We start from the raw sequence: 288358 nt of genomic DNA on the forward strand, positions 1-288358 counted from the left end.
ATGTACAGTTTTCTAGGGTATATACCTAGGAGTGGAATCATTGGGTTATACGAGGCTTTTATGAACAACTTTTTAAGAACCTAAAAAATTTCTAAAGTGGCTGCACCATTTCACATACCCATCAGAAATGTAGATTAGGTTCTAATTTCTCTAATCTCCTCACCAACACTTGCTATTGTCACTCTTTTTTTTTTTTTTTTTTTTTTTTTAATTACAGCCATTGAAGTGGGTGTGAAGAGCTTTCTCATTGTGGTTCTGATTTGCATTTCCCTAGTGACTAATGCTGTTGAACATGTTTTCATGCTTTTGTTGGCCATTAAAGTATTTTCTTTGGTAAACTTCTTCCATTCTTTTGCCCATTTTAAATTGGTTTATTAGTCTTATCACTAAGTTATGAGTTCTTTACATATTCTGAATACAAGTTCTTTATCAGGTATGTGATTTGCAAATCTTTTTTCCCTAAGATAGTCTTTTTTTTTTCTTTTTAAAGTGTTTAAGAGATACAAACTTCAAAGTGAAAGTTCCTTGTGATACACTAACAGGCCAATCATGATTCACTCTGTTTCAAAATATTATGTAAGTACTTTTAAAAAGCAACTTTTAACTTTTATTTTAGAATACTTGGAAAATGTAGATAAGCACAAAATAGGATGGTAAAATTCCAGAGATAATCTTCGGTAACATTTTTTTGCTTACAGCCTTTCGGTTCTTTCTGTGAACATACCTTTATTTAAAGAATAAAAATGGGACTATTTAAATATTGTAAACTCATCGTTCCAGCACTTGGCTGGTAAGCAAGTTTTACCTCGGAATGATATAAGTAGAAAATTTCTTTCTTTTTTTTTTTTTGTCTTTTGTCTTTTGTTGTTGTTGTTGTTGCTATTTCTTGGGCCGCTCCTGCGGCATATGGAGGTTCCCAGGCTAGGGGTTGAATCGGAGCTGTAGCTACCGGCCTACGCCAGAGCCACAGCAACGTGGGATCCGAGCCGCGTCTGCAACCTACACCACAGCTCACGGCAACGCCGGATCGTTAACCCACTGAGCAAGGGCAGGGACCGAACCCGCAACCTCATGGTTCCTAGTCGGATTCGTTAACCACTGCGCCACGACGGGAACTCCTGCAGAAAATTTCTTAAAAGAATAGCTGGTTATGCCTAGTGTGTGACAGAGGACCGGGGCAGCATCTTCTCTCTAGGCTAAGGAACGGCTAGGTATTGGAATTAGTGCCAAGGAAGAGTGTTTCCCAAGAGGGCACATGGAAGGGCCCCTCTCAGAGCACCATGTGGGAGACACTGCCCCAAACAGTCCCCATTCTGCAGGGGGCCCGGGTGTTTCTGTCCCTCAAAGCCTGACTGCCTCTTCCGGCGGCGCGGGTCGGAGGCCTCCCCTCTCGCCGCCCACCTTTGGTCCTGGACCTCCTGTACCCCCACTGCCAGGGGCAGCGCTCAGCACTGCTCGACCCAGCGCCGCGGACAGTCCTCCAACTCCACTCGTCCTCAGTCGCTTGTGGGCGGCCCCACCCGCGTCAGGGGCAGCCCTGGGCTCGGCCCTGCGGCCAATCCGAGGATCTCCTCCGCTCGGTGAGGACACTGTCCTTTCCTCCCACCTCATGATCTGCTCGACGTGAAACGGCCCGAGCGGTATTTCACTGGCTGCAGCGGTCTCTTTGTCCGTGCACAGGTTCAGGTGGAGACCCCCTGGCCCGGACGGCACCGTGAGCCCGTCGCAGACCCAGCCTCCCGCCTGGGTCCAGGCCGGCTGCGCCATTCGAGGGCCGCTGTCCTGGCCCCGAGGTTCCGCGCCTCCATACCGGGAGCGCAAAGAGGGGATAAGGCACCAAGACCCCAGAACCTCCACTGCCCCACAGGAAGCACCGCGGCCCCAAGGTGGGCTCGCCGCAGGGGCGGGGGCGGCGCATCCGGGTGAGCGCGCGGCGCCCCCGCCTCCCCCGCGCAGCCGCACGGGCCGCCGCCGCGAGCACGCCGCGCGCGGGGAGGACCGCGCCCAAGCGGCCAGCGCGGGCGGCCCTGCGGCCCTGGCCCGCCGGGCTGAGGGAACCCGGAGCGCGCGGCAGCGGCGGAGGCGGTGGCGGCGGGATGCAGGGCGGCCCGGAGTAGCGCGCCGAGCCCGCGAGGCCCGGCGCGGAGGCGGGGGCGGGCGCAGCGGAGGCGGGGCCCGCGCCGGGCCCGCCCGCCCGCCGGGGGAGCCGCCGGCAGTGGCCGAGGAGGCGGCGCGGCGGACGGCGGCCCGAGAGTAGCGCCCGCGCTGCGGCCCGCGGGACCGCGCCGCGACCGCCCGGGCCGGCCCCGAGGAGCGCCCGCCGCCGCCGCCGCCGCGCGCGGACCGAGGTAAGTGTCCGCCCGCGTCCGGGTCGTCCCGGAGTCACGGCCGCTTGCGCGGGGCCGGCGGAGGAGGAGGGGGAGGCCGGGCCGCGTCCGCGTCTCCCGTCCCTTTGTGGCCGGGGCGCGGGCGCGCCGGGCGCGGGGTCCGGGTCGGGGACTCGGGTGTTGCTGGACACGCGGCGTCTCTGGTTGGCAACTGCGGCGAGCAGCGAGTTTCCGTCCTAGTTTGACATTGACTTAGAACCGTTTTTCTTTAGAAGACGGAAGTTTGTTTTATTGACCAAAAATACAGCTAAATATGGCTCCTGGGTTCGGCCCGGCCGTGTGGTACTTGGAGCCGCGGTGCTAGGCTGACCCCCGCTCGGCCGGCGCGACGGGGGAGGGGAGGACACGCGGGCGGCCCGGGGCGGGGGCTTCCTGGCCCACTACCCGCGAAGAGCACTCGGCCCCGAATTAGCAAGTGTCCGTGGATGGGAAGTAGCGGGCTTTAGGTAATGTGGCAGCCCTTCCTGGAAGAATGAATGAATGAAATGTCATTTACTCATACATAATCAATACAATGCCCATTTAAAGATTTGCCAGGAATTGTGATGATTTGCAATGTCATTGCCTTTCTTACCTGGTCAGCCTTGCTAAGTGAAGGTCCCCCTTCCCCAGAACTTATGACCTTGGCCTCATTCACAGAGCCACTAAACTAAGCAACCCTTCAACCCAAGGCTCTTGGCATTTTCTGGCAAGTGTGGGGAATGGGCAGAATAGTTTTTGTGATTGTGAACTCTTTCTGGGGGTCGGAGAATGTTACCTTATGCTTAATACACTGATCTATAATAATTCTTGTCAAGAACCCTGAGAGGCCGAGGAGGGGTGTAGGGGGGTATCTTGTCCTCATTTTACAGATGAAGATGTTGAGGCCCTAAGAAGTTATAACTTTCCAAGTCACATGCTAAGCTGCAGAGCTGGGACTCAAACTTCAGTTTTATTGATCCAATACTCTTTACATCACATCTGTGTCCAGACCTGGATTGTCCATTATGGTAGCTGCTAGCCACATGTGGCTATTTAAATTAAAATTAAATTTTTGAAAATTCACTAGTCACATTACAAGTGTTTAGTAGCTCAGTGTGACCAGTGGTTGCTATTGAGCAACACTTATCTGGGCCATCTATCCATTTGTTTATTCAGTGAATACTTATTGAGTGTCATCTGTGTATGAGGCAGTTTTAAGTCGTGGGGATGCTGTGATGAATAAGAGAGGCAAAATATCCTTGGCTTTATGGAGCTTGCCTTTTACATGATAGTGTGAGGGACGTTTCCGTGGTGCCTTGCTGATTCAAAGTGTGGTTTGTGAACCAGCAGCAGCGTCCCTGTCATCTCAGAGTTTGGAAGAAATGCAGAATCTCAGGGCCCAAACCACGTCAACTGAATGAGTATCTGTTAAAGTGATTTAACAGGTGGCAGGTGATAGATTTCAGATCTCAGGTGATTGGTTTTCAGTTTAGGAGTTGAAGATTAAGACGCCAGCTTAGGAATTGCTGCTGTGGCACAATGGGATTGATGGTGTCTTGGGAGCACTGGGATGCAGGTTTGATCCCTGGCCCAGCACTGTGGGTTAAGGATCCATCGTTGCTGCAATTTCACCTTAGCTGCAAGCTGCGGCTTGGAAGTGATTCCTGGCTGGGGAACTCCATATATCGCAAGGCTGCCAAACACACACACACACACACACACACACACACACACACCAGCTTAGAAAGCCTTGGGAACACTCGTCGTTTACACAAATACTTGTTAGATGTCTGGCTTCTCCAGTGGAGTGTAAGCTTTATAAGAGCACATACTGTGTCTTCCTTTTCCAGCCATGTATCCCCAAAGACTTCACAGTGCCTGATGAGCAGTAGGCACTCAATAAATGCTTGTTGAGTATATTAATGAACCTGTTCAGAAGTCAAAACTAGTTAATCAAGCAGTTGCATGCAGTGTAATTTTCAGGGCATCAAGTAAGAGCATGGGACCAGAATCAAAATGATGGTAGACATATATGTAGCTTTTCAGTTCTAAACTTCAGCTACCCTGGCCTGAGTTTTATTTCCTGGCTCACTTGCATGCTCTATCTCTTTCACTTTTTTTTTTTTTTTTTTTGGTCTTTTTTTAGGGCTGAACCCTCAGCATATGGAGGTTCCCAGGCTAGGGGTCCAGTCGGAGCTGTAGCTGCCGGCCTGCGCCACAGCCACTTCAACATGGGATCCTTAACCCATTGAGCAAGGCCAGGGATTGAACCTGAGTCCTCATGGATGCTAGTCAGGTTCGTTAACTGCTGAGCCATGACGGGAACTCCATCTTTCACTTATTAATAATATAAAATAATGTTTATAAATTTAAATCTTAGTCATATGTTAGTGCCATATACATACATATATGTATGTGTGTTTACACTGTATTCTAGACTTTATTTGAATTTCACCAGTTTTTCCATTGATACTCTCTTTCTGTTTCAGGATCCAGTCTAGGGTACCGTATTGTACCGCATTGCATTTAGTCGTCATGTCTCCTTAAGTCTTTGATCTATGTCACTTTCTCAGTTTTCCTAATTTTGAGTACCTTTGTTGGCCTTGAGGAGTACTGTCTTGGCTGTCTTTAGTGGACAGCTTTCCATAGACCAGATAGAATCATCCGGTTCTGGGAAAAGGCTCTCCTATTCAGAAAAGTAAGGCCATGACAGGAATAGCTATCTCTGCTTGTATTTGTTTATGTAATATATATATATATATATATATATATATATATATATACACACATCTATTATGCTTCTGTAACAACTTCCAACTGTAGTACTTTGTTTTCAGTAACAGATTCTTGGGATACAGTTCTTAATTGGTTGAGATTCAGAAGAGTGTTACAAAATTACAAATGTGAACCACTGTTTTAGAATATACTGAGTTTTTATTCTTATGATGGGTTAAGAGCTGGGCTGAGGTGGAGGAGCAAGGAAAAAGGAGAGATTAGCTAGAAGAGGTAGTGGATCAAAGAGGGACCAAAGTGAATGGAGAGACACATAATGCAGGAAAGAAGGAAAGAAGTAACTGCATAGAAGAGAACTTGGAGTGAATACTTACTCTTAGTTTCAGTTAATATTTTATTGAGCCCTTACTGCGTGTGAGACCCAGTGCTTGCTGTTGAAGATAACGGGGGTGGGACAGCATTAGATGAACATCTGGATAGGTACATGATAAGTACAACATGTGATGGGTGCTATAATATAGAAAAGGTGAAAGATGCTGGTAAATATGTGGGGGGAGTTGCTGCTTTTGATTGGCTGGGTTGGTGAGGAAGTCTTCTCTTAGAAAGTCTCACTTGAACCCCACTCTCTGGCTTTTGGAGACCTTCCATTGTTACCCCCACACTGCTTATCCCACCTTTTTGTTATTTCACAACACAAAACACATGCCCCTTTCTCCATAGGCAATGTGCTTATTTTTAACTCCCCATCTTTTCACAGCTACTGGCCTATGCCAGAGCCACAACAACACGGGATCCAAGCCGTGTCTTAGACCTACACCACAGCTCACAGTAACATCAGATCCTTAACCCACTGAGCGAGACCAGGGATCGAACCCGAATCCTCATGGATCTTAGTTGGGTTCGTTAACGCTGAGCCACAGTGGGAACTCCTCTCTTCATTTATTTGGATCTTTGCTTTCTTTCATCAACACTGTCGTTTTATCATACAAGTCTATGCTTCAATAGATTTTGTTGGATTTTTGTTAGATTTACACATAAGTATTTGTATTTTGAGTAATTGAAAGTGCTTAAATTTTGGTGTCTGTGTTCATTGCTAGTATGGAGAAATTCTTATTTTCTTATGTTTACCTTGTATCCTATGGTTTTGCTGAACCCATTTATTAGTTCTAGAAGTTTTTCTGTAGATTCCTTGAGACTTTCTAAATAGACAACTCTGTCATGTCTACACAGGGACAATTTTATTTCTTCCTTTTCAATCTTCATGCCATTTCTTTCCTCTTTTTTTTGCACTAAAACTTCCAGTACCATATTTAATAAGAATAGTAAGAGAGGACATCTTTGCCTTGTTCTTGATCTTAGGGACAAAGCATTCAGTCTTTCACTCTGTTTTGGGTCAGCCTCAACCATTGCTAGTGTTGCTATTGGCTCAAAATGACCAGAAGCAGTCACCTCGTCCTGTGGTGAGCCCCCACATAGACATTTCCCCTTTTGGAGTCACCATCGTGTCTGGATTGGCCCTTGTGGTTCTAACTGTGATTGCAAGACATACCTCAGCAACAACCATGAGAGAACTTTGAAAAGGTTTATAATGTACAGGTCCTGGAGGAGGGTACATGCCTGAGGCCACACAGTGAGGTGGTGGGGCAGACAGTGCAGACCTTGGTTTCTCCTCTTATGGGGATTGAGGGTGAGGATGAGGTGCCTGGGGTTTCATGGGTTCACTATTGACGAATGGAAAACATCAGAGCAGGAATTAGGGCATAGGAAGGGAAAAGCAAGCTGTCAAGTGGTCAGTTATCTAATCTCTTAGAGTTCTCTTAAAGAAAAAAAAGGGGAACTTCATGGATGGGGCAGCCTGGCTAACTATCTAGTTGCGTAGCCTGTAATGTGTAGATTCAAGATTGAAGTGGAAGCCTGGGCAATTAAAATTTTAATGTCAGGCATTTACATTGTACAATCAAAAAAGCTAATTATCAGGCACTTATAGTACACACTATTAAGGATAGTGTTAATTGTAGGGTTTTTTTTGGTAGGTGTTCTTCATCAAGTTGAGAAAGTTCCCCTTTAATATTTGAGAGATTTTGTTATGAATGGGTGTTGAATTTTGTCAGGTACTTTCTGTGCATTGATTTTATGGTCATGTGATTTTTGTTCTTTAGTCTATTGATTTGATGGATTATTTTGACTTTTTTTTTTTTTTTTTTTTTTTTGGTTTTTAGGGCTGCACATGGGGCATGTGGAAGTTTCCAGGCTAGGTGTCAAATCAGAGCTTTAGCCGCTTGTCTATGCCACAGCAACAGCAATGCCAGATCCGAGCCGCATCTGCAACCTGCACCACAGCTCATGGCAATGCTGGATCCCCAACCCACTGAGTGAGGCCAGGGATGGAACCCAAGTCCTCATGGATGCTAGTCGGATTAGTTTCTGCTGAACCATGATGGGAACTCCCTGATTGATTTTTTAATTGAGCCAGCCTTGCCTTCCTGGAATAAACCCTACTTGGTCTTGGTGTATTATCCCTTTTATATTCTGAGTTCTGTTTACTAATGTTTTGGTAAGACTTTTTGTGTTTATGTTCATGGGGGTATTTGGCACTATAAATTTTCCTCTAAGCACTGTTTTAGGTGTGTCTCACAAATTTTATGTTGTGTTTTTATTTTCACTCAGTTCAATGTGTACTTTTATTTTTCTCGAGACTTCTTCGACCTGAAGATTATTGAGAAGTGTGTTGTTTAGTTTCCATGTGTTTGGAGAATTTCCTATTAACTTTCTGTTTTTGGTTTCTACTTTGATTCTCTTGTCGTTGGAGAACACACTCTCTGTTTCAGTTCTTTTAAATTTGCTTAGGCTTGTTTTATGACTCAAAATATGGTCCGTCCTGATGCATGTTCTGTGGACACTTAACTAAGATGTGTTTTCTGCTCTTGAGTGGAGTGTTTTATAAATGTTTCATAAATTTCAATCATATCTGTTGGTTGATGGTGTTGTTGAGTTCTATACTGTAGCTTATTTTCTGTTTAGATGTTCTATCAACTCTTGAGAGAGCGGTGTTGAAATCTCCAGCTGTATTTGTGGATTTGTCTGATCTTCTTTTAGGTTTTATCAGTTTTTAGCTCTACGTGTTTTGCAGCTCTCGTGCATACACATTTAGGGTTGCTGTGTTTTCTTGCAGAAGTGACCATTTCTGTCATTACATAATGTCTTTCTCTGTCTTTAGTAATTCTTTTTGCTCTGAATTCTACTTTACTGATATTAACATAGCCACTACTTTTCTTTTTCCTTCGATTGCTTTCCTTTAATTGTTTGGATGATAATATCCTTTTCCATTCTTTTACTTTCAACCTGGCTAAACTGTTAGGTTTGAACTAAGTGTCTTATAGACAGCATACAGTTGGGTCATTTTTTTTTTTTTATTGATTCTGTCAATTTCTATCTTTTTCCTGACACATTTAGACCATTTACATTGAATGTAATTACTGATTTGTTAGAGCTTAAGTCTCCCATTTTATTTTTTGTTTATTCTGTTTTTTTTTTCTCTGTATGTTCTCTCTCCCCTCAACTTCTTGTGAGTTACTTGAGTATTTTTTTAGAATTCCATTTTGATTTATCTATACTGTTTCTTTCTTTCTTTCTTTCTTTTTTTTTTTGTCTTTTTGCCTTTTCTAGGGCCACTCCCGCGGCATATGGAGGTTCCCAGGCTAGGGGTCTAATCAGAGCTGTAGCTGCCAGCCTACACCAGAGCCACAGCAACTCGTGATCCCAGCCTCATCTGCAACCTACACTACAGGTCACAGCAGTGCCAGATCCTTAACCCACTGAGCAAGGCCAGGGATCAAACCCGCAACCTCATGGTTCCTAGTCGGATTTGTTAACCACTGAGCCTTGACGGGAACTCCTATCTATGCTGTTTCTGAGTGTATTTCCTTGTACTGGTTTTTTAAAATTAAAAATATTTTTACTGGTTGACCTAGCTAATCATTGTCTACTGGTGTCATCATTTTACCTGTTCAGTGAACTATAGAAATCTTACTTCTCTATACATCTCTTTACCGTCCCTCATTTTAATACAATTGTATATACTTCTAAAGGCATTTAGAAGTACACTAGATGCTGTATTATGGTTTTTGCTCTCACAAACGTAAATGAGAAAACTCAAGGGGAGAAGGAAAGCCTATTTACATGTATTTTTACTTAGTATGTTTTCTCTTGATATCTCAAGATTTCTTCCCTTGTCATTTCTTTTTTTTTTTTTTTTTTTGTCTTTTTTGTTTTTGTTGTTGTTGTTGCTGTTGCTATTTCTTGGGCCGCTCCCGCGGCATATGGAGGTTCCCAGGCTAGGGGTTGAATCAGAGCTGTAGCCACCGGCCTACGCCAGAGCCACAGCAACTCGGGATCCGAGCCGCGTCTGCAACCTACACCACAGCTCACGGCAACGCCGGATCGTTAACCCACTGAGCAAGGGCAGGAACCGAACCCGCAACCTCATGGTTCCTAGTCAGATTCGTTAACCACTGCGCCACGATGGGAACTCCATCATTTCTTTTTTGATTTAAGAACTTCCTTTAGCCATTCTTTAGGGTTTGTCTGCTAGTGACACATTTTCTTAGTTTTTCTTCCTTTAAGAATGTCTTGATTTGCTCTTCATTCCTGAAGGATATTTTCTTTGGGTATAGGATTCTGTTGATCTTTTCTTTCAGCACTTGAAAAATGTTGTACCATGTACCTCTGACCTCCATGGTTTCTGTCGGGAGTTCCTTGTCTGAATAAATAGTTTTTCCTCTGTAGTTAAGGTGTCATTTTTCTCTCATTGGCCTCAGGATTTTTTTTTTTTAATTTTTAGTTTTAAGAAGTTTAATTGTGATACACATTGGTTTGGATTTCTTTGAATTTATTCTGTTAGCATTCACTCACCTTCTTGAATCTGTAGGTTTATGTCTCTTGCCAAATTTGGAACATTTTCACCATTATTTCTTTGAGTGCTTTTCAGTCCACTCTTGTCTTTTTTCAAGACTCTGATAACTTGAATGTCAGATCTTTTATGATCCCACAGGTTACTAAGACTATCATTTCTTCTTTAGTTTATTTCTTTTTGTTGTTCAGACAGTAATTTCTGTTTCTCTGTTTTCCAGTTTGTCACTTCCATTCTGCTATTGAATTCATCCACTTAGTTCTTTATTTCAGTATTTTTCAGCTCTTAAATTGTCTATTTTGTGCTTCTTTATATGTTTTGTTCCTTTGTTGAGGTCGGTTATTTATTTATTTTTATTTTTTCTTTTCTAGGACCACGCCTGTGGCATATGGAGGTTCCCAGGCTGGGGGTTGAATTGGAGCTACAGCTGCTGGCGTACACCACAGCCACAGCAATGCCAGATCTGAGCTGCTTATGGCAACGCTGGATCCTTATGAAGTAGCTTATGGCAACACTGGATCCTTAAGCCACTGAGTGAGGCTAGGGATCAAACCCACATCCTAGTCAGGTTCTTAACCCGCTCAGCCACAGTGGGAACTCCTGTTTTATTTCTTTTTAATTTAACTTTCAAACATGCTTGAAATTATTTGTTGAAGAATATCTGTCATAGCTGCGTTAGAATCATCCTCAGATAATTCTCTGTCATTTTACTGTTGGTGTCTACTGATGTCTTTTTCATTTAATTTGGGGCTGTCCTGTTTTTTGGTATGGTGAGTGATTTTTTTTTTAATTAAAACATGGACATTTTTATATCATGCTGTGCAATTCTGGATCGTATTTAAGCCTCTGTTTTAGCTGGCTTCTTCCGACACCACTCCAGCAGGGAGAGGGGGTAGCATGTGGTGGTGCCTTGTTATTGCTAGGAGGAATTAGAATTTTAGGCTCCCCACTTGGCCTCTCTTGACCCAAGTGGAGTGTTTTGTTACTGCCGGGTGGTTACTGCCAGGAAGTTCGGGATTCTCAGAGTGTGGAAGGTGCCTTGTTACCAGCTGACATGGATGAAAGCCTGGGCTCCCTACTTGGCCTTCTTAGCATCACTCTAGTGTGGAGGGAGTTGGGGTGCCTTGTTACAGCCTGGTGACTATATGGAAGTCTGAGCTACGTACCTGATCTTTGCTGGCCTAGGTGGGCCACAGTTTTTTTCTGTGGTGTTTGGAGTAGAGTGACTTTTTTTCATCAGCGTTTATTGTCCTGCTAGAATGTCCTTTTCCTGTTCCTTTAGCTAGAGAGAGCAGGCTTTTGTTGGGACTTTCTTTTTTTTTGTCTGCCTGTTGACATTTCCAGTTTGCCAGTTCCTTCAGTTCCAAGTCTGGGATATATGCGGCAGAAATAAGACTCAGGGTAGTCACCATTGTGTTGTTCCTCAGGGCCTGAGGCCTTGCCAGTCTGCCTTCTTTGCCCTATATTTAAAAGTCTTGTGTTTGTTTTATATGTGATATCCAGAATTTTTAGTTGAAGTTAGCAGAAAGAATAGGGAAAAGTACATCTACCCCATCTTCCTGGGAGCACATGTCCCAAAGGACCAGTTTTTAACATTTTTTCTTTGTTATAGCCTGATTCTTAACTCACATATGTAAAAAGTGAATTGTAAGAAGAATGAAATTAAAGGCCTGCAGTATATGCCTTCCAGTTTTTTATCATTAGATTCAGTAGATGTACAGTCCTGTCACATTGCTGTCAAAGTTTCTAAGTGCTAACTCTCAGTCTCTGTACTTGCTTCTCACGGGGTAGTTAAGGGCAGTTTGCTGTCTGGGGACCACACTTTGACTAGCACTGCCTAGGGTATTACTGTTAGATTTTTTTTGACATTAGAAGTTAGTGATTAGCCATTCAGTGTCACTTCTCCTCTGCTGTTTTCCTTGTGTTTTTGTAGGCAGGTCCTCAGTGTGTCCCTTTTAGTCCTTAAGGAGAAGGAATGTTTTAGGGCAGCCGTAGCAGTAATGACGTGAGTTCAGAATGCATCTCTGATTTTAGATGACTTATTTGTCTTTAATTTTTAGAGTTCTCACAAAATATTATATGAGTTATAGAATTAATTCTCTGAGTGTTTATAAGAATCCTTTACAATCATGGTAATTTATAACTTCTAATGTTATGTAGAGAATAGGATTGTTTTTAGTTCTGTAAACATGTCTAAGTATAGGAGTTCCCTTGTGGCACAGCGGGTTAAGGATCCAGCATTGTCATTGCAGTGGTTTGGGTCACTGCTGTGGCATGGGTTTGATCCCTGGCCTGGGAACTTCCACATGCTGTGGGTGTGGCCAAAGAAAAAGATGTGACTAAGTATAGGTTTCTGGTATGTAATCTTTTGGTGGACAACCTCAGCTATGGGACAAACACTAAAGGATACTAGATAAAGCCCTCTAGGGAGCCTTGAGGTGAATTAGAAGACGGTTCCTTCGGTTTAGATGCTGAGGTTTTTGCTAGATTTTTGTGTCTTTGGGAGTTACATTTTCCTTCTCACAAAAAAATTTTTTTATGAGTATTAGTTATAAAAAGGAGTAAAATTTGCATTGTTTTGGTAAAGTTACATGCTAAGTTATTGGATTGTTTTTGAAAATCGTACATTACATTTTATAATTCATTGTTTCTCTTAAGGTTAAAGAGTGAGTGAAATTTTCTGGGAATGTTGTAACTCATTTTTTCATCTCTAGGGATTAGTGAGTTATCAATAAACACTTTCCTAATATTTACAAGTCCCTGTGCGTGGCAGGAACTGTAGACGGTCAGAGCAGCATGGTCATAGTGCTGAGGCCTCACCGCCTCAGAAGTCCATATTCTGTTCACAGTCAGGCTGCAGAATTTGTTTTAATTATATTAAGTGGTTCCATGCAAAATGAACACTTCTTGATGAGATTGGACTGTTATGGGGGAGCGGCCATGAGTAACTTTTACCGCGAATTAAGGGCATAAGAGAACTAAAACAGCTTTGCCATTTGATATGGAGAATGGTGGTAAGATGGTTTTCTGATCTGAAACTTGGGAGAGGAATGAGAAAATAGAGGGAAGAGGAGGATGGTTCATTGTAGACTAGGAGTCTCTGAACAGGGCTGGAAATCCTATGATGAGCAACCTCTGGAGCATTATAGGGCGTGAGCTGTAAGGACATTCCTGGAGAGAAAGGGGCTTTGTGGTAGAAGCTTTTGACTGGAAGTGCCTTTGGTTTAGCGGAAGGGGTGCAATACTGGCAGCTTATCAGCTGATGTTTATCAGCAGGTGTTGTGGGCTTTTACCTTATAAGGAGACATTTGAGGAGTATTAGGGGAACAGCAGATTGGTTCAGATAGGTGGGATGTAGACTCTTGACACACAACGCAAATAAGACACAATGTGTGTAGCATTGAGCAGTGCCAGGCACTATTCTGAGTGACCTACTTATATTCATTTAATCTTTATAAAAGCCTTGGAGGTAAATACTCTTTATCATTGTCCCCATTGTACAGATGAAGGAACTGTAGCCCAGGGAAATTATGTGCTGAAGCTGGAATCTGCACCTGTCCCTGTGTCTGTGCATTTAACAAGTCAGTCTGGCTCCAGAATTCATGGTCCTAACCACTAAACTAGATTGCCTGTTAGGATAATATGGACAGGACCGATAGGAGCTTTGAGTACCAGCCAGAAGAATATGGACATTATTTGGAAGACATTAGGGAGCCACTGAAGGGTTTTGATGGGACTGTTGATGGACACCAGAATGAAATGTTGGTATACGTGTAGGTGGGTGATTTTTATTTTAAAAGATTGGAGGTAGGAAATGAGGCTAATGCGCTAGTCTGGTTGGCCATATATACAGGTCAATTATATCGGTGCATTTTTATTTAAAGATTTTTTTTTTTTTTCCTGAACCATTTCAGAGTCACTTGTGGAGATGACACTTTTATTTCTAAGTCCTTTGGGAGTGAGAATGTCTTCTGTAGACCTTTCTTTTTCTTTTCTTTTTTTTTTTTTTTTTTTTGTCTTTTTGCCATTTCTTGGGCTGCTCCCGTGGCATATGGAGGTTCCCAGGCTAGGGGTCTAATCGGAGCTGTAGCCACCGGCCTATGTCAGAGCCACAGCAATGCGGGCTCCAAGCTGCGTCTGCAACCCACACCATAGCTTATGGCAACGCCGGATCTTTAACCCACTGAGCAAGGCCAGGGATTGAACCCGCAACCTCATGGTTCCTAGTCAGATTTGTTAACCACTGCGCCGCGACAGGAACTCCTTAAAATTTAAAAAAATTATTTATTATCATCTTTGGCCTATGAAGCTCCAAAGCCAGGGATCAGATCCCAGCCGCAGTTGCGACTCAAGCCACAGCTGCAGCGATGCTGGATCCTTAACCCCCTTTGCCGGTTAGGGATCAAACCCATGTCCTAGGGCTTCCAAAATGCTTCCTATTCCTTTGTGCTACAGCCTGAGCTCTTATAGGTGCATTTTAAGAGATGAAATCAGATGTTCTTGTCAGTGGGTGAAGGAAAGAAGTAAGTCATTTGACTTTTAAGAGACTGTCACCATTAACAGAAATGGAAAAAAACAGCAGAGTTTATGTGGGGATAGTTAATGACTGTGTCTTGACATGACGTGTCCAGTTGCAGGTGCCACTGAGGGGACTCCAGGTAAGACTATCCTGCAGGTACCCTAATTGTGGAGCTTGTTCTTGAGGTCAGGTCTGAAGGTACAGATGAACATGATCGGTATGGAGATGATGCAGATAAGGAGCAGTAGAGAGGGGCTGCTTACATACAGGGCTGCAGAGAATGAAAGTCTTTTACATTGTCCATGAGCAAATATTTATTGAGTGTCAGCTGTGTAGGTACTGTGAATACAAAGTGAACAAAATAGACATGGTTCCTGTGCTTGTTGATCATACAGTCTAATGGGGCAGACAAAAGTAGAGACAATTAAGTGAATAATGGAAGTTTTCAGAACAAAGAATAATGGGGAAATGACATTTCAGCTGAGACCCAGAGGTCAAAAAAGATTTCAGTACAGAGGGTGGGGGCAAGAGGATTCCAGGTAAAAAGATGATATGTGCAGAGGCTCATTCTGTTTAAGGAGCCAAAAGATCAGTGGGGCTGAAGGGCCATTGGCACAGCGGAGAGTGAGTGAGATGAAGGGAGAGAAATCAGTGTAGGGTGAGTGATGCAAGCCCTTAATCCCAGTGCTTTGGGGAGGTTTTGAGCCAGGGAGAGCTCTGTTTGAGATTTTAGACAGATCACCTGCTGTGGTGTGGCAAATGGATCTGCAGGTAGGAGGATGGGCAGAAGAGAGGCATGGGGACCTTACAGGGAGCCTGCACTAAAATGGGGTGGAGGGGGGGGAGGCAGTGGGGAGTTCCTGTTGTGGCTCAGTGGGTTAAGAACCCTACATAGTGTCCGTGAAGATGCAGGTTCGATCCCTGGCCTTGCTCAGTGGGTTAAGGATCTGGCATTGCTGCCAGCTGTGGCATAGGTCGCAGATGTGGCTCAGATCTGGTGTTGCTGTGACTGTGGCGTAGGCTGGCAGCTGTAGCTCTGATTCGACCCCTAGCCTGGGAACTTCCATATGCCACAGGTGTGGCCCTAAAAAGCAAAATAAATAGATAAAATATGGGCAGTGGTTCTGCACGAGGCCAAGAACAGCTCTACTGTCTCTCAGCTGGCTGCTCCGGCTCTCTCTGGTCTTCCTCTTAGTGCCTCCTTTTTCCTCTTTCACATCATGTGTCGTATTGATGCTCAGTCCATCCATCTGTGTTCCTTTTAGACTGTGACTTCTTTAGGCAAAGACAGAGATCTTTGCATTCTGGCTTCTTCCCAGCTGAGCAGTGAGCAGTAAATGTTGACTAATCAGCGTGCTGACCTTCAGGCGTGCAAGGCTTCAGTCAAGTTTAGACTCTTTCTCCCTGTTGTTTTTCCCCTGAGAAAAGCTGCAGGACCTGGGTTGGTGGGTGTCAGTGGTACAGGAGAGAAGTATGCTGACTGTGGGCCTGTGTGGCATCCAGAGGTGCTCTCAGGTGCCTGCTCTTGGAACATGAGCAGAATTAGAGAACACAGGTGGGAGAGCCGAGGAGGAGGCCCTGTGAGGGTGACAGGCACTGATGGCCAGTGCTGTTGAGCAGGCAGGGCTGTGTAAAGCTTTCTGTGCAGTTTCAGCAGACATCCTGTTATAGGGGGATGGAGTGAGTGAGTGGTGAAAAGTGGTGACAGCAGGTGGAGACTGGCCCCTGAGGAAGTGGAGAGGAGGAAGGAGGGTGGAGCTGGGCTGGGGGCAGTTGAGGGCATTGTCCTTTAAGCTAGGAGGGAGCAGAACATGTGAGAGCAAGAAGTGGTGTGCAGGAGGGCCAGCATGGGTGTTGAGAGGGCAGAAGCCCCCCTGGAAGGGGCGGCATGCTCTCTGCTCACCGGCAGAGGATCTAGGTTCCTGGAGAAGCCAGAACTCCTGATTTTTAAGTGAAAAGTCCTGATTTTAAAGTTGGCAATTTACCCCCCCCCCCCCACCTCAGAGCATATGGTGTTCCCAGGCCAGGGATCAGGGATCAGATCTGAGCTGCACTTGCGACCTAAGCCACAGCTGCAGCAACGGCAGATCCTTAGCCCAATCTCAGGGAGGAGATTGATCCTGGTGTCCCAGCACTCCCAAGATGCTGCCTTTCCTATTGGGCCAGAGGGGGGAACTCCATGGCAATTCACTTTCTAAGAATCTTGTTTTTTGGGGAAGGGAGAGTTGAAACCCTCATTTCCAACAGTTCCCTCAGGAGGAAGGGCTGGTGGAGGTGGTGTGTAAGAGTCAGGAGAAAAGGGCTTCCAAGGCTGTGGGGAGGGCTGCAGGCATGGGAGCACATGGAGAGAGAGCACTGGCCTGGAGGTGGGGCTCCCAGAGGGGAGCAGAGGGCATGTCCTGGGAGAGTGAAGTGGAAGGGGCTGGCTCAGCTGCTTGGGTGGGGTTATGGTGGATCCCACCAGCCTGGTGTCAGAGCTTTCTTTGTAGTGTTAGCCTCCTGGAAGTTTAGGCAGAAAAAAGCAATGGGACTTGTATGGGGTTAGGACTGAAAGGCTGAAAGGTCCAGTAAAGGTGAGGGATTTTCTGTGTGTCAGGAGGGCGTAGTTACAAAGGCCATGTGGCTCTTAGGTTGGTTGCTGAGCACATGGAAGGTGAGATGGGGAAGAGGAAGTGGCATAGAAATCAGTGGAGAAGAGCAGCTTTGGCGGGCGAGGAATGTGTGCATCAGATGGTCTGGAGACCTTGGTTGGCTGTGGTTTGGGTCTGGCTTTGCTTTGGCTGAAGTATCAGTATAAGGTGTTGATAGGCAGGTTGGCATTGGGCACTGGGACAGAAGACAGGTCACCATGATCGCGGCCCTTGAAGACAAGTGTTAGAAGGCAGCCTCAGTGTTGCAGCAGATAGAGAATTGGGGGGCAGGGGTTGGAAGTGGGAAAGAAGGTGGTGAATCTAGTGCTGACACCAAACCATTGGGGCAGGTGAGGTGGTGTCTTGAAGATCAGTCTCAGAATATAACAATATGTTTTTTTGTGGGCATGGGGGTGGGAGGGCACTAAACAAAGCAGCAGATTTGGACTAATCCACAGTGCAGACTTAACTATTATAATATGCAGTTGCAGTATTATGGAAAATGTCTTATGTAGGATACTCTCATATATAATAAAAAATACCAGAATATGTCCGAAGATTGGGACTTTGCCATTAGGGCAGACAAGGTGAGGGTCTACCCGAGACTCACTTTACCCACACCCACAGAGATGCTCGATTGCCAGCCCTGATTTACTCTGCTCTCATTTATTTACTAGTACCTCCCAGACTTGTGAGAAGTGGCAGTGACCAACCTGGTCATGCCATCATGTGAGCACCTTGCAGCATCACATTCTGAGGAATCAGGAGCTGGACAGAGGTCTTCAGGGTTCCCTTTCCTTTTAAACTTTCAGCAGTAGAGGACTCTTGGTTTGTTTCGTGCAGACTGTAGTCTTATGGCAACCAAGCTGCCACCTGTCCACTTGCCACCCTCCAAACAAACTAAACCATTTTGTAAAGAGCGATTACTAGTTTAGGGATGTTTTCTTCTCTCCATCTGATGTCCACATGTTTCTGCATAAAAATATTGTGAGAGTAAGTAAACAAGGAAATTTTCTAAAATTATCATTAGGTTTTGGGATTTTTTTTTAATAGAAGAAATTAACGTTTACATGATAAAATATCCTGACAGTACCAAAAGTTATACAGTGAAAAGTAATTCTTCCACCCCAGTATTTTTTTTTTTTTAATTTACAAATGGAAGTCATAGGTATTTCTGGGGCAGATGAAAGTTGTGTTAATTTTCTTTTTTTGTAAATTGGGATATCATGAAGGGACATAATAATTAAGCTGGGGGAAGAAACCACCAGTTGGATGTGATTTTCTGGTAGGCATTTTTTAAAAGTTTGGGATATATTTTGAGAAATGGAAGAAGGTAGGAATGTGTATTCTGTGTTTTTATTTTTAAGGGCCGCACCTGCGGCATATGGAGTTCCCAGGCTAGGGGTCGAATCAGAGCTGCAGCTGCAGGCCTAGCCACAGCCATAGCAATGCCAGATCTGAGCCATGTCTGTGATCTGCAACACAGCTCATGGCAACACGGGATCCTTCACCCACTGAGCAAGGCCAAGGCTCGAACCTGCATCATCATGGATGCCAGTCAGATTCATTTCCACTGATCCACGATGGGAACTCCAGGAATGCGTATTTTGGAGAGAGGGTGCTGTGGAGACCAGGTGAAGCAGGAGAGCTTTAGGGGAGAACTTAGGACACTGGGTGTTAGATACAGAAGTTAGGGTAGATTATGTCAGAGAAGAAAGAAGCATGAAGTCGTTTAGCATGGGTTTATCTGAGCCGTGAAGTGGAAAAACTTTTCTCTAGAGACTCAAAATGGGAGTTAAAAACAGTAACTAGATTCAGACTGGGCAGGAAGGTGAAAATAGGAAGACAAGTCAAAGTTGATTGGGGTCTAGTGACATAGACTAGCGTAGTAAAAATAGAATTCCAGGAAAAAAATTATTGAGGACTTTAACCCTGAACCAAGCCAGCCGAATAATTTATACTGTTCTCTCACCTCTGAATAATCTCTGCCCTTACATACTACTGAGTTATAATGGAGTTTCATTATGAACACGAACCTTTTATATGCTACACTGTGCTAAACTAGGGAAAAAAGGATTTCCACCAGAGAGAGAAAGAGGGGGAAGGTCTCCCCCTTTGTATTTTTGTATAGGTAGCAGCAGTGAACTTAAGGCATATGGTTATGAAGTCTCAGCAAGATTATACAAAGCAGGGAGGGGTAATTCTCCAAAAGGAAATTAGTATGGATGCTAGGCAGCTAAAAAGAAATGTCTCCTTTTCACTCTCAAAAAAGTTTCATGATTTTTAAAGAGAACCCTAATATACTGTTGGTGAGAATGTAAACTGGTGCAGCCACTCTGGAAAACAGTATGGGGATTCCTCAAAGATTTAAGAGTGGAACTAACATAACATCCAGCAGTACCCACTTCCAGGTATTTATCCAAAGAATACCAAACCACTAATCTGAAAAGATATATGCACCCCTGTATTCATCACAGCATTATTTACAATTGCCAAGATACGAAAATAACTGAAGTGCCCATCAATAGATGAATGAATAAAGATGTGGTATATATACACAATGTTAAAGGTGAAATCTTGCCATTTGCAATAATGTGGATGGACCTTAAGGATATTGTGCTAAGTGAAATAAATCAGAGGAAGACTAAATACCATATGATTTCACTCATATGTGGAATCTAAAAAACAAACAAACAGGAACCCAAAATAAATTAAACCAAACCAAACGTGTTGATACAGAGAACAGAGTAGTGGCTTCCAGAGGGGAAGAGGCAGAGGGAAGGAGAAATGAATAAAGGGTATCAACAGTTTGGTGACAAGTGGAATCTAAATTTTTGGTAGTGACCACCCTTGTAGGGTATATAGAAGTAGAAACATAATGTACATATGTAATTAATATAATGTTACCAACTAATGCTACCTCAATTAAAAGAATTTCATAGTTCTTCACATTGTGGTACTTTACTTGTGTAAGACAAATGGTAGCTAGAAATTATTAAGTGCTTTGCTCAGTACAGTTTATACTGTGTCTGATTTCATCCCTTTACATGCTGCATCTTTAATCATCACAGCAATCTTGTGAGTAATCACTTGTGTAAACTTACCCAGTAATAGGTGTGAGAACCAGGCGCAGATTCAGGTGGTGTGTGCTGCACTGCCTCTGTGCTGTTTAAAAAATTATCATGAATTAGTTAATGCTTTTAAATAAAATTGGATTTTATTAATTTTAATGGATGTGCATATTTTTAAATGGTAGTACCATGTATCCCTCTCTTTCTCTCTCTCTCTCTCTCTCTCGTGCGTGCGTACACGCACACGCACACACACACATACATTATGTAATTTATTCAGAAATGTTAGTGAGGCAGTTCCTCACTTTCCCAAGGCTTCTTGGCCGTAACTGAGGAATCACTGGCTCTCCTTGTATTGATGTGCGGTTCTCTCCTGATCGTGGCATTTCTTCTCCCCACTGTGTGACAGTCAGTAGTGGTCCTGAGTAATCTAAGGCAGTCACTGTAGCGTGCCCCCCCCCCCCCCGGGATAGATTCAGAAATAGGCATGTTACCATTCTAGGCTGAGGAAAGTTTGCAGAAGCTTCTGGGGAAGACTTTTTTCTTTGTCCAAGACATGGGTAAGAGGCAATCTTGTCAAATCCAACAAGGAAACCTGCCCTAGAGGGTGGCTGAGGGAATTGCAAAGGGATGGAGCTAGGTTAAGCCAACCCTAAATTCCACCCTACCCCTGAAATAACACTTCTGTGAGCCAGTGAATTTTCCTCACGTTTAAGCAGTTTGAGGTGTGATTTCTGTTCACTTGGCTAGTGATATCTCAGCAGATGTCATAATGCAGAATTGCAATTGGAACAGATTCCTTCTGCTGGATGTTCAAAGTAAAATTATCAAGATTCTGTTAAATAGGCTAGTACCCTAGCCTAGCAAGGTAGAAATTGCATGAATTAGAGTCAGAGGACCTGGGTTGTAATTTCTACTTTGCCACTAGCTACATATATCACATACCTAAATTTCCCTGTCAGCAATAACAGGGAGGTTGCCCTGAATAAGCTGTAATGTACTTTTCATCTCATATCCTCTTAATATTGGAACCCATGAAAAATGTCTTGTTAAACTTAATTAGGAATTAAGGAGATGTTTTTTGAAAAACAGAGAGCCATCTCAGGTTTTTATTATAATGTAGTAGCCCCAGGGTACTCTGTTTCTTCAACTTCTCTGTAAGTAGCCCTGATAAAATTATTTGAACAGAGGTTTAAAAATTGCATTCCCTGCCCCTATCGCCATGGGCTTAAAACCAGCACTTTAAATAAACGGTTATGATTCTTCAGATTGTTCATCATCTGTTTCTTTAACATTTTACTGTGGAAACTTTCAAATATATATAGCAGTGGAATAGTATAGTAAATCCCTGTATATTCATCTTATTCATCTTCTCACCTCAGTAATTATCAATATTTTGAATTTTTTTTAATTTGTGCCTTTTTTGCTTTTTAGGGCCACACCCAAGGCATATGGAGGTTCCCAGGCCAGGGGTTGAATTGGAACTACAGCTGCCGGCCTACACCACAACAACGCCAGATCTGAGCTGCGCCTGTGATCTGTACCACAGCTCACGGTAATGCCTGATCCTTAACCCACTGATCAAGGCCAAGGATTGAACCCACAACCTCATGGTTCCTAATTGTATTCACTTCCACTGCTCCACAGCAGGAACTCCAATATTTTGACAGTTTTGAAACCCATAGCTCTTAAGTGCTTATAGTTGGCTCTTCTAGCAGAGACTTTTTTCTCCAGCTAAACTTTGGAGCTAAATTAGGTCTCCTTAACTTTAAGGTTTCAGTTGTCTGCATATATTTATTTAATGCTGTAGTTTTTAGATCAAAAAAGTTATAATGGAGTTCCCATGCGAGCCTGGCTAGTATCCTGGGGATGCTGGTTCAATCCCTGGCTTCCTTCAGTGAGTTAAAGGATCTGGCTGTGTGGTGTGGCGATGGTCACAGGTGTGGCTCAGATCCTGTGTTGCTGTGGCTTTGGTGTAGGCCGGCAGCTGCAGCTCCAATTCAACCCCTAGCCTGGGAACTTCCATATGCTGTAGGTGTGGGTATTAAAAAAAAAAAAAAAAAAAAAAAAAGATCATAACATTGTGAAAAGAAGTCTTTATATTAGCCATTGTGCCCAAACAATTATGAATATTTAAGCATTTATATTTGTATGTGTCACTTTAGATGAGTTAGGCTATATTAACATACAACCTCCAAATTTCAGTGGCTTGTCTACTGGTTGGCTATGGACTCCACTCTGGGACCCAGGCTGAGAGAGCAGTTAACGTTTTGAACGTTGCCAGCACTGCCACAGAGGGAAAGAGAGCTGGGCAAATTGTGCACTGTCTCTTAAAGCTTTTTGGTGTCATTTTTACTCACATATCAAGGGCTAAAGCAAGTCATATGGCTATCCCCTGATTTAAGGAGGATAAAATTGCAAACCTACCGTGTGTCTACCAGGAGAATCAGAAATATTTGGTGGATAGCACTAATGATTATCACAGCATCATGACAAATATAAAATCTCTTCTGGGTTTTAACTTTATATGTAACAGCTAGGACTTCAAAACTTGTTTACCCTCCTGAAAGAAGTATAGGTTATGATAGTAAAATTAACCTTATTGTTTTCTTAGCTCTTATTTATTTTGTCTTTTATTTTACTTAAAAATTTATTTTTTATTTTTTACTTTTTTTAGTCTTTTAGGGCCTCATGCACAGCATGTGGAAGTTCCCAGGCTAGGGGTCCAGTTGGAGCTATAGCCACCAGCCTACACCAGAGACACAGCAACGCGGGCTCTGAGTTGTGTCTGCGACCTACACCACAGCTCACAGCAGTGCTGGATCCTTAACCCACTGAGCGAGGCCCGGGATGGGACCCCAGCTTTCATGGGTACTAGTAAGCCAAGAGGGGAACTCTTCAACTTTTTTTTAATTCGGTGAATTACATTTATAGTTGTACAACCATCATCACAATGTGTTTCCAACTTTTAAAGCAGTGTGTGTGTGTGTGTGCGTGCGTGCACACACGCGCGTAAAAAGTAGCATCTTGGATTTGAATTCTGACTTGGGTAAAATCCCAGGTCAGTCTCTTGGAATGTTTCAAGTGGGGTTCAAAATTCTAAATGAGATTTCTTTGTTTCTTTTGCTTTTGGAGGCTGGGATTTAAACAGATTCTGACTATTCTAGATGAGTTATGTCAGTCATAGTACTGGCCACATTTATATCAACTTCTGGAGGAAACTATGACCCCCACAGTCCCTGCTCAAAGGTGCTCTCAGTTGGTCATAATTTTATATCCCTCAGAAATACGCACCAGACCAGGGCAAGGCATTCAGGCCAGTAGCAGCTACTGTACTATGACCTGGCTTGAAAAGATAAGTGAGGCCGGAGAATTTAACTTCTAAGACTGAGACAGAGGCTCTGAGCCTAGTACGAAGCCTTGAGAAAGTAGAAAAGTCATGACTATTCATAGGCAGTATGAGGAAGTGATGGTGGGAGGAAAGGGGCAGAACAAACAGTTGATTGTTTGGGCATGAGAAGAGAAGGAAGCTAGCTCCTGGGGTGCTGTGTCATGTGCTCCTGCTAATTCCAGCTGCCAGGTGCCTTTGCGTTTCTGCTTCCCTCTTTGAGGCCCAGCTCTGTGGTCACTTCTGCCCTGCTTGGCTTGGGGTTCCTGGGTTTATTGCATGTTCTGTGGGATAGGATTAGTTATGAGTACTGGTTCCAGAGACCCAGGGCATGGGTAGCTGAAGCAGGAAAAATCTACTTCTCTCTCATGTCTAAATCAGGGGGTTCACAGCTCATGGCTGATGTGGCAGCACCATGGTTCTCTGGGATCTTGGTGGTTCTAGCTCTCTCTTCTACTCTCCAGGGTCTTCATCCTTGTCACAGGATGGAGGAAGAGTAGAAGAGGAGGCACACGCCAGTCCTTTTTAGATACCTCTAAAAGTGTACACAGGCTTTTTTCATATCAACTAGACCTTCACTGCAAGGGAGACTGGGAAATGTATCCTTATTCTAGCTCTCCATGTGCCTTGAAGAAATTGGGGGCTCTGTAACTTCAGAAGGAGGCAGGAACATTGGACACCTCACAGTCTGCTTTGTGTATCTTGAAAGTAAACTCTGTTTCTTGAGGCTGTCTCTGTGCCTTGGTATGAAAGGCATCTGAGTCACCTCTCAGAATGTCCTTCTTTCATTGCATGCCTACTTGTACCTGAGTTTCTGCTCCACCTGTGTTTCAGCTAAACTAAACAAAGGTTCAGCCATACTAAACAAATGAGCAAAGATATACTTGTCCATTTTAAAATGTCCTTTTGTTAGTGTCCATTGTACACTTCAAGTACAGTCCTGGGTATTGAGAAGACACAAAAATGAAATATGTGATCTAAGTAAATAGTGACACTGTTGTGTGATCGATGCATAGTGAAGATCCTCCTTGAAGATGTAAAGTATACCTCCTAGGATGGCAGAAAAAGGTTGTGGCTGCATCCTCCTCCTCTTTTCTTCAGGACACAGGAGATGAAGGCCCACACCGTGGCCCTAACTAAGCACTAGCCATGGTAGGAGCACTGTCAGTCCGAAGTCAGATATTCTTTCCTGTAAGAACTTACCAGTTCTTCCTTATCAGTGGACAGAGTAAAAGCTATCCAAAAGCAAATCCCTAAATTGCCACAGTAAAGAGCAATATATATATATACACAGCATGTAATACGCATATGAATATATATGCACAGTGCTTTATGTCATATAACATTTTTCTCATTATAAACCCTAGTTATCCAGAAATCCAGTTACCTAATTTTCTCAAAAGTAAGATTTCTTTTGGACATTTTTTCATGATAATCTTTGCTTGTTGACTAACTTGCCAGTGGTATTTTGCTACTTTAAATCTCATCCTCATTTACTTTTTAAAATTTATTTTTGCCATACTCATGGCATGTGAAAGTTCCTATGCCAGGGGTCAAATCCGCATCACAGTGGTGACCTGAGCCACAGAATGACAATGCCAGGTCCTTAACCCACTGAGCCACCAGGGAACTCCTTGTTTTCGTTTACTTTTTCTCTGCATCGGTCTGTAGAAAATTGATCTTTGATTGGCATTAGTGGGCTTTAGGGAATATCCGTATGGTAATCTTAGGTTGAAATGGAATTTTTATGAAAGATAATTCAGGTCAGTTAAGGTGCTGTCAGCTTGTGAGAATGTAGGGGATAACATGAAATTAATAAAGCATTGCTCCTATGACCTATCTTGGGATGTGGAAATTGCTGTTTTTCATACTTCTTTGAATGGTGTTTTAGATTATTTTACCTGGAGCTCATTGCTACCAGTGAGGTTCTTCTCTTTTTGCTCTGTTAGATTATGTGTTATGAGCTGAAAACACTGCTGTACATCACAGTTGATTTAGATTAATTATAGCTCAGAATTTTGTTTCAGTTCTTGACTCCATAGATACTATTGAAACCGTCTTTTTTTTTTTTTTTTTTTTCCTATAAGAGAATTATTTTTTTAAATGGAAGGTGGGAAAGACAGATATGGTCAGAAGCATTTGGGAGAGAGTAGTAACTAGGAGATAAAGTGAATTAATTTTTTTTTTTGCCATTTCTTGGGCCGCTCCCGCGGCTTATGGAGGTTCCCAGGCTAGGGGTTCAGTCGGAGCTGTAGCCACTGGCGGACGCCAGAGCCATAGCAACGTGGGATCCGAGCCGCGTCTGCAGCCTACACCACAGCTCACGGCAACGCCGGATCCTTAACCCACTGAGCAAGGCCAAGGATCGAACCCGCAACCTCACGGTTCCTAGTCGGATTCGTTAACCACTGCACCACGACGGGAACTCCGAATTAATTTTTCTTATATCGATTATAATCAACTGCTTTCTCTTTGCTTAGTGTTAATACCTTTAGATTCTGTCTTTGAAGGCATACATTGTAATAATAACATCTCAAATATTTTTATATTTAAAAATGACATGAATCCCTAGCATTTGAATTATCTTCAGTGTACATGCGATTCTTTTTTTTTTTTTTTTTTTTTTAAACTTCCACACCCACAGCCTATGGAAGTTCCTGAGCCAGGGATTGAATTTGAGTCACAGCTGTGACAATGCCATCCTTTAACCCACTATGCTGGGATCAAACCCTTGCCTCCACAGAAACCCAAGCCACTGCAGTCAGATTCTTAACCCACTGTGCTCCAGCAGAAACTCCAACATACGATTCTTTTTGTTAGAGGTAGAAAATTGTTCTGAAAGGCATTATTCTGAATCCGGTGGAACATAGATCACTTCAGTTTTTTGGTTTTTGTTTTTAAATCTTCATTGTGCCTGGAAACATGGAGGAGTACTTTCATGGAATCACGGAGTGTTAGCATTTCAAGGAATAGGATAGGGGGGTCCTATGTGACCGCATAGGTCACAGATCCATGAAACCTGCCCTGCAAGGAAATCGTAGAGGTCATTGAGTACAAACCCCTCCTTTCATAGAGTGGAATTTATATGCAACTAGATACTGATAAATTATTATTGTATAACAAGGCTAAAATCTCAATCTTAAACAATGAGTGCTTCTGAAGGTTTTGTTTATTATTTTTGCTGCCTTTAAATCTGTAGGTATATTTAGTCACTGTAATTTAAAACTACTATCAGTTATTTCCAGTAGTCATAAAAATAATGGCATGGGGTGGTTGAAGTAAATAAACCCAAAGAATTTTATCCTACATTGTTTCCTAGTTCTTTAGCCAGCCAAGCTTCTTTCTTCTTTGTCAGTTTCTATCCTGCTGCAAAATTTATTAGCTTAGATTTAAATTTCTTTATTCTTCTGTAAATTCTCTGAGGGTTCTAATGGACCTTGAAAGAACTCACAGAAAGGGGAATGAGGACAAGCAAACGGCCTTTATACGCCGTAGATCATGAGCCCTTTACAACTTTGGGTGGTGCCCCTGTCAAGTGTGGTGGATATTCTCTTGCTGTAGGACACGTGGAAAAATAGACAGTGTGTGTTTGTTACTGAAAATTTGCTGTACACACCATGTCACTATAGTTTTTTATGTTTAATTTTATTAGCTAGTAATCTAATAATTTTTGTTTTTGTACAATCACTTTAATTATGACTGCTGATAGAATAAATGGAGCCTCTGGCTCTTTGCATGATTCATGGTCAGGTCATTTTAAAACTTAGATGTGGATCTTCTGCTAGCTACTTTTTGGGGGCATTTTTGTATCTTCTGTCATTAGCTTACCCAGTTTTGTATGGTGTTTTAATAAAACACACAGACAATATAATACAAATTAGATCTGCTCTTCTGACATTGTAGAATACATTGGATAGTCCACTGAAGGGAACTACTGAAAAAGTTTATGAGCAAACTGTTCATGGCACAGGAAAATGAAGAACATCATGGGGTTAAGGGAGTTTGTAATGCAAGCCACTGCCATGAGGCCGAGTTGCCTCTCATCTCACATAACAGAATTAGCTCAGTTGTTGAGAAACAATAAGCACTAACACCCTTCTAAATGGAATAGTTTGGGGGTCATCTTTAACTCCTTTGATTGCTATTGCGCAATTGCTGGCTAGAATGCTGAATCCACTTAACTCTCAGCTTTTGCTGACTTCTACTAGTCTGCTGTCTACCAAGGAGGCTTTGCTTCTCTTAAATGCTGACCTTAGCTTCTCTTAAATGCTGCTTCTCTTAAATGCTTATCCACCACACCGTGATGTGGATACCGGCTACCTATTGCACCATCAGTGTAGGAAGAGAATAGGGGATAAGCCAGTTTGAGAATGTTTCCCTTTACAAAATGGGTATGAAATTTATAAAGTGCGTTAGAGATGAAATTCAGTTCAGTAACCTGATGAGTCTTTATGGAGTATGTGTGATGTATAAGGCCCAGTGTTAGACTCAGTGGGTGATAGAAGGATAAGGTGTAATTCCTACTATAGTTAAAGACAAGTGTTAAAAATAGAATAAAAATTGTGATTTAGTGATTCAGTTATTTGTCTGATAATTATTAAACACCTACTGCTATGAATCAGACACTGCACTGTGAATTCAAAAATGCCTTCCAGGGCCCACAGTCTAGGGGTCTTGGCATACAGAAATACACCTGGGTGATGACGTCAGTGGAGCTGTGTAGAAGGGGAGGTCAGAGAGGGTGAGGAGTGGTTTTTTGGGTCCCAGCAGTCTGTTAGCTGATACAGTCCTGGATCCTGGGAATACAAAACCTCTGCCTGGGAGTTCCCGTTGTGGCACAAGTTAACGAATCCGACTAGGAACCATGAGGTTGCGGGTTCGATCCCTGGCCTTGCTCAGTGGGTTAAGGATCCGGCGTTGCCATTAGCTGTGGTGTGAGTCGAAGATGCGGCTCGGATCTGGCGTTGCTGTGGCTCTGGCGTTGCTGTGGCTCTGGCGTAGGCCCGTGGCTACAGCTCCGATTAGACCACTAGCCTGGGAACCTTCATATGCTGTGGGAGCAGCTCAAGAAAAGGCAGAAAGACAAAACAAACAAACAAAAAAAACCTCTGCCTTCACAGAGTAAAGGCCTGAGCGATGTATGAATTTGGCAGTTGGACAAGCAGAGGCCATTTCAGACGGAGGAAACCACACCTATGGAGACAAAGAAGCAAGAGAGAGCATGGCACACTGGAGACCTGGAGTGGTTAGAGGGACAGGGCACCTGATGAAGGTGCAGAGGGGAAGCTGATGTGTGGCTGGATTGCACTGGGCAGAGTCCCCGAGGCTCTGTGTGGGAGACTTTCCCCCAGGCTCTTCCTGTGGCTTCCAGACTCCTCAGTGACACTGCCTCAGGGAAGCCTTTCCTGGTCACTGGGAGAAAAAGAACCACCCATTCCTTTGATAACACAGCTTCTGTCCTTTTTTATTTATTTGCAGAGTGCTCCTTACTAGCTGACTACTTTTTGTTTATTTTTGTTTACTCTCTGTGTACTCACACTTGGCTTTGGTTCCATGAGAGCTGGAGCCTGGTCTGTCCTGTTTATTGCTGTATCCCTAGCACCTAGAACCTTGCATAAAGCTGGGCTTTGATAAAGGTTTGTAGAATGAATGTTAGTATGTAATTTTTTTTTTTACTGTGAATCTTGTGTTTTATTCTATAGTCCATTGGTTCTCAATACTGTTGTTCCCTAAACCCTTTTATACCTAAAAATTATTGAAGATCTCAAAGAGTCTTTGTTTGGGGGGTTAGGTCTATTAATGTTTATTGTATTATAGATAAAAACCCAGGAGTTCCCATGTGGCTCAGCTGGTTAAGAACCTGGCTAGTATCCATGAGGATTAGGGTCCAGTTCCTGGCCTCACTCGTTGTGTTAAGGATCTGGCATTGCCACAAGCTGCAGCACACATCACAGATGTGGCTTGGATCCAGTGTTGCTGTGGCTCTGATGTAGGCCGGCAGCTGCAGCTCCAGTTTGATCCCTAGCCTGGGAACCTCCATATGCTGCAGACGTGGCCCTAAAAAGAAAGGAAAAAGATAAAACCTAGACATTTTTCAGGCATTAACTTATTTAAAATAATAATAAACCCACATTTCATGTTAATATGTAATATTTTTTTTTTAAAAAGTAACTGCTTTCTGAAGCAAAAAATTAGAAGTGTGGCAGTATTTTATATTTGTTCAAACCTCCTTTTCTAGCTTCTCATAGGTGGATTCTCAAATCATCTTTTGTATATAGTCTTTTATGACACATCATGTAGCCTCTGGAACTCAGCTATATACTCGTGATAAAATGAGAATAAAAAGGCAAAGAATGACTTGATATTAGTACACAGATAGTTTTGACCTTGCAGACTTATTGAAAGGATCTCGAGGACTTGGCTACTGTTTTAAGACCTGATGTAGGTGGATGGTTTTCTAACTTTTTAGTAGCAGGGGTATGTTTTCACATATATTCTATCAAGCTCCAATGTATAAAGATAGAGCTGTTTAACTTAAAGTGCACCTGGGTTGGGGATTAGGTCCCTGGAGCCTAGAATTCCCTTTCTTTCCCATTCCTTGGCTAAGCTGCTAAATTGACCAAAGAATTGATACTTCCAGGATGGGAATATTGTGTGAGAGAGAGAGAGGCAGATGAGCATATTGTGTTTGTTCTGTACCACTCTGTTCCATAGTTAAATTTCACTATTTTATTTTGTGGCTTTTAATATATCATAGCTTAATATATTTTAGCATGAACTGCTAGTATATTTTTAAAGGCTATTTTCCCATAAATGCATGATTATTAGCTTGATTTCATGAAAAAAATATTAATTGCAGCTGGAGACCTAATTTTATTTCTGAGGTTTATTTTTCCAGTTTTGTATAAGCAAGCACTTTTACTGAAATTTTCATCGACTTTATAGAAATACTTATGTTATCAAACATTACCTAACTCAGGTTTTTTTTAAAAAAGACAGGTTTCTTTCTTTACAGTGAGAGTACATGAAATAGAATTCAATGAGTTCTCTTTTGACTCAGAGGGTTAAGGATCCGGCATTGTCACTGCAGTGGCTTGGGTCACTGCTGTGACGTGGGTTTGATCCATGACCTGGGAACTTCTGCATCTTGTGAATGTGGCCAAAAAAATTTTTTTTCAATCAAGGCCCAATATGTATCAGACAAAAGTGAGGTGGTAGAAGAAGCCTAATCCTCCTTGCCAAATACAGGAGGGATTCCTGTGGTTGGGAGTGAGGAGAGTGGCAGCTGGCAAGAGTAAGACTAGCACTTGGACAGTTGCTGTAAGCAACATCACCACTAGATAGGTTTAGTATGTTGCCGTGTTTAAAATGCAGGTATTTGTCTGCCTTGGGAAATATTCTCAAGTGGGTCTATTTTGTTACTGTGTGGAACCATTTAAAATTTTTTTTTATCTTGAAAAACAATCACAAATTTCTGTAGAGCTTCAATTTTTACAAGTAAATCCTGTCTCTACATTTTGTAGGTCCTGTCCTTTTGGAGTTTTATCTGGCAGACAAAGTAACCATGCTGAAACATTAATCCAGCATCACTGTTACCTGTGTCATAAAAAAAAAAAGGAGAGATCATCCGTTGTATATAATTATAAAACAGTGTTTATGTAGAATATAAGCTCTAGCTTTATTGTCTACTTTTTAAGAGATGGAAGGAAAAATTGAGGGATACAGAGGAGAGCAATGAAAATAATTACAGGAGGAGTTCCGGTTGTAGCTCAGTGGGTTGAGGACCCAATGTTGTCTCTGTGAGGATGTGGGTTTGATATCTCGCCTCGCTCAGTGGGTTAAAAAATTGGCATTGCCATAAGCTGCTGCGTAGGTTGCATATGTGGCTTGGATCCGGTATTGCTGTGGCTGTGGTGTATGCCTGCAGCTGCAGCTCTTGATTTGATGCCTGGCCCAGGAATGTCTACGTGCCTCAGGTGAGGCCATAAAAATAATAAAAAAGAAAATAATTACAGAACTGAAAAGTACAGTCTTGGTTTCAGAGTTAAATGTTTTAAGGTGAGATTTAATAACTAAACTTCATACATGATTTTTCTTATGAAAAGAGAAAAATCTACTTTAAAGAGTTTAAATAGGGCACATCTCCATAAAATATAGAATGGGATATAATTGGACAAATTGCCTTCTAAATTAGGTTTAACATTCAAAAAAAAAACCTGCCTAATAGTGATACCAATTACTTTCTCTTTTATTTTTATTTTGAATGAATTTTTTCTTTTTTTTTTTTTTGTCTTTTTGCTATTTCTTGGGCCGCTCCCGTGTCATATGGAGGTTCCCAGGCTAGGGGTTGAATCAGAGCTGTAGCCACCGGCCTACACCAGAGCCACAGCAACGCGGGATCTGAGCCGCGTCTGCAACCTACGCCACAGCTCACGGCAACGCCGGATCCTTAACCCACTGAGCAAGGGCAGGGACTGAACCCACAACCTCATGGTTCCTAGTCGGATTCGTTAACCACTGCGCCACAATGGGAACTCCTGATTTTGAATGAATATTATTGAAATATAATTGCCTTAGAAAGTTGTGTTAGTTTCAGGTGCACAGCAAAGTAAGTTAGTAATACATACACATATGTCTGTTCCTTTTCATAGTCTTTTTGCATATAGGTTATTATACAGTATTGAGTAGATTATCCTGTGCTATACAGTAGGTCCTTGTTACCTACCTGTCTGTTTCATCTGGAGTAGTGTGTATATGTCAGTCCCAGCCCCCTAATTTATCCCTTTTGTCCCACATTTCCCCTTTGGTAACCATAAATTTGGTTTTAAATCTTTGTTTGTATTTTGTAAGTTCTTTTGTATCATTTTTTTGGTTAGATTTCACACATTAGTGATCTCATATGATACTTGTTTTTGACTTCACTTAGTATGATGATTTCTATGTGCATCCCCGTTGCTGCAACTGGAGTTACCGCATTCATTTTATGGCTGAGTAGCATTCCGTTGTGTATATGTACCATATCTTCTTTATCCATTCCTCTGTCAGTGGACATTTAGATTGCCTCCATGTCTTGGCTATTGTGAATAATGTTGCAGTGAACATTGGGGTGCTTGTATCTTTTCGAATTATGGTTTTCTCTGATAGTAATGTTTAATAATATTAATTATTAAAGATAATTAATTTCTAATCTTTAGAAATATAAAGGATGATTCTCATTTAACCATTCTTTCAGTAAATATCCAAGTGCCTTTTTTGATCCCATCGTAAGTTTACTTTTAAATTTCGTTTATTTTAATTTTAAATAGGTACCATCATAACTCTTTGAGCAGCATCTCCAATTATTACTATTAAAGTGTGCCACTGTTTCTTTGAAGTGGATGGAGTCATGTAGTATTAACATTTGTAGGCTGCTCATCATCCTAGTTCACAGCAAGAGAAGAGGAAAATATTTTTTATTTTTTATTTTTTTAAGGGCTGCCCCTGTGGCGTATGGAGGTTCCCAGGCTAAGGGTCAAATTGGAGCTGTAGCCGCTGGCCTACACCACAGTCACAGCAACACCAGATCTGAGCCACATCTGCGACCTACACCACAGCTCACATTAAGTGGATCCTTAACCCACTGAGCAAGGGGAGGCCAGGGATCAAACCTGCGTCCTCATGGATGCTAGTCAAATTTGTTTTTGCTGAGCCACGTTGGGAACTCCAGATTCTTTAAATTGTATTTTTAATAAAAACTAATTGGTGGTATGTAGGGTAAATACTGTTTTAGTCACAGCTGTGTTGCTGAAGATTGCAGTCCCCACCCTTACTCTTGATTCTTCTACACGACTGCTGTTTCTTCTTCCATTGCTCTTATTGCCTTCTGTGATGTAATTGTTTGCTTGTGTTTATTGTTTGCTGACTGCACCTCTCCCACATAGGGTCTTTGAATGCACTAGTCTTTGTTTAGTTTAGTGATGTATGCCAAGTGCTTTGAACAGTGTTTGGTACACATTTGTTAATCAAATGAATCATTTTTCCTTTAGCTTTCACAAGTAGAGGTACATTTCTTCTGGAGAAAAGTACTCAGCAGACACTTCAAAACATTTAGAGGCTTCAGTTTCTGGCAGTGTGGCAAATTAGAGAGTTTTTTTTTATAGCTTCCCCTTATGAAACATTACAAACACTGGATCAAATATTCAGACTATCTTTCAGATGCATAGGTGAGCTGACAGGCAAGTAAGGAAACTCCTCAGATGTCAAAAACAAGAAATCTTGAAGCCAGGAAGGCAAGCTAATGGTGACACTGGCTGCTAAGCTGGGGGTGCTGGTATTTGTAGATCCCTGGAGGCCTAGAGCTTTGAATTTTGCAGAGTGACTAGGGGTCAAGCAAGGCAAGAAGTAAGATCCAGATACTCTTGAGTAAAGCTGAAACTCCTTGAAAAGTATCGGTAGATAAACTAGGAACAAAATTAAAAACTTGGAGTTTCCGTCGTGGCTTAGCAGTGATGAACCCTACTAGTATCCATGAGGTTGAGGGTTCAATCCCTGGCCTCCCTCAGTGGGTTAAGGATCTGGTGTTCCTGTGAGCTGTGGTGTAGGTTGCAAATGTGACTTGGATCCTGAGTTGCTGTGACCATGGCGTAGGCCAGTAGCTCAGCTCTGATTTGACCCCTAGCCTGGTAACCTCCCTGTGCCTCAGGTGCGGCCCTAAAAAGCAATAAATAATAAAAATAAAAAATAATAAAATTAAAAGCTTGTGCCATGGTGCAGGGGTCGGGGGGAGAGTAGAGATGGGGTAAGGAGGGTTGCCTGTCTCAGCTTTTCTGTCTGTGGAAAGGGAAACTGTCTTCCCTGAGAAACGATAACTACACAGCTACTTCTCACTGGGTTTGGGGTTGGCACTCTTACTACCTGAATGGTGGAAACAAACAAACAAACAAACAAAAAACCCAAGCCAAGAAAATTAATGAAAGGTGGCCTCAGGTTGTTAGGACTGAGAAGCAAACCACATCTTCTCTGGAAGGGTATAGGAACACTGACTCCAGAGAACTAATGTAGTAAAGTTTCTGTAGGAACATAATCTCTCAATTTTAAAAAATCAAAACCACTTCAGATAAGCCACAGTGAGTTAATCAGCAGAACTGCAGGTATTCTAGTTGTCAGATATGGAATATAAAATAAATGCTTAATATATTCAGAGTATAAAAATATAGCTAAGGAGCAAGAGACTATCAAAAATAATTAGACAAGCTGAATTCAACAATGAATAAAGGAAGTGCTACATATTGAACAGAGTTTATTCCAGGAAGGCAGCTTGGTTCGGCATTAGAAAATCTGTTAATGTAATTATCCACATGAACAGTTTAAAGCTATTCCCACCCCCCCATATTCTAAAAGATACAGAAAAAGAATAAAATTCAACACTCTTTTGGGATACAAACTCATTCCAAACTAAGAATCAGAAAAATTCCACAACTAACAGAAAACCTACAGCAAACATCATGCTTGTTACAGAAACACTAAAAGCATCCTTAAAAATTGGCAACAAGCAGAAATTGACACAACATTGTAAATCAATTGTACGTTAATTAAAAAAAAACACTAAAAAAATCAGCAACAATGTAAGGACATCCCTTGTTGCCTTATTACTTCAGAATTGCACTGGGGCTGCTGGTCAGTTAATAAGGCAGAAGTGTTACAAGGCTATAAGGAATGAATACAGTGGTCATTTTAGAGTCCATATGAATAATCTCATAGAAAATTCAGCAGTCCACAAATAAACTCTTTGAATTTATAATAGCAAGTTGCTGAATATATAAGATCAATAAAGTAAAATCAGTTTGTAACTCTAACTAGCAGCTCACAATAAAAAGTAATAAAAATATTTCACAATAATAAAAAATCATCCTAGGAATAAATATAAAAGAGGTGGCAAGATGTTTATATATAGGAAATTTTAAAAATGTTTTGCAAGACATTAAAGAAGACCTGTGGGGTAAATATGGGGATATACCATGTTCGTAGGGAGAAAGATTATCTCTTGTAAATATATCAATTTACTGTTATTGATATATAAATTCATTGTTATTTCCATAAACCCCCTGCAGGGTATGGTTTTGTTTGTTTTTGTGACACTTGACAAGTTACTTTTAAAATTTATTTGGAAAAGGAAATTTCTAAAAATAGCCAGGATATTTCTGTAGAGTGCTTGTCCTACCCAATTTTAAGACTTAAAGCTTTAATAATTGAGTTAGTGTAATATTGGACAAATAGATGATTTAAGAATATCGAGGCCAAAAATCTGAACTGTGCATACATGGAAATCCGATGTGTGACAGAGCTGGTGTTATACATCAAATAAGGAAATAGAATCTTCTGTAAATGGTGTTGGGATTTATTGCTAGCGCATCCGGAGGGGGTAGGGAATAGTTTCTTACTTCATACCATATTAAAAAAAAAAAAATTCCAGATTGATTAAAAACTTGTGAAAGGCAAAACTTAAGCCTTCAAAATAAAATACTAGAGGTTATTTTATGATTTCAGGCTTTCTTAACTAGTTGCCAAAAGCATAGATGTTGAAGAAAAAGATTAATAAATTTGTCTTTATTAAAATGAAGCTCTTTTGTTTCTTGTTTAAAATGGAGAGAGAGTGTAATGACAAGTCAAGTGCACAGATAGGAGAAGGTATTTCTTAACATACAATTGATAAGATTTTTTTAAATCACGGTAATATATGCACATATTTGTCGGTATACATACATATGTCGTGAAAAAGGTAAACGGGTTGTTGACTTAAAAAACATGCACACCTTAAAAGTTGAGAGTTAAGTTTTATTTGGGGCAAAATAAGGACTATAGTTGAGGAGGCAGCATTTCAGAGAGCTCCGAAATATTGCTCCAAAGAGGTAGGGGCGTTTGTTGGTATATATGTGACTATAATGAAGGGGGAGGTACATGCCACCATGCACACATTTTGTGGGAGATTTCTGCTGGACTCGTGAAGGCTACTGCTAGTCATGAGGAGCAGACATCACCAGGAGGGATTTTAGTGCTTTTCTAGATACAAGGAAATGCAAGAATCGGGCTCATACAATCTTCTGAAAATATCTAACTATCTCAAGACCTGTTGTGCCAGTTTTCCCAGAACACAGAGTGCCTCACTCCCTCTCAGGGGGGTGTTGGGGGTCGGCAGCTGCAGTGGCTCATGATTCATTCTGTGTAGGAGCAGATGGCAAGTGCCCATCTCCAGTTCACAGGGCAATAGAGAGGAAAAGCTAATTCATAGAAGAAAAAAAATGAATATCCAATAAATATTTGTCAACAAGGGAATGCAAGTTAAAACTACATTGACAAAATTGTGGAAGTTGAATGAGTAGTGTCAATACTCCTGCAGTGCTCTGTGCTAAAGGTCAGCAAACTTTGTATCAAGGGCTGGATAATAAATTTTAGTCTTTGCCGGTGATGCAGTCTCTGTTGGAGTTAGCTTTACTGTTTTAGTGCAAAAGTAGCTATAAACCGCAAGTAAACAAATGGAATGGGTGTGGCTGTGTTTCCATAAATTTTTATTTATAAAAATAGTAGTATGCTAACCCCTGGTCTTTGGCACCAAGGTTAATAAACTATTAATACATCAACTTGGTTGAATCTTACAAACTGGGTTAAAAAGGCAATGCAGGAGTTCTTTTGTGGCTCAGTGGGCTAAGGATCTGGTGTTGTCACTGCAGTGGCTCGGGTTGCTGCTGTGGCACGGGTTTAATCCCTGGCCCAGGAACTTCTGCATGTCATGGATGCCACCAATAACATAAAATAAAAAATAAAAAGTATTACAGTATGTCTGTAGTCATACTATGTAATGACTATAGTCATTATAGAATGATTCCATGAATATGTTTTCCAGGGGTGGACTATAAATAACAGATACAGATTTATGGCCTTGATAAAGTCTGCCCCCGCCAAATTACCTAACTGTTTAAAAATGTCAGTTTTCTTATCTGTAAGACAGTGGACATAATAGTACCTAGCTCATTGGCTTATTGGGAGGATTATGTTATATAGTGCCCCTAAAAATGCTTAGCACAAAATTAAAAGCTTAGTAATTGTTCCTGTGCTTTCATTCCTATTAAAAGAAAGGAAAACCTCTTTTGCTTTGGGAACTCTAGGTTTATTTTATCCAGCCTTCCACTGCATGTGGTTAATGTGGCTGATAGTAAGGCTTGAAATATCCTCACCCTGAAGTCTTGAGTAAGGTTTAATTTCTTTTAATCAGCACAGTTTGAGAGACCCTCTGGTGTTTTAGTGTCATGTTCTTTTTGTTTGTTTGTTTTTTGTTTTTTTGCTATTTCTTTGGGCCGTACCCGCAGCATATGGAGGTTCCCAGGCTAGGGGTCGAATCGGAGCTGTAGCCACCGGCCTACGCCAGAGCCACAGCAACGCAGGATCCAAGCCGCATCTGCAACCTATACCACAGCTCACGGCAATGCCGGATCCTTAACCCACTGAGCAAGGGCAGGGACCGAACCTGCAACCTCATGGTTCCTAGTCGGATTCGTTAACCACTGCGCCACGACGGGAACTCCTTAGTGTCATGTTTAAATCACCAAACTCAAGGTAGCGTGCTCAGTACTTGACAAAAACAGCTTCCAGTGTCTCTAAACCTACCTCTGTAGCATTTAGCTTTGTGGAAAACTCATTTCTCAGAACTCTGTCCTCTTTTGCCTTTGTGTGCCACTCTCCAAAGTCTTCTCTGACCTCTTGGATCTTTCAGTTCTCTAAATGCTCCCCAGCACTAAAACTTATGACCTGTCATCTTCCTCAGCTGAAAAATGAAGATAAAATCCACTTGAAAAGAATGGTAGGATAAATTCTTATCATGCAGGACCATCTATAGAGGAGCCTCATAGCCACAGAAGCTGGGGTGGGGTCTGGTATGAAAAACGAATGAATCTTCATGAGTGGTTCCTCTCCCATTTGAGCAGCAGTGATGTATGAATGTAATGTATATGGCATATTGCAGGAGTTCAGTCAGTCTTCCCCTCAATCTTCTGTCTGTGGCTTCTGTTCTCTATAACCCTTTTGCTGGACCACCCAGAATCCTTATCACAGATGTTCACATTGACTCTCCCCTCCCCAAGGATAGTGACATGGTCTAACCCATCTTGGTTCTCCTGTGGTCTGGTGAAATGCTTGGCATATTGTACATGGGTGCTTATTATATTGAATTAAGTGAATGAATGTGTCCATGCCTTGATTTTGTTCACAAAACATCAGTGTTTATAATATTTGGCCCACCAAAGTAGAATGTTAAATCTATTTGTAATTCTAACTTAGCTTTCAGTGTTCTGAAACAAACTTAAAAGTTATTTCTTCATGTTTCAAAAACTTCTAGCAGATATAAAGAAGTAGAGGAACTAGTAAAATGGAACCCTCTTAAAATCCTCCCACCACCAGATCTTCCAGATTTCAGCAGAGGTTCAGATTTGCCACATGTGCTTCACCTTTCAGTCCCTCCCACCACCCTCCTCCCAAGCCCAGGTGTTTTTTTTTTTAATGTAAAAATTTTTTTTTCTTTTTGGGGTCACACCTGTGGCATATGGAAGTTCCCAGGCTAGGAGCTGAATCGGAGCAGCAGCTGCCGGCCTAGGCCACAGCTCAGGGCAATGCTGGATTTTTAACCCACTGAGCAAGGCCAGGGATCGAACCCACAGCATCCTCATGGATACTAGTTAGGTTCTTAACCCACTGAGCCACAATGGAAGCTCCACAGCACAAGTATTTCTTTTTTGTCTTTTTTTTTTTTTTTAGGGCTGCACTGGTGGCATATGGAGGTTCCCAGGCTCGGGGTCAGATCGGAGCTGTAGCCGCCAGCCTACACCAGAGCCACAGCAACTCGGGATCCTAGCTGTGTCTGCAACCTACACCACAGCTCAGGGCAATGCTGGATCTTCAGCCCACTGAGCGAGGCCAGGGATCAAACCTGCATCCTCATGGAGGCTAGCTGGTCAGATTTGTTTCTGCTGAGCCATGATGGGAACTCCCAAAGCCCAAGTATTTTAAAGCAATGTGAGATACCATTCTATTATACTCTTTTCAAATCCTGCCATAATGTTCTTTTAAAAAAGAAGAACTCCCGCCTTTTTCTTTTTTAAAATAATACTGTCCCTCATCACTAGGGTTCTCTATAATAAAACAAGAAATTTGCAGAGTTCCTGTTGTGGCTCAGCAGTTACGAACCTGACCAGGATCCAAGAGGACACGGGTTTGATCCCTGACCTTTCTCAGTGGGTTAAGGATCTGGTGTCGCCATGAGCTGTGGCATAGCTCGCAGATGTAGCTTGTATCTGGCATTGCTGTGGCTGTGGCATAGAGTGGCAGCTTGCAGCTCCGATTCAACCCCTAGCCTGGGAACTTCCATATGCTGCACATGTGGCCCCAAAAAAGCAAAAATTAGATAAAAATAGAGCAAGAAATTTGCAGTTTTAGGTAAAGGTTTCATCGCCCTTAAGACTGTTTTGCTGTTCTTAAGCACTTAACATGTATAGGCAGTATTACACTTAACAGCACAACAAAACACAAACCTGAAAGTTAAATTTAACTCTTCTCTACAGTACTGTTAGAGCATTTCATTAAGGCTGTAAAGTTATTTTACATTCATTAAAAAAATATGCTCTTTGATAATGTTTAAATGCATCTTAAATATTTTAGAGTTAGTTTTAGAGTTAGTTTTCTTGAATTTATGGTTGTAAGGAGGAAGCTAAATCTAGGCTCTAACATAGTATGTGTGTTTGGAAAAATCTGCTCGTGGATGAACTTAATTCTTTACATTCTCTAAAGCTGAAATGAAGAAATGTCATCTGCAAAAAATAGATCTTTTAGTTATGGTATTTTTGACAGTGATAAAGAAAAACATGTGCAACAGTTTAGTGTGTATAATAAGGAAAGGAGTGATAACCCAAGTGTACAGAGTTTAAGCAGAATACAATTTTGAGACCTAAGTGGAATTTTAAAAAATCTTGCAGAAGTAATGTTTTGAGTTATTGATGCGAATTAAATAGCAGATTTATTTCAGGGACTTTTTCAACAATTTTCCTGTTACCTTTCTACTATATTATTAAATAAGTAACATCTTTTTTTTTTTTTGCCTTTTCTAGAGCTGCTCCCGTGGCATATGGAGGTTCCCAGGCTAGGGGTCTAATCAGAGCTGTAGCCACCAGCCTAAGCCAGAACCTAAGCAAGGCGGGATCCGAGCTGCATCTGCAACTTACACCACAGCTCACAGCAACGCCGGATCCTTAACCCACTGAGCAAGGGCAGGGATCGAACCCGCAACTTCATGGTTCCTAGTCGGATTCGTTAACCACTGCACCACGATGGGAACTCCAATAAGTAACATCTTAATTGCAGTGGTTTGTGGGGTGTTCTGAAGGCAGAAAGCAAATCCTATGTCTGTCTCCAAAAAGCTGAAAAAATTTTAAGAAGAGGTACTTGGGATGTTATCTCTTAGTATGGATCTTAACTAGTATCAATATAGAAGCCCTTAACTAGTGTCAGTGCAGAAGCCCTGTGAAACTAGAAGACTAAATTGAGGGAGTGAGGCAGAGAATAACTATTCACAGAAACAATAGGCAAGGGGCCAGAAATTCGAGTTAAAATCAGCAGGAGAGAATGCAGAAACAATATAAGCTAAGAAAAGAAGTTAAGTGGCATTAGGAAGAAACCAAATTCGGGAAGACCCCCCCACAGAACCAAAAACAGATGTATAAGATAGCTGACTGCTTAAGGGAAGAAAATGAAGTATGTTTTGTAGTGTGTGGTACCTGAGATAAATAAATATATGCAGTAGACTTCATGACTAACTAGAGTACTGTCTTTCTATAACATGCTATTAAATGAACAAAGGGTTTTCTGTTTGTTTTGTTTATTTTAACATATCTCAGACCTTTATCCTTGACCAAAATCTGAAATCTGCCCCTATCCCAAATTTCTATTTTCATTTGGTTGGTTGAGCAAACTTTAAAACTTTTCCTATTCCAAAAGGTCACTTAATATCCAAGCAACATCAGACAGTGTTTCAAGTGAAGTAGTTCTCAAAAGAACCTTCATGTTTGCAATCATAAGAGAACTAAATTTCATTTGTGGGTACTATTATCCTTAGATATTTTTTCTTCTTTCTCTCTTCCCAGATAATTCAGTGGAGGAGGAGGAAAAGTATGGCCCTGAGCTCTGGGGAATGCATGGATAAGGAAAAATAGGGAAAAGGGAATGACAACAGAGATTTCCATTTAGTCTGCAAATTGTTTTTGGTTTTTCTCATCCCAAGCCCGGAGCCAAGAGACTGTGGGATCTTACCCTCTTGTTTGTTATCCGAACTGACAGTAGGAGGGCTGTGGCAATAGCAGAGCACTGTCTGCATTCTCAGAGTGTAGTTGGCCAGTTTCTAGCGAATTCTTCATCTGCTCTGGTTGGCAGCCACATAGTGTATACATGTTGTCTGTGCATTTTAGGGTGATCTGTGGGCCAGCAGCGTCCTGCCTATCTGTAGGTAACATTTGAGAGTCTCTGTTTAAAATCTGTGAAGTAAAAGATATTTTATAAACGAAAGATCTTAAATGTATAGAAAATACAATAGTGGAAGACAAGGAATGAACAGTCATGAACCCACCTTTCCTCTGTGTCTTGACATTTTTCCCTGTTTGATTCTATGTCAGTTAGTATCAAGTTTGGCTGTGTCTAAAAGATCCCTGTATCCCTTCTTCCTCTCTAAAAAGTTACTTTCAAGAGGTTTTGTTTTGTTGCTTTTTTTCCTTCCCAGCACGTGGCAGCTTTGTGGTCATCAGTGACCATACTCCTTATCTTTCCGATTTTCAGTCCTTAGCTTGTGGCTGGCTTTCTCAAGGCCATCTTGTGGTTGCAAAGAAGGTCCTTGTAGCTCCAACCTTTGTGTTCACATTCCAGGCAATGAAGTCAGTTCCCTTTCAATACCTTTCCCATACCCCGCCCAGTGATGTCTGATTTTATCTTTCTGGCTACCTTAATTAGTGCAGCAGGCCAGGATATGTACACTGCCACTCACTAATATAGCAGTTTGATTTGTAGGAAAGAAGAAAGGTATTCGGTGAGCAACTAGCAGTTTGCCACAATTTAGATCTTTTATATAAAAAAAACCTTCCATTTTAGTTAAATCCCTTCCCTCCCTCCTCAGAATTACCCATATATGAATTTGGTATATTATTTTCATGCATATTATGTTACCTTTACAATGTATGTTTATGTCCATGAACAGTCTTATTTTAATATGCTTTAAAGCAGTGTATATAGGAACATACTGTACATATCCTGTAGACAGGTTTTTTCCTTCATTCCACATTGTTTACCCAGATTGATGCATATAGTTTTAGTTTAATTTTACCTGCTATGTGGAATTGTTATACAGTTCATATATATATTTTCTTCTTCTTCTCTCTCTTTTTTTTTTTTTTTTTTTTTTTTGGGTCTTTTATCTTTTCAGGGCTGCGCTTACAGTATATGGAGGTTCCCAGGCTAGGAGTCCAGTCGGAGCTACAGCTGCCAGCCTACGCCAGAGCTACAGCAACACCAGATCCGAGCTGTGTCCTACACCACAGCCCACTGTAACGCTGGATCCTTAACCCACTGAGCAAGGCCAGGAATCAAACCCACAACCTCATGGTTCCTAGTCAGATTCGTTTCCGCGTGCCACAACGGGAACTCCCATTTTCTTCTTGATGCACATTTAGTGGTTAATTTGCCCCCTCATTATAAACAATGCTGTAGTCTTTGTGTCTCCTCGAATTCACATGCAAGAGTTTCTCTGGGATATGTAGCAAGAGTCTTTCTGGGATATGTACCTAGAAGTGGAATTATTGAGTGATAGGGCAGTGCTTTCTTCAGCTTTACTACATATTGTCAGGTTGCTTTGCAGAGTGGCTGTGCCACATTACACTTGGAACAGCGTGGTATGAGTGGCCCATTTCTTTATTCCTTACTAATAACACTTTGTGCTTTTGCTAATCTATTGAGGTCAAATTCATTTCCCTGAATACTACTGAGATTGAGTATATCTTCATATGTTCACTGGCTGTTTATGTTTTCTTGGTTGTAATTTGCTCGTTCTTGCTTTTCAGCCTCTTTTTCACTGTTTGCATTGTTTCGATTTGGAGAAGTTTTTAATACATACTGAAACTAATCTTTTGCTGATTATTTCTGTAATGGATATTTCCCCCCTAATCTTTTGGCTTATCATTTCAATGTCTATGATATCTTTGTTTTAAAATTTTTAATTTTCATGTAGTAATTATTAATTTTTTCTTTAATGGTCTGTGCTTTTTGAGTATTGTTTAAGAAATTCTTCTGTAACCAAGGACATAAAGATATTTACCTATATTTTCTTTTAAAGTTTTAGATACTTGTATCCTTAAATCTTTAATCCACCTGGAACTGGATATTTGGATGGTGAGAGGTAGGAATTTTATTTTTTCATATGGATGAACATTCATTAAATAGCCCATGCCTTTTGTTCTGATTTGTAGTGCCACCTCTGTCATGTTTACATGTGACCAAGGGGTCTGATCGTGGGCTCTCTTCTGTTTTGTTGGTCTTTAATGTCTCTGCCCATGATTCACACTGATTTAAGTACTATAGCTTGATGGCTAGACCACGGAGTTCCCTTACCTTGTTGTTCAAAATCTTACTGGCTTTCATGGCTTTGTTGTGTATGATTTTAGCATCTGCTTTTAAAGTTCTATAAAAAATTATACTGAGATTTTAATCAAAGCTGTATTAAGTATATAGATTAATATTGAGAGAATTATTTACTATGATAAATCTTTTATATGCCAGCATGCTATCTTCATTTTTGAAAAGGTCTTTCTGAGCAATTTTCTAGTTTTTTTTGGCAAAAGAATTCAGTGAGTTTTGTATGATGGTCTTGAATCCAGCAACATTGCTGGAAGTTCATTAGTTCTGGTTGTCTTCATTTTCTACCGTTTCTTTTGGTTTTGTTCTGTTTTCTTCTTTCCAATTCTTAAATCTCTTGTTTCTTTTTCTTACTTTACTGTTCTAGATAGGAACTCCAGTACATTGTTGGGAAGAAAAAATGACAGATGGCATTTTTGCTCTTTTCCTAACTTCAAAGGGAATGCTTCCAACTCTTAAAGATTAAACATTTTGTTTACTCTGCATTTAGGGCAGATATCCTTTATCAGGTAGGCAGAGTTCATTCTTATTTCTAATTTTCTAGAATTTCTTTTGTTTTTGGCTTAAATGTCATGAATAGATGTTGGGTTGTATTATTTCACAAAATAAAAGTCCCTCATGACTAGATAGTTAACGCTTACTCTCACCTCTATCCTTTGTTCTAATTTTGTCATACGTTACGTCTTCGTATTAATAACTTGTACAATACAGTTATAAATTTTGTTTTTTTTTTAAGAGTTAAGTTTTATAATTTATTTAACTCCTTAGGTAAATATGACTTGTATTTCTTTCTTTTCTTTTTTTTTTTTTTTTTTTTTTGTCTTTTTGCTATTTCTTTGGGCAGCTCCCGCGGCATATGGAGGTTCCCAGGCTAGGGATTGAATCGGAGCCACAGCCCCCGGCCTACGCCAGAGCCACAGCAACGCGGGATCCGAGCTGCATCTGCAACCTACACCACAGCTCACGGCAATGCCAGATCGTTAACCCACTGAGCAAGGGCAGGGACCGAACCCTCAACCTCATGGTTCCTAGTTGGATTCGTTAACCACTGCGCCACGACGGGAACTCCTAAATTTTGTTTTAATCAACCATCTCTTTTAAGAAATCAAGAGGAGGATTCCTGTTGTGGCTCAGTGGGTTAGGAACCTGACTAGTATCCATGAGAACTTGAGTTTGATACCTGGCCTCTCTTGGTGGGTTAAGGATCTGCCATTGCTATGAGCTGTGGTGTAGGTCGCAGACTCGGCTTGGATCTGGTGTTTCTGTGACTGTGGTGTAGGCCGGCAGTGGTGGCTCCAACTCGGCCCTTAACCTGGGAACTTCCATATGCTGCAGGTGTGGCCCTAAAAAAAGCCTAAATATATCTCTCTCTCTCAAGAGGGATAGAGTTCCCACTTGATTGCAGTGGGTGGTGCAATGGGATTGGTGGCATCTCTGGAGTGCTGGGATGCAGGTTCAGTCCCCAGCCCCACACAGTGTTTTAAAGATCTCATGTTGTTGCAGTGTAGCATAGATCACAACTCTCTTTCATATCTGACTCCTGGCACAGGAATTCCATATGCCCTGGGGTGGCCAAAAAAGAAAAAAAAAAATGAAGAGGGAAAAGTAGTAAATTTTTTTACTCAGATATTTACCATTGCTAATATACTTCATTTCTCCTTACAGATCTGAGTTTCCATCTGGTATCATTTTTCTTTGGCCTAAGGAACTCCTGTTAGCATTTCTTATGGTGCAGGTGTAAGAGAGATGTGTTGTTTTGGCTTTTTCTTTATTTGAGAATGTCTTTGTTTCATGTAATGAGAAGTCATCTGTTTTTTTCTCTGTATGTAATGTCTTTGCCTCTGGCTGCTTTCAAAATTTTCTCTAAATATTTAGTTTGTAGCAATTTGAATATAATGTGCTCGAATTGTGATTTTCCTTGTATTTATCCTGCTTAGGGTTCACTAAACTTAGACTTGCAATTTCATGTTTCCCCCGAACAGTCGATATGTTATTTTTATGTATACTTTTCTGTATAATTTTCTCTGTGCCCGCCTTTTGGGACTCTGATTTCACTTACATTAAACTTCATAGTATTGTACCTCTCTTCAGTGAGCTTACTGAGGCTCTCCATTCTTTAAAATATTTTTCTTTCACTCAGATCTTCAGAATTGGATAATTGCTTTTGATCTGCCTTTAAAGTGACTGATGCTATATTCTGTTATCTCTAATCTGCTGTTAAAAACTGCCAGGTGAATTTTTTACGTCATACTGTATCTTTGTGTTCCACATGGTATACTATATGATTCCTTTTTTATAGTTTTCATTTCTCTGATGAGAATTCCCTCTCTTTATTATTATTATTAAGTTCTTAGACACATTTGTAGTAGCTGCTTAATAGTCCTTGTCAACAAATTCCAAGTAATCTTGTGTTCAGTGTATATTGACTACTTTTTTTCTTGTCTGTGGGTCACATTTTTTTCGTGTTTAGTAATTTTTTATTATATGCTGGGTATTGCAGATATGTTTTTAGTGACCCACAATTCTGTTTTGTCCTACAGATTACTGATTTTTTTGTTGTTCTGTTAGGCAGTCAGCTGATTAGACTTAAACTCCAGCCTCTGTTTCCCTTGCCTTGGACAACAGCTGATATCTTTGCTTCATTTTTCCAGCCATCTGGCTGTTACTTTTCTTTTGGGTCTCTGGGATCTCTTCCATGTTGTGTGGTCAGGGGCTTGACTAAGGATTGTGGTGGATATGTCCTTCCTTTCTAGGATTTCTAGCTCACTTTCTTGTTGTTGCTCTGCTAGCTCCAAGCTTTATCCACAAGCCAATATGATTGTGACTTCTTTCCAGATGACAAATGATGTGGAGCATCTTTTTATATGTTTATTTGTATGTCTTTGGTGAGATTGCTTTTACTGTTTTGAATCCTTATGTTTTTGTTGTATGTCTCACAAATAGCGTATAGCTTTTATTTTAAAAACTCCAATTGGAGTTCTATTGCGGCACACCAGGTTAAGGACCTGACATTGTCACTGCTGTGGCTCAGGTTGCTGCTGTATCATAGGTTTGATCCCTGGCCCAGGAGCTCCCACATACTGTGAGTGTGGCTGAAAAACAACCCCCCCCAATCTGATAACTTTTAATGACTACATTTAGTCTTTTAGTCTTACTTTTATTTATTTATGTATGGGGATTTATTTCTACCATTTTGTTTTGTGCTTTCTATATTTGTGATTTTTTATGATTTTAAATTTCTTTCTTATTTTATTTTGAATTGATTGATTTTCTTATTTCTCCTTTTTCCAGTTTGGTTTTTAATTATACATAATGTTTTTACTTAATTGTTTCCTTTTAATTAAAAAAAATATTTGATCTTAAAAAGTCTAAAATTAGTCAAAAATCCCTGCCCTGTACCAAAACACAGCAACTTAAAATGCTTTAATTTCAGTTACCTTTATTCCTTCCTACATGATATTTTTTTCTGGTATTTTCATTCATTTAACCAAATAATTATCAAACTCTTATGCCATGTGCCAAGTACTATTCCAGGTGCTATAATAATAGCACTAAACAAAATAAAGTCTCTCTGCCCTCATGAAGTTTATAGGATAATTAATAAACTAATTAGTATATATTATGTTGTAAATTTTAGTGTTTGGTGCTAGAATGAAAAATAAGGCCTTAGGAAAAAATAAAAAATGACTTGGTGAAGATGCTATTTTGTATATGAGTTTCTGCTATCATCAGACTTTTAGGGCTCATGTATGAAAAACATGATTCCCACTCTGGAGGAGCTTGTATTCTAACCAGAGCATCCCAGGAAGAAATTAGAGGTATAGGAGTCACGGGCACATGTTCAGTAAAGCTTTACAACTAGTGGATTTCCAAAGAAGGCCATGTAGAGTGTCAGGCAGCCTGCAGACAGGTCCAAGGCAGAGTGGGATGAGCCAGAGAAGAAAACTGCAAAGTGTGGACAATAAAGTGGGAGAACAAGGAATGACCCTGGAGCCAAGAAAAGAAGAGATTATGTTTTATTTATAGCCTCCTTTTCCACACATAATTTAAGAGGCGGAGACATCAAGTAGAATATGAGAAAGAGGCTTGTCTTGATAGTTAGGACATTGGAGTGATTTGACCAAAAAATGGTTTCATCAAGGTGAAGACAGACTACACTAGGTTGAGAGGTTAAGAAATTAAGGGCCGCGAATGAAGACTACTTGCAAGAAGGTGGTAAAGGAGAGAAGAGAGAGTGATGATTTGAGGGGAAGAGGGTGGCATTATGGAACTCAGGGTCGAGGCTGGTGTTTGGGCAAAAATACAGAACAAAACCTTGGAGACTGGGAGGACTCCATGGCTGGAAAATAGAATCGGCCCCTGGCCTGGAGGAGATTCCTGCTGGATCCTTTATTTGCAGGAAACTGTGTCGCAGGATCTCTGGGGTTTTCCATTACTGGTGAGGGCAGTGTATTTCTTTGTATCCGAGTTCATGGTTGGGAGGTGAGAGCAGAAATCACGGTGTGTTCTGTTGTGATGTTTCGCTATTTGTATTCAAAAGACAAAAGTAAAAACATGGGACAGCTTCCCCTGATCATTGCTCTTCAGACTCCTTAGTGAGATAGTCATTATTTCTTTTGTTCTGAACACACTCTTTCAACTGTATCTCCCAGTTTTCCTGTGTGCTGTCCCCTAGACATCCCCTGATTTTTTCTGCCTCTATTTTAGCTCACATTGTTTTGTTCACCTGAAACACCCCTTTGCCTTTTCCTAACTCAGACCAATTCCCCAGTCATTCTCCCCCCACCAGCTCCTCTCCTTTGTGCACTGTAGCGCCTTGTAATTTGGCACCTGTTGCAAAGGTAGAAAAGAGCATTTTGTAAATTGTAAAGTGCTGCGCAAACTTATTATCTGTCTTCCTAAACTGCAAGCTCACTTAGGGCAGAAAATGAGCTTTTTCCCTAATTGCATACATAAAACTACTTAACGTTGTGTCTTGTACGTACTCTATATTTATTAAAGTTTGAATGAATTAGGGATAGGTGATTTGGTGGCTGGCCTACCGTCCAGTGGAATAGGGTGTCTGAGGTAAGGGGGGAAGGACAGAGTTTTTTTGTAATAAACTGATTTTAGGCAATTTATTTTTCAACAGGAGATGTGGGACATGTGGATTTGGGATATGAATTCATTTGAAAAGCCACTTTGGGGTAAGTTGATAGCTGGGAGTAATTGGCTTTAGGGTTGTACTTCTGTTTATATTGGGGTTTGCTCTTATAGTGCTGTAGGTTTCAGACTTATGTTGATTGGACTTTATGCCTCATATGCACACCAGAAAATGGCTTGAACTAAAATCCCAGTTTAGTAATTTGAGAAGTAAAATCATCAAGCATAGCCGCAGTATTCATTAGTTTGTACATTCACTTCTCATTCAGGAGGTCAATTTGAAGGCTAAATGAAGACCAGGTTTGGAAATAAAGATACTTATTACATAGGATTTAACTGCTTGAGCTCAACCAATAATCCTGTCATGTGGACTGGAAAGCACTTACAGCACCAGTGTTGGAGATGGAGGGTCAAAGTTTGTCTTTGAGCTTCTCTTCGCAGTACTCCAAATGGCTGTTTGAATTCTCATTGCGTCAGTACAAACATAAAAGCTTCCCAGTGTTTTGTTTCATCTAAGAAAGAGCCACTAGAAATACTATTTAATATTTACTGTTTACTGAGTATATGAGTGTGTTTTGCATTATTTCATTTCATTCAGTGCAATGGGACCATAACATGGGTTTAGTCTTTATTTCTTGTTCAGGGGAATAAAGAGGCCCAGGTTTATGCAAATAAAGTCCAATTGCTAGGATCACATAACAAATGTTTTAGAATTGAAAGTGAATTTCAGCATTTTGACATAATAGACACTCAGTTTTGTTTTAAAATGCTGATTGTTCAGTTCCTCTTGTGGTTCAGCGGAAACGAATCTGACTAGTATCCATGAGGATGCAGGTTCGACCCCTGGCCTTGCTCAGTGGATTAAGGAGCTGGCGCTGCCTTAGCTGTGGCGTAGGTAGCAGCCATGGCTCGGATCTGGCGTTGCTGTGGCTATGGTGTAGGCCAGTGGCTACAGCTCCGATTCGACCCCTAGCCTGGGAACCTCCATATGCCACAGGTGTGGCCCTAAAAAAGAAAAAAAAAAAAAAAAGCTGATTGTGTTGAGTATTCCCAAGACCACTCCAAAGTTCATTGATGGGAGGGTTCCTAGGGCTCAGCATTTGGTCATAATAATGTCTAAGGTTTATTACAGCAAAAAGAGACAAAGCAGCATTAGCACAGGGAAAAAGTATGTAGGGTGAAGTCTGGAAGAAATTAACTTGCAAGAGTTTCTCCTCTCACTGGAGTCACACAGGATTAGCTTAATTCCTCTAGCAGTGAATTTTGACAACACATGTGAAGTGCAGTCAACCGGGGAAACTCATTAGACTCCATGCCAATGTTTTTGTTGGACCTAGTAATAGAGGCACCCTCTGCCTGAAATGTACCAAAATTTCAGGCTCTGAGAAGGAAAACAAACATTTTGCATAAACCGTATTGTTTGTCCTAACAGTTGAGGTGTAGTGAGGCCCTGTTTTCATTTAAGGTAAGTTTTATATCAGCAGAGGGAACTGTTTATCATTCAAGTTCCCAGATGCCAGCCAAGGGCTGACCTTGCAACCAGGCCTTTCTAAGGACAGTCAGCTCAGGCTTACGTCTTAGCTTTTGTCCTGTACACTGATTTGTTCATTTAAGGACTTCGTTAGGATCATTTAGCTTGTTAAAATTAAAGAAGTTAGGTATTAATGGCAACTAAAGTCTTTAATGATATTTGTTTTGAGGGTCCTGTGACTGACCACTAGTTTGAGTTACTGGAAAGACTCACACAACTCAATATAATGTTGTATTTGCAGCTAGGTTTTATTGCAGCAAAGGATGCAGTGTAAGAACAGCAGGAAAAAGGTATATACAGGTGCATGCCAGAGAGAGATCAGGAATGTGAGGATCACATGGGTGCTATTGTCCCTCTAACTGAATGGTAGAGCATGTACAAGATGAGTGTCACAGTCCAGAGTTGTTATAGGAAGGTGGTCACATAGGCATATTCCTGCCATGTGGTCAGCTCTGGTGTCCAAAACTTAGGGCCTCAACCAGATACCAGGTGTAACTCATAAATCTTGATGATAACTTTAAACAATGCTAACAGCCTGGTACATCCTGACCTACCACCTCTAACATCCTTAACCAGTGACTGTGAATATTCCAAGAGTTTAGTTCTCAGAGTTTGGCCAGGGGTCATTGCCATGGCTCTAGGCATCCCCCAGGATTTAGTGAGGACTGAGTAAAACAGACTTGGCTGTGTTAACTCTTTGTTCACAGGATCTATCCTACATGAAATAATGTTGCATTTGCTGAATGCTGTGTTTAATGCTGATAGATTCTTTAGAATATGATATTCTGTACTTAGAAAAAATAATTTGTAGTAGAAATAGTTGACAAATTTCACTGATCTGAGGACAAGTTTGTAGATTCTTTTAGGGATTTATATAATGGTCATATTTGGATTTCCCATTTTTGTCCACAACTATCTGTATTATATACAGGTATATGTTATATTAAAGAACAATATAGAAATATGAACTTAAATTAGTTAAATCAAGATATTACAAAATTAACCTTCTCTCTATGCCTTGTGAGAGACGTTTAAACACAGGGGGATCTCTTTTTTGCATAATTTGCAGATTCACAGACATAACAGTTTTGCAGAAAGAAAATAACCTATAGTTTACAACTTGCGTGGTTCCAGGATTTAAAACCAATCTTTGCTACTTTACTACTTCATTTATTGCTAATTGAAACCTGCTTTGTGTTATACAAAAGAGAAAGACAAAGTAGATGAGGCAGGATCCATGCTTGAACATGAGAAGCACTGAATTAACAGACTTACACAGGTTTCCTATTGCAGGACTTCTGAGAACCTTTAGTGCAATAATATATAGTATGACTCTCCCAGAATGAATAGAGTATGTAATATTTCCCTAACTTATTTGACCATGGAATTTTTTTAGTGGGTACTTTCAGTATGGGTCCTGAAAATAGTTTTCTTTAGAACAAAATAAGAAGTCCTTAAAGGGTTTTGCTGAAGGAGAGACGGAAACAATACAACTATAGAAAAAATCTAAAGGAAGCCTTGTTGCAGAAAAGTTTAGATTTTATGCTGCCTGATAAAACCTGTTTAGAAACTTCCCTATCTGGATGACTTTTTCCTGCCAGGTTTCCTGAGTTGATGTTTCTTTTTTGTAATGTGAATGGCCTGTCTCTTAGACTGGTATTTAATAGTGTGATAAGCACTTCCGTGGTATGGATTGTTGCCTTCATGCTTGTAGCATCTCCAGTGCCTGACATAGTATCAAAACATGGTTGACCAAGACTCAGTAAATATCCAGACAGCATGGAATAAGTTGTGACTCTAAAATAGTGAAGTCTTTTTTATTTTTTAAAGGAATAACAATATAGTAGACAAAGTTTAGGCGCTATACATTTATTTTAATAATGCTGTCATTTTGAAAAACATTTTTGTAACTTTTTAAAAAAAATTATTAGAGTATATTCGACTTACAATATTGTGTTAGCTTCAGGTGTGCAGCCAAGTGAATCAGTTATACACATACACATATCCATTCTTTTTCAGATTCTTTTCCTATATAGGCCATCACAGAGCATTGAGTAGATTTCCCTGTCCTTGGTACTTAGCGATTTTGTATAGTAGTGTATATATGCCACTCCCAACCTCTCAATTTATCCCTGCCCCAACATTTCCACTTCAGTAACCTTATAAGTTTGGTTTCCAAATCTTTGAGTCTGTTTATATCTTGTGAATAAGTTTTTTTGTGTCATTTTGTATTAGACTCCTCACATTAGTACTCGCATATAATATTTGTCTTTCTCTATCTGACTTAACTTCACTTAGTATGATTAATCTCAAGGTCCATCCATGTTGCTGCAACTGGCATTCTTTTGTTCTTTTTTACGGCCAAGTCACATTCGATTGTATACATGTACCACGTCTTACCCAATCTGCTTTTGATGATGGACATTTAGGTTGCTTCCATGTCTTGGCTAGTATAAATAGTGCTTCATTGAACATTGTGGTGCATGTATCTTTTGGAATTATGGTTTTCTTACCCAGGAAAGATGCCCAGGAGTGGGATTGGTAGATCATATGGCAGTTCTATTTTAGTCTTTTAAGGGACCCCCATACTCTTCTCCATAGTGGTTGTACTAATTTATATTCCCACCAACAGTGTTTCCCTTTTCTCCACACCCTTTCCAGCATTTTTTATTATAGGCTTTTTGATGATGGCCATTCTGACCAGTGTGAGGTGATTTTACCGCATTATAGTTTTGCTTTGCATTTCTGTAATAATTAGTGATGTTGAGCATTTTTTAATGTGCTTTTTGGCCATCTGTCTGTCTTCTTTGGAAAAATGTCTATTTAGATTCCCTGCCCATTTTTTTGATTGGGTTGTTTATTTTTTATATAAAGCTGTATGAGATGTTTGTATATTTTGGAGATGAATCCCTGTTGGTCACTTTATTTGCAAAGATTTTCTCCTGTGGGTTTGTGGGTTGTCTTTTTTTTTTTTTTTTTATGGTTTCCTTTGCTGTGCAAAAGCTTTTAAGTTTAATCAGGTCCCAATTGTTTATTTTTGTTTTTATTTTCATTACTCTGGGAGGTGGATCCAAAAAAGATATTGCTGCAATTTAAGTCAAAAAATGTCTTGCCTGTGATTTCCTCTAAGAGGTTTATAGTATCTTCTCTTTTTTTTTTTTGGCCACCTTGGCGGCATATGGAACTCCTGGGCCAGGGCTCATATCTGAGCTGCAGCTGTGGCAATGCCAAATCCTTAACCCCTTGTGCCAGGCCAGGAATTGAACCCGTGTCCCAGTGCTCCCAGGATGCTGCTGATCCCATTGTGCCACAGCGGGAGCTTCAATAGAATGTTCTAATGTCATTCTTTTACATGTAGCTGTCCAGTTTTCCCAGCACCACTTATTGAAGAGATTGTCTTTTCTCCATTGCATATTCTTGCTTCCTTTGTTGTAGCTTAACTAACAATAAGTGTATGGGTTTATTTTGGGGCTTTTTATCTTGTGGAACTTTTCTTCTAGACTTCTCTTGAATTTAATTCTTCTCCTCATCACTAACTTCCTTTTTTTATGACCTCCGTGATTTTTTTTGTCTTTTTAGGTCCCCACCTGCAGCATATGGAGGTTCCCAGGCTAGGGGTTAAATCGGAGGTACAGCTGCTGGCCTACACGACAGCCATAGCAATGCTGAATCCAAGCCGCATCTGCAAACTACACCAGAGCTCGCCGCAATGCCGGCTTAACCCACTGAGCGCGGCCAGGGATCAAACCTGCCTTCTCAAGGATGCTAGTCAGATTTGTTTCCACTTCACCACGATGGGCACTCCCCTCTGTGATTTTTAAATTAATTTTCTCAGAACAGTGGAATTATTCCGCCATAGATATGTAAATACTTTTAACTGGTAGATTTATTTTGCGGTAGGTGGAATATCATTTTAAGTAATTGTATGGTTGTTATAGCTAAGGAAGGCCAGTACCCTCCCCAAGAAGTAGCGAAAGGTAAGAATACTTGCTTTACTCTATATCAAGAATTGTTATAAAGCTGTAATAATTAGGACAGCCATGTGGTGTGGGAGTAGACAGACCAGTGGAACAGAATATAGAACCTTGGAAGCCTGGTTTATGATAAAGTTGACATTGCACACCTTTAGAAAATTTTTAGGCATTAAAATATTATTTTTAATGATCTCTAGAAAGAGGAATTTCAAGGTTTGAAAATGTGAGCTGTAAAAGACATCTCTTGTTTAAGAAGATATACTGGCAGTGCATGTAATTGACGTGAGTTTAGAATCCAGACTGTATAAAGATCTTTAAAATACTAATAGGAAAAAGACAAAACAACCCCACCCAATAAAATAATGAACTGAACTTAAATAGTTATATTAGAGAAGAGGAAATGGAATGACCATGAGATGGGGAAATGCAAATTAAAACTATATAATAAGATAACAATTATACCACTATCATGTTCTCAAAAAATAAAACAGTTTGACATCAGTTAAGTGTTGCCAGGGATATAAAACATTCAGAGCTCTCATTTTCCTTTCTATTTTGTTTCAACCACCTGGAAAACCAAATTTTCCATATTTAGTCATATTGAAAATATGTATACTCTGTGACCTAATATCTGTAGGTCAGGGTTGGCGTGATAATTCATGTGTTAAAAAAGGTTTTTAACATTTTAAGATGATTTTTAAAAATAAAAATACTTCATAATGTGTAATATGAAAATTACATGAGTTTCAAATTTCATTGTCCTTAAAGTTCTATTGAGATAGTGTCACAATTACTTGTTTATGTATCATTTATGGTTGTTTTTGTATTACAACACCACATTTGAGTGGTTGCAATAGAGATCTTAGGTCCCACAGAGCCTAAAATGTTTACTGTCCGGACCTTTTCAGAAAAAGTTTGCTGACACCTGCCCTAAATAAATATGCTTGCATATTTGTGCCAGGGAACATGTTCAGGAATGTTAATAGCAATACTGCTTGTAATAATACAAACCTAGAAATGATCACATGTCTGTTAGGCATGGAATGGATAAACTGGTAAGCCTCATAATGTAAAATTGTATAAGCCAGTGGAATACTATACAGTAGTGAAAATGAACTGACTGCAGCTACTTCCAGCATACTATTGGGTCTCAGGAACATAGTATCAGAAGAAAAACAAGTGTAGAGTTTTTCCATTTATAAGCAATTCAGAAACAGACAAATGTAAACAAGTGTTGTTGTTTTTTAAAGGATATCAATGAAGTAAAACTCAGGAAAAGGATAAATTCAGAATAGAGGTTGTCTTTGAGGAGTTGGTGAAGAGATGGTATTGGAGAGGGAACTTTAAACGTCATGTTCTTGTTTTTAAATTGAGTGGTGGATAGGTGTGTGTTTTGGTGTGATCCTTTATTTCTATGATTCATTCTGCATCTACTTTTGATATTTGATATGTTTTTGTGATTTGGGGCATTAAAAAAAGTATGTTTTCAAATAGTGCAGTCATAACATATAATTGTTTATGACTAGTAGAGGGTGACCTCTCCAGTGGACTAGAACCTGCTTAAGTCTCCTCTGCCATCTACCATGTCCCAGGCATGTGTCAGGAACCCAATTCTCAAACACTCATAAGCAGAAAAGGGAATTAATAGAAGGATTCTCTTTAATTCCAAATACCTTAGGGTTTTTTGGTGGTGTGTGTATGTGTGCATGCGTGTTTTGTTGTCTTTTTAGGGCCACACCTGTGGCATATGGAAGTTTCCAGGCTAGGGGTTGAATTGGAGCTGCAGTTACCAGCCTGTGTCACAGCTGCAGCAATGTGAGTTCCAAGATATATCTGTGATTACACCACAGCCCACAGCAATGCCAGATCCTTAACCCACTGAGCGAGGCCAGGAATTGAACCTGCCTCCTCATGGACTCTAGTCAGATTCATTTCTGCTGAGACATGACGGGAACTCCCCTCTGTGATTTTTTAATTTGTTTATTTTCTCAGAACAGTGGAAACAGTATGAGGAATAAGAAAAAAATAATTATTTAGCCCAGGAAAATAGATCAACCTTTGGAAAACTTGGCATATGACATGTAGGGTAGAAACAGAAGTTTACTGATAAAATTGATCACTATGCTTTGACATTAATTCTGATTTTGTAAGTTCTAAAATAAATTAAGTAGTTAATGCATTTCACACGGAAGGTTTTAATCTATTGTGGTTGAGACAAAAGAACTGAGCTTTTAATGACTGATATGTGTCATTTGAGGAAATATACAAGTTTTTCTCCTAAAATTGAAAGTACTTCTTTGAAGGATATTCACCTCTCCTGTATTTATTTTTAAAGTTATTGAGGCTGAATTTATGTACAGTAAAATTTACCCTTTTAGGTGTAATCATACCAGGGTGGACAGATGGATGTAATCTTATGACCATCACCACAAGCAAGAAATGGAATGTTTTCATAACTGCAAGTTCCTTCATGCTCCTCTAACGGCAATGCCCTGTTTCTCCACAGCCCCTGGCAACCACTGATCTGATTTCTGTCTCATACAAAGGGAATCATACAGTATATGGTATACAGCCTTTTGTGACTGACCACTTTGACTCAGCCAGAGCTTTTAAGATGCATCAGTATTATTGCATATAAGAGTTCTTTTTTATTGCCGTATTTCTGGGTAGTAATATTTCACCATTTAGCATACCATACTTTGTTTATACATTCACCAGATGATGGATGTTTGGATTGTTTCTAGATTTTGATGGTTATGATTAAATTGATATAATGATATAAATATTTGTGTACAAGCCTTTGGGTAGAGAAGTATGTTCTCCTTTCTCTTAAGTAAATAGCTAGGCATGGATTTGGCGATTCTTGTGGGAAGAAACTGCCAAACTGTTTTCCAGAGAGAATGTAGCATAGTGCATTCTACTGGCAAGGTATTAGAGGTCCAGTGGCAGCAATTCCACTTGGTAGTTTTCTTTTTTCCTTTAGCTGTTTGTATTGGTGCATAGTGGTATTTCATTGTGATCTTAATTTGCAGTTCCTGGAGTTCCTGTTGTGGCTCAGTGGAAATGAACCTGACCAGTATCCATGAAGATGCAGGTTCCATCCCTGGCCTTGCTCAGTGGGTTAAGGTTCTGGTGTTGCTGAGAGCTGTGATGTGGTCGCAGATGTGGCTTGGATTCTGCATTGCTGTGGCTGTGATATAGTTCAGATTCAACCCCTAGCCTAGGAACTTCCAAAGGCTGCCGGTGCAGCCCTGGGGGAAAAAAAATGTAATTAATTTTCAGTTCCTAATAGCCAGCAATGTTGAACATTTTTCTATGTGCTCATTTGCCATTGGTATCACCGTTTTGGTGAAGCAACAGTTCAAACCTTTTGTCCATTTTGTTATTAGGATTTTTTAAAAATTGTATTTAGAGTACTCTTTATATATTCTGGGTACAAGTAACTTGTAAGATATGTAATTTGTAAATATTCTCCCCCCCCCAATCTATGACTTCAGTTTTTTTTAACTGAAAGAGCAGATTTTAATTATGAAGTCTGACATATCAGTGTTTTTTAATAATTTGTGGATTTTATTGTTACTATTTGAGGAATCTCTAATGTAAAGCCTCAAAGATTTCTGCCTCTCCTTTATCCTCCTGCTTTCTCCATACCACTCTTTTTCCAAATAAAGTCACACCCACTTCATTTCTTTCTCAATTTTAGAATCTAATTGTGCTTCCTTGGAAAAATTAAATAGGAATGGGTACAAAGCTATAAAGATTTACATTCAAGTGTTCTGGGCTATAAGCAGTGAAAAAAACACAATCGGAAAAAAAAAAAAAGGAGTTCCTGTCGTGGCTCAGTGGTTAACGATTCAGACTAGGAACTAGGAGGTTGCGGGTTCGATCCCTGTTATCGCTCAGTGGGTTAAGGATCCGGTGTTGCCATGAACTGTGGTGTGGGTCGCAGATGCAGCTTGGATCCCGTGTTGCTGTGGCTCTGGCTTAGGCTGGTGGCTACAGCTCCAATTAAACCCCTAGCCTGGGAACCTCCATATGCTACCAGTGTGGCCCTAGAAAAGACAAAAAACAAAACAAAACCCAAAACCACAATCAGCAGATTTTAGAGAACACAAAGCTGCATTTGGATCCTAGATATTACACTAGCAGTTAGACTGCTTGCTTTGCCAATGACCAAAAGAAGTAGCCTTTCGTGTAAAGTGGCTTGAAATATAAATTCGTATATATGAATATGAATATATTTATTTTTTATCTCCTTCTCTGGAGAGAACTATTGTTTCCTGACACTGTGCATTAGCATGCATTTGGTCTTCCCCTTAACCCCAGTTACCATAGTTATCAGTAGTTGCTCAATGTATGTGACATAATATCAGATAATGAGCAAGGATGATTTTTCTTTTTTTTTTTTTTAGGGCCACACCTATGGCCTATGGAAATTCCCAGGCTAGGGCTTGAGTCAGAGCTGCAGCTGCTAGCCTATGCCACAGCCACAGCAACATGGGATCTGAGCTGCAATGCCGGATCCTTAACCCACTGAATAAGACCAAGTATCAAACCTGAATCCTCCTGGATACTAGTCGGGTTTGTAATGCGCTGAGCTACAACAGGAACTCCCACTAGTCAGGCACAATGGGAACTGAGCCACAATGGGAACTCCTGAGCAAGTATTATTTTGAGGCAAGAATATATATGATGTTTTCATCTCTGTTCTTACTGTGAAGTTGGGGAGTCTTGGTTTCCTGAAAGGAAGACTGTAGGCAAAAGATCAAAGTCCTCAGAGAGATGAACAGAAATAATGTTTTATGTTTATAAGTATCTCTTAGTATCTTGGGGTCCTTTTCAGATTCCTGTTTAGCCACCTCATGAAGTCGGCAAGAACCTTTTCATAGATAAAACTCTTTGGCCTGTCCTAGACTATTTAGGTAAACACATTTCACTGCCCGCCATGGAACATGCTTTATAAAGCTGCCCTTGTAAGAAGCTGCTACACTGCCAGTCAGCCAGCCTTTCAGAGCATCTGTTTGTTGGCTTTCAGTGTGGGGCACCTGTGCCAAGTGTGTGTTTCCTCCATCCACTCCTCTGAATGTGCTCCACCCGTCTCTCCCAATGTGCAGTGACATAGGCCTTTTACCCTGAGAGTCAGCGGCTCAGTGGGATGACTCCCTGCCTCTCAAGGTCCCTTGGTCAACTCCAGAGCTCCCTAAGATGAGCCCCTTATATGCTAGAAATGTTTCCGATCAAGCTATCCCAAATGACTGCAAATATGGTGACAGTTCCTCCAGTCATTTTCTCATGCTATTTTAACAGATTAGGGCAGGAGAGTGGATAGACACTAAACATCAGAAAGTCTATAAAATTACTGTCAGAGCCAAGACTAGATCTCAAATCTTTTTTCTTTTTAACTTTTCAGGGCCGCACCTGCGACATACGTAGGTTCCCAGGGTCAAATCGGAGCTGCAGCTGCCAGCCACAGCCACGCCAGATCCGAGCCACATCTGCAACCTACACCATAGCTCACAGCAGTGCCGGATCCTTAATTCACTGAGCTAGGCCAGGGATCGAACCCACAACTTTATGGTTCCTAGTTGGATTATTTTCTGCTGGGCCACAACAGGAACTCCTCAAATCTTTTGATACCCTTTTCTGTTATACTTTCCATGAGTCTGTTTCTAAATGACTGGTGACTAGCATTTTTAGAATAGGATTCAGTGGGACAGAGTGACCAGAATCACCCCAAATAAACTGCTCTGATATAGCTACTCGGAGAACCTATACAAATCCTTGGACCCTAGGAACTGCATCTGAGTGGTTGAAATGGACTGGAATTATTGGTTTCGTAAACTCCCATGGCAGTTAATGGCTTAGCTTTTGCTTTACTGTTTAATACAGCAATTGAATAGAAGGTAATTAACCCTCATGTGTTTGATGGATATAAGATAGTAGCCCACTGTTTTAATTTGCATTTTCCTAATTGCAGTGAATAGAGAACTTTGCACTTGTTTATTCGCTATTCAGGTTTCTTTCCTGCAAAGTACGGGTTAACATCCTTTCCCCATTTTTCTGTTGGATTGTGTATATTGATTTGTAGGAGTCATTGGCATGTTCTTGATACTATTAATTTTTATGAATTTTATAAGTATTTTTCAAATCTATTCTCTTTTCCAAATCAGATTTTTAAAACTTGTTCTTTGTAGTAAAATTTCCTATGCATATGAAATTAATCTTGTTCATTTTTTGGTTCTGAATTTTTAAGTTAATCTTTTCTCTTTTTCTTTCTGTAGGTTATGAACGTGATTTCTGATGAAACTGGATTGGAATAATTTTCATGATCTTTGTATATTTATATATATATATTTTAAAATTTTGCATTTTACTTAAAGTGCCATGAGAAAATTTGCATATTGCAAGGTGGTCCTAGCCACCTCCTTGATTTGGGTACTTTTGGATATGTTCCTGCTGCTGTACTTCAGTGAATGCAACAAATGTGATGAAAAAAAAGAAAGAGGACTTCCTGCTGGGGATGGTGAGTGACATTTTATAATCATGGACCTGTTTTGATATGTATGTCACTTGTTTTTACTAACTAATTTGGAAACAATAAAATTTTGACATTTTTAGATTAATGGTGCTCCCTGGCTTCCTATATGTGATGATTATATTTCAAACAGTTAAAAGTATTCAAGTATTATGTATGGAATTGCTAAATTCAATATGTGTTCAGTGTTCAATGTAGTTAATTTTCTAGAAATTATATTACCAAATAATGTAGGGAATCTTAGCTAGAGCTGCCAAAATTGTACAGAAGATTAGTCTGATGTTATAATGCCGAGTGGAGTGTTAAAATCGCATTATCAGGTATCACAGAGATTTCTCCAGCCTTCCCACCTCAGTCCTAAGGGAAGGAGTCATTTTAGGTAGATGTGGTCTGGAGAGGTTGTTAATGCTGTGAATAGCTCCAGTTAGCACTTTGAGGGAGAGCTTTAGAAAAGATCAGGCTATAAAATAGGAGCTGTGGTGAGAACACTGTAGTACTTGGTATGGAAAAGGAAGGAAACGCAAATACAGAGAACCTGAGTGGGAGTGCTGACACTTTTGGCAGAAGACACCTGAAAAATTGTTTTAGACTCTGTGTTTAAACTAAAAAACAAATGCTGCCCCTTAAAACAACAACAACAACAACGAAGTGAAAGTAACTGCCTTGTGAGTCAGGAATTCAGCTGTTCTGGCCTTTGAACTCTCTGGAATTAGTTATAGAATATCTGGCTAAACTATAATTCTGTGTTTAGGAATTACAGGTAAATGTTACTGTTTTATTTGAATAGCTACATTTAAATATTTTGCACTTTTATAATGAAGGTACCTAGTCCCTCAAAATTTATAATCTAAAAAAATTTATTTGTATTGGTAAGTATGTGTTCTTTCTGTAATTTTTATAAATGGGATTGTGTAACCAGTTGTTTTATTTCATGCAAAATTTGCCTAAAATTAGGCTCGATTACTAACACTGGACTTTAGTAACTTTTTAATACTCACCCTTCTCATAGTTTTTATTTGATATATTTTTATTCACGGTCAGCCTATTAATTTGTTAACTTTTCTGGTTTCCATTATGCCCATGCTGCTTAGTAAGTTTGTTGGGCGATAAGACACTGCCTCCTTAACTGTTGTTAGAGCTACAACTCTATCTACATTTAAAGCAAAGGGCGGGCATTGCCATTCACCAGTAAGAAACTAGGATATTCTTTTCCCCAAATAGAGCAGATTAGCTTTCCCCTCACTCCACCTTAATTCATTGCCATTTCTAATGGGAGTTTATGGTGTTCTATCTTAAATGCAAAGAGATGAAAGTAAGAAAGACTAGGACCTATGTAGTAGGTGAAGACACTTTTAAACTCTGATATGTGCCGGGTAGTGTGCTGCATGCTAGTGACACACAGTTCAACAATACAAAAAAGTTCCTCCGTTTGAGGAACTCCCAATCCAGTAGAAGAGAAAGAATAACGGTAAAATAGCAATATGATAGCCTGCTGGAGACGTGCATAAGAGCAGGAGGAAGGAACACTATGGAGCATCTGAGAAGGTGCAGCAAGGATGTAAGGCCCAGGCAGAGTTGTGTCAGGGTGAGTGGGTGTTTGTTAGGCTTGACGGGTGAGGGGAATACCTTCCATGTAAAGGAGAGAGGCATGTGCAAGATAAGCACGTTAGAGAACAGAGTTGGTAGATAGGAGCACGTGAGGAAAGCGCATGGGACAAAGCTTCAGAGGTTAGTGGAGGCGCCACAACAGAAGGCCTTTTATGACATGCTAAAAGGTATTGGACCTCATCTTGTAGCTGAGGCATGCCATTGAAGGATCTGTAACCTGATGGGATCCAGGATTTCAGAAGGAAGTTTGTGGTCACCTGGCTGATGTACTAGAAGAAAGTGAGACAGCAGAGACTAGTTGTGAGGCTGCTGGGGAAATTTGGAGTTCTTTGGGGCTATGGTAAAATGACACTGGAGGGAAAAGGAAGTGAAGTATGTGAGAAATATGAAATTAGTGGAATTTACGTGGTATGCAGAGTCATTGAATGTGGGTCATACGGGAAAGTGAGTCTAAGATGACTCTCAGGTCTCCTTCTTTGGATGAATTGATACGAGGTGGGGCCCCCAGAGGTAGAGCAGCTTTAATGAGAAGGCGGAAGGATGAGTTGCATTTGGAGTTTTGTTTTGTTTTGTTGGTTTTTGCAACATCCATAGCATAAGGAAGTTCCTGGGCCAGGGATCGAATCCAAGCTACAGCTGCGACCTACACCACAGTTGCAGCAACACTGGAACCTTAACTCACTGTGCCACACAGCAGGGGCTCTGCCTTTGGAATATTTAACGTTGCAGTGCTGGGAGGGCTGTCCTATGGCAGAGCATGGCTGAGGTGGCACGTGGGGAGTTGTGTGATTATGATCTGCCCAGGGGCATGTGGATGGTTGGAAGAGACAGGCCAGAGTGGGAGAGGGTCATGGAGAATCAGCAAAGAATAGCAGGCTTCTAGAACATCAGTAGGAGAAGCCCAGAGGGAGTGAGGGCATGGAAATCCTTGACTGAGGTTTGTTCAGAGAGCTTACCTGAGATGAACAGGTGTTTCTGTTATGTTTCCTAATAGGGGGTTTCTTGTGACCCTAGCAAGTGCCAGTTCAGTGCCAGTGGGTTTTTATACTGTTGTGTATCTTCTTACTCTTTTAGGAAGCTTCAGTACACAGAAAGATAGTACAGTAGTTTAAAAAAAGAAATGGAGCCAAAGTGGGTTTTCTATGGATTTTTTTTTTTTTTGCTTTTTAGGGCCTCACCTGCAGCAAATGGAAGTTACCAAACTAGGGGTCAAATCAGAGCTGCAGCTGCTGGCCACAGCCACACAGGATCCAAGCTGTGTCTGCAACCTACACTGTAGCTCACAGCAATGCCAGATCCTTAATCCACTGACCAGGGCCAGGGATCGAACCCACATCCTTATGGATACTAGTTGGGATACTAGTTTGTAACCGGCTGAGCCACAACGGGAACTCTTGGATATATGTATTTTTTTTAATGTATGTTAAGGGAGAGGTTTAAAATATAAAGGAAAGAAATAATACTTGAAAGAGCAAATTATCAGTAGATGAGACAGTGTGGTATCAAAACTATAAGAAAAGGATTATCCTTGAAGAGAATTCTAAGGGTAATATAATACAGCTTTGAAAACCACTAGTGGGAAAATAGCTTTTACTGAAAGTAAAAAAATACAAAGTAAAGGAGAAATGGTCTGGAAGTAACAGTGTGGAGCAATGAGAGCATCATCACTTCCTGAGAAAAGGAGTATGAACGTTGTTGAGGGTTGAGAGGTTAGTGGCTCTGGGGGAGAGCCAGATTCAAGTCTAGGAGATGGGGCCTCTATGCTGAGGAGACAAGAGGATGGAGAAGCTTTGTAATTCCTTGGAGGCATCCAAGTGTTGAATGGGACAGACTGAGAAGGAGGTCAGCAGAGGAAGGATAAGGAGAAGGGCTGAGCAGTAAGCCAACAGGTGAGTTAATAGCTAATGGGAGAGACTTTGAGATGCCAGCGGTTCCAGTGGGGCCTTAGAGCATCCATTTACAAACTGTGTTCCATGTAGACTTAAGGGATTGAAGTGAGAGAGTGGGGAAATGATTTAGGGAAGGGAGATAGTGGATGCCAAGCAAGAATAGTTGAAAAATCTTCCCTGATGTGAAGTTTCAGTGCAGTGGGAACTGAGAGATCCCAAGTAGTGTCTGAGTCCTGAAGTAGTTAAGGCTGGTGAGGAATTGTGGTACCCCAAAAGAGATCTTTCACTGAAGTTGTTGGAAGTGGATTGGTAGGTGATGGCATGGAGGATGTAAACCTTGTTGGTGGAATGAGCAAGTATACTCAGTGACCTTGAAGAACGGAGGTCTCTTAATGGAACACATAAGGTCTCCAGGATCCTCATTTTCTATGGCATTTGAAAAACCAAATCCAAACAAAAAAGCAAAAAAAATCACTGAGCAGATGTGATGTTCAAGAGCAGTTGTTTCCGTACTGTAAGGACCTCATTTCTGAACTTCTCTGAATTGCTTTACAAGGCCAATTTGGTGAAATTTACCAAATTCTATTCTTTATACTCTTGTGTGCAAGAGGGTGCCTTTTTTTGCTTTTTTTTTTTTTTTTTTGCTTTTTTTTTTTTTTTTTTTGCTTTTTAGGGCTCTACTCGCAGCATATGGAGGTTCCCAGGCTAGGGGTCAAATCAGAACTGCAGCTACCAGCCTACACCACAGCCACAACACCTTGGGAACTGAGCCACATCTTCGACCTACACTATAGCTTATGGCAGTGCCGGATTCCTAACCCACTGAGTGAGCCAGGGATCAAACCCGAAGCCTCATGGTTTCTACTCAGATTGGTTTCCACTACGGGAACTCATCAAGGGTGTCTTATTTATTTATTTATTTGTCTTTTTGCCATTTCTTGGGCCGTCCTGCGGCATATGGAGGTTCCCAGGCTAGGGGTCAAATCGGAGCTGTAGCTGCTGGCCTACGCCAGAGCCACAGCAATGCGGGATCCGAGCCACGTCTGCGACTACACCACAGCTCACAGCAACGCCGGATCCTTAACCCACTGAGCAAGGGCAGGGATTGAACCCACAACCTCATGGTTCCTCGTTGTATTCGTTAATCTCTGCACCACAACAGGAACTCCGGGTGTCTTACTTTTAAGCAGAATGGATCTTCAGTCCTATGATAATGCCAAGGGCCTCTTAAAGGATTATCATTGATATATTTTGTTTTCTAGGATTCTTACATTAACTTGTTACTTCCCTCCTTCAGTGGACTAGTCTTTGGTGATTACAAAGGGTTGGTTTTGCTTTGTTTTGTTTTATTTTATTTTCCTGAACAGTTCTCATCATAGTTTTCGTACTCTCTTTTATGCCCCGGACTGTCTGAGAAAAGCAAAATTCTTCTGTTGCTAGAGAGTTATGTTAGGCTTCCCTTGAAAAAACAAGTTTATTGTGGGTTATGTCGTCGGGATATTTTTGCATCTCTTCTGCTTTTTGGAACTCATTCATTCAGTTTATGGATTTGGTTGTTACATAGAATATTCAGTATTTTTACAGATGCACTTTCAAGTAGGAAGTAATCCTTTATGCCGGCACTGTACTTGATACTCATCATTAAAATGTTGATTCAAGTTTTCATGTGCTCATGCTAGAATTATTTCAATTGTCAAACATTAGGAAAACTTTGAGAACATGGTTTATAGAAGAAACTTATGACTAAAAACTTAAAAATACTATTAGTAAAGTCTTTCACAGATTCTTTATTATAGACTTTTAGTGTATTTAGAGTCTTAAACACATTGCAAATGAATTGAATATAAAATTAGAATGAAGGTAGAAACTGACAGATGTTGAGGTAGCAGTTATCAATGAATTTTGTTATGTAACAATTCGATGTTAAAAGTTTAATTTGCTTTGATTGTAGAATACTCATTATTCCATATACTACTAAGAAAGCAAAAAAAATTTGAATTTTCATTGTAAACCACACCCCAATTTCAAAGATGTTAAAATACGGGAAAAAATACTTTGGAATAAGTGAAACAGAGTGCATAATAATCACAGTAAAGATGATAATCATATAATAAGAAAGTAGTTTAGAAAAGATGATTTTAGCCTTTTATTAGTGTTTTTCCCCAAATGGGTATCGTATAGCTCTATACCTCTTTGTTCTTCCATGAGAAGAATACAGGTTAGAAATTTTAAGATTTATTAGAGCACATTCACATGTTTGTCATGAGGTTTGTCTTACGTTAATCTTATTTGGGGGCACTCAAGTGAACCTAGGTTTTTTTTGATAATGAAAGTTTCTAAAGCATGAAACTTGTCTATATTGTCATGTAAATTAGGTTTAACTGACATACATAATATGTTTGTTCGGACTCAATACTTTGATATAACACTTTCAACTAGCTACTCCCTTGTCAAAGTTGATTTGATTCGTAGAAATGATTTGCATATAAAAATTTATGCCAAGGAAAGTTTTCTTTTCATTTTAGGAAATGATAATATCCACATCCATTTCAGTTGCTATCAAACAGGTTTCACTGAACTCATTTTTAATTTACATGAAAGACTGTTAAGTAGAATACAAGGAAAGTTAATGCTACTATTTTTTTTTAGTTGCTTTTTAATACTGCAAGTGCATTAGTAAAAATATTCACTAACTACTTGAATTTTATCCTGGTGTCTTTGCCGAAGAAAATTAGGTTATTGGTCCATTTAATTCTTCAGGATATTATGATTTCTAAATTAGAGTATTGTGATGGATTCTATAAGCTATGCAGTAGTCTTATAACTTTTGATTAATGGTCATTTTAAAGGTGGCTCTGAATCTCAGGTGTATCAGAAGGTCGAAGTATATATAATAGTGGGCATTATACTAAATGTTAAGATGATTAATAAGTACCAGGTGATCAAATTTATAAAATGTTGCAGCCAGGAGGATTCTATATGTGTACAGTTTTGCCCAATTCTTTAAGACCTCAAGGCCACATGAATGGGGCAAGTTTTTAACTTTATGGTCTTAAAGTCTCTTAGGCTATAAGCAATCAAGTTTATACTTACTGGTTCTTATAGTAAGAACTTCTTGAGTGCTCATTCATGCTCCTCCAACCCCCATGGAAAATTTCAAACATAAACAAAAGTAGAGAAAATAGAAAATTGATCTTCCATATATGCATCATCTGGCTGCAGCTGTTGTCCGCTCAGAGCTAGTCTGTGGCACAGATACATGGATACCGCTTTCTCTTTATCTTCCTAACCCCACTTTTTTGGTTTTTGAAAAAGAAGAAATTGGGTTGTTTCTCTTCAGTTTCCCACAGTCAGGATTTACATCTCTTTAATTTTTTTTTTTTTTTTTTAATCGTGTCCTCTGTCCCCTATATTTCCTGTAAATTGGTGGGTAGCTTCAGAGGCTCGATCAGATCTGGGATCTACTCCCCAACCCCGCCCCCAGCAAAGATATGTTATAGATGGTGTTCTGTGTAACTTAACTTTCATTTTAACTTTTCTTCAAAGCATCATCTTATACTTAAATAGGGTTCAGATAACTGAAGGATGTTTATAATCAGGACCATTAGATGTCTCCCACCTACTCTTTATGTTGCCCATGTGACTCACAGAACTTTGCTGCTTTATGTTGACCCCTGACTTTCCCTGCCCCAAATCTGTTCCTTGCTGTTTATTTTCAGAGACAGGTAAGTAAGTAGAATTGACTCTGAAAGTTTTATAATTTGTGGTTTTTAAGGTTTTTAAGACTTGTATGGGGCCTTATACTTCTGTACTTAACAGTTTTTATTACACTTATCATTGAGAATTTTTGTCACTGAGAATTTAAAGAAATTCTCATATTTAAAGAGCTTACTTGCTTGATAAACATTTGGCAAGATTTGTTTTTTAAAATTGTATCACAGGAGTTTCTCATAATTTTAAAAGTTATTTCCTTATTTTTGTTTTATTTTTTCATTTTAGGGCTGCACCCACGGCATATGGAAGTTCCTAGGCTAGGGGTCAAATTGGAGCTGCAGCTGCAGGCCTACACTACAACTACAGCCATAGCAATGCTGGATCTGAGCCGCATCTGCGACCTATGCTCCAGCTTGTGGCAATGCTAGATCCTTAAGTCATTTGAGTGAGGCCAGGGATTGAACCTGCATTCTCATGGTTATTATGTTATATTAGATCCCACTAAGCCACAGTGGGATCTCCTTTTACCTCACTCTTACTCTCACTGCATTCGCTACCCATCTTTGTTTAACACACCTTCCCCCTGCCCTAAGTTTAATATATTCTAGAACCTGTTTTTCTTGAAACACTTTTTAACGTCTCAAAAGCACATAACAAGAAACAAACTTTGGGAATTGCTGATCAGAAATATCACTGTTTTTAATGTATACAGCCAGCCCTCCATATCCGTAAGTTATTTGGAGAGTCAGCTGGCTGTACCACACCATTTTATATAAGGGGCTTGCACATCTGTGGGTTGTGGTATCCACAGGGTGGGCAGGGGCTGTCTTGGAACCTGTCCTCCGTGGATGCTGAGGGACAACTGTATATTAAGAGGTAACATTACTTCTAATTAGAATTATCTTTCTTGATGCATCGTGCTTATAATAATGTCTACCCTTGTCTACTGTTTCATTTTGACTTGTTTTGAATAACAGTTTTGCTCACATATTAATTTAGCATATAGTTATAAAATGCCTAACACAACACCAAAGGTACATGGATGAACACAAACCTTTGACTAAGAAAAGAGATCAGATCTAGTTAGGAGAGGTGTCATAGATGAGTTTAGAATCATTATAGTAAGAAAGAACTATTGATTAGAGACATAGAGTCCTGGATGAAATGATGTGATAGTTAAGAGCAGTAAGTGATCACTATAAAGAGAGATTTAGAAAAGCTGCAGGGGAGAAGCTGGGCCTTGAAGGACAAGTATGGGTTATTGCAGAGGTAGAGGTGGGAAGGAGATGCCAAGGAAAGGGACCAGAGTGAGCAAAAGCACCAGCGCAAGAACCTGTGAGGCACAAGGAGCACTGCCCTTGCTCAGTGGGTGCTGTTTGACTGAAAGATGAGAATTGGGAGGTGGAGGTGGGGTGGAAGGTGGCGAGCCCAGCAGGTTGTAGGTTGAGAGTGTTAGACTAAATTCTCTACTAGAGAAGTTGGACTCCAGGAGACCATGGGAATAACACAACAAAGGCTTATTAATGCCTTAGGGAGGCTAATGTGGTAATGATATTTTAGAGATGGAAGTCCCAAGGCCATGCAGTGATTCGAGTGCATGGCACAAGGTGAGGAGGTCTCGAGTCAGGATGTGGTGTGAAAGTGAAGGACAGGGCAGCCCTAGGTGGTGTTACAGACTGGGAGAGTTTGGGCTCAGAAATGGCTCTGGTTGTTGAAGGCATAGTTTAAACTCAAGTGTTATTAAACAGGAATTTGAATCAATTGCTATAAAATTAACATTAGTAAAGCTTCCTCCTTGTTCTTAGTTCTAGAGCCAGTACAGAAGCCTCATGAAGGTCCTGGAGAAATGGGGAAACCAGTCGTCATTCCTAAAGAGGACCAAGATAAGATGAAAGAGATGTTTAAAATCAATCAGTTCAATTTAATGGCAAGTGAGATGATTGCACTCAACAGATCTTTACCAGATGTTCGATTAGAAGGGTAAGTACCGGAGTTCCCGTCGTGGCGCAGTGGTTAACGAATCCGACTAGGAACCATGAGGTTGCGGGTTCGGTCCCTGCCCTTGCTCAGTGGGTTAACGATCCGGCGTTGCCGTGAGCTGTGGTGTAGGTTGCAGACTCAGCTCGGATCCTGCGTTGCTGTGGCTCTGGCGTAGGCCGGTGGCTACAGCTCCGATTCAACCCCTAGCCTGGGAACCTCCATATGCCACGGGAGCGGCCCAAGAAATAGCAACAACAACAACAACAACAACAAAAGACAAAGGCCAAAAAAAAAAAAAAAAAAAAAAGAAGGGTAAGTACCTAGTGTGGTCCTGCTACAATTTAATTTGAATGAAAAGTATGTTCTGAATTCCCAATAAATTGCACTTTGGTGCTGACTGTTCTAAAGTGATGTTACATCACTAAGTTACTACTTACCCTACTTAAGAAATAATTAAATACTGATGAAACAGTACCTCAAATTCTAGTGATCATTGGAACTATGCATTTTAGGTTTTGGAACATAATTATTTATCTTGATAGATTAGTAGGGATTTTAAACCTCATTATTACTGGAACACTTGCATAATTAATGTTTTAAAAAAGTGGTTTTAAGTTGTGTGTAGTTTAAAACAGTGAGGTATACAGTCATAAGCATATAGATTACTGAATTTTTAATGTATGTACGTGTCTAACCACCATCCAGATCAAGTTATAGAACATTTCCATCACCCCTGAAAGTTCTGTGATGTTCCTTTCCAGTCAGTACTCCCACCCTCAGGGGAAGCCATTGTTTTGATCTCTAAACATTGAATAGCTTTGTCTTTCTTTGAACTTTTTATAAATCGTTCCATACTGTATTTTTCTTTTGTGTCTTTGAGATTGATATTGTTGCATATATCAGAGATTTATTCTTTTCCATTGCAGTGTGACTTGTTGTATGAATATATCATAGTTTATTTACACATTGATATTTGGGTTGTTTCCCCTTTTTGACTATTAAAATAAACCTATTGTGACATTCCTGTACATGGTTTTAGGGGAATTTAGCTCTCATTTCTATTTATTATATGTTGAGAAAAGGAGTAGGGTATACACTTAAATAGCGTTAGCACGTGCTGCCAGACATTTTTCAAGATGGTCGTACCAACGTATACTCCTGTCAGCAGGAGAAGAGGCCCAGTTGCTCCATATGGAAAAGGTAATATGAGGTATATGAACTAGAGGACAACAAGCCCAGTAAAAAGCAAGGGAACTGATGGGGTGTGTGGGATTGAATTAGTAATATGTATATAGAAAATCATCACCAAAAAAAAAAACTAATGCAGGTTTGATCCCTCACCTCACTCAGTGGGTTAAGGATCTGGCGTTGCCATGAGCTATAAAATTAACATTAGTAAAGTTTCCTATGAGCTATGGTGTAGGTTGCAGACATGTCTCAGATCCTGCATTGCTGTGGCTGTGGTGTAGGCCTGCAGCTGCAGCTCCAATTTGTCCCCTAGCCTGGGAACCTCCATATGCCACGGGTGTGGCCCTCAAAAGAGAAAAAAAAGGGGGGGGGGAAGCTCCAAACAATCCAGGGAAAACTTAAAAAATTTGTTTGGAGAAGGGAAAAGTAATCATAGTTCATTATAGGGAATGGCTGTGAATAAGTTACACTAAGATAACCTTTGAATATTGTGCAGGTAAAAATGAAACTAGGAGTGGGAGAGCACATTGGTTAAGTGGAGGTCTGTCAAGAGAAGCTTCATTGTAATCTTAGATTTTCATAAATTGTGTACTTTTCCTGAGTAATTTAAGAATTACTGAAGAAAGCTGGACTCCTTGGGGGAAGTCTACAGTTGAAATTCAGTCATGTCTGCATTAAAAAGAACCTTAACTACTACTGTTTATGGTAGAGGTTTTTTTGTTTTTTTTGTTTTTTTTTTTTTACTTTTAATAATTCCCCTGAATGTATCATTGCTCAGCATATTTTATTGTGTTTATTTTGTTTCTAGTCTTTTACATAGTTCTTGAAGATGCTTTTATTAATGAGTAGCCTTTGAGTAACTAGTTTTTGCACAGTGAACAACTTCATGTTATGAAGATCAGTGTTTAAATGGTATGATACATATGCTTGTGCACCAGATTTGGGGCTTGATGAGAAAACTTCAGAACTGAAAAAAATTTTACTTGCTCCGTTTCTGTGCCTTTTTTTTTTTCTTTTTTGGCCACACTTGCGGCATATGGAAGTGTTTGGGCCAGGGATCAAACCTAAGCTACAACAGTGACCAAGCCACTGCAGTGACAATGCCAGATCCTTAACCCACTGCACCACAAGGGAACTCTTCCATCTCTATGCTTTTAGCCTTTTTTTTTTTTTTTTTAGTTTTGAAAAAATTTTTATAATGGAAAACTTCAAGTATGTACAAAAATAGAGATAATGGAATGAACGCCAACATATTCGTCACCTTGCTCCAACAATTCCTAAATGTTCAGTTTTGTAGCCTCATTTATATCCTCTAAGATGTCCGGCAACAGTCTCCATCTCCTATTTACACTCTTCTGTATGATCCTTCCTGTGTTGTACTAGGGCTGGTCTGTATGACTATCAGAACACAGTACAAGTGATGTGGTGTTGCTTTTAGGAGTAGGCTATAAAGTACACTGTGGTTTCCAATTTGGTCTTTTATTCTCACTTGAATCATTGACTCTGGGGTAAACCAGCTGACATGACAGGAGTGGCCGTATAGAGAAACCCATGCAATTTGTAGAGTGTGAGTGTGATTAGAAGCAGATTCGCTAAAACATGGCACAAATGAACTTATCTACAAAACAGAAACAGACTCACAGACGTAGAGAACAGATTTACAGTTGCCAAGGCGGAGGGAAGGTAGTGGAGGGATGGACTGGGAGTTTGGCATTAGCAGATGCAAACGATTATATATAGAATGGATAAACAACAAGGTCCTACTGTATAATACAGGGGACCATATTCGATATCCTGTGGTAAACCGTAATGGAAAAGAATATATATATGTGTGTGTAAGTATAGCTGAATCACTTTGCTGTACAGCAGAAATTAACAGAATATTGTAAATCAGCTCTACTTCAATAAATTAAAAAAATAAGCAGATTTCCCCAACCCCAAAGACATACCATTTGTAAATATTACAATATCTGTCCCTGAAAGATAGGACTCAGAGAACAAAAAAAGAAAGAAAAACCGCAATACCAACCCCCCACCAAGTATTAACAGTGATTCCTTGATAACATGAAATATACAGTTAGTATGTAAATTTTCCTATTTATGTCATATATTTTCCTTTTTTGATAGTGTTTGTATTAGGAAGCAAATAAGGTGCATACATTGCAACTAGCAGAGATCTCTCTCAAGTCTCTATTTAAAATAATTTTTTTAAATTATTTATTTATTTTGGCTGCACCTACAGCATGTGGAAGTTCCCAGGTCAGGGGTCAAACCTGCACCCACAGCAGTAACAACACCAGATCCTAACCCGCTGCACCGCAAGAGAACTCCTCTCTCAAGTCTCTTTTGGTTACCTCTTCTTTTTTCCTGTATACTTTATTATTTAAAGACCAGATAGAGTGTCTTATATGTTTCTAGAACCTGCATTTTGCTGTTTGTATCACTGTGATGCCCCTGATTGTGTTCCTGTTCCCTCTCTTTCCTTTCGATTGGTTGGTTAAAGGCATTTTGTACCAACATCCTTGAAGTAAGTTGTGTGCTTGTGGTAAAGTGTGAGGTCTTGCCAGTTGTGTGTATAATCATTGGACAGGCCTATTGTATGTCCTGTCAGTCTGTTTCTTCTCATTGAAACTCCTAGTAGCCAGCCTTTGGACTGCCTGCATCAGTTCTCTTAATCCTCCCCTCCGCCACCTCCCCCCCAACCAAATTATCTTTTTTTGTCTTTGTGTTCTACCTCCATGGAGAAATCCTACACCGTCTTTCAGCTCTTCTCTTGGATTTTCTAGTTGTGAAATTTTTTTATTATTAAGTCTTGCCTTTGCTTTCTGACTTCTTAAAAATATAGACACCAAACCTTGCAGTTTACTTTTTTATTCTCAAATATTCGTGAGATGTTTGGCCTACAATAGCATTTTCATCTTTCTAGCTTTAAAAGTAAGTTTACCTTTGGTTTAAAAAATTATCAGTCACCAGTCCCATGAGGCAGGCTGCTGTTAAGTGCCTCAGAGACATTGCAGTATCCCAGGGTAATTGAATCAGATTTGAATCTAGGTCCTCTGACCTTTAATTTCCTTCTTTCCCTACCCAGTTGCTGAATGTTATTTTTCTCATGTTCTTAACTTGATTTTAATGCTAGATTAAAATCTGAAAATAGATTGAAATCGTGTGTTTAGTAGAATTCTATTTATTTTATTTATTTTTACTAGAATTCTCTTTTCTCAGATAAGCTTTTTAGATGATTTTGATGAAGTTGTGGAATTTGCGTATAATTTTTAAGACTAATGGTTTTATATTTTTTCAGTTGTTTTCAGTAACTTTGTTATAATTCTGTAACTAGTAATTAGTAGTTCTAAGGCTAATACACATTTTGTTTCAGTTAAATAAAATTTTGTAAACAGAATATTCTAACGTAAATATTACTCTTTGTACTTGTATTTATCCTCTTATAGTTTGGTGTGTATCTGCTAAATGAAATGTAAATCTTTTTGTTACATAAATTGAGTGAATTCCCTGATTTTTTGTTTCATCATAGCCTTAAAGACACACTTGATAATTTATCACTTAAAAATATGCTTTAGGAGTTCCCATCGTGGCTCAGTGGAAACGAATCCAACCAGGAACCTTGAGGTTTCAGGTTCGATCCCTGGCCTCACTCAGTGGTTTAAGGATTTGGCATTGCCTTGAGCTGTGCTCTAGGTCGCAGATGCTGCTCGGATCTGGCGTTCAGCGGCTATGGTGTAGGCTGGCAGCTATGGCTCTGATTCGACCCTTTACCTGAGAACTTCCCTATGCTGTGGGCGCAGCCCTGAAAAGACAGAAAGACAAATAAATAAATAAATATGCTTTAAAATATTTATCTTGAAGTATTTTTCTTTTGTGTTTTCCATCTTTCACTAGTGAGCTCTCAGAAGTTTTATTTTTTGGAACAGGAGATAACCTTTATACCAACTACCAACTTTATTGGCTCTTAATAAGTTGCCATATTCTCCTCATATTTTGTTTTCAGCAATAAGACTTTTCAGCTACTTTTGAAACCATTTGTATTTCATTCCTCTCATTATATTTCATTCCTCTCTAATAACAGGTCTGATTTTTATATTTATCATTACTGTACATATTTCTATTTATTTAATACATAGTTATAGTTTCATGTTTTAACAGCAGATATTAGTACAGCATAGGTATATATTCTTCTGCAACTTTTATTTATTTATTTATTTTTAAATCTTTTTGCCATTTCTAGGGCTGCTCCCGCGGCATATGGAGGTTCCCAGACTAGGGGTTGAATCGGAGCTGTAGCCGCCGCCCTGCGCCAGAGCCACAGCAACGCAGGATCTGAGACATGTCTGCAACCTACACCACAGCTCACGGCAACGCTGGATCCTCAACCCACTGAGCAAGGCCAGGGACCGAACCTGAAACCTCATGGTTCCTAGTCGGATTCGTTAACCACTGCGCCACAACAGGAACTCCTTTTATTTTTTTTAATTTTTATTTTTTTGCCTTTTCTGGGGCCGCTCCCACGGCATATGGAGGTTCCCAGGCTAGGGGTCGAATCAGAGCTGTAGCCACCGGCCTACGCCACAGCCCACAACAATGCGGGATCCAAGCTGCGTCTGCAACCTACACCACAGCTCATGGCAACACCACATCCTTAACCCACTGAGCAAGGCCAGGGATCGAACCCGCAACCTCATGGTTCCTAGTCGAATTCATTAACCACTGAGCCACGATGAGAACTCCACTTCTGCAACTTTTAAAAATGGTTTTTATTCAGGCATTGATTTTGAGATTTAGTCACGTCATTACATGTAGTTCTAGGTCATTCCTTTTAACTGCTTTGTAGAAGTCCACTGTATGACTATATACTACACAATAGAAATCAATCTATTGTTCTTTTATTTTATGTATATATTTTATAGTTACAGAGTGTCTGTAAACATCCTTTTTAAACAAACATGTATTCTCTTGCACAGATAGAACAGTTTTCTGTGAAACAGTGCTTTCCAAATTGCAGGTCATGACTCTTTAGTCATTAATGAATCATGAGATCAATTTAGAAGATCTTAGCCCTCAAGTTTTTAAAATAGTATTTCATATACAATATGAGTATCTGCTAGCACTTTAGTGAAATAGGAGCTATCAGAGTTACATCTTATGTAATAAAAATATTTTTTTCATTAACCATTGTTTTAAAATGTATGTGCTAGATTAACATAAAATGTATTTGTTATCATGGACTATGGTCAGTTTCACAGAGATGCGAAATAACTGTGCTGAGAGACATGGACTTTTTAATTTCATTTGATTTTTTTTTCTTTCTTTTTTTCTTTTTTAGAGCTGTACTTAGAGCATGTGGAAGTTCCCAGGCTAGGGGTCAAATTGGAGCTGCATCTGCCAGCCCACACCACAGCCACAGCAACACCAGATACTACTGAGCGAGGCCAAGGATGGAACTCACATCCTCACGGATACTAGTCGGGTTCTTAACTCTCTGAGGCACAACAGGCACTCCTAATTTCATTTAATTTTTTAAACTATTGCTCCCACTGTAGTTTGACCAATTTACACTTTCCAGCTGCAGTGGATGAGAGACTACATTTCTTGGCATATTTGTGCAGAATATAATAGCGGCCTGAGTGAGAGAGAACAGTGGCATGGACTGGGCTGGCTCAAGGGAAGAAGTTTTCAAATTCTGATTGTATTTTCAAGATGGAAGCTATCAGAATGCTGACAGGTTAGATGTGGAGTGAAAGAAAAAAGGAGTTAAGAATTCAGGCCTGAACAGCTATTTGAATTATAGTGATACTCGCCAAGATGGAAAGAAGAGGAAAGTAGAAATATGTGAATAGAAATCAAGAATTCTTAGCACATACTTATAAAATCCTGACATTCACAGGAGAGGTTGAAGCTGGTGTCATTAAGGGGCAAGGGCATTTAAGGACATGTGACTGGTTAAGGTGGCCATGGGAATGGAAGAGGTGAAAAAGAGGTTAGGGGACTGATGGTCCAGGCTGTGAAGACATAGAAGAGGAGGAAGATCCAGCAAGAGGTTGAGAAAAGGTGAGGTGATGTTTCAAGAAGGAGGTGGTCAACTGTGTTAAATTCTCCTGAGAGTTTGAAGCAAGTTGAGGTCTCTAAATTGACCAGTAGATTTTAGCATGTGAAGATGTTGGATCTTGGACAAAGTTGTTTCTATGGAGTGGTAGGAATGAAACTTTGATTTAAAAAAAAGTATGGGAAGACTTTCACTTTCTATAATGGTGGTCTTGGTGAGCTGGACCAACCTAGAGAGTTAGATTAAAAAAAACATAAAAATTATGGTAGTGAAAACATCCAGAAGTTAGGAGGCAGAGCTTAGAAGGCAGTGAAGAATTACAGAGCCCAAACATGGGAGAAGATGGAAACCCAGAGAAATGAGCCTAGAATTTAGAGGCTACTTTCTATCCAGAGACATCTGCTAAATCCAGAAGGTATATACTGAGAAACTAAATAGTGCTTTTAGCAGCCTTTTGGTGCTGGTGCCTAAAAAACATCCTGTCATGTGTGGAGGTGGTGATGGTGGTGGAGTCTTGTAGCCCCTTCCTGTGTGCTTTAGTGTTGGGCTCCTAGAAGTAATGATGATAGTGAAGTAGATCAGAAAAAAACAGAAGAGGGAAATAGATAAAGGTTACCTTTAAAGAGGCCATAGTTAAATCCAACAGCTGACTTCTCAAGAGACGGGAACAAAGGAAGTCAAAAGATAATGCCGTGGAGTTCTGTCGTGGCACAGTGGAAACGAATCGGACTCGCATCCATGAGGATGCGAGTTCGATCCCTGGCCTCGCTCTGTGGGTTAAGGATCCGGCATTGCTGTGAGCTGTGCTGTAGGTTGCAGACGTGGCTCGGATCCTGTGTTGCTGTGGCTGTGTCATAGGCCGGCAGCTACAGCTCTGATTAGACCCCTAGCCTGGGAACCTCCATATGCCGCTGGTGCAGCCCTAAAAGGCAGGGGGAAAAAAAAGATATTGGCATGATGTCTTTTAAGAGAACTACAGTCATAAACTCTATACCCAGCAAAGTATCTTTCCAAAAAAAAAAAAAAAAAAAAAAATTAAGATAACAGAAACTGAAACTGAGAGAATTCATTATCCACACTAAAAAATAATAATGGGTTTTCTCTAGACAGAAAAAATGATCTCATAGGTAATCAGATAATAGAAATGAAGGGAGAGCAGCAAAAATGGTAAATATGTAGATAAATTAATGTTGACCATGTAAAACAACAATAATATCTTATGGGATATAAAATATCTATGTTAAAATATAAAACAAAGCATTTTCTTTGGGGATTGAGTTAATAAACATTTGTAAGGTTTTTTTGGTGTTAAGAAATAGGTTAAAATACCAATTAGTATTAGACTTTAGTAAATCACAGGTGTAGTTGCATTGCATTTAAGGTAACCACCAGATGAAAATGAATATTAAAAGAGCAGGGTAAGTGAAATTTTTTTTTTTTAGTCCAAAATAAAAGGAGAGAAAAAGACAAATATTTCAAATTTCCCATTGTGGCTCAGTGGTAATGAATCCAATTAGTATCCATGAGGACATGTGTTCGATCCCTGGCCCCGCTCAGTGTGTTAAGGATCCAGCGTTACCATGAGCTGCCGTATAGGTCACAGACACAGCTCGGATCTGGCGTTGGCTGTGGTTGTGGTATAGGCCAGCAGTGGCAGCTCCAGTTTGACCCCTAGCCTGGGAACTTCCATATGCCTAGGGTGTGGCCCTAAAAAAAAAAAAAAGACAAATATTTTTATTTGTGTAAGGTAGTAGATTTAAATGGAAATATATCAATAACTATATTAAATGGCTTAAAGATATAGCTTAAAAGACAAAGATTGCTAGACTGGGAAAAAATGACAACACTATACTGTTGTAAGAGGCAGACATCAGAAAAAAAAAATAAGGATGTAATAACATTAAGAGTAAAAGAAAAAATAGGAATTCCTGCTGTGGTGCAGTGGGTTAAGAATCCAATATTGTCTCTGTGGTGGCTTAGCTCGCTGGTGTGGCTCAGATTCCATCCCTGGCCTGGGAACTTCTATAAGCAGCCAAAAAAAAAAAGGTAAAAGAATAGAATGTATCTGACCTATACTACTACTAGGTAAAGTAGACTTCAAGGCAAATACTTGAAAATCATACTTTAAATTAACCACGCAAATGGGAAAAAAGAAGATAAATTATGTGATCATTTCAGTAGATACAGAAAAAGGATTTCATAAAATTCATCACCGGTCATGATAAAAACTCCTAGCAGACTAGTAGCAGAAAGAAACTTCTTTAATCTGATAAGAGGTATCTGCAGAAAAACAAAACAAAGCTGCTTCACAGTGAATGTCCTTATTTAAAAATGATTTTGAAAGATTTCTCTTAGAGATATGGAACATGACACAGATGATGCTACTTCATTATTCCTACTTCTGTTCAGTGTTATGCTGGAGGTCTTAGCTGGACTAAGGAGACAAGAAAAAGAAATAATATGGATTGGAAAGGAAGAATTAAAACCTGTTATTTGCATTGACATGGTTGTGTATGATGAAAATCCAATCCAAAAGAATTACAATAAATGATTAGAATCAGTGTTTAGCAAGGTTGATGATTTTAAGGTAAATATTTATAAGAAAAATCAGTTGTATTTCTGTGTCAGTTTACTACCACCTAAAATGCAGTCAGAAAATATCAAATATAGGATACTATCTTCTGTGAAAATTCTAAAATACTATTGAGAGAAATTGAGACTAAACAAATGGAGAAATATCCCATTTTCATGAGTTGATGGCTTAATATAAAAATGTTGGTTCTCTCCAAATTGATTTATAGATTTAGCACATTCCCAGTCAGCCACGTGTGTGTGTGGATGTGTATGTAGTTTGAGAAATTTATTCTCAAATGTAACTGGAAATGCAAAGCCCTAGAGAGCCAGACATTCTTGTAGAAGATTAAGGTAGAAGGATTTGCAGTAATAGTTACCAAGATTTCTTAGAAAACTATATTAATTTAGTGTGGTATTGTTGCAAGGATTGACAAACACATCAGGGGAACAGAATAGGAGTTTATAATCAGTCCCATCCTTTTTGGACCCTTTGTTTGGGACCAAGGTGGAACTGCGTTAACAGGAGGAGAAGGATGATCTAAAGGAAATAGTAAAAAATGCTGGATCAACCTGATATAATAATTAAGATACAAAATTGAAGGAAACCTTTATCTCACACCATGTAGAAAAATCAGTTTCATGTGTATTACAGATATACATATGAAGGCAAAGCAATAAAGCATAGATGATAACATAGAAGAATATTTTTATGACCTTGGGATAGGGAAAAGTTTCTTAAGCAGAACACAGTGCTCAAAAATGAAGGAAAAGTTTAATAAATTGGGCTATATTAAAGACTTTCTGTCCATTAAAAAAGTGAAACAAAAAAATGTATTGAAAAGGCAAGTCACAGAAGAGATATTTTTGATACTCAGAACCAACAAAGTGCTCAGATCCAGATTGTATTAAGAACTCCTATATATCCATAAGAAAAAGATGGACAGTCCAGTTGAAAAACAGGTGAGAGATTTGAACTTCACAGAACAGATTATCCAAATGACCAATACACATGCGGCAGGATGCTCAGCCTCATTTGTAATCAGAATAGCAGAACCACAGTGAAATACCACTTAATATTCTCAAACACTGTTGGGGTTTAAATTCGTACACCCACATTTGAAAAACCTGTGAGTATTGGGGAGTTCCCGTTGTGGTGCAGCAGAAACAAATTCAACTAGGATCCATGAGGATGCGGAATCGATCCCTGGCCTCACTCAGTGGGTTAAGGATCCCTAATTGCCATGAGCTGTGGTGTAGATCAAAGATGCGGCTCAGATATGGCCTTGCTGTGGCTCTGACTTAGGCTGGCAACAACAGCTCCAATTAGACCCCTAGCCTGGGACCCTTCATGTGCCACGGGTGTGGCCATAAAAGGACTAAAGACCAAAAAAAAAAAAAAAACTTTGAGTGTTTACTGACACAAATATTAACACACTTCATGGCCTAGCAGATCTACTTCTAGGCATACCTAAAAGAAATACATGCACATATGCATTAGGAGACCAAAAAAAAAAAAAAAAATGATTACAGCAGTACCACCTATATTGACTCCAAAGTAAAATGCCTTAAGTGTCTATCAACAGTAGAATGTGGTATATTCATCTTTATAACAGTAAAAATGTACGAAAGCTGCATGCCTCCGGGAAGGTCAAATACAGGCAAATCAAAACTGACATTGCAAATGAACCTGTTTACAGAAAAGAAACAAACTCATGAACATGGAGAACAGACTTGTGGTTGCCAAAGGGGAAAGGAAGGGAGTGGGATGGATTGGGAGTTTGGGGTTAGTAGATGTAAACTATTGCATTTGGAATCTATAAGCAATGAGATCCTGCTGTATAGCACGGGGAACTATATCTAGTCACTTGTGATGGAACATGATGGAGGATAATGTGAGAAAAAGAATGTGTGTATGTATATATATATATATATATGTGTGTATATATATATGTATAACTGGGTCACTTTGCTGTACCGTAGAAATTTATAGAATATTATAAATAACTAATAAACATTTTTTAAAAACTGACATTAATATTAGGGTAGTGACTGGTCACCTTTGGCAGAGGGAAGAAAAGAGCAAGAGGGACTTGGGAGGGGCTGGCAGTGAACTGTTTCTTCACTTGAGTCATGATTGCTTGAGTGTCTGCTGTGTGGTAACTCATTTGCTCTAAATCTGTCTTTTGCGTACTCTGTTATGCTTGGTATAAAATCAACTTGAAAAAAGTGGGAGAAACAAAGTGGGAGGGGAAGCAGTGGAGACAGCAAGTATAGCAGTGCTTTTGAGTTGTAGTCGTTGGAAGAAGAGAAATGGGGCAGATAGCTGGAGAGATCATGAAATCTGGGAAACATTTTCTTTTTCTTTTGTAAAAAATGGCACATAGTACAACATGCCAGATCACAATTAGAATTTGGGTAATTCACAGGAGTTCCTTTTGTGGCTTAGCGGAAACAAATCCGACTGGTATCCAAGAGGAGGTAGGTTTAATCCCTGGCCTCGCTCAGTGCGTTAAGGATCTGCCATTGCTATGAGCTGTGGTGTAGGTTGCAGATGACAGCTTGGATCTGGTGTTACTGTGGTATTGGTGGGCAGCCGTAGCTCCAGTTCCACCCCAAGCCTGGGAACCTCCGTATGCCTCGGGTGTGGCCCTAAAAGACAAAAAGACAAAAAAAAAATTTTTTTTGGGTAGTTCACAATGAACTGGAACTGGAACTGGAAGGCTTAGGCTTTTTGTTGTTTGTTCGTAGCATTATCTTTAGTACTTTATGATTTTAAAACATTTTCACTCGATCTATAATTATCTACTCTCAATTCTAATAGTATTTGTTTCTTTTCTCGTTTTCTCTTAGACTTTTTTTTTTTTTTTTGTCTTTTCTAGGGCTGCACCCACGGCATATGGAGTTTCCCAGGCTAGGGGTCTGATTGGAGCTGTAGCTGCTGGCCTTCCCACAGATGTGGGAACTGAGCCGCATCTGCGACCTACACCACAGCTCACAGCAATGCCAGATCCTTAACCCATTGAGCGAGGCCAGGGATTGAGCCCGCAACCTCATAATTCCTAGTCGGGTTCGTTAACCACTGAGCCACGACAGGAACTTCACCCTTAGACATTCTTGCCAGTGGTTTGCAGTTTTTAAGTTTTAAAAGAGAAGTAGCTTCTCCTTTTGTTTATCTAAGTTTTAGACATTTGTTTTCTATAATTATCTTTTTTTTCTATTTTGTGTTTAATCTGTTATCTCATTTAGTTAAATGCTTAACCTAATTAAAAATATTTTTGTTTTCTAAAAAATTTATTAAAGACTGAATATATATCTATGAATCATTTCACTGCCTCCTGCTAGTTTTATATGTAGTACTTTCATCCTTATTCACTTATATGTAGTTTATAATTTCCATTTGATTTCTGTTTAACCCAAGATGACTTAGTACATTTAAAAACTTCTATGTACGTTTTTTGCCTTTTGATTTTATCATTTTTTTATTGACTCCTAGATAATCTGTATATAAAGATGACCTTTTTTGAAATGTATGGAAACCTCCTTTGTGATCTAAAATGTATGCAGTTTTTTTAAAAAGCTTTTCCTTTGTAGTTGAAAATAACATTGTCCTAATGCCTCTTCCTTCCTTCCTTCCTTCCTTCCTTCCTTCCTTCCTTCCTTTCTCTTAATGGCTGAACTTATGACATATGGAAGTTCCTAGGCCAGGAATTGAACCCAAGCCACAACTGCAGCAATGCCAGATCATTTAACCCACCTGGCTGAGGGTCAAACCTGCACCTCTGCAGTGACCCAAGCTGCTGCAGTCAGTTTCTTAACTCACTGTGCCATAGCAGGAACTCCTGGTGTTTTGTTTTGTTCTGTTTTATGGATTTGACGATTTCTCTAATTCATTCTGTTGGTTTATTTTTCAAGGCTTCATCACTGGATGTATTTAAGACAATTTATTGTATGTGTGTATTTTTTATTAAATTTTTTCCATTTGGTTTTGATATTGTCACATCACTTTGAGTCTAACGTTTTTTATTTTCCTGGTGTGTCTTTTTTTTTTTTTTTTTTCTTCTATTTCTTTACTTTCAGCCATCTGTATGGTTTTGGTTTAGGTGTATCTCTACTAAATGGCTGGATTTTGTGTTTTTAATTCACTGTAATAATCTTTTTTTTTAATAGTTCTTTGAATCTGACATCCTTGAGGACGCAGGTTTAATCCCTGGCCTCGATCAGTGTGTTAAGGATCTGCCACTGCTGTGAGCTGTGGTGTAGGTCGAAGACACGCGGCTTGGATCTGGTATTGCTGTGGCTGCGGTGTTGGCGGGCAGCTGTAGCTCCAGTTCTACCTGCAGTATATGGAAGTTCCCAGGCTTGGGGTCTAAATGGAGCAGTAGCTGCTGGCCACTCTCTTACTCCTTCCTAGTGGATGGAACCACAACTACTGGACAGAGTGCATGGAGCAGCTAACTGAAGGGACACGGAAATGTAAATGGTAGCAGGTCAACTGGCAAGGGAGACTGCAATTTGAAGTTCCATCCAACCAGTGGTGAGCTTTCCCCCCTCTGGTATTAGCCAGCTTGCACTCAGAGAGTTTGAAACCTAGAAGCGTGCACTAGAAGCACAAAGAAAGAGCCCCACGAGAAGCTTGCTCTTTGTGGTCTGAGGAACTAGTAAGGAGTGACGTAAAGGTCAGAGAGTAGAGATAATTCCACATCCCTACCCCTGATCTTATTTTTCTTTCTCCCTCCTCCCCTACCCTAGCAAGTTTGAGTTTGAGAAGCACTAGATTGGAGCTGTGAGTCTCTGGGAGGTGGGATTTCTGCAAAGATCAGAATTACCTAGGTAACTTTAGTTTTTATTTTGACCAAAGGATAAGTACATAATTTAAAAAATAAATTGGCCAAAGTTTGTTAAAAAAAAAAAAGGCTATTCCATCACCTCTGCTATTTCTCCCTTCCTATACAGAAAACCACATTCTTTTACCTGTTTCATTGGCATTTGCCTCCCTAATTCAAAGTACTATATCTGCATTTTTACTTGATTTTTTCCTAGTTCTAGATATTATATATTGACTCTTTACTGTAGAATATGAGGATTTATTTTCTCCTCTTTCTCCCTACATATATACCTGCTACTACTCTCTCAGTCTCCCAATGTAATTGTATTATAAACTTGGTTACATCATTATTAAATGTGTATTAGAACTACTAAAATGCTATTCAGGAGTTACTCCATCTTTCCTGGAATGAGAAGATACACCCATTTAAAGTGTATAATTCAATGATTATAAGTAAATTTGCAGGTTTCACCACTTTTCGAAAGTTTCCATCACCCTAAAAAGTCCCTGGTGTGCCTCTGTAGTCACTCTCCATTCCCACTCTCAGCTATCACTAATGTTCTCTATCGACATAGATTTGCCTCGTCTGAACATCTTGTGTAAATGGAACATTATATGAAGTCTTTTGTGTCTGGGTTCCTTGACTGAGGATAATGTTCCTGGGATTCTTCCATGTATCCTTTGTTCTCTTTTATTGCACAGTGTTACTCAGCTATGTGATACAACATTTATTTCTCCTGTCCCCAGTTGATGAACATTTGAATTGTTCCCCCTTTCTGGCTATTATGAATAATGTTTCTAAGAACATTTGTATATAAGTGTTTGTGTGGATATATGTTTTGGGGGAGTTTTTTTTGGGTAGGTTTTTGCTTTTCTCAGCTAGATTCCTGATTGCTGGGTCCTATGGTAACTATGTTTAACTATGTAAGAAATTACCAAACTATCTTCCAGAGCAGCTGCAGCATCTACATTCCCACCACCAATGTATGACAGTCTAGTTTCTCCATATCCTCACCAACACTTCTTTTTGACTTTCTTACTATGGCCACTCTACCAGGTATGAAGTGGTGTCTTATTGTGATTTTAATTTGCATTTCTGTAATCGCTAATGATATTGGGGATCTTTTCATGTATTTATTGGCCATTCTTATGTCTTTGAGGAAATGTTTCTTCACATATCTTGCCCATTTTATTTTTATTTTTTATTATTACTTTCGGCCATGCCTACAGCATGCAGAAGTTTCTGGGCCAGGGATCGAACCTGAGCCACAGCAGTGACAACACTGAGTCCTTAACCGCTAGGCCACCCGGGAACTCCATATCTTGCCCATTTTAAATCAGATTACTTATCTTCCTTTTACTGAGAAGAGTTCTTTGTATGTGCTGAATACACATCATTTATCAGACATGCTTTCCAGATATTTTCTCAGTTTGCAGCTTGTCTTTTATGTTTCCTTAATGGTGCACAGAATATGCTTAATGGCACAGAATATGCTTAGTGGCACCAAAAAAATTTTATTTTTAATGAAGTTATATGTATCAGTTATTTCTTTTATGGATTGTGCTTCTAATGCCATATTAACCTTCATGACGCAAAACTGGAATCTTTCCCTCTAAGATCAGAAGCAAGGAAAGAATGTCTGTTCTCCACTTCTATTCAAAACTGTGCCAGTCCAAAACTTGGAAGTGCACTGTGGCTATAGAAGGATAGCCCCAGCAGAAGACCTGTCTGGTCTGAGAGACAGGAAAGGGTCTCTTAAGGGCCAGAAGGTAGAGTAAAACTCCTGTTTCTCCCCTAACCCATCTCTTTTTTTCAACTCTTTTACCTTACCCACAATCTCAGCCCCTAGGCAATATTGCCAGGGCAGCACAGAAAGCCCCTCAACCTCTGAGGAAGGGGAATTGCATCTTGGACTGGAAGAACTCTGGTCTCCATGTCATGGGCAGAATTCCCATAGTTTTTTTTTCCCCCCCCCCCCTCCTGTGTCCCACAGCTTGGCCTGGAACACAGATATAGTCATAGGAAGTTTGCAGCAGAGGGAGAAAACTAAAGCCTCAGCTTTCTAGCTATGTTGGAAGACAGTGTAAAAGATGTCAGTTTCCCCAATAGACATTTGATGAAATTCCATTCAGAATCACAGCAAGGGATTTAAAGTTTTATTTGGAAAGGTGAAGGAAATAGAACAACTAAAATAATTTTGAAGAAAATGAATAAAGTTGGAGGAAAATAATGGTACCCAACTTAAAGACTTTCTGCAAAGCTGCAGTAATCAAGACAGTGTGGTGTTGGCAAAAAGACATGTACAGATTAGTGGAACAGAATAGAAAGCTCTGAAACAGGCTCACTTAAATATGACTATTTGATTTTTAAAATTTTATTAAATTATAGTTGATTTACAATGTTGTGTGAACTTCTGTACAACACAGTGATTCATTTATGCATATGTATGTATATATTTTTCATATAATTTCCACCACAGTATATTAAAAAATATTGAACATAATTCCCTGTGCTATACTGTAGGGCCATGTTATTTATTTTATATATAGTAGTTTGTACCTACTAATCCCAAATTCTAGTTTATTCCTCTCCCACCCCTTTCCCCTTTGGTAACCATAAATTTGTTTCCTATGTCCTTGAATCTGTTTCTGTTTTGGAAATAAGTTCATTGGCTTCATATTTTAGATTCCACATATACATATATTGTATGGTATTTGTCTTCCTCTGTGTGACTTACTTCACTTAGTATGATAATCTCTACGTACATCCATGTTGTTTCAAATGGCATTACTTCATTTTTTTTATGGCTGAGTAATATTCCAGATACACACACACACCCCTCACATCTTTATCCATTCATCTATCGACGGACATTTAGGTTGCTTCCATGTCTAGGCTATTGTAAATAGTGCTGCTATGAACATTGGGATTCATGTATCTTTTTGAATTAGGGTTTTGTCCAGATATATGCCCAGGAGTAGGATTTGGCTATTTGATTTCTGACAAAGGTAAAAAGCCATAAATAGAAGATTATCTTATTTTTTTTAATAATTTTTTTTATTTTCCCACTGTACAGAAAGGGGGTCAGGTTATCCTTACATGTATACATTACAATTACATTTTTTCCCCCACCCTTTCTTCTGTTGCAACATGAGTATCTAGACAAAGTTCTCAATGCTATTCAGCAGGATCTCCTTGTAAATCTATTCTAAGTTGTGTCTGATAAGCCCAAGCTCCCGATCCCTCCCACTCCCTCCCCCTCCCATCAGGCAGCCACAAGTCTCTTCTCCAAGTCCATGATTTTCTTTTCTGAGGAGATGTTCATTTGTGCTGGATATTAGATTCCATTTATAAGTGATATCATATGGCATTTGTCTTTGTCTTTCTGGCTCATTTCACTCAGTATGAGATTCTCTAGTTCCATCCATGTTGCTGCAAATGGCATTATGTCATCATTCCTTTTTATGGCTGAGTAGTATTCCATTGTGTACATATACCACAGAAGATTATCTTTTTAACAAGTGATATTGGAACAGTTAGAAACTCATGACTTTCGACCTAAATCTCATGTGTTTTATGAAAATCAACTCAAATTGGATCATGGATCTAAATCTAAAACCTAAAAGTTTATAACTTTTGGGGATGATATTCAGGACCTGGCATTAGTCAGAGAGTATTTAGACATGATACCAAAAGCATGATTTCGTCAAAGAAAAATTGATAAATTGGATTTCATCAAATTTAAAATTTTTCATTCTGCTAAAAAATGCTGTTAATAGAATGACAAGCAGTAGACTGGAGGGAAACATTAATAAACCAGATATCCAAGAAAAGGCTTAAAACAGTATAGATGATACATGAATACACTATTGAATGAAAGAACTTAGACACAAAAGAATGCTCTCTATTGGTAGTTCCCAAAGTGTAGTCCTGAGACCTCTGGGGTCTTTGAGGCCCTTGCAAGGAGTCTGCAAGGTCAAAACAGTTTTCATAATATTACTAAGACATTATTTGCCCTTTCTGCTCAACTGGCATACAGTGGAGTTTGAGAAGCTATATGAGTCAAGGTTCAGGTGGGAGACAGAAATCACACAATAATTTGAGCAGAGAAAGTTTAATGTAAATGATTATTAATTACAAAGGGATTAACTATAAGGCAGTAAAGATAATAAGAGAAGGAGAATTACTAAGGAAGGAAAAACTTTGGAAGGGTACTCCCTCATAAGACGGGGATTCAGACCTCACTGGAAAAGTTTCACTAGATGGAAGAGGACTTTGCTAGTCACCTCTGGCCAGACCCGGTACACAGAATGAGGACTAATAGACAGGCTTAACAAGCATAAAATGCACTTTGGAGTACATTTGGGAAGGAAATCAGAGCCAGCACTGGCCAACAGGAACCACTCCTCCTGGCTTCAGGCAGCCAGCTCTGGGAAGCCAACCGCTAAGAAGCCTGGGAGACTTACTGAGAATCTGCCTGAGATGCTAGTGAAACTCATGCCTCTGGGTGTCCTGTACACATCCCACTGGCAGCCACACTATAGGAAGGAGAAGAAAACAATGGAGGCACACCAGAACCAGGAGGGGCAGTTTCTTCCTCCTGCAGTGTTCCTTCAACACCCTCTACTGACAGAGCCCATAGGCATCTTGCCAACTGCAAAGGCGAAATGCTCATAGGAGGCAGTTGCATTATAAGGGAGCAGGCAGTGAAGGATATATTTGGAGCTAACGGGCAATAAATTCTTAATGGACATACCATATGAAAGTGATAAATATCTCTCTGATAGGTAATTTAATATGTTTGTGGCTTCTTTTTTTTTTTTTTCTTTGTCTTTTGAGGGCCGCACTTGCGGCATATGGAGGTTCCCAGGATAGGGGTCTAATCGGAGCTGATGCCTCCAGTCTATGCCAGAGCCACAGCAATGCCAGATCTGAGCCACATCTGCGACCTACACCACACCTCACAGCAACGCCAGATCCTTAACCCACTGAGCAAGGCCAGGGATCGAACCCACAACCTCATGGTCCTAGTCGGGTTTGTTTCTGCTACACCACGACGGGAACTCCCCCCCCCCCAAATACATTATTTTTTTTTCCTACTGTACAGCATGGTGACCCAGTTACACATACATGTATACATTCTATTTTCTCATATTAACATGGTCCATCATAAATGACTAGATATAGTTCCCAGTGCTACACAGCAGAATCTCACTGCTAATCCGTTCCAAAGGCAGTAGTCTGCATCTCTTAACCCCAAACTCCCAACCCATCCCACTTCTTCCACCTCCCCTTGGCAACCAAAAGTCTATTCTCCAAGTCCATGATTTTCTTTTCTGTGGAAAGGTTCATTTGTGCCATGTATTAGATTCCAGATATAAGTGATATCATATGGTATTTGTCTTTCTCTTGTATTTTAGAATGTTCTGTTTTAATTTATAACATAAATATTAATAGTCAACAACCCATAAAAAAAAGCAGTTTGGGATCCTCAATTTTTAAATGTGTAAAGGAGCTTTTTAAAATTTTTTTATTATAGTTGATTTACAGTGTCCTGTCAGTTTCTTCTGTATAGGAATGTGATCTAGTCATACATGTTTATATATACATTCTTTTTTCTGATATTATCTTCTATCATATTCTGTCACAAGTGATTGGATATAGTTCCCTGTGCTATACAGCAGGACCTCATTGCTTATCCATTCTAAATGTAATAGTTTGCATCTACTAATCCCAAACTCCCAGTCCATCTCATTCCCTCCCCCTCATAGTCTGTCCTCTATGTCTGTGAGTCTGTTTCTGTTCTGTAGATAGGTTCATCTGTGCCATATTTTATAAAAGTTCTAAGTCAAAAAGTTGGATAACCACTGCACTATATTAATTCCTTTTAAATTAAGTTCTAAAAAAGAGGCAGAATTCATATGTAATGCTAGGGGTCCAGAGGAGTGGACCATCCCAAGTTATCTTGGGAAGAGCACCAAGGAAGCTCTGGGGTGTTGGTAATGGTCTTTTTCTTCCTCTGGGTGCCAGCTACTTGATGCATTCACTTTGTGGAGACTCATTCCCCTGCATACTTAACAGTTGTCAACTTGTTTATATGTATATTATATTTCAGTAAAAGTCGACTCTTCTTTTTCCTTGTTTCCTAACCCACACCCTATTATTAAATCTGTATATAGTTGGGGTTTTTGTTGTTGTTTAAATAGCACAACTTTATATGGACTAATAGTTATCCCTGGGGATGAAAAACTCAGTCGGGACAGGATAGAGGAAAACTGCTTCATAATATTGTCTGTGCTCATCCTCAGCTCTGTGGCCCCAAACCCCAAAGGGATTCCAACCCCCAGCCCCACTGGAAAGGTGGTCCCTCCTTGAGAAAAGCTTAGCTAGAATGCCGAAAGGGTCTCTAGTTCTTCTCATGTGCTTCAAGGCTTTCTTAGGCAGAGGGGAGTATGTATGTATTTACCTGTTTGAAATCAGTCATGATGATTTTTTTCCATATTTTTTCTGCATTTTCTGTTTTGCCTTGAGAGAATATTTATGAAGTTGTATGTTTGCTAAATGATTCAGTTTAATTGTTTGATTGATTTAGGGAATTATTTTCCTTTTTGTTATCTATTCTTCTGGATTCTAATAGCCACTTTGCTTTCTGATTCTTTCGCTGTGCTGTGAATGATTTCCATTTTAGTCTTCTTCATTTATAGTGCTCTTGTAGCCTTACTTCCTTTCCATACAGCTTCTGATTTAATTCTTTAACATATCATCCCAGTAATAAATCTGGCTAATCACTTCTTTTCTTCAGAGTCTGCCATCTCAGATATTTCTGGCATCTTCGTGGTCAGCAGTACTGTTTGTACATAGCACATTTGCCTAATCATCTTCTATGTCTCAGTTTTCTTCTTTTTGTTAAGCTAGCAGCTTTTGTAGTCACCAGACTTTTTTTGTTTCTCAGTTCTCTCCTATAATAATAAGTAGGATTGATCAATGAAAAAAGATTATGTATGACTTAATACAATTCAGTTAAATAATATTAGAAACTCCTTTTCTAAACCCTCTTTACCCACACACAGGCCATTCTTGACTACAGAGTCCTGTTCCAGTGGCCTGTGTATCAGGCCTACAGCATGCACCTTCTCGTAAAAACATGAGTGTCTTGGCTTGCTTACCTAGGAGGTACCCAAAGCATAGAACTAACAAGATATTTATAATCTAGCTTTCATTTGTAACAGAGTTTTGATAAATAGTGTCAAAAATAATAGTCTTTGATATAATACTATTAAGTCAATACTCTCTGAAAATAGTATTAAGTAATACTTAATACTACTTAATACTATTTTCAGAGAGTATTTGGAATGTTAAGAACCTTCCTGTATTATTGCTTCCCATAGCCTAGACAGCTAGTCTTTTGGACCTCACCTCTTTAGCCCAGACTTGGAAGGAGGGAACTGGAGAGAAGGCGGCAGGCTGTGTGGTGGCCTTCCAGTGGCTCTTGGAATGAACATGGAGTGAGTAGGGCGTGGACTGTGATGTGGACAGGAGGCTCAGGTCTTAAGCATTGGTGGATAAACAGTGAGGATGCTGATAAGAGGAGAAGGGGACCACATAATGAAAGGGGGTCTAGGGGATGGTAAAGAAGATGGGAGGGGCAGAAATGGGGTTTAGTGAAGAAGGACAATGGAAGCTATTTCTTTCTCTTTTTCTCCTGGAGGAGACTGGGGGTCAGTCTCATGGCGCCCTTATAGTGAACTTTTCTTCTGTTTCTTCTTCCAACCCCTTTATTTTACCTTGTCATCCTTTTTCCCTTCTATTTTGCTTTTCTTACACCCCCAATGAGCAAGCATAAAGTGACATGCTCAGTAAGTAGGGTCATTGTGGCAGCTTCAAAAGAGGGCTTTTGTTATGTTTTTCTCAGTTCTTCCCCCTTTCCTTTCTCCACTTCCATTGACAGGTAGTAACAGATGAGATTGGAGAGGCCACAAGGTTTGAGGAGCTTAAGGGAGAGCAAGAAAAAAGGTGGAAAGAGAGGCTGGAGCAACTGTTGTATTTTGAGGACCCTTAAGAAAGGCTTAACACATGCTCTCTTTAGGAGGCCTCACGTGCCTTGCTGTCTGTCTGGTTACTGCTGTTACTGCTCTCTGGTAGTCTGTTTCCAGTGGTTTCACTCAGCTAACAAGACTGAAAGAAGAGACTGTGTAGAATTAGTATGTTGATTTTGTGTACAGATATTTTGGGTATTTTTGGTCTTTGTCATGATTGCATTTCTAGAGATAGTCTATTCTAAACAAGACGCAGGTTAAAATTTTAGTATGGAGGAGGCAGCATCAAGACATGGAGTTCCAGGAGTTCCCGTCGTGGCTCAGTGGTTAACGAATACAACTAGGAACTATGAGGTTGTAGGTTCGATCCCTGGCCTTGCTCAGTGGGTTAAGGATCCGGCATTGCTGTGAACGGTGGTGTAGGTTGCAGACACGGCTCAGATCCCGCGTTGCTATTGCTGTGGCTGTGGCGTAGGGTGGCAACTACAGCTCTGATTCAACCCTTAGCCTGGAAACCTCCATGTACTGAGGGTGCAGCCCTAGAAAACACAAAAAGGCAAAAAAAAAAAAAAAGACTGGAGTTCCAGCCAGGCCCTGCCACTCTCTCTCTGTGTCTGTCCTTAGCTTCTCATCTGAGATGTGGCTCCAAGTACCTCACAGTATTATTAGGAAGCTTAAGTGCCTGGTGCGTAATAGATACTCAGTAAATAGTTGTTCACTTCCTTTGTGGAAAGTAATCCTTTTCTCAGATTATTAAACTATTAGACTCTAGTGATTCTGATTTTTTTGTTTAATTGGATTCTTAAGAGATACTCAGTTTGGAATGGATGATATAACCTTAATACACTCTCCATTAAAATGAATCAACAGAAAACATACATCAGGAAGAGGTGGCTGACTTTAAGAATACAGTTAACATCCTTAAAATAATTTTATTTTTTATTTTTTTTATTTTTTTATTTTCCCACTGTACAGCAAGGGGGTCAGGTTATCCTTACATGTATACATTACAATTACATTTTTTCCCCCACCCTTTCTTCTGTTGCAACATGAGTATCTAGACAAAGTTCTCAATGCTATTCAGCAGGATCTCCTTGTAAATCTATTCTAAGTTGTGTCTGATAAGCCCAAGCTCCCGATTCCTCCCACTCCCTCCCCCTCCCATCAGGCAGCCACAAGTCTCTTCTCCAAGTCCATGATTTTCTTTTCTGAGGAGATGTTCATTTGTGCTGGATATTAGATTCCATTTATAAGTGATATCATATGGCATTTGTCTTTGTCTTTCTGGCTCATTTCACTCAGTATGAGATTCTCTAGTTCCATCCATGTTGCTGCAAATGGCATTATGTCATCATTCTTTTTTATGGCTGAATAGTATTCCATTGTGTATATATACCACATCTTCCGAATCCAATCATCTGTTGATGGACATTTGGGTTGCTTCCATGTCCTGGCTATTGTGAATAGTGCTGCAATGAGCATGCAGGTGCACGTGTCTCTTTTAAGTAGAGTTTTGTCCGGATAGATGCCCAAGAGTGGGATTGCAGGGTCATATGGAAGTTCTGTGTATAGATTTCTAAGGTATCTCCAAACTGTTCTCCATAGTGGCTGTACCAGTTTACATTCCCACCAGCAGTGCAGGAGGGTTCCCTTTTCTCCACAGCCCCTCCAGCACTTGTTATTTGTGGATTTATTAATGATGGCCATTCTGACTGGTGTGAGGTGATATCTCATGGTAGTTTTGATTTGCATTTCTCTTACAATCAGCGATGTTGAGCATTTTTTCATGTGTTTGTTGACCATCTGTATATCTTCTTTGGAGAAATGTCTATTCAGGTCTTTTGCCCATTTTTCCATTGATTGATTGGCTTTTTTGCTGTTGGGTTGTATAAGTTGTTTATATATTCTAGAGATTAAGCCCTTGTCAGTTGCATCATTTGAAACTGTTTTCTCCCATTCTGTAAGTTGTCTTTTTGTTTTCTTTTTGGTTTCCTTTGCTGTGCAAAAGCTTTTCAGTTTGATGAGGTCCCATGGGTTTATTTTTGCTCTAATTTCTATTGCTTTGGGAGACTGACCTGAGAAAATATTCATGATGTTGATGTCCGAGAGTGTTTTGCCTATGTTTTCTTCTAGGAGTTTGATGGTGTCCTGTCGTATATTTAAGTCTTTCAGCCATTTGGAGTTTATGTTTGTGCATGGTGTGAGGGTGTGTTCTAGTTTCATTGCTTTGCATGCAGCTGTCCAGGTTTCCCAGCAATGCTTGCTGAATAGACTTTCTTTTTCCCATTTTATGTTCTTGCCTCCCTTGTCAAAGATTAATTGACCATGGGTGTCAGGGTTTATTTCCGGATTCTCTATTCTGTTCCATTGATCTGTCTGTCTGTTTTGGTACCAGTACCACACTGTTTTGATGACTGTGGCTTTGTAGTATTTCTTGAAGTCTGGGAGAGTTATGCCTCCTGCTTGGTTTTTGTTTCTCAGGATTGCTTTGGCGATTCTGGGTCTTTTGTTGTTCCATATAAATGTTTGGATTGTTTGTTCTAGTTCTGTGAAAAAATGTCATGGGTAATTTGATAGGGATTGCATTGAATCTGTAGATTGCTTTGGGTAGTATGGCCATTTTTACAATATTGATTTTCCCAGTCTAGGAACATGGAATATCTTTCCATGTCTTTACATCTTCTTTGATTTCTTTGATTAAAGTTTTATACTTCTCGGCATATAGGTCCTTTACCTCCTTGGTCAGGTGTATTCCGAGGTATTTGATTTTGTGAGGTGCAATTTTAAAAGGTATCATATTTTTGTATTCCTTTTCTAATATTTCATTGCTGGTATACAGAAATGCAGTGACTTCTGAATGTTAATCTTATATCCTGCTACTTTGCTGAATTTATTAATCAGTTCAAGTAGTTTTGGGGTTGAGTCCTTAGGGTTTTCTATGTATAGTATCATGTCATCTGCATACAGTGACAGTTTGATCTCTTCTCTTCCTATATGGATGCCTTTTATTTCTTTTGTTTGTCTAATTGCTGTGGCTAGGACTTCCAAAACGATGTTGAAGAGCAGTGGTGAGAGTGGGCATCCCTGTCTTGTTCCAGATTTGAGTGAGAAGGCTTTTCAGTTTTTCCCCATTGAGTATTATATTTGTTCTGGGTTTATCATAAATGGCTTTGATTATATTCAGGAATGTTCCCTCTATACCTACTTTGGCGAGGGTCTTGATCATGAATGGATGTTGGACTTTGTCAAATGCTTTTTCTGCGTCTATTGAGATGATCATATGATTTTTGACTTTTTTTTTTTTTTTGTTAATGTGTATGATGCTGATTGATTTGCGTATATTGAACCATCCTTGTGAACCTGGGATGAACCCAACCTGGTCATGGTGTATAATTTTTTTGGTATATTGTTGGATTCGGTTGGCTAAGATTTTGTTGAGAATTTTTGCGTCTATATTCATCAATGACATTGGGCGATAGTTTTCTTTTTTGGTGATATCTCTGTCTGGTTTTGGAATGAGGGTGATGGTGGCCTCATAGAATGTCTTTGGGAGTATTCCTTCTTCTTCAACCTTTTGAAAGAGTTTAAGGAGGATGGGCACCAATTCCTCTTTATATGTTTGATAGAATTCACCTGTGAAGCCATCTGGTCCTGGACTTTTATTTGTAGGGAGTGATTTTATGACCTCTTCAATTTCATTTCTAGTGATCGGTCTGTTCAGTTGGTCTGTTTCTACTTGATTCAGTTTTGGCAGGCTGTAAGATTCTAGAAAATTGTCCATTTCTTCCAGATTGTCAAACTTGTTGCCATATAGTTGTTCATAGTATTCTCTTATGGTTTTTTTTGTATTTCTGCTGTATCCGTTGTGATTTCTCCTTTTTCATTTATAATTTTGGTTATTTGGGTTCTTTCTCTCCTCTTTTTAGTGAGTCTGGCCAGGGGTTTGTCAATTTTGTTCACCTTTTCAAAGAACCAGCTCTTGGTTTTATTAATTTTCTCTATTGTTTTTTGAGTCTCTATTTTATTGATTTCTTCTTTGATCTTTAGAATTTCCTTCCTTCTGCTGACTTTAGGACTTTTTTGTTCTTCTTTTTCTAATTCATTTAGGTGGAGGGTTAAGTTGTCAATTTGGGATCTTTCTTCTTTTTTGAGAAAGGCCTGTATTGCTATAAATTTCCCTCTGAGCACTGCTTTCGCAGCATCCCATAGATTTTGAGAGGTTGTGTCTTCATTATCATTTGTTTCAAGGTAGTTTTTAATTTCCTTCTTGATTTCTTCATTGACCCATTGGTTTTTTAGTAGCATGTTGTTGAGTCTCCATGGAGTAGGTTTTTTCTCTTTCCTTTTCCCATGGTTGATTTCTAATTTCATGGCATTGTGGTCAGAGAAGATACTTGAGATAATTTCTATGCTCCTAAATTTATTGAGATTCGCTTTGTGTCCCAATATGTGGTCGATTCTTGAGAATGTTCCATGAGCATTTGAGAAGAATGTGTATTCTGATTTTTTTGGATGTAGTGTCCTGAAGATATCAATTAAGTCTAACTTTTCTATTGTTTCCTTTAGGATCTCTGTTGCTTTATTGGTTTTCTGTCTAGAGGATCTGTCCATTGATGTGAGGGGGGTGTTAAGGTCTCCTACTATGATTGTATTCTCATCAATATCTCCCTTTATTAAGAAGAGAAACGTACAAACAAACAAACAAAAAGGGTTATTTACTTCCTAACATCCCTTGCCCACATTTTATGGTTTTGATGACTCTTTTTTATTTTTTTCTTTTTAATTTTATTTTGTTTGAAGCATAACCCTAACCCTAACCCTAACCCTAACCCTAACCCTAACCCTAACCCTAACCCTAACCCTAACCCTTTATGTCTGTTAATATTTGTTGTATGTATCTGGGTGCTCCTATATTTGGGGCATATATGTTGACGATAGTAACATCCTCTCCTTGGATGGATCCCGTAATCATTAAATAGTGTCCTTCTTTGTCTTTCTTTATGTCTTTTGTTTTAAAGTCTATTTTGTCTGATATGAGCGTTGCGACTCCTGCTTTTCTGTCATGTCTATTGGCGTGAAATATTTTTCCCCACCCTTTCACTTTCAATCTATATATATCTTTTGTCCTGAGGTGAGTTTCTTGTAGGCAGCACATTGAAGGTTTTTGCCTTTTTATCCACTCAGCCACTCTGTGTCTTTTGATTGGGGCATTCAGTCCATTGACATTTAAGGTGATAATTGATAGATGATTATTTATTGCCATTTGAACCTCGTGTTCCAGTTGATTCTGTGGTTCTCTGTTCTTCCTTTCTTTTTTTTTTTTTTTTTTTTGGTTGGATGGTCTCCTGTTGTTATCTGCTTGAGTGTATTTTTTTTTTCATTTTTTGCAAATGCAATATTTGGTTTTGGCTTGTGGTTGCCCTGTTTTTTAAGTATGCTAACCCCTTCCCATAATTGTGTGTTTTAGCCTGATGGTCCTGTAAGTTCAAACACTTCATTACTATATTAAAATTAAGAAGAGAAACGTACAAACAAACAAACAAAAAGGGTTATTTACTTCCTAACATCCCTTGCCCACATTTTATGGTTTTGATGACTCTTTTTTATTTTTTTCTTTTTAATTTTATTTTGTTTGAAGCATGTTTATGATTAAATCTGTATGCTGGCTTATTTGTGACTGCTCTCTGATTGCGGTTTCCTCAGTCCTAGTTCTTCCTCTTCTTTTTTTTTTTTTTTTCTTTTCTTTTTTCTTCCCTTTCCTTTCTTTCTTTTTGGTTTAGAGAAGCCCTTTCAATATTTCCTTTAACCTGGGTTTTGTGTTGCTGTATTCTTTAAGTTTTTGTTTGTTGGGAAAAATTTTTATTTCCCCTTCTATTTTAAATGATATTCTTGCTGGATAGAGTATTCTAGGTTGCATATTTTTTCCTTTTAGCACTTTAAATATCTCTTGCCATTCCCTCCTGGCCTGTAGTGTTTCTGTAGAGAAATCAGCTGATAATCTTATGGGGGTTCCCTTGTAGGTAACATTCTGTTTTTCTCTTGCTGCCTTTAGGATCCTCTCTTTATCACTAACTTTTGCCATTTTTATTATGATGTGTCTTGGTGTGGGTCTGTTTGGGTTCAGTTTGTTTGGGGCCCTCTGTGCTTCTTGTATCTTGAACCCAGTATCCTTTAGATTTGGGAAATTTCCAGCAATAATTTCTTCAAATATATTTTCCATCCCCTTATCTTTTTCTACTCCTTCTGGAATTCCTATTATGCGTAGATTGGCCCGCTTTATATTATCCCATAGGTCTCTTATATTGCTTTCCAGTTTTTTGATTCGGTTTTCTGTCTGTTGACCGGATTGAGTGATTTCCATTATTCTATCTTCCATATCACTGATTCGTTCTTCTGCATTATTCATTCTGGTTTTTACTGCCCTTAGTTCAGTTTGCATCTCTGCAAATGAATGTTCTAGTTTTTCTTGGCTCCTCCTTATATTTTCTAGTTCCTTTCTGAGGGTATCTGCATTACTGTTCATATCTTCTCTTAATTCCCTCAGTATTTTCACTATTTCTCTTTTGAACTCCAGGTCTGTCTGACTGCAGAGATCTGTTTCATTGTTGACTGTTTTAGGTGAGTTCTCCTGTTGGTTTGACTGGGGGTGGTTTCTCAGCTTCTTCATCTTGCTTGTTGTTTTCTTTCTCCTGAGGGAGTTGTACTCTCCGTGATTGGGCAGTGTTTGCCTTGTCACTGCCATGGAATATTTCCTGAGGGCTGGCGTTGTTGGTCAATCTTTTTTGAGGCAGTGTGGCTTTTCTGGAGTGTTGATGGGGCTAACAGCATTTCTTTGAAACAAAGGAGGGCTTCCTGAGGGCAGACAGGACTGGGAGGTCCACACCACAATGGTAACAGATTTCACTTGGTCATGCAGAGCTTGCTCTGGTGTTTTTAGGCTGTGGGGTTCTTGCAGGGGGTTGGCAGTGTTGGGCAGCTGTTCCTCAGGAGTGCAGCACCCCCTGGGGGCTGGAGCAGCTGTCTGGGTCACTGAGAACCTATGAGGCTCTTCCCTAGGGCAGCCCTACACTGAAGGACGGCGTGAGAATGTAGGCGGATCTTTTCACAGTCTGGCCGAGCTTGTTGCAGCTTTTCTGGGCTGCAGGGGCTCTTCCAGGGGGCTGGTGGTGCTGAGCAGCTATTCCGTGGGAGTGGGGCACCCCCTGGGGGCTTGGGCGGGTAGCAGGGCCTCTGGAAACCCAAGAGGCTCCTCCCCAGGGCAGCCCGACTCAGAAAGACCGTCTGAGATCTTTTCCCGGCTCGGCCAGGCTTGTTGCAGCTTTTCTGGGCTGCAGGGGGTCCTTCCTGGAGCTGGCAGTCCTATGCAGCTGGTCCACTAGGGCACCCCCTGGGGGCTTGGGCGGGTAGCAGGGCCGTTGGAGACCCAAGAGGCTCCTCCCCGAGGCAGCCTGACTCAGAAAAACCGTCTGAGATCTTTTCCCGACTCGGCCAGGCTTGTTGCAGCTTTTCTGGGCTGCAGGGGGTCCTGCCTGGAGCTGGCAGTACTATGCAGCTGGTCCACTAGGGCACCCCCTGGGGGCTTGGGTGGGTAGCAGGGCCGCTGGAAATCCAAGAGGCTCCTCCCCGGGGCAGCCCGACTCAGAAAAACCGTCCGAGAATTAGGCCGATCTATTCACGGCCTGGCTAGGCTTGTTCTAGCTTTTCTGGGCTGCAGGTGTTTTCTCGAGGGCTGGTGGTGTTTGGTGCTGCTCTGCGGAAGTGTAGCCCCTCCAAAGGGCAAGCAGGCCTGTGCAGGGACAGCCCCTGCGGTGGTAGGCTTCAGGCAATTGTTGAGGCCAGCCCTCCTGGATGGCAGGCAGCCCCAGGTTCGGCGAGAGTGTAGTGGGTGGTGGGGGTGAGGGGAGGGGATGCACTGGGAAGCACAGCTTTCAGCTAGCTAGCGGGCCTGTAAGCTTGCTGTGGCGTGGGGGGTATTATGTGGGGACCCAACCCTTCTTCTCTCCCCTCCCCAGCAGGGGCGCAGACCAGGCTCTTCTCCCAGGTTCCCTCTGAGGCGGCTTTCCACTTCCCCGCCCCTAGAGTATTGTTCCCTTCCTCTGCCACAGCTTTGTTTTCTAGTCTCCCAGGCAGTCTCTGCCCCGTCAAATGGTTTCTAGACCTCCCAAGCAGTTTCCACTCCACTCCGCTCCCCCAGCCCGGGGACTAACCTCTGGAGCCGAGGTCTCGGTGCCCAGCCCCCATCCAGGCGTCCCCCGGCCCCTTCTCGGGGACTAACCTCTGGAGCGGAGGTCTCAGTGCCCGGCCCCCACCCAGGCATCCCCCGGCCCTTTTTCGGGGACTAACCTTTGGAGGCGAGGTCTCGGTGCCTAGCCCCTACCCAGGCGTCCCCCGGCCCGTTCTCGGGGACTAACCTCTGGAGCCGAGGACTCGGTGCCCAGCCCCCACCCAGGCGTCTCAATTTTTGGTGACTGTGCCCGTAGTTCAGATGGTCCCTTCGGTTCTTGATTGGCTTTTCCGTACTCCACTTTACTGCTACACTCTTCTCTGCATCTGGAGATTCCTCCGGTTTGTTTGATCTTTCCCCCGTGTAGGTGACTTTCCAGGGTGCGGGATCCCTTTCTCCTCCAAAGTTCCCTTTCGGGAGCGCCCGTCCCGCTCAGATTCACCTTCTCTCACTCTCCTCTTTTCTCCCGTTCTGCCCAGTAATGTCACGAACTTCTTGCCATTATTGGAGTTTAGGTTCCTCTGCCAGCAATTGGTTGCTGTTCTGTGCGAGTCATTTATTCTGTAGATGTGCTTTTTTTTGTTGTGTTTGTGGGAGAGGGCGAGCGTGTCCCCCTACTCCTCCGCCATCTTGTCCTCTCACCCCTTAAAATAATTTTAATCTAAACATGTAACTTTAAATAGGTGCTGTTTTATTAAACATGCCACATTAACCAAAAACTTCAATAAAGGACTAGTTACCAAGAGTCACACCACCTTTGATTCTGATTACTTGATTATGCTATCTTAACAGCTTTATAAAGGCATTTGCTTTGTCTCTAGGTGTAAAACAAAGGTGTATCCAGATAATCTTCCTACAACAAGTGTGGTGATTGTTTTCCACAATGAGGCTTGGAGTACGCTTCTGCGAACTGTCCATAGTGTCATTAATCGCTCACCAAGACACATGCTAGAAGAAATTGTTCTAGTAGATGATGCCAGTGAAAGAGGTAAATTTTACATTTTAATACCAATAATATGCTACACCTTTTGTCATTAGTGGTTAAAAAGTAGTTGCTATCATTTTTAACCTAGTAATGTTATGCAGACTTCTGATTTATCCTAAAAGTTATTTATGACATTTGGACTCATTCCCATATGCAAAATAATTACACCCTTGTGAAACCTAAAATATTACTTTCATTAGCATTTAGTTTGTGTCTATCTTAATCTCATTTTAAAAAGAAATAATTCTATGAAAATTTATGCAGATGGAAGTTTCCTTGTGGCGCAGTGGGTTAAGGATCTGGTGTTGTCACTGCAGCAGCTCAGGTCTCTGCTGTGGCGTGAGTTCAAACTCTGGCCCAGGAACTTTTGCATGTCGTGGGTGCAGCCAAAAAATTTTTAATGTGGAACAGTGGGAAAAAAAAAACCCACATAATTTTGTCAGGATTTTCTTTGTGGGCAGCTGCAGCCCTGAGTCAGTGGAGAAAGATTGGATCCTACTTAGGGCTATAAATAGAGAAATTTAGTTCCATGTACAATGGGGAGCATCTCTGACAGCAAAATAAGAGCATGAGGTGAGTGAGCTTTAGTTCTCCAAATTCTTCTTAGATTTTCCCATTTTCTCTATGTTTAAGTTCAGGAACGATCTACACTGAGGAGCATAAAAGGATGAAGAAGGAATTTATGAAAAAATACTGTGTAATATGACTGATCTCAGTGAGCGGTCTATAGTAACTCTTGCCCAGGTGTTCTGCAAAGAGTCTAAGAATTTTTCAGGGCTTTTTTCCCCACACAGTAGCTATTTAGGATCATTGGTGTCATGTGTTTTCCCCTGAATTCCTGTACTCACGTGAGAAAAATTTGGAGGGAGCTACAGAAAATGGCTCTTCCTTCCTTAAGCAGCCTTAAATTTCATGACCTATTTCATCCTTTTTTTATCATCTTAAACTTTTTCGCCAACTTCTCATTGCCCCTAAGATAGTTTAGTTGAATATTATACCTTCTTCTTCCTGTGCCCACACTAAATATGTACACTTAACCATGATTAAATTTAATAACTTCCCCCTTTTTTTTTTTGCTTTTTAGAGCCACATCCGCGGCATATGGAGGTTCTCAGACTAGGGCTCAAATCGGAGCTGCAGCTGCCAGCCTACACCACAGCCATAGCAATGCAGGATCTGAGCCACGTCTGCAACCTACGCCACAGCTCACAGCAATGCCAGATCCTTAACCCACTGAGTGAGGCCAGGAATCGAACCCTCAACCTCATGGTTCCTAGTCAGATTCGTTTCCACTGCACCGCAAAGGGAGCTCCAGTCACTTCATATCTTAATTATTTGGGAGCGATTTGCACATTAATAATAATTTAATTCTTACTTTGCCAGGTTATAGCAGGATAAAGGAAGAGTAAGTTACAGCTCTACTGTCTCAGGTGCCTTGTCGCTTACCTCCTTAATCTAATCAAGGAGATGGTTTATAATTAAACAAAACATTTAATAATGGTATAATATATAATGTAATTAATGTCAAAATGAATATGAGAACTGCTACAAATAAGAATACCACCTAAAATAATTACTATTGACAATAGAAGTATAAACCTCATGTGGATAACTATTTGCTAGGAGTTAATTACTGCCTCTTTAAAATTAACCAAAGTTAATGTAAGCAGTGGTATATACAAATACAAATATCTGTCCTGAAAGAGACATATATTTGATTTACATATATGTTGATATTTGTTAAATTAAATATGCCCCAAGGGGAGATCTTTTTCCTCAAATGAAATGATTTATTTTTTCATTCCCCCTTTGTTTTCTCCATTATTTTTTTGAACGCCTAAGAAGGCTGTGTGAAATAGTAAGTTTTTGTAGGATGTAGCCTAATCAGAAACATGGGTCCACAACCTGAGGTGTTAAAGGAAGTCCCATATCCTAGTTGTCATTTTCCTTCCTCTTGTAGGCCCTTCTGAATCACCCCAACCTAGGTAAACCTGTAGGAGGAAACGTGTGGGAAGATTCTGCATCACTGCTCTGCTTGGGGCTCTTTGTCATTAAGCAGGTCCCTGAGTGTCTCCCCACAGCCCCAATCAGGGACCTGATTCTACTTTTTATCTTCCTGCCTAGAAAGCCTCAGGCATGCAGATTACCATTTCTGATGCATGCAGGTTGCCATTTCTGATATTGGAGAACCACTGGACATTGTGTTTTTGTGGTTATAACTGCAGTCTTGCTATCTAGATTGAGAATTTTTTTTCTTTTTACAATTGCTCCTATGGCATATGGAAGTTCCCAGGCTAGGGGTCAAATCAGAGCTGCAGCTACGTGCCTACACCATAGCTTACAGCAACACTGGATCCTTAACCCACTGAGCAAGGCCAGGAATCAAACTCACATCCTCACAGAGATAATGTTGGGGTCTTTAACCTGCTGAGCCACAACAGGAACTCCCAGATTGAGAATTATCTAATATAACTTTCAGAGTCTGCTCTTTCCTATGCATGAGGCACATTCAAGGCACCATCATTTCTCACCTGGACTGGTGAAACAGACCAACTAGTCTCCCTACACACACTCTCCCCTCCACCCCCCAATCTGTTCATGCTATGTGCACAGCGAGCTTTTAAACATGGAGATCTGATCATGTCACTTCTCTGATCAAAATCTTTCCTCTAGGGGAGTTTCCGTCGTGGCGCAGTGGTTAACGAATCCGACTAGGAAGCATGAAGTTGCGGGTTCGGTCCCTGCCCTTGCTCAGTGGGTTAACGATCCGGCATTGCTGTGAGCTGTGGTGTAGGTCCGCAGACGCGGCTCAGATCCTACATTGCTGTGGCTCTGGCGTAGGCCAGGGGCTACAGCTCCAATTCGACCCCTAGCCTGGGAACCTCCATATGCCGTGGGAGCGACCCAAAGAAATAGCAAAAAAAAAAAAAAAAAAAAAAAAAAAAATCTTTCCTCTAAACAACAAGGATCTACTGTATAGCAAAGGGAACTGTATTTAGTATCATGTGATAACCTATCGTGGAAAATAATCTGAAAAAGAACATATAACTGAATCATTTTACTGTATACCTGAAACATTGCAAATCAACTATACCTCAGTTAAAAAAAAAAAAAACCTTTCCTCTAAAGCCTACATGACCTGGCCTTTGCCTCCATCTCCAGTCACTTCTTGAGTCATTCCCTGCCCACCCCTCCCCACAGTTGAGCTCAGATGTTTCCTCAGAATCAGTTATATTTAGCGAGGCCTTCCTTGACCTCCCAAGACCAGGTCACATTTCTCTGAACACATCTCAGAGCGCTGCGTACTTTCCTGCAGCTCTCACCAGAGAGTCACCTATTTACTTGTCTGTGTAATGACTGTCTGCCCCATGCTGGCCCCTAGGCAGACCCTACAGATGCCATCAGGACTCTTTGCTCACCATTATCTTCTCAGTGCCACAGCGTCTATTATATAGTAAACAGTCCAGGATATATTCAATGAACGAATGAAAGAATCATCTACCAGTCAGTTAATCCTTGTTTTTATTCCTTATCTGTGTAAACTTCCTAACTAGGTTGTATAGCCTGTGTAGTCTGCTCATGGCCTCAGGGTACTCGATTTCACAGTTAACCTGCTGAGCTCCATTTATTAAATATGAAGTAGGTGCTATAATTATCTCTGTTTTATTGATTGAGCAAAATGAGGCTTAGCATTAACCTACGGCTTGACCTCTTAAGTGCTGTGTACTTCATTCTGTTATAACTTTATTGCTACAGGGTCTGTAATAAAGGTGGAGTCTGGATGAATCTCTAGTTCATGTCAGAAGTTACCGTCATCTCAGAAGTTTATCTTAAGACCTAAAATTGATGTAATGTTCTTAATTTATTAGAAAATCATAGAATAGAGATGACTGTTGTTTTTCTCATTTTACACAAAGTAAACAGAGGTTCTTATTTAAGTACAGATTCAGAGTCAGGTTTATTATACTGTAAACTCCTTGCTCTTTTTACTGCTCTTTAGAGTTCTGGCTAACATTTCTCAGATGTTGCTGAGAGCAGTGAAATTTTCCATGACATTCAGTCTCTGACAGTCTCACACTCCCTGATGGAGGGATGCATTTATAGACTAATAGCTGTAAAGATAGTCCAATAAGTAAGATTCCCCCGTAGTTTTCGGTGACATAGTACCTTTTCACCATCATCACTTAACCCCCCATGGCCTCCTTTTTGTAAAGTGATGTTTGAGTAAATAGTTCCTAATCCCCACCCAGCCCCAAGTCCATAATTGTCTATCAACTATTAGGAAGACACCTATATATATACATACATATATATATATACATACATACATATATATATACATACATATATATAGATATATATATATATAGATATATATATATATATATATTTTTTTTTTTTGCTTTTTAGGGTTGCACCTGTGGCATATGGAGGTTCCCAAGTTAGGGGTCTAATCAGAGCAACAGCTGCCGGTCTCCACCACAGCCACAGCAATGAAGGATCCAAGCCGTGTCTGCAACCTACACCACAGCATGCCAGATGCTTTACCCACTGAGCAAGGCCAGGGATTGAACCAGAAACTTCATGGTTCCTAGTCGGATTCGTTTCCCCTGCTTCATGACAGGAACTCTGGAAGACACCTATTTCTTAGCCTTTTTGCATGAAGGCCACAAAGATGGCAAAGATGGCCAAGAAAATTTATGGAATAGCAACTTTTTTGAGCCCCCAAACCAGAGGATCATGCATTTTTCATTTTAGTTATAGCAAGACAGAATATTGTAACTTTCAAAGGTATGGGATTCAGGAATTAGTTTGCTTTTGATTCTTAAGAAGCACTTTAAACTGTCTAATATTTATGGGAAAACTTATTGGGAGACACATTGTGACACAGCCAAACTTGACTGGTCTAAGGTACTAGAATATATCTCATACCTCATCACAGGCGATTCTATGAAGTCTGAACATAAAGCAATTTAAATTTATGCCAGGTCAGATGATTCCACGTTCCTGAATTGCTCTCTTGGTAGTTCCCTTCTAGGATTTCTTGCTATGGATGAAAAGATGGACTTTGAAGTCAGGCAGACCTGGGTTTGAATCTTGGATTTACCCCTTAATAAGCTGTGTCATCTTGATCAGTTCATTTAATACTCTGAGCCTTAGTGTTTCATGTCTAAAATATGTGTAATAGCATAGGGTTGTTGTGAGGATTAAATGAAATAATGTAAAGAACCTGGTATTGTGCTAAACAGACGCAAAATGGCAAAATGTTGCTTTTCTCTGGAGTTGGCACTAGCCTCACCCTTTCACTCAGAATCAAGTTACATCCTTCTGATTCTAAGACTTGGTTCATTAAAATCATGATGATCAGGTAGGAGTTCTTCTCCACATGTTTTTCAGATAATCTTTTTAGCCCAGATGTTGTAGGAAGTACAGTAGCAGACATGGAAATGATTGGTGTTTGGTAGAGTGGGGTATAGAGGCCTTTTTCTCTCTCGCAGTCTTCATAGCAGTGGTTATTCCAGTATTGAATCAGTCTGGTCTTACCGGTTCCAATGGACAAGACCCATCTCACTTCCATTTGTCTTTCCCTGTCCACTATATAGGAGGCCCTTTGGATTCCAACATTTACTATTTAAAGAGCCCCTTAATACTCCTGCCCTGATCTCCATGACTAGGGTCCTGTGGGACAGAGCTGGTCACAGGAGCTCCAGGAGCTCCATGTCAAGAAGTTTTTCCTTCCCTAAAGAGATTGTGCTGAGGACCAGTTGGAAAGACATTTGTGTGAGGACTACCATGAATAGCTTCTCTGGCATAAATACCACAAACTTACCTGATCTGAAAAATTCCTTCTCTTTGCTTTGAATGTTTTCTGCTTTTTAGAATCCATTTTGCACTTTGGAAGCAGGCAATCCTTGGCTTAGGGGCATAACCTCTTTCTGAACTCTCCAGGATAGCTGCTGCTTTCATAACCCACTCACTCTCCTTTTTCTCTTTCCCTCTTCAATTGCCCTTCCCCCTTGAAACCTATTTTACTTAGACTAACCTGTCTGTCAAGGGTCTGTTTGGTCTTGCAGCTACAATCCATCACTCTTCTATCGTGACCTCACTTCCTGCTTCCTGAGAAAAGAACTATATAGGCAAAGACTGTGATCGTATGTAAGACAGTTTGTTTCTGCCTTAAAAGAAATCCCACAATTTTCTGAACTCTTAACAGCATTTGCATATTCTGTTACTTCTCTCTATTGAGGTCTAGATGTAATTCTCTTGAACTACTTTCTTACTGGTCCTCTTCCTTAAGCATGATTAGCAAAAAGGAAAACAGCTGACAGAGAGCTGCTTAGAAAAGTGTGGTAATGTGCCTGTTTTTGAGCTAGAGCCCCAAGGCTTTTCCCTAATTCCTTATGTTACAAAGGAGAGGAAATAAAAAGGCTTCCTGAGTGAAATGGGTTTGTGAGTTAGGGGGCCCTCCCTGAGAATGCTCAATAAATATGCATTAAATGTATATTGCAAATCAAAATTGCTTTCCATCTGGATAATGCCAGGTCGTGGTGTTTTAATATATTTTTTAAGTTGTTTTGTTTTATTAATCTTTCAGACTTTTTGAAAAGACCTCTAGAGAGTTATGTGAAAAAGTTAAAAGTACCGGTTCATGTAATTCGAATGGAGCAACGTTCTGGATTGATCAGAGCTAGATTAAAAGGAGCTGCTGTGTCTAAAGGTCAAGTGATCACCTTTTTAGACGCTCACTGTGAGTGTACAGTGGGGTGGCTGGAGCCTCTCTTAGCCAGGATCAAACATGACAGGTAATTGTCTGGAGTCTGTAAATTGTTTTCAGTGCATTTGTCAAAAACTGTGGTAAGTTATAAAAATCTGTGTTTTAAAACAAATACAAAAAAATATTTCCCTCTGGTTTCCTTTAAAATATCTATGAAGAGCATTCTAAATGAAATATGAAGACCATGTCCTAAGTCTATCTTGTTAATGAGGATGGATTAGGAAACTTGTTGTTAGAATGTATTCTATATACTCTGTTCACCAAACAGGAGCAGAACAGATAGGCAGTGGTCTCAAGGAAGGTAGGATAAAGAGGATAAAGCCCTTTGCTTCTCCCTGATCTCTGAGGCTAACACAGAGGCAGGCAAATCATCTCTTCTCTGTCTGCATCCTTACTGCAATTCCATCTCTCAGCCTGTAGCATGAAGTAGAAGGGAGTGGAAAGATACACATTGCCTCCAAAAATGCTTGATTGTATGTGGAAATGCACTGTAATCTTGAAAAATACAGGTAGAGCAGTGCAAGCCCATGGTGGTAGTCCTTCGTGATGCACAATTTTCAAAGCGTTACCTACTGCCAGGCTCTGGCTTGGTTCCTAGTTATTGGAAGAGAACCTAACTTCAGTCTGCTAGACCTATGTTAGTTGAATTTCATCTTGTCATTGCAGTTTGAACTAGAGGCTGTCTGTGTCAATTTACCATTAAGATTTAGATTTCAGTAAGGTAAACTTTGACTGGTCAAGTAATTGCATCTGTTCTGTTTGCAAACAAATGCCGGACCTACATCTCTCCCCTTTCAAATATGAATTAATAGGAAAAACCAGCATTGGGGAATGAGAAGATACAGTAGCTTTAGGAAGGAGAACATTGCCTGAAGAAGGAACAGGATATCTCTCTAAATTGTTTTCTCTGTATAACAGATGACTGATTTAGGAAATGTTTGCTTGGGTAAAGATAACATGTAACCTTTATGGAGCAGGAGCCTGGACCTGTGGAGAGAGAGCAGTGTGTGGTGGTGACAGAAATATGAAAGGGAAATTGGCTGAAATAACAACCACAACAACTTCCAGTTGGTTGTATGATAGATTAGGTATCCTGAATAACTTTTCCAACTGAAAAAGCTAAATACTGGATAAATACAAAACACATTTTTAAATGCATCACTGAGTTGGCACCAAAGTAAGAAATTTCGCATACCTCAAAACAAAGTGCAAACAAGTAAGCAGTCCAGACACAAAAGCGAGCTTTCCCATGTAGGGTTTCTGCTGAACTTAGGGACACTGAGGTTCTGCCGTGAAAGACATACAGATGGGAGGATAGGAGACAAGGCCTGGGCCCTGCCTGTAGTGGGAAGATGAATAGCCAATACCTGTATAAATCTAGGCTCCTGATGTCTGTACCTCTGTGTTAGAAGGAGAAATAAATCCCACCACACCAAAGAAAACTTTCCTGTTTCAACCTTGGTATGGGGTGACAGAGGGGAGATAGATCTCCCCTAAGAATTTATAAAGCAGAATATAGAAAAGGAGGGACCTGGGAGGAGTTTGCTGGTGGTCTAGTGGTTAGGATTCGGTGCTTTCAATGCAGCAGCCTGGGTTCAGTCCCTGTTCTGGGAACTGCAATCTCACATCAAGTCGCTGCATGCCATGGCCAAAAAAAGAAAAGAAAAAAAGGGGGGAACCAGCTCAACTCTTCTTATGAGACTAGAATAACCTTGATATAAAACCAGAAAAGAAGTACGTGGAAAATTATTCAAACCCACCCATGAATGCTAATATGAAAATCTCATACCACCAGCAAAACTGAGTCCAACTAGGAGTAGACCCATATCTAAAATATATCTATATATATATATAAAACATCATTACTAATTGGTTTAGTTTACTATTACAAAACCAATTCACATGATATACTCCATTAGTATATTTTTGAAACTGTGATTAAAACTCAGTCATTAAAACTCTGGTCACTTTAATAGATACAGAAAAAAGGTCATTAATTATTAAAATGGACATCAATTTATGATTTAGAATATTTAATAAACTATTGTAGAATGGAAATTTACTAATCTAAAAAAGGATAGCTTAAAAAACCCCACACACATTTGCTAGCTAACATTATATTGATAGAGAAATGTTGAAAGTGATTTTTGAAAGATATGGTACAAAATAAGGATGCCCTTAATTATTACTGTTACTCAGTATTATTAGAAGCCTTAGATTTTGTAAAAATACAAGAAATAAATAAATGATATAGGGATTGGAAAGGAAAAAAACAAGTGCTGTCAATTGCAAGTGATATGTTTTTTATGAAGAAAAGTAATCTATACACAAAATAGTAGAAATAATAACAATTTAGCAGTGTTGCCAAACATAAAATCACCATAGAAAAGCCAGTTGCCTTCTCCATACCAGTGAGGAATAATTAGAAAAATATAATGTAAAAAGAAATGATTCCATTTATAATAGCCATGGAGATCTAGGCTGTAATTGGGAATATGTTTAACAGATGATGCATGAAATAGAAAAGTGTTGAAATTCACTGGAAAATAATCTGAGCAGAGAGAAGGATAATGTTCATGGATGGAAAAGTCAATATAAAAATGTCATATCTGCCCACATTGATCTATAAATTCTATGCATTTCTAATTGAAATCTCAACAGAATTTTCTTGGAGGAACTGACAGATTCCAACATTTATGTGGAAATAGCTAAAATACCCCTGAAGAGGAGTCAGGTGTAACAGGGTTTGTCCTAATAAATATCAAGGCTTTTTTTTTTCCTTTTTTTGCTTTTCAGGGCTGCAGCATATGGAAGTTCCCAGGCTAGGGGTCAAATCAGAGCTATAGCTGCTGGCCTACACCAAAGCCACAGCAATGCAGGATCCAAGCTACATCTGCGACCTACACCATAGCTCACGGCACCAGTGGATCCTCAACCTACACTACAGCTCACTGCAACGCTGGATCCCTGACCCACTGAGCGAGGCCAAGGATCGAACCCGCTCCCTCATGGATACTAGTCTGATTCGTTTCTGCTGCGCCACAATGGGAATAAAAAAGGCTTATTTTAAAGCTGTTGTAATTATGGCAGTGACATATTGATGCAGGAATTCACAAGTAAACTAGTGATACAGAGCTACCCCTTGTTCATATGGAAACTTGATTTATGACAGAGCAGGCACTTATGATTACAGTAGAAGGAGAATAAACAGGACTATTAGATAAATTGTGCTAGAACAATGGTCATCCATAAGAATAAGTGAAGTTAGATTCTTATTGCATGTCATACCCAAAGTCAGTTTTGTGAGGATTAAAGACAAATATGAAAAGCAAAAATATAATTCTTTCAAATGATGATATAGGAGAATATCTTTATGATTTGGGAGTAAGGAAGGATAAATAAAACACTAATTGGGTAGGGAGGATGTCACATACTCTAAATGTGGCTCCCAGGGCTCTGAGCAGGGCACCGTTCCATAGAAGGAGCTGTGGCCATGTGTGCATTTTTTCAAGTTTATAAAAATCGCAATACCTGGAAGAAATTTTCAGTGAGTATGATCAGACAATATTTTTTTCTCTTTATAGCCACATCTATGGTATATGGAATTTACTGGGCTAGGGATCGAATCAGAGCTGTAGCTGCAGGCTTACTTCACAGCCACAGCAACACCGGATCTAAGCTGCATCTGTGACCTGTGCCGCAGCTTGTGGCAATGCCAGTTCCTTAACCCACTGAGCAAGGCCAGGGATCCAACCCACATCCTCACAGACATTTTGTTGGGTTCTTAACCCACTGAGCCACAATGGGAACTCCTGATCAGACAAATACACACTTCAGAAAGATACCCTTTCTAATAATTAGAAAAAAAATTGTTTAAATCCTGAGATACTATTTAAGTTGCAAGAAAATAGCATCCAAAATTGATAAGGAAATTGTACATCTACATATAACACTTTTGTGAAGCAGTAATGAATAGTGCCACAAAAAGTTCCATTAATTTGCTAACCTCACTTTTGGAAGTTTACTCTTAAAGTGAAATATTATATATATGAACATAGTCACCGAGGGTCCTAATAGCAAAAATCCATAAGGAACACAAATAGCCAAGAGTCATCTATTGAGAAAATTGTTAGCTTAAAATTATTAAATATGTAGTCATTAAAAGTGTTATTTTTGAAAACTTTAGAAATATTTGAAGTATTTTTATGTGGAACAGATATGTAAAAGTATGAATGAAAAAGATTATCAGCAATCTATAAATATGTTAAATAATTATGATGCTAGCTTGGTAGAATATAGCAGGGAGTTTTTTCACATTGTTTTTAATATTATAGAATATATTTTTATTTTAAAAGCACTTAGAATTGTTATATAGTTGTTATGATAGGCCACAAAAAGGAAAGCTTTAAAAGATTTTTTTAATGTGCTTTATGATTTTAGGAAGACAGTGGTCTGTCCTATCATTGATGTGATCAGTGATGATACTTTTGAGTACATGGCAGGTTCTGACATGACCTATGGCGGGTTCAACTGGAAGCTCAATTTTCGCTGGTATCCTGTTCCCCAAAGAGAAATGGACAGAAGGAAAGGTGATCGTACTCTTCCCGTCAGGTAATTGCTTTGTCAAACATTTTGCCTAAAGTGTTATTGGTAGGGGGTTGGGAAGCTTGGGGAATCAGGAGGACTATAAGTGTATTTTGAGACTCATGAAGCATTTGTGCTCTGTATATGTAGTTAAGAGCCATCTTTCATATATATATATATATATATATATATCTCATTATTTAAAAGATTTTTTTTTCCTCTGATGAATTAATAGGACTAGAAGTTTTCATTTCTATAAATCTAGTACCCATGAGAAATGATGGTGACATGCATATGCTCTTTCATTCCTGTGCGAATGGCATTTTGCAAATCTTAATTTATGCTTTAATTTAGTTGTTAAGGATAATAATATTTAACTTAAACCATTCCTTAATTTTAAGTGCCAATATGTGAAAATAATATCTTTGCACTAAAATGTAAGGTTTTAAATTCAAATGTGTACCATCTAATAAAATTAGAAAAAACTTGTTTCGATTATAAAAATAACTAGAATTGACAAAAGGAAAAAAAAAGGATTTTCATTAATGCATTTCTGCTTCTTCTTTTGCTCTATATTTGGTCTTATGTAGATTTTTTTTTTTTCAGAAAGGGTAAAAACCTTCATGCTATTCAGGACCTTAGATAAAGACCTTGAGCTTTCTGAGCCATCCTAGGATTTATGCTGGTTGCATCAGCCTGCTCCTTCTGTAGTAATTGACAGTTCCTGCAGCACTAGGCTTTTTAGCATTCTCTTCTCTTGGGCTTCCCATATCTTTCTTCCTTTGAATTAAGTCCAATTCTGACAAAGTCTAACTTATTCTGTTCTCTTCTCCCTAGCCAGCCCAAGTCCTTTCCTAGTAAGGGACTTTTCTACTCTTTTTGACAGTCCAAATCACCATCTAAACCAAGGGTTCCTAAACATTTCAGAGTTGATGGACTCTGAAGAGTCTGATGAAAAGCTATGAGTCTTTTCAAAAGCAGGGAGCAGGAATGCATATGTGCAAACAGAGGGTTTTACATACAATTCTAGGAAAGTTAGAGAGATCCCCAAACCTGGGTCAAAAAAAACCCTGCACTAAATGATAATGCTGGGTGTCCGCTTGTTTCTTTTGACTCCTAAGATACTAGACTGTCATCCTTTGTTCTCGTCTAAAATCAAAATAAGTCCTAACTTGTGTGTAAACAGCTATTTCTACTGGAAAAGCAAGTGCTGCCACCCTCACCAGTGCATGGAATGGATATGTTTTAGGGTTACATAGGTGGCCAGTCCATCCTCAGGTTATTTCCATAGTGTCTGTCTTCTGTCACTGGAATATAATTGCTTTCTCCTAGTTGGAATCCACTTCTCCCCCATACTCATTCTTCAGGGAAACCAGTATTTGGTATCATTTATTTAAATCTTCCTTCATTATCATTTCTCTGCTTAATTTCTCCCTATTCCCACCTGCTCTGCACATCTGAGCTGCATTTTGAGGAAGAACATTTACCACACTTGATCAGGATGATGATTCCCTTAGGAGTACCTTGATTTTATTCTGTTTTTCATCTCCTACCTTAAAGGTTCAGGGAAAGGGCTGTAATATTTTTATCCTGTTTAGCGTTACATATTTGCAATATTTGCCCCCCTTTAGGACCTGATGTGTTAGAATTGCTCACATGAGCCTATTTGGTTAATGTGGTCAGCTGCATTTGTAGTTACTAGGAGCTGGGGAGTTGTTGTACAGTCAGATGGAGAGGATTATGAGAAATAGGTTCAATTTAGGAGTTGGAGTAGAAGCTCAGTCAGAAGCTAAGACGGCAAAAGGTCTTGGGATTGGGCAGAGAAGGATGACCAGGCAGGAGCTGTGACGGCATGACTGGGGTGCAGGTTATGTCTGGAAACCAAGTAACAGCAAAAAAACCAAAGAAAACCCTGGGGCCTATGGAAGTTTTTGAAGAATGTTGAGAATAAGCGTTTATTCTGTAGGTATAAACAATTATAAAACTTTTAAACACAACTGATAGTAAATTTGAAATTGTTACAATTAACGGTGTAGTATTATGATTGAATTTCAGAACACCTACAATGGCAGGAGGCCTTTTTTCAATAGACAGAGATTACTTTCAGGAAATTGGAACATATGATGCTGGAATGGATATTTGGGGAGGAGAAAACCTAGAAATTTCCTTTAGGGTAAGTTCCCTTTAAAAAAAAGTAACCCGTATAACCTCAAATATGGACATGCTTTAAATATTCATGTTACCTCTAAATAAAAACTAAAAAGTGAATTTAATATGAGTTTAATCAGACTTCATAGTCTTCAGTTCATAAAAAGTTTGGCAATATTATTAAAGGTTCATTATAAACTATTTTAAGCAAATAATTCAGTTATCTTAATAGTTCACTTGAAATAGTTATACAAGATTCCCCAGCTGTTTTTAATTTGTTACTTTCAAGGCAGTAATTCAGACTAAAAAAAAAATAGACAAAAAGTAACATGTAGTTTGTAAATGCTACTTTGTTATTTAACTACCAAAAACATAATTTCACTTTCTTTAATATGCTTTGTCCTTCTGGTTTGAAAATTCCTCTCTCATATAAAAACCTGGTCATTTTATCAACTTTATATTTTTCAAGAAAAAGAAAAATGCAAAAGAATTCTGAAATTACTCTAAATTAATTTACCCAGTCACCCTTAAGTCCTGTACATTTCATATTCACAAAAATCAGCATGTTTTAAATAACATTGTGTTTTTCTGAAAATAATGAACTTTAGACACATAGCTTATAATGGAAACCACATGAACTACACTGAAGTGTAAACCAGCTAACTGGCTTTGTTCCTAGTGGATTGCTTTGCTCTTTATGCAGTTTGAACTCTAGATAATTTTGGAGGTCCTGGCCAGCTGTATCACTTTATGATCCTGGGAGAATGTTAATGTAGGTATACTGAATATTTGACAAAAATCACAACTTTTTAAAGTGTGTTATAAATAGATTTTTTTCTTTTTCTTTTTTTTCTTTTTTTTTTTTTTTTTTTTGGCTGCACCTTCAGCCAGTGGAAGTTCCTGGGCCAGGGGTTGAATCCAAGCTGCAGCTGTGACCTATACCCAACTGCAGCATCACCAAGATCCTTAACCCATTGCACCAGGCCAGGGATCAAACTCGCACCTCAGCAGCAGCTTGAATCACTGCAGAGACAGCGCCGGACCCTAACTTGATGAGCCACGGCAGGAACTTAAGTAGTTAGATTTTGAACTTATGGGAAAATGTATATTTTAGAAGGGGCAGAAAGATAATTTCATTAAGTTAAAGATGTGAAACCACACTTGATGCTCTTTTACTCCTTTTTGGTTTTTATCCTCACAAAGACAATAGAGTGTGTTGTCATTGTCCCACCGAATAACTCATGAGTAATCAAGTTTAGATTCCTAGGTTCTGTTTCATGTATAAGTTGTGACACAAGTTTGAAGGAGGAATAGGTGGCACTTTGACTGAATAGTCCATGCTCAGAGTTTTTTTGACCAGGAACCATATTAATAAATACATTATACACACAACCCATAATATAAACATTTCATGAAACAGTGTGTCCTTGTCAGTAAGTGCTGATTGCACTTGAGCAAATTTGAATTTTATGACCCTAGTAAAGGTGATGCCTTACAGTTAGAAAAATACTGCTTTAGTAGACCTCATGTCTTTTCTGTATTTAGCCTTTAAACTCTCTGAGTTTAACCTTCAGCTTCTGGTTTGATCAAAACCAAAACTTGAGGAAGCATTGGCTTTGGGCCAACATGCAGGAACTCCACTGTACACCCTTGGTTCGGTGAAATTACAGCCATGAAACTCAGTAGATAGGAGCGGTTATTTTTTAAACTATCGGTGTTTAAAACTGGTCCTCTTCGCTGTTGTTTTCAGATTTGGCAGTGTGGAGGGACATTAGAGATTGTTACTTGCTCACATGTTGGACATGTGTTTCGGAAAGCTACACCCTACACGTTTCCAGGAGGCACAGGGCAGATTATCAATAAAAATAACAGACGACTTGCTGAAGTGTGGATGGATGAATTCAAGAATTTCTTCTATATAATTTCTCCAGGTTAGCATTTATTTGCGTTAGAAATACAAGAAGGGCTTTCTTATCCCTGATCCCAGTGCATTCTGAGAAGAGGTAAGAAATGGTGGAAGAGAAGCTTTGAGCAGAGGCAAGACACCTACCTCATAGATTGTTGTAAGGAATAAGTGAAATCACATACAGTGCAGCAAATGCCTTAACAAATGTTAAAGTTTTCTGATCCCATGTAACTTACATTTGTGTGTGATATTATTAGCAAATATAACATTCTCACATAAATTTAATTTTTCTTTGAAAATACGTATTAATGTATTTCCTTGTTTTATGCCTTGGGAGGAGGGTTTATGGTCTGTCATTTGTGCAGTCATGTATTACCACTTTCCCGTTCTATTGGTTTGTTAGATGTAGTATATAAATAGCATGTGTTAGTTAATGGAACATACATAATTCAGTCTCTTATTTCTTTTAACAGGTGTTACAAAGGTAGACTATGGAGATATATCATCAAGACTTGGTCTGAGACACAAACTTCAATGCAGACCTTTCTCTTGGTACCTAGAGAATATTTATCCCGATTCTCAGATTCCACGTCATTATTTCTCCTTGGGAGAGGTAAAAAATATATATATTTATTCTGTATGGCTATTATGTTCTCACTGATTCATCAAAAAGAGTAGAGGTTGAACTTCTAGTAAGAGAGTGCCTTCATAGTACAATTACATAAACTCAAGTGTGGAAGAATTTTTGTTCATTGACACAATTCTGCCTTACAACTTGAAATCTTATTTTTTATCATGTTGTGTTGTATTAAAATAAGAATGCTCTATTCCTCATCTTTCACAGTTGGACTATAGTTACAATATATTAGTGTCTTCGATAGACTTATTTCAACAAACTTGCCCACTTCATTAAAACCACAGATCCATAAAGCTAGTGTCCTAGCATTAATTAGCCTGAATCATTAATTTCAAAGTAAAGATAAATTATAAAGAACTGGCAAGGAAACTTGAAAGACATTATAAAGTTGGGTTTTTTAGCCCCCATTTATTTTGCTTTGGGAATCCTAAATCTCTGTTTGGGCATGAAGGTTGGAAAAAATGTTGGTTAGCATGTTTGATGTTGCCTCTGATGATGCCTTTAGTCATTGCTCTCAGAATTCAGCACATCTTCTTGAAACCTGATATAATTTGCTTATGAATACTTACAATTAGTTAACACAATTGGTTGTGCCTTGGAGTTTTCTCCTTTTTATCTTTGTGGGTGCCCATAGTGTTGGGTCTGGTGTGAGAGAGGCTTACCTTTTATCTCCTGGTGTAACTACCAGGATGGTCACAAGGAAGCATTTCTTGTGCCCTATTACACTGTGTTCCTAGAGTATTGATAGCCATTCCTTCTCCTTCCCAACTGAAGCTGTGCTGCATGTATGGGAAATCTAGGTCCTTCTCTTTAGCTCAGGGGTCCGATCAACTCAGGAGTGCCATCATAAAGTACCACACACTGAGTCACTTAACCAACAGATGTGTGTTGTCTCGCAGTTCCACAGACTAGTCTCCAGACTAGAGATCAAAGTGTGGGCAGTTCTGATTCCTTCTGAGTTCTGTGAAGAAGAATCTGTTCTCTGCCTTCTTTGAGTTCCAGCGGTTTGCTGACCATCTCTGCTGTTCGTTGGCATGTAGAAGCATCACCCTCACCTCTGCCTTCATTTTTACATGGCATTCTTCAGTGTGCATGTCTGTCTCCAAATTTGCACCCTCCTTTTTTTTTTTTTTTTTTTTTTTTTTTAAATAAGGACAGCAGTCATATTGGATTAAGGCCTACCTTCAAGACATCATTTTAACTTGATTTTCTCTGTAAAGACCCTGCCTCCAAATAAGGTCACATTTGAGGTCCTGGGGGATAGGACTCCGGCATGTGAATTGAGGGAGTTGGGGGAGGGCACAGTTCAACCCACAGCAGAGAATGAGCTAGGTGGGCTGGTTTGCAGCTTTAGAAAACCTAGGTTCACTTCTGGCTCATATATGCTTCTTGGGCCTGGTCCTCCAGGGCTTTTGAGTAATGGCATTGAAGGGGTCTCTGTCTCTCCTGCCTGGAAAGTTTTGCTTTTCTGAGGTTTTGAGGTTAGTACTTTAGCCCTCCTCCTTATTCAGTGGGGAGACCAGTTATTTTTCAAAGGTCTTCTGTCCAGCAGAAATTCATCCCCTAAGCACCAGGAGATGTGAAAGTTTTCACTCTGCCTTTTCAGGCACAGCTCCCTGCCCACTGAAAGCTCAGCAAATGTCCCACGAGAAGAATGGCCTTGCATTCAGGGCTCCTCTGATTTTTATTTTGTCATGCTAGCCTCACATGACCAATACTACTGTGCTCTTTCCTTGGAGAAAAGGCTCTCTTTGGGGCCATGCCCTGTCCTCAGCCTGCACCATCAGCAAATGTTCTCACAGAGGAAGATATGTGGTGATTGTCAGCTCCCCCAGAGAGGGTGTTTCCCTCTTTGGAATTGTAGTTCACCTCATCCTCATTGCTTCCATTGCTCTCCAGTGGTCTCAAAAATAGGACCTTGGCAACTTAGCTGTTTTCCCCTCTACTTGTTGGAGCAGAAGAGTCAGGCTACTGTGTCCTACTACCAAGAATGTGTTTGTCCTCTTTTTTACTACTGTGTAATACCCCAAGCCAATGGGCCATGAAGATTCTGGGTCTCTTTTCTTAACAAGTCTCTCTCTTAATTAGATCAAAGCAGTGATTTTTCAACTTTCTGGTTATAAACCACCAATAGTGGTTTATAAATCAATTCAGCTACTTGTGACCACAGTTTTTTTAATAACCTGGGAAAGACTGTGTTAAAGTGCATTGCTGCCGTGCTGTGGCTCTGGCGTAGGCCGGTGGCTACAGCTCCAGTTAGACCCCTAGACTGGGAACCTCCATATGCCTCGGGTGCGGCCCTAAAAAGGACAAAAGACAAAATAAATAAATAAAGTGCATTGCTTATAGGAAAGGAATTTTGTTTTTACTGGGTCAGTCTGCAATTCATTGCAAATCTTTATAAACTTTTAATTATGAAATTGACTTTTAGGAAGGAGTTCCTGTTGTGGCACAGCAGAAACGAATCCGGCTAGGAACCATGAGGTTGCAGGTTCAATCTCTGGCCTTTGTCAGTGGGGTTAAGGATCTGGCGTTGCTGTGAGTTGTGGTGTAGGTCGCAGACATAGCTTGGATCCTGCGTTGTTATGGCTGTGGCGTAGGCTGGCAGCTGTTCCTCCGATTGGACCCCTAGCCTGGGTACCTCCAAATGCCTCAGGTGTGGCCCTAAAAAGCAAAATAAATAAATACATACATACATATATACCAAAAAAAAATTGACTTTTAGAAAGCATGTGAATCAAATAGGAAAAAACTCTAGCATTTCTGTTACAGAAATTGATAACGGCAAAATTTCCTTTGTAAGTCACAGCATACATGATAACAAGACCACATTCATGGTCCCATCCCACACTAAATCTTACTGCCGCTCAGGAAAAGTCCCCCCACCCCTGCCCCAATCTTCAGGGGGCTGTCACTTCTTACTTCTTTCATTCATTCAACAAATATTTGAGCATCTACTGTGTAAGAGGTACTGTTTTAAATACTGGGAGTAAAATGAATAAAGTCTCTGCTCTCATGGGTCTTAGAGTCACTGGGGAAGGACAGATTTTTTTTTTAATTTAAATTTTATATTTTAGATACTATGTGAGGTGGTGATAAGAACAAAGGGGATAGAGTATGACTGGTGGGCGAGAGTGCTGGTGCTATTTTATGTGGGGTAGTTTAAAAAGTCCTCTCATATAAGGTGATTTTTGAGCAGAGATTTGAAGGAAGTGAATGTGCAAGTCATATGAATTTCTATGGAAAGAGCATTCCAGGCAAGAAGAAAAACAAGTGCAGAGGCCCTAAGACAGGAATGTACTTTGGCATGTTGCAGAAGCAGCCGAGAGGCCAGTTGTCTGGATAGAATGAACAAGCGCAGAGCAGTAGAAGGTGAAGTCAAGCTCTTGAGGACCAAATCACATAGAGCTTGTAGGCCATGGTCAGGACTTTGGGTTTTGTTCTGAGGTGGGAAGCCATAGGGGGAGATGAGCAAACTTTCGTTGAAAATGGATCAGATTGTCTGCTGTGTCAAGAGAACTGTATGGGAGTTCCTGTTGTGGCTCAGCAGAAACTAATCTGACTAGCATCCATGAGGACGCAGGTTTGACCCCTGGCCTCGCTCAATGGGTTAAGGACCCAGCGTTGCTATGAGCTGTGATGTAGGTCGCAGATATGGCTTGGATCTGGCATTGCTGTGGAGGAGGCCAGCAGCCACAGCTCCAATTCAACCCCTAGCCTGGGAACCTCCATATGCATGGGGGCGGCCTAAAAAAGCAAAAAAAAAAAAAAAAAAAATTGTATAGGAAGAAGAGTAGAGCTGGTGTGTTGGTGAAAGGATAAGAATAGCCAGGATTATATTAAGGTTTTAGCCTGAGACACTGGGGCAGTGAAGTTGGCATTACTGTGATAGGAAAGCCTGGAGAGCAGGTGCAGAAGGCACTCAGCAGTGCAGCTTGGGACCTGTTACATGTGGTCCAGGTAAAGATAGTGGGTTGGTAGTTGCATTAAAAACCCTGCAGCTTGGATGAGGATTTGGACATCTAAAGTTAGGGGTTGTCAGTATATGAGTGGTTTTTTAAAACCACAGAACTTCATGAGAGGATCTTGAGGGGAGCAAATGTAGGTGAAGAGGACCAAGCCATAAGAAACTCCACAGTTTATGAAGATGAGAAGGAATCGGCCAAAAAGATTGAAAATGAGTGAGCATGAAATCGGAAGAGAACCAAGAGTGATGCCCCAGAGACTAACGGAGGACTTGCCTCAAGGAGGAGGAGGTGATCTGCCATGTGGAGCCCTGCAGGGAAGGAAGGAGGACGAGTCCTAGGAACTGGCCGCTGACTTGGCAAGGGAGACATTGCCAAGTGGGCTCCATCTCACTTGGTCAGGTGGGTTCCCAAGGAGATGGTAGGGACAGTATCTCTGGTGGCTTCAGAGGAGATCAGAAGAAGAGGAAGTAGAGATGACGAGTGTGGATAAGCATCTCTGCTGTAAAGCAGAACAGAAGCGTGAGTGGAAAATGGAATTAAAGGTTTTTCTGTTTGTTTTTGCTAACATGTAACTGTGTGCTGATGCAGTTGACACAGAAGAGAAAATGTGAAGATGCTAGAAAAGAGCCACTGATGGCAGGAGTCCTGTGTGGTAGGTGGGAGGTGACAGGCTCCACTGCACAAGGGGATGGGGAGAAGGCAGTTCATCCACCACGGTAGGAAGGAATGTGGAGGGATGGGGCCAAATGCAGGTGAACTGTGGATGGAGGAGTGGAAGCAGGTCATTTGAGGTGGAGACCTGAGGAGTTCTCTGGTGTGTTTTGCTTCCTTGGGTAAACACAAGACCATTGGCTGAGAGTGAAGAGGGGGTGTTGGTGATGGGGTTTGGGGAAAGAGGAAAAGATGTAAAGGAGGAAAGTAGAATATGGTAGAGCAAAGAGATCACAGAGGGGAGCTGGATGCTGGTGAGTTAGAGAGAAACCATTCAGTCTGGTTGCATTTTCCCCAATGACGGGCAAGCGCAGACTCCCGTGTTTGGCCTTGGAAGTTACTGAGGCTACTTCAGGGTTGACTGGAGCCCCCTGTCTCTGAGATTTGTTGTGATTTAAGGAAGTCAGTGAGGGGTATGCTGAGTTTTTGCCTCATTAGTGAGCATCTCTTCCCTTTGCTGTAGCCTCCTTCCAGTCAAGAAAGGCCCAGCATGGGTAATGCCATGGGAAGATTGATAGCAGTTGCTTGCCTTTAGATTAGAGAAGGGAGCTTTCCCCCCTCCTTTGGACTGACCCAGTTTTGGACAACATGTAGGCATTGTTAGCTGGGCCAGAATATAGGCGTATTACAAAGAACCACTTGTCTAACCCACAGTAGATGATTGCTAGGGCAAGCTTGCCTTTACCTGCCTTTTGCCAGCTGGCTTTCTACACAAGGAAGAGATTTTATCTTTTGTGACCTGCTTGTTTTTGCCTTAATAACTGAGCAGCTGGTTGTAAGCATCTATGTCATTAATACAGGCCACACTCTGTATTTGGTTGAGGCTCTGATTTTGAGAGCTGGGGTTGTTCTTTAGCACCAGCCACAGTGTAGCCAGAGGCTTGTGCTTGTGATCATAGCTCCACCTGGGTGAGCTTTCTTTCACTAGAGGCTGGAACTTAGCCTTCCAGGGACCTCTTGTCATGCTTCAGTGGTCTGGGGAAACCTGAAGTCCTAGGATTTCAGAGCAGAAAAGGAAATCAGAATGTATGCATTTAGTGTGTCTGACTTTACAAAGTCCTACTTGCCGAAGGACCTGGAACTGAGTGAATGTGTTTCACTGTGATATCCAATCATTGTTAATCCCAGAGTTGAGTATTCTAAACATCAGCTTCAGAAAGCAAATAAGCCAGACTTTTACGGTTCAGCCAGTCTTATGGACTGGCTCTTGGCTTCTCCAATTAGGTCTAATAATCTTAAAATTTACTGAGCATGAACTTTATCTCAAGCACCAGTCCTGATGCTTTATGAATATTAACTCATCTTTCCAACACTGTGAGAGGGGTGCTCTTATCCCCCACTTCACAGATGAGTAAATTAAGGCAAAAATACATGGTTTAAACAGCATGGCTCAGGTCACAGCCACAAAATGGAAGAGATAGGATTTGAACACAGGCATGAAAGCTTGTGCTCCTAACCCACAAGACTCATACTCTTTCTCATATCTAACCAATATTCTCCTTATGGCAGAGAGTGAAAAAGTCAGTCTAGATTCCATAATTGTGGATTCCAAAAATCTTTTAACTGCTTGCATTGTCCACCCAGGTTCTGGTACCAGGTCCTGGCAGAGACTACAGCAGAAACTAAGAAACTTAGGCTCTCGGAGTTCCCATTGTGGCTCAGCAGGTTAAGGACCCGACTTTGTCTCTGTGAGGATGCAGGTTCAATCCCTGGTCTTGCTCAGTGGGTTAAGGATCCATTGTTGCTGTAGCTGCAGCTCCAGTTGGACACTTGCCCCAGGAATTTCCATGCAGTGCAGGTTTGGCTATTAAAAAAAAAAAAAAAAAGGAAGAAAGAAACTTAGGCTGTAATTTCTTGCCTGCCTAGTTTCCTAGGAATGAGAGCATTCACAGTCATTTTTAACTCATAAGGTCTAAATAATATTTTAGTGACAGCTGTGTACACCTAATTTAAGGAAAGAAAACCAACAGCTGTTGTGGGCCTGCTGGGTTTCGGTTTCTGCTAGGCTTTGCTGTGTTACTCTGAGAGATCTCCGCAAACCTGAGAGAGAATGTTAGCCCTCTTTTACAGATGAGAAAATGAGGTTTTTACGCAGCATTTCCCACTTACTGTCCTAGGGTGCTGATGTGTGCGGTCTCTCAGTGCTGCATAGAAAGGCAAGGGATTGGCGGGAGGGTGGATTTTAAGGCCAAACGTATTTGAGCAATGCTGTTTGTTATATAGTATACTCTCTGTATCATCAGTCCCCAGCCCCTACTAAGAGTCTTAGGGTGTTAAAAGGCTTTGAGAAGTCCTTCAGTAAAGAAACCCTGCTTAAATTTGTGAATCCAGTATTTCCCAGACTTGATCAGAAAATCCTTTTTTTAGTGGCAGATACTGTTATTCAGATCATGGTTTGGGGAACTGCTGTCTTAGAATACTCAACTGCCAAGGTTGCTGCCAGCTCTGTGTGTCCCCACACCCAAGCTCTCACTTGTACCCACTGGTTGCCAGATACCTCAAATGTCAAATGTGTGGCTCTTTCCCTGTGACCACTATAGTTCAGATATTGCTATGATTTTTTTTTTTTTAAGTGTCAGATTTGAGGCAACCAAATCTGGTACCTATTTCCCTCCCAACATGAACATTGAAACAGGTGTCTGTCACCACCATTTCTACCTTCCATATGTCACTAAAAACCTGGTAATTGGTTACATAGCCTTGAAACTGTATGGAATTACAATTTCAAATATCTGATTCAACATTTCTAAAAAATGTTCTTAATTTTTCCATTCTGCAGAGACTCTTCAAATTTAGCTTCCACCAAACAAACCTATTGAATGATCTGCTGCCTCCTGACATCATAAAGGACAAAAATTGTTCCCCAAACTCATCCCTAGTCACCCTGGCTTTTCCTGTCCTCAAAAAATCACCTCGCACACTCTGTAGATGGGGTAGCCCACATGTACTCCTGCAAGGTGGAGGATGCACCCAGAAAGCTGTCTTCTCCAGCAGCTAGCAAGTGAAAAACCAGCCTGGAGAGCACACATCCCCTTCCACTCAAAAATGTCACTTAGGTGTCACACCAAACAGAACCCTCTCTGCCCTGTAATGTTGAAGCCACCCAGGGACCAAAATGTCACAGCTGCCCTTCCTCACCCAACGTGCGGGGGCTTCTCTCCAGTCCTCCCCTGCACTTTAGGGGGGTGCTATCAGGCCCCAGCAGAGGCCCACTCAGGCCCTGACCACCCATCTCAGCTGGGCCACGTCTTGCCCATCAAGGTTCACTGTCACCACAACAGTCGTCAGGAAGCAGAGGTTTCTGATCCTTGGAGAACTCTGCTTTTAACTATTAGTTGTCAGTAGTAAACCTCAAGAGATGGATGCTCAGATCTCTTATGTCAGACAGCAGTCCAGAATTGTTCCTAGGGATAGTATAAGAAGGTATATGCTGTTAAATGTAAAACTAACAGAACAATGCCTAGAGCAGAGTAAGTGTAATTCATATGCTATAATTATTAACAACATCAATGATGGGAACAAAATAGCCAAAGTTGATTTATTAAGAGATAGTTATAGAGTGATCACATTTGGGGAGAATTACATTTTCTAAATTTTGATTCATTTTCAGTTTGGTAAAAGATTAATCAGTTATTTAGCCAAAAGACCATTCCATGTGAGAGAAAAGCTGACAGTAACATCGTTTCTTCTCTAATCATTTCTGTGGCATTTATCACCTTTCTTCAGCAACCTCTATATTATCTATATTTGAAAGAAAAAAAAATGAGAAAAAACTAAGGATTGGGGAGTGTGTAGCTTTTTCCAAAGTATAAGGAATAATTTTTATATAAATAGATAAAAACTCACCAGGTCAGGAGTTCCTGTCGTGCAGTGGAAATGAATCTGATTAGGAACCATGAGGATATGGATTTGATCCCTGGCTTTTCTCAGTGGGTTAAGGATCCAGTGTTGCCATGAGCTGTGGTGTAGGTTGCAGACGTGGCTTGGATCCAGCATTGCTGTGGCTGTGGTATAGGTCAGTGACTACAGCTCCAGTTCACCCCCTAGCCTGGAAACCTCCGTATGCCACCTAAGGGAAAAGGGCCTTGGGATTTCCAGCTTGACTAATTGTACAAATTGTGGGTTTTTTTTTTTTTTTTTCCTTTTTTTTGGGGGGGGAGGGCTGCACCCAAAACATATGGAAGTTCCCAGGCTAGGGGTCCAATTGGAGCTGCAGCTGCCAGCCTACACCACAGCCACAGCAACAGGGATCTGAGGCACGTCTGTGACTTAACACCACAGCTCACTGCAGTGCCAGAACCTTAACCTACAGAACAGGGCCAGGGATCAAACCTGCATCCTCATGGAAACTAGTTGGGTTCATTACCTGAGCCACAATAGGAACGCCAAGTTGTGGGATTATTAATACAAATAGGGATATCAGGAGAAGAGGGGAATATTTGGAGAAATGATAATGAGGTTTGTTTTATATATCAATCTTCAAAATAGGAGTGGAGTGGCAGGGGTATATTAAAATGTTCAAGTGGAGTTCCCATTGTGGTTCAGCAGGTTAAAGACCTGACATATTTTCCATGAGGATTTGGGTTTGGTCCCTGTTTTCACTCAGTGGGTAAAGAATCTGGCATTGCCGCAAGCTGTGGTGTGGGTCAAAGATGTGGCTCGGATCCAGTGTTGCCATGACTGTGGCATAGGCCTCAGCTGCAGCTCAGATTCAGCCCTTGGCCTGTGAACTTCCATCTGCCACAGATTTGTCTGTAAAAAGAGAAAAAAAAAAGTTCAGGTGAAGAAGTTATTAGCATTAAGGAGTTGGAAAATCCTGTTTTGCAGGAATAGCCAGATGGCGGTGACTACGGTGACTAGCGATAAGGCAGCACTGCAGATTATTTCTCTTTCTGAGGCTGCTACGTGCTGGACTTTGAAATGAACATGCTTACTGTCGTATCCACCCGCAGCAGAGAGCTGACAGTTTCTCCTAGTTACTCTTAGGAAATAGTTGTCAAAGGATTTGGGTGCTTAAACCCAGGTCTGTCTTATGCCAATGCCCTAGTTCTCATTCCTGACCCCCTGAGAATAATACTGGTTTTCATACCTTTGCTATTTTTTTTTTCTGTTTTATTTTCCCACTGTACAGCAAGGGGATCAAGTTATCCTTACATGTATACATTACAATTACATTTTTTCCCCACCCTTATCTTTATAAGAAACAAAAATGCATCTGGGAGTTCCCGTCGTGGCGCAGTGGTTAACGAATCCGACTAGGAACCATGAGGTTGCGGGTTCGGTCCCTGCCTTGCTCAGTGGGTTAACGATCCGGCGTTGCCGTGAGCTGTGGTGTAGGTTGCAGACGCGGCTTGGATCCTGTGTTGCTGTGGCTCTGGCGTAGGCCGGTGGCTACAGCTCCGATTCGACCCCTAGCCTGGGAACCTCCATATGCCGCAGGAGTGGCCCAAGAAATAGCAACAACAAAAGACAAAAAGACAAAAGACCAAAAAAAAAAAAACTAGAAAAAAATGCATCTGGATTTTTTAGTGTCTTATTAAAACAGTGGAATAATATGTAGCCTGTACATCTGTTTATAAGAAATAAATGGATTATCTGTGGTTTTAACTTTACCGCCGCTTTATCACACAAAAGTACTTTTTTTTTTTCTTTCCATCTACATGACGTGACAGATGTAGTCTGTCAGCAATCTCCCTTCTGGCTTACCTGCTAACAATACCACTCATAGGAATAGATTTAGGACTTTGCAAATGTCTATTAATTTTGGCATAGGCTTTTAAAAACTACAGTGGTTCAGAGGAAAAAACAGCAAAGGCCATTGCTTAAAATATTCTTTCTGAGTTCTGTTGTGGCTCCATGGGTCAAGAACCCAGCACAGTGTCCATGAGGATGAGGGTTCAATCTCTGGCCTCACTCTGTAGGTTAAGGATCCAGCATTGCCCCAACCTGCAGCATAGATCACAGATGCAGCTCGGATCCAATGTTGCCATGGCTGTAGTGTAGGCCTGCAGCTGTGGCTCTGATTTGACTACTAGCCTGGGAACTTCCATATGCTGTAGGTGCAGCTGTACAAAGAAAAGAAAAAAGAATTCTTCCTAATTCTGATGGCTGATTTATGTAATTGACAAATATCTAACAAAGGAGTAGTGTTTACACCACACCATACTTAGGCTTTCCATTTAAGCCAAATTCCAGGTTATTTGCTTAGAAAACACCCACCTTGAGTTTCCTAAGATGTCTTCCGAGTAATTATCAAAAGTGATGCCCAGAGTTCCCTTGTGGTGCAGCACACGTCCCTGCTGAGGCATGCATTCAGCCCCTGGCCCAGGAACGTCCACGCACCGTCGGCACGACCAAAAAAAGTAATGCCCCTTAACTGGGTGGTAAACAGTGTCCACAGGGAGTTGTTAAATTGCTCTAAATTATTAGGCAGAATAGAGCTTACTGAACTAAATACAAATTCTAGAACAGCTTGGGGAAAATGAAGGGAGTGAGAACTTAAAAGTTTTCTCCATGAAACATAAGAAGTACATATATAAACAGTAAGACCTTTCTAGACCACAGAATTTTAAATAGCCAGTGATTTCCCCCTCCCCCGCCCCCAACTCCTAGCCCTTACCTCAGAATTAGAGGTTTAGTTGCAGGTTTAGATTGATTTTAACATGAGTGTGCACCTGTGTCTGTCTCGTTAACCTAATTTGTGATGTTTTCATTTTTTACTGTCCCATAGATACGAAATGTGGAAACAAATCAGTGTCTAGATAACATGGCTAGAAAAGAGAATGAAAAAGTTGGGATTTTTAACTGTCACGGTATGGGAGGTAATCAGGTGAGTATTCCCGTAAGGCTTTAAAGAGATAATTTTGGGATTTGTTTTAACCTTCTTTCCTATTTACTTCATAATGTCACTTAGGAAATACCTTCCTGCCCTTAAAGAGAAAATAATAAAGACCTTTAGGAGAATGGAGCCTTCAATGTAATGATTATTTTTAAATGAAACCTTTATAAAAGGCTCCTTGTGAGAAACTGTATTTACTCTCTTGTACAGGAGATTTACTTTATCCTTTTCAGTTAAACAGATGACAGTTCTTGACAGTACACTCAGTGTACAGAGAACTCAAGGTCACTTTTTCTTTCCTCTCTACAAAATCAGTGGTAGCTTTTCTGAGTCATTTATTCTCCATTACACTAATAAAGTGCAAAACACGTGTATGTTGAAATACTCGGTTTTTCCCTCCCAGAGCCTTGGGCTCATGAAACACGTTTGTTTTACTGCAAAAACTTACATGTGTGTATTTTTGTTTTTCAGGTATTCTCATACACTGCCAACAAAGAAATTAGAACAGATGACCTTTGCCTGGATGTCTCCAAACTTAATGGCCCAGTCACAATGCTCAAATGCCACCACCTAAAAGGCAACCAACTTTGGGAGTATGACCCAGTGGTAAGTGATCCAGTTAGATACCGGAATAAAAGATACTGCTTTATATCTAAGAATGAATTTTTATGGAGTCTGCATATGGATCAAATTGTTCTTACACTCCAGAACTTGACAGATGGGAAAAATAATATAATTAAACATGTTTTAATCTCTCCAGTAATTAAATTAGTGTTGCCTCTGGTACCTGGGTCCTTATTGTTACTACATAGCCGCTCTTCTCTCTGTGGCTCCTCAAGCCCAACAGTCCAGTGTGGGAGTAACGGAGCAGAAATTAAGGTTTTTAAATTACTGAATTAAACACTTAAGTAAAGGTGAGCTTTAACTAGTGAAATTTCCTGGCTTGTCATGATTTTTCAGTAACACATATAACAAAACTATATTTATCTTTGCTTTCCTCTGGGGTTGCTCCCTCACCCCACCCACTAAACCTGTACTCACACAGAGGTACTTAAAAGATACTGATTCCATCAAAGCATCTCCCAGTAAACTTCCCTCTCCTTATATCTGGCTAACCTCCCAGCTTGTGTTTTTGCTCTGTGGTTCTAGAAGCAGCACCAGCATCTTCTTTCTCTGTTTTTTGTTTTTGTTTTTCTTCTGCTTACAAGCACTAGCTTTTTTCTTCATGTCGGGACAGGCTTTTGTTCTGACTTTATTTTCTGCTTGCTGAACTACTTTCTCCTCTGTTGTATGACTGTAAGTGAATGGCCAGCATTTGTATCTCTGATTCTTCAACTCTGGCTCCTGTCTTGGCCTGGTACTGTTCAGAAACAGCTCCTGAATGCAAAGCCAGGGCATTCTCATCTCTTTTTCTTAACTTCTCTGTAGCACTTACTATTGCCAAGCAGATTATATTTTATTTTATTATTTTTATTTTTTTGCTTTTTTTAAGGGCCATACTCATGGCATATGGAGGTTCCCAAGCTAGGGGTTGAATTGGAGCTACAGCTGCTGGCCACAGCCACGCCAGATCCAAGCCACATCTGCGATCTACACTACATCTCATGGCAATGCCGGATCCTTAACCCACTGAGCTAGGCCAGGGATAGAACCCACAACCTCATGGTTCCTAGTTGGATTCTTTAACTGCTGCGCCATGATGGGAACTCCCAGGTGATATTTTTAAATCCTCTTATCTGTTGCTTTAGATGCATTATTTCTTCTCTTAGCTTTTCCCTGCTTCTTTCACCTGCTTGGCTCACTCTGCTGCTTCATTCTGCCCCTGAAATGGAGATGTCCAAGCCAAGTTGTGACTTTGGCTGTCTTTTCCCCTTATACTCTGTCATATACAAACCCCAGGCTACTCTCATGTTCATCCAGCTCTTCCCTGAACATATCCTATCCTTCCCCACTTTACAGTTAGGATCTTACAGTTCCCTCTGCCAAAAAATCCTGCCTGATCTTGAGGCCCACAATTGACATCATTTGCTTGGATCCCAGCCAGAAAGTAGCTCTCTCTGTCTTAATTTTAATTGTCTCTGACCCCTGTGATGCTATGCTTCTTTGTAGTTATTTTATCTATCAGTCTTTTCTCCATTGTTAAATAGTTAGATCTTGGAGGGCAAAGACCATGTTTTATAAATCCCAAGTCTCCCTTCACAGTGTCCAACTGTAGTAAAAAAATATGGTAAAAGTAAAATGTTTCAATTGGAAACGGCCTGACTTACTCTGTTCCAGGGTTTTCCATGGTGCATCCTATTGCTGTTCATTTTGGGTGTGGCTGCCCCAAAGGGCAGTGCAGGGTATATGGCATCCCTGGCTCCAGACAGAAAATGCCAGTGGCACCCCGCAGTCATTGTGAAACCGGAACGTTTTAAAAATTAAAAAGCCGGGAGTTCCCGTCGTGGCGGCGCAGTGGTTAACAAATCCGAATAAGAACTATGAGGTTGCGGGTTCGATCCCTGCCCTTGCTCAGTGGGTTAACAATCCGGCGTTGCCTTGAGCTGTGGTGTAGGTTGCTGACACGGCTCGGATCCCACGTTGCTGTGGCTCTGGCGTAGGCTGGCGGCTACAGCTCCGATTAGACCCCTAGCCTGGTAACCTCCCATATGCCGCGAGAGTGGCCCAAGAAATGGAAAAAAGACCAAAAAAAAAAAAAAAAAAATTAAAAAGCCTTCCAATTGTGTGTTCATTGAAAAACGATGATATATTTCATTAGGTAACATAAACCTATTTATAGTAGCATGAAAAAAATAGTGGTTTATTTTTTTCCTAAGTCTGGAGGTACCTGGCTTCTGGTGTGGATTCAGTAAACACAATGTCAGGGATGACATTGTAGCAATGTTCTTAGCTTTTCCTTGTGGCCACTAGAAGGCTGCTGTGGGGCTTACCATCACACCCAACTCAAGGCACGAAGAAGGGAAGAGGCATGTTGTACTCCTCCATGAATTACTCTTTATCAGGAAAGCCAAAGCTTTTCCTAGATCCCCCTCAGCAGACTCTGCTATGTCTCATGGGCCAGAATTTCACAGTACAGTGATCCCCCAGCTGCAAGGGAAGCTGGGAAAACAGGCGTTTGCTTATCCAATCATTATGGTGTGATGTGGCCAGGAGATGGGCCAAAACAGTTATCTTAAAAGTAAATGTTTAATTAGAGATTTAAGGAACTGGAGGTAATTGATTTAGGGTATTTTGAAAGAACTAGTTATGAGTGTCAAGTTTTAAAACCCCTGAAGCACTTGACATATTGCCAGTCTCCCAGAAGCAGACTGCACTCCAAGGTCAAGCCTGGCCTTCAGGATGTTTATTAGGGAGCACCCTTTAGATCAATACCTGTGCAAAGGAAGAGGCACCGGCAGAATTGGGCAGAGAGAGGAGTCAAGCTGTGATGTGGGTCCTGGTGCCTGAGCACAGGGAGCCCTAGACAACCCATCAAGAGTCGTCCTGCCTCCATCAGTTGAAAACCATAATCTATAAAAATAACATTTATGTCAGTAAAGTACAATCTAAACCTAGAGTCATGAAACCTTAAGATTTCAAAGCAACCCTAGAAATAAATCCAGGATCTTGTTTAACAGACAAGATTAGGAGATATTAGGAGTTCCTGTCATGGCTCAGTACTTAACAAACCCAACTAGCATCCATGAGGATGCGGGTTCCATCCCTGGCCTCGCTGGGTGGCTTAAGGATTTGGCATTGCCGTGAGCTGCGGCGTAGGTCACAGATGTGGCTCAGATCCCAAGTTGCTGTGGCTGTGGCTGGCAGCTCCGGCTCCCATTTGACCCCTAGCCTGGGAACTTCCATATGTTGAGGGTGCAGTCCTAAGAAGACAAAAAAAACCAAAACCAAAACAAAACATATTAGACATTGAAGCCCAGAATGGAAGTTAATTGCCCAGGGTCACAGAGCAGGGGCATGATGTCACCAGATCTCAGACAGACCTGGAATTCTTTTTTTTTTTTTTTTTTTAGGGCCGTACCCAAGGCATGTGGAAGTTCCCAGGCTAGGAGTCTAATCGGAGCTGTAGCCGCCAGCCTACGCCAGAGCCACACCAACGTGGGATCTGAGCCACATCTTTGACCTTCACCACAGCTCACAGCAACGCTGGATCCTTAACCCACTGAGTGAGGCCAGGGATCAAACCCTCAACCTAATGGTTCCTAGTCGGATTTGTTAACCACTGAGCCACAATGGGAACTCCAGACCTGGAATTCTTGATCCAGGAGTCTTTGCACAATACCATAGTATCTTTTGTTAAATTTATATATTTTTCCATCTTTAAGTCTTACTTATACTATATATTGCATTGAGTTTGTGATACCAGGCTCTCGTGCTTTGACTACTTATAGCTGTCCTTTCGGGAAGGAACACGTAGATTTTGACACAGTCACATCCTAGAGATTAGGGACAAAGGGCACCAAATTATTTTTTTGAGGTTACAAGTGGACTTTATGCAGTGATAATTGTAGCTTTTATCCCCCCTTTCAAAGGTTACAGTTAGCCATCTCACACTTGTTTTCCTCATTGCTTTAATTATGCTTTTTCTGTGTGGAAACGAGTCAGTGCTGATCAGACCTTCTGCTGAGTACAGTGGCTACAGTCCCCTTGGTGTCACGAGCCACAGAGTTCTGCACCTGCTGTCAGCAGCCAAAGAGCTGTGTCTGGAACAGGGTTCTTCACCAGGGTCCAGGTCTCCGGAAGGGAGGTTAGCCTTCTCAAATTATGGGGATTAGATCTTAAGCTTGAGCAGTCAAATACCCAGCATGGATCAGTAACCTGTGTCTTTGTTATGAGGTTTTTATTTATTTAACTGACATAGTTGATTTTCAATGTTGTAGTTAGTTTCTGGTGTTTAGCAAAGTGACTCAGATACATATATATATATATATATACACACACACACATACATATATATATATTCCCATTAATATTTATTATAAAATATTGAATATTATTCCCATGCTGTATATAGGACCTTGTTGTTTATCATGAGTTTAATGCTTCTAAGTGAAACAATACATTTTTTATTAATTGGGATGTTAAAGATCAATTCCTCAACTAAACTTTTTTTATGTTTAGTTTTCTTTGTTTTTATTAATGCCGACAGTGGGCCTGATAAAGGTGGCCACTCAGAGAAGCTTTGTGGGGCTTTCTGGAATGTTTGAGGGGTTCTTTTGAAAGTACTTTGTTTTTGTCTTACACTTGACGGAAGGCTTTGGCAGCCAGCAGTATGCATAGAGAACCTCCAGCTCTTGAGGCTACCAGACTGTGTTCATGGCTGCTCCAAACATTGTAGGATATCCCAGCGGTGAGTGCCTCTGAGCTGGGCAGCACTTTCTGTACATTATCTTAGTGTTTCCTCACAGCAACTCTGTAAGTACTTTTGTGCCCATTTTATGGAACTGGGGCTTATATTTTTGCTCAGGGGAATGCTGTTGGTATGTGACAAATCTGTAGTTCACTCCAGAAATGTCTGACTTCAAAGCCCATCCCTTCAACACATAAACTACACAGCATCTGCCTAAAAATAAAAACAACCACAGCCATGCTGACGCCTCCAGTTGGGTCTTATGCATTTATAGGATTTAAAGTACCTAATACTGACCCTGAAGTCAGTGCTGGTAGTAAACTGTGACATCTGCAGTGTGCACTGCCTTCTGCCAGCTTCCATTTGAACCACAGTGCAGAAGAAGGAATGACTGAAGTAGTTGTATACAGTCACTAGGTTTGCTTTGTTTGAAGTTCAGATAGGTACAAGAGAGGCCCTATGAAGGAGAAGTGTTGCAGATAAAAGAAGTATGTTAAAATAGTGCCGTGAGTAAAAATGTGTTAATAAACATATTTCACATTTTCTTATAGTTGTATATACACTTACTAGATAATGTTTAATGCAGTTTCCTACACAACTGCTTTGGAGTTCTGCATCTGACCAGAGCTTGAGATCCAATTCCTTGGTATGGTCAGTAGGTGTCTGTTAACTCTCATCTCTCCTGTCCTTTTGACATTGTCCTAAAAATCAACATGACAGCATCAAGTCTAAAATGCAAACAAGCGGGTAGGAAGATACATAATCATATCTATCAGCCACTTATTAAGGACTGTTTTATAAATCTTAAGATTTTGAGTGTTCAAAAAGACCTGAGTGTCTAAGGACTTGAGGCTTGGAATCACAGAATTAATTTGAACAGTCTTTACCACAGGAGAGTGAAGCAGTTTTGAAATAGCTTTTTGAAAATGGGTTGAGGATCCTAAATTAGGAATCACTAATCTGATCATTTTTTTGTAGGAAGCTGAAGCACAAAAAAGTGAAATTTCTCACAGTATTACAGAGCTTATGTCAGAATTGGCACTTAGAATTTAGGTCATCTTACTATACCTACAGTGTAACCCTAACTCAGTGCCTTTCTCTCCCCACATTGCCCTTAAATACTTATTCTTTCTTTTTTGTTTTTTTAGGGCTGCACACATGGCATATGGAAGTTCCCAGGCTAGGGGTCGAATTGGAGCTGTAGCCACTAGCCTATACCACAGCCACAGCAACACGGGATCTGAGCCATGTCTGCATCCTATACCGCAGCTCAGGGCCACACCAGATCCTTAACCCACTGAGTGAGGCCAGGGATCGAACCTGAGTCCTCATGGATACTAGTCAGATTTCGTTTCTGCTGAGCCACAACGGGAACTCCTTAAATGATGTCTTTACAAAACAAAGACACATTTCTCCCTTATCTTAAATAATTCATAATGCAAAAACAAAAACCTTTTCTACAAAGGAATTCTATAATCACCAAAAATGATGATTGAGCTGTTTTGGTTTTCTTTTCTACTTTCACATTAAGACTTTTTTCCTGTTACTTTCAGAAGTTAACCCTGCAGCATGTGAACAGTAATCAGTGCCTGGACAAAGCCACAGAAGAGGATAGCCAGGTGCCCAGCATTAGAGACTGCAGTGGAAGCCGGTCCCAGCAGTGGCTTCTTCGAAACGTCACCCTTCCAGAAATATTCTGAGACCAAATTTACAGAAAAAAAAGAAGAAAATTTGGATTGACTGGGCTACCTCAGCATACATTTCTGCCACATTCTTAAATAGCAAAAAAGGAAAGTACTTTCCTCCTGCAGGATGAAGGTTTATCAGCCATTAAAACTTAGACTGCTCTCGCTTTCACTCGCTGTGAACCAGCCTGCCTGTCCAAGGACGTGGAACTACACAGTAGCGAGACTGCACACCGATGTTTACAAGATTGAAAATGTCTTTCATCAAGAATCATTGCAAAGAATACACAGACAGTGAAACAACCTACGAAACGTGCTTTCCGGAGAGCCACACCTTTTATGGTTTGCTTGCACATCAGTACTTTCTGCTGATTGTGCTGGTGTAATGAAGAGACGTCCAAGGTGTTTTTTTCTGATTAGAACTGGTAGCCAGTATATTAAATATTGATGTAATAAATGAAAAAGAACTGGAACCAGATTCAGAATCATGAAAACATTTTTACAACAATTTAAAAAACTATATTAAACAGGGTTTAAAGGAAATTAAAACAGAACTATGAGAAGTACAATTTGTTATAGTATAGTATTAAATTTCTATATAGATTTTATACCTCAGTGGGGAAAAATAACTGATTCCAATGACATTCATTTTGTTTTCATCTGTGATAGTCATGGATGCTTTTTTTTTTTCCTTGGGGTGCTGAAATTGAGCTGAAAAAAAAAAATGGCTCTTTGAACGTAGTTTTAATTGCTTTCTACAATCTTTTTAATTTGGTTTGTGGGCTGCTGGAATTGTAATTTTTAATTGCCTTCAAAAATGGAGATTTAAATAATGTCTGGTCTCACTGAATGAGTTAGATATCTCAGTTGCTCTTGGGTCAACTGGCTTATAGACGTGCTCTCTTTCACACAACACATACACACACACAAACACACATTTCTTATTAGATTTTCAACTTTATAACTTGGTTCCACTGATTACGCTTAATACCCAAGATTCATACTACTGTACTACAGATTTATTTTCACAGCAATAAATCTTCTGTTGTTTATGATTCCATTCAACAAAAGGCCTACAGAAGTGAATCATTAATTGGTTATTTGGAGATGATACATTTGATGATTTTTTTTTTGGAAAACTTTTTTCACTCCATACTCAGATGTGCTTCATTGTCAAGTGCATATTTAGATTAGGTTCTTGAATTGTAATGTTGATCTGCTGCTTTTTTTTTTTTAATAAAATTTGACTGAAAATGTTTAATTGGCATTTTTTAATGAGTTAGCCAAAGAAGTGCAGCTCTTATTCTACATCATTAGTCCTGCATTTCTTCCCTAAATTCCATTTAGGTTAAATGGACTTTCTTTTTCTGATTTTTTTTAACACCACAAGATAACCTGAGTATTGATTAAAAGTTGAGCATGAATTAATGTTTTAATGTCACAGAAAATCTCATTGTGACATTTTTCCTGATCTGTGGAGAAATCCATTGGCAAAAGTGCATATATTTTCTTGTTTATTTGTAAGATTATATTTAATGATATTCTTTTCTTCATCAAATACTCACTGCAGGCAGTGCTATTTCTGTGCCTAAGAATGTTTCTGAACGTTGCATCATTAATGATACTTGCCAAGTTGAGTGTACAGAAGGTTTCTCATATCCTATTCAAGTTAATATCAAGCACATGTTGATGCTTTAGGGTGAGGCTGTAGTACAGAATACATAAACTTTTCCCCCAGGAAATCTGAGTCAAAGCAGGTGTCAGATGGGATTTTTTTTTCCTACTCCATGAGCTGTGTTAATTCTCTATCTTTGGTAGGTTTAATGCTTGAATAAATCAGGTATCTAATCAATAAATTATTTTCATGCTCAGAATGTCAGGTTTTTGTACTCTAGTGTAGTTTGGTCTTATTCTTTACTGTAAGAAAGCTTAACAGCAATGTGATTCAAGGTTTTGTGTTTCTTAAGAGGGGGGTGTGCGTGACTTAATTCATGGGTACTTTTAGAACCTGATAGATAATCCCACTGCCTTTATTTTTCTAATTAAAGAATTCCTAAATACTTTGAAAATATAAAACATTCCTGAATAGTTGTGCCTTACATTGGTTTTATTTAAAGTTAAAATGGATTCCTGTTCTTTATACTACTTATAGATGAGGCAATGTGCCAATCACTTTTGCAAATAAAATTGGGAAGAAAAGGATGAATGAAAAAGCAAAGGATGAAAAGATGAAATTATTACTTGATCAGTGAATAATTCGTCAATGTGACAATTAAGGATAATCTGAACCTCACAAGTCCATTCACCCTACTCCAGTCCCAACCCACTTGGATATGTTTCACTGATCTAATTAGGATTCTTGAAAAATAGTACTTTGATCACCATTCTGCAAATAAAAGGCAGCATGTAGGCCATGTCCTCATTTCCCTGTTCTACATTCAGCTGAAAAACAAAGGTTCTTCTGTCAAGATTTTGTGCTGTCTCCATCTTTCAAGAAGTATACCAAGAACAGATTTAACTCCAGAATTACATGCTCTTCAAGGGAAAAAGAAATCAGAAAGAAGGCAGTGTTTCTGAGGTTACAACTGTGATAAGAGGTATACAAAGAGTTGAATCCCTTTTTACTGTTTGGAAAATCAGATGTTTCCAATTATATGACACTGCTCCCCATTCTCTGATTTCTTGAGGCTTACCAAGCATTTGGCTTGATAAATCTACCAGAACAAACAATTTTGCAGGATATGAGGCAAAAACTTAGTTGTACTGTCTGTACACTAGCAACAAACAATTGAGAATCAAAATTTAAATATCTAGTTTATCATCAAAGAAGTTAACAGATGTGCAAGATTTCTACCCAGAAAACTACAAAATATTGCTAAGAAATACTGTAGAATTGTGCAATCAATGTCGTGTTCAGAGTTCCTGTCGTGGCGCAACAGAAAAGAATCCAACCAGGAACCATGAGGTTGCGGGAGTTCAATCCCTGGCCTTGCTCAGTGGGTTAAGGATCTGGCGTTGCCATGAGCTGTGGGGTAGGTTGCAGATGCAGCTCGGATCCCACTTTGCTGTGGCTTTGGTGTAGCTCGGATTAGACGCCCCCAGCCTAGGAACCTCTGTATGCCATGGGTGTGGCCCTAAAAAGAAGCAAAAAAAAAAAAGTTCAAGGATTTAAAGACTACATAATGTTAAGATCTCAGTTGCCCACACATTGATCATCAAAATATGAGGCTGTCTTGTACTATTGAAAAGTATGTATGAAAATGCAACCGACCCAAAATAGCCAAGAAAACTTTGAAGAAGGAAAAAAGTTGGAAGACTACACTACTCCATTTGTGACTTGCTTTAAAGCTACGGAAGTTAAGAGAGTGTAGTACTAGAGTTAGGACAAATAGGTCAGTGGATAGAATAGAGTCCAGAAGTAGGTCCACACATATATAATTATTGACATTTCAATTAAAACACCACACAATTCAGTGAGGGAAAGTGTTTTCAGACAAGATCGGGCGTGTTCAGGGTGAGAAGGCCATAGACAAGGGAAAGTGGTTTCAGTTGGAGCGGGAATAACTGGATATTGGTATGAGAAGACACTGAGCAAAGATGCTTTCACTCAGTGCACATTTATTCAAAATGGATTACAGACCTAAATATGAAGGGCAAGACAAATCTTACAAAAGAAAACAATATCTTCATGACCTAAGGGATAGGCAGATATCTTAGGACACAAAAGATATTAACCATAAAATAGAAAACTGATCCATTTCACCAAGATGAAACACTTCTCATCAAGAAGATTCCATTAAAATGCAAATGCAAGCCGTGGCCAAGGAGAAAAACATTTGTAATACATGTAACTGACAAAGGACTTGTTTAGAAAGAAAAACAGTTTTTAAAAGCCATGGCAAAAGCAACACAAAAAAACTAGTGACTTGAATACACACCTCACAGAAGCTGTCCAAATGTGTAATCAGCACAGGAAAAGGTACCTGGCATCAATCATCAAGGAATGCAAAATCCAACCATAAGGAAATAACACTACAAACTTGCTGAAGGGTGTGACTGTGGGGCAACCAGTACAAGGTGTAAGTTGCTGTAATCACCTTGGGAAACAGCTTGCCAGTTCCTTATAAATGTTTTATGTGCCTCCCCCTTGAATCAGTGATTCCACTTTTAGACCAACAACCAAGAGAAACCAGTGCATGGGCCCACAATAAGTCTTGTGCAAAAATATTCAGAGCATTATGTATAATTTTCCCAAACTGGGAACTACACAAATATTTACCAACAAATTAGGAGGTAATAAAAAAAATGGTTTATTTACACACTGGGATAGTAGTCTGCAATTTTTAAAAGTGAATTTCTGATGGAACAATATGGTTAAGTCTAAAAAAGTTAAAGCTAGACATGTTACATCTATGTCAAGTTCAAGAACAGGCAAAACAAATCTATGTAGTTAGCTCTGGGTGAGCATAGAGGAAACAAGAATGAGAACTTTATGGAGTGATGGGAATAGTCTACAAGTTGACTTAAATAATGGTAATGATAGGGATGGAGTAGGCGCAGGTAGCAGAAGTCCCAATAAGGGACCATAGATAAAAAGGGAAATTTAGGGGACTTTGGGAGATCACAGTAAGTTAATTGCTCAAGAGAGCCATTAGAACAAGGCAGGCTTGCTTGACTAGTGGAGGTGTGAGAATTGCCTCAGGTCATTGGGTGGGGGATGGGATGAAGCCTACATTGAGATTCAGACCAAGGGCAGGAGTTTGAGGACTGCCCTTCTGCCTCAGATACAAAGGAGGAGCTACTGCTCCCAGGAAGAAAGAGGCAGTCTTTTCCAACCCCTAGTCCCCTTGGATGATAAAACTAGCCCACCAGATCCTGGGGCAGAGCCTCCTTGCCTGCCTGCTTGCACCTCTCACAAGCATCCTATCTTAATAAACCTGTTTCTTGCCTATCACTTTGTCTCTCGCTGAATTCTTTCTGCACAGAGGCATAAAGAACCTGAACCTCAGTAAGTTCAGACACTGGGTGAGTGATTCTAATTTAAAACATGCGTTCAAGTCCCAGTCTGGGTTTAGGCTGGGTTCTGGCCATTAGTGCTGTCAGTTTCAGTAACATGCCTATAATTTAAAATTTTATTGAGCTGTATACTTAAGATATATGCATTTGATTGTATGTAAATATACCTCAATAAAGTACAGGGAGGAAATGAGGAAGATTATCTTTCTGACATCAAGGTTTTCTCCACTGCTACAAGAACACACAAAGGCTAAATAAATTGCAAACAACTTTCTTCCCAGTGGGATGCTGAGCTCAGAAGAAAATATGGAAAATCCCTAAAGTCTAGGCAAAAAAGAAGGGGGAAAAAGGATACATAAATTTCAGCCATAGGTATAACAGCTAAGTATGAAAGTCCTTCCTTTCCTAGGAACAAAACACAGTAACTGGAGTTTGGTGAATGGGAGCTTAGGCCTTGGTCTTGAACTATGTTGGAGAATTAAAGATTTTCTGCACCAAGCTAGGATAGTCAGAGGAGTTACATCTGCAAGTAACAGGATAGGTAAGGAAGTCTGTCACCTTGCAAAGGAAACCAGTGTAATCTGATTCCACACCTTTTAAATGGTGATAAGGATGATGCATGCCACTTCTATAATCATTAAGCCTGCTTTTACAGATTAAGAGTTGAACACCACCTACAAGAGGGCCGCAGATCAAGAAAAAGTGAGTAGATTTGTGGCACTTTCTGGATATCATTAGAAAACAAAGTCTTTTTGGAAAAAAATCCAATCCCCAGACACTCCCACAAATTACGAGATCACTATCAAAAAGAGGAAATTGGCCCACATGTGTGAATGCTTTTTTAAAAAAATTTGCTGGAGATCAAGATGGTAGAGTAGGAGGATGCTGGACTCTGCTTCCCTCACAAATACATCAAAACTACAACTACATATAGAGCGACTCTTGATAAAATCAACGTAGGGACTGGCAGGACAGCTCCTCTATAACCAAGGCTGTAAAGAAGATCCAAACAGTCTGGCAGGAAAGAAGAGAAGCAATCTGATTGGGACCTGTATCCCCAGTGGGAGACACAGAAGAGGAAGGGGAGATCAGAGGCTCAGGGATCAGAGGCCTTTGATCCACATGTTAGGCACCTCAGCCCTGGGGTCTGACACCAGGAAGAGAAGCCCTCTTAGTTGCTTTGAAAATCAGTGGGACTTCCCTAAGGGCTGAAGGAAACTAAGACCCCATTCTTGAAGAGTGCAGGTGCAGGTGCAGGCTTCCTTACTCCTGATAAGGGTGCAGAGGCAGCAGACTGAAAACTACCTGGGGCTCTGGCCAGACTGGCAGGAGCACCCCAGGGCACCCCTCAGCTTGCACTGGGCTCCTGCTCCAGTCCCTCTTGCTCTGGTGCTGCCCCTTCTAAGGCAGAAGTTACAGTTTTTGGTTTTGTTTTCCTTTTTTCTTTTTAGGGCCTTGCCTGTGGCATATGGAAGTTCCCAGGCTAAGTGTTGAATTGGGGCTGCACCTGAGAGCCCAAGCCACAGCCAGAGCAATGCAGGATCTGAGTCATATCTGCGACCCATGCCACAGCTTACAGCAACACTGGATCCTTAACCCACTGAGCGAGGCCAGAGATCAAACCTGCATCCTTGTGGATACTAGTCAGGTTCTTAACCCACTGAGCCACAATGGAAATTCCAGAAGCTGCAATTTTGAATGAGCAGATGCATACCTGGAAAGAACTGAGCCAGCTCAGACCCCAGCCCTACCTATGATCAGGAAGAAGGTAGCCATTGCCGGCAAGACCTTTGGTGCACACACACAGGAGCCAGCAAAGCTAACTCCGGAGTGGAGGTCATCACAAGAGCACCAGTCCCTGTGCAGACTTGGAAGGGATTGAAGCTAGTTCCAGAGCAGAAAAAGGCATCGCTGGAGCATGTGTCCTTGTGCACATGTGGGAGGGGGCTGGGCCAGCTCAGTGGTATAGCACCAACCCCTTGTGCCCCAACTTCTAACCAAGGTGTGTACACTGGAGAAAAGTGAAACCAACACAAAAGTGCAGCCCCAAGTCCTCAGGCCTCAACCATGTTCCAAACCAAGGCGGAGACTGCCATCACACCTGGGAGAAACCCAGTACCCCTTGGGCTCCAGCCCTGGCCCCAATGGGGCAGTCACAGGGATTGAGTAGAGGAGAAGCCCCAGCTTGCACTTGGCTCTGGCTCCAGCCCCTTCAACTCCAGTCCTATCTTCCACCAAAATGGTGACTCCCAGCACATCTTATGGAAAAATGTTGCTCATGCTCACTTGAGAACTCTCCACCAAAGCCACTAGGCACTTGCAGACTGCATAGGGACTCTCCCATACCAGGACATGCCTTCAAGACTAGGATAGGTAATCTTTTCACCTAATTTCATAGAAACAGAAAAAGTTAAAATGGGAATATAGAAGGATTTTTTTTTTTTAAATCAAGGGAAAAAAATGAGAGATCAGATCAAGATGACAGAAATAGAGGTTCCTGCCATGGCTCAGTGGGTTAAGAACCCAAGTAATATCCATGAGGATGTGGGTTTGATCCCTGGCCTTGCTCAGTGGGTTAAATGATCTGGTGTTGCCAGAAGTTGTTGTGTAGGTCGCAGACACAGGTTGGATCTGGTGTTGCTGTGGCTGTGGTGTGGGCCAGCATCTACAGCTCCAGTTCAACCCCTAGCCTGGGAACTTCCATGTGCCACAGCCTGTACAGCCCTAAAAAGAAGAAAAAAAATATCTACACATAGAATGATTCTCACAGACATCCATGAATGCAGACATAATACCTCAAACTTCCAAAAGGGCAAGAAAATCTCCACATAACTGGATAGGACAAAAGGAAAAAAGGAGAGAGAGAAAGAAAGGAATCAGGATGGGAACAGCACCCCTAGGAGTGTGCTATAAAAGAGGAGAGGTTTCCATACACTTGGAGGCCCCCTTACTAGTTAGATCAACCAGAACAGAGGTGGGGGGTTTCAAAGCTTCAGAGAAAAGTGTGGCAGCCAGTACGAGGAGTTTAAAGCAGAGAGATGCACAGTTAGTGCTACCCTCCAGCGCATCCCAGCCTGAGATGCTCATTTACTTAGTGGGCTGGGTCTGGGGGCTGAGGTTAAGGATTTGGAGGTCAGACTCAGGGAAGGGACTAGGCAGCAGGGCACTACTTACACAGCCACCACAGCCATCTCAGACTTCAGAGGTGGGCATGGCCCAAGGTTGTTGGGGGTCACCACCACTGCCACCAAGAACCCATGCACCAGCACTGCATGCAGGTACCACCCACTGCCCCATCTCCTAAGAGCATGCATCAGTCATGTACCCGCACAAGGGGATAATGGCCTGTACATGCTGAGGTAAGAGAGAGCAAGCATCCAAACCAAAAGCAGCCCTCATGCCAAAAAAGAGTAAACTCACACCAGCTACCTGGGGACATTTCCACATATAAATGGCCCTCCAAGACTACAGTAGATAATTATTTTCCCTAAACTCACAGAGTAAGAGAAATATAAGCTGTGAGCTGTGGTGTAGGTCACAGACACAGCTCAGATCCCACCTTGCTGAGGCTGTGGTGTAAGCTGGCAGCTACAGCTCTGATTCAACCCCTAGCCTGGGAACCTCCTGATGCCATGGGTGCAGCCCTAAAAAGATAAATAAATAAATAAATAAATAAATAAATAAATAAATAAAAATACTGAAGGAATTAAGAAAGTCCATCAACAGAAATGCAGATTACTGTAAAAAAAAAAAAAAAAAAAAAAAACAAGTATAAAGAGGAGCCAAGAGAAATTAGAAAATTCATTTACCAAGACCAAAGCTGAGCTAAAGATAATGAATAACAGAATGAATAATGTGAAGGAACAAATAAGTGACTTGGAAGATAGAATAATGGAAATCACCTAATCAGGACAACAGAAATAAAACCAAATGAAAAATGAAAGAAATATAAGAGATCTATGGGATAATAGAAAGCATGCCAATCAAAGCATAATAGGGATTCCAGAAGAAGAAAAAAGAGAAAGGGCTATTGAAAATGTATTTGAAGAAATTATGGCTGAAAACTTACCAAATCTAAAGAAGGAAACAGATATTCAAATATAGGAAGCACAGAGGGCCCCCCAGTAGATGAACCCAAAAAAACCTCTACTAAGACATATTATAATAAAAATAGCAAAAATTAAAGATAAGGAGAGGATTCTAAAGGCAGCAAGAGAAAAACAAAGAGTTAATTATAGGGGAAACCCCATAAGACTATCAGCTGATTTCTCCACAGAAATGCTGCAGGCATTTCCAGGGTGTGGCAAGATATATTCAAAGTTCTGAAAGGGGAAAATCTGCAACCTAGAATACTCTACCTGGCAAGATAAAATTCAAAATAGGAGGAGAAATAAAGAATTTCTCAGGCAAGTAAAAACTAAAAGAATACAGCAACACTAAACCTATTCTAAATAAATATTAAATGGTCTCCTCTAAAGAGAAAAGAAGAAAGAAGATGTAGGAAGGAGGAAATCACAATTGAAAAGTAATCATTTAAATAAGCCAATATACAGATCAAAAAGGAAAAAAGAAAAAAATCTATTTGTCAAAGCAATGACAAACACAAGGATGAGCAAAATGATAAACATGAAAATGTAAAAAAAGCCATCAAATCATAAAGTGTGGGGAAGGAGAATAAGAAAATGTAGACTCTTTTTTTGTAAAATGTGTTTGAGCCTATATGACTCAAGCATATACAGGAAGGGATTAACTTACTTGAAAAATAGAGCATCCACACATCAAAAATAGACAATAGATTTACAAAAACCAAAAAGAAGAGAACACAAGAATAAAATAAAAGTAAATTATCAAACTAAAATAAGAAAAAGGAACATAGAAGAAACATTGAATCAACTGGAAAACGAGGTTCAAAATGACAATAAATACTTATTTATTAATAATTACCTTAAACATCAATAAACCAAATGCTCTAATGAAAAGACAGACTGGCAGATTGAATTAAAAAACAAACCAATAAATAAGAGCCTACAATATGCTGCCTGTAAAAGAACAACCTTAGGGCAAAGGACACACATGGATTGAAAGTGAGGGGATGGAAAAACATATTTCATGCAAACGGAAATGAAAAAAAAAAAGGAGGCACAATATTCATATCAGACAAAATAGACTTTAAAACAAAGGCCATAAAGACAGATAAAAAAAGGACACTATGTAATGATAAAAGGATCAATATGATCAACATATATGCATCTAATATAGGAGCACCCAAATACATAAAAGGACACTATATAATGATAAAAGGATCAATATGATCAATATATATGCATCTAATATAGGAGCACCCAAACACATAAAACAAATACTAACAGACATAAAGAGAGAAAATGATGGAAATACAATAATAGTAGGAGACTTTAACACCCCACTCACATCAATAGACAGATATTCTAGACAGAAAATCAGTACGGCAACAGAGACCCTAAATGACACAATAGGACTTAACTGATATTTTCAGGACATCTCATAAACAAACAAACAAACAAAAAACCCACAAAAAAAATCCCCAGAATATAAATTCTTTTCAAGTGTACATGAAACATCATCTATGACTGACCACAGACTAGGGTACAAAACTAACCTCAACAAATACAAGAATACAATAATTATTTCAAGCATCTCCTCTGACCATAACAGCATGAAACTACAAATCAACTACAGGAAAATAAATGAGGAAAAAAAAACGACATGGAGACTAAGAAACATGCTACTAAAAAACAAATTGGTCAATAGGAAAATAAAAAAGGAAATTAAAAAAATACTTCTGAGACAAAGGACAATGAAAACACAACCATAGAAAAAAATCTATGAGATGCCACAAAAGCAGTAGTTAGAGGGAAATTCATAATGATATAGTCCCCCCCCCCCCAAAGAACTCCAAACAACCTAACCTACACTTAAAAGAATTAGGAAAAGAAGAACAAATAAAACCTAAAGTCAGCTAAGGAAATAATAAAGATCAGAGAGGAAATAAAGTGAAGATTAAAAAACAATAGAAAAAATATCCATAAAATCTAGAGCTGGTTCCTTGAAAGGGTAAACAAAATTAACAAACCTCTAGCCAGGCTCACCAAGAAAAAGAAAGAAAACCCAAATAAAATAAGAAATGAAAAAGGATAAATCTTAATTGATATCACATAAATACAAAAAACCATAGTAAAAAAACAAATAGTAATAGTTTAAAACAATAGTAATAAGAATGCTAACTGAACTAGGGGAAAGAATAGGGTGAACACAGCAAGAATTTTAACAAGGAATTAGAAAATATAAAAAGAGTCAGTCAGAACTGAAGAATGCAATTACTGAAATGAAAAACACACTAGAGGGAATTAACAGCAGATCAAGTGACACAGAAGAATGCATAAACAATCTGGACCATAAAATAATGGAAATCACCCAATCAGAATAAAAAAAAGAGAAACAAATTTTAAGAGTTGAGAATAGTTTAAGGGACCTCTAGAACATCAAGCCTACTAAGATATGCATTGCAGGAATCCCAGAAGGAGAAGATAGAGCAAAAGGAGTGAAATTTATTTAATGAAGTGATGGCTGAAAACTTCTGAACATGCAGGAGACAGATATCCTGGTGCATGAAACACAGAAAGTACCAAATAAGATGAATCCAAAGATACTCACTACAAGACATAACTAAAATGGTAAAAGTTAAAGATGAAGACAGAATTCTAAAAGCAGCAAAAGAAGCATAATCACATATAAGGGAAGCCCCATAAAACTATCAGCTGATTTTTCAGCAGAAACTTTGTGGGCCATAAGGGAGTGACATGATATACTTAAATTGCTGAAAGAAAACACACACACACACACACACACAAAAAAAAAACCTACAACCTAGAATACTCTACCCAGCAATGTTGTCATTCAGAATTGAAGGAAAGGTAAATGGTTTCTGGGTCAAGGAAAAACTAAGAGTTAATTCACACTAAACTGATCTTGCAAGAAGTGTTAAAGTGTCTTCATTAAGTAAAAAGGAAAAGACTACAACAAGAATTAAATTATTGGAAGTGAAAAATTCCACTGGTAGAGGCAAACATACAGTAAAGACTGTGTGTATCCATCACTTAAATAACCTAGCACAAAGGCAAAAAATTGCAAAATTATCTATAACTACAATAAACAATTAAAAGATAAATAAGATGTAAAATGTGCCACCCAAACACAAATTTGGAGGCAATGAAAAATGTACAGTTTTTAGAATGTGTTTGAATGTAAGTGATTAGCAGTTTTAAACAAATAGATACAGTTTTAGGTCAACATATATGAACTACAAGTTAACCACAAATAGATATACAAAAACTAGAGAGAAAGGAACACAAATATAACAATAAAGAAAATAATCAAACCACAAGAGTCTAAAAGAAGCACAGAGAACTGCAAAAACAACCAAACAGTAAATAACAAAATAGCAGTAAATACATACTTATCAAAAATCACTTTAAATGTCAATGGACTAAATATTCCAATCAAAAGATACAGGGTGGCTGATTTGCATTTAAAAAGCAAGGGGCATGTGTGTGTGTGTGTGTGTGTGTGTGTACACACACTACCTACAAGAGACTCTCTTCACATGTAAAGACACATATACTGAAAGTCAAGGAGTTAGAAAAAGATATTCCATGCAAATGGAAATGAAAAGAAAGTTGGGGTAGCAATGATCATAACAAACAATGTAGACTTTAAAACAAAGTCTATAATAAAAGACAAAGGAGAACATTGTACAATGATAAAGGGATCAATACAATAAGGGGAGATAATATTTGCAAGCACATATGCCTCTAATATAGGAGCACTTAAATATATAAAGCAGACATTAACTGATATAAAGGGAGAAAATGACAATAATACAATAATAGTGGGGGACTTTTACACCCCACTTTCATCAATGGAGAGATCACTTACTCAGAAAATCAATAGGAAATAGCAGCCTCAAATGACACATTAGACCAGTTGGAATGAACAGATATATAGAAAACATTCCATCCAAAAACTGAAGAGTATACATTTTTTTCCAAGTTCTTACGAAATATTCTCCAGGATAGATCACATTTTGGGCTATAAAACAAGTCTCAAAAATTTTAAGAAGAGAGAAGTTATGTCAAACATTTTTTCCAACCCAATGGAATGAAGCCAGAAATTAATTACAAGAAGAAAAATAGGAATAACAAAAACATTAGAAGACTAAATAATGTGCTAATAAGAAAAACTAATGGGTCAATATAGAACTCAGAGGAAATATAAAATGTATTGAGATAAATGAAAATGAAAAAAGATAATTTTCCAAAATATATGAGATGCAGCAAAAGCGGCTAGTTCTAAGAGGGAAGTTTATAGCAATACAAGCATACGTCAAGAAACAAGAAAAACTCAAACAATCAACCTAATCTACCACCTAAAGGAATTAGAAAAAGGACAACAACAACAAAGCCCAGAGTGAGAAAAGAGAAGGAAATAATAAAGGTAAGTGAGGAAATAAATAAAATAGAGGTCAAAAAACCATAGAAAAGATAAGAGTTCCCATTGTGGCTCAGTGGTAATGAACCCAACTAGTGTCCAAAGGATGTGGGTTCAATCCCTGGCCTCACTTAGTGAGTCAAGTGTCTGACATTGCCATGAGCTATGGTAGAGATCACAGATGCAGCTTGGATTCTGCATTTCTGTGGCTGTGGTGTAGGCTAGCAGCTGTAGCTCCAATTTGACCCCTAGCCTGGGAACTTCCATATAATGTGGGTGCAAACCCAAAAAGTAAAAAAAAAAAGAAAGAAAAGATCAGTGAAATATAGATCTATTTTTCTGAAATATAAACTAAATTGATAAGCCTTTAGCCAGGCTTATTGAGGAAAAAAAGAATGGACCCAAATAAAATAAGAAATGAAAGATGAGAAATTATAATTGACGTCATAGAAATACAATCATAAGAGAATACCATGAACATAAACCAACAAATTAGAAAACTTAGAGGAAATGGATAAATTCCTAGAAACATACAATCTTCTAAGACTGAATAAAAAAGAAACAGGTAATCCGAAAAGACTGATTACTAGCATCAAAATTGAATCAGTAATCAAAAAGCTCCCAACAAACAAAAATTCAGGACCAGACAGCATCACAGGAAAATTCTAACAAACATATAAAGAAGAGTTAATACATATCCTTCTAGAACTATTTCAAAAAAATGAATAAGAGGGAATACTCCAAAATTCATTCTACAAGGCCACTATTACTCTGATACCATAACCAAAGACACAATGAAAAAGAAAGAAAATTGCAGTCCAGTATCCCTGGTGAATATAGATGCAAAAATAGTTAACAAAATATTAGCAAATCAAATTCTACAATATATAAGAAGGATCAGACACCATGGTCAAGCAGGATTTATCCCAGGAATGCAAGGATGGTTCAGTATTCACAAATTAATTAATGTGATACACCTCACTAACAAAACAAAGAATAAAATCACATTATCATCTCAATGGATGTATAAAAAGCATTTGACAAAATTCAACATCCATTCATGATAAAAACTATCACCAAAGTTGGTATAGAAGGAATATATCTTGACATGGTAAAGGCCATTTATGACAAACTACAGCTAACATCACACTCAATAGTGAAATCATTTCCTCTAAAATCAGGAAAAAGACAGGGATGCCCACTCTTGCTATTTCTATTTAACATAATATTGGAAATCCTAGCCACAACAATCAGACAAGAAAAAGAAATAAGACAGTCAAATTGGAAGGGAAGAAGTAAAACTGTCACTAGTTTCAGATGACATGATATTATATATAGAAAACCCTAAAATATCTATTGAAAAACTATTAGAATAAATGAATTCAGTAAGGGTGCAAGATATATGATTAATATACAGAAATCTGTTGCTTTTCTATACACTAATAATGAATTATCAGAAAGAGCAAGAAAACAACCCCACTTACAATTACGTGCAAAATAAAATGTCTAGGAATAAACTTAAGGAGGTGAAAGATCCATACTCTGAAAAACTATAAGACATTGTTGAAGGAAATTAAAGTTAATACAAGTGGAAAGACATCCCATGTTGATAGATTGGAAGGATATTGTTAAAATGCCCATACTACCCAAAGCAATCTACAGATTTAGTCAATTCCTATCAAAATACCTATGATATTTCTCACAGAACTAGAACAAATAATCCTAAAATTTGTATGGAATCACAAAGGAACCTGAACAGCCAGATCAATCTTGAGAGAAAAGAACAAAGCTGGAGGTATCATGCTTCCTGGCATTAGACTATACTATAAAGCTACAGAAATCAAAACAGCATGGTATTGGCACAAAAATAGACACACAGATCAATGACAGAATAGAGAAACCCAAAACAAATCCATGAACTTATGGTCAATTAATCTGTTATAAAGGAGACAAAATATACAGTGGAAAAAATACAGTCTCTTCAATATGTGATATTGGGAAAACTGGACAGCTACATGTAAAAGAAATAAACTAGAACAGGAGTTCCCATTGTAGCTCAACGAAAAATGAATATGACTAGTAACCATGAGGATTCAGGTTTGATCCCTGGCCTCACTCAGTGGGTTAAGCATCTAGCGTTGCTGTGAGCTGTGATGTAGGTTGCAGACATGGCTCAGATCTGGCACTGCTGTGACTATGGTATAGGTGGGTGGCCATAGCTCTGTTTCAACCCCTGGCCTGGGAACATCCATATGCTGTGGGTGTGGTCAAGAAAGAAAGAAAGGAAGGAAGGAAGGAAGGAAGGAAGGAAGGAAGGAAGGAAGGAAAGAAAGAGAAAGAAAGAAAGAAAGAAAGAAAGAAAGGAAGAAAGAAAGAAAGAAAGAAAGAAAGAAAGAAAGAAAGAAAGAAAGAAAGAAAGAAAGAAAGAAAGAAAGAAAGAAAGAAAAAAAGAAAGAAAGAAAAGAAAAGAAAGAAGGAAGGAAAGAAGAAAGAGAAAAGATAAGAAGGAAGAGAGAGAGGAAGGAAGGAAGGAAAGAAAGAAAGAAAAATCAGAACATATTCTCACATCATATACAAAAATAAACCCCAAATCAATTAAAGACTAAATGTAATACCAGAATCCATAAACCTCCTAGAATAAAACATTGGCAGTAACACTTTGACATAAGTCTTGGCAATATTTTTTTTGGATTTATCACCTCAGGCAAGGGAGACAAAAGCAAAAATAAACAAATTGGACCTAATTATACTTATAAAGCCTTTTGACAGCAAAAGAAACCATCAATAAAATAAAAAAACAACTTACTAAATGAGAGAAGATATAGGCAAATGATATGTCTGATAAGGTGTTAATATCCAAAGTATATAAAGCTCTCATACAAATCAATATGAAAAAAACAAACAACTCAATTAAAAACTGGGGAGGAGACCTGTACAGACATACAGATGACCAACAGGCACATGAAAAGATACTCAACATCATTAAGCATCTGGAAATGCAAATCAAAACTACAATGAGATATCACCTCACAGAGATATCACTTCACATCTGTCAGAATATCTATCACCAAAAAGACAATAAATAATAAATGTTGGCATTTCACTGTTGATAGGAATGAAAAGTGGAATAGCCACTGTGAAAAAAAAAATGGAGGTTCCTCAAAAAATTAAAAATAGAACTACCATATAATCCTGCAGTTCCACTCTTGGGTATATATCCAAAGAAAACAAAAGCACTAACTAGAAACGATGCATACACCCCAATATTCATAGCAGTGTTATTTATAATAGCCAAGATATAGAAGTAATCTAAGTCCATCAACAAATTAATGGATAAAGAAGTGGTGGTATACACATGTACACACACACACAACCAACCATTACTAAAAAAGGAATTTGCTATGTGCAGCAACATGGATGGACCTGGAAGTTTTATGCTTAGTGAAGTACTTCTGATAAAGACAAACACTTTTATCACTTATATGTGAAATCTAAAAAATAAAGCAAATGAATGTAACAAAATAGAAATAAACTCATAAATCCATGAACTCATGGTCAATTAATCTATTATAAAGGAGACAAAATATACAGTGGAGAAAATACAGTCTCTTCAATATGTGATATTGGGAAAACTGGGCAGCTACATGTACAAGAAATAAACTAGTGGTTACCAGTGGGGAGAGAGGTGGGGACAGGAGCAAGATAGGAGAAGGGGACTAAAAAGTACCAACTACTAGGTACAAAATTACAATACAATGATGCAATGTATAGCACAGGGAATATAACCAACATTTTATATAATAACTTTAAGAAGGGAGTGTAATCTATAAAAATATTAAATCACTATGTTGTATACTTGAAACTAATGTAAAATTGTAGATCAATTATAATTTAGAAAAAATAATTTAAAAAAAAGTCTGGAAAGTGAAAATAGCTTGAGTCAGACAAAACCTTCTTCCAAGAAGTTAATAACCTTAGACAACAAATTTATAAAGAATGCTTGAAGGCCTTGGAGAGTGAACAGAAGACAGAAAACATAGGGAATCTGACCTTTTTTTACAAGGATCTTTGCTGGCTAAGATGACATGTAGATAGCTTTTCCACAGAGAATATCCCCAAAGCACACAGCACACTAAAGGTAGTGTTCATACACATAGTGACTTATGCTGAGGAATAAGACATCTTACTTAGGAGGAAACAGTGGCTGGAAATTGAGGGAGGAAACCCGAAACAGGAAGGAGTCACAGAGGAAACCCCAAATCTGCATACAAAATTTTCCTCAAATTCTTGGTTTATTCAACTAAGTGTGCAAAGGATTAGACTCTAAGAAACCCAGAAGGAAAGAGTTGGAAGGCAGAATATCTGCGCAGAGATCTTAGCAGTTGCCCAGCACCAAGAACACAAAGTTTCGAGTTCACATTCTTCCAATTTAGAGGGGCCTGATAAACACTTTAGACTTTATGTTGAAACCCAAGAAAAGCCAAGTGTAAGAATAAACGCCATTTTTTTTTCCCTTAAGGATTTAGAGCTATTCCTAGGGCCAAGGACAAATGGAAAAGGCCAGACTTAACCAAGTATAAAACCAAGCCTGCATAACATCAAGTTGATCTGCCAATAATTTAATTGACTGCTTAGGCAAAACTCAACAGTCTTCTATAAGAGATAACAGAATACAGAATCCCTTCAATATATCAATCACAATGCTCAGTACAAAATGAACAAGTAATAGAGGAACAAGTGATATTATTTTTTTATTGGTCAATAAAAGCAGACCCACTGATAACCTAGACAATGTAATTAGCAGAGAAGCTCATCGAAATGAGTGTTTTTGAATAAAATAGATATTGAAAAAATGGATATAACAAAAAATGAGAAATTTCTGAAAAGATTTAAAAACTAAAAAAAAGAAAAACAGGAATCCTAAAATTGAAAAATATCAAAAAATGTATTGAATGAGATTAACATCAAATTGGACACACTAGAAAAAAAAGGATCAGTGAACTTGAATACAAGTCAATAAAAATATTTTCAAACCAAACAATGGATAGAGAAGAAGACTGAGGAAGAGAAAGGCAGACTGAGTAGCAGGGGCTTGGCTAAGAAGGCAGAGCAGGATGACCCTGAGCTCACCTCATCCCATGGGCACACCAAAATGACAATTATTTACAAAGCAACTATTGATGAGAAAGACCAGAATCTAGCAAAAAGATCTTCTACAACTAAAGATATAAAGAAGGAACTGATAAGGAGAGAGTAGCACAGGTAGTAGTAGAAGTCCCAATAAGGGACCATAGATAAAGAGGGAAACTTAGGGGACTTTGGGAGATCACAGTAAGTTGTTAATAAATTGCTCAAAAAAAGCCATCAGAACAAGGCAGGCTTGCTTGACTAGTGGAAGTGTGAAAACGTTGCATGGGGGATGGGATGAGGGCTTCATTCAGATTCAGACCAAGGGCAGGAGTTTGAAGACCGCCCTTCTGCTGATTTGAATACATACCTTACCAGATACTAAGGAGGAGCTACTGCTCAAAGAAAGAGGAAAAGGTGGTCTTTTCTGACCCCCACTCTCCTTGGATGATAAACCTGTAGCCCACCTAATCCTTGGGGCAGAGCCTCCTTGCCTGCCCACTTGCATCTCTCACAAGCATCCTATCCTAATAAATTTATTTCTTCCCTATTGCTTTGTCTCTCACTGAATTCCTTCTGCACGGAGGCTTGAAGAACTGGAACTTCAGTGAGTCCAGACACCAGGTGAGTGATTCTAATTTAAAACCACGGGTTCAAGTCCCAATCTGGGTTTAGGGTGGGTTCGAGTCCCGGCACATGGGTTCAGGTCCCAGTCTGTATTCTGACTTGGTTCAGGCCATTAGCACTGTCAGTTTCAGAACCACGACAAATGGGTAGGAGGGGTGGAGATATAGTATAGTCAAGACCCACACACCCAGGTGGGCGAACCACAGATGTGGGCATAATTGCAATTGCAGAGGTTCTCCCAAGGAGCAAATGGGTCCAATCAGGCCCTCCTGCACTGGGAAGATGAGCTACCAAAGTTTACCTTTGAAGTCCAGTGGGGCTTACTTTGGGGAGTAGCAGAGGGCCGTGGGAAATAGAGACTCCACTTGTAAAGGGGGCACATAAAACCTCACCTGCTCTGGGACCCAGAACGGATGCAGTAATTTGAAAGGATCCTAAGTCAGACACACCTACTAATTTTGAAGAGTGTCCTGATGAGGTAAGAGGTAAAATGGAGCTCATCCTGAAGACACGGACAGAGGTGGCCCCCATTTAGGGGAGCTCATTCTACCACATGGACATTGATGCTAGCAAGTGCCATTTTGAAATCCCACCTCTAGATTATTAGCTTAGTGACCCAGCTCCACCCACCAGCCTATCAGAATCAGTACTGTGCTGCCTCAGGTGAAGCAATTAGCCAGGCTGGGCCACAGCCCCATCCAAGCAGGCAGGCTGCCTAAAGACCCCCTGAGCCCAGAGTCACCCCAGGACCAGGCCCCAGACACCAGTGTACCAACACTAGCACTGGGACCCTTAAAGCCCTGCTGCTGGAGACAGTGGTATTTGGCTCTATCTGTAAGTGGGAAGGCATCAGCCATAGGACTTCCTGGGCCCTGGCCTTGCATACTAGCAGGTCAACACACCAACTCATGGACTCCCAGGGCCCTACAGCCAGAGACCCTAGGGCTAAGGTCCACCCACCAGCACACCAGCACTAGTCCCAGGTCCCAGACCACAGGCCCTGACCCCACTTACCAGCAGGCCAGTATCAAATTTGAGACACTGTGGAGTCTGCAGCCAGCCATGACAGGAACTGGCCCCACCTACCAAAAAGCCAAAACTAGATCCTGGAATCCTGGCTTAACAATCACCTACCCCAGAACCCAGCTCAGCCCACCAGTGGGCCAGTGATAGCCACAGGAACCTCCAGGGTACAGCAGCCAGCACCCTCATGACCAATCCTATCAACCAAAGGCCAGTAGTCTCCAAATAAGGCAAGGTCTGGCAACCAACTGAACTCAGGGCCAGCCACACTTACTAGACTGCCCACAAGAGTCAGCCTGACACAAAGAAGAACACATGCAGCCCACATAGGGGGCAACCCTAGAGCTATAGTTCTGGTGAGAAAAGGGGAGTACACTGCTGTGATTCATAGGACATCTCCAACAAAAGACTACTTCTCCAAGATCAGGAAAAGTAATCAACTCACCAAATATACAGAAATAAAAACAGCAAATTAGGCAAAATGAGGTGTCAGAGGAACATAGTCCAAACAAAGGAACAAGATAAAACTCCAGAAAAACTAAGTGAAGTGGAGATAGGCAATCTAACCCAAAGAAAATGAAAATGTGTCTAAATCCATAAAGATACACTTCAATGTTCATAGCAACATTAGTCATGACTGCCAAAATATGGAAGCAATCTAAGTGTCCATCAACAGATTAATGGATAAAGAGCTGTGGTATACACACACACACACACACACACACACACACACACACACACATATATATAAAATACACTATGGAATACCACTCAGTCACAAAAATATGACTAAAATTCTGCCATTTGCAACAACATGGAAGGTATTATGCTTAGTGAAATAAGTCAGAGAAAGACAAATACTGTATGTTATCGTTTATATGTGGAATCTAAAAAATAAAACAAACAAATGAATACAACAAACAGAAATAGACTCAACGAACAAATGGTTACCCGTGGGGAGAGGAAAGGGGGGGAGGGGCAATAGGTATAGGGGATTAAGAGTACAAAGGACTGTGTGTAAAATAAGTAAGTTACTGCATAGTTCAGGGAATATAGACAATATTTTATAATAACTTTATGGATATCACTTATATGTGGAATCTAAAATGTGAGTCAGGATTTCTTGCTGTAGTGCAGTGGGTTAAGAATCTGACTGAAGTGGCTCAGGTCACTGTGGAGGTAGGGGTTCAAGCCCCAGCCCCGTGCAGTAGGTTAAAGGATCCAGTGTTGCCACAGCTGTGTCATAGGTGCAGCTATGTCTCAGAATCAATCCCTGGCCTGGCAACTTCTGCACGTTGCAGGTGCAGCCATAAAAAAGAGAGAGACAAATGAGCTTATTTACAAAACAGAAACAAACTCAGAGATATGGAAAACAAATTTATGGTTACTGAAGGGGAAGATGGGGGGAGGTATCGATGAGGAGCTTGAGATTACCAGATACAAACTACTACATATAAAAGAGATAAACAACCAGATCCTACTGTATAGTGCAGGGAACTATATTCAATATCCTATAATAAACCATGATGGAAAATATGAAAAAGAATATATATATTCTTATATATATAATGAATATATATGTAATTGAATCACTTTGCTATACACCAGAAACTAACACAATATTATAAATCAACTATACTTCAATAAAATAATTAATTAAATATATCATCCATAAAAAAGCCTGTCTCCCTGTTCAATATCATTTTCAGTTTCTTTCTTTTTTGATCATTACCATCCAGCAACCTTGGTCTTTTAGTTCCTCCAACAAATCAAGCTCTTTTTCGCATAAAGGTCTTCACATGTGCTGTGCCCTCATTTTCCTAATTCTTAAACCCATCGGCGATCTTCTACTTATTATTCATAACTTAGAATAAATTCCCCTTCCTTACTGAGGCCTTCCCTGACCACACAATTCCAAATAGGCACCCCTTTTATCCACTATATAATCTTTCCTTTGTAGCTCTTAATTGTTCAATCACTTAATTATTTGAAGGCTTATTTAATCCCTACCTTACCACTCACTAAACAACAAGCTGTATAAACACCCAAAGCATGTCTCATGAATAGAATTCAGTGACAAATATGGTGCTTGGAACGTAGATTATATTTTGCTTTTTATGGCCACACCTGTGGCATATGGAAGTTCCTACGCTAGGGGTCGACTTGGAGCTGCAGCTACCTGCCTATGTCACAGCCACAGCAATGCCAGATCTGAGCTGCATCTGTGAGCTGCACCATAGCTCATGGCAATGCCGGATCCTCAATCCACTAAGTGAGGCCAGGGATCGAACCCACATCCTCATGGATACTAGGCAAGTTCAGTACTGATGAGCCACAATGGGAACTCCCAAATATATATTTGTTGAAAGAGTAAACCAATAATTTTATTTATTTCTATAGTTCTGTAATAAATATACATTTTGCAAAAAAATTATTTCTTTTTAGTTCTTCATTAGATGGCACGGTTTGATCAGAATCTATAATTATAAAAATAATTTAATAAAATTACATTTTTAGAAAAGAGAAAAAGTCTTTATAATCAAGTACATGTATTTGATACTCAGAAGGAGGTAAGACAGAGAATGGAAGCTCCGAGGGAAAATATGTTTCATTCTCTCTCCTCACCTCCATGGTTGCTGCAATCCTTGACTTAAAGAGGCATCAGTTCAGTTTCTACCTTTTTCTACACATGGCATTATACTCTCTGTGTCTGTGTCTCTCATCTTACGAGGACACTAGATGTATTGGATTTAGGGCTCACCCTAATTGAGTTTGACCTCTTAACTAACTACATTTGCAAAGATACTCTTATGGGTTGAATTGTGTCCACCCAAGAAAGATATGTGAAAATCTAACTCTGAGTACATCAGAATGCAACCTTATTTGGAAACAGGATCTTTACAGAGCCAATCAACTTACAATAACATCATTAGGGTGGGCCCTAATTCAATATATCTAGTGACTAGTGCCCTTATAGAAATGGGAAATTTGAACATAGAGAGAGAGACAGAGAGAGGGAAAATGATGAGCAGACACAGAAACAACATCATCTATAAGCCAAGGAATGCCTCAGGCTAACAGAAGCTAGGAGAGAAATACGGAAGAGATTATCCCTTGCAGCCCTCAGAAGGAATCAACTCTGCCAACACCTTAATTTGGGTCTTCTAGCCTCTGGAGCACCAGGAACAATAAATTTCTGTTGTTTAAGCCACTCACTATGTGGTTCTTTGTTATGGCAGCTCCAAGAAACTAACACAGAGCTTATTTCAAAATTAGGTCCTATTCTGAAGTTCTGAGTAGATGTGAATTTTGGGGAAACACTATTTAAAATCAGTACATCCACTCAACATTTAAAGAAGTAACACCTTGGGAGCTTGGGGTTAATAGATGCAGACTATTGCCTTTGGAATGGATCAGCAATGAGATCCTGCTGTGTAGCACTGGGAACTATGTCTAGTCACTTATGATGGACCATGATAATGTGAGAAAAAAGAATGTATACATGTATGTGTGACTAGGTCACCATGCTGTACAGTAGAAAATAATAATGTATTGGGGAAATAAAAATAAATTAACTAAAAAAAAGAAGTAACACCAATCCTACACAAACTCTCCCATAAAAGAACACCTTAATTTGTTCTATGAGAATAGCATTACCCTGAAACCAAACCCAGACAAAGATATCACAAGAGAAAAAAACCCTAGAGACCAATATCCCTTATTACTATAGATGAAAATATCTTCAACAAAACATTAGTAAAACAAACCAAGCAGTATATTAAAAGAATGACACCCCATGGTGAAGTGGGATTTATCCTAGGAATGTAAGGTTGTTTCAGCATATGAAATCCATGTAATACACTGTATTAATAAAGTACAAAAATCACATGATCATTTCAATAGATGCAGTAAAGGTATTTGATAAAATCCAACACTCTTTCATGTTAAAAACACTTGACAAACTAGTAATAGAAGGAAACCTCCTCAATCTAAGAAAGGGCCTCTATGAAAAATCCACAGCTAACATGAAACTTATCAGTGAAAGACTGGATGCTTTCCCTCTAAGATCAGGAAGGCAAACAATAAGGATGATCATTTTTGCTGTGTATATCAACCATTGTACTAGAGATTCTAGCTAAGGCATTTAAGCAGGAAAAAGCACCCAAATTGAAATGGAGGAAATAAAACTATCTTTATTTGAAGATGACATTATCTTGTATATAGAAAATTCTGAGTCCACCAAAAAACACTACAAATAATTGGTGAGTTCAGCAAGGTTGCAAGATACAAGATCAATACTAAAATATTTGTTGTATTTCTATACCCTAGAAATGAACAATTCAAAAATAAAATTGAGAAAACAATCCCTTTAAAATAGTATTAAAAATAAATACTCAGCCATAAATTCAACAAAAAATGTTATGTTATACATTGAAACTTAAAAAAAAATCACTGAAAGAAATTAAAGAGAACAGGAGTTCCCATTGTGGCTCAGTGGAAACACATCTGACTAATATCCATGAAGACGCAGGTTCGATCCCTGGTCTCGCTTAGTGGGTTAAGGATCTGGCATTGCTGTGAGCTGTGGTGTAGGCTGCAGATGCAGCTTGGATCTGGCATTGTTTTGGTCATGGTATAGGGCAGAGGCTACAGCTCTGATTCAAAGCATAGCCTGGGAACTTCCATATGCCACAGGTGTGGCCCTAAAAAAAAAAAAAAAAAAAAAAAAAAAAGAAAGAAAAAAAAGACGCACACAAAAAAAGAAATTAAGAGAAGCTTAAAAATCTCATGTTCATGAGTCAAAAGACTTAACATTGTTAAAATGGTGATATTTCCCAAATTAAGCTGTAATTTCAGTAAATCCCTATCAAAATCCCAGGTATCTTTTTTTTTTTTTTTTTTGCGGAAATTGGCAAGCTCATCCTAAAATTCATGTGGAAATTCAAGAGGACCCAAAGAATCAAAGTAATCTTGAAAAAAAGGACAAAAGTAGGAGTATTAAGTTTCCTGATTTCCAGCCTTACTACAAAGCTACAATAATCAAGACATCATGAGACAAGCAAAAAGTCAGACAAATAACTCAATGGAATAGAATTGAGAGTTCATAAAAAAAACCTTTACATTCATGATCAATTGATTTTCAACAAGAGTACCAGGAAAATCTAATGAAAAGGGTGGTTTTTTTAAACAAACGGTGGTAGAACAACTGGATGTCTACGTGCAGAAAAGGAAATTTATCCTGTATATTATACCATATACTAAATTAACTCAAAATAGGTCAAAGACTGAAATGCAAGAAGTAAAACTGTAAAACTCTTAAAAGAAAACATAAGCGTAACTTCCATTACTTTGGATTAGGCAGTGGTCTCTTAAATATGAAACCAAAAGCATCAACAAAATAGAAAGAAACATAGAAACTGAAATTCATAAAAATGAAAAGTTTTTGTGCTCTGTATGCCACCATCAAGGAAGTGAAAAGACAACCCACAGAATGGGAAAAAATTCTGGTCAATCATATACTCAATAACGGACTTGTATCCAGAATATATAAATATCTCTTACAACTCAAAAATAAAAAGATAAATAAACCAATTAAATAATGGACAAAGGATTTGAATAGACATTCTCTGAAGAAGACACACAAATGGCCAATAAGAATATGAAAGATGTTCAACAGCATTAGCCATTAGAGAAATGCAAATCAAAAGCACAATAAGGAGTTCCCATTGTGTCTCAGTGGAAATGCATTCGACTGCACCAACTAGGTTGTGGGTTCGATCCCTGGTCCCACTAAGTGGGTTAAGGGTCTGGCATGGCCAGGATCTGTAGTATAGGCTGCAGATGTGGCTCTGGTGTTGCTGTGGCTTTGGCATAGGCCGGCATCTACAGCTCCAATTCGACCCCTAGACTGGGAACCTCTGTATGCTGCAGATGTGGCCCTAAAAGGCAAACAAACAAACAAAACAGTATGACACTATTTCACACCGACTAGGATGACTATAAAAAAGAGAGTAAGTTTTGTTAAGGATGTAGAGAAATCAGAACCTTCATATATTGCTGGTAGAAATGGTGCTAGTGCTTTGGGAAATATTTACTTTAACCGTATTAAACTCCTCATCAAAAGACACAGTTTGGCTTACTGGATTTTTTTTCTTTTTTTCTTTTTTTTTGGTCTTTTTGCCTTTTCTAAGGCCGCTTCCTGTGGCATATGGAGGTTCGCAGGCTAGGGGTCTAATTGGAGCTGCAGCTGCCGACCTATGCCAGAGCCACAGCAATGTGGGATCCAAGCCACGTCTGTGACCTACACCACAGCTCACGGCAATGCCAGATCCTTAACCCACTGAGCAAGGCCAGGGATCGAACCCACAACCTCATGGTTCCTAGTTGGATTCCTTAACCACTGCGCCACGATGGTAAGTCCTTACCGGATTTTTAAATAATTTTAATTTTCTCCATTATAGCTGATTTACAGTGTTCTGTCAATTTTATGCTGCACAGCAAGGTGACTCAGTCACACATACATGTATACATTCTTTTTTCTCACATTATCATGCTCCATCAAAAGTGACCACAGTTCCCAGTGCTATATAGCAGGATCCCATTGCTTATCCATTCCAAAGGCAAAAGCTTGCATCTATTAACCCAAAATCCCCAGTCTTTCCCATGCCCTCACTCTTCCTCTTGGCAACAACAAGACTGTTCTCCATATCCATGATTTTCTTTTCTGTGGAAAGATTCATTTGTGTCATATATTAGATTCCAGATATAAGTGAAATCACATGCTATTTGTCTTTCTCTTTCTGACTTACTTCACTTAGTATGCGAGTCTCTAGTTCCATCCATGTTACTGTAAATGGCATTATTTTGTTCTTTTTTATGGCTGAGTAGTATTCCATTTGTGTGTATATATGTGGACTTATTATTGATAGCCATTCTGACTGGTGTGAGGTGTTACCTCATAGTAGTTTTGATTTGTATTTCTCTCATAATCAGAGCTGTTGAGCATTTTCTCATGTGCTTGTTGGCCATCTGTATATCTTCTTTGGAGAAATGTCTCTTCAGGTCTTTTCTCCATTTTTCAGTTGGGTTGTTGGCTTTTTTGCTGTTGAGTTGTATAAGTTGCTTGTGTATTTACAGAGTAAGCCCTTGTTAGTTGCACTGTTTGAAAGTATTTTCTCCCATTCTGTAAAGTCGACTTTTTTTTTTTAATTTTTCCTTGGCTGTGCAAAAGCTTGTCGGCTTGATTAGGTCCCATTGGTTGATTTTTACTTTTACTTCTGTTGCTTTGGGAGACTGACCTGAGAAAGCATTTGTAAGGCTGTTATCAGAGAATGCTTTGCCTATGTTCTCTTCTAGGAGTTTGGTGGTTCTTGTCTTATGTTTAAATCTTTAAGCCATTTTGAGTTTATTTTTGTGCATGGTGTGAGGGTGTGTTCCAGTTCCCCTGATTTACATGTGGCTGTCCAGGTTTCCTAGCACCATTTGCTGACAAGACTCTCTTTTCCCCATTTTATATTCTTGCCTCCTTTGTTGAAGATTAATTGACCGTGGGTGTCTGGGTTTATCTCTGGGTTCTCTATTCTGTTCCATTGGTCTGTCTGTTTTGGTTCCAGTACCACACTGTCTTGATGACTATGGCTTTGTAATATTGCCTGAAGTCTGGGAGAGGTATGCCTCCTGCTTGGGTTTTGTTCCTCAGGATTGCTTTGGCAATTCTGGGTCTTTCGTGGTTCCATCTCAATTTTTGGATTGTTTGTTCTAGTTCTGTGAAAAATGTCCTGGAGTTCCCATTGTGGCGCAGTGGTTAACGAATCCGACTAGGAACCAAGAGGTTGCGGGTTCGATCCCTGCCCTTGCTCAGTGGCTTAACGATCCAGCGTTGTCAAGAGCTGTGGTGTAGGTTGCAGGCGCGGCTTGGATCCAGGTTGCTGTGGCTCTGGTGTAGGCTGGTGGCTACAGCTCCGATTCAACCCCTGGCCTGGGAACCTCCATATGACACGGGAGTGGCCCAATAAATAGCAAAAAGACAAAAACAAAAACAAAAAATGTCCTGGTTCATTTGATAGGGATTGCACTGAATCTGTAGATTGCTTTGGGTAGCATGGCCATTTTTACAACATTATTTTTTCCAACCCAGGAGCATGGACTCTCTTTCCATTTCTTTGCATCCTCTTTAATTTCCTTGATTAATGTTTTATGGTTCTCAGCATACATGTCTTTCACACATCCTTGGTCAGCTTTATTCCCAGGTATTTGATTTTTTGGGGTACAGTTTAAAAGGTAGTGTATTTTTTGTATCCCTTTTCTGATATGTCATTGTTAGTGTTCAGAACTGTGACTGATTTCTGAATGTTAGTCTTCTATCCTGCTACTGTGCTGAATCTGCTGATCCGTGTGAGTAGTTTTTGGGTTGAGTCCTTAGAGTTTTCTATATATAGTATCATGTCATCTGCATACAGTGACAGTTGGACCTCTTCTCTTCCAATTTGGATGCCTTTTATTTCTTTTGTTTGTCTGGTTGCTGTGGCTAGGACTTCCAATACTCTGTTGAATAAAAGTGGTGAGAGTGGGCATTCTCGTCTTGGTCCAGATTTTAGTGGAAAGGCTTACCAGCTTTTCTCCATTGAGTATTATTTATGCTGTGCGTTTGTCATAAATGGCTTTGATTATGTTAAGGTTTGTTCCCCCTGTACCCACTTTGGTAAGAGTTTTGATCATGAGTGGATGTTGGACTTTGTCCAATGCTTTTTCTGCCTCTATTGAGATGATCATGTGGTTTTTGACTTTCCTTTTGTTAATGAGGTGCATGATGTTGATTCGATTGCATATGTTGAAACACCTTGTGCACCTGGGATGAATCCCACTTGGTCATGGTGTATGATCTTTTTTATATGTTGTTAGATGCAGTTGGCTACAATTTTGTAGAGAATTTTTGCATCTATATTCATCAAAGGTATTGGCCTATAGTTTTCTTTTTTCATGGTATCTTTGTTTGGTTTTGGTATTAGGGCAATGGTGGCATTATAGAATGTCTTTGGGAGTGTTCCTTCTTCTTCAACCTTTTGGAAAAGTTTAAGGAACATGGGTATAAATTCTTCTTTGTATGTTTGGTAGAAGTCACTTGTGAAGCCATGTGGTCCTGGACTTTTATTTGTAGGGAGGGTTTTTATGACATATTCAATTTCATTTCTAGTGATCGGTCTGTTCAGTTGACCTCTTTCTTCTTGATTCAGTTTTGGCAGGCTGTAAGTCTCTAGAAAGTTGTCCATTTCTTCTAGGTTGTCAAATTTGTTGGCATACAATTATTCATAGTATTCTCTTATGGTGTTTTGTATTTCTGCAGTATCTGCTGTGAATTCTCCTTTTTCATTTCTTATTTTGTTTGTTTGGGTTTCGTCTCTCTTTTTCTTGGTGAGTCTTCCCAGAGATTTGTCAACTGTGTTTACCTTTTCAAAGAACCAGCTCTTGGTTTTATTGATTTTTTTCCATTGCTTTTCAAAATCTTTATTTTATTGATTTCCCCTCTGATTTTTTTGATTTCCTTCCTTCTGCTGACTTTAGGTTTTGTTTGTTCTTCTTTTTCTAATATAAATCATCAAATTTAAAGTCATCAATTTGAGATTTTTTTTCTTTTTGAGGATGTGTGTATTGCTATGAATTTCCCTCTGAGCACTGCTTTTGTGGCATCCCATAGATTTTGAGAGGTTGTATCTTCATTATGATTTGTCTTGAAGTATTTTTTAATTTCCTTCTTGATTTCCTCATTGACCCACTGGGTTTTTCAGTAGCATGTTGTTTAGGTCCATGTAATAAGTTTTTTTGATTTCTTTTCCTGTAGCTAATTTCTACTTTCATGCCATTGAGGTAAGAGAAGATACTTGAAATAAATTTCTATACTCTTAACTTTGTTGAAGTTAGCTTTGTGCCCCAGTATGTGATTATTCCTTGAGAATGTTCCATGTGCACTTGAGAAGAATGTATATTCTGATTTTTTTTTTTTGGATGTAATGTCCTGAAAGTATCAATCTAATTTTTCTATTGTTTCATTTAGGGTCTCAGTTGCCTTATTGATTTACTGTCTAGAGGATCTGTCCATTGATATGAGTGGGTGTTAGTCTCCTACTCGGATTGTATTCCCATCAACTTCTCCTTTTATGTCTGTTAGCATTTGTTGGAGGCATCTGGTGCTTCTACATTAGGGGCATGTATATTGACAATTGTAATATCCTCTTCTTGAATGGATCCTTTAACCATTAAATAGTGTCCTTCTTTGTCTTTCTTTATGGCCTTCATTTTAAAGTCTATTTTGTCTGATATAAGGATTGCAACTCCTGCTTTCCTGTCTTGTCCATTGGTATGAAATATCTCTTCCCATCCCCTCACTTTCAATCTATATGTGTCCTTAGCCCTAAGGCGAGTCTCTTGTAGACAGCAGATTGTAGGTTTTTGCTCTTTTATCCAATCTGCCACTCTGTGTCTTTTGATTAGAGCATTCAGTCCATTGACATTTAAGGTAATTATTGATAGATACATGTTTATTGCCATTTTAAACCTTGTTTTCCAGTTGATTCTAAGTTTTTCATTTCTTTTTTGGGTTGGATGGTTTCCATTTATTTTATGCTTGAGTACTTTTCTTTTTAGTTTTTGTGAATGTAATGTTTGGTTTTGATTTGTGGTTGCCCTGTTTTTAAAGTATGTGAACCCTTTCCTGTATCTGCTTGCTTTGGCCTGGCAGTCATAAAGGCTCAAACACATTATTTTAAAAAAAGAATCTATATTGTCTTACTTTCTTTCCCCACATTCTATGATTTTGTAGTCCTTTTTTAAACATCTTCATGTGTATCCTTTTTCTGTTCCTTGTGTTTATCATCGCTTTTACAATGGTTTTTTTTTTTTTTCCTTCCTCAGATCTGTATGCCAGCTTATTTAAGTGATTGCTTTCCCATTGTGGTTTCCTCCATCCTATGCCTTCTTACTTCTTTTTTATTTAGAAAAGCCCTTTCAGGATTTCTTTTGGAATGGGTTTAGTATTGCTGTACTCTTTTAGCTTTTGTTTGTTGGAGAACTTCTTTATTTCTCTTCAAAGCTCCTAAATATATGAAGCAAACTTTGATAGAACTGAAGAAAGAAATAGAAACAGGATACTAGTAAGAAATTTCAATTTCCTGTTTCCTATGATGGGTAGGAAAATCAGACAGAAATTCAATAAGCAAATGGAGGAAATGAACATTAAATGCCAATTGAACTTAAGACATATACAGAAATTCTACCTAACCACAGCAGAATGTTCATTCTTATCAAGTGCACAAGGTACATTCTCCAGGAAAGACCACGTGTTAGGCCACAAACCACATGTTAGGCCACAAAACTTACCACATTCAAGAGAAGTGAAATCATACAAGGTATCGTTTTCTATCACAGTGGAATGAAACCAGAAATCAGTAGCACAAGGAAAACTGGGAAATCCGCAAATATGTGGCACTTAAACAATACACTTTTAAACCACCAATGGTTCAAGAATTCACAGGAAAATTAAAAAATACCTTGATACAAATTAAAACAAACCAAAACTTATAGGCAGTTGAGAGCATGCTAAGAGGATCATGGATAGCTGTAAATGAGTACTATAAAAAAGCAGACATATTTCAAATTAACAACACACATTTACATCTCGAGAAACTAGAAAAAAGAAAAAATGAAATTCAGACAGCAGCAGAAGAAAATAATAAAGATTAGAACAGAGATAAACAGATAACAGAAAAACAACAGGAAAAAAATCAATGAAATTAAGAGATGAATTTTTAAAAGATCAAGGAAATGGACAAATCCTTAGCTAGATTAACTAAGAAAAATAGAGAAGACTTAACTAAAATCAGAAATGAAAGAGAGGACATTACAACCAATACCACAGGGGGAAAAAAGGATTATAAGAGAATACTATGAACAACTGTAGATGAACAAACTGGATAACCAAAAAAAAAAAAAAAAAAACCAACCAAACAAACAAAAAAACCAAAAAGATGAAATCCTAGAAACTCAATCTGCCAAAACTGAATAATGAAGACACAGAAAATCTAAACAGACCAACAGTAAGAAGATTTAATTGGTAATGAAAAACCTCCCGACAAAGAAAAGCTGAAGCCCAGACAGATTCACTGTTAAATTCTACTGAATATTGAAGGAGGTAACATCAATCCTGAAATTCTTCCCAAAAACTTAAGACGTAGGTACACTCCCAAGTTCATTCTGAGGGCACCATGATGCCAGAGCCTGATAAAGAACTACACGAAAACAAAACTATAGACCAATATCTCTGATGAATATTGATGCAAAAATTCTTAACAAAACACTAGCAAACAGAATTCAATAGACTTTTAAGAGGAATTAGTGTGGGTAATATAAAAAAGAAAATAATAAGTGTTGGCACAAATGTGGAGAAATTGGAACTTGTGCATTGTTAGTGGGATTATAAAATTGTTCAACCATTTGGAAAACAGTAAGCATTTCCTCAAAAAACTAAAAGAATTGCCATAAGATCCAACAATTCCACTCCTGGGCATATCCCTAGACAAAACTATAATTTGAAAAGATACATGCACCCCTACATCCACAGCAGCACAATTTACAATAGCCAAGAGATTGAAACAACCTAAATGTCCATCATCAGATGAACTGATAAGGAAGATATGGGAGTTCCCATTGTGGCTTGGTGGGTTAAGAACCTGACTAGTATCCATGAGTGTTTGGGGGAAGCAGAGTGAGTAGGCGGCTCTCCTGGTCAGCTGCACCCTTGTTCACCCTGGACCTTCCCTTCAGAGGATAGGAACAGCCCTCTGAAGCCAATTCCCAGGCGGTGGGTTCCTTGGCCATCTTGATTCTTCACTCTTAGGAACAAGGGACCCTTCCCTGGGCAGCTCTCACTGTGAATGTGGTGGAGGGAACCCCCCCAAGCCTACCACCTAAACAGACAAGTAGGGTATGGGGGCCAGTGTCAGACTCCCCTCCAGGCAGGCACCCCATTCTCTAAGGGGGGGGGGTACACATTTGGCAAGGAGAGAGGCCAACATTCTTCAAAAACTTCCCCTTCAGACACTGGGGTTGAGGTGCTACTTAGTGGGCCATTTATCATCTGAGGGACCTTTAGCAAGGCCCTTCATCTCTCTGGGACTCTGTCTTGTCATTTCTAAAATACCTGCCTCATTGGGGGAATTGTCACACTTAACAGAGGTGACATTTACAAATGATTTTTCCCTCCTGCTGTCTTCATTGTTTGCTTCTGCTAAGGCCTGTGGTGGAGGCAGCTGCACCAAGGTGGGTGCCAGATCAGGCTGAGGACCCTGTGCACTGGGTAGCTGCAGGAGGATCCAGGCCAGAAGAAAGGAAACCCAGTCCTCCTTAACCAATGCATGACTTGATTTGACTCCAGCAAAGAAACATTTAAAACTGCAAAAAGTGGGCATTCCCACTGTGACCCTGGGGCACAGGGGGTTAAGAATCCTACAATGGCTCAGGTCACTGTGGAGGGATAGGGTTTGATCTTCAGCTGGGCACAGTGGGTTAAAGGATTCACCACTGCAGCAGCTGTGGCATAGGTTGCAGCAGTGGCTCAGATTCAATCCCTGGCCCAGTAACTTCCATAGGTCTTAGTCTGTGGCCATAAGAGAAAAAAAAAAAAGAAAGAAAGAAAAAAGAAAGAAAACAAAAAAAGTGAAAAGAAACAAGGTTGTATTTATTCTTCAGCATTTCCACTATTACCCAGCCCAGCCCACCTGACTCTATCCTGCAACCTGAGTGTGTGACCTTCCAGGAAAAGCTGATCCAGGCCACAGGCAGGTGTAGAGACAAAGAGATTGACTTGCAACACTGGACTAAAAGGAAGAAAAGACAAGACTCATGGCCAGACTCACAGACAGAGAAAACAGACCTGTGGTTTCCAAGGGGGAGGGCAGGAAAGGCAGGAATAGATTGGGAGTTTGGGATTAGCCGAGGCAAACTATTATACAGAGGATGGATAAACAAGGTCCTACTGTACACACGGAGAACTATATTCAATGGCCTGTGATAAACCATAATGGAAAAAAAAATGAAAAAGAATTTACTGGTTCACTGTGCTGTACACCAGAAACCAACACATTGTAAATCAGCTATGCTTCAATAAAATAAATTTGGGAAAAAAAAAAAAAAGAAAAAAGAAAAGCCTCAGCCAATCTCTCTCGCGATTGCAGATTCAAACATAAAAAGAGAGAATTTGATATTAGATTAAAAGAAGTATTCACTTCAACTAAGCTGGATTGTCTCAAAATTTAAGGTTTAAGAGAAAAATCTATGAATGCATCGGACTGGTAGATGTTTGACCAAACACTACTAGTAAACATTTGTTGCAAAAGCATGTGTTTAACATGTTCGGTTTTTTTAAAGGGCTCTTGTACTTGAACTTATATTTATCATTATAATTGAATCATTATATTGAATGATAAAACCCTAGAGACTTTGTTATTTAAATCCAAAAGAAGGATGCCTGCCATTACCATTAGCACTTAAGTGTTCACGAAGTTCTGGTGATACATTAGGTTTTTTTGTTTTGTTTTGTTTTGTTTTTTGTCTTTTTGACTTTTCTAGGGCCTCTCCCACGGCAAATGGTGTTTCCCAGGCTAGTGGTCTAATCAGAGCTGTAGTCACCAGCCTACACCAGAGCCAGAGCCACAGCAATTCAGGATCCAAGCAGCGTCTACAACCTACACCACAGCACACGGCAACACTGGATCCTTAACCCACTGAGCAAGGCCAGGGACCGAACCTGCAACCTCATGGTTCCTAGTCAGATTCATTAACCACTGAGCCACAATGGGAACTCCTGGTGATACATTAGGACATGAAATAGAAAGGGGGCAAAAAAAATGCCTTTGAGAAAAATTTGTTCTCATGATTTGCAGCAGATTGCCATTGATTTGTCTGTTAATTCACCATATATACACTGAGAGCCTCCTCTACGTCCCCCACCATTCAAGGACTCAGACTCTCCACTTTCACTGAGCTGACAAGAGGAGGGAGGGTGGAGAGATATATTAAAAAAAAAAAAAAAAAGTGAAGCAAAATAAAGAATGTGCCTTGAAAAAACTGAAACAGTTGACAGAATGACAGGGGAGAAGGAGCCATTCCATTGGAGGTGGTTAGCCTACCTAAAGAAGGAATATTTGACCAGAGCCTAAAAGGTACAAAAGAGCAAGCTGGGGGGCCACTGGAGGAGCAGCAAGGGCCAAGGCCATGGGGCAGGAACAAGGTCAGCAACCTGAAAAGCTGGCAGGGCAGTGTGGACGGGGAATGGCAAGGTGAAGGGGAAAGGCCCAAAACAGGGCCCAAAGGCAGGCAATGAAAGGGCTAATTATAGGTAGAATAATGGCTCCCAAAGATGGTCATGCTCTCGTCCCTGAAACCTGTGAATATGTTAGGTTACTTTGCAAAGGAGAATTAAGTTTGCAGATGGATAGAAGGTTACTAATCATCTGACCTTCAGATGTGGAAATTATCCTAGATTATCTGGGGGCTCCCAATGCAATCACAAGTGTCCTTAAATGTAAGAGGGTAACAGAAGAGTCAGTGTTAGAGTGATGTGATATAAGAAAGACTCAAATGGCCATTGCTGGCTTTGAAGCTGGAAGAGGGCCATAGAGCCAAGGATGAAAGCAGCCCCTAGAAGCTAGAAAAGGTAGAAAGACAGATCATCCCCTCAAATCTCCAGAAAGGGACATGGCCCTACTGACACCTTGGTTTTAAGCCAGTAAAACTCTTTTTGGACTTCTGGCCTCTAGAATTGTAAAATAACAAATGTGTGCTTTTAAGCCACTAGTTTGTATTGTTACAGCAGCAATAAGAACACAATGGGGTATTAAACACTATTTTGACATATTTATTTAGCATTGCATTCCTGGAATAATCCCCATTTAGTCATGTTGTATAGTAATTCTTTTACAGATTGAATTCTGCTTGCTTATGTCTTGTTAAGAGTTTTTGCATCTCTATTCGTGAGGGACATTGGTCTATAGATTTTCTTTTTTGTGTTATCATTGTGTACTTCAAAAGTTGTTTGTGTATTTTGGGTAACAGTCCTTTATCAGACGTGGTTTTTGCAAGTATTTTCTCCCAGTCTGTGTCTTATCTTCTCGTTTTCTTGATATTGTCTTTCACAGAGCAGAAGTTTTTAACTTTAGCAAAGTCCAGCTTATCAGTTATTTCTTTCATGGATCATGTCTTTGTTGTTCTATCCTAAAAGCCACCATGGAGTTTCCACCATGGTGCAGTGGGATACTGATCTGGCTTGTCTCTGTGGAGGCACCAGTTCAATCCCTGGCCCAGTGCAGTGGCTTAAGGATCTGACATTGCCAGAGCTGTACCATAGGTTGCAGCTGTGGCTTGGATTCAGTCCTGGCCTGGGGAACTTCCATAGGCTGCAGCTACTGCTGAAAATTTTTTTAAAAAATAAAAGCCACCACAGTACCCAAAGCCACCTATGTTTTCTCCTACGTTGTCTTCTAGGAGTTTTATAGTTTTCCATTTTACATTCAGGTCTATGATCTATTTTATTTTATTTAAAATTTTTTTTTTTTTTTTGCTTTTTTGTTTAGGGCCACACCATATGGAGGTTCCCAGGCTAGGGGTCCAATCAAAGCTACAGCTGCTGGCTGTACACCACAGCCACAGCAGTGCAGGATCCAAGCTGTATCTGTGACCTGCAACAGAGCTCACGGCAATGCCAAATCCTTAACCCACTGAGCAAGGCCAGGAATCGATCCTGCAACCTCATGGTCCCTAGTTGGATTCATTTCCCCTGTGCCACAAGAGGAACTCCTATGATCTATTTTAAATGAATTTTTGTGATAGGTGTAAGGTCTTGGTCTAGGTTCTCTTTTTTTTTTTTTTTTGGTATGTAGATGTCCATTGTTCCAGCATCATTTGTTGAAGGGACTATTGTACTGCTGTTGCTTCTTTGTCAAAGATCAGTTGACCATATTTAGGGGCTCTCTTTCTGGGCTTTTGATTCTGTTCTATTGAACTATTTGTCTGTCTTTTCAGCAATAGAACACTGTCTTGATTACTGTGGCTTTATAGTAAGTCTTGAAGTCAGGCACAATCACTCCCTCAATATTATTCTTCTCCTTCAATTTTGTGTCAGCTATTCTTGGTCTTTTGCCCTCCATACAAACTTTAGAATCAGTTTATTGATATTCTACAAAATAACTTGCTAGTTTCCCCTACGGGTAGGTCTTGTTAAGAACAGATTTCTCTGGCATATTTCAAAATGGTTTCTTTTCCCCTCCCCATGCCGGATGCCCTTAGGGTAATTTTTCCCTGATATTGACTGTGGGCCTCTGATTGAGCTCCTGGAGGTAAATCTCACAGGGTAGGGGTCCCTCTGTCCCTGGTTGCCCTGGAGTTTTTAATTCTCAGATTTGTCCATACTGAGCAATTGCATTTCAGACTTTCCTACCCCGGCACTGATTCCTGCAATAAATTCTGCCTGTGAGTCTGCTCCTCTGGCAAGCTGTGGCTCCCTGTATTCATGTGACCCTTCAATCTTGGGGCATCAATTTGTCTGGTGTCCCCCCCTCTCTTATGGATCCAAGAAGAGCTGTTGACTTTTCAGCCTGCTCAGCTTTTTACATTTGTTAGAATGGATGGCAACTACCAGTCTCCTTACATGTGGAACTGGAAACCAGACTTCCTTCCTGTAGGTTTTAGACTTCCATTTTTATTTGCTTCTAGAGTTTTTATTTTCTTATAGTTTGTTTGTTTTTGGCTGCGCCTATAGCATGCAAAAGTTATGGGGCCAGGGATCAAACCTATGCCACAGCAGTGACACTGCCGGATCCTTAACCCACTTAGCCACCAGGAAACTCTTTATAGTGCTTTTTTTTTTTTGTCTTTTTAGGGCCACACCCACAGCATATGGAGGTTGCCAGGCTAGGGGTCTAATCGAAGCTATAGCTGCCAGCCTATGCCAGAGCCACAGCAACAAAGGATCCAAGCTATGTTTGCAACCTACACCACAGCTCCTGGCAACGCCAGATCCTTAACCCACTGAGCAAGGCCAGGGATCGAACCCACATCCTCATGGATTCTAGTCGGGTTCATTAACTGCTAGGCCACAACAGGAACTCTTATGTTTTGTTTTGTTTTGTTTTCAAATGTATCTGTTTGTATTTTTTAAGCAGTTTGCTCAACATAAAATACTATATGTATATAACATCAGTCTATTGAGATCAACATTTTTTTCAGTTCAAGTTAAGTATTTTTAACACTCAATCCTCTTTCACTGTGTCCTGAATGTACACTTGAGAATTTTTTTAGATCAGGAGTAGATTTCTTATTATTTACCTTACGGAAAATAACAAGCATGTGCTCTCCCATGTCCCTGGAGCAATGCAATGAGAACCAGGTCAGATACAAAGACACATGCAAAGTCTGTATTGTAAGTGAGGAACACAAAAGAGTGAATTTTGGCCATTTATACATAGAAGAAAGGAGCAGCTGCCTCTCTCTCCCCTTCTGAGAGAGTCAGCTTGGAAATGTCTTACCTCTAACTCTTTGAAAAAAATAAATATCTCAAGGGCCCAAATAAGCCCAATGTTTCAGTTTTCACAATGTACAAATGTCTGTGTGTTCTGGGTTTCATCCCTTTTGAAATTTCAAAAGCTATTTCCTAGGAAGATAATGCTTTCACCTACATATCTATTCTGAAATGTAACTTTTTGGCTCTTGGGAAGATAAGGCTATTGGATGGAAGCAATTAGCTCTACCACTAGGGAAACAGATGACTGCAGATTTAATCCTAATGATATGTGAAAAAGTAACATGTTTCTGAAGGAAGTGAAAACAAATATCCTCTATGTTTACTGAATATTAATTTCTGAGTCTCTGGAGTCTGAGACTTACAGGAACACAGAAATCCAAGGATGATTTATTTTCCAAAAAAAACCCTTTATCTCTTTCATTCTGTTTACTCCTCCCCACTTACATTATAATTGTCTTAGCTATTTTCTCTCCATACACTGAGAATGAGATCAGAAAATAGTAGTAATTTTTGCTTCAACTACTAAGCATAATTTAGAAAATTCAAGAGGAAAAGGAAAACCTATTGTATTTATTCATATTTTTACCCTGTTTTTTTTTTCTTCCTTACTGATCTAAGATTCTTTTATTTGGGGGGGTAACAGATTAGAGATACAATTCACACGATACAGTATATGCATTTTAATGCATTTTATAGTTTTCAGTATAGTAACAGAATTGTGCAACCATCATCACAATTTTAGAACATTTTTATCACCTAGAAAGAAACCCCATACTCTTTAGGCAACCACTAATCTCCTTTTTCTCTCTGCAGATGTGCCTGTTCTGGAGATTCTATATAAATGGAATCTTGCAGTATATAGTGTTTCTGATGGACGTCTTTCATTTGGCATATATTTTCAAGGTTCATCCATGCTGTAGCATGCATCAGTACTTGATTCCTTGCTTTTGCCAAATGATGGTCCATTGCGTGGATATACCACATACGATTTATCTATTCATCAGTCAACAGACATTTGGCATCTTTCCACTTTTGAGTATTATGAATAAAGAGGCAATGAACAGGAGTTCCCGTGTGGCGCAGTGGTTAATGTATCCGACTAGGAACCATGAGGTTGCAGGTCCGATCCCTGCCCTTGCTCAGTGGGTTAACGATCCGGTGTTGCCGTGAGCTGTGGTATAGGTCACAGACAAGGCTCAGATCCCAAGTTGCTGTGGCTCTGGCATAGGCCCGCAGCTACAGCTCTGATTCGACCCCTAGCCTGGGAACCTCCATATGCCGCAGGAGTGGCATAAGAAATGGCGAAAAGACAAAAAAAAAAAAAAAAAAAAAAAAAAAAGGCAATGAACATTTACATACAATTTCTTTCTTTCTTTCTTTCTTTTTTTTTTGTCTTTTTGCCTTTTCTAGGGCAGCTCCCCCCGCATATGGAGGTTCCCAGGCTAGGGGTCTAATTGGAGCTGTGGCCACCGGCCTACGCCAGAGCCACAGCAGCATGCGTACAAATTTTTTGTGGGACAGTTTTCTTGGGTATATAGATAGGAGTGATATTGCTGAATCATATGGTACTTGCCCAACTAGTCTTCAAAGCAGCAGCACTATTTTACATTTGCGTCAGCAGTGTAGGAGGGTTCCAGTTTCTCCACATCATGAACATTTGTTACTATCTCTCTTTTCTGTAATAGTCATCCTAGTGATCATGGAGGAGTATCTCACTGTGGTTTTCCTTTGCATTTCTCTGATGATTAATGATATTGATCCTCTTTATATCTGATATTGGCCATATGTATATCCCCTTCAGAGAACTGTTTATTCAAGCCCTTTGCCTATTTTTAGCTGTTTATTTTTTATGACTGAATTTTAAGAGTTCTTTATACATTATAAATTTAAGTCCCTTATCAGATATGTAATTTGGAAATATCTCTCCCCATTACATGTGTTGTCTTTTCACTTTCTTGATAGTACCTTTTAAAGTGCAAAAGTTTAACATTTTGATTAAATCCAATATATCTATTTTCCTCTGGTTTTTATGCTTTGGTGTCATATTTAAGAAACCATTGCCAAATCCAGAGTCATAAGAATTACTCCAGTGTTTTCTTTTAAGATTCTCATAGCTTTCATTCTTAAATTCAGGTTTTTGGGTTTTTTTTTTGCTTTTTAGGGTTGCACTCACAGCATATGGAAGTTCCCAGGCTAGGGGGTAAAATTGGAGCTGCAGCTACCAGCATAGCCACAGCCACAGCAATGCTAGATCAGAGCCTCATCTGCAACCTATACCACAGCTCATGGCAACACCGGATCCTTAATCCACTGAGCAAGGCCATGTATTGAACTCACATCCTCATGGATCCTAGTCAGGTTCGTTAACCGCTGAGCCACAAAGGGAACTCCAGGTCTTTAATATTTTTCAGTTAATTTTTGTATATGATATAAGGTGGGGACTAAGTTTCCTTCTTTAACATTCACTTTGTTTTAAGAACTTCCATTAGCCATTCTTTTAGAGTAGTTCTACTGGAAACAGATTCTCTTAGTTTTCCTTCATCTGAGAATGTCTTAATTTACCCTTCATTCCTAAAGGATATTTTCATTGGATAGAATGGTGAGTTGACAATTCTTTTCTTTTAGCACTTGAAAAATGTTGTGCTACTTTCTCTGGGCTCTATGATTTCTGAAGAGAAATTCACTGTCATCTGAATTATTTTTCCTTTATGGGAAATGTATCATTTTTCACTCATTGATAAAAAATTTTTTGTTTTCAGTTTGCAGAATTTTTATTTTGATATGTTTTGATTTGGCTTTCTTTGGGTGTAAACTCTTGGGGATTTACTCTGCTTCCCATAGACTTTTATCTTTTGTCAAATTTGGGATATTTTCAGCTATAATTTTTAATATACCTTTTCAGTCCCATACTTTTCTCATCTCTTTCTGAGACTTCAGTGACACAAATATTTGACCAATTGTTATAATCCCACAGGACTTTGAGGGTCTGTTATTATTTTTTTAAACTGTTTTCTCTTTATTGTTTGGATTAGGTAATTTTTCTATTGTTCTTTTTTAAATTGCTTATATGTTTGTTTAATTTTTTATATAGATGTATACTTTATCATAGTCTGTTTATTAAGGTTATGTAATATATGTAGAAACAAATATTTATAATAATCATTATTAATATAACTGTTACTTGCCTATAAACTTCATCCTACTTGAATAATTGTCTCAGCATTAGATGCCTTCTTACCCATTTGGGCTGTTGGGTCACCTCAAAACATCCTCTCGCCCTCAACACTCCCACCTTCACTCACATCTGCTCAATCTGAGGACACCATGTCAAGCAATTCAGCCACAATCGTGTTAACAAGCTGACCTCCTGATCTGGTGTTTCAAAGAAAAAGGACAGTAACAATAGACAACTAGTTGACAAGGCACTTGGGTGCCTCCACCCAGACTCTTTAATGCAGAGTCTGGTTGATAGCAGCTATTCAAATCCACCCCCCCCACCAATGGTCAGGGTCACATTGCAATTATGGCTATTCCTAGGGGTCCAGCCAGAAACCACCGGGTTCTGTCTCAAAGGAGTTACAAAAGCAGGAACATCTGAGACCCAATCGGGGAAGAGAACTTCACACTTGAATACTGGGATTCTATCACCTTCCAGATGCCCAGCCCCAGGGAACAAGGCCCCAGGGTACAAGCACAGGCTCCAGGGAAAGAAAGCCTATATTTTGAAAGGTCAAAGACTGCAGCAATTAGACACACTGTTACAGTCTCAACTCAGAACCTGAAAAAGGACTAGAGCTCACCTTCTCTCATAAAAGCAACAAAATTACAACCAACTGCTGAAAAACCTTCAACAAAATATACTGAAAACTATCAAAAAAGATATCATACTCCAGGAGACAAAGAGAAGGCCACATCAAGACAGTAGGAGGGGCAATTATGCAATACAAGCAACACCATACCCACCAGGTGGGTGGCCCATAGACTGGAAAGTAACTATATCACAGAGGCTCACCCACAGGAGTGAGAGTTCTGAGCCTCATGTCAGGCCCCATGCTGGGGGATCTGGCATTGGGAAACCCCTGGAGCATTTCGCATTGAGGGCCAGCAGGGCTTGTGCACAGGAGATCCACAGAACTGGGGGAAATGGAGATTCCACTCTTGAAAGGTGCACACAGGCTTTCATGTGCACTGGGTCCCAGGGCAAAGCAGAGACTCCATAGGAATCTGAGTCAGACCTGTCTACGGTTCTTGGAGGATCTCCTGTGAAAACAGGGTAACTGGCTCATTATAGGGGAAGAACACTGGGGGCAAAGATCTCGGGAATAATCATCAGCATGAACTCCTCTAGAGGTGGCCATTAGGAAAAATCTGACCCCACCCATCAGAGCTGAGAAGCCCCAGGCCAAACAACAAACTGTAGGATGCTGTGATCCTTTACTGACCCATCAGTAAAAAGCCTGCCTAAAGACCCCCCCAGGCAGACAGCCACCTCTAATCTCACCCAGAGACTAAGCCCCACCCTCCAGAGGGATGAGAAAAAGCTCCACCTACCAGTGGGCAGGCACTAGTCCCCCACATCAGGAAGCCTGCAGCAAGCCCCCATACGAATGTCAGCCACAAGGCAGGCAGACATCAGAAGCAAGAGAGGCTACAACTCTATTGTCTGCAAAAGAAGACCACACCAAAAATCTATACAAAGTGAAAAGGCAGACAATTGTGACTCAGATAAGGGAATAAGAAAAAACCCAGAAAAACAGCCAAGTGATCTGGAGATTATCAACCTCCATGAAAAAGACTTTAGACTAATGATAGTAAAAATGAGTCAAGATCTTGGAAATAAACTGGAGGCCAAGATGGATAAATTATAAAAATTTATTTAACAAAGAAACAGAAGATTTAAGGATTAAGTAAGCAGAGATACAAAATACAATAACTGAAATAAAAAAAATTATTTAGAAGGAAACAACAGCAGGATACAGGAGGCAGAAGAACAAGTAAGTGAGGTGGAATACAGACTAAAGGAAATCACTGATGTGAAACAGAAAAGAAAAAAGATTTAAAAGAAATGAAGACAGTCTAAGAGAACTCTGGGACAATGTTAAATGCACCAACATACATATTATGGGGGTGGCAGAAGGAGAAGCGAAAGGGCCAGAGAAAATATCTGATGAGATAATAGCCAGAAACTTCTCTAACATGGGAAAGGAATCACTCACTCAAATCTAGGAAGCACAATAAGAACCATATAAAATAAACCCAAGGAGGAACACCCTGAGAAACATATTAATCAAACTGACCAAAATTAAAGACAAAGATGAAATATTGAAAGCAGCTAGGGAAAAGAAACAAATAACATACAAGGGACCCCTGATAAGGTTATCAGCTGATTTTTCAGCAGAAAATCTACAGGCCAGAAGGCAGTGGCACGATATACTTGAAGTGATGAAAGGAAAAAGCTTCCAAGATTACTCTGCCCCACAAGGCTCTTATTCAGATTTTAAGGAGAAATCAAAAGCTTTACAGACAAGCAAAATCTAAGAAAATTCAGCACCACTAAACCAGCTTTACAACAAATACTAAAAGAACTTCTCTAGGTGGCAAAGGAAAGGCAATGACTTGAAATAAAAATATTACAAATGACAAGAATCAGTACTAAAGGCATACATTTAGTAAAGGTAGAAAATCATCCACACACAAATATGCTACAAAAACCAGAAATTGTGAGAAGAGGAGTGTACAAATTAAGAGACCAAATTAAACAATCTTGTATACACACACACACACACATATATATAGACACCTTATCAAAATTTCATGCTAACTGCAAAATAAAAATCTATACTAGATACACACACAAATAAGAAAAAGCAATCCAAACATAGCCCTAAAGATAGTCATCAAACCACAAGAGAAGAGAAAAAGGGAAAAAAAACGACCAACAAAAACAAATCCAAAACAATTAATAAAATGGTAATAAGAACATACATATTGATACTTACCTTAAATGTAAATGGACTAAATGCCCTAACCAAAAGACATAGACTGGCTGAATGGACACAAAAACAAGACCCATATATATGCTGTCTTCAAGAGACCCACTTCAGGTCTAAGGACACATACAAATTGAAAGTGAGAGGATGGGAGAAAATACTCCATGCAAACGGGAATAAAAAGAAAGCTGGAGAGGTGGATCAAGACGGCGAGGGGTAAAAGGTCATGCTCAACTTCTCCCACAAACACATCAAAAAAACACATCTACATGTAAAACAACTCACACAGAACATCTACTGAATGCTGGCATAAGAACTAAAACCTATAAAAAGGGCAAGAAACTCTTGACATAACCGGGTAGAAAAAAAGGAAAAAAAAGAGAGAGAAAAGGAATCAGGATGGGACTAGCATTCCTGAGAGGGAGCCATGAAGGAGAAAAGACGCCTAACTGACTGGGAGATCAGCTGAACTGGAGGGACCTCAAAGTTGCTGACAAAAGCGTAGCAGCTGGACTGAGGAGGACAGAGTAGAGTGAGAGCCACACAGATCATCTGAACTACTGGCCTGGACACCACAGCCTGAGATGCTCAGGCAGGGGTTGGGCGCTGAGACTTAGGCTCCAGAGGTCAGTCCTGGGGAAAGGACTACGGTTGGCTGTGTGGGGACAACCTAAGGGGCTAATGAGCAGTGTGCCACAGGCAGGGGAGCAGTGTGTATGGACTTGGGAGTGGAATGCCATGGCAGAGGGAACCAAGGAGAAGGTCTGGGCCCTCAGGAGAAGCAGGGTGCCATTGTTGGGGAGGGCAACAGGCAGAGGGGTGGACTGCCATAGGAATCTCTCTGCACACATGTGCATGTGTGCTCTCAGAGGGTGGAGCGCCTCTGTTGCAGGCTACTGGTGGCGAGAAGCCACTTGCTTAGGCTACAGGAGGCTGGGTGCTTCTTGTGAAGGCTATGGGTGGCTGGGCACCTCTTGTGTGGGCTAAGGGCAGAGTGGGGCTAAGTGTGATGTGATGCCTCTTTATGATCTATAGGTGGTGGGGATGGACCGCAGCAGGTGGCTTAGAGGCCAGCCTGTGAGTGGGCTCCACCTGTGGCCCCAGTCACTTCAGGGGTCAGCAAAAAAAAAAAAGAGGGCACTGCAACCAAGCACCACACGTTGTTGCTCTCATGCCCCTGTGAACACACCCACCCTGCAGCTGCCACTGCCAAATGCTCTGGGCAGTGCCAGAGGCTTGATCACAGTCCCTTCCCAAGACCCTACACCTAGGAGCAGCTAATGTAGCACCTCCTGCATGGGCTAAGTGGGACAGGGTACTTCTTGAGTGGTGTGCAGGTGAAGGGGGCAAACTATCACCATTATCTCTGACTCCGGGGGGGGGGGGGCGTGACCCACCACCACCGGGGGGGTCCCTGAACAAGAATCACTTGCAGCCCCAACCACCTCAGAAGGCACCACAGAGGAGGACATTGTGACGGAACACCACATGTTGTTGCTCTCACTTCCCTGGGAGCATACCTGCCCTGCTGCTGCCACTGCCAAATGCTCTGGGCAGTGCCCAGATGCGTGATCGCTGTCCCTTCCCAGGAACTTACAACTAGGAGTAGCTGGTAGAGTACCTCCTGGGGGGCTAAGTGGGATGAGGTGCTTCTGGCATGGTCTACAGGAGGCATGGGCAAACCAACACCATTATCTCTGACTACAGACACAGCCCAGATCTGGCATTGCTGTGGTTGTGATGTGGGCTGGCAGCTACAGCTCCAATTTGACCCCTAGCCTGGAAACCTCCATATGCCACAGGTGTGGCCCTAAAAAAAAAAAAGGTGCCAGAAGCACAGAGGGTGCCAGAGAAATTGAACCCAAATAGGACCACCAAGACATATCACAATAAAAATGGCAAAAGTTAAAAAGAGGATTCTAAAGGCAGCAAGAGAAAAGCAAAGCATTAATTATGAGGGAACCCATAAAGCTATCAGCAAATTTCTCTACAGAAACACTACAGGCCAGAAGAGAGTGGCAAGATATAGTTAAAGTTCTGAAAGGAAAAAATTTGCAGACTAGAATATGCTATCCAGCAAGAATATCATTTAAAAGAGAAAGAGAAATAAAGAAGTTCTCCAACAAACAAAAGCTAAAAGAGTACAGCAATACTAAACCCATTCCAAAAGAAATACTGAAAAGGCTTCTCTAAATAAAAAAAGAAGTAAGAATAAATCGAATGGAGAAAACCACAATTGGAAAACAATCACTTAAATAAGCCAGCATACAGATTTAAAAGAGGAAGGAAAAAAAAAAACACTATTGTAAAAGTGATGATAAACACAAGGAACAGCAAAAGGACAAACATGAAGATGTTAAAAAAAAAAGACTTCAAAATCATAGAATGTGGGGAAAGAGAGTAAGAAAATATAGATTCTTTTTTTTTAATCTTAATGTGTTTGAACCTATATGACTATCAGGCCAAAGCAAGCAGATATAGGAAGGGGTTCACATACTTCAAAACAGTGCAACCACAAGTCAAAACCAAACATTACATTCACAAAAACTAAAAAGAAAAGTACTCAAGCATAAAATAAATAAAATCATCCAACCAAAAATAAAGAATGGAAGAAAGGAGACACACAGAATCACCTGGAAAACAAGGTTTAAAATGGCAATAAACACATATCTATCAATAATTACCTTAAATGTCAATGGACTGAATGCTCTAATCAAAAGACACAGAGTGGCAGATTGGATAAAAGAGCAAACACCTACAATCTTCTGTCTACAAGAGACTCAGCTTAGGGCAAAGGACACATATAGATTGAAAATGAGGGGATGGGAAGGGATATTTCATGCCAATGGACAAGACAGGAAAGCAGGAGTTGCAATCCTTATATCAGACAAAATAGACTTTAAAGTGAAGTCTATTTTCATTTCATTTAACCATAAAGAAAGACAAAGAAGGACACTATTTAATGGTTAAAAGATCCATTCAAGAAGAGGATATTACAACTGTCAATATACATGCCCCTAATGTAGAAGCACCCAGATGCCTCCAACAAATGCTAACAGACATAAAAGGAGAAGTTGATGGGAATACAATCAGAGTAGGAGACTTTAACACCCACTCACATCAATGGACAGATCCTCTAGACAGTAAATCAATAAGGCAACAGAGATCCTAAATAAAACAATACAAAAATTACACTTAATTGACACTTTCAGGACATTACATCCAAAAAAATCAGAATATATATTCTTCTCAAGTGCACATGGATCATTCCCAAGGATCAATCACATACTGGGGCACAAAGCTAACTTTAACAAATTTAAGAGTATAGAAATTATTTCAAGTACCTTCTCTGACCACAATGTCATGAAAGTAGCAATCAACCACAGGAAAAAAAATAAGAAAAAACTAACTACATGGAGACTAAACAACATGCCACTAAAAACCCAGTGGGTCAATGAGGAAATCAAGAAGGAAATTAAAAAATACTTTGAGAAAAATGATAATGAAGACACGACCACTCAAAATCTATGGGATGCCGCAAAAGCAGTACTCAGAGGGAAATTCATAGCAATACAGGCCTTCCTCAAAAAAGAAGAAAAATCTTGGGAGCTCCTGTCATGGCTCAGTGGTTAACGAATCTGACTAGGAACCATGAGGTTGCAGGTTCGATCTCCGGCCTTGCTCAGTGGGTTGGGGATCCAGCGTTGCCATGAGCTGTGGTGTAGGTGGCAGACGTGGCTCAGATCCCACATTGCTGTGGCTCTGGTGTAGACTGGGGGCTATAGCTCTGATTCGACCTCTAGCCGGGGAACCTCCATATGCTGCAGGAGTGGCCCAAGAAATGGCAAAAAGACAAAAAAAGAAAAAAGAGAGAAAGAAAAAATCTCAAATGGAGGACTTAACCCATCACCTAAATGAAGTAAAAAAAGAACAAATGATACCTGAAGAAAAAATGAAACCTAAAGAACAAACGAAACCTAAAGAAGGAAGGAGATCATAAAGATCAAAGAGGAAATCAATAAAATAGAGATTCTCAAATCAATAGAAAAAAATCAATAAAACCAAGAGCTGGTTCTTTGAAAAGGTAAACACAGTTGACGAATCTCTGGGAAGACTCACCAAGAAAAAGAGAGAAGAAACCCAAATAAACAAAATAAGAAATGAAAAAGGAGAAGTCACAGCAGATACTGCAGAAATACAAAACACCATAAGAAATACAAAACACCACAAGAGAATACTATGAACAATTGTATGCCAACAAACTTGACAACCTAGAAGAAATGGACACCTTTCTAGAGACTTACAGCCTGCCAAAACTGAATCAAGAAGAAAGAGGTCAACTGAACAGACCGATCACTAGAAATGAAATTGAATATGTCATTAAAAACACTCCCTACAAATAAAAGTCCAGGACCACATGGCTTCACAAGTGACTTCTACCAAACATACAAAGAAGAATTTATACCCATGTTCCTTAAACTTTTCAAAAGTTTCAAGAAGAAGGAACACTCCCAAAGACATTCTATAATGCCACCATTGCCCTAATACCAAAACCAAACAAAGATACCATGAAAAAAGAAAACTATAGGCCAATACCTTTGATGAATATAGATGCAAAAATTCTCTACAAAATTGTAGCCAACTGCATCTAACAACATATAAAAAAGATCATACACCATGACCAAGTGGGATTCATCCCAGGTGCACAAGGTGTTTCAACATATGCAATCGAATCAACATCATGCACCTCATTAACAAAAGGAAAGTCAAAAACCACATGATCATCTCAATAGAGGCAGAAAAAGCATTGGACAAAGTCCAACATCCACTCATGATCAAAACTCTTACCAAAGTGGGTACAGGGGGAACAAACCTTAACATAATCAAAGCCATTTATGACAAACGCACAGCATAAATAATACTCAATGGAGAAAAGCTGGTAAGCCTTTCCACTAAAATCTGGACCAAGACGAGAATGCCCACTCTCACCACTTTTATTCAACAGAGTATTGGAAGTCCTAGCCACAGCAACCAGACAAACAAAAGAAATAAAAGGCATCCAAATTGGAAGAGAAGAGGTCCAACTGTCACTGTATGCAGATGACATGATACTATATATAGAAAACTCTAAGGACTCAACCCAAAAACTACTCACACGGATCAGCAGATTCAGCACAGTAGCAGGATAGAAGACTAACATTCAGAAATCAGTCACAGTTCTGAACACTAACAATGACATATCAGAAAAGGGATACAAAAAATACACTACCTTTTAAACTGTACCCCAAAAAATCAAATACCTGGGAATAAAGCTGACCAAGGATGTGTGAAAGACATGTATGCTGAGAACCATAAAACATTAATCAAGGAAATTAAAGAGGATGCAAAGAAATGGAAAGAGAGTCCATGCTCCTGGGTTGGAAAAAATAATGTTGTAAAAATGGCCATGCTACCCAAAGCAATCTACAGATTCAGTGCAATCCCTATCAAATGAACCAGGACATTTTTTGTTTTTGTTTTTGTCTTTTTGCTATTTATTGGGCCACTCCCGTGTCATATGGAGGTTCCCAGGCCAGGGGTTGAATCGGAGCTGTAGCCACCAGCCTACACCAGAGCCACAGCAACCTGGATCCAAGCCGCGCCTGCAACCTACACCACAGCTCTTGACAACGCTGGATCGTTAAGCCACTGAGCAAGGGCAGGGATCGAACCCGCAACCTCTTGGTTCCTAGTCGGATTCGTTAACCACTGCGCCACAATGGGAACTCCAGGACATTTTTCACAGAACTAGAACAAACAATCCAAAAATTGAGATGGAACCACGAAAGACCCAGAATTGCCAAAGCAATCCTGAGGAACAAAACCCAAGCAGGAGGCATACCTCTCCCAGACTTCAGGCAATATTACAAAGCCATAGTCATCAAGACAGTGTGGTACTGGAACCAAAACAGACAGACCAATGGAACAGAATAGAGAATCCAGAGATAAACCCAGACACCCATGGTCAATTAATCTTCAACAAAGGAGGCAAGAATATAAAATGGGGAAAAGAGAGTCTTGTCAGCAAATGGTGCTAGGAAACCTGGACAGCCACATGTAAATCAGGGGAACTGGAACACACCCTCACACCATGCACAAAAATAAACTCAAAATGGCTTAAAGATTTAAACATAAGACAAGACACCACCAAACTCCTAGAAGAGAACATAGGCAAAGCATTCTCTGATAACAACCTTACAAATGCTTTCTCAGGTCAGTCTCCCAAAGCAACAGAAGTAAAAGGAAAAATCAACCAATGGGACCTAATCAAGCCGACAAGCTTTTGCACAGCCAAGGAAAAATTAAAAAAAAAAAAAAAAAAAAAAAGACGACTTTACAGAATGGGAGAAAATAGTTTCAAACAGTGCAACTGACAAGGGCTTACTCTCTAAAATACACAAGCAACTTATACAACTCAACAGCAAAAAAGCCAACAACCCAACTGAAAAATGGAGAAAAGACCTGAAGAGACATTTCTCCAAAGAAGATATACAGATGGCCAACAAGCACATGAGAAAATGCTCAACAGCTCTGATTATGAGAGAAATGCAAATCAAAACTACTATGAGGTAACACCTCACACCAGTCAGAATGGCCATCATTAATAAGTACACAAATATCAAATGCTGGAGAGGGTGTGGAGAAAAGGGAACCCTCCTGCACTGTTGGTGGGAAAGTAAATTGGTACAACCACTATGGAAAACAGTATACAGGCACCTTAGAAAACTATACAAGGTACTACCATATGACCCAGCAATCCCACTCTTGGGCATATATCTGAACAAAACTTTCCTTGAAAAAGACACATGCACCTGCATGTTCATATTCACAATATCCAATGCATCACATTTGGATACAACCTAAATGTCCATTGACAGATGATTGGATTAAGGTGATTTAGTGTATATACACAGTGGAATACTACTCAGCCATAGAAAATAACAAAATAATTCCATTTTAAGCAACATGGATGGAACTAGAGACTCATACTGAGTGAAGTAATTCGGAAAGAGAAAGACAAATACCATATGATTTCACTTATATCTGGAATCTAATATATGGCACAAATGAACCTTTCCACAGAAGAGAAAATGATGGACATGGAGAACAGACTTGTGGTTGCCAAGGGGGAGGGGGAGGGAGTGGGATGGATTGGGAATTTTGGGTTAATAGATGCAAAATATTGCCTTTGGAAAGGATAAGCAATGAGATCCTGCCATATAGCACTGGGAACTACATCTAGTCACTTGTGATGGAACATGATAATGTGAGAAAAAGGAATGTATACATATATGTGTAACTGGGTCACCTTTCTGTATAGTAGAAAATTGACAGAAAACTGTAAACCAGGTGTAATGGAAAAATAAAAATCATTATTAAAAAAAGAAAACTGGAGTAGCAATACTCATATCAGAAAAAAATTCTTTAAAATATAGAATGTTATGAGACAAAGGACATTACATAATGATCAAAGGAGTAATACAAGAAGAAGATATAACAATTGTAAATATATATGCACCCAACATAGGATCCCTTCAATATATAAGGCAACTGCTAACAACCTTAAAAGGGGAAACTGACAATAACACAGTAATAAAGGGGGACTTTAACACCCCGCTTACAGCAAAGGACAGATCATCCAGACAGAAAATCAACAAGGAAACACAGCCCTTAAATGACTAATTAGACCAGATGGACTTAATAGATATTTATAGGACATTCCATTCAAAAGAAAAATACACATTCTCCTCAGGTCCACATGAAACATTCTCTAGGATAGATCACATCCTGGCACAAATCAAGCCTCAGAAAATTTAAGAATATTGAAATTGGAGTTCCTGTCATGGCTCATTGGAAATGAATCTGACTAGCATCCATGCGGATGCAGATTCAATCCCTGGCCTTGCTCAGTGGGTTGAGGATCTGGTGTTGCTGTGAGCTGTGGTGTAGGTCACAGACATGGCTTGGATCCTGCATTGCTATAGCTGTGGGGTAGGCCTGTAGCTGCAGCTCCGATTTGACCCCTAGCATGGGAATACCCATATGTTGTGGGTGCAGACCTAAAAAAACAAACAAACAAAAAAAAATTGAAATCATATCAATCATCTTTTCTGACCACAATGCTATATGACTGAAAATCAACAAGAAAAAAGCTTCAAAAAACACAAACACATGGAGACTAAACCACACGTTACTCAACAACCAATGGATGACTGAAGAAATCAAAGAGGAAATTAAAAAATACTTAGAAGTAAATGACAACAAAGACACAACAGTCCAAAACCTATGGGATGCAGCAAAAGCAGTTCTAAGAGGGAAGTTTATAGCAATACAAGCCTACTTCAGGAAACAAGACAAAGCTCAAATAAAAAACCTAACTTTACAGCTAAAATGACTAGAGAAAGAAGAGACAAAAGCCAAAGTTAGCAGAAGGAAAGAAATTATGAAGCTCTGGAGAGTTCCCATTGTGGCTCAGTGGTTAACGAATCCAACTAGTAACCATGAGGATGTGGGTTCTATCCCTGGCTTTGCTCAGTGGGTTGAGGATCTGGTGTTGCCATGAGCTGTAGTGTAGGTTGCAGACGCGGCTCGGATCCCATGTTGCTGTGGCTCTGGCATAGGCCAGCGGCTACAGCTCCGATTCAATGCCTAGCCTGGGAACCTCCATATGCCATGGGAGAGGCCCAAGAAATGGCAAAAAGACAAAAAAAAGAAAAAAAGAAAAAAGAAATTATGAAGATCAGAGCAGAAATAAATGAAATAGAAATGAAGAAAACCATAGAAAAGATCAATGAAACTAAAAGCTGGTTCTTTGAAATGATCAACAAAATTGAGAAACCCTTAGTCAGACTCATCAAGAAAAAAAGAGAACTCAAATCAATAAAATTAGGAATGAAAAGAAGTTACAATGGACATCACAGAAATACAAAGGGTCTTAAGAGACTACTACAAGCAACTATATGCCAATCTAATGGACACCCTAGAAGTGTTCCAATTCTTAGAAAAGTATAATCTTCAAAGTCTAAACCAAGATGAAATAGAAAAGATGAGCAGACCAATCACAAGTACTGAAATGGAAACTGTGATTAAAAAAAACTTCCAACAAACAAAAGTCCAGGACCAGATGGCTTCACAGGTGAATTCTACCAAACATTTAGAGAAGAGCTAAGACCTATCCTTCTGAAACTATTCCAAAAAATTGCAGAGGAAGGAACACTCCCACACTCATTCTATGAGGCCACTATCACCCTGATAACAAAACCAAAAATACAAGAAAAGAAAATTACAAGCAAATACATCTGATTGACATAGATGCTAAAATCCTCAAAAAAAAAATACTAGCAAACCGAATCCAGCAATACATTAAAAGGATTGTCCAGCATATCAAGTGGGATTTATCCCAGGAATTGAAAGCATTTTTCAATATCTGCAAATCAATCAGTGTGATACACCACATTAACAAACTGAAGAATAAAAACCACACGACCTCTCAATAGGTGCAGAAAAACCTTTTGACAAAATCCAACATCCAATCCTGATTTTTAAAAAATTCTCCTGAAAGTGTGCATAGAGGGAATCTACCTCAACAAATAAAGGCCATATATGACAAACCCATGGCTAATATTCTCATGGTAAAAAGCTGAACAGATTCCCACTAAGGTCAGGAACAAGACAAGGATGTCTGCTCTCTAGTCAACATAGATTTGCAAGTCCTGGCCATGGAAATGAGAGAAGAAAGAGAAATAAAAGGAATCCAAACTGGAAAGGAAGAAGTAAAACTATCACTGTTTGCAGACGACATGATACTATACTTAGAAAATCTTAAAGATGCTACCAGAAAACTGTTAGAGCTCATCAGTGAATCTGGTAAAGTTGAAGGATATGAAATGGTATTTTTCACAGAATTAGAACAAAATATTTTAAAATTTGGAAGCACAACAGACCCAGAATAGCCAAAGATATCCTAAAAAAGAAAAATGGAGCTGGAGGAATCAGGCTCCCGGACTTCAGACTATACTACAAAGCAACAATCATCAAAATTATATGGTACTGGCACAAAGACAGAAATACAGATCAGTGCAACAGGATAGAAAGCCCAGAATTAAACCCACGCACCTACAGCCAACTAATCTATGAGAAAGGAGGCAAGAATATACGATGGAGAAAAGACAGTCCCATCAATAGGTGGTGCTGATAAAACCAGACAGCTACACGTAAAAGAATGAAATTAGAACACTCCCTAACACCATTCAAAAAATAAACTCAAATGGATTAAAGACCTAAATATAAGACCAGATACTATAAAACTCTTAGAGGGAAACATAGGCCAAACACTCTCTGACATAAACCATAGCAATACTTTCTCAGATCCACCTCCTAGAGTAGTGACTATAAAAACAAAAATAGGAGTTCCCGTCATAGCTCAGTGGTTAATGAATCTGACTGGGAACCATGAGGTTGCAGGTCCGATCCCTGCCCTTGCTCAGTGGGTTAAGGATCCGGCATTGCCGTGAGCTGTGGTGTAGGTCGCAGATGTGGCTTGGATCTAGCATTGATGTGGCTCTGGCATAGGCTGGCAGCTACAGCTCTGATTTGACCCCTACCCTGGGAACCTCCATATGCCGTGGGAGAGGCCCAAGAACTGGCAAAAAGACAAAAAAAATAAAAATAAAAAATAAAAATAAAGATAAACAAATGGAAACTAATTAAAGTTTTTTTGCACAACAAAGGAAACCCTCAACAAAATGAAGAGACAACCCACAGAATGAGAGAAAATATTTGCAAATGAAGTGACTGACAAGGTATTAATCTCTAAAATATATAAACATCTCCTGCAGCTCAATATCAAAAACACAAACAACCCCATCAAAAAAATGGGCAGAAGATCTAAACAGACAATTCTAAAAAGAAGACATACAGATGGCCAAAAAACACACAAAAAGATGTTCAACATTACTAGTTATTAGAGAAATGCAAATCAGAACTACTCAGAGCTACCACCTTACACCAGCCACAGTGGCCATTATCAAAAAATCTATAAACAACAAATCTTGGAGAGGGTGTGGAGAAATGGAAACCTTCTTACACTATTGGTGGGAATGTAAATTGGTGCAATCTTCATACTGGAAAACAGTATGGAGATTCCTCAAAAAACTAAAAATAGAATTACCTTTTGATCCAGCAACCCCACTCTGGGTATCTATCCAGAGAAAGACATAACTCGAAAAGATACACATACCTCAATGTTCATTGCAGCAGTATATATAGCAGCCAAGACATGGAAGCAATTTAAATGTCCATCAACAGAGGAGTGGATAAAGGAGCTGTGGTACATATATACAATGGAATATTACTCAGCCATAAAAGGGAATGAAACAAGGACATTTCCAGCAACATGGATGGACATAGAAATTATCATGTTAAGTTAGGCAGTGAGGCACAAATGTCATATGCTATTACTTATATGTGATATCTCAAAAAAGGATACGATGAACTTCTCTGGAGAAGAGAAACTGACTCACAGACTTTTAAAAACTTAGGGTTACCAAAGGAGACAGGTTGGGGGGAATGGGCTGGGGGTTTGCGATGGAAATGTAAAATTGAGTTGTGATGATGGTTATATAATTATGAATATAATAGAATTCATTGGGTTAAAAAAAAAGAAAATAGGTATGTCAGGCTGGCAGAAGCACTGAATGGGAGCCCACCTGATAATACCTGGTATTGTCAGCCTTAGCTATCTTCCAGCTGCAACCAGTCTCCTTCTTCACAGCACAAGCCAATCCCAAAGGAAAAAATGGCCCCTACTCTCAGAACGCATTTTGAGTACATGGGTTACAGCTGGTCCTAATGCATCTTGGGCTCTCTACCCTGAACACTCACCCAGAAGGAGCTAATCACTTTAGTGTACTTCACACACGTAGTAGGTTTAAGGGGGGGGGAAAAAAGAAACAAACACACACACACTCCCACACTCACTCTCACATGCAAAAAAAAATCCCCAGGAACTCACCTACATCCTGGGGGGGCCAGTTGTTCCTCCCAGCAGCTGTGAGGTGTCTCGAATTTGTCACAGGAGACAATCCTGGAGCGTTTCCCCTGAAGAACAGCCTCAGCGCGTTGCTTTCTCTTTGAACCCAGGCCATTGCCAGCACCCTGTGATGGGAGAGCTGGCCCTTTCACCCTAGCTCCTCCATCAGGAAATGTTCTCTGTTAAACATCATGACACCTGAGAGCCAGAGTGGGAGCCTGGGGAAGGTGGTCTGGGGGGGTGGGAGCAAGGGGCTTCCCAGGAAGGCAAGAAGGAGCCTGCAGATGAAACTCACAAAGTATGTTGTATGGCTTAGGTTGTGTGGACATTAAGTGCAGGTCCTAATGGAGGAGCAAGCAGAAGACTGCACTGAGCATTGTGGAGGCTCAGAGAATGGTAGGATCAGGCCCAAGGCTCGGCTGCCTCCGTTGCTCTCCCCGGAGGGAACCCGATCTCGCAGAGAATCTCGAGAGATTTACCTACCAGAAGGGTCCTAGGATTAAAAAAACCTGAATGCCCCAGGTGCTGGATGTCCCTTATCCCAAACTCCTCCTTAAAGAATCTAGGCTTACACCACTTGTTAATCAGACACCCCTTCTTATCAATGTCTAATTCCCCAGCTCAGAGTCACAGTGCAGGGGTGCCTCCCTAGGGGCCCAGCTTAGTGCAAGTAAAGGGATTGGGTCCAAAACTCTGTACGGGCGGGACCACCCGAAGCCAGAACAGGGGAATGGTCAATATCTCAGATGGGTTGGGTGGATGGATGGCAGACACCTCCTCTGGCCGCATGTTCTCCCCTCTCTGTGCTTTGATCAGAAAAGGAAATAAATAAGTAGTTGTCCTACTCCTGCCAAACACACATTAAACTAGATGGTCTCATTCAAGGTTTAAGTGATTTTCATTCTGGACCTCTGAGGTTATGTTATGACACTAGATCTTAAATTTTCAGTTTAACATGCATTCTCTGGTATAAACTACTATGTGTAACATAAATAAACAACAGGGATATATTGTACAGCACAGAGAATATAGCTGATACCTTATAATGACATTATTATTCTTGTATTTTCCATGTGTAACTGCTGCATCTGGAGGTTCCCAGGCTAGGGGTTGAATCAGAGCTGCAGCTGCTGGCCTATGCCACAGCCGCAACAACACCAGATCTGAGCTGTGTCTGTGACCTGCACCAAAGCTCACAGCAATGCCGGATCCCTAACCCACTGAGGCCAGGGATCAAACCCATGTCTTCATGGATACTAGTCAGGTTCGTTTCTGCTGAACCACAATGGGAACTCCTATAATGACTTTAAATGAAGTCTATAAAAATTTGGAATCACTGTTGTACACCTGAAGCTAATATATTGTAAATTAACTATACCTTAATTGAAAACACACACACACACACACGTGTATGTGTCCTTTGATGCTACACCAGTGGCAGGGAGGGGAGGGGAGCGCCCCCTTTGGCTCCCAGATGAGGGCAGAAGTTTCCTAGTTCAGCCTCCATGGACACACTGGAAGGAGAAGGGCATGCATGCTATTGCTGGGGGGAAGGGGTGCAGATTCAAGCTCCTCACTTCTCTAACACCACCCTGATGGGGAGATTGGGGCCCCTAAGCAAGGTGGAAATCTTGGCTCTCCATCTGGCCTTTGTCAATAGTGGTGAGTTAGAGGCACAGTTTTTCTGTGTTTGGCTGGAGTAGGACAGTTATTTATTTTCTGTCTTGCTAGGCTGCCTCTTTCCTGGTACAGGAAACAGGCTTTTCTTTTCTTTTTTCTTTTTTCTTTTTTTTTTTTTTTTTTTTTTTTTGTCTTTTTGCCTTTTTCTAGGGTCGCTTCTGTGGCATGTGGAGGTTCCCAGGCTAGGGGTCTAATCCGAGCTGTAGCCACCGGCCTATACCACAGCCACAGCAACGCAGGATCCGAGCCACGTCTGCAACCTACACCACAGCTCATGGCAACGCTGGATCGTTAACCTGCTGAGCAAGGCCAGGGATCGAACCCGCAACCTCATGGTTCCTAGTCAGATTCGTTAACCACTGCGCCATGACGGGAACTCTGGAAACAGGCTTTTCTTGGAGCTTTTTTTTTTTTCTTTTTTGGCTGCCCTGCGGCATATGGAGTTCCCAGGTCAGGCATCAGATCCCAGCTGCAGTTGAGACTCAAGCTGTAGCTGTGGCAACAGCAGATCCTTAACCCACTGTGCCGGCCCGGGGATCAAACCTATGTCCCAGCACTCCCAAGATGCTGCCGATCCCTTTAGGCCACAGTGGGAACTCTGAGCCTTTTTTGTCTGCACCCATTGGTGTCTTCAGGTAGCAGGCTTCTCCAACACCCATTCTAGGTAGATAAGGAAAAACAAAAACAAAACAGAAAAATCAGAGAATTTACCATTATTTTCCCCCTTAGGTCCCGAGTCCTGCTTCTCTCCACCATTCGGTGTCTTATTTTTGCTTTATATACATGCCCAGGGTTTGGGGTTGTACTTAGCAGGACACATAAGGAAAAGTGTATTTATTACATTTTGTCTGGAACCATAAGTGGCCCATTTATGGGACCTACACCACAGCTCACAGCAATGCTGGATCCTTAACCCACTGAGAGAGGCCGGGGATCGAACCTGCAACCTCATTGTCACTAGTTGGATTCATTTTCCACTGAGCCACTATGGGAACTCCTTCTTTCTTAAGAACCCTAGTGATTACAATGGGCTCACCTGGAAAATATAGGCTAATCTCCCTATATCTTAATGTCAACTGATTAGCAACTTTAACCCCATCTGCAACAATCTTAATTCCCTTTTGCCATACAACCTTAAATATTCACAGGTTCCCAGGATTAGGATGTGGACATCTTTGAGGGGCCATTATTCTGCCTACCACACCATCTGATTTCATACAGGTAAACACACTTGGTGGTTGTCACTTCTGATTTTGCACCATGGAAGTAAGACTAAAAAGAAGAGGAGTTCCCGTCGTGGCGCAGTGGTTAATGAATCCGACTAGGAACCATGAGGTTGCGGGTTCGATCCCTGCCCTTGCTCAGTGGGTTAATGATCCGGCGTTGCCGTGAGCTGTGGTGTAGGTCGCAGACGCGGCTTGGATCCTGCGTTGCTGTGGCTCTGGCATAGGCTGGCAGCTATAGCTCCGATTCGACCCCTAGCCTGGGAACCTCCATATGCCATGGGAGCGGCCCACGAAATAGCAAAAAAAGACAAAAAAAGAAAAAAAAAAGAATAAAAAGAAGAGTTCCTTTTGTGACTCAATGGATTAAGAAACTCGCTAGTATCCACGAGGATGCAAGTTCAATCCCTGGCCTTGCTCAGGGGGTTAAGAGTCTGGCATTGCTGTAAGCTCTAATGTAGGTCACAGACTTGGCTCAGATCCTGAGTTGCTATGGCTGTGGCATAGGCCTGTAGCTGTAGCTCTGATTAGACCCCTAGGCTGGGAACTTCCACATGCCAAAGGTGTGACTGTAAAAAGAAGAAGTAAAAAAAAGAATAAAAAGAAATCCCTAATCTCCACGAGAACTCTGTGAAGCAGTTCAGCTTCCAACTCCCTTTACAGATTGAAAAATTTAGGTCCTGGAATATTTAGTATCTTGTCCCAGGTCACAAGACTATTGGTGCAAGGTGTCCTCTAGCAGGATTGGAGCTGCAGGGTCAGATGCCAAAAGCAGGCATCTTCCCAGCAAGAGGAGCCCCTGGGTGTTGGCTGCCCCGTCAGCACCAGAAAAGGCCCAGTGCTCAGAGCCAGACAAGGCTGGATTTAAACCTGGCCATGAAAAATCAAAAGAACCTCTGCCTTCCAGGACCTGTGGGGACAGTCTAGCTCTGCCTAAGATGGCTCACTGATAGGACTGCAGCCTCAGTTCTCCCCATGCTCTGAGTCCGGGGCTTGGGAAAGAGGTGAGGGATGGGGTTGGGATGAAGTGCCTCAATGATATCTTCCTGCCCCTCCCAGTGTCTAAGGCACTAGAGACCACCCAATATGTCATGTGCCCCCTGGTCTGAGGGGAGGGCTGCATGGAGCCTGACAGTGCACTAAGAGTGAAAATATCCAGGGGAGGTGGCTGCAGGGGGCCCTGACTCACCCACCTCTCCTGGGCCACATGTCCATCTTGGAAAACCTCATTTTTTTTTTTTTAAGGCCACATCCACAGCATATGGTAGTTCCCAGGCCAGGGATCAAATCCGAGCTGCAGCTATGACCAGAGCCACAGCTGCGGCACTGCCAGACCCTTTAACACTCTGCACCAGGCCGAGGATCAAACCTGTGCCTCTGAGGCAACCTGAGTCATTGTAGTCAGGTTCTTAATCCCCTGCACCACAGCAGGAACTCCTGGAACATCCCAGCTTTAAGGGCACAAGTGGTAGTTGCACACGGATGAAAATGCACTGCCAGGCCAACTTGTGTAGCAGGTACTGCAGAAAGAGCATAGGCGCCAGGATCCTGGGACCCACTTCCTGTGTTCTTCCCACCCTTACCAACTCCCCCATCAGTCTCTGTGAAGCAAGGTCTCCAATCTCCGTGAGAGTGCCAGGGAGGTACTCTATTTGTCTAAGGGTGTTAGATGCCCCATTAACCCAGCAGAATTTCCCCCAAAAGCTGAGCCCTTGAAACCCCAAGGATGCCCTTGGAAGAAGCCTAAAGCAGGGTTCTCAAATGGTGACCTAGGGACTGGTCAGAAATCAAATTCTAAGGCCTTAACCCAGACCTAATAATTCAGAAGTTCTGGGGTTAACTCTGATGCGCTAAAGTTTGCGTTGAAGGGTAACTTTCGCAAAAAGTAAAACTAAGACTGTAATAGATATAAACATCTGCTAAAGATTTTAACTCATTAGGAATGAGCAAATCTGCAGGGTGTTACAATCAGTTCAAAGGAAAAACTGAAGGACAGACAGATTTATAAATCAGGAATACTGAAATAAATCTGCAAATGGATCCAATACTGGCTTTTCCTTGGGGGTGGGGGGTTGGGTGTCTCTTCAGCAGAGAAAATTTATTTGCAAGTCTGTAGACAAGAATTGTTTGCTTTGTTGTCAGTCATCAACCATTTACAGAGTTATATAATAGAACTTTGGCAACAGAAGGCCAGCATCGGATAATCCGAAAGGGTGTGAGCTAAACAATTCATAGTTTCTATTAAAGCACACATTTTCCCCTATATCTGGGGACCCCCAGCTAAAAGAACCCTACAGAATTTGGTCACTCCATGTCCTGGCCCACTGAGGCCACACTCTCAGTGAGGCTCAAGGCTCTGAGTTAACCCTGGAAACCCCAGGCCCAATTACCCTCCTAATTATTGAGAGAGGGTTGCTTCTCACCTTAACAAGGACCTTGGAGTCCCAGGGTGAGGATCATCACAACACCTCTGAATGCCTTGGAACCCACTGGAAATAAGCAGTTTATTTTATTGGCGTTTGTGAACTAATCTGCTTCTAAAAGGAATGAATAGTCCAGAGAACACCCACCTGTAATTACCAAAAGACATTGCAGGTCTTTAGAGCAAATATATACCAAAATGAATAGAATTGTCTCTAAAACCTCAGTGTGTGGGGCTTTTTTTATAGCTCTCCAACTATTTTTAGCAGTGAGTTGCAAGGAGTCAGCTTCCAGAGGAATCCACTTTTGTGAAAAGTGTTGTTAATTTAGCAGGACTTCAGCGAAAGAGACTGTGGTATGTGGTGTGGGAGGACTGCAGTCAAACCCCAGGACTGCAGTCACCACCCCTGTCATCTCTGCCCGCCCCCCGCATGTGTCACTGTGTGTCCTTTTGATGCTGAAAAGATGTTACCAGAATCCAAGTTCTTGTTCACACAGCCGAAGAATGAACTTCGAGAACACACAGGCAGCAAGCAAGCAAAGTCTTTATTACAGGAAAGCAAATAGCTCCAAGGACAGATGGGAGGGGGGAGAAGAGCCCCCACTCTCTATTGTCCTATAGGGGTTTTTATCCCTTAAAGATAGGGGAGTGCCAACGTGGGGTCCGGAGAGATGCGGTTTTCTCCCATTAGCCTTGCCCAGTTACCTATATCAATCCTTGTCCTATAAGGGTCTTAGGTGTGAAAATGTCCCATACACCTCATGGTTTCTTTGCCCTTTTCTTCTGGTAAACTGAGTCACAGGGGATTAGAGATTAATGTCCATCTGGTTGTAGGTACACTCCCTATAGTAACATCCTGTGGGGTGTTCCTCCCTGGAGCCCTTAGGCTACAAATATTAATCAATAGCCATATCAAAGAATGCATCAAAGCCCATGCTCCTACACTGAATAACTGAGTTATTATTCTGCCTCACATTCTCTGCACAGGCCCAGAGGGTGCATGGGCCTAGAGAGGCAGGAGTCAGCACAGCCACAGCCACAGAAGGAGATAAGAGGAAAAGACCCAACCCTTACAAGGCTAAAATGGAAAAAAGGTCATAGAGGAGAACTTTATGGAATTTATGGGTTTATGGAATTTTAAAATGTTCTGTGGAAAATGGACACCCCAGTTACATAGATCTGGGGAACTATGGATTACACAAATTTAGGCAAGACTCTCTAATCTCCCAGAGTCTATCTCACCAGAGGTGACTCCAGTCAAAGATGCAAGATACAGGTGCCAGAGTCTGTGAGCATAGCATCCTCTGGGGGAAAGACCTATGGATGTGATAGAGCAAGCTGGTCTAGGTCAAATGTCTCTTTTTTTTTCCTCCCTTCCTCTACCACCAGCATTTGGAAGTTCCCAGGTCATGGATGGAACCCAGACCACAAAAGTGACAAGATGAATCCTTAACCCGCTGAGCTACCAGGGAACTCCGAACCCCTCCTCTCAATTAGGACGCTGAGGCTCCAGGGAGGTTAAAAGGCTCAAGAGGGTCTGGGGGTGGGGTTATTGAACATGAATGAGTTCCTTATTCTGAGAGAGGGAGAGGCCTTCTCCCCACCTGCCCACAGTGTCCTTGGGGCTCAGAGACCACGTCCAGGGCCCTTGGATTTGGAGCTGGGGCCAGATGGCACCTGGTCCCTGGTGGGGGTCCTCCCCACAGGCTCACCTCCCCAAGAGGAAGCTGTCATGGGGAGCCCCGGGAGGTGCCCTTGTGTTGGACTCCATGTAGGGGAGGAGGCTGCTTGGGGCATGGCTGGGTGGATGCCTTTGTTCCAAGGCCACAGGGTGAGGAAGACCAGGGTGTGGAAGATGATGAAGGACCTGGCTGAGGCGGCCTCTCAACCAGATCCTGCCTCCTCAGGGTGATCCCTGAGAAGAACAGGGGACCCCTGGAGGTCAAACCAGATGTCCAGGGCCGCTGTCTTGGCCCCATCACTTCCCCAGTTGGTGGCCACAGAGAGGATCTCAAGGCTCTCCAGGCCCTAGTGTATCAGTCATGGGCACTGGAAGTAATGACAGAGACCTTGGCTCTGGGCTGGCCCAGGAGGAGGTGCTCAGCCCCACAGTCCACACCCCCATCTCCCCCTGCACTACCTGAAGAGCAGGGGGAAGTCTGGCCCTCACAGCCTGCAGGAGGTTGGCAAACATAAGAAGGTCCCAAGTTGGGACCTGATCCCCAGGTCTCAAAATGGGTCCAGACAGGGTCTGTATCCACTCTTAAGTCCAGCTCTCACCCTCAGGCCTCAAGACAGTCTGGTCGGGGCCTCCTTTGAGCTATTATAGCAGATATAAGATTAACATTCAAAAATCAGTCACATTTCTGAATACCAACAATGAAATATTAGAAAAGGAATACAAAAATATGATACCTTTTAAAATTGCACCTCACAAAATCAAATACCTCGGAATACACCTGACCATGGAGATAAAGGACTTATATGTCAAGAACCATAAAACATTAATCAAAGAAATTAAAGAAGATGTAAAGAAATGGAAAGATGTTACATGTTCATGGATTGGAAAAATCAATATTGTAAAAATGCCATATTACCCAAAGCAATCTACAGATTCAATGCAATCCCTATCAAATTACCCATGACATTTTTCACAGAACTAGAACAAATAATCCAAAAATTTAGATGGAGCCACAAAAGACCCACAAAAGTTCCATTTAGATGGAACAAAACCCAAGCAGGAGGCATAACTCTCCCAGACTTCAGGCAATGTTACAAAGCCATGGTCATCAAAACAGTGTGGTACTGGTATCAAAACAGACAGACAGGCCAATGGAACAGAATAGAGAAGCCAGAAATAAACCCTGACACCCATGGTCAATTAATCTTTGACAAAGGAGGCAAGAGTATAATATGGGGAAAAGAAAGTCTATTCAGCAAGCATTGCTGGGAAACCCGGACAGCTGCATGCAAAGCAATGAAATTAGAACACACCCTCACACCATGCACAAAAATAAACTAAAAATGGCTGAAAGACTTAAATATAAGACAAGATACCATCAAATTCCTGGAAGAGAACATAGGCAAAACACTCTCTGACATCAACATCATGAATATTTTCTCAGGTCAGTCTCCCAAAGCAACAGAAATAAGAGCAAAAATAAACCAATGGGACCTAATCAAACTGACAAGTTTTGCACAGCAAAGGATACCAGAAAGAAAACAAAAAGACAACTTACAGAATGGGAGAAAATAGTTTCAAGTGATGCAACTGACAAGAGCCTAATCTCTAAAACATACAAGCAACTTATACAACTCAACAGCAAAAAAGGCAATCACCCAATGTAAAAATGGGCAAAAGACCTGAATAGACTGTTCTCCAAGGAAGATAAACAGATGGCCAACAAGCACATGAAAAAATGCTCAACATTCCTGATTATAAGAGAAATGCAAATCAAAACTACCATGAGATACCACCTCACACCAGTCAGAATGGCCATCATTAATAAGTCCGCAAATAACAAATGCTGGAGGGTGTGTGGAGAAAAGGGAACCCTTCTGTACTTCTGGTGGGAATGTAAGCTGGTACAGCCACTATGGAGAACAGTTTGGAGATACCTTAGAATTCTATACATAGAACTTCCTTATGACCCCACAATCCCACTCTTGGGCATATATCCAGACAAAAATTTCCTTAAAAACACACATGCACCTGCATGTTCATTGCAGCACTATTCACAATAGCCGACACGTGGAAACAACCCAAATGTCCACCAACAGATGATTGGGTTCGGAAGATGTGGTATATATACACAATGGAATACTACTCAGCCATAAAAAAGAATGACATAATGCCATTTGCAGCAACATGGATGGAAGAGACTCTCATACTGAGTGAAATAAGTCAGAAGGACAAAGACAAATACCATATGATATCACTTATAACTGGAATCTAATATCCAGCACAAATGAACATCTCCTCAGAAAAGAAAATCATGGATTTGGAGAATAGACTTGTGGCTGCCTGGCGGGGAGAGGGGGGGAGTGGGAGGGATTGGGAGCCTGGGGTTATCAGATGCAAACTATTGCTCTTGGAATGGATTTACAATGAGATCCTGCTGTGTAGCATTGAGAACTATGTCTAGATACTTACATTGCAACAGAACAATGGGAGGGGAAAAAATGTATACATGTACATGTAACTTGTTCCCTATGCTATACAGCAGGGGGAAAAAAAAGACAAAATACCAAAAAAGGGGGGGGGATTAAACAAGCAGAGAAGCAGAGATGAAAAATATATTAACTGAAATAAAAAATTATTTAGACACAACCAACAGCAGAATACAGGAGGCAGGAGGATGAATAAGTGAGTTGGAATACAGACTAGTGGAAATCACTAACATGAAACAGAAAAGAGAAAAAAGATTGAAAAGAAATGAAGACAGTCTAAGAGAACACAGGGACAAAGTTAAATGCACCAACATATATATTATAGGGGTGCCAGAAGGAGAAGAGAGAGAGAAAGGGCCAAAAAAAATATTTGAAGAAATAATGGCCAAAATGGAAAACATGGGAAAGGAATCATTCACTCAAATCCAGGAGGCATAACAAGTAACATATAAAATAAACCCAAGGAGGAATGCCCCAAGATATTAATCAAACTGAACAAAATTAAACACAAAGGGAAAATATTGAAAGCAACTATGGAAAAGAAACAACACACAGGGAATGCTGATAAGGTTATCAGCTGATTTTTTTTCAGCAGAAAATCTGCAGGCTAGGAGGGGCAGCATGATATACCTAAAGTGATGAAAGGAAAAAAAAACACCAACCAAGATTACTCTACCCAGCAAGGCTCTCATTCAGATTTAAAGGAGAAACCAAAAGCTTTACAGACAAGCAAAAGCTAAGAGAATTCAGCACCACTAAACCAGCTTTATAACAAATACTAAAGGAACTTCTCTAGGTGGAAAAGAAAAGGCTGCATCTAGAAGCAAAAATATTACAAATAACAAGGCTCACCAGCATATAATAAAGGTAGGAAATAATCCACACACAAATATGTTACCAAAATCAGAGATCATGAGAAGAGGAGGGTACAAATGCAAGACACAGAAGAAGCATTTGCAATCAAGTTTCCAACAACTTAAAACATTCTTGTGTAAATACAGACTCCTATATCAAAACTTCAGGGTAACTACAAACAAAAAATCTACAATAGATACACACACAAATAAGAAAAAGCAATCCAAATACAACACTAAAGATAGTCATCAAAGCACAAGAGAATAGAACAAGAGAAGGGAAGAAAAAAGACAAAAACAAATATAAAACAATTAATAAAATGGCAATAAGAACATACATATCAGGGAGTTCCCATCATGGCACAGTGAAAACAAATCCAACTAGGAACCATGAGGTTGTGGGTTTGATCCCTGGCCTCGTTCAGTGGGTTAAAGATCCTGAATTGCCATGAGCTGTGGTATATTAGAAGGGACAAAGAAAGACGTAATGATCAAAGGATCAATCCAAGAAGATATAACAACTGTAAATATATATGCACCCAAAATAGGATCCCCTCAATATATAAGGCAACTGCTAACAACCTTGAAAGGGAAAATGACAATAACACAATAATAAAGGGGGACTTTAACACCCCGCTTACAGCAAAGGACAGATCATCCAGACAGAAAATCAACAAGGAGGAGTTCCCGTCGTGGCGCAGTGGTTAACAAATCCGACTAGGAACCATGAGGTTGCAGGTTCAGTCCCTGTCCCGGCTCAGTGGGTTAACGATCCGGCGTTGCCGTGAGCTTTGGTGTAGGTTGCAGACGTGGCTCGGATCCCGCGTTGCTGTGGCTCTGGCATAGGCCAGTGGCTACAGCTCAGATTAGACCCCTAGCCTGGGAACCTCCATATGCCGCGGAAGCGGCCCAAGAATAGCAAATAGACAAAAAGAAAAAAAAAAAAAAAGAAAATCAACAAGGAAACACAGGCCTTAAATGACTAATTAGACCAGATGGACTTAATAGATATTTATAGGACATTCCATTCAAAAGAAAAATACACATTCTCCTCAAGTCCACATGAAACATTCTCTAGGATAGATCACATCCTGGCACAAATCAAGCCTCAGAAAATTTAAGAATATTGAAATTGGAGTTCCTGTCATGGCTCATTGGAAATGAATCTGACTAGCATCCATGCGGATGCAGATTCAATCCCTGGCCTTGCTCAGTGGGTTGAGGATCTGGTGTTGCTGTGAGCTGTGGTGTAGGTCACAGACATGGCTTGGATCCTGCATTGCTATAGCTGTGGGGTAGGCCTGTAGCTGCAGCTCTGATTTGACCCCTAGCATGGGAATACCCATATGTTGTGGGTGCAGACCTAAAAAAACAAACAAACAAAAAAAATTGAAATCATATCAATCATCTTTTCTGACCACAATGCTATATGGCTGAAAATCAACAAGAAAAAAAGCTTCAAAAAACACAAACACATGGAGACTAAACCACACGTTACTCAACAACCAATGGATGACTGAAGAAATCAAAGAGGAAATTAAAAAATACTTAGAAGTAAATGACAACAAAGACACAACAGTCCAAAACCTATGGGATGCAGCAAAAGCAGTTCTAAGAGGGAAGTTTATAGCAATACAAGCCTACTTCAGGAAACAAGACAAAGCTCAAATAAAAAACCTAACTTTACAGCTAAAATGACTAGAGAAAGAAGAGACAAAAGCCAAAGTTAGCAGAAGGAAAGAAATTATGAAGATCAGAGCCAAAATCGATGAAATAGAAATGAAGAAAACCATAGAAAAGATCAATGAAACTAAAAGCTTGTTCTTTGAAAAGGTCAACAAAATTGATAAACCCTTAGCCAGACTCATCAAGAACAAAAGAGAGTGGACTAAAATCAATAAAATTAGAAATGAGAAAGGAGAAGTTATAAAGGACATCACAGAAATGCAAAGGATCATAAGAAACTACTACAAGCAAATATATGCCCATAAAATGGACAACCTAGAAGAGATGAATTAGAAAAGTACAATTTTCCAAGACTAAACCAAGATGAAAAAGATGAATGGACCAATCGCAAATACTGAAATTAAAACTGTGATTAAAAACTTCCAACAAACAAAAGTCCAGGACCAGATGGCTTCGCAGGTGAATTCTATCAAACATTTAGAAAAGAGCGAACACATGTCTTTCTGAAAGTATTCCAAAAAATTGCAGAGGAAGGAACACTCCCACACTCATTCTATGAGGCCACCATCACCCTCATATCAAAACCAGACAGAGATACCATAAAAAAAGAAAATTACAGGCCAATATTTCTGATTAAGATAGATGCAAAAATTCTCAAGAAAATACTAGCAAACCAAATCCAACAATATATTAAAAGAATTGTACACCATGATCAAGTGGGATTTATCCCAGGGATGCAAGGATTTTTCAACATCTGCAAATCAATCAGTGTGATACACCACATTAAGAAACTGAAGAATAAAAACCATATGATCCTCTCAATAGATGCAGAAAAAGCCTTTGACAAAATCCAACACCCATTTCTGATAAAAACCCTCCAGAAAGTGGGCATAGAGAAAACCTACCTCAACATAATAAAGCCCACATATGACAAAACCACAGCGAACGTCATTCTCAATGGTGAAAAGTTGAAAAAATCCCACTAAGACCCGGAACAAGACATGGATGTCTGCTCTCACCACTACTATTCAACATAGTTTTCGAACCCTAGCCACGACAATCAGAAAAAAAAAAAAAAAAAAAAAAAGGAAAGAAAAGAAAAGAAATACAGCAATCCAAATTGGAAAGGAGGAAGTAAAACTATCACTGTTTGCAGATGACATGGTACTATACACAGAAAATCTCAAAGATGCTACCAGAAAACTGTTAGAGCTCATCAGTGATCTTGGCAAAGTTGCAAGATACAAAATTAATATACAGATATTGACTGCATTTCTATTTTAACAACAAAAGATCAGAAAGAGAAATTAGGGAAACAATCCCATTTATTATCACATCGACAAGAATAAAATACTTAGGAATAAACCTACTTAAAGAGACAAAAGGCCTGTACTCTGAAAACTATAAGACGCTGATGAAAGAAATCAAAGATGACACAAATAGATGGAAAGACACACCATGCTCTTGGATTGGAAGGATCAATATTGTCAAAATGACTCTACTACCCAAAGCAATCTACAGATTGAATGCAATTCCTATCAAATTACCAAGGACATTTTTCACAGAACTCTAACAAAATATTTTAAAGTTTTTTGGATTCACAGAAGACCCAGAACAGCCAAAGCCATCTTGAAAAAGAAAAATCAAGCTGGAGGAATCAGGCTCCCTGACTTCAGACTATACTGCAAAGCAACAGTCATCAAAACCATGTGGTACTGGTATAAAAACAGAAATATAGATCAGTGGAATAGGTTAGAGAGCCCAGAGTTAAACCCACACACCTACAGTCAACTAATATATGGCAAGTAGGTGAGAACACACAATGGAGAAAAGACAATCCCTTCAATAAGTGGTGCTGGGAAAACTGGACAGCTACATATAAAAGAATGAAATTAGAACACTTCCTAACACCATATGCAAAAATAAACTCAAAATGTCTTAAAGACCTAAATATAAGACTGGATACTATAAAACTCTTAGAGGAAAACAAAGGCTGAACACTCTCTGACATAAAACCACAGCAATATCTTCTCAGATCTACCTCCTAGAATAATGACAATAAAAACAAACAAATGGGACCTAATTAAACTTTAAAGTTTCTGCACAGCAAAGGAAGCCCTAAACAGAATGAAAAGACAACCCACAGAATGGGAGAAGATATTTGCAAATGAAGCAACTGACAAGGGATTAGGCTCCAAAATTTGTAAACACATCCTACAGCTCAAATACCAAAAAAACCAACCAACCAAACAAATAACCCCATCAGAAAAATGGGCAGAAGATCTAAATAGACAATTCTCCAAAAACATATGGATGGTCAAAAAACACATGAAAAGTTGTTCAGCATCACTAATTATCGGAGAAATGAAAATCAAAACCACTATGAGGTACCACCTTACACCAACCAGAATGGGCATCATCAAAAAGTCTACAAACAGGAGTTCCCGTCGTGACACAGTGGTTAACGAATCCGACTAGGAACCATGAGGTTGCAGGTTCGGTCCCTGCCCTTGCTCAGTGGGTTAATGATCCGGCGTTGCTGTGAGCTGTGATGTAGGTTGGAGACGCGGCTCGGATCCTGCGCTGCTGTGGCTCTGGCGTAGGCCAGCGGCTACAGTTCCAATTGGACCCCTAGCCTGGGAACCTCCATATGCTGCGGGAGTGGCCCAAGAAATAGCAAAAAAAGATAAAAAAAAAAAAAAAAGTCTACAAACAATAAATGTAGGAGAGGGTATGGAGAAAAGGGAACCCTCTTACACTGTTGGTAGCAATGTAAATTGGCACAACCACTGTGGAAAACAGTATGGAGATTCTTCAGAAAACTAAAAATAGAATTGCCATTTGATCCAGCAATCCCACTCCTAGACATCTATCCAGAAAAAGCCATGATTCAAAAAGACACATGTACTCCAATGTTCATTGCAGCACTATGCACCATAGCCAAAACATGGAAACAACCTAAATGTCCATCAATAGAGGAGTGGATAAAGAAGATGTGGTACACAATGGAATATTACTCAGCCATTAAAAGGAAAGAAATAATGGCATTTGCGGCAACATGGATGGACCTAGAAATTATCATGCTAAGTAAAGTTGCTCAAACAGTGAGACAACAATGTCATATGCTATCACTTGCATATGGAATCTAAAAAAAAAAAGGACCAGAAGAGAAAATTCTTCTGGAGCCATGGTCAGGTAGGCTTCCCTGAGACCTGAAGGAGGAGAAAGAGTTGGCTGGGTGAAGAGTGAAAGAAAGAGAGTTCCAGGTGGAGGGAACAGTATGGCTGGGGCCTGAGGCATAGCTCCTGTTTTGGCTCTCTCAGCTTGGATTCCCTTGGTGGCTCCTCATGATGGCTGCCCACCTGCACCCATGACACTGAAGACTAAACTTTCTGCCATATTTTTATCCTTCTGCCCTCCTTCAGGCCTCAGGACCCAGCTGGATGGACTATTCTTGTCCCCATATCTTTTCCTGTGTTCCCAGCTCTTCACCTTTGCCCTGGCGTTAGGGGCCCCCTCATCTCCATTCGAAGCCTTCCCTGAGCTCCAGTTCTGGGGGTGAAGGAGAAACTACACCCCTCCCTGTCTGTCCCACTGAATGCAGCTATACCTCCTGGTCAGCAGGCATGGAGCAGCTATCTGAAGACTGGGAAGTAGAGAGCAGCAGGTGGACTGGGGAAGGAGAGCCAAATTCAATGCACCTACTACCAGCGGCACGTTCACTACTGGAGAACAAATCTCCAGTCCAGGCATATATGGTGTTCTTGTTTGTTTGTTTTTTCTTTTAGAAACTGCAGTTTTGTGGTTACCCTGGGTTGTCAGATGATGGTTAGCATTTTTTTAACCAATAAAGTATGTTCTGGAGTTCCTGTAATGGCTCGGCATCTTAAGAACTTGTCATAGTGTCCATGAGGATGTGTGTTCAATCCTTGGCCTCATTTAATGGGTTAAGGATCCTGTGGTGTATGTCACAGATGTGGCTCAGATCCAGCATTGCTGGGGCTGTGGCGTAGGCCTGTAGCTGCAGCTCCAATTTGATCCCTAGCCCAGGAACTTCCATATGCCACAGGTGCAGCCAAAAATAAATAAATAAAGTCTTAAGGTATGTGTGTTTTAAAAACATAATGCTATTACATACTTAATATGCTACAGTATAGCATAAACACAACTTTTATATGTACTGGGAAACCAAACAATTCATGTGACTTGCTTTATTGCAATATTCCCTTGACTGCAGTGTTCTGGAAGGGAATATTGCACTTATTGTGATGTCTCCAAGGTAAGCCTGTAGCCTCCTGCCCTAAGCTCTGGGCACTTGTAAATCTGCAAGTGGCTCCAGGGACTGTTGGCTGTGATCTGGGCAGTGAAGGCTTGGTCAGCAGTTTGATTCCAGCTGGTCTCATGAGAGAATCGTTACTGAGTGCATGTGCATCAGTGACAAAAAACCGTCTCATGAGCAGTGGCGATAACTTTCCATGGTTGTGTTTGTAATCTGCCAATCTTGAGTTTCCCCAGTAGCAGGACAAATGATGGGCCATTAGCAACAGCCCAGACTCAGGGGAGGACTAGCCTGTGTGATTAGGACTGCAGTGAGAACTGCCCTCTGAGAGAACAATCGAGGTCACTTTGTGTTTGACAGAGATGTTGCTGACCAGCTCCAACAGTGCCATTGAAACCAGGACTACATTGGGTCAGTGGCTTAGCTTTTAGGGGGCATGGTGTAGGGATACTGTTTCCCCTAATGGGGTTACTGACCCTTTTTTATGTAAAGCTGAGATATTGGGAGAGCCAGGGCAACTGGCTCTTGAATATGTCATTTCTTTTTGAACCGGGAGGCCTATCGGCTCTTTCCTCCTTGTTAGTCACCGAGTCTGTGTTGTTACACCCAAAATGGGCATGTCAGGCCAAAGAGCCACAAGCCATCCATGGGTCAGACAGGCAGTTTCAACAAGAGCTTAGTAACTTCAAAAACAAAAACAAAAGTGTACCTGTGGGTTTCCCAGCAGGTGGCACTATTATACCAGGAACTGCCTCTGCATAGTCTGGCGGCCATTTAATCTTTAACTGATTCCCCCTCTTGCTGGAATTCTGTATTGTTTCTACTGGACCACCAGGGATGGTGTTGTTAAGAAAGGATGGAGGAGAGGTTGTATTCTACATGTACTTCTAGAGCTTCTGTACATGCACTGATCCCAGATGGGAGAATCCCTCTGACTCTCACCTGATAAAAAGGCAGGCTAGAACACACCTGTTCTTACCATCCATTCTTACTAACCATTGAGCTGTGGAAGCCACAACAAGGTATAGTGAATCAGCCCACAAAGCCCCACGCACAAGGCCACTTAGCTTTCCACCACCTCTGCAAACTTCGCCAAACACCATCCTTTGAATTCAGGTGGGTTTCTTTTTCATGAGAACATGAACCAAGGAATCTAACAAGCACAGGAGTCAGGGACTCACAGCCCGGTGAGTTCCTAACATGGGGACACCACATTATCCTCTGGCTGGGAACTGGGGCAGCACAGAGGGCTAGACATGGGGGACCGGGAGAGCAAGGGAAAGGAACCAATGTCAGCTTCTTTTCTTTGTTCCTCTAGGGTCTACACCTGAGCATGCCACCTCTTCCTCCAAGCATCTGGTGCATGGTCCCAGGGGCTTCTTTTTGCCTCTGCACGGGCCACCACCTTCTGACCTGCATCCTCCATGCTTTGGGCCCCGACCCAGTGCTGAGAAATGGCCCAGGAAAACAGTAGTCAGGACTTTGTAGTCTCACCACATGCTGTAGGAAATATAGGAGAGCAAGAAGCTCAAGGAGAATTGTCTCTCCAAACACTGAAAAAAAACTATATGAAGAAATAATGTGGAAAACATATTAGATAACTTAAAATGGAATACCTAAAAAAATTCAGCAACCAAAACAGAAGTAGGAAAGGGGAAACAGAGGAATGAAAAATAGAGGGAACAAACAGAAAACAAATAATAAAATGGGAGGCTTAGGTCCATACATATCAATAATTACACTAAATGTAAGTGAAATAAACACACCAATTCAAGATAGAGACTGGAAGAATGGATTTTTAAAAATATGATCCAAGTACATGCTGTCTATGAGAAACTCTCTTCACATATTATGATATAGGTAGGTTTAAAAGAAAAAGTATATATTTTAAAAAAAACCCTATACCATGGAAACCAAACCAAAGCAAGGGTGATTGTAGTAATATCGAAGCAATAAACTTCACAGCAAAGAAATGATCATAATTAAAGAGAGACATTACATACTGATAGAAGAATCAGTCCACCAAAAATCATAACGATTCTTTTTTTCTTTTTTAGGAATTCAGGCAAGGCTTCATTGGGACTCGTGCTGAAGTATGAGGAGCAAAAGCAAGTGACAGCTACCTGTGCTTGCTTGCTGGTGGTGTGGGGTAAGCTGGTTCCTAAAATGGGGTGAGGGTGGGGCTGGTTGGTGTGTTGACCGGAGAGGTGGCTTAGGGGGTCTGCCCACCCCCTTGTGGTACCGTGTGCAGGGATCACACAGTAGTACCCTGCTTTTGCTCCTAGCGTAACAATTCTAAATGTCAAAATATAAGAAGCAAAAATTGAGCAAAAAAGGAGCACACATATTCACAATCATCCTTGGAAGCTGCAACACTCCTTTCTATGTAATATATAGAAATAATGTAATAGAATAATTTATACAGAAAATAAGCAAGAATAGAACTGAACAACAACATGATCAACTAACATGAGTTAATTATATTTATAGAATACTCCACACATTCTCTTCAAATGTACATGGAGCATTTACTAAGGTAGACTGTATAGTGAGTCATAAATCAAACAAATTTAAAAGGATTGGAGTTCCCTGGCAGAGGATTCAGTGTTGTCATTGCTGAGGCTTGGGTTTGATCCCCAGCCTGGGAACTTCAGCATGCCCTGAGTGCAGCCAAAAAAAAAAAAAAACCCAAAAAACCCCCAAACAAAGAAAATTTAAATGGATTGAAATCATACAAAATGTGCTTCCTGACTATAATGAAATTAAACTAGAACTCAGTAACAGAAAGACAATTGAAAAATTTCCAAACTCTAGGAAAGAAATTACATACTTTAAAAAAGGAAACTAGAAAATATGTTAAAAGAAAAGTAACTTAATATATAACATGTCAGTATTTGTGGGATGTAACTTAAATAGGAGGGGGATTTATCACACTAAATATTTTTATTGCAAAATAAGAAATGTCTTAAAGCAACCATGTGCCAACTAAGCTTCCTGCCACAAGTGCCAAGCACTGTGAACACTGCTTTGTATTCATTCAGTCCAGGTACTAAAAATACATTTTTTGGTATCTTGTATGTACAGTTTATATTTTGGCATATTGATCTTATATTCTGCAGATTCACTGACCATGTTTATTAATTTAATAGTTTTTCAGTGCATTCCTGAGGATTTTCTCCAGTCAAGATCATGTCGTCTGCAAACAGAAAAAGTCTGAGGCACAATCACATAAAATAGTGCATGTGTCTGGCAACAGTGAGCCTTCCCTGGATGACAGTTTGTCTTATGCACCCTTGTTCGATTCAACATCCTCTCAAGCTCTTTTTGTTGATCTCAAGTTCCTGTGACTGATGCTCAGTGAGGCAAAACAAACAGAAACTCCAGAGTTTGGAGCCGAGGAAGTTTTACTGCAAGGGTGGCTTGTGCTCAAAAGGCTCGAACTCCCTAATGGTTTTGTTGGAGATAGAGTAGGATAGTTACACAGGTAGTTGTAGAAGTCCCAGGAGGGGACCACAGAGAGAGAAGGAAACCTAGGGAATGTTGGGAGGCCTTTGTAAGCTAATGATCACTCAAGAAAGCTGTCATAATATGGAATGAAGTAGGCTTGCTTAACTATAAAATATAAATAAAAGCATGAGATATGCCTCAGGTCATTAAGTGAAAAATAAATTGAGGCCTGCATTCAAGTTCAGCAAAATAATGATCCTTAGGACCAAGGAATTTAAGAAAAAGATGACATTCCAAATAGGAGACCCTCATTATATGGAAACCTGAGATGATTCAGCATACTTTAGCATATGTTACCACCCTTCTGCGGATTTGAATAAGCACCTTGACAGCCCTAGCTTGATCTCATAGAGTCAAATACTTTCAATACAAAGGAGGAGCTAGTGATGTAGGCCTGACTCTACTTGAGGAATGAGGAAGGCAGTCTTCCCCTCACAAGCATCCTGAATTAATAAATCTATTTCTTGCCCATCATTTTGCCTCTCACTGAATTCCTTCTGTGCAGAGACTCAAAGAACCTGAGCCTCAGTAAGTCCAGATACCAGGGGAGTGGTCCCAATTTAAGAACCGTGGGTTTGAATACAAATCTGGGTTTAGGCTGGGTTGGATTCAGCAGTGTTTCCATTTCACTTTGAGGGGAAGTTTTTAAAGGCAAAATTTTGGGTAAGGGCTACAGTGTGCGACTTTCTTCTGATTGGTTGGTGGTGAGGCAACAGGGTGGTGTTCCAGGAATCATGGGCTCAGCCTGAAGTTACCATCCTCCACCTGGGTAGGGGCCAGGTTTCTGTAGAAGATCTCAAAGACATATCGTTATGTATGCTCCTTAAGGAGGAGCTAGGAATCTGTTTTATCACCGCACAAATTTTATCTAAGTTTGTTTTAGCATCTAATGTGGCATTAACATATACATAACAGGAGCGACTGGCCACTATACAGCTCCTTTTTCTGCTAACATCAGTCTAAAGCAATTTCACTGTCTAAAAAAATGTAATAGTTATAAGAGGAGACCTTGACAATGGAAAGCTGCAACTGCCAGCAGACACTGCCTTGAGAATGGCTGGTGGTGTCCCTGAGTCTGACGCAGTTCTAAAAATTCAGGTTTTTAGCAATACAGGAACATGTCTACAATTGTGTTCACAAGGGCCACCTAATTTTACCTTGGATGTCTAAGCCACAGCTACTCCATTTTGACTTTCAAATGCATTCCCCTCCTTGATGGCCAAAGCAGATGCACCATATATGTTTGATAGGCCACAAAAACAGGCCACTCTGGTCAGCAAAGTTTAAGTTAAACCATGTATAAGCCAGAATGACTTCCTCTTACCTCAGTATGTGAAGATTTTCCCATCATTTCCCCTTTTGATTGCAAATATTTCAAAAATGAAAGTATTTGTCCCTCACTGCCCGGGTGGTTTCTACATGCCCTGCATTCATCACATCCCTCAGTGCTAGGCCTCCTTTTTGTTAATATATAGATAATTGCCTATTCACTCTAGAGGAAAACTGCTGAGATATTGTGAACAAGCTCAGAGGTACATTAGTGGGGAGATAGAGGCTATACATTTTATCAGTTATACCCAGTTATCACATAAACATTGCACATGTGCTTTTAGCAATGGACCCAGAGTAAGCAGCATACATGTCATGAGTAGTTATGCTCTGGAGTAACTTCACTAGATAATTTTCTTTTTCCACTGAACAACAGGGCAAAAGTATGACTAACACAATAGCTTTCAATTTTGATAAGGCCTGATCGTAGGTTATGGGGCATCTGATATTCACCTAAAGATAGATTGCTATGATAAGCTTCAGAAACAAACTTAGGGTGTCTTCAATTAAACTTTACAGAAATGTTATATAACCACAAGTAGCTATCTGGGAGGTAAGTTTTACACAAGTAAATACATACCTCAATTAACAAAACTAGAAATTAATATCCACTGAAATATAATATTTTTCTCTCTTAAATTATCCTCATTTTACCAAATATAGCCAAATTAAAACTAATTTGTTTGCAAAATGTCTGGTTAATTGGTCACATAGGCTATTTTAAATTGGCTTGGCTAGAACTTTTCACAAGGAGTCTCAGACAGAACTTCTTTTTTTTTTTGCCTTTTCTAGGGCCGCTCCCTTGGCATATGGAGGTTCCCAGGCTAGGGGTCTAATCAGAGCTACAGCTGCCAGCCTACACCAGAGCCACAGCAACGAGGGATCCGAGCCTCGTCTGTGACCTACACCACAGCTCACAGAAACACCGAATCCTTAACCCAATGAGCAAGGCCAGGGATCAAACCCGCAACCTCATGGTTCCTAGTCAGATTCATTAACCACTGAGCCATTATGGGAACTCCCTCAGACAGAACTTTTAAAAGGCCAAAAAATCTCTGCCAAGGGCTTGTGGTCAGATTCACCTGGGTGCATTCCTCTCTTCTAGAAATCCCCAAAATATCAAGATTCCCGAATCTGCCAGGAAGCAGCCTTTCTTATTTACCTGATAAGTCTGCTCAGAACCTAAGCATCTCCAATTTCTGGAGAGATCAGGTAAAGAGGAAACACAAATGTTTCAATTCTGCTTACAAAGATACAATCTACCAAATTTCATAATTAGCTTGAGGGAAAGGAAGGGTTTCCTTATGTCTGGAAAGTACAGATTAAAACCAGTAAAATCTTAGACAAAACCCATAAAAATTATAACTATTTTCACCAGTTCACTCAGTAACCAATCCTTTTTATTAATAGCTTTATGAAGCCATCAGGTTTTCCATTAGGATTCTTTACTTTCTTACCCAGTTCAGGAGTATGATCTGAAATTTATCAGATGCTATACTTATCAATAAGTCCTTCCTCTGAATCTTCTTGAGGATGAAGCGCTTTCGCAAACACATCAGAGTAAGACAATAACTGTGAGTTTCTTTTGCTTTGTTTTTTTAGGGCCACACCTGTGGCATATGGAGGTTCCCAGGCTTGGGGTCTAATTGGAGCTACAGCTGCCGGCCTACACAATAGCCACAGCAACTTGGGATCCGAGCTACGTCTTCAACTTACACACCACAGCTCACAGCAACACCGGATCCTTAACCCACTGGGCGAGGCCAGGGATCAAACCCGCAACCTCATGGTTCCTAGTCGGATTCGTTTCTGCTGCACTGTGATGGGAATTCCTGTCTGTGAGTTTCTAAAGACTTAAGTGGCACGGTTAAACACTTGGTCACAATGCAACTGACAAAGAAACTTGGTTATAATAACTAGAATTATGACTGGTAACATTAGGACATAATAGATTTTTAGGAATTCCATATTACTTTTAAAATGTCTATACTATAACATTTCTGCCTACAGTATAACCTGAGAAGCAGTTTGGCAATGCTCCCCATGCAATTTAATATATCAAAGTTATCATAATATACCTTATACTTAGTTAATTAATCTCTGAGAGACTTCAGGTTTCCTCTGAAGCATCCCAGAGTTAGATGGAGGTCAATAGAACTTCAGTTAGAATTTGATATTTGGTGCTGGAGAGGGTGTGGAGAAAAGGGAACCCTCTTACACTGTTGGTAGCAATGTAAATTGGCACAACCACTGTGGAAAACAGTATGGAGATTCTTCAGAAAACTAAAAATAGAATTGCCATTTGATCCAGCAATCCCACTCCTCGGCATCTATCCAGAGAAAACCATGACTTTAAAAGATACATGTACTCCAATGTTCATTGCAGCACTATATACAATAGCCAAGACACGGAAACAACCTAAGTGTCCATCAACAGAGGAGTGGATAAAGAAGATGTGGTACTTAGACACAATGGAATATTACTCAGCCATTAAAAGGAAAGAAATAATGGCATTTTTAGCAACATGGATGGACCTAGAAATTATAATGCTAAGTGAAGTCAGATAGTGAGAAAACAATGTCAAATGCTATCACTTGCATGTGGGATCTTAAAAAAAGGACATGATAAACTTCTTTATAGAATAGATACCAACTCATAGACTTTGAAAAAACTTATGATTTCCAAAGGAGACAGGATGGGGGGGGTGGGGGGATGGGCTGGGGGTTTGGGATGGAAATGCTATAAAATTGGGTTGTGATGACCACTGTACAACTATAAATGTAATAAAATTCATTGGGTTAAAAAAAGAGAAAAGGTTCTAACAGGAACCCATTTGCCATCAGCCATGGACACCTAAAAAAAAAAAAAAAGGGAATTTGATATTTGGGAAGTTTGTCAAAAATATCAAAAAGATTTCAAAACACTTGGTCAAATAGGATCACAGGTCAATGTGAAACAATACTTATTCTGTCAACCAAAGTGACAGAAGATATCAGAAGCAACTACAGATGACTTAAAGGCATAGAACTTCACACAATCTGTTATCAGAAGAAGCATTACAAGAAAAGTTGATTCTACTAACAGAGAGAGAAACCAATTTCAGTCCTGTACCAGCCTACTCTTAATAACAAGATCCTAATTAAATTTAATTCAATCTTAGCCAATCTTGACCATGTACAAAATTCTTTTCTCTGTGTTCCTTTCCTATAAACCTTCTACAACATTCTGGATCCGTATTATTTTGTCCCTTATTTTATTTTCCATTCAGAAACAACCAGCTCTAGGACAAAACTACCATTTTTTAATTTAAGAGAATGCATTTCCATTCTTCACACCTTCTTTTATTGAAAACACACATCTACTTTCCTGCATACTGAATTGTTCCCCTCGTTATTATTATTATTATTATTATTATTATTATTATTATTATTATTATTTGTCTCTGCCTTTTCTAGGGCCACACCTGCGGCACATGGAGGTTCCCAGGCTAGGGGTCTAATCGGAGTTGTAGCTGCCAGCCTGCGCCACAGCCATAGCATAGCAACTCGGGATCTGAGCCGTGTCTGCGACCTACACCACAGCTCATGGCAACGCCACATCCTTAACCCACTGAGCGAGGCCAGGGATCGAACCTGCAACCTCATTGTTCCTAGTTGAATTCGTTAACCACTGAGCCACAACGGGAACTCCTATTATTTTTTTCAACATAATTACTTTTTAAAAGTTTACCTACAAATCTTATCGCACTTACATTTAATTTACTCAACTGTTTCATCATATCAAGTTATTTTTCTTGCTGACAAATTTTATAACATAAACGATATAAACTTGCTGATTTTCAGTAACCCTAGATACAATAAAGGTATTATAATAATACTGCTGACTCTAAAGACATGTTTCTATTAATCAAACCAAGAAGCTTAAGCTAGCTTTAATATTAGATATTAATTTAATATTGAGTATTTCTAAGATCTGATGAACCTAAAATTCTTTTTTGGCCAGTTTCTTTTGTATTTCTGAGAATGTATGCAAGTACTTAATTGCTTTTAAGCCATTAAAAAAGCACTCATCCACAAACCAATCTTGGCAATGCCATTTGGAGGCAGAGCTGCATCATATTTATAACGTACAGATAGATGTACACACATCTGTATGGACACACAGAGATAGGATCCCATGCTTTTCCTGCTTGAGTTTAAAAAGGACTCATTTTTTCTTTTAGTCTCAGGGATCACAGATGATTAGATAAAATTTCCTGAGAGCCCACGTAGATCATTTACATCTCAAAGGCACAGGGAGAGCAATGCAATTTCTCCTGGAAAGCTAGCTTCTAGTAACTGCACATGCAAAAACCCAGTTTGTAATGTCAAAAGAGCCCATTCTTAGCCATTTTTAGGATGAGATTTCCTTCAGTTTTTAAATATCCAATTCAGTTTAAGTCAATAACACACATCATTCACATGCCTCACTTCCAGAGGAAGTTGAATCTATAGTTAAGCCACCAGAACCCTCTAACAAAGGTCAATACCAGGAAGAGAGAACCGGATTTGAACTCATGTACTGAGACAGACACACACACACATACACACACACACACACACAAAATAAAGGTCAAATGCCAAACCAAATCAAAAAGTCTCACTTTGATACAATAGAATAAAAGTCTACACATAAGGAAGTTCATCTCATTTTCCTTCCCTTTCACAAAACAGTTCTTGAAAGACAGTGTTATAATTTAGAGAGACATTGGGGGCCATTACTCTCCCGACCACAAAAAGTACTGAGGCCAAGCAGTGTTACAATAAAATATCCTATTTTATTTCATTCACAGGAGCATGGCTCAAGATCTCCTAGTTTTGCAAAATACACCCTAGGGGACTACAAGGTGGAACAGAGTTCTGATCACCCATATTTAATTACTCACAACCAGTTTGCCAGACATCAAGCAATGCAATGTAGAATGGTCCATCAGGATTGCTGTTCCCTAGCCCTAGAAAGGGAAAATTCCCAATCACTGTTCCACTACAGGCAAAGCCAATACAATAGGGAAGAACACTCTGGTGTCATCACATGCAAGCCTTGTTACCAAAGACATCTCAACCAGCCAATGCAAGTACTGATATACAGACAAAGACACAGACAACAAATATAGTCACACAGACAAAAGATCAGATGAGATACAGTCTAAAATTCCACTCCCACTCCCAGATGGAGGCCTCCAAACAGATTTGCCTGGCTCCCAGAAGAGAATGGGAGCAGATTAGTTCACAATGAGCCCAGAGTGACTCAATTCCCAAAAGGGAATGAACCCAGATGGAGGGGGGCAGAATCCCCAGCCTGTGCAAGCTGGTGTGACTCATATCAAAACAAAAGCAAAGATGAACCATAGGTCAGGACATTTCTCAGCTCCAAAAAGCCTTGTTCAAGGGGGCTGGCACCTGTCAGAGAGAGTCCCTCTGAGTTCCCTGGAACAAAATAAGCTCTGGCAGCTGCTGGGGACCCTGGAAGGGGTTGCCCCCAGCCAGGGTTGCTCTGCCTTGGGCACAAGTTCCTGGCTAGCTTGCCAAAATTGCCAAATGTAAACGTATGTGCTTGACGCACAATAAGGCCAAACCAAAATGTCAGAGTTTGGAGCAAAGAAAGGCTTACTGCATGGGCCAAGCAAGGAGAACAGGTGGCTTGTGCTCAAAAGACCCAAATTCCCTGATGGCTTTCAGGGAAAACTTTTTAAAGGCAAATTTGGGGTGAGGGCTACAGAGTGGTGTTCCAGGCATCTTGGGCTCAGCCTGAAGTTACCATCTTCTACCTGAGTGGGGGATTAGTTCTTGTAGAAGAGCTCAAAGGAGTTCCTGGAGGAGGAATTAGGACTTGGCTTTATTGCTGCACTATTGTTTGACGGCCTTTCCTTTGTTTCTCTGTTCCCTCACTTCCCCTTCAGTACCCATTTGAATCTGCCCTTTGGAATTCAGGGAAGTTCTAGGAGGCTGAAGCCTTTTCCCTACAAACAAGAAACAGGGGACACAGAAAGGCTTTTGGACCCAGGAGAGCCCCATGGGGTCCTGCTTGATTTTACTCCTAGAGGTGGGGCCCTTCTCCTAAGCAGAATCAGTCCTCCCAAGGCTGTCCCTGCCCTGCTGGGTTTCCAAGAGATGAATGTCATGAATACCACCTTTGTCTGAACCATTTTACTCTAATAGCCCCTGACCCCCTTCTTCAGCCCCATTATTGGCCCCTTGGTGCAGCTTCTTCTCCCAGGCAGAAAGCAATTCCAGATCCAAAATGTGCCTATCCCCATGGGGTCTCCAAAATAAAGAAGAAGAAAAGTGATATATGCAGTCCTGCATTCCTTCTTCCCAAGGTTGGCCTCCACTTGTGAGTACTGGGGAAAGGGGGATTTTTTTGGGGGGCAGGGGAAGAGGGCAGGAAAAATATGGGGAGAACAACCTGCCTTAGCACTGTTGGAATAACAAAATTTGAAGTAAACAGAAATGAAAAGAGCTGCATATATGCTGATTTTATGTTAAACAATTTAATATTACACCTATACATATTACATACCTGTACAGCTGTTTCCAAAAGCCAGCATACTTTCATTGCTCACCTACTTGGGCTGGGCCCTGAACCTGGTGCCAGGACTGTGGCCTCACCCTGAGGTGGCCCCAGTTTAGCAATGGAGATGAGGCAAGCTGTGCTGGATGGGCTTTGCCTGTTCCCTGACAAGAGTCTACCTTGAACCAGGTAGTTCTTAGATGGTTCTGTGGGTTTGGGGGCTTTCAAGTGCACAATCTCCTCTTAGTCAAGGGCACAGGCACAAAGGTATCTGTGAGCTTTGGAGATGCTCTAGGTACCCTGGCTGCTCCCAGAGGAGCCAAGGCCTTGATGGGGACCAAGGCCCTGCTGCCCTTGAGAAGCTGATGGCTTCATTCAGCACCAGGCTAGGTTTACTGCCAAGCTCTGCCCCAACTGCCTGGTACTCAGGCCCCTCCATATGCAGACCCAAAATTGGTGAACCCGAGTTGTGTGCCCACAACGGTAAGGCTAAACAAAGGAAATGTCAGAGTTTGGAGTGGAGAAAAGTTGACTGATCAAGAAAGTGCCAACCCAGAAAATGGGAGACACAGGTTTGAACCCTATTTCTGGCTTGGATGTAAGGTGTTTAAAGGCAATACTTAGGGGTGAAACGCAGGGGGTATGACTTTCTTCTGATTGGTTGGTGCTACAATAACAGGATGATGTTTTGGCAATCTTAATCATCAGCCTCTTCGTTCCAACCAGCCTGGCATCTACAGTGCTTGTGCTCAGCATGTAGTCATCACCCTCCACCTTAGTTCCTAAAAAACAACTCAAAGATACAAGTCAGATTGCTGTGCATATCCTTTGAGGAGGGACTAGGACTCTGTTTTATTGCTGAAATATTGTTTCTGGACTGTTTTTCTTTTATTTCTGCATTCCTTCACGTCTTCCTTGAGTCTGCTCCTTGGAATTCAGGGAACACCTAGGAGACTAGCCTTTTTCTACAAACAAGAAACAGGGGAGCAGAGAGGGGCTTTTGTATCTGGGAGGGCCCAGCAGGGGACACAGTTAGTCATCTCACTGCCTCCTTCCTACACAGGGCAGGAGGGTCTGTGATCAGCAGTGGCAGGTCACTTCCCCTAAGTTAAGCACTGTGCTTGCTCCCCCTCTTTTTTTAATTTATTGCTTTTTAAAAAAAATCTAGGAGTTCCCGTCATGGCTCAGTGGTTACCAAACCCGACTAGTATCCATGAGGAATTGGGTTTGATCCCTGGCCTTGCTCAGTGGGTTAAGGATCCTGTGTTGTAGTGAGCTGTGGTGTAGGTCACAGATGTGGCTCGGATCCTGTGTGGCTATGGCATAGGCCAGCAGCTGTAGCTCTGATTCCACCCCTAGCCTAGGAACTTACATGTGCCATGGGTGCTGCCCTAAGAAGACAAAAAAAAAATTTTTTTTAAGGGCCACACACAGAGTATATGGAAATTCCCAGGCCAACAGTCAGATCAGAGCTGCAGCTGCTGGCCTACACCAGAGCCACAGTGACTCCAAATCCATGCCTATGACCTATACCACGGCTTAGGGCAACACTGGATCCTTAACCCTCTGACCAGGGCCAGGGATCAAACCCGAGTCTTCATGGATATATTAGTTGGGTCTGTTATCACTGAGCCACAACGGGAAATCCAATGCTTGCCTCCTTTTGTTCTTGAGTCAGGGCACCACACCTGCTCACTGGGACACAAGGGTCAGTCTTGGCTCCTCTGGAGCACTGTCACCCGAAAGGCCAGGGAACTTAAACTTCAGGCGGAGGAATCCCCGGAGCCCAAAGACCCACCAGGGGAATGCTACACCTGGCTTCTGTGCTGCTCAGCCCAGTTGGCCCAGAAGACACAGGGGCACAAGTGCTGATTCTCTCCCAGAGGAAGCCCTAGATTCCTGCCCGCTCCACCCAGTGCCTCCCCGGCCCCAAGTAATCACACCAGCTGCACTCCAATGACACAGGCCTTTTTGAGAAATATTATTCTCTAAGTTGAAAAAATAACAACACTGTTCTGAACAGAGCCTGCTCTTGAAGGAAGGGCTGAGAGCATTTTGAAGATGCATTGCTGTTAGTCGGTTTTATGGCACATTTGCATTTAAATAGATTCTTTAACTCTTTTTCTGAACTTCACAATAATATGGCCTTAAAAGTGCTGACTAATAGAGAGGCGTGTGCTTAATTTTCACTTTAATTTTAACACTGATACATTGTCTTATCGTAGTCATTCCAGCTCAAATAACACTTGCAAATGCAAGTTTTAAATTAGTTTTTCTGTTCTTTTTGGTTAAAAATCATACAATTCAGGGGCCTGTGTTGCAGAAAAGATGCTTATCTCATAGGCTGGCCTGGCTGGCCCTGCTCTGAGCTCTTCTTAGGAGTTGCCCAGTCCTATCTCCTGCGCTCCACAGCTTCCCTCAGAAGAAACAAGGCCTCCCAACATGGAGAAGCTGTGCATTTTACAGGAGACCTCCATGGGAAAGGCTCTCTGTACCAAGAACTAGAAGCCATCCTCAGCATCAGCCATGGTGTGTCAGAACTGTCTTATACTGAGGCAGGAGATAGATGGGCTCCAGGATAGGCATTTACAAGCAGCCACCCATCTACACTTCGAGATAAAAATAACAACAGGCACAAGGCAAATAATTGGAATTTGTCTTCTGTGGATGTGTTAAATCATGGTAATGGCAGGAGCAGAGGGGTGTTGCTTGGGCAAAAGATCAAGAGGTCACGTACTCTCTATCCTCAGGTCAGGGAGATTCCCAACTACATGTGCAGAAAGTCTCCTAGGGGTCAGAAAGGGAGGAGGTGCCAGGCTATAATAAGTCCTGATAACCATCCCATAACCCTTTGCTGTGGAATCCATCTTGGCCAAAAGACGTGCACACGTATGGGGGAGGGCCCTGGGTCCGGCCAGATGTGAGAAATAAAACAAGATAATTGGCCAAAGGAAAATAACGACCCAGCAGAACTGTCCTATGTAAGTAATTTAAATTATCTCACTGGTGCACTCCTCCTTTGGGTGTGTAATACTGCTTTGTTTCAACCTTAGATAAACAGACTACTTCTCTGTGTGCTCTCCCACATGTCGTACTGTGTTTCTAACAATAAACTTCGTACCTGTTTTTACAGTCTTTGCCTCCTTGAAACATTCGACAGGGGCAAGAATCAGGGCAATTCTGTTTGTACCCTCTGGCTAGTCTACTGGCTAGGACTCCCGGTTTTCACCCAGGCTGCCCAGGTTCAATTCTTGAGCAGAAAATTAAGATCTCTCTTCAAGCCATCCCTCACTGCTCTCTTTGAAATCAGTACCACCTCTCAAGAGCTGATTATTAAATTTTCTGGAATTTTGCAAGCTAGTTCTTCTACAGTCATTATCAAGATTTATTGGGGAGTTCCTGTCGTGGTGCAGGGGAAGCGAATTCAACCAGGAACTATGAGGTTGTGGGTTTGATCCCTGGTCTCACTCAGTGGGTTAAGGATCTGACATTGCCATGAGCTGTGGTGTAGGTCACAGATGAGGCTTGGTTCCCATGTTGCTGTGGCTGTGGTGTAGGTCAGCAGCTACAGCTCTGATTAGACCCCTAGCTTGGGAACTTCCATATGCCGTGGGTGCAGCCCTCAAAAAACAAAAGACAAAAAAAAAAAAAAAAAAAAGAAAGAAAAGAAAAAAAGAATGAAGTTATTGGGGAGTTTCCCTTGTGGCACAGCAGAAACGAATCCAACTAGTATCCATGAGGATGCAAGTTCAATCCCTGGCCTCTAGATGGCAGAGTAGAAGGACTAGAGCTCCTCTCACAAAAGCAACAAAATTACAACCAACTGCTGAACAACCTTCAACCAAATAGGGGCGATTGATTACTCCGTGGGTCAGCATTGCTGTGAGCTCTGGTGTAGGTTACAGACTCCACTCAGACCCTTTGTTGCTGTGACTGTGGCATAGGCCAGCACCTACAGCTCAGATTCCACCCCCTAGTCTGAGAACTTCCATATGCTGCGGGTGCGGCCCTAAAAAGATGAAAAAAAATTAAATTATGTGAACTTGCAGGTAAACAGATTATACTAAAAACGAAAGTAAACAACACTCAAAAATTCATGACTCATTATTGTTGTATTACTACTGAAACAGAGTAAGCACCAGTTAGATCCATTCCACTTGTAATCTGCCTTTGCCAATTAAGCGCATGTTGTTTTCACAAAACCTTGCCTATCCTCCAAGCCCCATGTAGCCTAAGCAATAAGATATCTGCTCAAGAGAGTTTCCTTTGTGGCTGGAGGTTAATGAACCAGAGGAGGATTCATAAGGACAAGGGTTTGATCCCTGGCTTTGCTCTGTGGGTTGAGGGTCTGACCTTGCTATGAGCTATGGTGTAGGTCACAGATGTGGCTTGGATCTTGTGTTGCTGTGGCTGTGGTGTAGGCCAACAGCTGTGGCTCTGATTCAGCCCCGAGCCTGGGAACTTCCATATGTAGCAGGTCACAGCTGTAAAAAGCAAAACAAAAACAAAAACAAAACAAACAAAAAACAGTTTGCCCAAGTTGTAGTTTCAGAAACTTGGGCTCAGCTAGGTCCTGTTTGAGCTTGAGCCAGTGAAGACTGGCTTAGATCTCTCACCCTTCATCTGGGCATGCCCACATGTCCACTTGGTGACCTTTTGACGTCAGAGGGCCCCAAAATCCCCCCTCAGAGCATGTAGACACCACAGCTGGAGCTGGAGCTTAGTTGTGCCTGCACAGAATGACAGTTACTGCACCTTTTTCTTATCCTCAATTACCTTCCCCCACACTCCCCACATGTAGGCTTTATCCCATAAATATCCCCAAACCTCTTGTCTGCAGGGAGGCAGATTTGAGATTTGTTCTCCAGTCTCCTCACTTGGCTGCCTCACAAATAAACCCCTTCTTTTGCGGCAAACCTTGGTGTCTCAGCATTTGGCCTGTTGCATGTCTGGAAAGCAAACCAGGTTCAGTAACACGATCTATATCCCTGGGGTTACTCACATCTATGGTGTGATGAATTTGTATTTTATGCAAGACAAGAAAAATTTAAACATAAAATTTTGCTCTGGGAATTCCCTGGGGCTCAGTAGGTTAAGAATCTGGCATTGTCACGTCTGTGGCTTGGGTCATAGCTGTGGTGAGGGTTCGATCCCTGGCCCAGGAACTTCTGCAGACCATGGGTATAGCCAATTAAGTAATAATTTTCCTCTGTCCATTTGGGCCTCCTTTCTTCCCTTTAATGTTCTGCATGTGCATTAATCAGCCCTCCTTAGGAGATGACCTTTCTCCTTAGTCTTAAAAGGGGTCAGGATGACCTGCTACTCACTTTGTCCCTGCAGATCTAGATTGTATAAACTGTCAATATATCATTTGTCATGTAACCCTTGTCTTAAAAAGTTATATAACTGGCTTTAATCTCTAATGACCAAAATTGTCCTTAGAACTTTCTGAAAGTTTGTCTCCAAGTTATAATCCTCAGGTGGGCTCAAATAACATTTTCCATTTCTTTCCTAGCTTGACTATTGATTTCCACTTCCAACAGGTGGAAGGACAATATAACAGTGTTTAGTAAGGTTATGTTGGTGCTGGAAATTGGTGGGAGCTTCTACAAATCAGGCCCTAACTGCCCCCCACCCCTGCCTTTTGTTCCCAAAGAACTGGTTGTTAACCTGTACCAGCCTACCAGTGATAATTGCACATCTTGGAATAACTATGGGCCTCCTTCCTGTCTTGTTTGTCAGCCCTGGGCAAGGCAGCGCCAGGCAGACTCCTAGAAGGGCAGCTCTTAGCTCTTCAGACATGACTGGGCCAGCGCCAAAGGCTAACTCGATGTTTCTAATGATAAGCCTGACTTAGGAAATGAAAGAAGTAGAGTGGTCGACCCCCTCCCTGAACACTCCCTCTGGGCTCTGAGAAACCCCCCCAAAGGAACCCCCCCATCCTCTCCTTCAGCCCTAGACCCACCTCACCTGGGAGACATCCAGGGCCACAGGCCCAGCAGGTTCTCTGCTCCTGAGGACACCCAAGGTCCCCCCTCCCACCTGGATGGCGGTGTTACAGAAATCATGGCAGTAGAAAGAGACAAACAACACTCAGAGATATAGAATAGCCAGGTTTATTCGGCACTGGTGAGGGCTCAGAGGAGTCGCCTCCAGAGTCTGAGCACCAGGCCTTTGTTCTGGGTAGCTTTTATATAATACAGACTTCCAGGGCTTAAGATTTTCCCATGCAAGCAGCCCCGGCCCTCCCCTTTCCTGAACAGACAGAGTTCCTGCCTAAGGAGCTGGGCAAGCAGGATTACAAAAGCAAAACTGATAAGCAATGCTTGGAGCAGGGCTGCAAGCAAGGACATAAGGCACGTAGCTGCTCTGAGATTACAGGTAGGATGGTATGTGGTGAGCAAAGTTGCTGACAGGCACGTAGCAACCTTTTCAGCTGGTGGTGGGGGGGTTATTTCTCTAGTTAAAAACTCTTGTTTCATTCCCCCCTTGATGTTCAGGGTGCATCTGCAGCTGTCCGAGGTCATCATCAGTCATTACCCACTGGTAACCTTTGATGAGTAGCAAGTGGTTGGCTGTTTTCCAACTATGGTTTCTATGAAATCCTTTACAATATTCATTAGGAGGGGTACAAGGCAGGGAATAAGTAAGTACCCCACGAGTATGGCCATGATTAATCCGACCATTGTCTTAATTCCTCCTAGCCAGGAGAACCATCCACTGAAGAGACTGTTTGTGTCCCATCCCTTCCAAGTCTGCACAGGCACATGGACAATTTTAGTCATGTGGTTGGCAATTTCTTCTATCACCTTTTTTGTATCATCTATTTGTAGGCAACAATTACTTAAGATAAATTTTCCTGGAGTTCCCATCGTGGTTCAGTGGTTAACGAATCTGACGAGGAACCAGGAGGTTGTGGGTTCAATCCCTGGCCTTGCTCAGTGGGTTAAGGATCCGGCATTGCTGTGAGCTGTGGTGTAGTTTGCAGGCGATATTCAGATCCTGTGTTGCTGTGGCTGTGGTGTAGGCCTGCAGCTGTAGCTCTGATTCAACCCCTAGCCTGGGAACCTCAATATGCCGCGGGTGCAGCCCTAAAAAGACCAAAAAAAAAAAAAAAAAAAATTTGCCACAAACCCCTCCTTCAGAAGCAAGTAAATAATCCAAGGCTAGGCAGTTTTGGTAGATGGCATTATACATTTTAGTTTGTTGTTGGGCTAATATAGTCAGGGCCCTTGCTGTGTCATTTGTTATAAGCTCTAATACTGCCTGTAATCTGATGATATGGTTCAGCATAAAGATAGGGGTGTGGTACCCCCAGGAGCCAGCCTCTGCCCAAGTGGTGGGCCCATAATATTGAATTACTCATTCTGGGGGCCACTCATCATCTTTCCAGTCTCCAATCTGGAGGGCCCTTCAGTCTCTCTGGGTGCCCGGTGCCCTATACATAGGAACACCCAGTTGTTCTCCTAATGATAACAGGAGCAGGAAGAAGGATGGTCTGATAGTTCCCAGCACACGTGCTCCTGCCTAGATGGGGGGAGTACGGAATATGCCACTTTTCCAAAGATCCAATATAATCCCTTTGGCGCCTGCCATTGGATATCGGCACTGACATCGTCCCATGCCTGCCAGAGGTGGGAAATGTTAGACAGAGGATTAGACTTGGGCTTTGAGAGATTTGAAGATGCCCACCATCAAGCCTTTTGGGCAGTTAGGTTATAAAACCTTAGGCCTAAACACATTAGGCTCCCAAATGACACACTGAACCATCCTCCCCACCTTGCAAGGCAGTTTTTCCCATAAAAGCAGTCCTGAGAAGCCATACCCCATTGGTGAGTTGGAGCTATGCAGCTTCATTATGGGGCTCCAATGGTCCAGTTGTCTAGCCTGCCAAGGCCAGTGGTCTCCCATCTTTGCTCCTCTACCTACATAGCAAGAGGAGATTTTGAGGGTTTGTGCAATGGTCTCTGCCAGGGCCAAAAACAAATTTTTAGTTGTAGCTGAAATGGGAGGCAGGGTGTTCTTCATTTCCTTGTAAAAAGAATGCAAAACCCTGTGAGAGGCAGCCTGGAGCATAAGTGTGACCTTCTGGAAATGTAGCAGAGCTCCAGGGTCATTGCCTCTTCCATTAATGCGTATGCCTATAATGAGACCCTCCTTCCATTTGGGCTCATTGGAATTGTAAATAGTGAAATTAACTGGGTTTCAAGTCTTAGTCTGACAGTCTGGAGGGGCCATGTCCTTGTGAAGGACAGTGGTTTTGTCTCCTTTATCCCAAGTCGTCCAGGATTCACAGCCCCAGTAAGAGCAATAGAAGCTCATGACATTTTGACCACCATTCCAGACAGTTGTGGTTGAGGAATCACACATATATGTATCTTGGAGCCTATATTCTCTTTCCCATGACAGGCTCCCACATGGTCTGGTAGAAGTCCATGACCCATCCATAGCTTCACAGGCATCAAAAACTACAGATACTAGCAATTTAGGGTTGGTGATTTGGGTCCAATTAATCAGGTGCCCTGCCTTATGAGAGCGCCAGACCTCTAACCATTCCTCAGTTGGTGAGTATTGTGGATCAAAGCAAATATATTGGCCATCATGGTGACAGATAGAGTAAGTGGTTTTTTTGTAAGTACAACTTTCAAATGAGTAGAGTAAAGCAAAGTCCGTGTAACCCCCTGATCTGATGGGGTTACTCAAATGCATGGGTTGAAAGAGGAAATGGATCCTGGCAGGGCAAAGGGAGACCAGATTAGTAACAGCAACCAACAAACATACGTATCAGGCATGGGATAACAGTATATGACAGTAAGGGAGTTTCTATAGAAAATAAGGCAGTCTGTTTCACCGGGCAGCCAATTCCTCAAGCTTCAGCTGTGCATCGACTGACCAGCTTCCAGTGTAGTCAGAGCAGGGCTTTGAGATTGTTGTCTCTGCCTCTGTATTGTCAGACATGGTGGTTTTTCTGGATCAAGGGCAGCCTTCCATTCCCCAAGGACATCAGTCCGGCCAGCCGGCTTAACTCTGGAATGATGGATCCAGGTGTCTATTCCTGTTACTTTGAGAGCAGTGGGGGTGGTTAAGATTACAGTATAGGGCCCTTTCCATACTGGATTTAAAGGCTCCTTTTTCCAATCCTTTATCCATGCGTGGTCCCCCGGTTTGTGGGGGTGCACTATTATACCTAAGGATATGGGTATTCTATCTGTCACCCACTTGTGTATTCCTGAGATGGTGAGCCCCAATTCTTGCAGTTGTTTATGTAAATCTAAGTCTCCCAATCTCTGGTGTTTGGCCCCAAACTGAACAGTGGAGGCATCCTTCCATTTAAGATTTCAAATGGCAAGAATCCTATTCCCGTTCAGGATGAGCATCTCACTTTTATGAGGGCCACTGGCAACATGTCTACCCAGGGCAAGCCAGTTTCCTGACATAACTTTGCTAGTGTCTGTTTAAGGGTCTGATTCATGCTTTCTACTTTCCCTGAACTTTGAGGGTGATAGGCAGAATGTAGTTTCCACAGGATCTGTAAGATTTTCGCCATTGGCTTCACTGTCTCGGCCACAAATGCCGGTTGGTTGTCTGACCCAATGGTCAGAGTCATTCTGTATCTGGGAATGATGTCTCTCAGGAGTACCTTGGCTACTTCCCTTGCCTTTTCTGTTTGGGTTGGGAAGTCTTCTACCCATCCCGAAAAGGTGCAGACAAAAACTAGCAGGTATCTGTATTCCCTGCTTGGAGTGATTTCAGTGAAGTCCATTTCCATATCCTTAAATGGGGACAGTCCACAATGTTGTGTCCCAGCTGGTCTGCTAGACCCCTGGAGAGCATTATTTTGCAAACAAGTTATACACAGTTGGGAGACAGAGGATCAGGGTGCTGGAAGAAGTGCAATGAGGTAGGACTGACCCAGTAAAATCTCTAAGGCAGTTTTGCCCATGTGAGTCAATTTGTGTTGCTGGTGGACTGGTTGGTAGGCCAGCTGTTTTGAACATAAGCCCAGCATCTTGTGTGACCTACCACCCTGTCTTAGTTTTGGTTCCCCCATCCTCTTTGATCCATTTTTTCCTCTTCTAGAGAGTACTTGGGAACAGTCGGCACTTCTGGGGCCAGCAGGACTTTGGATTTTTCTGGCAGCTGCAGCAACACTGCGGTTTCCTCTTGTCATGGGGTCACCTCCCTTTTGGTGGCCTTTGCAGTAGATAACTGCCACTTCCTTAGGCTCCCACACTGCTTCTAGGAGCTTTAAGATTTCAACCTGGTTTTTGATCCCTTTTCCTTTAGCAATAAGGAGTTCTCTCTCCTTATATAAGGCTCTGTGGACATGCAGAGTTGCAAAGGCAAACCATGACTTGGTATAGATATTGATTCTGCTGAGCTTCAGTGCTCTGATTAATGCCCATAATTCTCTCTGTGCTCACCAACCTGGAGGAAGCGCTTCTGCTTCCATCACTTCTAAGTCAGATACCACAGCATATCCTGCCATCCTTTTTCCATCCTCCATGAAGCTGCTGCCATCAGTATATAGAACTAGGTCTGGATTTTGGAGTGGTTTATCAGTTAAGTCAGGTCTGCTGGAAAACACTTCATCTAGTACCTCTAAGCAGTTATGGTCTGGGGGCCCCACTTCATTTGGTAGAAACATGGCTGGGTTCAGAGTTCATACAACTTCTAGATTTACCTACAGATTTTTGCATAGTAACCCTTGGTATTGAGTCATTTGTGCATGTGTGAGCCAATGGTGGCCCCGATTGTCCATCAGGGTTACAGCTGAATGTGGGACTTTAACATTGAGGTTCTGTCCCAGAGTCAACTTGTCAGCTTCCCTTACTAACAAGGTGGCAGCTATCAGTGCTCAGAGGCAGGGAGGCCATCTGGCCACAACTGAGTCAATTTGCTTGGACAAATATGCCACCGGCCTCCGCCAAGGCCCAAATTCTTGGGTTAGGACTCTCAAGGCCATTCCATTTTCCTCATGAACAAAGAGGTTGAATTTTATGATTATGTCAGGAAGCCCTAAGGCTGGAGCCTCAGTGACTTTGGTCTTGATTGTCTGAAATGCTGCCTCCTTGTTCAGTCCCCATTCAAGGGGAGCCTTTTCTTTCCCTTTCAGGTCCTCATATAGAGGTCTGGCCAAGTCTGAAAAGCCAGGGGTCCATATCCTCCAGAATCCCGCTGCCCCTAAGAACTCACGAAACTTCCAGTTGGTGGTAGGGACCAGAATGGCACAAACTGTGTCTTTTCTTTCAGTCCCCAACATTTGTCAGCCCCGTGTGATGTTAAAACCCAGATACTTGACTTGTTTCTTACAGATTTGTGCCTTTTTCTTTGATATCCAATACCCAGCCTCCATTAGTAGGGAGAGGAGAGCTTTTGTTCCTTCTAGGCATTGGGCCTGCATGGTGCTGGCCAGCAAGAGCTCATCAACATACTGTAGCAAGACACAGTCTAGTTTTTGTCCAGGAAATTCAGCCAGGTCGGAGGCCAGGGCACTGCTGAAAAGAGTAGGAGAGTTTTTGAATCCTCATGGGAGTCTTGTCCAAGAGAGCTGCTCCTTTGTCCCAGTGTGTGGATTTTCCCATTCAAAGGCAAATAAGGGCTGACAAGCAGGTGCCACTCAGAGGCAGAAAAAGGCATCTTTAAGTCCAGGCAAGTGAACCACTTGGCAGTGGAAGGGATCAGCCCCAGCAGGGTATACGGGTTTGGCACGGACAGGTGCAATGTGACTCTTGCTTCATTTATGGCCCTCAAGTCCTGAACCAGGCGGTAGTCTAGTTCCTGGTTTCTTTAGGCAATAAGGGGGTGTTCCAGGGTGACTGGCACTTTATCAAAAGCCCATGCTGAAGTAGCCTGTCCAGGTGCACCTGGATTCCCAGTCGAGCTTCTCTGGGAATCAAGTACTGCCATAGCTTTACTGGTTGAGCTCCAGGTTTCAGATCAATCAAGATAGGAGTGTGGTGTCTTGCTATTCCTGGAGGGTTTCTCTCAGCCCAAACCAATGGGTACTCAGTCCCTAGTTGCAGGGGAATGGTTCCCTCTTCTGGAGGGGAAGAATATAGACACCATTCTTCTTCCCACCTTATGGGAAGAGCTATGATTAAAGGAGAGGGAGATTCTATTGAGTTGAGCTGATCCATCATTGGAGGAGATTTGCACCCCCATCTTGGCCAGTAGGTCCTTCCCATCAAGGGAAATGGGCAGTCAGGTAGGTAAAGAAATTCATGTACTACCTCATGGCCTCCTAACAGCACTATGGGGGACTGCAGAAGGGCCTGTGTGTTTGGGGATCTGTGGCCCCTATGATGGTAGTTTCTTTTCCCAAGAGGGTGGCCATGGATTATGTGACCACCATATGTTCACTACCTGTATCTATCATAAAGTCTCTGGGATGGCTCCCTACTTGAATTTTGACCATAGGCTCTCGGGGACCCAGTTAGAGAGAGACTGGTTCCCCCTACTTGGATTCTGCTTCATCTAAGCTGATCAGATTTGCGCTGGATGGCTCGGGTTGGTATCAGCTAGGTGGGGGTGCCACTTTGGTCTTTCTCTCTGGACAATTGGAGCATTCATTTTCCCAGTGTCCCTTTTCTTTACAGTAGGCACACTGATAATGTCCGAGGGGGCTCCTTTTTCCTGGCCTTGGCCCCATGACTTATGGGGTGGTCCCACTAGGGGTACCAGTTTTGACAGGGCTGCCACTGAAAGCGTGGCTTTTTGTTTCATTCTCTTTTCTGCATCGGGGTGGGCCATTTGGTCATGGTTAATGAAAACTTTGTTGGCTATTTCTAGTAATTCAGTGTCTTTTTTTTCCTGCAAATCTTTCTAATTTCGGTAACTTTTTATGAATGTCTGATTGGGCTTGTCCCACAAAAGTAGCATGTATCATCCACTGGTTTTTAGGGGCTTCAGGACCAAAAGGGGTGAAGATCCGAAAAGCCTCATGTAATCTCTCATACAAGTTGGCCCGGTTTTCATCCAGCTTTCGCAGCACCTCAGTGGTCTTGACCATGTTAGGCTTTTTAGCCCTGGCTTTGACCCCCTGTAGGAAGGCCTGCCAGTATCTCTCCAAATTATTTCTTCCCCTCTTCGGTGTCATGATCCCAGTGGGGGTCCTTCCCCCAAGAAGTCTTCCCTTGCCCAGTTTGCCACATCTAGTTGATCCCCTGGGGCACTGGCCTGGAGTCATTTCTGGCCTTCTGTTAAGATTCGTTGGTGTTCCTCAGTGTTAAACAAAGTGAGATGACCTGCTGATAGTCTACCCAGGAGGGGCAGTGTGTCTGGAAAATGGATTCTAAGAGGTCAATCAGTGCCTGAGGCTTTTCAGAGTAAGAGGGTATATGTTGCTTCCAGTGGAGGAGGTTTGTCATGGAAAAGGGCTGGTAGTAAAAGACTGGTCCCCCCTCTTGCATGATCCCATCAGGGGCAATAGGCTGTGGTCCCCACATCTCCTGTAAGGGCATTTGTAGCTCTGGGGTGGCTCCCTGGGTCTACCAGAGATGCCTGCTCATCAGTTCTGGTGATCCAGCTGCGGGGGTGATATTGCCTTGTGGACTTCAGGAGGAGGAGGAAAAGCAGAAGGTGGTGGGCTGTCTCACAACTGGGGACCTTCGGCCTCCAAAGGAGGGGCTGGTAGTACATAAGGAGGTGGCTCAAGGGGTGAGTCCTTGGCCTCTCCTTGAAAAATATGTGGCCCATTTCCTAGAGGCAAAGTTTTCTTCTTAGACTGAGCTACTAGGACCTTACACTGTCCCTGGTCTGTGACACAGAACCCAACTAAAGAGGGCCTTAACTGGGCAACTTCTAGCCATTGATTGATGTACAGAAATTGGTCTGGGTGTCCTGGGTCTCCTGTTACTATATACTGCTCAAACCATGGGCACGTCTAAGGTCCCTTCCGATGGCCATCCAACCCTGAAGGAGGGCCACTCCAGGGTACAGAGAATGAGCACTTTTCCAAAACTCAGTTTTATACCATAATCTCCAGAAAATCCTTTCTTAAAATTCTTAACCATACATTCTAGGACAGTGGGTTTTGAGGCCAATGTACCCATTGTGTGAATTCCCGCACTGTGGTGATGTTACAAGACAAACAGTAGGGGGAGCACTCACTTTCATTGGTCTGATCGCTCCCCTCTCAGGGGTTTAAGGTATCTCTTAGTGTGTGGCTGGTCCATATAAACCCTGGGCCCAGACCAGTCTCGCAGTGAGGAAAGAGAACTCTCAGAACCTGAGGCAGCCTGTAAGCCTTATGAGGTCACCATGGAACTGCAGGTTAGGACTCACTCAAGCTCCGTAGCCCGAAGACGGTGGAGCATGGGCTCTTGTTCTCTCCAGTCACTCACACACACACCAGAATTGACACACCATCTGATCCTGAGGGAACAAATCCTGTCCTGAGTGACCCTCTGGGCACTGAGAGATGATCAGTCTCTCCATGCACTGTATGGCGGGTCCTGACCCAGGGCACTCACCAGTCTGACGTCCCGTCCTGGAACCTGTTTCTGCTCTCCTTCTGAGTCTGTTTGGGAAGTGGCATTAGCCGGGGCTGGCACAGCCCAAGTGAGAGTTAGGATCCGGCAAAGGGCCAGGTGCGTGCTATCTGCCTGTCAGCAGGCTGGTGATCATGGCCTTCCCCAGTTCCCCAACAACGGTGGCACAAGGGGCTAGCTCCATTGTTGGCTTCCTGGCCAACGCACCAGAAAATGTTATAGAAATCATAGCAGCAGAAAGAGACAAACAACACTCAGAGATATAGAATAGCCAGGTTTATTCAGCACTGGTGAGGGCTCAGAGGAGTCGCCTCCAGAGTCTGAGCACCAGGCCTTTGTTCTGGATAACTTTTATATAATACAGACTTCCAGGGCTTAAGATTTTCCCATGCAAGCAGCCCCGGCCCTCCCCTTTCCTGAACAGACAGAGTTCCTGCCTAAGGAGCTGGGCAAGCAGGATTACAAAAGCAAAACTGATAAGCAATGCTTGGAGCATGGTTCGCAGGGCTGCAAGCAAGGACATAAGGCACGTAGCTGCTCTGAGATTACAGGTAGGATGGTATGTGGTGAGCAAAGCTGCTGACAGGCACGTAGCAACCTTTTCAGCTGGTGGGGGGGTTGTTTCTCTAGTTAAAACTCTTACTTCAGCAGGAGCAGCATTTCACTGATTTCTCAGCCTTGAGCCCTGCTCAACCTGCTGGATCTTCACCTCATGGGACTTGTGATGTCCCTCCTCTCCTCTAGAACCTACACTAGCTCCCTTCTACTGTCTGTCATAACCCTCGCCAACTCCCCTTTCTGGCTCTCAGGGCCCCACACTACCCCAAAGTCCAGCCATCACTGCTTAGGAGCCTCAGAGAGGGAGCAAATGGAGTGTTCTCATTGTGGCTCAGCAGTAATGAACCTGACTGGTATCCATGAGGATGTGGGTTTGATCCCTGACCTTGCTCAGTGAGTTAAGGATCCAGCGTTGCTGTGAGCTGTGGTGTAGGTTGCAGATGCAGCTCGGATCTGGTGTTGCTGTGGCTGTGGTGTAGTTCAGCTGCTGTACTCTGATTTGACTCCCAGCCTGGAAGCTTCCATATGCTGTAGGTGCAGCCCTAAAAAACGGAGAGAGAGAGAGCAAGTAAAGAACATCTCTGCACATGTTGGTTGGTTAAAAAAAAAAAAAAAAAAAAAGGATCATTTCCTATTCTGGCATCATCAAGGAAAAGTATCCTTTTTACCATAAAAAGAATCACTGAAATGGTTCAGACAAATTCTCTGAGCTTTCTGCCCCATGGCCTCCTGCTTCCTTTCTAAATCCTGTCCCTGGGCTGGGTGCATGTAAAGGAGGAGTGTGAGCTGGGCTCTGTCACAGCAGAGGGGACATTAAAATCCAGAGAGACTGGGGGATGGAGAGAAAGAAAGTGACCCTGGGGAAGCTGCACCTCCAATCCTTTATCCCTTTAGAAACAAAAGGTTGGGAGTTTCCGTCATGGTGCAGCAGAAATGAATCCAACTAGGAACCATGAGGTTGTGGGTTCGATACCTGGCCTCACTGCTCAATGGGTTAAGTATCCGGTGTTGCCATGAGCTGTGGTGTAGATCACAGGCACAGCTTGGATCTGGCGTTGCCATGAGCTGTGGTGTAGATCACAGGCACAGCTTGGATCTGGCGTTGCTGTGGCTGTGGTATAGGCTGGCAGCTACAGCTCCATTAGACCCCTAGCCTGGGAACCTCCATATGCTGTGGGTGCAGCCCTAAAAAGACAAAAAAGAAAAGAAAAAGAAACAAAAGGTCAAACATGCATGTGTAATGGGATATTCAAAAGAAAGGAAAAAACATTCACATTCACAAGGATAGGTAGGATGCAAGCCCACAGGACAACTTCCAAAGCCTAGTGACTCTCCTACCCACACCTCATCCAGGGCATAAAAGGCCCAAAAATTTGGGGGAGCAGTGTTCCCCTTCACCCCAGGTATAGAGCAGGGCACTTAAAGAACTTGATTCCTGATCTCTGTGGTCTGGGCGGCACCACGGTTGGATGTGCAGTGCTGCCTGTAAAATGCACAGGGCAAGAGGCTGGTCGGCCCTTGGCTTTTCAGCACAGGGTAAAGCAGGGGTTGGAGATGGGATTCTTGCCCCCCAGGGTGATGTCAGGGAGGAGTGAACTGAGCTTTAAAGAGTGGGTGGAATTAAGAAAAGACTACAAGATCAGGGAGGGCATCTTGGCTGGAGGAGCAGAGCACAAGTGCAAAGGCTATAGTAAAAATGGCCCAGTCCCCCCTCAGGGGGCCCAGTAGCCCGGCTGAGTGCAGATGGGTCTTGCCAGCAGTTATGAGAGGGCACTTGGGGCCAAGTCAGAACCCTGCCTCTCTGACCTCACTCCCTCCTGCTTGGTCTCTTATGCCAGCTTCCCCAGGGCCACTTTGTTTCTTTGTGCCTCCCAATCTCTCTAGATTTTAATGTCCCCTCTGCTGTGGTGGAGCCCAGCTCACACTCCTCCTAGAGAACCACCTCCCTCACATCTCCACTTAGGCATCCAATCAACTTCTCACACCCAACGCATCCAACGTTGAACTCCTGATTTCTCCTTCAAAACACATTATCCTGTTTTCCTCATCTCTGAGAATAACATCACCATTGTAGAGCTTCAGAATGACCCTCCCTCTAAATGTGCCATTTGTGCATGAAGATCACTTTGCTCTAAAAGGAAGTTGACACTCTGTGGGCTGAAAAGAAATTACTGTTCCTCCCTTAACCACCTGGAAGAGTTCAAATTGGGAATTTTTCCCAGAAAAGTAGTTATTACCATGATTCACATTGTGACTTAGTGGTAATGAACCTGACTAGTATCCATGAGGATGCAGGTTCGATCCCTGGCCTCACTCAGTGGGTTAAGGATCTGGCATTGCCATGAGCTGTGGTGTAGGTCACAGATGTGGCTGGGATCCCGAGTGGCTGTGGCTGTGGTATAGGATGGCAGCTATAGCCCCAATTCGACCCCTAGCCTGGGAAATTCTATATGCTGTTGGTGCAGCCCTGAAAAGACAAAAAAAAAAAAAAAAAAAAAGTTATTTACCAGAGATGAGTTTTATCTATGAGGCCCAATCTATATGGCAAGAGAGATGTCTGATCACAACTACCTGCTCTTCTTATTGTCCTGTGAATGACCCTCCTGTCCTTGGAAGCTCCAGGCCCAATGCATTCCCTAGCTCAGGATTTTTCCCGCCTGTCTCTGACCAGCTCATGTACATTGTGTTCCTATATGTATGAAACTATATTGATTTTCTCCACTTAATCTGACTCATGTCAATTTAGCTCTTGGACCAGCTGGAATAATCTATAAGGGCAGAGGAAAGTTTTCTTCCTCCCCAGCATCATCCTCCCTGCCAGAAGTCAGAGGCCATCCTTGAGTTTCCTCTGTCAACATCAGATTTATCACCACACCTGCTGGACTCTTGTAGGAGTCTCTCATCTCCAGTCATTTCTCAACATCTCTAACTCACCCTCCCACATCCAGGGCAAACAGCCACCATCACCTCTTGATCGGACAACTGGTCTCTGACTGCCCTCTTTGTCCTTCATTCCTAATGGTATACTTTTAAGGAAGCAGGAGTTCCCATTGTGGCAAAGCAAAAACGAATCCAACTAGGAACCATGAGTTTTCGGGTTCAATCCCTGGCCTCGCTCAGTGGGTTAAGGATCCAGCGGTGCCATGAGCTGTGATGTAGGTTGCAGATGCGGCTCAGATCTGGTGTGGCTATGGCTGTGGTGTAGGCTGGCAGCTATAGCTCTGATTGGACCCCTAGCCTGCTAACCTCCATATGCCACGGGTGCAGCCCTGAAAAGACAAAAAGACAGAAAAAAAAAAAAAAAAAAAAAGAAGAAGAAGGTAATTAGCATGTAGAATCCTAACAGAGAAGTTAGGAGAAAAAAAAAAAAAAAAAGAATTAAAGAAGCAGCTCTTTACCCTGGTCTAAAAGGCCCGATGTCTGGTTCCTTCTTATGTCCCAGGCCCATCATGTGTCCTCACCATGGCATGCCTCTCCTGACTTGAGATTAGGCACATGCTGCTCTCTTCCCTTCTGAAATTTTCTTCCCAGATTTGATCCTTCGGGGCTCAGCTTAAATCTCTCCTCCTTGGCGACCCCTTCCCTGATCCCTCCCCAACCCTTCCACTGAGGTTTCCTGCCTCTGCTCCCGGACCCCACTACCTTTAGCCACCATTACAGCATTCATTTCTTCACAGCTTTTGTATTTAACTCACTCATGTAGTCCTACATTATCCAATCACTAGTGCTGGGCGCTGTCCTAGGTGCTGAAAACCCAGCCAGGAACAACCCGGACTCACTCCCTTGAAGAGCTGCCTGTCCACTCCACAAGACAGACACTGCATCTGTTCTGCTGCCTGCAGGCCTGGCACAGAGAAGGGGTTACAGTAAACATTTGTTAAAAGAATTTGTTGTTTCATTAATGGATTTGTGAAGGGAGTAGACTTGAACTGATTAAACAGTGTCTTAGCTGTGAAGTTTCATAGAAAAGGAATATTTGCAAATCAAATAAGCCAACTATAATGTACCAGAAGGCATTTTGTAGCCTAGAGCAAATCCTTTTTTGGAGCAAAGAGTTCCTTTGTGATGTAAATGATCCATCGCTTCCTCCCAGCTCTGTGTTGTTCTTGTTCAGGAGCTTTCCTCAGACTCGTGAATCCTCTAAAATTATATGTAAAATATGTGTGTGTGAGCATTTTGTGCATCTTTTTGAGGCATTCATATCTTCCATTAGATTCTTGAAGGGTACATTACTCCAAAAACTCAGGAGACAGGGCTCAGATTTGTGTCTATTTTTCAGGGCTGTTCTGATACACCCTTTCCTGGTTGAATCAATTGTACTGGTAATTGTCTATTTTTAGAAAACAACTCTTTATTAGCCACAAACTCCCATCTAGCCATCATTAAATGAATCCTCAGTTCCACACACTTGGTAAAAACCCTTATGTGTAAAGCATAAAGGCACTACTCTCTATTACTAAGATGGAAAAATATTTTTTCACTGTACTTCAAAGAGGCTGAAAGCAACAAGTCTCATAAAAATATGAAAAGCTAGATAAGTTGCTCAAAAGCAGAAGAGCCCTTGGAAATTCCCCAGTAAAGAAAAAAGAACACTCTCTGTTTCAAGCTGCCTCTGGGTCTCAGAGTGAACTTTAAGATGAAGAATTTCCTCTCCCAAGATTAACGTCAGAGGGAATTTTTTGAAGTTACAGACCTTTAAGCAACATCCCTTAGAGAAAATTGTGAACTCCAGCTCTTTGCCTCCAGGAGCCAAATCCCACCCCCATCCCCCACTCTGTCAACAACTCAGGTGCCACAAAGGGATGTGTTCTCTCATTTTGGTGACCACCTCACTGATCACCTGGGTTGCTGAAGGGCATTTTCCTTCTTCCTTTGCATCAAAGGTAAGCTACCTCCCTGCCCTCATCCAGGGCTAGAGCTGCTACCTGCATTTTGCCTTCCAGACTCCTCCAGCCAAACTGCAGCAAGCTGGTTCCTTGAAGAATGGAAGGGTTTTATCCACAGATACCACGGGCTCACTCGAGTATGGGAGCAGAAGATGCACAGAGTAGAGACAACCCTGGACAACTGTGCTTGCAGCTGTCCTCTTACCTCTCTGTTTCATGATCCTTGATAAGGCTTATGACATTTTCAAAGATTTTTCTAAAGCTTTCTTTCAGCGTCTGTAGGCTTTGAGGATTGCCCTGACATCTTCCTGGGTTTGGACATAGGGAGGGTCTGAATAATCTGAGGCGTTTTTTTCAAGGTTAAAAAAGGTTATGCTTTAGGAGTTTTTATGTTTTGTTTTACTCTTTGCTTTGGTTCATCCTCTATTGTGGAAATTTTCAAATATAAGCAAAAGTAGAGCTAATAGAATAATAAATCTCTCACCCAGTTTTGACAATTCCATATTTGCCAGGCCTGATTCATTTTTACCCCACTCCCCAGATGATTATTTCATCTGGGGGGGAGTTGTCTTTTTAGGACCACACCTGCAGCATATGGAAGTTCCCAGGCTAGGGGTCAAATCAGAACTATAGCTACCAGCCTATGCCACAGCCACAGCAATGAAGGATCCAAGCTGCGTCTGTGACCTACACCACAGCTCAAAGCAATGCCAGATCCTTAACCCACTGAACAAGGCTAGGGATTGAACACAAATCCTCATGGATACTAGTTGGATTCATTACTGCTGAGTCACAATGGGAACTCCCAGACGATTATTTTAAATGAATTCCAGAGTTCAAAGTGTTTCACCTATAAATATTTCCATATGTATCTCTGAAAGATAAGGAACCTTGATAAAATTATAACTACAATACCATTACCACATCTAAAAAATTTTAGTGATAATTCTCTCATATCATCAAGTATGCAGTCAATATTCACCATTCTCAGATTGTTTCTGTCAGGAAGGAAGAAAGTTTTCCTCTACCTGCCTAGGTTCTCTGACCTAAGAATTAAATTGACAAGAAACAGGTTAACAGGAGAAAAATCAAACTTAATTTCATATATGTGGGAACCCCAAACACATGAGAAGGTCAGAGACTCTGTTGTCAAACCCAAGTTCATGTTCCAGACACACAGTGAGGCTAAACAAAATATTGGAGTTTGGGAGTTCCCACTGTGGTGCAGTGGGTTAAGAATCTGGCTGCAGCAGCATGGGAAGCCACGCAGTTGTGCATTCAATCGCCAGTCCAGCACAGTGAGTTAAAGAATTTCGTGTTGCTGCAGCTCAAATTCAATCCCTGGACAGGTGCAGCCATTAAAAAAAAAAAAAGTTTGAGTTTGGAGCAGAGAAAGGCTTATTACAGGGAAGACTAGGGCAATTCATGCTATAAAACTCGAACTCCCCAATGGTTTATTGGGGAAGAATTTTTACAGGCAAAATTTGAGGGGAGGGCTGCAGATGTGTGACCTTCCTCTGACTGTTTGGTGGTGAGGTAACAGGCAATGTTCCAAGAATCTGAGCTGTCTGGGGTCCATGTGCTTGTGCTCAGCCGGAAGTTGCCATCCTCCACCCGCATGGGGGCCACCGAATTTCCTACAGAAGAACTCAGAGATGGTTATGTATATCTTTTTTCTTTTCAGGGCTGCAACCATGGCATATGAAATTTCCCAGGCTAGGTAGGGGGCATATCAGAGCTGCAGCTGCCAGACTACACCACAGCCACAGCAACACCAGATCCAAGCTGCATCCATGACCTATACTACAGCAACACTGAATTCTTAACCCACTGAGCAAAGCCAGGCATTGAACCCGCATCCTCACAGACACCATGTTGGGTTCTTAACCCACTGACCCATGATGGGAACTCCAACAATGGTTATTTTCTAATAACATGTCCTTCTCATATTATATTCATAGATTATGTTCACTTCCAATAACAAATCCCAACCTACATGTCAATGCAGCGCTCAAAAAATACAATTATATGTAGAAAAGCAAGGCTTTTTAAAAAAGGTGTTATAAATGGATTTTGCACAGACAATTTCCTATAGCACCTGCACCACTGTCCTCCTGATGAGTCTGCCATGAGCCTCATCAAGCGTTTGGGGATTTGTGGAACCGGATTCAGACTTTCTATCCCCAGTGCTGACTTCCATCTTGAGCAACAGCAACAAAGATGTTTCCTTCACCTTTAATGCCTTACCAGGGATGTGTAATTATGACCATGGTGGAACATTCTCAGCTCCCTGGGATCACATCCTAGTGATGATTCTTTTGTAATATTGCTATTATTCCTCCACAGAGTACAACTGAACAGAGCCAAGTTGCCAAGATGAATGGAATAAGCATGTCATTGCATTAAATGGACATTTCCTCCCTTGGCCTTTAATAATTTATACCTTAAAGAAGACAAGTAGCTGTCCAGCCAGCTAATTAAAAATATTGGATCTCATAGATGAGAAGTATGGCTCTTATTAAAGTGTACATTTGCTACCTTGACAGTTTCCAAGAAGCAAATATTTCTGCTGCTCCAGATAGAAGGAAACAAAGTTACTCAGCCATGGGGAAATCTACTTTGGAAAACAGATGAATCCATGAGACTCCCCCGTGATGGCATGGCCCTCGGTGCAGCAATAGACGATAAAGTAGGATGTCTGCAGGAAAAATGCAGTTCTCATTAAATAAGGGAATTGGAACCTTCTTGATCCCGTATATTTTTTTCTCAGTTTATCACGGAGGTGATTTTTTGGAACATAGGCACCAGGCATCCCCTCACTTAAGGGTTGAAGGACTTCACTGAGCAGGACTCTTGACATGTTCCCCCTCAGACAAAAGCTTGACCTGACTGCTGGCTACACATGCTGGGGAATGCCTTCACTGCCACTGCTCTGTACCCAGTAAAGGGACAAAAAGAGGGCATAAGCCCCCAAAGGTAAAGAGACTAGGCCAAGAGACCACAGAAAAGAGAAGGTGACAAAAATTTGGAATCAGATCTCCACATGGTCACTGACCTAGCAAACCAGAGGAGGCTGCAAACCATGAGCCGGCAGGGAGGCAAGTGAGAGGCCACTCCTATGAGCCCAGAGCCTGCAAGGCTCACACCAGAGGCATCAGGGAGCTGCAAACACAGGTGCAGCTGGACCCAAGAAGGAAAAAACTGTCCCTGACGGCTGGGCCATGGCCTGGCTCATACAACTAGACCATGACATTTTCCTGTTGAGCAAAGTTTTGTAGGACACCTCCATCAGACAAAGCCACTCTGGGACATGACAGATGAAGATTAAAAATAAGGCCATTCCATGGCCATGCCTGAGTATCAACAAAAACAAGAAGAGCCAAGACCTGAAGAACGTTCCAGAGACCCTTTTTCTGGTTGAGAAACAGATTAAGCCTCCTTTACTGATTATAGAATTAGCCCCATTTCATTTCTCCTGACTCCTAGAAAAGGTTCATTAAGTGATCACCGGATTACCCCTCATTTCCAGACAGAACCCAATTCAGACAACCTAAATCAAGTCCAAATTGTATTCTAAGTTCTTCCTAACACTCTTCCAGAGATGCCTGCAGTTCTCCACAATGTCAGTCTCCCTTGCTGCAACAAGACAATGAACCCAACTTTGAACATAGGTGCATTCCTGGTGGGTTTGAGTGAGACCATCACCAGGCCCCACACTCCCCTCCCTGCACCATTTTAGGCAACCAGGATAGCTGGGTACCCAGAAGAGACTGAGCCTGGAGGACTGAGGCTGGGAGAGCAGCAGGCCCTGCTGTAGAAGGGACAGAGTCTCTAAAACTGGGGCATTAAATGAATGATGACATTGTAGCAAGACTACCAACCCCACCCACAACCTGGTTCCCAGAAAAGACAAAGTGAAGAATCTCAAAGAAAGCAGAGACAAAAGCAAAAAACAGAATATCTAAAGCTGAAGCATATTCTTCAACAAATAAATTATGTGGGAAAAAAAGAGTCGGAAGGAAAGTTATGCATTAAAAGAGACTTAAGAGGAGTTCCCATTGTGGTGCAGCAGAAACAAATCCAACTATTATCCATGGAGATATTAGAGGGTCTGCATTGCCATGAGCTGTGGTATAAGTTGCAGACTTGGCTTGGATCCTGCATTGCTGTGGCTGTGGCATAGGCTGGGAGCTGTAGCTCCAGTTTGACCTCTAGCCTGGGAACCTCCATATGCTGCAGGTGCAGCAAAGAAAGAAAGGCAGGCAGACAGGAAGGAAAAAAGGAAGACAATAACCATTGTCATTAATTGTGGGTACAACTGTGACAATAGCATCATCTGCTGTGATTTATAGGATGACCCTTGTGGGCCACATACCATATACATCTCATTTTCACTACAGCGCCACAGCCAGAGGTTGACAATGATACACAGGGAGTGAGGAAGCCTCAGTTCAAAGCTGAGTCTGACTCAGCTCAGGTCACCCCCTCCAGGAAGCTTTCCCTGACTTCCATGCATCTTCCACTCTGACTTTAGCATTATACCCTGGATCCTGCTATATGTCTGCCCCCCCATCCCTTGCTAAACCACAAAAGCAGGCTGGAACTTTTTCATCATTTATTCCCAGTCCTGGCCCAAAACAGCCTCTGGATAAATTCATTCAAAATGAACTGGATGCCAAGCCCCAACACTTCCTTCCACTGGGACTAGGCTTGGCCACCACCCTGTCCCTGTGTGGTCCTCTGGCTCATGCACCTGGGAGCCTGGGATGAGAACGCTGTGAAAAGGGCCATCTCTTATGGATATAAATAAAGCATGAAGTCATTTGCAGTGGGGCTTTTTTCGAAAAAAGGAACAAAACAAGGGAAAGGGGGCAAAAGTCGAGACACGGCTGGCAGTCCATGATGATACCCTCTGGGTAGAGACCCTTCTTATAACTGAACACTTGTCAGCAGCTCCCTGCACGCAGGCAAAAGTAGGAAGGGTCCAGGGAGTCCGCTGTGAAGGCCAGGGGTCTGGTGAGCTGAGAAGTGAAAACAGCCCGGGACAAGGGGCCACAGCCCCAGAGAACTGAGCAGGCAGAAAAAGCCTCGTTGTATACTTAGAACCATACCCACACCCATGTTTGAGCCTAAGACGTGAGGGAGAAAAAGCATTCAAAAGAAATAGGCTCCTCAGGTCAATCAGAGAAGATTACAGTAGATTAAGCAGAGCGTAGCCGGATACAGGCTACAACCTAGGGCTGCCCAGATTTGGATCCCAGCTGAGTCCTTGCCAGTGTGTGATCTTGGACTAGTTGTTAATCTGTCTATGCCTCAGTTAAACCCTCTGTAAAAGGCGAGCGATGATAATACACATTTAACCAAGTTGTTTTGAAGATCAAGGTTAACACCCATGAAGCACTCAGACTGCTCATCAGAGTCAGCATGGGCTGAACACCTGCTATGTGCCAACACTGTGCTAAGTGCTGCACTTGTGCTCTTTCGCAGGCTCTTATCACCCCAGTGAGGCTGGTACCTTTATTAGCATCATCCCCATTTGCCGAAACTAAGGCACAGATGGCCTACTATCTTTCCCAGGATCACAAAGATAAGAAATAGCAAAGCCAGGAAGTAGCAAAGCCAGAGGTTGGGGAGTTCCCATTGTGGCTCAGTGGATTAAGAACCCAACTAGTATTCATGATGATGTGGGTTTGATCCCTAGCCTTGCTCAGTGGGTTAAGGATCTGACATTGCTGCAAGCTGCAGTCATGGATGCAGCTCAGATCTGGTGTTGCTGTGGCATAAGCCAGCACATGCAGCTCCAATTAGACCCCCAGCCTGGGAACTTCCATATGCTGCAGGTGCAGCCCTAAAAAGACACACACACAAAAAAAAGGAGCCTGAGGTTGAATCTGGATGATTTGATGCCATAATCTCTCTCCCACTACTTTGCTATGCTACCTCTCACAAATACTCTTTGTAGTGTCAAGGTCCCTGCTGTGGATTGGATTGTTTCCCCAAGAAAGAGCTGCTGAAATCTTAACACCTGGGACCTGCTTGTGCTCATTTGGGTGGTCTTTGCTTTCTTCCCCACGTGTCTGAACTTGTTAAGAATATTTCAGGTAACTGTGATGAGACGTAGCAGATGAACAGGTCCTCTGTGATAATACCACACGCAGCCTCGGGTGATGAAAGCAAACCCGGTAAATGAAAATTCCACTTTACACGGAAATGAATTCTTTTAAGAAGAATTGATTAAATTCTGGCTCCACTGTTACCTTTGAAATATTGCCTGCCTTGTCTCCCTTCCCCATGGTCTCGCTGCAGGAAGGAGAAATGATGATGGTGAGAACAGGCTTTTCTTGTCGCTTCTGACCAACAAGGAAGCAAGAACTGGTTGGTGAGGTGGAAACAGCAGGACCCAGTGGCATATCCTCAGGAGACAGGGAAGGATCAGGGAGACAGGGCCCATTGGGAGTGCCCCCTAGGTCTGAAGGGACAATTCAAGTCAGCAGGAGTAAGCTCAGCATGAAACTTCTGCTCCGACAAAGAAGTATTGAGCAGGTAAAAGCTAGAAATTTTGGAGGTCCCGTCGTGGCTCAGTGGTTAATGAACCCAACTAGTATCCATGAGGATGTGGGTTCGATCCCTATCTTCACTCAGTGGGTAAAGGATCCAGCATTGCCATGAGGTGTGGTGTAGGTCGAAGATACAGCTCAGATCCCCCATTGCTGTGACTGTGGTATAGGCTGGCAGCTGCAGCTCCAATTCAACCCCTAGCCTGGGAACCTCCACATGCCTCCGGTGTGGCCCTAAAAAGACAAAAAAAAAAAAAGATAGAAATCTCTACAGACTACCTAAGATCATGTCTGAAGATAGGAAGTCAGGGTCCAGAATTCACATCTGGACAGCATTTCTGTAAAAGAATGGAAGGATACTGACTGCCCAGTTACAGAGGTTAATTCTGAGTGGGAGGTGCAGATAAGAGGTGACTTCTCCTTTGTTTTAATTTTATTTTGTTCTATGTTTTTTTTTTTTTTTTGTGCTTTCCCTGTGTTCTTCCACAAACACCTATGACTTCTGAAATTAGAAAAGTTATGTGTAAGAATGCAAGTATTGGGGGGGGGAGGGGGCAAGACAGTATATCTCGCAAGACACCATGAAGTGATGACATAAAAGTCACCATATAGGCACAGCGGGTTAAGGATCCAGCACTGCCACGGCTGTGGCGTAGGTTGCAGCTGCAGCTCAGATTCGATCCTTAGCCTGGGAACTCCCATAAGCCGCAGGTGTGGCCGAAAAAAAAAAAAGTCACCCTATAAAAGATCACTATTGAAAGGCAACCTACAAACTTTAAATTTTTACTGAGAAAATATTTTGCAACTGACAAGAAATATTGAAACCTTGAAGAGTGAAGAATTTTTCAGTATCTCCACAGTGTTAGAAATCACAGTGAGCACAAGCCCTGACTCAGGACCCTTACACTGGCAGTTCCCTCTGGCCCAACCCTTTTCCCACAGACTTCTGCCTCAATTCCTGCAAATCTCTGCTCCAATGTTTATCAGTTATTTTGCCTGTATAGAAAATCAGCCTCCATACCCCAGCAAATGAATGTCCCTTCACCAAAATGTCATCCTCTGTGACAGCAGGGCCAAGGACTACCCTGGCGCTCAAAACAATAGCTATAATAGTAAATCATTATAGTATTTTTTTTTTTTTTTGCTTTTTTTTAGGGCTGCACCCATGGCATATGGAGGTTCCCGGGCAAGGGGTCAAATCAGAGCTGTAGCTAACGGCCTATACCACAACCACAGCAACACAGGATCTGAGCTGCGTCTGTGACCTACACCACAGCTCATGGCAACACCAGATCCTTAACCCACTAAGCAAGGCCAGGGATCAAACCTGAAGACTCATGGATGCTAATGAGATTCATTAACCACTGAGCCACAATGGGAACTCCCACAGTATTTCTCGAATGAATAAACAAAGTCACTCAGATGTTTCAGGGGGTGGTACAAGTGTCATTTTCTGGCACTAGGTCAAGAGATGCAGGTTTCTCTCTCCTTGGAGGCCTCCTGAGGATGATACACACATGCACTGGACTCTCAATGCAAAGCAATGGCCTTAGCCACAAACTTCAATATACTCAGTCCCTGAGGAGTTTCCCATGAAGAAAGGGTATAAAAAATTAGAAATGTAGGAGTTTCCATTGTGGCTCAGTGGTTAACGAATCCAACTAGGAACCATGAGGTTGCAGGCTCGATCCCTGGCCTTGCTCAGTGGGTTAAGGATCCAGCATTGCCATGAGCTGTGGTGTAGGCCGAAGATGTGGCTTAGATCCCACTTTGCTGTGGCTCTGGCATAGGCCAGTGGCTACAGCTCCAATTTGACACCTAGCCTGGGAACCTCCATATGCCGTGGGAAGCGGCCCTAGAAAAGACAAAAAAAAAAAAAAAGGAAAAAAAGACAAAAAAAAATCAGAAATGTATAAATTAGACATGTAGGACAACAGGAACCAAGATTCAGAGTTCCCTGATGGCTCTGTGGTTTAAGGACCTGGTATTGTCACTGCTGTGGCTCAAGTTGCTACTGTGGTGCAGGTTCAATCCCTAGCCTGGGAACTTCTGCATGCCAAGGAAATAAATAAATAAAAGGTGACAGAGAGAAATGGATAAAGAAGATGTAGGTACATAGATATATATAATGAAATATTACTCAGCCATAAAAAATGAAATAATGCCATTTGCAGCAACATGGATGGACCTAGAGATTAAAATATGGAGTGAATTTAGGCAGAGAAAGACAAGTATCATTTGCTATCACTTATATGTGGAATTCTAATAAAAATGATATGAAAGAACTTACAAAACAGAAACTCATAGATTTCAAAATGATTTGGGTTACTATAGCAGAAACCATGGGCAGGGAAGAGAGGAATTAGGAGGATAAGAATAACATGTACCCACTACTGTATAAAATAGATAACAAGGACCTACTGTATAGCACAGGGAAATCTACTCAATAGTTTGCAATAACCTGTATGAAAAAAAGAGTAGATATATATTTTATATATACAACTGATCCACTTTGCTGTACAACTGAAACTAATACAACATTGTAAGTCAACTATACTCCAATAAAAAATAAATAGATAGATAGATGGAACCAGGATTCCTTAGAGAAATGGCTGATTCCAGTTCTGGAGCCAAACTTGCATAAGATGAGCCTGGGCCATCTTGTCCTGCCCGAAAACAAGAAGATCTCAAAGGGTCATGACAGACAAAGACCCAAGAGCCAACTTGAAAAAGTTCCCATGACCCAAATGTGGCCATAGAATAATGACACAATATTTTGAAAGACATGAAATATATTAAAAATCTATAACTTCATATAGTACATGAAAAAAAATCCAAAACAAAACAAAACTAATTAATCACCTTAGATAAGGCAAAAACTTGTTATTCTGGAAAGGGATAAAAGAAGGGAAAGAATTGAGCTTTATCTGGCTTTTCTGTATAGACTGTATGTCAAGATAACCAAATAAAGAATGAAAGTTTCTTTCCTACAGAAAGCCATTCCAGCTAATAAATGAAAGAGCAGTGATTTAATTAGAAAATCACTTTTTGCAAATACCCAATAATTAATGGCTGCTAACCATTCAGTGAAAATCAATGGAATTTCATCAGGCTGAAAAACTAAATCCACTGATCAATGTGAATTAGTGTTACCAAAAGTGGGCAATTTTACTTCTTGGGATGATGCAATAGGACACACACAGCACCACCTACAAAATAATTTGGATGGAAAAAAAAGCCTGCATCTGATCAAGCCCTTGACTCTACTCTCAGGAAAGGAAACCATCAGGGACAGAGGAACAGGTTAACAGAAAGTTCCAGAAAATTCTATAGGACAAATGATTTGGTTTCTTCAACAAACAAATGGCTTTTAAAAAGGATAAGAGGGAGTTTCCATTGTGGCTCTCAGCAGGTTAAGGACCCCATGAGGATGCAGTTTCTATCCCTGGCCTCACTCATCGGGTCAAGAATCCGGCATTGCCACAAGCTGCAGCATAGCTTGCAGATGCGGCTTGGATCCAACATTACAGTGGCTGTGATGTAGGCCGGCAGCTACAGCTCTGATTCTACCCCTCCCCTGGGAACTTCCATATGCCGCATTCAGCCCTAAAAAGCAAAAAAAAAAAAAAAAAAAAAAAAAAGCCAAACAAAACAATCATATACATCTAAATTTTTCATTGGATTTAACACACATTAAATTAAATTGTGATAAATACAATCAGAACAAAAATACCATATGGAAAGAGAAAATAATTTTTTAAACTAGGGCTGTTTTTCACTGAATGTGAGTATATAAGTGATGGATATGGATGAAGAATGGCTATTACATTCATAACTTTTGGTCATTCCATAATCATAACCTATCAGAAGATGAGTGAGATAGTGATTCCTCATATTAAATGCCTCTGCACACAGTTTGAACGGAAACCATGTGTATCAATATTTAAAGTTTTTAATGCGACAATTGGGTTTGCTTCTTGATTGTTAATTTACCTAACCTAGTTTGGATTGATGACAATATTACTTCACAAAGGATAATGTGCCTCTAAACTTAGTTTTGTTGTCATGACACTTTCAGTAGAGAAATCAGACTCACAGAGGTATGAGTGGTACAGGAGAGTTTAAAGTAATTTCAGCAGGCTCAGAATATTCACTTTTAACTTGTATCAAAAATGAAGCCAATAATGCTGTATTTTCTTTCTTTTTTTTTTAAGGCGCACCTATGGCACATGGAAGTTCCTGAGCTAGGGGTCAAATCAGAGCTGCAGCTGAGGCCTACACCACAGTCATAGCAACACCAGATCTGAGCCACATCTGAGATCTATGCTGCAGCTTGTGGCAACAGTGGATCCTTAACCCACTGAGCAAGGCCAGGGATTGAACCCACATCCTGACAGACACTCAGTGGGTTGGGTTCTTAACCTGCTGAGCTACAGTGGGAACTTCTAGTTCTATATTTTCAAAATTTATCTTCAGTGCTTAATCCTAGTCCATGGCAGCAATTTATCCCATAAAGTTGTACTTCAATTTAAACTATCTGTATCAGGAGTTCCCATTGTGGCACAGCAGAAACAAATCCAACTAGGAACCACGAGGTTGTGGGTTCAATCCCTGGCCTCACTCAGTGGGTTAAAGATACTGCATTGCCATGAGCTGTTGTGTAGGTGGCAGATGTGGCTCGGATCCTGTGTTGCTGTGGCTGTGGTGTAGACTGGCAGCTGTAGCTCTGATTCGACCCCCTAGCCTGGAAACATCCATATGCTGAGGGTGCAGCCCTAAAAAGCAAAATAAATAAATAAATAAATAATCTGTATCATTTGGTGAGAAAAATATTCCAGAGAATATTCAGGAATGTAGGTGGTAGAATATTTTTATTCCTGATTGTTGTTGTGATGTCTCATAAAAATCTGTAGAAATTCTAACTTTTGTTTTTGCTGTTTGATCTTTCATTGTATTCCTTCCTACGTGGAAAGTTTAAAAACATTAAAAATATCTAAGAGGTCACACAAACCAGCAAGTCTGGATGTCCAGTTCACATCTTTAAATGCTGGAGCAAACTGACTTCTTATCTTACACAAAAATGATGAATTTGTTCTGTATTTTATTCCAAAAGAATTCTCTCCCCAACAAGCATTATACCTCAACATGCAGTAAGAGATTATTATGCTCCACTTCCACTCATCACGTAAATGTAGAATGATTTTTAATTTAATGCATTTTGCCTTTATGTAATTCACAGATTCTTAGTCACTAAACACACTATTTAGTTCACCTGATTTTTTTCACCTGATTTTGTTTGTTTGTTTGTTTGTTTGTTTTGGTAACAAGACTTTCTCAATGAGGGAAAGATTTCATTAATTCACAGATTCCTTCATCCAGGTGACTGTACTAGAAGAGCCTCCCATCAGTGCAACTATGCTATCAGAACACTTTCTCCTACACAAAACAAACTCCAGACCACATTCGTTGACAGTGTATTTCTTTGTAATTTTATATAGTTCAGAGCTAGCTGTGTTTACGGGCATTGAAGTTAAAAAAAATTCCTTCATATCACCATCATGTTCAAGTTGCATAAGTACTATAATTACCACATTAACAAGTCTGTGCATTCTTTACACTGCAATGAAAAATTCTTTACTGGCTTTATTTGCTTCAGGGGTTCGTTTTCTGGATACTAGGTAGTTCCTCCCTATATCAAGCTATGGTTGTTGAAACAGAGGGTCAAATAACACAGGGTTAAAAATAAATCACTGGATTGTTATATTTCTAATTAAGCTAATAATTTTCTAAATTTAAAACAAACATGTTGGAAGTTCCCATTGTGGCTCAGCAGTGATGAGCCAGACTAGTGTCCATGAGGATACTGGCCTTGATCCCTGGCCTCACCCAGTGGGTTAAGGATCCTGTGTTGCCATGAGCTGCGGTGTAGGATGCAGACATGGCTTGGATCATGAGTTGTTGTGGCTGTGGCTGGCAGCTGTAGCTCTGATTCGACCTCCAGCCTGGAGACCTCCATATGCCACAGGTGTGGCACTAAAAAGTAAAAAAAAAAAAAAAAAAAAAGTTGAATTAAGAAGTAACATCATAAAAATAAATGCTCAAATTTCTTATATTTTTACCTACTTTTTAGATTTCAGTTGCCAAACTAAACTTAAAATTGCATATGTGTTGCAATGTTTATTTGTTTATTTGGTACATGGGTAACACCATACACAGTTCATCCTGTAAGTTTAACAAATCCAAAGTGTCTACATCCTGCTCTTCGAGGTGAATCCAGTGATAGACACTTGGAGTTGGTGGCAATGTCAAACTGCTATGAAAGTTTCTCAGGAGTTCTCATTGTGGCTCAGCAGGTTACCACCCTGACTAGTATCCATGAGGATGTGAATTCGATCCCTGGCCTTGCTCAGTGGGTTAAGGATCCATTGTTGCCACAAGCTGCAGCACAGGTGGTGGATGCAGCTCAGATCTGGTGTTGCTGTGGCTGTGGCGAAGGCCATCAGCTGTTGCTCCAATTAGCCTCCTGGCATGGGAACTTCCATACCTCAGGTGCGGCCCTAAAAAACAAAAAATAAAAATAAACTGCTATGAAAATTTCTCGGTTTTATTCTCACTTTCCATATTTAATGCCTCATGGAGCAGAAGCTGACTGTGGACACCACAGGTCCATGGACTGTAGTTTGAGTAGCACTACATTGTACTAGTCTCTACTTTTGTGTGTACGTCTGTCTTCTATTACTGCATAACAAATTACCACAAACTAAGTGGCTTAAAAGAACATATACTCACTATCTCACAATTTTTGTGTGTTAGAAGTCCAGTAATACTTAGGGGGCACTCTGCACAGGGTCTTATGAGGCAACAGTAAAGGTGTCATCTAGGCTGCATTCCCACCTAGAAGTTCCCCTTGGGAAGAATGCTGGCAAATTCAATTCTTCTCAGCTGTAAGACTGAGGTCCATACCCTGACTGGCTGCTGCTCTCTGCCCTGAGAAGGAAGTTCATAGTATTGCTGTTGCTTTCATCAGGCAAGCAGGAGAGAGTCTCTGTTGCCTTGCATTTCTTTTAAAGAGTTCATCTGATTAGGTCATGCCCATTCAGATAAATCTCTCTTTTCATTAACTTAAGGTCAATTGCTTAGGGACCTTAGCAACATTTTCAGAATCCCTTTACTTTTGCAATATATGAGACCCACTCTTGGGCATAACATCAAGAGGGTGGAGATCATAACACTGTGTAGAATTTTGCCTACAAGGTGTGTTTTGCCTACAAGGTGTGTAGTCCTCTTCATCATCATCAAAAAATAAATTATATAGGCAATATATAATATAGAGAAAATACATAATTAATAACTATATATAGAAAACCCTAAAGACTCCACCAAAAATGCTTAGAACTAATAAACAAGCTCAGTAAAGTTGCAAGATATCAAATCAATAAATAAAAATTAGTTACATTTCTATATAGTAATAACAACCTATCAGAAAGAGAAATTAATAATCCCACTTAAAATTGAATCAAAAAAGAATGAAATACCAAGGATTAAATTTAACCAAGTAGGTCAAGATTCTGTACACTGAAAACTATAAGATATTTATGAAAGAAACTGAAGATACAAGTACATGGAAAGATATTTTATACCCACAGATTGGACGAATTAATAGTTAAAATGTTTGTACTACCCAAAGGGATTTATAGATTCAGTGCCATCTCTCAGAAAATACCAATGGCATTTTTCACAGAAATAGAATGAACAATCCCAAAATTTGTATAGAACCACAGAAGATTCCAAACAGACAAAGCAATAAAAAGAAAGTAGAACAAAGCTGGAGGCATCACACTTCCTGATGTTAAAAAGAAACAAGCCCCAAATGAAGTCACTTGTATCAGTGCCATTGGTGTAGTGTTATAATGCAAGATTCCCAAAATGGAGTCACTTGTGCTAATACCCACCAAGACTTAACACCTAACCTAACTGCAGTTTCAGCCTCTCCCAGGAATGAAAATTTAAACTATTCAGTCTTGATTTCCTGGTCAGCACTAGTAAGGTAATCTGCCTAAGACCCATTGCCTACCCCTAAAGAAAATAACTTCACCTTAAATAATACACTCTTTAACTTCCTTGTCCTACCCTCTTTTTACCTATAAAAACTTCCATTTTATTCAGTTCCTTGGAACACCTTTCTACTTGCTAGATGAGATGCTGCCCAATTCATGAATCTTTGAATAAATCTTCAAAGTTAATCAGTGAAATTTTTTTTTGCTTTTGAATCTTGTTTTTTTAACATTGGTTTCAGAGTATATTACAAAGCTATAGTAATGAAAACAGTATGGCACTGGCCTAAAAACAGGCACAAAGATCAGTGAAGAAAATATGAGATCCTAGAAATAAACCCATGCCTATGGTCAATTAATTTGTAACAAAGGAGCCAAGAATATACAGTGTGGAAGGGATAGTCCATATGGGAAAACTAGGCAGTTACATATAAAAGAATGAAACTGGACCACTATCTTACACCATACACAAAAATCATCTCAAAATTGAATAAGACTTGAACATACAACTGAAGCCATAAAATGCTGAGAAGAAAACACAAGGGATAAGCTCTTTGACACCAGTCTTGGCAATGATTTTTTTTTATTTGACTCCAAAAGCAAATACAACAAAAGTAAAAATAAACAAGTGGGACCTCATCAAACTAAACAGCTTCTGCACATCAAGGAAACCATAAAAAAAAGACAGCCTTCGGAATGGAAGAAATTATTTGCAAATCAAATATTTGATAAAGGTTCCTATGCAAAATATAAAGAACTGACACAACACAATAGCAAAGAATCCCAAACAATTCAATTATAAAGGGGTGAAGGAACTGAATAGACATTTTTCTGAGGACATGCAAATGCCCAACAGGTATATGAAAAGGTGCTCAACATCACTAATCATCAGGGAAATGCAAATCAAAACCATAAGATATCACTTAACACATGTTAGGATGGCTATTATAAAAAAGACAAGCGAGGAGTTCCCACTGCGGCACAGTGGGTTAAGAATCTGACTGCAACAGCTTGGGTTGCTGCAGAGGTACAGGTTCAATCCCCAGCCTGGTACAGTGGGTTAAGAGATTTGGCATTGCTGCAGCTGTGGCATAGGTCGCAGCTGCAGCTCTGATTCAGTCCCTGGCCTGGGAACTTCCATGTGCCTTGGGTGGGGCCATAAAAAAAAATACAGGTAATAATAAGTGTTGGTGAGGATGTGGAGAAAAGGGAAGTCTTTTGCACTGTGGGTGGGAATGTGAATTGGTGCAGCCATTATGGAAAACTACTATGTGATCCAGTAATCCTACTTCTTATATTTTTACATGAAAAATGAAAAAAACCTTTAAAATGAAAATAAGAAAGAACAGTATTTGTAAAAATAGAACAATAATGTCCCAAGACCCTCCTTCTCATGATGTTGATGCCAGAGAGTCCAGAGGCAAGGAGAATGCACAGAACCTTTGATGTCATGTGAAGTCTTTAATGGAATGAAATAATTAATGCTGAGGGCATGATGAGGCTGATGGGCAGATTTGTTTCCAGGGAAGTGATGTTCCTGCAGTCTATTGGTCAATGGTCTTGATACAATTAGTGAGGTTTCCAACTAGAGTCTCAGGGGCCTGTCTTTGTTCTTATCTTGTAAAACATTTTTAGCAATAACTTTGATAGTTATTCCATTTTCTGACAAAACAGCTGGAAAGAAGAGATAAAGTGATAGACAACAGAGTGAAGATTTAGAATTATCTTGGGAGTCAAGTATGTCAAGTTAACACTAAAAAAGATTAATTTGCACAAGGCAGAAGGACAGGTTTTACGCAGACATTTTCCAAGTCAATTGTAAATTGGAAATATGGGGAGACTTGAAAGAATTCCAGTGGGTGGGGGGAAGATCTGGTTGTATTAATCAATGCCAGGTGCAGTATAAACCAAAAGTTTAATGTGGCAACTGAAAAGATGAGTTCAACCTGGGTTTGCATCAGCGCTTTCTGCACTGCCCTTTCCATGGATCACCACATCTGGGTATTATGCTTGAGAGCCTCTTCACTGGGCTCACAGTTGCCCAGCCTTCCTTTTCCCTCTTCCCTGGCACATACAACCAGCTTCATCGTCATATGTGGGGGGACTGCTTCCCCATCCCTATACCCTAACCCTAAGCAACTCCTCATCGCCTACCAAGTCATGAATAAAACTTTGGCCTGGAAGGTTTTATTGGCTATGTTGGCCATGTTGTGGCCAGCTCCACTTTCTAGCTTTCTTCTCCCTATACTCTCCTACATGTTTCAGCTGAATTTGAGATCTCACCACTTCCTGAATACATTCTGGTTTCTCCCACCCCCAACCCATGCAGCGGTCTCCTCCCATGGCCCTCCATGTGCATCTACTTGAAAGTTCCAGTCCTTCCTGCACCTCGCCTTACCACTTACACCTCAACCCTCAGTCTCCCATCCAGGAAACTCTACATTTTTCTTCTTGTTTTTTGAATATTTACACTTTAAAAAATTATATCTGGAGTTACCGCTGTGGCAAAATAGGATTGGCAGTGACTTGGGAGCACGAGAACGTGGGTTTGATTCCTGGCCCGGCACAGTGGGTTAAGGATCCAGCTTTGCCACAGCTGTGGCTTAGGTCTCAACTGCAGCTGGGATCTGATCCCTGGCCCAGGAACTCCACATGCCATGGGGCAGCCCAAAAAAGACTGGATACTATAAAACTTGGAGGAAAATATACGCCAAACACTCTCTGACATAAACCACAGCAATATCTTCTCAGATCTACCTCCTAGAGTAATGACAATAAAAACAAAAATAAACAAACGAGACCTAATTAAACTTAAACATTTCTGCACAGAAAAGGAAATCCTAAACAAAATGAAAAGACAACATACAGATGGGAGAAAATATTTGCAAATGAAGCAACAAGGGATTAATCTCCAAAATATATAAACACTTCCTGCAACTCAATATAAAAAAAAAACCAAACAACTCCATCAAAAAATGGGCAGAAGATCTAAACAGACATTTCTCCAAAGAACATCCATACAGATGACCAAAAAACACATGAAAAGATGTTCAGCATCACTAATTATTAGAGAAATGCAAATCAAAACTGTTACGTGGTACCACCTTACACCAGCCAGAATGGCCACCATCAAAAAGTCTAAAAACAGTAAATGCTAGAGAGGATGTGGAGAAAAGGGAACCCTCCTACACTGTTGGTGGGAATGTAAAATGATGCAGCTACTATGGAAAACAGTATGGAGGTACCTCCCAAAACTAAATATAGAATTACCATATGATCCAGCAATCCCACTCCTGGGCATCTATCAGGAGAAAACAGTGACTCAAAAAGGTACATGTACTCCAATGTTCATTGCAGCACCAGTAGCCAATACATGGGTGTAACGTAAATATCCAGCAACAGAGAATTGGATAAAGATGTGGTACGTATGTACAATGGTATATTACTCAGCCATAAAAAGAACGAAATAATGGCATTTGCAGCAATATGGATGGACCTAGAAATTATCATGTTAAATGAAGTTAGTCAGACAGTGAAAGATAAGCATCATATGTTATCACTTATGTGTGGAATCTAAAAGAAGGATACAGGAGTTCCTGTCATGGCTTAGCGGAAATGAATCTGACTAGCATTCATGAAGACACAGGTTCAATCCCTGGCTTCGCTCGGTGGGTTAAAGATCCAGCATTGCCATGAGCTGTCGTTTGGGTCATAGACGCGGCTCGGACATGGCATTGCTGTGGCTGTGGTGTAGGCCACAGTTACAGCTCTGTTTCGACCCCTAGCCTGGGAACCTCCATATGCTGTGGGTGTGGCCCTAAAAAGACACAAAACCCAAAAACAATTTAAAAATTAAAAAAAGAAGGATACAAATGAACTTATTTGCAGAACAGAAACAGACTCACAAATTTTGGGTTGCCGGGGGCGGGAAGGACTGGGAGTTTGGGATGGAAATGTTGTGAAACTGGGTTGTGATGATGGTTGTACAACAATAAATATAATAAAGTTCATTGAATTAAAAAATTATATCTGATGTATGAGAGTGTTGGGATTTCTGGGTGATGCACATGGTGGAATGAGGCAAAGGTCCCAGGACTGTCTGAATCATGCTTCTTCTCATGGGGGCTTAGGCTAAGGACTCTGTGCACAAAGAATAATAGCAAAATGAGGAGCTTCCACTGTGGCACAACAGGATTGGTGACATCTTGGGAGCACTGGGACTCCTGTTTGATCCCAGGCCCCGCACAGTGCGTTAAGGACCTGGTGTTGCTGCAGCTTCAGCTTAGGTTGAGATTGCGGCTCAGATATGACCCCTGGCCCTGGAACTCCATATGCCATGGGGCATTCAAAAATGAGAAAAAAAAAAAAAGGAATAATAGAATGAGAATGAAATGCCAGGATTAAATAAGAACCAATGCCCTTGTTCTACAAAGTAGAACCCACCAGGAAAATTAGGATAGGCAGACTTGGTTCAATGACAAAGTGGGACACTTATTCTTTCCACATGTACCTCCAGTGCAGAGAGAGTGGGCAGATAGAAAGAGGCAGGGGGGAGTTTCAATCGTGCTTCAGAAGAAACGAATCTGACTAGGATCCTTGAGGATGCAGGTTTGATCCCTGGAAGCGCTCAGTGGGTTAAGGATCCAACGTTGCCATGAGCTGTGGTGTAGGTCGCAGACACAGCTCAGATCCTGAGTTGTTGTGGCTGTGGGTAGGCTGGCACCTACAGCTGTGATTTGACCCCTAGCCTAGGAAACTCTACGGCCCTAAAAAAGCAAAAAAAAAAAAAAAGAAAAGGAAAGAGAGAGAGAAAGAGATAGATGGGTGGGTGGATGGATGGATGGATGGGGCTCAAGTGGGCAGAGTCCACTTACCAGAGTAGACACTTAACGTAGAAACAGTGGATAAATGACCGGTCACCAGGCTCTAAGTATTGTCATGGTCTTGGGTGGAGAGGGCACCACAAATGGGCAATGTCTTTTAAAGCCCAGCCACCTGATCCTCTAGTAAAACATGACCCAGTGACTATCCTGGGATCCACCCAACCACTCTTAGAGGGAGACTGGGTGGTGTGGAAAGAGAAGCACAGAGAGAGGTACAGAATAATTCTATTCCCAACTGGAAAACACTGGAGGGCAAGGACTATGGTTTCATACATTTATAAATGACCTCTTTATCGTAACAAAATATGTAGCACATACTGCACATACTACTCGACAAAATTTGTAGAACTGAATTTGTGACTTACATTTTAAAACTGGTATTGACAAGTTTGAATCGGTCAGGGTATGGTATATCCAGAAAGGGGAGAAGCAGTTCAAAAAACACATGAGCAACAGTTGTTGGATTCAGGTGTTTCTAGGCATGAGAGGGATTTTTTTCTGAACAGAAACAAGGCCAAACAAGGTCGAATATGTTGACATGGTTTAAAGCTCTAACAACATAAAGAAGATGCTTCTGGCAATCAGCCCTTCAAAGAGAGGAAAAGGCTGCCTGTGATTAGAGTGACACAAAGAAGATTCTGGTGTTGAGTTGTGTCGGGAATTAGACTCGGCTTCAAATCTGAGTCTATGAAAACTGACTTCATGTGGGTTTTGAGAGAGAGATAAGGGAATGACTTAGCCAAACATTTGAAAACAAGATTTACATACTTAAAATTCCATTAGAAAAAAAGAAATTGTATTTCTTTTATCTACCCTGCAGATATGTTTCAAAGACACACACCCCCATGTGTTTAATTATGTTGTATTATCACTGGGTCTTTAGAGTCAAATGTAATCAGTCTGGGAATATTGGGTTTTTGAACCATTATGTCTTGAAGTCATTTATAGCCAGGCTTAAATGAATTAAAATAAACATCCTTTTTCCCTGAAAGTTCAGGGTTATCTATTATTTTGAAGTTGGCATTTAGCTTTATTTATAGGGACTTAGCTGGCATTTGACTGAAAAAATGCTGCAACAGGTTTGACTGTGGGCTTCAGCTAAAGGCCGGATTTTACTTAAATTTTCATTTTTTTTCCTAACAAAGGATTTGTGTCAAAATTAACAAATCTGAAACAGTTCTGCGCAAATGATAGCCTATATATGTGTAAATATATGAACTTATAAAAGCTACCATCTGAAGTTCAAGAGAAAGCCAGCCATTTGTAATTTTACAACTGGGCAAGTACTATTTTAATTAACGTGATGAACTTGTGTATTTAGTCAATTTAATTATAGAGGAAATAACTGTATTTTGTTTACTGCATATTTGCTGTGATTAAAAATTTACTAGAGAAAAATCATCCATGAAATACATTTTAACATTTTTCTGAATGCCTCCATGACATTTGGTGCAAAACAAAAATAAATGATCTACATTTTGTATGTAATATTGAGTTATATTTCTTCATCACAAGCTGAGCCAGATTTGGTCAGAATCAGCCTGTTGTAAATCAGCAGCTGCTGCCACAATTCACCAGAATAAAACAAATTATAGAAAGATTGTTTATTAAGTTGAGCCCCTTCTTTATTAGTCATTTGCTACAATTTTATTTTATAGTCTCATTTCATTCTAATGCTTCCTCTGTCATAAAAATGTCAATAATTTCTCTTAGTACTTCATATTAATTTGTCAAACCAAGCTTACATAATGTCATAAACCTGTTCTGCCAGAGTTATGGTGAGGGATGGGAAGTCAACACAACACGTGAAAATCAAGTCCAGTTTTTAATTAAATTAATTAATTTATGGCCACAGGTGGAGCATATGGAAGTTCCCAGGCTAGGGGTCGAAATGGAACTACAGCTGCTGGCCCACACCACAGCCACAGCAACGCAGGATCTGAGCCACATCTGAGACCTACACCACACCTCATGGCAATGCTGGATCCTTAACCCAGTGAGTGAGGCCAGGGATCAAACCCACATCCTCATGGACACTAGGTGGGTGCATTTCCACTGAGCCACAATGGGAACTCCCTCAAGTCCAATTCTTAAACAAGTTCATCAAGAGCCTTCTGGCATCTTCTATGTGGCAGGTACCATCCCAGGCTAGTGTTACTGTCTAAACAGCATAAACCAGGTTCCTGACCTTGGGGACTCAGTGTGATGGAGACATCATGTGAAGAAGCCATAGCATTACAAAGCCAAGGTGAGGTAGACGAGAGACACCAGGTTCAAGAGTCAGCCAACCTGAGAGAAAGCACAGTGTTAAGGTATCTTTTCAGAGATTTCTTGACTTGGTCTTTCGCCAAGTTGAACCAATTTAAGAGTAATATCATACATTTAGAACCCTCTTTATTTTGAATTTCTTTTTGTCTCTTTATTTTGAAATATGAGATAACATATGTGATGGTTAATTTTATGGATGAACCTAACGGAGCCATGGGATTCTGACTATGTCGGAGAGGGTGTTTCTGGAGGAGATTAACCTTTGAATCAGCAGATGAGTAAAGCAGACTGCCCTCCCCAGTGTGTGTGGGTCTCATTCAGTCAGATGATGTCCTGCTAGAACAAGAAGGTGGAGTGAGGGATTCACTCTCTCTCTACCAGTCTCTGAGCTAGGACATGGGTCTTCTCCTGCCTTTGGGTTCAGACTTGGATTAGAAGTTACACCATCTGCTCTCCTGCTTTATATCATAATCATATAAGCCATTTCTTTATAATAAATCTCTCTTTTTTTAAATTTATTTTGCTTTTTAGGGCCACACCCAAGGCATATGGAGGTTCCCAGGCTAGGAGTCAAATCGGAGCTACAGCTGCCAGCCTACACCACAGCCACAGCAGTGCAGGATCCGAGCCATGTCTGCAACCTACATCACAGCCCACGGCAACACTGGATCCTTAACCCACTGAGGGAGGCCAGGGATTGAACCCAAAACCTCATGGTTCCTAGTCAGATTCATTTCTGCTGCACCACAATGGGAACTCCAAATCTCTTCACATACATATCTTGTGGGCTCTATTTCTCAGAACTCTGACTAGTATGCCATAACATAATCAACCTGTGGATAGCCATTTGGTTCCTGTATAAATGGCAGAGCTCTGCCTCCCCAGTGGGTTTCTCAATCCAATTAAACAGGCTGAAGTGATAATAAAATACTCCTTTCATGGGCCTAAAGTGGGCATGAGTCTTAAGTACAATGTTCCAGTCAATCAAATTTCTATTTAAGTCAGGACTAATCCATTTCACCACCAAAGACTCCAAAGTACTCTCCTTTCTTCTGTGACTTGCACCTTCAGAAATGAACACTGGAATCAAAACAAGAGAAAATTAAAGTGGTCTCTAGGACAGGGTTCCTGAAATGGGATGCTCAGACCACTCAGGGTCCTGTTAAGAGCTTGGATTTCTGGGTCTCCTCTGACACCTCTGGGGAAAATTAGGGACCTTCCTGCAGCTGGAGCACAGTCCAGAGAGGAGGTCTCAGGACACGCCCTGTCAACCATTTTCATTGCTGCCTTTTCCAGTTAATTCTAGAAACCCATGTTTTTTAAATGCACCATCATTTTGTTCAGTGTGATCTTTTAAAAAGGACCTGCTCTAGTTTCCGCCACGTCTAATCAATCTTAGCTTTTGCAGCGCTACTATTTCTCATAGACACCTGACACCTTCTGCTGTCTGCCATGGAGTGGCTATGGGGAAAGCGATTATTTCCTTTCCTCCTTCCCAACCCCCACCCTAGGTTTTTTCTATTGAACTAAAAAAAGTCAGAAGTTAGTCAAATCTGTATTTTTAGGAAATCTTTCCTGGTTGTGTTAGGTCCATAGTTGTTGATCTGGTGTTAGAAAAAATTCCTCACTGATTAAATGTGCTTTGTCTAGATGTTCTGGTGATAAACTAGTGCCCTTGAAGTGAGAGCCTGGCCCCAGACAGGGTCCTGTGGGGAACCCCTCAATGTGGGCACAAGCCAGCCTCAGACTAGAAAGGGACCCATGCAATGGTATCCTTCATGATTTGCCCACTCACTCTCCTTGCCTCCTGGGACATATGCCCCCTCTTCAACCTGGAAGAGAGAAGACAGTTTCTAGATTGAGATGTTTAAGGCTCACTATCCAGCTCTCCCAGTAAAATGTATAAATGGGTTAACATGCATGACCTTATTATAAAAAGTTCATAACAACTCATGGGCCCTCCTCTTTTTGGCTTCAACCCAAATGCCCATAAACTGATGAATGGATAAAAAAAAAAGGCGGCATATCCATACAGTGAAATTATATCTGGCCAAGGAATGGGAGTTCCCTGGTAGCCTAGAAATAAAATAAAATATCATTGTCACTGCTGTGGCTTGGGTGACTGCTGTGGTCTGAGTTTGATCCCTAGCCCAAAAGCTTTTACATGCCATGGACGTGGCAAAAAGAAAGAAAGAAAGGAAGGAAGGAAAGAGGGAGGCAGGGAGGGATAGAGGGAGGGAAGGAAGAAAGGGGAAATGGATGAAACTGAAAACATTATAATAAATGACAACAATGTAATAAATCAGTCACAAAAAGTACTTGAACGGCCCTGCAGGATCAAAGCAACAGTGCAAATTTGCAGTGAGGGGCTCTGAGGAGAGAAACTCTGAAGCACTACTCGGCTTTATGGCCTTAGTAAATTCAAATTTTTCTAAACTTGAATTTTCTCATCAGCAAAATTAGGGTAATTATCTTCATTTGTGAGGATTAAATGAGACTGTGCGTGTTCAGTACCATGGTAGTTTATTACAGAAATGGTCCCCCCGTTACTTCCTCTTGTATCTTCACCCTTGGTGGTCTCCTCCCACACTGAGCTGGGGATTAGTCATGTGATTTGCATTGACCAACGGAATATTAGCAAACATAATTTGAGCTGAGGCTTAACATACAGTGCATTGGGAGTTTCCTTCTTATACCACACAAGTCTACCATGTGAAGACGCTTGGGCTAGCCTGCTGGCAACATATGGCTTAGCTGTCAACCAGCCCAACCACCAGACATGTGAGTGAAGCCATCTTAGATCATCCTGTCCTAGGTGAGTGGCCAAATGACTGCAGTCATAAAGCAACTCCAAGTACAGAAGAACCAGCCAGCTAAGCTCAGCCCAAATTACACTTGCAGTCAAGCAAAGTTAGCTCTATTTAAAGTGCTGCAGCAAGGGAGAGTGTACACCAGAGGAACCAGGAAAGGGAAGCTGGGAGGGGCTTATTATAGGACTTGAGTGTCTGTTGGGAAATTCCTTAAAGGGTTGAGGGAAGCAAGAGCCAGTTTTTTATTGGGTGCTTTCAGAAAGTTGGGCCAACTTGGTGACTGGATCACTTGATAATTTTTATCTACGAGGCAGGAGGATTGAAGTGGGGCTACAGTTGTCAGTAGTAACTCATTTAGCAGGAAGCTGTTAGGCGATTTTTGAGTTGCAGAATGTCCTCATTTCTGTACAGTCTTAGGCTTGATCAGAAAAATGTCTTGTTCTGTCTTATTCCATCAGAGGCAAAGAATAGCCTGTCTGAGTATTGTCTATATGCTGTGAAAATTGTTTATATATATTCAGGAACACTATAGCTGCCAGCTGCCTGGTGTTGAGGCAGTCTTTTACTTTCTTACACAGCATCATCAGCAAATAGATGGTTGTTTTAACCCTCTAAGATTTGGGATGGTTTTTAATTCAGCAATAGATAACTAGTATGAGATCTTTGGTTTTCCTTTGGGGTTTTTGGGTTTTGTTTTGTTTTGTTTTGTTTTGTTTTCGACCATACCTGCAGCATGTGGAAATTCTGGGCCAGCAATCAAACCCACACCACAGCTATAACCAGAGCCACAGCAATGACAATACTGGATCCTTAACCCATGGAGCCATCAGCAAACTCTTAGTAGGAGCTTTTTGTGATGCCTAAGGTGCTGTGCAGGCTTTCTAATTCCTTCTGGGTTATTTGTGTAGAAAGCTTCAACTTCATAAGATCCCAGTGGAGGAGGTAAGCAGAATGCAGGGGAGCTGACCAGGACCAGTTGAGGACAAGGGACAGAGGAGGAACTCGGAGGCCCAAGGTGGCAACATAAATGCAGTAGACAAGGATGGTTTAACCATCTCCTGCTTGAGTCTGGTGCTGCCTCTTTCTGATGCTGCTTCCCAGGACCAGACCATGATGCTCCATCATCCCCTCCTAAGTCCTCCCCATCCAGGCCCACTCCTGGGCAGCAGGGCAAGGGCAGGCTCGCTAGGACTTCTTCTCAGGTGGCATCTCTGATCAGCATATGAAAGCCTCTGACAGTCTGTGCATCAACAGTTGATTCTATTCTCAGACCTGTCTGTGGGTTCAGCCACCATAAACAATATCAGAGGCTTATTTCATTTCAGGTAGAAGGATATATCTGCCCTTGCTCTGTGTTCAGGAAGTACTGACCCATTACAAGGAGGTGTGACTGGGGCATCATAATTCTTGCTTATTGTTTCACCTTTTGAATGTCCAATAACCCAAGACTGAACTCTTCTGCTTTTTGACCAGGTGCTTTTAGCTTAATTCACTGCCCGTCAGGCCCTGGTCATAAATCTCCTGAGGAGAGGTCACACTTCTTGCAGTTACTTCTTCTCTAGCCAACACCTCTAGTGAACTTCGGGGTAGAAAGAAGAACAGTAAATCTTATTTTCCTCTTACAAATACCCTATTTGACATTCCCTACTGACAGCTTAAAAATGAACTCAAACATAGCCAACTTCTGGGAGGTATTCTTTCACTCAGCTACAAGAATGTGTTTTTCCTTTCACCCTCAAAGCCAGAGGCAGCCACTTTATCTATCAGAGTCTGTCACAGTTGGATACAGAAAGATCCAACTGACTGAAAAGTAACCATTCACACTGGTTTCCCAAAAAGGAAGAAAGTAAGTCCCCAGTGGGAACAGAGACATTTGTCCTGGTTCAGTAGATTCTTGAAAGAAGAGCAGAAGCCCATGCTTCATTTGAGAGTGTTGAATTGTATTTTATATGAAAATTTGTCATTCCAATCACAGGGCTCTTTTGAATTTCAGTGACCCTTCCTTCCTTCTTACTCTATTAAACCAGCACAGAGCCAAACATTAACTGATTGCAAAGCCAAAGTATCAACTCAACCACCAAAACCTGAATCGTCCACTCCTGGCTGTAGTTTGTCAGACAGTGTCAGTGTTAAGATAGGAACAGATTCTATCTGTTGAAGCCGCAATCACTCAGCAAAGTGTTTCCACCCTTGATGAAAGTCCAATGGCCAGATTCCTGGCTCCGAACCCCTCTGGCCATCACAAAACGGTTTTGTAACTCAGTGCCTTTATTTGCAGAATGTGCTTCTACCCATCTCACAGGAGGAACAAGTGAAAACACAAAATTTCTTCGAGGAATGTAAAATGATAAGCATACGCTCTGTGAAACTTTATAAATGTATTTCATCTGTTATTTGACATCTCACCATAATTTTTTTACCATAATTTTTCACAGTAGGATAAATAGCAGCAGCTAAAACACATCCTTCCACAAGTAATATGAATGTCATCCTTGTGAGCTCCTCACTCGTCTGTGTATCCACTGTGACATACACCTGCCCCCCCAGGGAAACATCCCTAGGGTGTGTTTGCTTTTGTTGTTGTTGTTGCTGCTGTTGTTGTTCTCTCTTTCAGCTGCCCCATGGCATAAGGAGTTCCTGGGCCAGGAATCAAATCCAAGCCAGAGTTGAGACCTATGCCACGACCGGAGCAATGCTGGATCCTTAACCCACTGCACCAGGCCAGGAATTGAACCTGTGTCCCTGCTGCTGCAGAGACACTGTCGATCCCATTGTGCCACAGAAGGAACTCCTGTTTGTTGAATAAGTAGATGGAATACTGGATGAATGGATGAATGAGTTGGGTAGGTGGTGGATGAAGAGGTACGATGGATGACTGAATGGATGGAAGCAGGGCCAAGATCAGATGCAACAGCACGGGCAAAATACTTCCACATGGGTTGGTAAATATGCCTTTGCCTGAGCTCTCAAGTGTCTCCTGTTGCCCTCACAACCTTGATCCCCCTCCCCCTGCAAAGCCTCCAGTCCTTTCCCCAATGGCAACTTCAGGGTTATCGACTGGCACAGCATTCCATGCTGATTAAGAAATCCAAGTGGCTGGTGCCAGTACTCTCACTTAATTGTGAAAGATTGTTCCTTCTGCGTGGATGGATGACCATTTCATTATTGGGCTGGTTTTAGGCCCTAGGACAAAGTTCTTAATAAATCCCACAAATGAGATTTAAATTTGTTGCATTTCCTACCTCATGGGTTTAAACTCCACCATAACCTGAGGTCCTTGAAGGTTTTAATATTTGTTGTTGAGTTTCTTCTCACACTCCAAAACTTCCAAATAATGATTTGCCACATGTGGCAGGGTGGGGGAAGGGGGGACTTTTCCTTCAAGTAGTTACTTACTGTATTAATTCACTTTCTTAATAGCATGGGTTTGTGGGATGTCTTATTAATTATTTCCTTTTTTCCCTAGCTTTACTAGAATATAATTGACACATACCTTTGCATAAGTTTAAGGTATACAACATGATGATTTGAAACACGTATATATTGCAAAATGTTACCCCAATAAGGTTAATTATCATCTCTATCATCTCCCATAATTACTTTATATATGTGTTGTGAGAACATTTAAAATCTATTGGCAGCTTTTAAGTGTATAATTCAGTATTGTTAACTCTAGTCACCATGCTGTACATTAGATCCCTGTCTTATTCAACCTTTTTTTTAATTTAAAAAAACTTTTGACTTTTTTTTTCTTTTTTTTTTTTGCCACTCCACAGCATATGGAGTTCCTGGGCCAGGGGAACTCCAGATCTGAGCTGCAGTTGCAACCTGCGACCCAGCAGTGGCAATGCCAAATCCTTAACCCATTGTGCTGGGCTGGGAATCAAACTTGCATCCTGGCGCTCCAGAGATGCCATACCCTCTCCAGCATTTGCCATTTGTAGAATTATTTATGAGGGCCATTCTGGTTGGTGTAAGGTGCTACCTCCCTATAGCTCTGATTTGCTTTTCTCTAATAATTAGTGCTGTTGAGCATCTTTTTATGTGCCTACTGGCCATCCATATGTCTTCTCTGGAAAAATGTGCATGTAGGTCTTCTGCCCATTTTTCAATTGGGTTTTTTGTTTTCTTGTTGTTGTTTGCATATTTTGGATTAAGCCCTGTGGGTTATATCATTCGCAAATATTTTCTCCCATTCTATAGGCTGTCTTTCTTCTTTTTTTGAATGGTTTCCTTTGTTGTGCAAAAGCTTATATGTTGGATTGAATCCTCTTTGTTTTTATTTCTATTGCCTTGGGACACTGACCTAAGAAAACAGGTACACAGTTTAGGTCAGAGAATGCTTTGCCTTTGTTCTCTTCTAGGAGTTTTATGGTGTCATGTCTTATGTTTAAATCTTTAAGCCATTTTGAAGGGCTTATTCATCTTATAACTGGAAGTTTGTACGCTTTGACCATCTCCCATTCTCCTGCATCCCCACCTCTGCCCCATTCTACTCTCCATTTCTATGGAAACTACTTCTTTTTTCTTTTCCTTTTTCTTTTTTTTTTTGTCTCTTTGTCTTTTCTAGGGTTGCTTCCCACGGCAAATGGAGGTTCCCAGGCTAGGGGTCAAATTGGAGCTGCAGCTGCTGGTCTATGCCAGAGCCACAGCAACGCAGAATCCGAGCCGAGTCTGCAAACCTACATCACAGCTCACGGCAATGCCGGATCCTTAACCCACTGAGCAAGGCCAGGGATTGAACCGGCAACCTCATGGTTCTTAGTCAGATTTGTTAACCACTGCACCACAACGGGAACTCTGGAAACTACTTTCTTAATAGCATGGATTTGGAGGATTTCTATTCCAAGTAGTTACTTATTATATTAACTCACTTTTTTAATAGCATGAGTTTGGAGGGGAAATGCCTGATAAATATCATGACCAATGGATCTATCTAGAATACTCCTTCATTAAACCCTGGAAGAAATTGTGATGACTGTATTTTTTTTTTCTTCTTAGGGCCACACCTGCAGGATATGGAGGTTCCCAGACTAGGGGTTGAATCAGAGCTACAGCGGCCAGCCTACACAACAGCCACGTGAGATCAGTTCCATATCTGTGACCTACACTACAGCTCACGGCAATGCCGGATTCTTAACCCAATGAGTGAGGCCAGGGATCGAACCTGCAACCTCATGGATACTAGTTGGATTCGTTTCCACTGAGCCACAACAGGAACTCCGATAACTGTATATTGACCTCACCAGGCAGAGCTCAGGTCATGTTTTGAAAGAAGAGATGTTGGTCTCACCAAGACCACAGTCCGGCCACATTGCTGATGCCTCTTTGTGTGGCTCTCAGATGCCTCCAGCCTTCAGCTGCTCCCCTGGGGACCACTTGGATTTCAGGGACTGCTGCTCTCCATCTACGCTATGGCCATTCTGTGGCTTTGGTGGGGTGGAGCCCCCTCCTCCACTTTCCCTCAGTTCCTTGTAACAATCTTTGAGCAGTATGCTCCCCACCCCCAACACATACATGCACGGATGCATGCACATGTGCTCACGTGTACACACAAACACACACACACACACACACATTTTCCAGTGATGAATAATAATCTCCAGAAGCAAAACACTGTAGCAGTATAAAGGGAGAAAGTCTTTCCCATGGGGTCTCTTCAATACTGAACTGGGCACCAACTGAGCCCTCTGGTCCATCCTCCTCTGGCCAGACCATACCCAGGGTACAAAGGAAGGCACTCTAGCTCACCCTTTACCAAAGAGCTGAGAGCTTCGGTTTGCAGACTTTGGGGCAGGGCCTTGAACCAAAAGTTCTTTCCCTTGGAGTTCCTGTTGTGGCTCAGCAGTTAACCAACCCACTGGTGTCCATGAGGAGGCAGGTTCAATCCCTGGCCCCACTCAGTGGGTTAAGGATCTGGCATTGCCATGAGCTGTGGTATAGGTCCCAGACCTGGCATTGCTGTGGCTGTGGAGACTGACCTGTGGCGGGCAGCTACAGCTCCAACTGAACCCCTAGCCTGGAAGCTTCCATATGCCACGGGTGAGGCCATAAAAAGCAAAAAAAAAAGTTCTTTCCCTTGTGCCAGACTGGAGTTCTTTGCAAGGTGGCCCCTCTCACCCCTCCCCTCTTCAAGGACTTAAAAGCAGAAGGGTTCCCCTTCTCAGAGTATTGATCTCAAGGTTAGAGGCAGGAAAAGGAGTCCTACAGACGGTTTATCCTCTCTCTGCTGCATGTCTCTGCCTTACACATAAAGAATGCATCACCTACTATTTGGAAAAGTTGTATCAAAGGGAAGTTGTTCTAAGAAACATGATAGTTAGCATCCAGAATCTGCCCTTCACAGCTGGGCCAGGCAATGAAACGGACCAGTCACTTCTGCATTTTTGAGAAGAGAAAAACAGTGGCTGTCATCCTTCAGTAGAGTGTATATTGAATGATACTTTATAATTAGCTTCCACTCTGACACAAAGAATAAAAGAACTGGAAGAGCTCAAATCCCTCCATCTGAGCATCAGGCAAGAAGCATTGCGGTAATATCAGGACAGCCTCCTCCAACAGCACCTGCCAGAATTTAAGAAGAGATTTTCTTTTGCTGACATCATTCTCCTCTTTCCTACTGCTGGAGAACTGGCTGAATCTCCCCTTCACATGTAGCATTTTTTTGACAAAGGATAACAACTATAGTAACACATTAGAAGAAATAAATAAAACACAAAGGAAAGGCTTCAGAGTTTGCTGAATGTACCAACTGCATGGGTCTCCAGGGTTACGGGGTTGATTTGCATCATACTCCTGCTCTCTCCCCCATCCCTCCCCTGCTTTCTGGAGACCCTGAGGGACAAAGCCCCCTTGCCAGCAATGGCATTTGCACAGTCTCACACAGGACTCTCCCAACCCCCACATACACATATACAGCTCTTGCTCTCAGCTCCCGGCTTGATGCATCCACGTGTTTACAGGCATAGCTCATGCCCAGCGAACTGAAGCTTTGAGCCATGACCTCACCAGGAAGGACCTGCAGCCAGGTTGTGGTCATCTGGGAGTAAGAACTGTGTGGGCTGCAGATATTCATCTGACCCCATTGTGTGGGAGCTGACGATCTGGGGGTGGTAGGGGATGGTCCCAAAGCTGAACATTTCATTACTGATGCTTAGGGCTTTTCTCACCAATGATAACTTCTATAATCATAACAAATAACAGATTTTTTTTTTCTTTTTTTCGGCTGCCCCTGCAACATATGGAAGTTCCCAGGCTGAGGATAATGTCTGGGCCGGAGCTGTGACCTACACCATAGTTGCAGCAACACTGGATCCTTAGGCTAGGCTGGGGATCACTTCCACAGAGACAAGCCAGATCATTAACCCACTGTGCCACAGCAGGAACTCCCACATATAGATTTTAAAAAGAAAGAAGTGTGCTCTGATCTCCTCACTTCCAAGATGGGCAGGAACAAGAGTTTTTTCCCTTGTTTACCCAGGATGGTGAGCACTGGGTCTGCCCAGGAAAACAGAAACCCCTCTACATCTTTGAAGAGAGGAATTTAATACAGGGAATTGGTCGATGGAGCAACAGACGTACAGATGAATTTGACAGGAAATAGTAGAAAGGTAGAGATTAGCCACAGCAAGAAGCCTAAACATGCCAGGGCCCACAAGCCAGTGTGACCAGGGGCCCAAACCAGGTCTTCCTACCAATGCCGAAACTGTGAGATGACCCTGTGGGAGCTGGAACCATAGGGGGCCACTGCCTGGCAGAAGCTGGAGCCTTGAAGGAAACATAGTCACTGCTGAGATACAAGGTCAGAGAAAGAGAGAAAGAGAAAGAATAAAACATCAGAGAATTTCCTTCCCTCCCTCCCTCCAGTTTTCCACCAGGGCTCCCTTGCACGCCTACCAGTGGGCACTGGTAAGGGAGCCCCCAAAATGTAGGTTCCCTATGATCAAAAAAGGAGCAGAGAAAGGGCTGGAGTGGATCTGAGTCTTTCCTTTCACCCCAGTTTATAGACCAGGAAGACTAAGACTGAGACCAAGAGCTTAGATGATGATCCTACAGTGAACACCAGCTTAGCCCTCTGGTACTAATACACTCTGGCAAGAAGGAGCCAGACTTATGCTCCAGGTAGGGATGAAAGAAGATCCCAGAATGACTTTGGGAGATCTGAGGGTGAGGGCTGAGAGGGCCAGAATGAGACTTCGTTCAGCCTAGGCTCTGAAGGATGAGTGGGTTCTGGAGTCTAAGAGTTGAGGTGTCTTGTTCAGCGGCAGAAATTTAAGCCCTCAAATTCCATTAGGGGACCTGGGCTGTGGTGGTCCATGTTGCAGCAGAGGGAGAGAAATTAGACGGGACTTCCAGCTGTGTAAAGGCAATTTTTTTTTTAAACTGCATCATGGGCTTGCATTGGACAACCTATTTATTATTTGAACCACCAGGGCTTTGCACTGTAATGAAATTGTCCTCGCACTTTGTGAGGCTGGTGGTGGGTATGGTGTTGGGAGCTGGGATAGCTTGCTAATTGCAAGTCCAGGATGGCCTGGAGAAAAGTCCAACATCACAGTCCTGGCCATGGACACCTCATCGATCTTTTTCAGGTTCCTGTCCTGGAAGATGGGTTGCTGACATCTGCCTCACAGAGCTGTTGTGAGGACTACCTGAGAAAAGGAAATTACCAATGAAGCACTTAACACAGAGCCTGGCTCCTGGAAAGGGCTCGGATAATGACAGCACTTGTCTCTGGGTGAGAGAATGTTCTCAGGCCTTGGCAGGACCGCCCACCCACCAGGATTTCTGGATGCTCCATCCCAGGCTGAGCCAACACACCCAGCAAAGAACAGCTTCCTTGCCACCTGCCTTTGCAGTTGGGTAGCAAAGGGCTGAATGAAGGTAGTTTGCTATAACTTCTTAATCACAAAAAAGCCAAATCACAGCCTGTCAAGACAGTCCCAGAAGCAAACAAGATCAGAAGAATGCACATTTGCTGGCACTATTTACCACCTTCTGATGCCCATGGAGGTCCGGTTATGTTGAAAAGAAGAAAGTAAAAGACCCTGGTGGGGACAGGGAAACCTGATGCACATCCCACTGTCGAGGGGACTGGGGCAGGCATCCTGGGGGATCGGTGGGGAAGAATGAGCAGTCAGGGGTTCTGTGGTAATGGACAGACATCTCTGAATATCACAGGTCCCACTCTGTCCTCTGTGGTCAGTGAAGGAGCTGGGAGGACCTCACAGCACTGGGGTGACCACAGGGAGGGCAGAGGCACCAAAGGGAGAGGGTTAATTATGTGTTATCACAGGGCCTGAAGGGGGACCAGCACACACAGATGGAGGAGGCGGGATGAGGGAAGTGAGGTGGGAGATGGGATGGGAGGGTCCTGATTCTTTTTTTTTTTTTTTTTTTTGTCTTTTTAGGGCTGTACCTGCAGCACATGGAGGTCCTCAGGCTATGACTAGAGTCAGAGCTATAGCTGTTGTCCTACACCAGAAGCACCACAACATGGGATCCGAGCTGTGTCTGTGACCTACATCATGGTAACACCGGATCCTTAACCCACTGAGAGAGGCCAGGGATCGAACCTGCATCCTCATGGATCCTAGTCGGATTTGTTAACCACTGGGCCACAATGGGAACTCCTGGAGGGGGCTGATTCTATAGCAAGAGCCAGTGGATGAGTGTGACACAGGTATAAGTCACCCCTTAACGCACCCGAGTGGGTGCCCAAGGCAGCTAGTGAAATACACAGTTTCTTCTGCACCTCCCGACCACATGAACGGCTCCTCCGGGAACGTGCTCAGTTTCATCTGGGCTTTTCAGCCATGACTTTAGGACAGGGTTTTATTTCTTTAGAGTGGGTTCACACAACCCCCTGCCCTGCTCCCCACCACTGTCAGTGCATAGTCACAGCCGCTCTGCAATTCTAAGGTCAAGGTAATGACTGCTTAAAAAAACATAAACTGCAGTTCATGAGGGATGGAGAAAGAGAAGACAGAGGAGAGAAGGCTCTAGAAACTAAGGAAGGCCACAGTCTCTGGCCATGGGGAGATAAAGCATCAGCAAAGGGGCAGAGGTGGGACAACACAGTATGTTCTGGTGACAGTAAGTCTGTGTGTCTGGAGTGGTGCTGGGAGGCTTCTTCTATCAGAGGATATATATTATATTACGGTTAACATGTAACCCAGGCAATCCACGCTTTGTCAATTTTTTCTTTTTTTTTTTCATTTGTTTTTGTTTGTTTGTTTTTGTTTTTTTAGAGCCACACACATGGCATGAGGAAATTCCTAGGCTAGGGGTCAAATTGGAGTCATAGCTGCTGGCCTACACCACAGGTTGCAGCAACCCTGGATCCTTAACCCACTGAGGGAGGCCAGGGATCAAATCGGCATCTTCAAGGACACTAGTCAGGTTCTTAACCCACTGAGCCACACTGGGAACTCCCAATATTTGTTTTATTGAATTGGGGGTGGGGAAAATCTGAGCTTCATCTGACTGAATCATCAGTCAAATGTTGATTCCCAGGCATTCCCAAAGAGGTAGGGCCACAGTGGTTCAGCAACGGGGCCTGAGGACAGTCCCTTATGCCAGGCTCAGAGGCGGGGACAGGCCTCACGGGCCAGCCTGATTCTGTGAGTGCTGACAAAGATTTTCTAAATTTGGGTCAGGCTCCTGAACCTTATCCTAGGCCCATCTCTGCATGTTCTGTAACACGCAGTTCTAGCGAGAAGCCCCCTGCCACCTCAATATCTGATCAGGTTCCTCAGCCCCCCAGTTCCAAGGTGATGTCTGATCCCCCTGGCCTGCCTTCAGCAAGAATCTTTTAGGTGGTTTAGCCAGAGTCTCCTCTTAGCCTTGCTGTCGCCTCTTAGTAATTTTCCAGGCACAGACTCCTACCCTGCTCCTTAGCTATGAATTCTCACTTGCTTGTGCTGTATTTGGAGTGAAGACCAATCTCTTTCCCATTACAGGTCCCCATACCTGTCCCGAAGGTCCTGAATTAATTACCTGCCCTACCATCTTTAACAAAAGGCATGAAATATTTTTTCTTTAACAGGCCCACCAGCTTCCCTAGTCCTGCCCCACCAGTCACCACCACCTACAAACATATTCATTTCCCTCCTCTCCTGCCACACCGACCACAGTGGTGCCACCCCTTTGCATCTGATGGGAGGCTCCCAGCTTGGTGCTGCTCTTGCCCAAGAAGGCACTTCTCCACCTCTGCCCCTGGCATCTCAGAGCCATCACTGCAGTGAACCTGTCTCCACAGGTACAGTGCTGCAAACTGGACCCTGCCCCCGAAATGTATTCTATACCTTACAAATATTAAAGGTGATCACCAAAAAAACATTAAAATAAAATATAAACATGTGCTTTAACAAATGTTTAATATTCAAGCTGCCATGAATATTATCTGAGGCAGATTTCTGGCCCAGACCAAACTGGCTGATACTAGTCTGTTGTTTTTCAGTTTTTTGGTTTTTTTTGCATTTTAGGGGCGCACTTGGGCTGGGGCAAAGAACCTACAAGATGACTCTGGGATATCTTATTGTTCCAGAAAGTAGGAAAGGGCTCAAAGAACAATAGGGATATTGTCAGAAGGATTACCACCTACAGGTCAAATCTGAGACAATTTTAGCATCAAAAGAAATGACGGTGTCAATGCCTATAGCTGAACCAGTGGGTTTATTACTCATTTCAGTGAGGGCAAACAGACATCATAAGGAACATGGGATAATTCAATAAAAAGATGTCAGAAAGAAACGATTACAGAAGTTCCCATTGTGACTCAGTGGAAATGAATCTGACTAGTATCTGTGAGGATGCAGGTTCGATCCCTGGCCTCACTCAGTGGGTTAAGGATCCAGCATTGTCATGAGCTGTGGTGTAGGTCACAGACAGCCATCTGGCATTGCTGTGGCTTGGCTGTGGCTGGCAGCTGTAGCTCTGATTCGACTCCTAGCCTGGAAGCCTCTACATGCTGTGGGCGTGGCCCCTAAAAAAAAAAGAAGAAGAAGCAACAATTACAGAGTTGAACTTCAGCCTGGAAGGGTTTGGGGAGAGTCCACAGTTCACCCTGGATTGCACTCGGTCAGAAAGGGGAGATGTTTCTGTGATGGGGTGCCTTGATAAACCTTATCTACAGGGAGGTCAGACTAGAGTAGAGAGAAGGCTGTAATAGTCAAGAAGCTGTCACTCATATTAGCCTGGAGAAAGGAATATTTGGTATTTTGTGGGTTGCCTCTTGTTTTCCTCTGTCCCTAGACAAAATTATAAAGTGGCCTTGTTTTGTCTCAATTTGCCATAGTCTCAGAGTGGTCTGTCTGATGCTCGTGCTCTGTGAGATGGTTTGTATCTAACAGAAGAGGATGTATGGCCCAGATCTGAGCACCAGGCCAGCTTTGAACAGTGATACCCAGCTCTTAGCACCACACCAATTCTCAGATCTCAGGAATGCCTTTCTTTTTTTCTTCTTCTTCTTTCTTCTCCTTTTATGGCCACACCTTCAGTATATGGAAGTTCCCAGGCCAGGGGTCGAATTGGAGCTGCAGCTGAGGCCTACACCACAGCCATGGAAACACCAGATCGGAGCTACATTTACAACCTACTCCACAGCTCATGGCAACACTAGATCCTTAACTCACTGAGCGAGGCCAGGGATCAAACTCGCATCCTCTTGGGGACAATGTCAGGTCTTTAACCCCCTGAGCCACAAAGGAAACTTTAGGAATGCCTTTTTCCTTCTCAATAATAATGGCTTATGATTCATGGGACAAAATAAGACTCTATGAATCCATATAAAGCAATTAACTAAATTAGGGTAACGAGAATTTTTTTTTTTTTTTTTTTTTTTTGTCTTTTTGCCATTTCTTGGGCCGCTTCTGCAGCATATGGAGGTTCCCAGGCTAGGGGCCCAATTGGAGCTGTAGCCACCAGCCCACGCGGGATCCGAGCCGCATCTGCAACCTACACCACAGCTTACGGCAATGCCGGATCCCCAAACCACTGAGCAAGGCCAGGGATCGAACCCACAACCTCATGGTTCCTAGTCGTATTCGTTAACCACTGAGCCACGACGGGAACTCCAAGAATTTTTTTAAATAATGGACTTTGTTTTAATATGGTTTTAGGTTTAGAGAAAAGTTGAATGGAAATTTTTCTCTAAACCTAAATATTTCCTATACATTTCTCTCTCTCTCTCTCTCACAAACACACTCACACAGAGTTTCCCTTATTGCTAACATCTTGCATTACTGTGGTACATTTTTTTACAACTTAGTTTACAATATTAACTCGTACACCAAATAGTTTAGAGTTCACTCTTTGTGTTGCACATTCGATGGATTTTGACAAATGTGTAATAAATTTACCATCACAGTATCATGCAGAGTAGTTTGCTCTAAAAATTCCCTGTGATCTACCTATTCCCTCCTCCCTCTGTACCTCCGTCTGAACCCTGGCAACCACGGGTCTTTTTACTGTCTCTCTAGTTTTGCCTTTTCCAGAATGTCACATAGTTAGAATCGTACAATATGTGTTCTTTTCAGATTGGCTTCCTTCACTGGCCCACATGCATTTAAATTTCCTCCATGTCTTTTCATGACTTGATAGCTCATTTATTTTAATTGCTGAATAATATTCAATGGTATGGATGCACCATTTGTTTATCTACTCACTTATTAAAGAATGGCTTGCTTGCTTCCAATTTTTTGCTTCTAGAAGTATTTATGTGTAAGTTTCTATGTGGATATGTTGTCAGCTCCTTTGGGTAAATACCAAGGAGTACAATCACTGGATCATATGGTAAGTCTATGTTTAGCTTTGTAAGAAACTGCCAGACTGTCCTCTAAAGTGGTTATACCATTTTGGATTTACACTAACAAAGAATGAGACATGATAATTATATGTATTGTGGTATTCTGGATGGGATTTTTGAATAGTAAAAGAACATTAAGCAAAAACCAAGAGAATGTAAAATAAAGTATGGACTTGAATAATACATCAATATTGATGTGTTCACAAATGCATCATGGCGGTGTAAGATGTTAACCACAGAGGAAACTCAGTACGAAGTATACTGAATCCTCTGTATTACCTATGATTTTTTCTTTTTTTGTAAATCTGAAACTACTCTAAAATTAAAAAAAAAGTTTATTTAAATATTTTAAAAAGAAATGTCAGAATCTCACCATTTTACAATACCCCAATGAATAAATGTGCATTAAGAATCCGTGACTTCGGTGATCACAAAAAGAGAGACAACCAGACATTATGTATCTCCTGCTGTCTTGCAAACAGAATTAAACTTGAGTCTGGTCCAGTTTCTGTGTCTGGCTGTCAATTTGTAGAAAATGAAGAAGACAGAGGAACATGTTGCTTTGCATCATAACCAACGGAATCTATTATCACCTATCAATAGTGAAAGAAAACTCCAAGATGAAAAATGAGGAAAGAGGATGTAGCAACATACAAAAAACAATACCCACCACCACCATCTATTTTTTAAAGACAAGAAAGAAAGTAGAGATAAAAACAAATCAAAAAAGAGCCAAAATTAATTTTATTTGGAGATAATATAGATGTATACCTGGAAAAACTAAGATAATCAACCAAAAACTTTGAAATAATAGGGTATAGCAAACTGGTTTAAAAACTTAAACAAAATGATAGCTAACAAATATTTAGAATAAAAGATTCCATTTCAAAATGACATAAAACAAAGTAAGAATGGCTAAAAATAAGATTATTAAAAATGTGGAATATGGAAGTTCTCATCATGGCTCAGTGGTAATGAATCTGACTAGCATACATGAGGATGCAGGTTCAATCCCTGGCCTTGCTGAGTGGGTTAAGGATCCGGTGTTTCTGTGAGCTGTGGTGTAGATCGCAGACATGGCTCAGATCTGGTGTTGCAGTGGCTGCAGTGTAGGCCAGTGGCTACAGCTCTGATTCGACCCCTAGCCTGGGAACCTCCATGCATCTCGGGTACAGCCCTAAAAAGACAAAAAAAAAAATGTGTAATACATAGAAAAATTTTAAACTCTATCAACAAAACTGAAAGGACAACTGAATAAATGGGAAGATATATCCTCTTCAAGACAGGAAAATCTACCATTAAAAAGTGTCAATTCTTCCTAATTTTATCTACAAGTTTAATGTGATCCTAATAAAAGTAGCATCAGTTCAATATCCAAATAGTAGGGATTTCGGAAAGAAAGAACAAAGAAAATGGTAGGAAAAAATTATGAAAGAAAAATACAGAGAGTTCCTGTCATGGCTCAGAAGAAATGAACCCAACTAAGAACCATGAGGTTGTGGGTTTGATCTTTGGCCTCGCTCAGTAGGTTAAAGATCCGACATAGCCACGAGCTGTTCTGTAGGTTGCAGACATAGCTTGGATCTGGCATTGCTGTGGCTGTGGCATAGGCTGGCAGCTGTAGCTCTGATTAGACCCCTAGCCTGGGAACCTACATATGCTGCCATTGCAGCCCTAAAAAGACAAAAGACAAAAAAAGAAAAAAGAAAGAAAGAAAAATACAAATTCTCGAGAAAAACTTTCTAGATTGAAAGAACCTTTTAAAGAAGAAAAGAAAGACTGACACTAAGGCATATGATTAAGAAATTTTAGGAGTTCCAATGGAGTTCCCGTCGTGGTGCAGTGGTTAATGAATCCGACTAGGAACCATGAGGTTGCGGGTTCGGTCCCTGCTCTTGCTCAGTGGATTAATGATCCGGCGTTGCTGTGAGCTGTGGTGTAGGTTGCAGACTCGGCTCGGATCCTGTGTTGCTGTGCCTCTGGCGTAGGCCAGTGGCTACAGCTCCGATTCAACCCCTAGCCTGGGAACCTCCATATGCCGCGGGAGCAGCCCAAAGAAATAGCAAAAAGACAAAAAAAAAAAAAAAAAGAAAAAAGAAATTATAGGAGTTCCCATGGAGCTCAGTGGGTTAAGGATCTGGTGTTGTTACTGCAGAGGTTTGAGTCACTGCTGTGGTGTGGGTTTGATCCCTGGCCCAGAAACTTCCACATACCAAGGGTGTGGCCAAAAAACTATAGAACAAAGCTAATAAAAAGGAAGCTCTTAGAAACATACAGAAAGAGAGAAAAACAGATTATAAACAACCCAAGATCAAGACTCAGAAAAGCATCAGACCTCTCAGAAACCAATCTCACTTAGCATTGCCTCAAGCTGGCTCAGTCTGGTATTGCCATGGCTGTGGCACAGACCTGAGCTACAGCTCCACTTTGACTGCTGGCATCGGAACTTCCATATACTGCAGGTGTGGCTATCAAAAGAGGAAAAAGAAGAAAAGAGAAGAGAAGAATAAAGAAAAGGAAAGGAAAGGAAAGGAAAGGAAAGGAAAGGAAAGAAAAGAAAAGGAAAGGAAAGGAAAGGAAAGGAAAGGAAAGGAAAGGAAAGGAAAGGAAAGGAAAGAAAAGGAAAGGAAAGAAAAGAAAAGAAAAGAGAAAAAGGCATTCCTGAGATCTGGGAACTGGTCTCATGCCATCAGCTGGGCATCACTATTCAAAACTCGCCTGGTGCTCACATCTGGGCCATACACACAGAATTCTGAGGGAAAAAAATTTCTATCTCATAATTCATATCCAGCTGAGGTATCACTTAAGTATAGGGATAAAACAATGATTTTTTTTGTTATTATTTCCTCATTAAAAAACCTCTGGTGGAAAAGTTCAAACATTTAAATGTAGAGAAGAAAAGAGTATAATAAAATTCCCCTCTACCTAGCACCCAGATTCATCAATTATCAGTTCATGACCAATCTTGCTTCATCTACACCCTAGCCGCATATCCCCCTCCTGTTCTATCGGTGTGTCTCTCTCAAAGATAAGGACTTAAAAATATAAGAACAATGCCATTATTACAGCTAACATAAAAATGAACAATATCATTAGCTTTCCAGAGTTCAAGTTTCCAATTGCTTCATAAATGTCACACATTTTTTAGAAATATAGTTTGTTTAAATCAGGATCCATATGAAGTCCACACATTGTCAAGCATCTGTTTTCTAAATCTTTTCATTTATCCTTTTCTCCTCTATTTTCTGTACAAATTACTTTCTTACAAATGCCCCCACCCCAAATTTTATCTGTTGAAGCAACCAGGTTGTGGGACCTGTCACGTGACCCATCTTCTAGATTATTTTGTTGACTGCATGCCCAGGATGTCAACAAGCTCCTCTGTCCTATTTCCTGAATCTTTGGTGTTTGGACCTAGAAAAACAGGGGCTTCCTTTGGTACGCTTTCCCAGAAAGCCAATGAAGATATGTTCCACCAAAACCAGGGAGAGTCCAAAGACCTCTGGAGAGAGGCAAGGTGCTCTTCTAGGCAACGTGGAGGTGAATCCCAGAGGATGTGGAGGTGAGGCTCGATGATTACTGTGTAATGCAAGGAGCAAAGCCCAGGTGGGAGCAGGAGAATTCTGGGAGCCCTAAGGAGAATGTCTCCAAGAAAAAGGTGCAATTGTAGTCCCACCTGAACATTTAATCATGCTGAGAGCACACTTTTAATTCTGTAGCAGAGTTTAGGAACTAGTCATAGAAAGACTAAGAAATAGAGGGAGTTCCCTTGTGGTGCCGCTGGTTAAGGATCCAGCATTGTCACTGCAGCAGCTCGTGACATGGGTTCAATCCCCAGCCTAGGAACTTCCCCATGCTGCAGGTGTGGCAAAGAGAGAGAGAGAGAGAGAGAGAGAGAGGGAGGGAGGGAGGAAGGAAAGAAGAGAAATAGAAAAAAATATCATTGTACAAGAAAAGAAATATAAGCATAGTTCTCTCTGCTGGTTCAGCCATGAATAACATTTACCCAGCCATAAGATACAAATGCTAAATGCTGATTTAATTTATGAGTTGTATAACTCTATTGAAAGGAGGAGAGAAGGGAAGAGGTTTCAAGGAGAGTCCTATCTTACACTTGCTAGGAGTGTCCACCTCTTAGTACCAGATACTGGAATAAGATGGAATTCAGCAAAGATTCTACTCCTATTTGTCATTTTAACAGAGGTCAGTACCTTTATTCATATAAATAAGTAGATGAGAATGGGAGATTTGTTACAGCGATTCACTCAGTTCTTTGTACTCCTTCCAATTTGATGGCAAAACTCTCAAAGGAATATATCATCAAAGAATTGAAATTTAAAACTTTAAAATTTTCCTGCGACAGTAATATTCCAAGCATTTAAATATTTCTTAATTAACTTCAAACACTTCTGGATTGGATTAAGATTACAATGATTAGTAGTACATATTTTATCAAAATGATATATCATTCTATGCATTATACATTTTCATAAGCAATTGCTAAACATAGAAACAAGAAGAAACACACTTCCAAAATGTTGTTTTCAATGATTTGCCTTCCAAAAAGTGCCGTGTGAGGGGGCATTTACAGAAGCAGGTATTATGGTCACAGGGAAAATTTCTACGGTTGTCATCGCAGTTATCATACATTTTCTTTTTTTTTTTTTTTTTTTTGTCTTTTTGCCATTTCTTGGGCTGCTCCCAAGGCACATGGAGGTTCCCAGGCTAGGGGTCGAATCGGAGATGTAGTTGCTGGCCTATACCAGAGCCACAGCAACCTGGGATCTGAGCCGCATCTGTGACCTACACCACGGCTCAAGGCAATGCTGGATCCTTAACCCACTGAGCAAGGCCAGGGATGGAACCTGCAACCTCATGGTTCCTAGTCAGATTCGTTAACCACTGAGCCACAATGGGAATTCCTATCATACATATTCTTTGTAAGAAGTGTGTTTGATGATGGATAAAGCTTAAGTATTTTAAAATAGGATTTTATGATAGGATAAAATTACTGGGAACACAGAAAGGAATGGGGTGGTGGCTGCTGAGGGCTAGGAACTGGGGCTTGGAACTGGAGACCTAGGGTCTAGGAACTGGGATTACTGGGAAGTGGAGGCAGAGGATTCAAGTCTGGGGACTGGGTCCTGGAGTAACCCCTCTCTGTACCTACCTTCCCTGCCCAGGTCCTCAGGCCTCAGTTTCTTCTCAATATGCTTTTTTAAAAAACAGTTCTGGAGTTTCCATCGCAGCTCAGTGGTTAACAAAAATCTGACTAGGAACCATGGGGTTTCGGTTCGATCCCTGGCCTTTCTCAGTGGGTTAAGGATCCAGCGTTGCTGTGAGCTGTGGTGTGGGTTGCAGACTCGGCTCAGATCCTACATTGCTATGGCTCTGGCATAGGCTCGTGGCTACAGCTCCGATTAGACCTCTAGCCTGGGAACCTCCATATGCTGTGGGTAAGGCCCTAGAAAAGACAAAAAGACAAAATAAATAAATAAATAAAAATAAAAAACAGTTCTGGAAAAAAGACATTGTTTCTGGTTTTTCATGATTTCACATCATTTTTTTCAATGTGTTCCTATTCTTCTACCATCCCCTCCAAATGCTAAGAGCATTTAACCATCACAAGAACACTCTTGCTCTCCCAATGCAACTTGGGGCAGCCATGCCCAGTGAAGGGGACATTTACATTGTCTGCCTGGGACCAAAACCACAGAGAAGCAGGTGCTTCATGAACCCAGGGCCCTGGGCTCTTGGCCAGCCTCCTCCATCCTCCTCAAGACAAGTGGCCTGATCAGGGTCACCGAGATTGGCTGAGTACCTCCCAACCCGGGGTTTCTACACTGGGCTCTCAGAACCTCAAGGGGAATCTGGAGGTCACCTCCCCTCTCAGAACCAGAAGTTCTTGCCTCCTCCTAGAAGATCACGAGGAGATGGAAATGTTAGGATGCTGGGAAACAGAAACTGGCCCAAGGGTCTCTCCCACCATTTATCCCCTATCAAAATTCAGAACTAATGAATTAGAGAGTGTTTTTCTAATAATAACTCAATGTTAGCAATATGGCTTTAGCAAAATATAATCTATCATTAAATTATTGCTTTTAATTTGAGTTTTATAGTTGAAAATTTATTTTGGTTTTATATAGCCACAGGCATATGTTATATGTTTGCACTTAGTATAAAAACAATTTAAATTAGGGGGTCTGCTAATTTTTTTTTCCTTTGAATGGGGTCTGTTCTTTGCTCAAATTTGCAAAACACTGCCTTAATGTATTGTCATGAGAAACTGTGCAGAGCAGCTGTAAAGAGAAAGGAAAGCCAGATACAGCTCAGACATGCTCAGGGTAAAATCTATCTCAGAGAGAGAGCTGGGAACTGGCAGAGGAGGTAGTCCTGGGGCTCTGTAAGGAAGGTCTGAGAGGGTTGTTCCGGGAAGATAGAACAGTCGAACCATCACCCTGTAGCACTGGGGGCTCTCAACTGCTATTGATGAAAATACCAACTCAGACCTAAAGGGAATGTTCCAGCTTCAGGAGGGACCCGGGCCAGCTGGAGTTTCTGGGATCTACTCAGGACCCTTCCCTCTTGTGCCCTACTGTCCTTTGCATCTTAGCTTCACTCTGGTCATCCTCCCATTTGGGGGGATGGAGACAGTCCCCCAACCTAACATCTTCCCAACCTGGCAACCTCGACAGAAAAACACCTTGTCTCTGCCACTGTCTGTGGATCAGGCTCAGCACATGTGGACCAGCGTGTGTCCAGGGAAAGGCCCAGGCCTGAACCCTGTGCCTACTTGTGGCCAAAGAGAGGGGGCTGGCACTACCAAGAGGGGAGGAAGGGGAGACTGGGTGGCCAAAGGCAATACCTCCATTCTTTTCCATCCGGGGTGCCCTGGCAGGCAGTGTTGTTAGAAGCCCTAGAACTCAGCAACTCAGAACTCTGGCAGAAGGAGTGGTGCCCTGTAGAATGGCTAAAGGAAAAATTATTCTGACACTTGTTAAAGCAGTAAGGAAGAATTTATTTAAGTCTATTGCAATCAGAGAGAGGGAGAAAGAGATGGGGCTCAACTCCATAGCCATCAAAGACAGTGGGGATTTCAAGCCAAGAGCAGCATGAGGGACCAGTGGATAGAAAGTTACTAAGAGGAGACATCAAGTGTAGGGGATTCTTGCTTAACTGACCTAACAGGGTTCTTGCTAAAAGTGTAACCAAGCTAGTGTGATGTGGGCCTCCTAGGCACACAAGCCTTTCTGTGTCCTCCATTTCTTGTTTTAGGGACTAAACCTCGGCCTCCACGACCTTCCCTGAATTCCAAAGGGCAGTTGCTCATCAGGGAAGGGAGGGGATGCAGAGACCAGGGAGGAGCAGTCAAGAGACAACATTGCAGCCTTGGGACAGAATGGAATATACATAACAGTGTTTTTGAGCCTTTCTGCAGAACTGAAACCCCCAAGGAATGGAAGCATTGGTGGGGGAATAGAAGGACCACCAGAACCAGTCCTAGGGCCACTAAACACCAGTTTTGAAAGGCAATACAAGCTTGCCTTTACCCTGATCCTCATCTGTGGCCCTACTTTCCACTTCCCATACTTTAAAACCACCTCCTAATCTCTTCCAAAAGAGGCACAGTCTTTTAGGCATTAGCCTGCAATGGCCCCTTTTGCCTGCCAAAGCAGTATCATTTTCTCCTTCAAAACTGTCTCTGCATTTCTACTCAGCAACAAAAGTAGGCCAAGGAGTTCGGAGGTCAAAGGTGGGAAATGAAGAACTTCATCAGATATCAAGGGTGGGGTATTCTTTCTAAACTGACTGAATGGAGATTCCGCAAGGATGGACTCAGAAGGCCAAGGTTGAGGCTTGGTTGAGAAGAGGACTTACAGGAGCCTAATTACTGTTTGGTACAGGAGACAGTCATTGTCAGAAGGGCTGGGGCTTGGGGACAAGAAGGCCCAGTGGGGAAGAGCTTCTAGCCTCCACGGTGGGAGTCAACATCAGCTGCAAGGAACTGTTCCTGGACAAGAACACCCCTATAAAGGTTTTGGGGCTGCCCTGGGGAGTGGAGGTGTAGGAGATGAAAAATAATGTTCCCTCTGAGAAATAAAATGTTGCCTGCCACATCAGCAAACAAAGGGTGTCACAGTCATCAGTGATTGCAGCCACCTCCAAGGGTGAGCTGGTGAGCCCTGAGGGAACTCAGAAAGGAAATAAAGAATACCTGCCATCTAGTAGCTGATAGGTTCCCAG

The 288358-nt window shown here is 41.1% G+C and overlaps 1 protein-coding gene and 1 long non-coding RNA gene across 9 annotated transcripts; both read left to right on the forward strand.

The window, feature by feature from the left end:
• The first annotated feature begins 1992 nt into the window (after positions 1–1992).
• On the forward strand, positions 1993–139240 carry GALNT1 (polypeptide N-acetylgalactosaminyltransferase 1). 8 transcript variants are annotated; one of them, XM_084958498.1, is made up of 14 exons: positions 1993–2085; positions 43991–44053; positions 49421–49475; positions 61218–61459; positions 70488–70662; positions 102390–102556; positions 109149–109356; positions 113769–113939; positions 115968–116085; positions 117811–117991; positions 118440–118579; positions 130013–130111; positions 130592–130726; positions 137021–139240. In XM_084958498.1, exons 4-14 carry the CDS (start codon positions 61321–61323, stop codon positions 137165–137167), a joined length of 1680 nt encoding a protein of 559 aa, XP_084814624.1. In that variant the 5' UTR covers positions 1993–2085; positions 43991–44053; positions 49421–49475; positions 61218–61320; the 3' UTR covers positions 137168–139240. The 8 variants fall into 8 exon arrangements, with proteins under 8 accessions (XP_084814624.1, XP_084814623.1, XP_084814621.1 ...); XM_084958496.1 differs by lacking the exon at positions 1993–2085 and adding an exon at positions 2215–2348; XM_084958497.1 differs by lacking the exon at positions 43991–44053 and having other exon boundaries at positions 1993–2098.
• Positions 74117–78168, forward strand: LOC146402806 (uncharacterized). The gene is made up of 2 exons (XR_014807861.1): positions 74117–75447; positions 76527–78168. It is a non-coding gene; the product is annotated as an uncharacterized LOC146402806 (long non-coding RNA).
• Positions 139241–288358: the final 149118 nt, after the last annotated feature.

Source organism: Sus scrofa, chromosome 6 (genome assembly GCF_054392235.1).
Source record: "Sus scrofa isolate SSC_HxYL_T2T_F1_AM1 chromosome 6, Sscrofa_HxYL_maternal_Yorkshire_Landrace_v2.0, whole genome shotgun sequence".
Lineage (NCBI taxonomy): Eukaryota > Metazoa > Chordata > Mammalia > Artiodactyla > Suidae > Sus > Sus scrofa.

Coding starts and splice junctions, on each gene's coding strand:
- GALNT1 (XM_084958497.1), top strand. CDS start 61,321: ATGAGAAAATTTGCATATTGCAAGGTGGTCCTAGCCACCTCCTTGATT. Junction 109,357..113,768: donor GCCAGGATCAAACATGACAG/GTAATTGTCTGG, acceptor TTATGATTTTAG/GAAGACAGTGGTCTGTCCTA. Junction 130,112..130,591: donor ACGGTATGGGAGGTAATCAG/GTGAGTATTCCC, acceptor TTTGTTTTTCAG/GTATTCTCATACACTGCCAA.